The sequence below is a fragment of the Serinus canaria genome, chromosome 3 (assembly GCF_022539315.1).
Source record: "Serinus canaria isolate serCan28SL12 chromosome 3, serCan2020, whole genome shotgun sequence".
Lineage (NCBI taxonomy): Eukaryota > Metazoa > Chordata > Aves > Passeriformes > Fringillidae > Serinus > Serinus canaria.
Window position 1 is genome coordinate 19907095 of NC_066316.1, and position 288358 is coordinate 20195452.

At 36.8% G+C, this 288358-nt stretch overlaps 2 protein-coding genes across 2 annotated transcripts; one reads left to right on the top strand and one right to left on the bottom strand.

Annotated features, from left to right (window-relative positions):
• Positions 1–36242: 36242 nt before the first annotated feature.
• Positions 36243–122555, bottom strand: SPATA17 (spermatogenesis associated 17). Its single transcript, XM_018921252.3, has 10 exons — positions 122440–122555; positions 118694–118783; positions 116430–116511; positions 110700–110750; positions 104915–105018; positions 87746–87869; positions 70635–70838; positions 65263–65414; positions 56772–56910; positions 36243–36508 (listed from the first exon to the last, which is right to left on the bottom strand). Exons 1-10 carry the CDS (start codon positions 122544–122546, stop codon positions 36428–36430), a joined length of 1134 nt encoding a protein of 377 aa, XP_018776797.3. The 5' UTR covers positions 122547–122555; the 3' UTR covers positions 36243–36427.
• Positions 122556–122774: 219 nt separating this feature from the next.
• Positions 122775–241827, top strand: GPATCH2 (G-patch domain containing 2). Its single transcript, XM_009096395.4, has 10 exons — positions 122775–122992; positions 131016–131729; positions 137015–137076; positions 144928–145110; positions 146246–146325; positions 206893–206957; positions 209604–209643; positions 212401–212471; positions 226065–226147; positions 238145–241827. The coding sequence occupies exons 1-10, from the start codon at positions 122937–122939 to the stop codon at positions 238312–238314; spliced, it is 1524 nt and encodes a 507-aa protein (XP_009094643.3). The 5' UTR covers positions 122775–122936; the 3' UTR covers positions 238315–241827.
• Positions 241828–288358: the final 46531 nt, after the last annotated feature.

Here is a 288358-nt window from a genome sequence, read left to right on the forward strand (position 1 = left end):
GACTGATAGCTCTTCCCTTCTGTTGCCTTCGTAACACTTCTAACACTATTTCACAAAGAATTTGAGCCATTTCCTTTCCTCACTGCTATGCCTCCTGCTATGCCTGCTTGTGCATCTAACAGACCACAGGATTCTTCCTCTCTTTCTGGCCCCTAGGCTTTTCTTTAAAAGAAAAAACCAACAAACATGCCAAGTTGTATAAAAAAGTGGGATGTCAGTGCTCTGGTGAAATAATGACATTCCGTGTCTGCAACCCCAATTTTTGAGGCAGTGTACAAGTTGGAAAACCACCAGTGGCAAGAGCAGTTGCCATTTTGAATTTCACTCTGACTCCCCCAGTAACACTGTGGAAGAAACTATCAAGCTTTTAATTTCTGTTTACAAATGCAGGTAGACAGTGGTCTGTGTTGGAATGATACAAAGTATGCCAAATCAATTACTGTGTTAAATTTGGGGCTGTAGATCTTTTATCAGTATAATGAAGGCTATAAGCCCACCAGATATCTTCTTTAAAAATATGTTATAAATAAAACCAGAAAAGTTAGCAAATGACTGAAGGAAAAATTTAGTCTTTTATCAGTTTGGAAAGTTTTGTATTACAAGTGTTTAATTAAAAGTGTACATCAAGCATGTGTTTTGCGAAATAGATTCCTGATGATGCAGTGTTTAAATTCAGTTTTCAGTTTATCGGTATGCAGCTCCTTTTTTACTAAGGAACAGATATCAGTAAATAATAGTAAATTGAGTTTCTCCATTACTTGAAATACAAAGAACTTTCTTATAATGTTGTGTGGATGAACACTCCCCACGACTTCAGATATTTAGTTTGTTTCATAGGACTGGAAATGATAATATCATATTTTAATTTAATTTTTCTTTATGCATTTTTTCATGTGTGCAGTAAACCAGTTGTGCATATTTATCTAGCTGAAGCGCAAGTTCAGTGTGGCACATTATTCTGCTCTGGCACACTAATATCTTTAGTCTCTGTGCCTGAATTTTAAAAGTAAAGTTAAAATACTAAATTTAAAGTGGCTTCTAAATGTAGTTACAAATCTGTATACAATTCTAAAAATAGAATGCTAATTTTAAAATTAAGATGCAATTATGAGTCTGTAGATAAAGAATTAGAGGGTAATCTCATTATTTCATTAGTATGTCACTTACCATTAAAAGATACCAAAACAGTCCATAAAAATAATTCATACAAATAAAGTAAGTTTTGTTATTCAAACAGCAAGTTTGTGGTGGCAATAACTTCCAATTATATTCCTTTTGGTTTGTTCAGGTGCTGAAATTCTGTTCTTGTTAACCATGGATTGGTGGCATGTATATCAACAGTTAAAACCAAACAAGCAAGCAAAGAAAAGCCAACAAGAGATAATCATTTTAACTTGATTAATTTATAATTTCAACATATAAATAGATTATGGCAGACTTATTTATTCGTGCAATAAATGAATCTATATAATTCTTTTCATCTGAAGATTTGGCTAGGTTACATAAAGTATTTATTTTTTCTGAATAAAATTGATGGGATTCTTTGCAAAGAACTAGGCAAAAGGGGTGGGGGTTTGGTTTGTTTTTTCTTTCTTTTATTTTTTATATATCAGTAGGATGTTCTGAATAATCATCAAGAAAATGTGTGATTTCTAAAATGCAAGATTACAGTGCAGTATATGAGAGTATTCACTTTTTCTATTGTGAAAGCTGATATTCTGGGAAATAGTTTCCCTCCCTGTGATGTCTTTAACTCTTTTGTGCACATGAAATAGCTCTGGAGAGGAAAATATGGTGTGCAAAAAATACACCTTGCAAAATGGTGTAGTACACTTAAATCCCAGATGCAGATTTTGGACTGACCAGTAACTTAGCCTGTATTCAGTTAATTATTTATAACGACTCTTATTTATGAAATCCTAAATGTGTCTTCCAGACGTGTACACATTAATTTGATTTTTCATCTTTTCAGTATAAACTTGACTGCAGACTTTCCAGTTTACAGATAGTACTTTTGTCCAGTTCAGAACACAAATTGTAAAGTTTACAATTTTCCAGAAGAAAGGAGGACTTTCTTTGTTTCTTTCCTTCTTACCTGGGAAAGTCATCTCACTTTTGAGAAGGATCATGGTATGCTGGAAGTGTTACAGCAACCTTGTAAGGACCATCTTTAACTGGTGCAGTTTTCCTTGTTTACATGCCTGATTATCTTCATCCTTTGGAATTAAGATGATTCCTAGTGTTGGCCACGTGAGAGCAAGCTTAGTGCTATATTTTAAGGAAAGGTGCTCAATTTCACCTAAAAAAACCTAAAATAGCATCACGTTATTCTAAGGGAGAGGAAGATAGAAGAAGGTGGTGGTTCAATGATTTAAACAAGTGCCCTGTGCTCATTTTGGAAAAAGACAGGGGCTCCCTGTACCCATTTCTACTCCAATTTAATGAAGTTGTTAAAGTAGCAAGACTGACAGGTTAATTATCCTTTATAAAAGGGGGACAAATTGAACTGTGTCTTTCCATCATTTTTTGATATATCAAGAAGCTCCTGAGGTGCTCAGGTGCCACTCTGGTGAATAGAACAACTAATCCACTCTGCTATTCTTTGCTGACCCTGGTCCCCCCATCGGGGCCTTGCAGTATATTGCAGTTGCTTTTTGTTTCACATTCAACAGATTCCACTTTATTATAAATTCAGAAGGATTTTTTTTCCTCCATATGTTGGCTGACAGCTCCCCTGAAATAACTGATGGCTAAATTTAAACTCTGATGAAAATTAACCCGAGTGTTAAATGCAAACAGGAGCTGCTTGGAAAGAAAAGAGTTATCATGGTAAATGCCAAACAGTGGAAAATGTGTGTAAATTAATGGAGTCTCACTGGTGACAAGCTGTCAGGCAGTTTGATGGCTCTCGCTAGTGCTTCAATCCCACTGAAGTTGGCCAGAGGGCAACATGGACAAGTCCTGCTTTTCAAAAAGACCGCGGGATGCTTGACAGTAACGCTAACTAGATCATCTAAAGTTCATGGTCAAATAAGATATTTTTTTTTCCTTTTTGCAAAGCTTTGCACTAAACAGAGTTCCTGCACAGCTGGGCTATGAATGAGATATCAAATCACAGTTTCTGTACAGCAGTCAAAACAGAATGAAGATTTTTAGAGACCACAGCTGTAGTAAAAGGAATTCAGAGAAATTTAATTTCAAATAGATATTAATATTGTTTTGTTGCTGTATCTGCTGAACACAAAGCAATGCTTGAGGGATTTCAGTATGAAATCTTGTATTTCTAGATGTATTTTAAATGGTTTTAAACACTGATATTAATTTTAGTCTTTTATTGAATCCTTCAATTGAATCATCCTTCATCTCCAAAGAAAGATTTGATATACGTGGTAAGATACACCTAATCTCCTATTCTTTATTCTTCTCTGTTATTTTATTTTTCAGCATTTGTATGCTGTACATTTGGGAAATTAATTAGTGGTCTGTTGCCTTCAGGTCTTGTTATTTACTTTTATGGAAGTAATGCCGAATCCTTACTGTGTCCAAATAGTCTCTTATAGTATGTTCTATAAATTTTAACATGCGATAAAGTAATTTAGTGGGAATTAAACTGAAACCACTGTAGTGTATCTGAGCATGTACTAAGCTCTACAGGCATCAAAGAGTCTGTTTCTGGCTGTGTTTTTGTCAAAAATGGGAAAGCACAGTCTTGCTTAAAGGAGAAGTTTTAATATTCTAAAATTAATATTTTGAAGATACAGTCTTAGTCCAGTTAGCAAAGCTGTTATCTAAATCATCTGCATATTAGGCATAAAGTGTAAAATACAATAATAAGTCACTCTAGTGGATAATTCACAATTGCAAGTATTTACATGAGATTAAAATAACAATATGTCTTATGGAAATACCTGTCCATATTGGCCAGGATAATTTCTCCTAGGCTAATGCTCAAAAGCACCACTTTTAAAATTTTAACAAATGTGACACAATGTATTGAGGAATAATATTTGAATAATACCTTGGAGAGGACAAAGGACAAAGCGCAGATCTACTCTCCATGATCCATCTAACTCAAGCGGCCTCACTATTTCACCTCTGTGACTGATGTCACCCATCCATTCTCTCTTTTTCAGCAGTTCAATGCTGTTAACAGTTCAAACAGCACCAGGTTCTCAAAGTTCTCCTTTCCCCTCTGCAGACCATTGGCTTCTCTGTGAAAATGATCTCTGGCAGGGGAGACAAAATTATGTCCAAACTCAGTAACCTCTTTCCTCTGTAGGAAAGCATCTCTGTCTTGACTCTTGATGTACTATGACTCCGGACAGGTGGATGAATTCATTGTGTATGCCTTGACACACAAAGTTGGCGTCTTACACTGGGAAATCTTAGTTGGTTTAGGTGAAAACCAACTAATTGTCTGTTAAATTAAGATGCTTTTCTTCCATTGTATTTTCCTTTCCTTGAGCCCCATGTATAAGGAAGGGTGATAACTGATGTCTCATTACAACCAAGTATTAAAACATGGCTTATTGATTAGCATACAAGTGGTTCAACAAAATTCTGTGGGGTTTCTAATCTAGCTAAAGTTAGATCCCTCTTTGCTAGATGGTATGTGCATTGTGGTACACGGTTAAAGAAGGATACTGTTCTAATAATCTGAATTCTCTGCTTCCTTCACTGGTTACTTGTACAGGTAGATGAGGAGTACACAGGAATCTTGTGTAGGTAAGTCAATACCACAATACCACATGAGTCATTTCTCTGTATCACACCTTCCTTACAAAGCAGCTCAAAAGAAAGAATTAAAATAGAAATTAATATTCAATCTCTGCCTTAAATAAAAATATACATGTCACGAAACTCAGAACCAACATACTATTTAGATTTCTCTCATGTGCCTGCAGTATATACACTCTTGCCTAAATAGGGAAGATTTTCTTCTTTTTAGCTGGAAGCAATACCAGAACCTATTCTTATAGCTGTTATTTAATAGCCAAGTATTTAAAGACTTTTTCTCTGCACTTCACAAATATCCTTTGACAGATAACACTGTTTGGTGCTGCTTTACCCTTTCATAATTCAATTTAAATTTTCAAAATTTAAATTATTACATAAAAAGTAACATTCTGGTCATGTTCATAACTGTGAGCCCTTTAATGAGAATTTTTTTTCTGTAACCTATACAATTTAATCTGTGGATTTCATCAATTTCACGAACTTTGATTGCACACTACTATATCAGAGCCTGAAGTAATACTTATTTAATTAGGAGAATGGACTTTTTATTTCTACTTCACTGACTAGGGGATTTCATCTGCAAAGTTTCCTGGTGTGTAAAGGCCCAAACTTTGAACTAGACCTCACAGCACACACGTGGCTACAACACAGTGTTTACTCTCCTGATGTGCTTTTACCACTCTTCACATACCACTTGGAAGGTAAGAGAAGAGCCTTACCCCACTCTGAATACCCAACAGTCTAACAAAGAGGGTAGTCATATGTGATGCATTAAATCCATTACTTCTAGTTTCTGCCCAAGGGGCTGTGGCCAGGGATGTATTTCCTTTCTTGTGCATCCCAAAGTGCTGTCGTGAATAAACACTGCCATTTGTGCATTTTTGCTGCATATAGGATTTGCAGACTATTCTCTGAAGGTGGGGCTTATTGACAAAATAAGTTGTGTTTAGAAATTGTTATGCTGTCCTGATCTTTGAAGGTTTGGGTGATATTCAAGTCCATGAATTTGCTAACAAGAATTCTTGCTGACTGGAGTTGAGCCCCGGCTCAAGCAGGAGTGACTGCTGCTGCTAAGAAACACCAGAAGATACACGATCAGCCCGTACCCTTTTTTGACTTTATGACATGTGCTCCTGCTTCAAAACAGTGAGGTTGCTGGACTTACCTTTGGGGCTTTGACTACACATAGTGTCAAAGAAACTGAACCTTGGCTTTTCTTGAAGGAGGAGAACTACCTTTCCAGAGCCTGTAGCTTTTACTGAAGATTCAAGGAGATAGAACAAGAGCTGATCTGGGTATCAACTCCTCTTTTTCTCTCTCTTTTCAAGTTAAAAGGCTCTTTGTATGGTAAACTGCATGTTTAGCACTGCCTTTGTTATACGTTCTAGGTTGCATGGAGTGGACATCAAGGAGAGGGACTTCAAGAGACATTATTTGAAACCAATGTTAACAGCTCTGTGATTCAAAAGAAGGGCCATTTTCTATTTCACAGATAGCACTCTTTATCTAAGACTCTGCCAGGATAGTTTCCTGACATAAACACTGATCTGTGAAATCAGAAGGTAAAATGATGTGCAGTGCTGAAGAAACCGGAGGAGCCAGCTCAGGGCTGGGTAAAGGTTTCAAGCAAGCCATACAAGTTGGCTGTTGCAGCCAGTGTGGGATTCAAGCAAGTCAGGGCTTAGGCAGAAAGAGTTCTCCTAGAAGGGACTAAAGCATGGGGTGCAGCAGCAGTAATGTGAAGCTGCTGCCACTGCAGGTGTGCCTCTTCAGGGTGTAAAACTGGCAGCAGGTGAATATATATAAGGTGCACAGACGGTGTGTGGAGGGAAAGGGGAAATTAATGAACGGTCTAACTGCTGAGCTCGGGAACACAGAATGAAAACATGTTGAACTTGACATGTCTGCACTGCTGTTTTTGTAAATGCTGATCGCCAAACAGAATGTCTCTGTGACTTAAAAAATAAAGAAAGAAAGAAAGAAAGAAAGAAGCTTCTATGTATTTTAGGAATGTTAACAGATAAATGTTTTGCTCAGCCAATAATATCCTGCTTGATTATCAAGTGTGACTTTGACCCTATTCCTGAACAAGGGCATTTAAAGAGAAAATATTTTGTAGCTATGCAGTCTTTTGTTGGGAAAAAAAATAAAAATTTCTCAACTCCTTAGGGAGCTGTAATCTTTAGTGTCCAATATTATGCTACATCTTGCAACTCAGGGCTGTGCAGAGTCACAGCAAGTCTGTTAAGCTATCTCCAGAACAAGAAGCAGTGGAAATCTGTCAGCATGGTCCTGTGTGAGTGTTATTTGCACAGCTGGAAGTGTAGAGCAGATCAGATTAAAAAAATTTTAGTCCTCAGCTAATGTTTCTTGCACAGGGCTTTGCTGTGCTATGCCCCAGCCTCACTGGGAGCTGGCAGAGAGATTGCTAATGCAGCTCATTTCTGCTTGGAGCTGACATGCCCCTGTGTCTACAAGTAGAGTTCCCGCAGTATTTACCACTCTGTTGATGCTTCTGCCCAAAACTGCTTCCAGTTTGGCAAGATTTAAACATGTCAGTAACTATGAAATAAACTAAATACTGCCAGATATATTCCTCAGACTGTTTGCTGGTCAGTCTTCCTCTTTTTTTTACTGACTGTGGAATTGAAACTCATAATTGCTCCTGGAAGGGGGACTCAAAGATGACCCTTATATCTGAGATGTAAAATCCCTCTCCTTTTCTCAGGCAGACACGTAGCTGTTTCACGCAAAGAACTTGTCAGTAGGGTGGTGGAGGGTGACCCACCCAGAAGATGAGGCTGATTGTGATATTTTCCACACTTCTATTAACAAACAGAAGCATGAGCAAAATTGCTTATTTCTCTGAGTTCACCTTTAGGTGTTGATTTTTACATTAGCATAGCTTGTATGAGCTGGTTTTACTTAAGAGCTGTGAATGCATAAATCCATGAACACATGGATTAAAACAATCTTCTTCCAATTCTTGCATCTCAGTCTCGACATAGGAAGCAGAGACAAAATGTGGATACAAACAAAGCAAAATGGAAATACAGCCTGAAGAATGAAGAATTTTTAATCCATAGTAGAGCTTATCATGTACATACATCCAAAATCTAATCATTGTGTTTCTGTTCTTGCTGCAAAGGAGAAATATATGGACAGTGAAATATGCATATGTAAGGAAAGACAGAACTTCAGACTGATCAGATGTGGGACTCAGCTTTCCACTTATCAGATGATGGATAATTTGTGGAGAGATTCTGGAAGTGAGCATAAGTGATGAATCTGACACAACAGAGAAAATAATGTTGCAATAATCAGTGTATGAAGTGAGCAGATACCATCCAAAAGTTATCTTTATATAGATTGACATGAAAATCTATATCATGGAGGTGTTATGCAATAAATATCTCCAAGGCTTAGACACAGTATTCTATCTATACTGTGTAGAGGATAAAGCCAAAGATATGCACTAGAACAACTGATAATAGCAAATGGGAGAAAGCAAGGAAGTCTGGGTAGGAAGTAATATGTCAGAAAACATTATAAAATTTGGTTTATTGTGTCACACTGGCTACAGGCCCGTGTGACAAACCACTGGCAAATATGAAAGGCATACAGAAAACTTCTGTGGTGACTGAGAATCAACCTAAATTTCTTCAAAAGTTAGGCAAGGATTAAGAGAACTCCCAAGCCCTGCAGCCCTACACTAAGAGAGGTGAGAGGAGAACACATCTGCAAATGGGAGATGTTAAGACAGGGAAACACAGCAGCTGTTCAGCTGATCCTTCATCATGGATGCTGCAGTGTGAGAGGAAGAAAGATGGCAGAAGAAGAGAGAAGGGGCTGTCAGTCAGAATCAGAGAGAACTAAGGGGAAGAACTGAAGGGAACAACTGGTGGCAGCAGACTTAGATGGGGACTGAGAAGGAGAGAAAGGTTTACTGCAGCCTTGTATGAAAAAAATAAAGAACACAGTGGAAAGTTTGGAGAGGAATAGGAAAAGCCTTTTACATCTATGGGACACAGCATCTAAGAGGAAAAGAGTGTGGGCAGCGTCCTGGGGAGGAGCCTTTATGCCTGTCAACATTGTTGACCAGAAGGAAGGAAAGTTGGAAGGGTATTGGATAACCTTGTGTAGAAAGAGATAGAAGAAGAAACTTGCAGGAGTGGAGGATACACATAACCTACTAGAATATTCACATGGGAGAGATGGACAAGTAATACAAATTAGGTAGGTGAAAAGCTGACAGGCTTTGTATGGATGTCAGTGAGGGGTCAGGAGCAGGGAGGGAAGAAGGGAGTTGTTCCACAGCAAGAGCCCTCAATAGCCCTTTGCACCCTGCACAGAATGGGCTCTAAAGCTTGTGTTTGCCTGGGTATCTCTGAATTGATGGCCACAAGATTTACAGTAGCAGTTTAACTTCAGATCTGTATCTTAAAAGTACTGGGAACCAAGTCTCTTGAATCCTGTGTTATTAGTTAACTGGCAGACACCAGTTATTAGGTCTGTGAGGAGAGCATCAGTCATCTTCTCTGAAGTCTGTGAATCTGCTTCAGTGATAATAGTGACCCTCTGCTTACTCACCTAATGATTCAGTGACTCACTTTTAGAATCAATTGGTATTTTATTACAGTTTCTAGCCACATCTGAGTAATTATGAAACACAGGAATCTGAGAGAATTCTGTTACAGACGTAGAGGGGGTTTGTAGTTGGGGAAGTTTATGACAGGTGACGTCTTGGGAATTCATTTGTTAAAATGTTTCAAAGGACTGGGAAATTAATATGTTCAGGAAATTAATTTTCTTGCCTTTTCTAGCTCCTTCCTAATGCTTGAAAATGCTGCTCATTCCACTCAACCTCTTCAAATAAACTTTTTCTTTTATTCTTTTGTTTAAAAGATCTGCCTATACCACCTAGAGAGGGAGAGAAAGAGAGTAGGAGAGATCTGCTGTCTGGAAAGAACTTACCTCTCCAATTAATGTATTAAAAAATTCTACACTTGCTGTTTGCCTGCAGATATGTCAAATGAAAGAAGATTTCAGACCTCTCCAGAAATAACTTCGCTAATAATAATAATAATAATAATAATAATAATAATAATAATAATAATAATAATAATAATAATAATATCAAAACTCCTACCAACTAAGATGCCCCTGGTGTTTTTACCTTTTTAGGTGTCAGGGAACATTTCTGTGGAATGTGTTGGTACTAGTTGGGCTGAACTACTGAGAAACACTGAGCAGTCTCTGCTGAGCTGCATTACTCTTGCAGGCCTCTTGTATAGGTGCTTCATCAGACAATGTTCTGACAGATTTTTTACAGGCATGATTTTGTTTTCCCTTCCTTCTTCCATTAAAATTGGGGGAATTTATTTAAAATTGCCTCTTCTTGTGTATTGGGGAATATATTTTTTCTGTAAGTCTTTGCCTACTCTTGAAAAGGGATTTTAAAAACAACCTTTGAACCTGCTGGGTTTAGGTACAGTGTTTTCAGGAGGCATTGACAGTCAATCAGCCAGGACTAGGAGCAAACTGAGGTCCTTGCTGGTTTAAAGCAGACCCTAAAATATCCTGAATCCAAGGCCACCGTGCACACCTGACCGGTGACCACCTTTCATATCCCCGCCGAATTGAAAGCAAGATGCCGAACTGTCCTGTGAGGCTGCCTCAGCCCCCAGGTAACTGACACCGCCTCTTCCTCCGAACGGCTCTGGCCCCTCTCGCTTCTCCATCTTCCTACCTTCCCTGCCATCTGTTCCCGCTGCTCCCACAGCCTCCCCGCTCTCCTCCCGCCAGGGCCTGTCTGAGCAGACGGGTATGAGAGCCTCTGATGAGGTAGGCCTCAGGCCCCTCCATCACTCCTCGCCACAAGGAAAGCACCAGCTGTCTGGCTTCATTTGCATTTTCTCTCCAAAATAATGAAATTAGCCATGAGTATCCTGAGGTGATGTGAGACGCAAATTTAGGCTGGATGTGTCAGCGTGTGCTGGGAAGGGAGAGGGAAGGTCACGGAGGATGCTCGCAGCATTGAAATGGAGGGCAAGGCTTCTCCTGCCGGCTGCCAGGGCCCGCGACCCCGGCAGAGGCCTGACGGGCCCTGGCTCTCCTGGGCCCCTCAGCCCACACCGCCACCGCCTCACCGAGCCGAGACGGCCGGCCCGTGTCCCTGCAGACACCCGCAGAGCACACGAGGGTGATTGAGGTGCCTGAGGCCAGCAGCCAGCCCGGGGTGCAGCCAGGTGCTGCTGCAGCGTGCAGGAGCTGCTCCATGGCCGTCTCTGGCCAGGCGGGCCTGGTCGCCCATCGCGGCTTTGCCACAGGGCGACTGTTCCTAATTATTTCCATGTTTGCTCAGTCAGGGCTCATCGCAGGTGCTGCTCACCGATCCTCATTTCCTCTTCACCTTCCTGAATGTGTTTCAAAGTATTTGCTGAAGTGTTTCCCACAGTACAGGGAATACATCTGAACACACTGGAGTTCCGGCCTCACAACCTCTTGTTGTTCTGAGGACAGTCGCTGCTTCTTCTGTTTTTACTGTTGTTCATTCAGGTAAACTATTATTTACTGCATTTATGTTTATGTAGAATACAATTGTTTCTAAAGCATACAGGGAAGCTGGCTTTTCACACTCAACTGTAGTTTCTTTGTCTTAATTATTCTCCAGTGATAAAGGGTCTTTGGATCTTTAATACAGCTCTTTAAGACAACTCCAGAATGGCACTACCTAGATGAAGAGTTAAAATACTTAGGAAAAAAGGCATTCTGAAAAAGAAAATTTAAAACAGATTTACTTTATTCATGCACATATTTTCTCAGGTAGGATTATGAATTAGCTTCTGTACTTAAACAACTTATTTTGACAGAATATTGTGGAATAGTCTTGGAAAGCAGAAATTTTTTTTCTAAAAAATGAGTGTTGTCACAACTGGACTCTATTACAGACTTACACCAAAACTAATCAGTGCACTCTGATTTTGTAATCAAATGCTCACATTAAACTCTTCACGAAAACAAAGGATTAGCTACACAAAAAAAAAAAAGTCCCAGCTAACAGAACAAATTTGTTCACTCACAGCATCTTCAGGCTAGATGGTTTGTGAGCAGCCTGTGAAGCTGCAGTTCCTCTTGACCATATGGAAAGATTGAGTTTTCTCACAGGTATTTTTGTCTTCCGTTTTGCATACATAGCAACAGTCTAGGTTTTCTACCCAAGCCTGGTTTACAGGTCATGGGGTCTTGAGCTGAGAGCCACCAAGACAAGACAGAGTACTCTCCACGTGGTCTAATGTGTGCTGGGGTGCACCCATTAGGTAATAATTTCATGAACAACTGCCTGTGCTTTGTCAGCATACAGGTTGTGACCTATAGACCACAGATTTTATAGCAGCCACATGTTATGTGCTATGAGGATGCATGCTCACATTGTTCAAGAGACAGTGGGAGGGTCTGGCCATACAATGGACCAGAAAAAGTGGGTACATTTCAGGAACTGGCAGGTTTGTGGCTTTTTTCTAGGTTCTTGAGGATGACGGTTCTTTTTCCAGTTTGTTCATATGTAAATCTTACCTGCACTCTGGAGGCAATGGAAATATGTACTAAGGTTAGAGTGGGGAGAAGATACTCAATTACAGTTGAGCAGATTAAGATTTTCCCTCATATGTTTAGAACATATTTTTATGTTTATATTTAAACATAAAAATGTATTATGTGATTTGAGTTTCACTTGCTTTGCACAAATTGCCAGATTTTGGTGATATCTTCGGCTTTAACTAATTCCTTGCTTTCAACTTCAAGCATATTGTACTTTGTTATCTGTTCTGTCCTATCTCTTTTCTTCACCTGTGCTTAAAAAGAAAACAAAGGCAGAATGAGCCAAGATGGTCTTGTCCAGATTTTGTTGTCTTCCCTTTACTCTGAAGTGAAAACAGATGCCATCAGACTGGGACAAGATATTTTCAAGTTCATGGGAATTTCCAGTGGTTAAAGCAAAGCAGGTTTTGCTTTTGAAATACAGCATAACTCTTGCCAAGAGTGTATGTACAGTGGTTCTCAGATACAATTTTTTTTTTATTCATCAGCCAGAATGCTTTACAGGGCAGGTAAACAAACAATGAGAAGTCTCTATTTTGTCAGTCTTGTCCAGATCCAAGTAAAATTACCTTCCTTTATTTCTTACTTTATTGCAGTCTGGTTCTCACTTCTTCTATCACAAGTTATTTTACCAAACACAGCAGTGGCTCAGATCTCTTCAGTGCTTGCTCACCACTTAGAATGATGCACCTTGCCTGACAGCTCTTCATGTCAGTCAAAAGTCTGGGTCAGTCACTTATCAATTGACCCTGTGTTAAAGGCAGGCCCTCATTTCAGCACCCGTCAATAGCAGCTTTTGATACATTTTCCGCTGAGGCTGTTTCAGAGGAGCTATTTGTAAGTTAGCATGTATGGACTTTAAAGAAAGGGAAACATTGCTAAAACTGTGAAAGCAGTTTGATGTCTGGTTTGTTGGTATTTATTGCATAGATCTTCTTTTTGTCTTTGTCTAGAGGACAATTCCCATAACACCACTATCACTGGAAGATATGCTGATTGTGAGAAATGCAGCAAGTCCTACCAATGTTCACAGCTAAAGCCCTTGCTAATCTCACATCCCTTTTCTAACACAAATTAACACAAATAAAAGGCTGGTCTCTTGTACTTTACTAATGTGGAAGGAGAACCTTTTGATTATTAGCTGCAGTTACCATGAGCTCCCAACCTGGGATGGTGTCTACTCTTCGTCTGAGGTGTTAATCACAAATCTGCCAATCCTGTCCCACTTACAAGACAAGGAAAGAAATGTGAACATGTAAAAATTCACAGAGGGGCCTAGGAAAATTTCTCTGACACACTCCTGCTGTGACACCACAGCAATTGAAGAAGGCCTGTCATTTGGCTGTCAACCTTTGACCTCAGCCAGACATATTTTGAAATGATGTGAAAAGAATTGCTGCGCTGTACGGCTGGCTCCTTACAGTTTTGCATGTCTGTCCTTGATGTCAGTCAAAAGTAGTTAACTGGCACCCATGGAGTCTAAAAAAAAAAAAACCTCCTTTAAAATATCAGTAATGACTTCTGTTAGCAAGACTAGCTCTTGTCAAGTAATGACTTTATGACATAAGGTATTGTTTATCTAGGCATCGTTCTCTTACTTGCATTTTAATGAGCCTAATTAATAATAAGTTAGAAGTCCTCAGCTATTTCTTCACAGCTGGACCATATGCACTAATTACACTGAGTGTGCAAACTTAGGCTAATCCCTTCGTCAAAAGAAATATTTTAATTTAAAAAACCTCAATGTACTTTTTTTTCACCTGATTGCTAAAGATGTAATCTTTTTGTTCTGGCAAATTTGCACAGATTCAAAGTAAACCTGGGAGTGAGAGAATTCTATAATTTATAATTTTTCTAGTGGTAGACTTCATTCTTAAAATAATTGAGAAGGATCATTCAAGAGCAGAGAGGTGTCAGGTTCATTTCGGATGTACGTTAGGTTCCATAAAAGTAAGGGATAATAATTTTTAAGTTGAAGGATAATCACCAGTCTCTATGAAGAGATCCTTCCTGAACAGCAGTATAAAGGATAAATATACTTTGGTGCAAACAAGTTGGGAGTGTTTCTATTCTCAAAGTGTAACAGAATACATAATACCAGTCATACAGTTCCCCAAAAGTGATGAGACACTGTTAGTTCCAGTCTAATAATAATAATAATGTAGTCAATATTAGATCAAGTATTACTTTGAAAAGAAGCAGGGTGATTTTGCCATAAATACATAAATGTGTACATTTTCAAACTAATTAAATACAATTTAAAAAATAATAATAATTACTAGGTTTTTTCTTATATGGTAACTTGCTTATCTTATATTTTGGTGTTTGACCCTTTTTCCAACCAAAGAAAGACCAGACAATACTTTTACAAACCTTTGACAAGAAATATAACTATACAGCTGTCCACAGATTATATCAGGACACATAAAGACCTAGAATCAGGAATTATAGTTAACTTCCGACTGATTCAATTATTCTGTGAGATCATAAAGTACCCTGATATCAAAATAGTAGTGGTATTAGGGATCCAATAACTAAAAAAGGGGTATTAAATAAAAATTCAGTAGTAAAATCCTATTACCAGATATGAAAATAGCTAGTCATCAGATATCTATGTTTTCTAGATGTGCGTCACTTCAAAGTCACATTAGTCTGTCTCCACAGGAGAAACAGAAATCAAAGAACCACCTTGGTTGGCAGCACTATTAGTCCCTTTTGACCTTTTTTTCTGGGGTTTTTTTCTGTTTTTTTTTCCAGTTCCAAGCTGTTGTTCGAATGAGGTTGGCTTGCTGACTGAAGAACAAGGCTGGTGACTCTTCTTCAATAAACCATGACTTCTCAACAATGCTGGTGACTTCCTTTTCAGGCAGTCAAACTGCAGTTCTGCCTCTTCTGCATTTTGCCTATAGGGCTTCTTGAACTGGGCAGTGACAAGTTTTCCTCAGCAGCTTCCACAGCTGTGTGTGTAGATAGGTGAGCACATGCCTTGAGAACATGTCCTTAGTATTCTGCTGATGGAACCAACAATTCTCAACCCAAAGAAAGTATTTCTTTATTTGTGAAAGGAATAAAAGGCTCCTGCATGTGATCCCACATGAAGCCACCACAGAGCTGAAAAGTCATCCCTTGTGGTATTATCCCTCCTCCTTCATATCTTCAACACTTACCACGGCTGTTTTGTGCCAGGCCCAAAACAGTCTCAGTTCTTTCAATCAGCTCCCCAATAAGTGCAACCTCTGTGTCCAGCTGAGTTCTTTCTTAGCAGCTCTTCTGTGTGCCTGAGCCCAAATGCCTATTCTTAAAAGTTACACCATGCATGGCTATGCATGACTAGCAGCACTATTAGCTGTGGTATCCACAGGTATCCTATTTATTGGCATTTGGTTTTCAGTGGCAGAACTTGAATGAGCAAATGTTGCTAGCAGAAGGGAAAAAACTTTGGTCATAAAGTAAACGTACTATATGTATGCATTGAATAGATCTTTTCTAAAGTTTGGTTATAAAGGAATCCTACATTGACAAGACCATTCTCCCAACAAAATACGACATGAGGCAGTTACCTCGGCCTGGGTGCACATAAAGAATATGAGCCCTTTCAGGAAAGGAAAAATTGACCTGAATGTCATGAAATTTGGTTTACCAGACAGAGACCCAGTTCCAGCCTGGAAACTTACTGATGTGGAACTAAAAGCAGTTATTTGTGGAATTTCTACCCCTATGGGCTGGTCAGGGGCCACATTTGTAAAATTCACATATTGCTCAGAGGATTATGAAGAAATTTCAACTTTGGCGGTTTTTTTTTTTTTTTTATATGTATACAGGCACAAAAACTACGTACATTTGCATTTTTTTTCTTTCATCTTCTGTTCCTCCCACCTATATTTTGGGGTTTTCACTGCAGTGTCAGGACAGTGCAATGAAGTGATGTAAGCAGGTGACCATAGGTTGACACCCATTCCTCAGCTCCATCCTGACATTGCTCTTGCCACCATGGTCTGTTCTATTGTATGAAGGTTCATTTTAGCTATTTCAGAGAATTTCAGCAATTACAGCCTATCTCTTGGTAGGCTGTTTGGCCATGTAACAGATTTTTCCAATAAATTTTTTTCCTGATGTGCCTGGTCTAAATTTTCCATTTCTTATTTTCATTCCAGTAGTCCTTGCTGCACTTTACTATTCTTTTCTATAAATCATTATTTCTTCTGGTTTCTGCACCCTACAAACCATTGCAAACCATTAGCTTATCCCGCCTTACTTGTTGTTTAGCTAAGCTTTCACTTCATATCTTCAGACCTTTCAACCTTTGTTTCAGTGAAGTGCTAGTAACCTTTCAAATATTGACTTTGCAAACATAATAGTTCTTTCATAATGAGTTACTACATGCATAGGAGTTTGCATGAAAAGTTAATAATGATGCTTTATCTTCTATTTAGAAAAAGAGTCACAGTCAAAGAATATTTTTTACCAAACTGTAACAAACTATTCCATAATTTGGAACAGAGTGAAACTTTCCAGGAAGACAATTAAATGAGTTTGGGGTTTTATTCTATTTTGTTCTCTTCAAAATCTGAATGCTATTGATTACTTGTCTAATTTGTATTATTTCCTGGTTCTTATCAGACAAACAGGGTTAGTACTCCGGACAATCTCCCCTCTTACAGTTAAGCACTTACAGACTAATCCTTAGAGGCTTTCTCTGCATGGAGAGACTCAGCCTGCTCTAGGCAGCACCTTCTTCCATTAACAGACCACACTGCCCTAAAAGGCAATGTGCTGCTGATATAGACATTTTTCAGAAAATGTAGGCCAATACCAAGCCTTCCTGTTTGGTATTGGCCTACATTCCCCTTCTTTCTGGTGGAGGTGCACATTTTTGGAGTATCTACAGTATATCTAAGAGAAGTCCTTGGTCTCTGAAGCCAGACACTGTCAGCTCCACCAAACTCAATGAAACCTAGTGCTGAGAAAAGAGAAGGCAAAGAGGACTCTGAGCAGAAGCTGAAGCTCAGGTGAAGTTCCTGCCTAAGGAACACAGGGTGTTCAGGGCCTAACCCAAAGCATCTGGAAATCAGCCTGCTTTCCTTTTTGATGCTGTTATTATCTGTGGCAGTACAGAACTCCAGTCCTGAACCAAGGCACAGGCAGAAAGAGACTAACCGTACCTAAATTACCTTCTCTGTTCTTAATTTATGCTGATGCTAAAGTTTGTTCTCTCAAGATCTTCCAAATATAGACACGAGACCCTGTTTTCCTTTGGAAAGCTGAGAATATCTCCCTTCCAGAAGGTTAGTGCTCCAGTTTATAACCTTGATATATTGTCTGATCCTAACCTTGTTATTTAATTAAGTCTGGGCTCTGGAGCGGTGCAATTCCGAGGTGCTAATACCGTGTTCAGTGAAGACGAGGACATTGCACTGCTTTTTTCAAGGGAAAGTAGCAGCGTAAGGATGACTGTTTAAACACAATGCTAATTATCAGCCACAGGAATTACTTTCAGTGTTATAAAACCTTTTATTCTTCTTCGCTTCTCATAAAAAAAGATTCAACTAATTTAGGTACCTGCACAATTATCTTTAGCAGTGATTAATGGATTAATCTAACCATATGGAATTAGTGTATTAGTCTCAATATTGCATCAGATGTCAGATTATTTTTCTGGTTTAGAGCTTGGAGAGTTCATAGAACTGTTCTGGTGAGTAGGGAAGGGGTTTTTCCCCCTTTTTTCTGTTTTCATTGTCATTCTTTTTTGTTTAGGCTTTGGATTTTCATTTTTAGTACGGAGTACTATTTTTGGATTATGCTGCAAGCCTTACCTCTCCTCTCAGTCCCACTATACAGATTTTTCCAGGGATAATAAGATCCCTGTTAAGAGCTATGGGAAGGCCTTTTCTTGTACTGTTCCATTCTTTTTTGCCTTTATGGCCCTTTAAAATGATGTGAAATAGGTTAGCTGAAGGTTTCTGACATATCCAGCATTTACTATGGTTAGATAAACCTACTTTATGTACAGTGGCAAGTTGTTTTGTGGTTTTTTTAAGGGAGCTATTTGATGTTGATCAGATCTTCTAAATGATGGAAGTGGTCCCAGTGGAGATGGATTAGTAAGCAGAGGGTAGACGAGGCAGTCAAAAGCACAAACTGCAATTTACCACATGGTCTGTGTAATTCATCACACAAACGTCTCTGACACATACATGGTACGCGTGTATCCTACAAGTTTGATTGTGTTGTGCTTATCTACTTAAGATGTTAGCCAGCCTTCTCCCAGTCCTGGAAAAAAGGCTAAGTTGCACAGGAAGTTTGCTACTATTTGGTCTATAAAGCACAGTGTAATTAAGAATATACTTAAAGCAGAAATTCTTTGTGCTGAGGGTCACCACAAAATTTAGATTCAGACAGATGCTGAAAATAAGGCTCACCTTCAGGTTAGATACAAAAGCACAAGAAAGAAAAACATAACCTTAAGAACCTGACATAGGTTAATTTAATCAGAAAATACTCTGTGTATGTCTACACAACCTAAAGGCAGTACTGCATAGAGGTATCTGCGCTAGCTAATGCATAGAGATGTATTTTTCGTGGTCTGCAGATAACTGCATGGATATTAATGAGATTCTGTCATTTGTGCTAGAGGCAACATTTCTCCTAGATCATTTTATTTGTTCCATATTGTTATCTAGTGCTGCATCAAAAGGGTTTAGTTTGCTGGAGTTTCTTCAAAAATTACATCGTGAAAACAGTGCAGGCATCATGCTGTGTGCACCTGATAATGTTCTGCACCATCAGTAATTCCTACAACACTTTGTCTTATTATAAAAACACTGAACCAGAATCAATTCTTTCATAGAAAGAGCCTATTGTTTAAAAAAATAACACATAGATGCTCTTTTTTTTTCTACTAGATTATAGATCCCATATACCTCTTTCAACAAAGAGAATATTACCAGCAAATTGTGAATAGTCACTGCTTCTTGCTTACATTTTAAATGAAAAATACAGTCTCTACATGCTAAGACAGCTGTGTTCACATAAAGAAAAACATGACAATAAGATACAAGTTTAAAGACAGATTTTTAGTGATGACACAACTTAGAAAAGGATTAATAATATTTTGCTATTTGTTAACAATGCCCAGTTATTGATAGTAAATATTTTTATATGCAGCAAGGATGAACTATAAGTCTAGGATGAAAAATATAAAATACTTTTATTGTCTGAGGTTTGACTAAAGGGCTAATATTCAAGACAGACCAAAACAAAATAGCTTGAAAAATGCATGAATTATTACAATTCTTTAAATAGTTAGAAGTACAATAGCCGAAAAGAGAATGATTCCCAAAACCTTAGTGGATGCTAACAACAGGATTTTTTACTCCTACCTGTGTGTACATGAGCAATAAGTTATTTATCATCCCAGCTAAATTGCTGCACCTCATTCTATTTTGAAGGAAGTACATTTTGCATAATCCTCATATTCAATTTTGCAAACCATGGGAAAGTTGGATTTTAAGAAAAAAAATCAGAATTCAGATGAGTTTTGCTTTGTGGAATGTTTTGAAAACTTTGTATGCCAGTCATCATAACCGGATTCAACACCAGGTTTCTGCATAAGCCAAAAGATAGATTCCTTTATGAAAATATTTTTTATTAATAGTAGTACAGCTTGAGCTAGGTTCTTCTTAAGAGAAGAACACCAAAAAAAAAAGAAAAACCCAAAAAAAAAAGAAAAAAACCCCAAAAAATTCTGGGCAATTCTACCTTTACAATCCAAGTTCCTTGCCTCTCATGCAATAAATTGGGTGAATAGTGATATTGAGGTCTAGTTTTATATGTATTTCCTGGTTTGTTACTAAGCCACTCTGGCTGGTTCTGTAGTTACCTACTCAGTTGCAGTATGGTTGCTGATGAACTGGCACTTAAGAAACCTACTAGAGTTGCCAGAGGAAGCTTGTGACATGCTGTAAGTTTAATTATGTTCAATTCATTAACACAATTAGAGCTGTGAACAAATCTATTGACACAGCCAGAATCACTTAGAAACAGCTAGTAAGTCATAGATTACAGGGACTTGTTCTCCATCCCTACATGTCGAGCATGATTCCCCAGCAAAATGCATCAGTCAGTCATTTGGGAAAATAGATTTGATGCCAGAGGTTTCCTCTTTTCCCTGGATTAGATTAGTTTTGTTTCAGAAGAAAGGCCTAATAATGAAAAACTACATGAAAGCAAAGTCCTTAATGTGCACTGACATCATGCAGTTGTGAATGATTCCTTTGCTGGATTTACCTTGATAAGGGGACATGCATTTCAGGTACAGTACTCGGTCAAAATCAGAATTCATGCATATTTTGGGGTAGACCCTCTGAGAGCTTTAGTTTTTATTCTGAGCATGCATTTGTAACAAAATCAGTAAAGTGACTGATAGGTGATTCAAGGAGAAATGTATAGGAGAGGTGTAAGGAGAAAAAAAATCTTCCTGAAATTTCTGTTACGTATGTTTGCCAGTACCAATCCACTCCCCAAACTCCCAAAAATATCTTGTGAAATGTGAACTCCCAAAAATACTCTTTGTGAAAGTCTTTTGATGCCGTTGAAACTTCACCTACTTCCCAGCAACCTGACTGCACTTGGGCAGGATTGCTTATAAATCCTCTGGTTGTTTTCCCAGGCCCACTGTGATAAGTGAATCAAGCAGATGGAAGGAACTTACATGAAGTATTTTTGGGCTGTCTTCCCCAATCTGTAACTTCATTTCTCTGCTTTTCCTCCACTTCACAGGTTAGGAAATTTAAGGAAGTGAAATAAGGTGGCAAGTGTATCTTCGCTTTTGACTGTGACAAGCTTGTGTGTAGGATCCCTTGTAATCACATGTTTGGGAAATATGTTCAGGTCAAGTCTGTGTAGTGCCAAGCTATTCATAAAGACTGTTGAATGGTCCCAGTTTTGTAACTTACAGATGATGAAAAAATCATGTGCTTATTGATATTTTTCTTTTATTTTCATTAATATAGCTTTAAAAGCTTTTTCACTTGAGCTTCAGGGCATGGAATAGTATGAGATATAATACTATTTTAAAACCTGTACGTTTCACACAGGTTTGCTTTTATCAGGCAGCTAGGAACAGCCTAAAATTCATAACCACTGGAAAATCTACTCACAGAGGTGTGTAGTGGGGCATTGCAGGCATAAAAATCACATAAACCTTTTGTAGGCACTTACAATATGCTAATTGCAGAGATGTATATAATAATATAGTATAATGGTCTGATCTACCTTAATTGCACTGTTAAAAAACATATATACTGTACATACATTGTTTCACTAGCAATCCATAGAGCATCTGAGGGTTTTTAATAGCTATCATAAAAATAATACTAAAATATGTGAAGGATAAGCTACCATGAAAATTGCAGAGGAAAATGATGACCTGTGTGTTTTGAGATGAAGTATCTTACATGTATGTTATGGTGTAACTTACATTCATTAAACAGGTTATTGAAAGGATGCATTTGAGGGTTAGGTAACCTGGTAGGTTAATGCACAGGCTTTCATATCAGAAGACTGAAGCCAATTTTGATTTTGGCTGTAAGTGATTTGAGTTTTGGTAGGTTCCACTTCTTAATGAATCTTTCAAGCAGACAAACTATTATGGAGTTTGGTATAATTCATCAGAACTAATCTTTCCTGCACAGGAGAAATCCAGGGTAAGTGTACCTGAGGCCATGAAAGAGGTTGCAGTGGAAAAGCTGAACTGCAATCTGACCAATTAAGCCTTTAATGTTATTAAGCAAATAAAAAATAATTCACTGAGTTGCTGTTATGAGCATTATCCCAGAGCCAGTAATGGCCTGGTGATAACAGGCAGCCCTTTTTAGCATTAACTGAGAGACTGGAGAATGTGATTATCTGTAATTACACACACACACCTCACTGTGCAGCTCCAGGAAGAGGTCCCAAGACAACCCCAGGCTAGCTGGACCTAGCACTTTTAGGTACATATACTCTAGTGTAGGTTCATGGGAAGCAAAGCCATACTCTGTCCATGCCGTCTCTGTTTGGCACTGCACTGCACTGTGCTTTCTTGGACCCATCTGCCTGATTTGTTCATCTTCAGGAATTTCTTCTAAAGCACTAAAATGCACCAGCATAAATCAGTGGTGACTCCAGAAACTGATTTACCTTGTTTCTTAAAAAACAGAAAGCTAAAAATGCTTCATATTTGTAAACAAACCAAAGCTTTCAATCTGTAATTATGCTTTTCACTGTCTTAACTCTAATATTTATCTTCCCATTAGCTTTGTGCTTCAATCTGTCAGTGCATAACAGCAGAAAGTCACTGTGGATCTCCCATTGCCTTAGCTGTGGTATCAAACTTCCCTCTCATGGTCGGGGATAGAGCTCTGCCCCTGGCTGCCCAAATTCAGGCTAATCAGCCTCTTGATCACAGCACAAGAACTGTGTCTGCTTGGAGTTTGCATCAGCAGAGTGACTGAGACCAACTTGCATGCACAGAAGCTGATTGATGAAGCATGATGCATCCCTTAATTAAGCAGAAGCTACTAATAAAAATGAACTTACTGGATGATTTGTGTGATTCTTGCAAGGCAGCCATATGTGCTGCACACTGGTAGTGGGAAAGGGTGGTATGCAGCTGATGCTGGGAAACTACAAAAGAGGAAACTTGTTAAGGGAGGCAGTTTGGGTGCTGTCACTATTCAGGGCAGTCCATAATTAATGCCCTCCTCGCTTATCCTTGTTTCTGTGATAAGTTGTCCTTTCCTCTCTCTCTCTGAACCCTCTCAGCATTAGTCCTTGCCATTGCTGCTGCTCCCACAACTGCATCTATTTTTACTTCTTTAGCTGTGACTGCAGCATTTGGGGGGGGATAAAATTCCTTGAATCTGTACATCTGCTCCCTTTTCCATGAGCCATAAGCATGTGTGTGTTTGTCTCAGCAAACCTTCACAACAGTCAGGGTCCAGATGCCTCTTCCTGTGCTTCTCTACAACACTTCACTGCAGTATTTTCCAAGGGAGCTGGAATGGGAGCACACTTGATGCATGGGATCAGGAGGAGGCTCCTGGAAGTCATTCTTGGTGCCATTGACCACCTTTTCCTAAGTGTGCTGTTCACCTCTAAGATCCAAAGTGGTTTCAGTAAGATGGTACAACCTTGTAGGGTTGTATTGCCAACTGATCAACTAAGTAACAGCCTAATGGTCAGGATGTTGTAAAACCATGGCAACACTTCCTTGGTTACTGTCCACGATCCGCAAGAATTCCTGCTGTGCACCAGAGATACGAGCACAGAATTTAAAGGGAGAAGTGATGTGTGACGCTCGTATCCTCAAGCTCCCCACTCCATATGTCTGAGAATTAAAATATTCCTTCCAGATGTGCGTTCCTCTAACAGGCTGAAGAAAACTGACTCTTTCACCTCATTTGCTTGGGGGACATGATCACATCTTCATGCGAATAAATACTCTTTTTCTGCAATTGTCTGCAGTAAAAAACAGCAAAGAAATCCTTTCTTCCATCTAGTCAGTCAACTTTTATTAAAAGCAAGCTGGAAATGAGCTGTGTAGAAAAAAATGAGAATTTAGCACAAAACAAGAAATGCTGTCCTTAACACATGTGATAACAGGCCTTTCATTCTGCAGATGCTAAGGGTGCAACTACAATGTTCGGTTTCCAATGCCATGTTTGAGAGAGATGTGGTCCTAACAAAGGGAAACCAAAGGGTCAATAGTCTAAATGGCAACAAAATCAAATAACTGAGGTTGATTGGTCTAACAAATCAGTTTTTTTTTTAATTGCAGGGATACATAGGAGTCATCTTTCCATTTGTAAAAGGCACCTGATTGGAAAAAAAAAAAAAAAAGAACTTTTCTCCATGTCCTTTGTCTATAGAACAAAAAAACAAGAAGCAAGATTAGACTGGAGCAGTGTTGATTCAGAGTAAAGCATTAGGAAAAACTTTCAAACAAGGATAGTTAAACACCAGAATAGATTGCCTAGGGATGTTTTGGAATCTCTGTGATTGGAGCTTTATAAGAACAGGTTAGACAAACATCTGTCAGGAATGATTTAGATATAGTTGATCTTGCCTTGGGGTAGGGGGTTGAACTAGACGACCTCTAAAGGTTCCTTTCAGCCCTCTTATGAGTCTATAAAAAATATAGGAAATGATTGCATGTAGAATTGAGTTTGGCACCTTTTAGTAAATCTCATTGCTTCTGCTTTTCTGTTGTTCGCTTTGCAGCTAAGCCATGCTGAGGACCCCAGGTTCCAACAAGAATCCTAAAAGGCTGTTTGATGCCAAATAGTGCCCTAGTTCTTTTACACTGTTACATTTAATTAGGGTTTCTAATTAATCTTCTCTGTGTATTACACTATATCCAGCCATCAATGTTAATAAAATCTTTGCTCAGTTTAAAGATTCTCTGAAAGTTTTCATTTGGAAAGTGAGACCATCTGGCGTCTCTACCTCACTAGGATTAGATTCTGGGTAAGGCATACTCCATCTGTTTCTGAGATTCATGTACATATTACACAGGAATGTGTGTTGGGGCAAGGCTAAGGAGGGATTTCATTGCAAAGATAACTAAGATACAGTCAGATGTGCCTAGAGAATCTCTGATACTCTTGATGCAAAAAATAAGCAAACTTCCTTTCCAAAATGTTTTCAGCATCTCTTCAGAGAAGGGTTATTATTGCTTCCCATTGTGTCAGGTGAAGTCCTCCGCTGAGGATATACTTCAGCCCTGAACATATGTAGCACAAAAACCACTGAAATAGTAAACCCTGTGTGGTAATCACTGGGGGTCCCAGGAAAGATTCCTCAGCCTAACCTGGTGTCACTGAGGAGCCCCTGACATACTGAGAGCTGCAGAATTGTTCTACTGGCCAACAGTACAGCAGTGCAGATCAAGCCCATATATTTAAAGCCTATATATTTAACACAGTTTGTGAGCTAGGATGAGCCTGATCCTAGCTTCTTCATTCCTTCAGATCTTCTTAGCACCCATATATAGTGTCTGGTGGTTTTGAACAGCCAAAATCAAATGCCTTGGTCTACTAAACTAATCCTATATCTGATTTTGTATTGAAGCACAGACTATACATTGATATGCAACAGGAATATCACTTTTCCAGGTCTTTTTTATTCAAATTTGTTTGCCACATTCTATAGCCTGTATTGTCAGAAAAATGTCCATGCTGTTGGATTCTCATCCTTCTTGACTGAAACTCACTGAGAGAAGAGCTTTTCAAAACAAAACCACTTCATTAAAAATTGCTGTATGTGGAATTTCTTCCTCTTTTTTAGCATGTCCTGGTTTTCTTCATGTGCAGTTTACTGAAATACACAGCCAAAGAAGTAGCAGAAGAGTTTTGAAAGGGGAGAGTATGCCAACCTAGCTCCTGGATGCAAAGAACCATTAGCTATGGCTTACCTTCCTTAGCACAGCCATTTAGAACCTCAGCAGATAACAGTGACTTTCATTGATACTGGCAGATTTATGGGGCCATCATTAAAAAAGAGCAAAGTGGCCTTGATCAATGTTTTCAATGGATGAGGTACATACTTGCTTTCCATCAATATCAGACATGCATCACTACTTTTCCTGCCTGTTCTTTTTTTTTTTTTTTTCTTGAGAAAAGATATAAATTGTGGCCAAGGGAACACTAGATTTTTTTCTTGAGGCTCCCTGCTATAGGTTTTCCATGGAACAGACAGAAATCCACACAAAATTTGCTATGCTCTAGACGTAACTCTTTTCTGATAGGTTCCACTTCAGGTCCCCAAGTAAAGATTTGGATTATTTGGGCATCGATACTGGTATTTTGTATTTTAGAAAAAATCAACTTGATTATTATCTTTGATACATAAAAACAGAGAGGCTATCTGTCTTAGAATCCATCACTGACTAACAAATACAAGCAGGCTTCATTTTCAGAAGGGGCATCACTGGGATCTCAAGGATTAATAAAGTATTTTCAGCTTCTGATTACAGTTGACATAGAAATAACTTTTTCCTTTCTATGATGCTGGGGTGTAGGTGTACTTTTGTTAAAGTTAACTCTGTCAAAAATTGCAAAGTGTTAAGAATATCTAATTTTGCCACTTTCAGCAACCCATTATTAAGGAGAGCTGTAAAACACACACCTGCTCCCTCAGAGGTCCAAGGTGCTGTTCATAGCAAGGGGTTGCAATCGGTGTCCGAATAGCCCAGTAAACCAGGGCAACCACTGGACTAGGGCCACAGACAGGGTCCTGACCAGGGTTAGCCCTATCACTCTGATGTCCCTTCTTAGATGGATTTAAAATCTCTCTTGTAAAGCCACTTTTTTTTTTCTATAAAATTTTGAGTAGAATAAAAATAAGTTTTGAGCAAAATACTTTTGCCATCTTTAACTACTTTCTCATGTTAGAGAATTTAACTCAGCTGTTTCTAAAAATATTCATTTAAAAATTCTGCATAGCAAGTGCCAGGGCTGATCCCTCTAGTCCTTGCTTCTAACTCCTAGATAGCAATAAAATTCTTAATATTTGAATTGATTTGCTAATTCTATGTGACAATCTGAGTAACAGATGTATCAGCTAAATGTGTTCTTGCTGTGAAGAGACAGTTTATCAACATATTTTGAGAAAACAGCATGGCCAGACTCCTTTTATAAGCGTAAAAACTGGGGCAGCCTACTAGTTCTCAAGCTCAGCAGAAGGTTAGTAGTGACTTGCTCAAGGTGAATCTTCTCTCCATCTATCTTTATGAACATATAATGAGGACAAAATCTGAGTCTTCCAAAATTTCTGCCTAGCTGCTGGACTTTGAGAAAAATCTATGAATAACAAAACTATACCAAACATTCACAAGACTGAAACACAAATTTCACTTTGTTCTAATTTCTTAAACTATCAGAACAATTTTTTTCACCTGTTTTCTAAATAAATACTTGTACTTTCTTTGCCAATTCTGCATCTGCTCTTAAAAAAACCCTATGATTTAAGAACACATTTTTCTAGCTTGAATGCCCTCAAGAAGAAGAGCTGTGAAAATCTTTTGTATCTGACCACCTTTACAAGTTCATCTATATTAGTCCGATTTCTGTGGAGCAGAAGCAAACACATGTGAGAGGTGAGCAGGTACTGCCAAAATCTTTTAATATTTGGAGAAATCATTATTGAAGAAGAACCAAACAAGTGAAAGGAAATTATAGGGAACAGAAATAAAGATACTCAAAAGAGCCAGATTTTACATTTGTCATTTGTGGGGATCTCAAGATGGTATCAAGGGAGAGATTTTCAAAAATTGCAATGCTGTCTGAATTCAAGAAAATTGTTGGTGTTCAAATCCTCCTCACATATGTCTGCCCTTACTCAGAGCTTCTAAAACCTCCTCCAAAATGGCTGTGCTTGCACAATGTGCTTCTTTGCATTTTTAGATAATAGATAAGTAGATAAGTAAACCTGCCAGAAACATTTTCAGTCAGTGGAGATATTCTCCCAGTCCAGATGTGGTCACCTACCAGGCTGCTACTGAACATCAAATGAACTTCCACTTGCTATCCCTAACAAAGCTATTAACTTTTAAGCCCATGCATGTGGAACTATTGAAGCACTGCTAGCTCCCAGTTGGCCACAGATTTAGAACTTTTTCTTTGTTATCATCACAGAGATGTAAATATGTTAAATTTTGATGCAGAAAAAGTACCTTGTCCCTTTTGGTACAATTATAATGGAGAAGGAATCACTCAGTTTCCACTGTAAAAAAAAAAAAAAGCTGAATAAGAATACATAAAATTGGAAATCTTTCAAACATCTCAAAGATAATTATTAGACTGATTATTATTAGGCAGTTTTCATGCCTTAAATTTTAGCTTTCATATATTCCAGATTCTGTACTGCATTAGTATGTAACTCTGAACTTCATATAAAGTGTTAGCAAGTTCACTTCACAGTTTAATTAGACAAAGCAATCCTTTTCCAGCCCAAGAACCAAAGGCACTGTTGCAGCTTTGGGCTCAGAAAGTATAAACAATGGAGAATTGAGGAGAGCAATCTGGGAGGATGAGAATTCATAACCTGAAGCTGTAATTGGACAATTAAGCCCAATATGTAAATGAAGCAAAACTTATAAAAGTGTGAAAACTCCTGACTGCTTGTTCATCTTGCAGCCATCTTGGGTCCATCTTGCGTAGAGCCACAGCCAGGCTCTTGTACTGCCCAAGGTGTATCCTTTGAAAGCCTTTTAATAAATATCTACTTTATTCCTTTAACACTGTCTAGCCTCTGTTCCAGGTAGCCTGTTTAGGCATCAATTTCTTTTCAACACATAGGAGCTGTGAGAAATTAAATAAGCATATTGACAGTTTTTATGAGAAATTAAATACACCATCACTGTTTTAACATTTCTAGAATGTGCTGGTGGTTAAAAAGAAATAAAAACTTCAGAGCAACAAGAGCAAGTATTCCTATTTTTTAACAAGAATCGTAACTTGTTATTGTAAATGACCAGATCTCACCGTTTGATGATGCATTTGTATAGAGTCATCAAAAGCCTTTCCCAATTCTTGGTGTTCAGCAACAGCTGTGAGATATATGACCATGAATAGAAACGGATGAGAGCTAAATCATGTGTTAATCATTGCCAGAAGTAGGTCAGACATAAGCTCTCTCTCGATGCTCACAGACACAGCTGTCTGTCATGGCCATCCTCCTCAACTGTCATTGCACTGCGAGTGACGAACTAACAAGTTGCAGGAGCTGTGGTACCAGGCAATGGAAAGTGGTCTCAGTCAGAATTCCTGCCTTCTCATGGGCAGCAGGACTTTACAGTGAATTCCTTTCTCCAGAGATCTGGCTTTGAGTGACTGTGCACAGAATAAGAACTACTGCATTACTGCCTTGCACCAAGCACTCAGTGACTCATACCATTGCCCAGAGCAGTTCTTTCTCTTCTATTTTCCAGTCTGAAGCCTGGATAAAGTGTTCCCAGTATTTCCAATAAATGTCACTAGCTGGGTCTACATGAGCAGGATGGTTTCTACAGTTCTTCCAATCACTACTTGTTTTTCTCCTTTTCAATGGCTCTCAAATTTCTACTCTCTTTTCCTTTTGAATGCTCATTTCCAATCATCCCAGTCGCTCCAGCATGGTTCCAGTTGCCCCAGTATGATCTCTTTCCCTCACAGTATATCCCAGCTGCCTCCGGCACACACCCACCATTCCCAGTTACTCCCAGTAGCCCCCAGTATGGTCCCCATGTTACAAAAGAGTGTTTGAGCTCATTTAAAGAATCACCAGTGAGGGGATTGGTAAAAACCTGATTTAATATTGAGCGACAGCATGACGGAGTTCGTTGGCAAAGGTTTGCTCTGCTACTTATGAGATGGTTTAGGCACTTGGAGGGAAAAAAAGCAACAAAGAAAATCCAGTCAGTCAAAACAGAAATTAACTGAGAACTCGGTGTGGGTGTGGGTGTGTGGGTGTGTTTAGGTGCATGTGACAAAAGGATAGAAAGGGCAAGGACAAAAAAGAATACGGCCTAAAGGCTTAATGGCACTCAAAAGTTCTTAAACTTGATATATAAGTTAAATTTAACAGTTTAGCAGAGGAACAATACTTAACAGCATTTAATTTATAGCCTAAATTTAACTTACCTACAGGCTTAACTAGCTTAGATAACTAAGGTACTTGAAAAATAAAATAAATCATCTGGACAAAGTAGGATTTAGGATTATTCTAAATTTTAGAAAATATAACATAGCATACATTGATATATTCTGAGTGGGATTAAGATATACTCTTGTGCTAAGAGCTCCATAATGATTGTGTTTATGGCACTGTCAGAGGTTTTTTTCAGAAGACTGGGGAAAGTCAGAAAGCCCCTTCTGTTCAAAATAATATTCAGGTTTTGTTTAAGAGCCACACAGACTGCTTCAGAATACTCCATTTGCTCTGCTGTCTAGAGCAAAAGATTGATGGCAAACCAATTCTACTCTCATCCGCAGATGGCAACACTTGGTGGTGGAGGAGATACAGGATCTTAGGAGGGAGAAAAATATTGCAAACACAAATATTTTTAAAAATTGAGCTTTTTACTCCCAATTGATTTTAACTAATTTCTGTAGAACATTTTTTTATGCCATTATTAGCATATAGTAGAAGTATCCTATGATGCAGGGGAAATGGATCCAGTGGGAGGATGAAAGCAAAGCTCAAACAAAGAAAGAAAACCATGGGGGTGAATGATCCCTAGCAGGTACACAGCAATCTTACCTATCTGACATGGATTTAAAAAACAGAAAAATGAAGCCAGCAAATGCCTTCTGAACTGAAGAGAGACTCATGTCAGCAACTGTTTTGTCAGTGCCAAAACACAGGTGACTATTAGGCATGAGTGAAATTATTATTGCTGCAAAAACATAAAGTATGAGCAGCCCATTTAATTTTTTTTTTTTTTTTTTTTTACATGCTGTGCCTATTTCCTCCTCTTACCAGTGATTCAGTGACCCAGATTTTGGTAAAAATACCAATGAGAAAAACCAAGAACAATCCTACTCGGGCAAGAGAAACTACATTAAGGGCACATCCAAAAGAAATTTAGCTCTGCTATGTTCGAGTGATCACAGCTTCTTTTCTTTTCTTTTTTTTCTTTTCTTTTCTTTTCTTTTCTTTTCTTTCTTTTCTTTTCTTTCTTTTCTTTTCTTTTCTTTTCTTTTCTTTCTTTTCTTTTCTTTTCTTTCTTTTTTTCTTTTCTTTTCTTTTCTTTTCTTTTCTTTCTTTTCTTTTTCTTTCTTTCTTCTTCTTTTTCTTTTTTTCTCTTTCGCTCTTTCTTCTCTCTCTCTAGCTCTCTTTCTTACCATCGAGTAGCCCAGACTTTTTAAATCTGAAGAAAAGTTAACAGAAGTTGACAGTAGAAAATGATCTGATGGAATCAAGTGAAGCGTGTAGATGAGGAATCACAACTATAGCATGCTTCAAACTTTGAATAAATGAAAAGGTGACTAAACTTGGCCTCACCTTCTTCTCACAACTCTACACAAGATGTATCTCCCTCAAATTTATAAGCACTGTCCCTTCATAAAAACTGAGTCATTGTGAGCATGTCCAGACTTCAAGTACTCCTTATTTGTACCATGATATACAGAATGTAAAAAGTTGGAGTTTTGAAATTGCTGAGTATCTTCAGCCAAAACAAGAACAACTGTAATTTTCATTAAACAGCAAAAATAAATTAAGTGTAAGAAACATGGTTCAGTTTGGGGTAATTCTGATCTAGTTTGTACATGTTATTAGCTGTTAAAATAATCTAAACTTGCATTTGAGAATGTGGCCACGCCACATGAACAATAGCACCAGTAAATGGATTTTTTTAAACTAAATGATGTATACAAGGAATCTCAACATTTTTCTTGAAGTGGCTGAGTGATTTATCTCAACAGATTTCTGCACTTGGGATTTTCTTTACTCAAAGATGCTCAAAGGAAGCAGTATAATGCAAACTCTCAATATGTCACATTTTGGCAGTGATTGCTTAATGCAGCAGTGCACAAATGAATTGCTCCACTGCATCCTCTGATCATGAATATGAATCGGAGTACTATAAACTGAACTCAATGTACTGATAAGTGACTGCATCTGATTGTGCCAGCAGCCAGATGATTTTCTCATTAATGAGCTGAACTATTAAAAGATGGAAGAATATGAAGCCAAGCCAACATTGCCTGAGACTCTTTGCTGACATTTTTTCAGGCCTACCAGAAAGCTTTGCCAGCCAGTGAAGGAAAATTCATCCCAAAAAATCTTTTATGAATGAAGACAAATAAAAGCTTCAAGGCTCAAATTCTGTTTCAGATTACATGGATGTGACTCCCTTGTAGTCAAAGTGTTTCTGTTTTAGTATGGGACAATCCAGATTTAGATATTAAGGAATTATACTCCTCCTTTGCTTTTCAGCCTCTGCTATCCTGTGTATAGCCCATGGCTGCTAGAAAAAGACAGAGAACCTCATTCAACTAAGCAGAGCTTCTAAATTCCTTAAACTGGGCAACACAGATTTATGGAAGGCATGTGGCAAACACATCCTCTGCAATTAAAATAATCTGTTAGAAATATTTTTAATTTGGATATTTTAGAGTGTTATTCAATGTCAAGCAGTGATGTATAAAAATCCATTATTGTTTGCAAGCATCACCATGTTGCTTTGCAGTTTAAATATGGCCCCATCTCAGTTGGAAGCATCTGCAGTACAAGTCTACAGTGAGCCATGTAGATCACTTGGATCTTTGCTCCTATAGAAATGTGACATGTGGCTAACTGAGAAAAAAAAAATTAAAAATAAAATAGAAAAATGAACAGCATGTCTGCAGGCACCACCACTGCTATGGCAAATCTGCCTCTAGAGGGCATTGCAAGCTAAATGTTTTCCCTGACAAGTGTTGAGAACATCTTGGATCAGCCCAGAAGGCAGTCCTTAAATTGCCTAAATTAAGAGATTTTGCTGTGTTTACAACATCAGCTATGTAGGGGTGAAAAAAACTGATGGGTAGCAACACTGAAGGATCTTCAATCCACTGAGTAACAGAAAATATTTTTGCTAAGAATAGATGTTACCAGACATTTTCTAATATACCTGAAGCTTCTCAGGATGAGGCAGGTTTTGAGCCAGTTTTTGCACATAACTGTTCCCTTTTAATGACTTTGTTTTCATCCTTCTATGAGGGCTGCCATTCCCAGAGATGGCTGAATCCAAAGATCATTCACTGGTCATTAGCAAAGAGGTTCAAAGAGGCTTTGAATGCTTAGCAGCTGGAATGCAGGCCAGTGCATCTGATACAAACCAAATAACATTATTATTTGACTCTCTCAAGATCTATGATCAGTAAAAATTGCTCAGATATAAGGGACATCAAAGCACTATGTTACAGGCTTTTTGTATGTAAGACAAAAATATCTAAGAGATATCATGAGATGGTAGGGAGCTGGTAGGATGGGCTCTTCCCAGCATTGGTTGTTTTCTAAAGGTCTTGTTAGGCCTTTGCAGACATGCAGTAGGAAAAATCCAAAGGACGTTTTTTTTTTTCTCCTCTGTTCACATGAACTAAATCAGTTCAAATTACAAAAACTACTTTTCTGCTGCTGAAAACCAAGGAACATTCTTGTCTTGCTGCATGCTGAAGGCAATATTTGATCATTGCAGAGAACAGCAATCAGGTCCTTTGCTATAGTTTGGCTATGGATGTTTAACTATTCACATTTGTTCAACTACAATTAACTGAAATACATTCAATACATTCTTCTTTTTCTGAAGACTGATGTTTGTCTATTTTCCCTACAATCACGTGATTCTTTTTGATTTTTATGTACCACTGTGAGAGTTTTGCTAAATGTCATAGCCAACTACATTCCTAAGGGCTACAAGCCTTGCAGACTCTTCAACATCCAGGAATCCTTTATAAATTTTCAAAGTGCTCAGCTCATTTCCTGGTGCCATTCTGTATGTTAAGATTTTGTACAGTGAGAATAGATATTAACATCTCTTGTAAGGCAGAAATGTCTTCTCTGAAACACATAGCATGCTATAAAAGAACAATTTTATTAATTAGGAAAACCAAGAGTACATAAAATGTTAAAAATATAATAGTCAAATATACTAGAAAAAGCAATTTGATAGCTAAAACAGAAGGGTAAACTATATCAGGAAGAAAGTTATACAGGAGTAAAGTAAAACCTCTTACACAATCAGTATTTTTACTGACAGTTGGCTGCACAACAATAGCATCAAAATTCTTCCTGTCTTGTTCATTATATTACTGCAGTGAATAAAAATATCAAAATTTCAGCTTTAATGGGCTTTAGTTGAAACTGTAAGCTTGCCACATGCAAACATTTTGATTTAAGCAAGACAGCAGAAAAAAAATGGTCCCTCTAGAATAATTATCAAATGGTTTGTGTAAATGTAAATAAGTGCTTGATGTACTTAATGACAAATAAAAGGATTCTGGGATTATACTGTGGCTACACAAAATAGTTTGGATTCTATATTCCCATAAATAATGGCATAAATTCTGTTTGAACTCCAGATAAAGAATATTGGATTCCCTGTGAAATGAAATTTGAAAAAGACACCCAAAATCCAAACCTCACTTTGTGGATATTTATTTGTCTAATAAAGCAAACAGACCTGGTTTTGTGTAAGAACATTTCTGGTTATTTGCTTAGAAACAGAAAAGTTTTGGGTTTTTTTTTTTTTGGCAAGAGGAGGAAAGGTGCATATGTATCAAACAATTCCCATTGGAAGCATTGGGTTTAACCTCCCTCTGTGCTCCGGCCCCTGAGCCATGAGCACCCTACAGGCTGCATGGGAGGCTCTGCTTTGTCCTGGGGGCAGACACACTGAAAGGAAGAAAGAGAAAGAAAGATTAATCTGATAAAGGCATTGCCATTTCTAATCGGACTGATGGGAAAATGTGGTATGAAGTTAAAGAGGCAATGCAGGGTGAATTACTGTGATGAAGTACCTTAAAGCTGAAGCAATCAAATAGATAGCTCTCACATATAAAAATTACTATGCCATCTTTATTCATCAACAGTTTTGCACAAGTGTCTCATGTTCAATCCCTTCCAGGAACAGCTAAAGCACTCTGATACATTGGATCAGATTAAATCTTATCTGGGAAACTCAGCCACTGGGGTTGCTGCTTCCTGCTTCCCAGACTTAATTTCTTATAACAGAAATCAACCTTTTAAAGCTTGAGAATAACAAACTGCAAAAAGTAATACCAGTACAGCACAGTGCCTGTTCTTGCAATCTGCTGGAATGGAATTGGAAGGGCTTTTACTCTGGTGTGCAGTAGCAGTAAAACTTTTTCACATAGCCTGACAGGTGAAAACCCATAGAAAGGAAATTTGTGACTCCTAGCTTATAGAATCAGAGAACGGCTGGGGTTGCAAGGGACCTTTAAGATCATTCAGATCCAATGTCCATGCCATGAGCAGGCACACCTTCCACTAGACCAGGTTCAGAAAGTATTCATACAAACAGACACTGAAGTTTTCTTCACATTTATAGGGGCCATAAGAATTACATTAAAAAACTAGTACTAAAAAACCTACCATTGAGTAACAGATAAACAATCAATATTTGATTCAAATATAGTCAAATGATATGAAAAGCAAATATGGTATCATAGAAAATTCAGCATAAAATTCCTGTAAAAAGCCACTCACATGATTTTAAGACTCAGCTTGTAATTTGATCTTTAGATATGCTATCTTCCTGTGATGCTGAATTCCTTGAGCCTTTTGAAGTGGATGGGCTCTGAGGATACTCGATACTTTGCAGGAATGTTTGTTAATGAACAGAGGAAAAAAGCATAAATTTTGTGTGATCAAATGTGTTCTTCTGACCAAGTATCCCATGATTTTGTACTCACAGCATACGGGACTAGGAGTTAATGTACAGGTACTGATAAAAATTAAATGGAAATGGAAGAACTGATCTAGTAATAAGGTATATATGTTATCAGAAGTTTATTTTTTTCAAAACTTAAGTTCTTTCACTCACAGAAATGCTAAAAGGATTTAAAATATGTTATGTTCCATTTAATGTCTATCCTGCACTTCTGAAGTCACGGATCAGTCAAGGATACCTAACCCTGAAAATGATGAACAGCAGTGATGAACCAGATACATTTATAGTTGTGAGGGGAAAAAAAGAAATAAATTTTACACTTTTTTCCTTTTTTAGTGTTAACTTCACAAATGTGTAATAAATAAAAGTGATTCTGAATATTTTACTTGATGACTCTGATTTTGCATTCTAAATTATTTATACTAAATAAAATACAGCTTTTTCAGATATTGTTACTTTAAGATAATACTTTTTTTAAAATACATTTTTGATACATCTTGGAAGCCATATTGCCTAAAGTTCAAGAGAAATCAATTTAAACTATTTCAGACACAGTATACATCACAGAAAGAGTATTTTATGGGACATTTATTCAACATACTGCTGTGTATTTGCTGTAATACATTTATTACATTTACTTTTCATGTGTCTTATGGTTTTTAGTCTCCAGGACAATTACACTATTTGCCCACTGCTGGAGTAAGTTTTTCCAAATTTTTCAAAGAGAGCAATTGAGGAAAACAGTGTTTCAAAGTCCTAAAGAAAAGAGAGAAAAAAAATTATGTTAGGCCTAAGTGGGTTTGGCTTTTTTTTAAGGTATTTTAGAGTTCTAAATATTGTTTTCTATTTACATTTTGTTGTATAGATTGAATGCAAATTATGCAAAATAGTGAATATTAAATACACATTTTTACATTATATGAAAATTCCCTTGAAGAGGAGCAAAAGAATGGATTTAATTGAAAGCAAATATGTATTTCAAACTCTCAGCAACTAGAAAAACTGCAGTAATTTCCTGCTCTAGAAATTATATTTTGCAAATCATGGTATACAAAAGTTTATTCTCCCCCCTGAAACCAGGCAGGTTAAAGAAAGCACAATAGTCTTGCTATACTTAAACTTTTCTACCCTGGTTAACATTGAAATATAGGTATTAAAACAGCTCCATAAGAAATATTTTTTAAAAATTAATATGTATTAATTAAGCAGTAGTGGCAACAAATTGATTAGGAGAAGCAGGGAGATTCCTGAACATGTTTTTTCCCAAAGTAAATTTCTTTATTACATTCAATTTTTAAAGGGCAAATGCTTAAAAATCTAAATTGAATAAGGGAAACACAAGTGAAGCTGTGCCTTAAGAATACAACATCAATTCAGCCAACAAACAAGAAAGTAAAACAAAGTGTTCGAAACCATATTTTGATTTGTCTACTTAGTAATAAATACTCATGGTAAATGGTTAGCAAGTCCATGGTATTTAAGATCAAGGTTTTAAAGCCTTCTTAATAAAATTATTTCCTTGAACCTGAAGTTCTGAGGATAGTGTAACAATAGAAAATACTTGGTTTGCTTTAAAATGGTTTTTACTTTTAGAAAGCAACATGCCACAGGTGAACTCTCAGATTTCTAGGATCTGATGACTCATTTTTAAGAAGTTGTTCTGAATACTTTGTATGGTTTTCTATTGCCAACAAGTAGCTCTGTGAAAGTGGAGGAAATGGAAACATCTTCATGCAATGTCTGAGGCCATGAGTTAAAGAAAGGGAAAAGTTTAATCTTTTCAACACATTTCCCAATCTGAAAGGTTTCATTTCATCTTTAAAAGAGAATAAAACCTATTTTTTTAAGGACATGAAACACAATTATCATTCCGTGGACAATTTGGATTTAGCTACTTCACAGAGCACAGTTCAGCTGTACCTCTATCAAGAGAGCACCTCTGACTTTGAGTAAGCTTCATGCAGACACTAAGAGGGCCCACCTACCTTTCATCTGCATTGCATTTTGCCAAACTGAGACCATATAAATTCTTACAGCTCATACTTAAATTTGTTTACTATGATTCCTCCAAATTTCTGGTGCATAAATCTTAAAATAGCAAGGTAGACATACATTCAAAATTAAATAATTGGTGTGTGGTGTGAAAGTGGGTACTATCCCATTCCTAAGTGATTTACAAGATTTACTTTTTAATGTTTCTCTATGCCTTGTATTGGCCAATTTCTTATTCAACAGAAACAGCCTATTTGCATATTTTGATATTAAACTTATAGAAAGGCACAATATTCTAATTTTCAGGGTCTGTTCAGCATCACAAGCACTTTCTTACCATAGGAAACTTCGACCATATGATTATTATAATAAATATTATAGTATCTCCAACACAACTGCAAATGGTTTCCTTCTAAAGCTAAGCTAGTTATATTTAATTCAGTAAATTAACCAGACTAATTCTGTTCATGGGAATGGAAAAATCAACAAACCAGTTCTAGTTGCTGAGAAAGCAAGCAGATAATCCAGCAATAATTTAGGATTAAGCAGTAACTCAGAGCAGAACATGGTATCTATTATTTTTAGATACAGAAAGTATCTCATTAATTTACATGCAGGACAGTTAACAAATCGTGAACAGTTTAGCAAGTGGTGAACTTTGGGTGAGATAGGGAGACCAGTGAAACCTGTGCAGCCCCCTATCAGGATAAAATCAGGAATGGGAATGCTGAGCATTGCAGAGATCTTTATTTGCTGGAGCAGACGGCTCTTGCTATTAGGATTCCTGGCCAAACAAAAACAATTGGCTGCCAAAATTAGCTCCTTGGGACGATTTAGGAGCCTTTGAAGTGAGCAGTGTTTTTGAGCTGGAACTAAGCCCAGGTCCAGCTTCAAACTCAAATCAAAATGACAAAGAGGAAATTTTTTGTGCCACACGCCCCCTCAGTGTAAGATTACTTTGGTTTGGCAGCTGTACTGTTTATCTTGTTATTTAAAACTATTCCACTAGATACTCACAACTGAGCATTTAAACAACTGGCTCTGATTATGACGACAGCAGTTATGTTTGACCACATTTAGGAAACATTACAAAGTCTGATGGATAAATAAAAGCATTCCTGGCTTTACAGTTACATTAATTAATGAAGTTTAGGATGTATACTAGGTAATAATTGCATAGCATGCATATAAAATATAAATATCTTTTTGGGAAACAGATCTTGTTTCTATTTTTTCTATATTTGAAGATGAAAATTTTAATCAGATTTCAAGAGAGAGATAAAGTAAGGCCTGAAAACACCATCTGGCCTTGCAAGATCTACCTCACAGCACAAAGGGAAAGGAACTGGAGGCCAGGTTCTCACATCCATCTAATATGATGGTGAAATGACCACTCAAAACATGAAGAGAAGCATAGTGATCCACTGCTCATTGATTCTGATGGGAATCATCTTGAATTTAGGCTGTTTTGTACATAGCATAGAAGTTATGAAGTTATGTAAATAATCCTTTTGAAGAACATAGGTTGTGAGTAGAGAAAAACAGGCTTCTTCAAAATTATTTTCACCATCAGTTCCTCTCTGTTGGTAGCTGGAATGAGTAGACTTACAAATATGAATTCGCACATACTGGTGAGCTCAGTCCATAGTTTTGTGCTCTTGGGACGACAGGAGCATGAAACTGAGCTTTATGAAATTTTTCCACAATGCATTCTTAAATCATACCATACAACTCTCAGCATCAGAGACCTGTAATTCTCAGCATTGAGAGCTACTTATAAATTCTCAAACAAAGTTGGTATAACACTTCCTTTTTAAACTTGTCCAGCTTTGACTCCTTTCATTCTAGTGAATTGTGAGTGACTCAAGTTCAACTGACAGAGCTTCACAAGACCTATGGACCCTTTCAAAATGTTATATACTTGAGCTTGTGAGCTCATCAGTTTGAAACTATGGAGTCAGAAAAGGTGGCATAAAGCCACCAAAGATTTGTCTCAATCAGCACTCTGATGTCATAGATTAGACTTGCCAATATAGTCTATATTTGGAATGTTATTAAAGCAAATTCCAAAGACATTTTTCATCTGACAATGCAGACTTACATAAATACAGATCACCTACAAATGCTGGCAAATGAACAAGACCTTGTAGAACATCAGGTTGGTTTGGAGGCCCTTGAAAATTACTTCTCTGATATTCTGGAAACAAATTTGTACTAACAGTGTTTCTTTCAAAGCAATTTTGTTAGTACTGTACAATATCCCATGACATAAAAATGCAGATAAAAATGAGATAGGAATTGCCATAGAGTATCTTCTTCGAAATTTAAGGAAGTAGAAAGTCAGATGCCTCAGACCAAAGCAAGAACAGACAAACAGCAGTAGCATATTGACTCTCATATTCTAAGCCCAGAGAGCACTATTATTACCACTTATTCTCAGCTCCTGCATACGCACTTCAGGGTAATTTCACATATCAAATTTCTCAAGTCCATAATAATTATGAAACTGTCAAGCATGTGATTAACTTGGAACAATAACCATACAAAAAACTCACATTGTCTGATTTACAGGATAGGATAGCCTTTCCTTTCTCTCTAATGACAAAACTTGTGTTTGCTGAATAAGTAAAGATTTGGTTGCATGAGTTGAGACTAAATTTGTGTTAGGCTATAGATTTCCTTCATGAGTTAAGGAAGTAGTAACTTGTGCAGAAGTTTCAAATATAAATTGTATAATGAAAAGCATTCTCTGAAATATAAAGCATTCCATCAATAGCAGATATTCAGAGCAGTGATTCCCCTTCTGAGTCAAGCAAAAAATACTAAAGACAGTGTATACATGCATTATGACAAGCATGGCACTGTGTGCTGTGTAAAAGGTAAACCAATCCATGAAAAGTTTGCATCTGAGAAAAAACTTTTTTGTAGTGCTGGAATTGTATCTGTTGCTCCTATAGAGACATTAGGCCTCTTCTGTTCTTCTCTTTACGGAATGCCTATTCTGAATGTAAATTCTGTTAGGAATTAGTGGCAGAAAGAATAACAGAAAAACGAGCACAGCTGCTGGAATATTAATTCTATCTTCATGCTACTGAGTAGTAAAACCAGGATACAATACTTTGAAACTAATATCCACAGGTACACACCAAGACCTTAGGATGCAATGGGAAATTCTGTACAAATGTCCCTGCAGCAGGAATGTTCTTAGTGTAGGGTAAGCCACTGAGCAATCCTGCTTTCCCACAAAGTCGGGAGACATCCCATGTGCACAGCTCCTTTGGAAACCAGGCAGTACTGCCAAGTGTCACCTCTCAGCTCTCAGCCACAACCCCACCTGTTAAACAGTAAGTGGTCATGTTCAAGAATTTCCTATGATCCTAATGCTTGTAATAGTAAAATTAAAGTTTTGATTTGAGCTGTCATAGTAAGCCTCCTGACCTGTTAATAGCCACAGAGGTCTCTAATAAGGAAACAAACCAGAAACAGCAAGCTGTTAGACAAGTAAAATGTTGATCCAGCTAACTTTTATTCTCAGCAAATTTATCAATACTGGTTAACAATACTTCCAACTAGTACAGGGCCTTCTGACATGACAAAATGAGTATAACAACCCATTCTGTCAATACAACACAAATGTCATTTCAAGTACTCAAAACCCACTAAGCTACCCTAAAAAAGATTGATTTATCTGCTCCAGTGTTTCTTTGGGGCAAACTTTTCTCACAACTGAAACCAATTAGTGGGTCTGGCACTTGTAGTGCAAAATGTAGGTCAGCATCAAGTAATAAAAAAGTATTGACTTTTCTCTGTCTGTAAGCAGCATGAAAGGGGTGCCATGGCCTTGTCGTATATGAAAAGAGCTCCATTAATTTCACTTATTTCAACCAGGGCTGTCAAATACTAATGCTTCTATTGCACTTTTCACACAAAGTACATTGACACCAATCCTGGCCCCACTGTAACAAGTTTACAATATTTCAGTCAGTGAAAGGGGTACTATAATTTTTAATTCCCTGTTGTACATTTAGTCTCTTTAAGCAGCACTGCTCATAAGACTTACTAAGACATATGAGCTGGGACATTAATAACAGCTTCACACTACTTCCCATGGGCAACAGAACCTATTTCTTGGGCACAGCTTAAACAGCTAATTAGCCATAAAGTTCAGGACACAGTTGTTTTGGCATAACTGTTTCTGTGGCTGGTGGGCACAGACTGACAATTTTACTTTCTGCTGTGGAGAAAAAAACCCAAAATCTAGGAAGAGGTCTTCCATGACTTGAGGCCATAAAATTGAACAGCTAATGTGTTAACCAATTGGGTCAACCAGCCCCTTCATGTAAGAGATAATAACAAAAGCCTGGATCATGCCTTAGGGGCTGGATCTCATTGTGTCAGCTCAGAGGTATTGACTCCCAGGGAAAAGCGTGTCTCATCAGAGCTCCCTGCCCCACAGCTGATAAGTGACCACTGCTGTGATGAAGGGAGTAAAATTGCACCTTTCCCTATTCATCTTACCAACATGATGCAGAGGAGAAGGAGAAACTAACCTCTGCCTCCTCCTTCAACTGTGTACTACTGATACCAGTATGAAAATCTCTACATTTTGTTCTTTCTGGTAGGAGAAGAAAGAATAAAACAGTAAAGTTTTCATGGAAGCATACATGAGTTTTTCCATATTGTGGATAGACACAGCAGAGGTCAAACTGACCCAAAATGTTATAATCTTGTTTCCCTCTAGTCCCTGCAATTTGTCTTCTAAACTGACTTTTCTTTTTTTCAAGTGAAGTTTTATAGTTCTTGTTGACAAGCTTGAGGGCTCTGAGTGTGATGCCTAACTCATTCCCTAATTACCTCCTGCAAATGCAAACATCACCACCAACAATAAAACTCTTTGATTTAAAAAGACTGGGTGACTATGGTAAAAGGCAATTTTCTACTTGCTTTAATGACTTTGTAAGTCTTACCCTTTGAATCAACTTGCTATTAGATCTTAAAATAAAATGATATTGTATAGCCATCATAAAAGGGAACTTTATAACCTTCTGTGTTACTCTTACATCAGGCAAGTTTCTTTCTATTTGTTAGTTTTAGTCTTTTACTGACATTATGATAATGTGTTGTAAAAAAGAATCAGGAAATTATGTTCACAGTAGGAAATTTAACAACACTATTTTAATATCCTATCTTCCAAACAGAAAGAGAAAACGCTAATTGCTACTTAATTTATGTAACAAACATTTCATTATTTTTACACTTAATTTTTCATGGATATTTATAATCATCACTGACTCTTACATGTTTTATTTTTGATGAATTAAAAATGAGTAAGCCAAACTCAAACAATGCTTGCTAGAAATTGTGAAAGATTTCTAATGATAGCTCATGAGTTTGAAAAACCACTGACTTGATAATCACATGGATTTAGATGCTTTCTGTGTGATGTGTCAAGTACAAGCAGCACAGCCAAGTGTGTTCCCTTGGGACAGCCAAAAGTGGAAATTATAACTCCATTCCTCCCTTTCTGGAGTATTGGAAAAAGGAGTGTTCTGCTACTCATCTGTGCTCACTGAAGTTTTCTTTCATCGCTCTGCAGCTAAATTTTGCTAATTCGTGCTTTGGAGATAGCTGGAGGCAACTGACAATCAAGCTCTAAAACTTCTTTTCCTCATCCATGCAAGGTAGGAGAATATGTTCTAGGCTTGAAAAGAGCCTATTTTAGCTCCTGCATGGTTAGAAGCAGTTTGGAGAAAGGAACAAAAGTGTATCCCCTTTCACAGCTGTACAAATTAAGCTACGACATGACAGAAAATAATGCTAAAATAATGCTCTTCAAAACGCAATAGTTTGAGCCACTGTACAAGGAGAGCACACTATTCCTAAAGTAAGATATTATGTGATAGCCATGTTCATTAAGGATTACAAATGTGTCAACCCTTAATGTCCTTTCTCACAAGCAAATTATCTTTGGGTTTCGATGGAAGTTTTGTGCAAGGAAGGACAAAGGAAAAAAAGGGGAAGGACGTGGTCCAGTAATTATTTTTTCTGTAAGTATTGCCTCTGTAAAATTAACCTGGGATCTGAAACTAGGCTGTCCTTTTTGTCATGTGTAATATAACCAGCAATGAAGATTTGTGGTCCAAATTTGCATTTGTTGCATTTACTTAGTACCCTGCAGTCATTGTGGTTGCCCAAGGGGAAGGAAGGGTGGAATTCCCAGGTGTACTCTCTACATTCATTTATTCCATTTATTAAGGATCTGCAAGCCAAGGCACTGTCTGGTCCTTCCTCTAAAACATGGACTAGTTTTGCAATGCTTTAGAAAGAAATGCAGTCTCCCTTATAAATAACTGTTCAGATAATTAATTTCTTTAAGTGTATAAAGCTAACCTACAGAAGAAGAAGTCACCTTGATGTAGACACTTTCCAGGTACTTGGAGACCTGTTCAGAGTCACTATTAATATTGCAAGTATAGTTTCCTGCACAAAGTTACAGTGCATGTTCTACCATACTTTAGGCAACGTTATGAAACAACACAACCCAAATTCTATTCTGACTGTCTATATATGAACCAAAATTGCCTAAGATAATACTCAATTTTTTCACTATGTAGCCTTTTTTTTACAAGTAAATTAAATTAAGAAACCAATGTGAATTTCTCTGCAAGCTATTTCATACTCGGATACCCTTGAACTTTACTGAATCTGGGCTAAAAAACAAATGTGCAGTTGAAATTGTTCAGTAAATATTCAGAATCCCATGAGGTGTTTATTTGGTGTCATGCAAATATCTACCTCTTAACAAAATATCTCTGAAGAGGGGAGTACAAGTTTATCTTAATCTATTTAAGATTTATAAATAACATTGTCAAGAACAAAAACACTCTAATGAGAAATATATTGGACTTTAAAGAAGCTATTAAATCTGAGGGGGAGCCTAACACATATTCCTGTGTACAAAAAAACCCACAGACTTAAAAATCATCTGATGAAAAAGAGTAAAGGACATATTTTCACAACAGTATTTTTAAATCAGCTTCTTGTCCCATCCATCACACACACTCCACTAGCAACAGGACTTGCATTAGAAACTACTGCACTTAGGGACAAACATCTTGACTTAGGCCATTTGTAAGCTGCCCCCTTCATTGTCTAATCTGTTCAACTACCACATTCTCTTTCCAGCTGAAAATAAGCCAGTGCCAAGTGTTCACTGCCAAGAAAAACTCAGATCCACTTTTAACCTGCTAAACTAAAGCCAGAAAATATTTAACCTGCCAAGACCAAGTTGCAACTCTCTGTAACTTGCCAAAATCATGCCACCAGGAGTTAAGGAGGAAAAATTCTGAGTTGAAATCCTCAAGTGAAAGTATTTTTTATCTTATTTGGCTTCTGATATGCCGCAAAACCAGTACTTCAGCTAGATTCAGTTAGATTCAGTTGGTTTCACATGGCTCTGGATGACACTTTCTAACCTGATTGTTTTCTGTGATGAAATTACTAGATATGCAGATCAAAGGAGAACAATGGATGATGCAGTCTGGCTGAGCTTTAATAAGGCTTTCAACACAATCTCCCAGAGAATCCTTTTAACCAAGCCGGTAAATTATAGTCTAGATGTGCAGACCAATAGACTAACAGCTGTCTGGAGTCTCAGGTTCAAAGCAATGAATGGCTTCTCCTCAACTGGAACCTGGGTACCAACATATTTCCTCAGGTGCTGTCTTGGGGCCTATCTTAATATCTCCTTCAGTGACCTGGAGGGGCAGATGCAATGCACTCTCCTCATGTTCCTGGATCACACCAAAGTAATGGGTACTATGGGGACACTGGAGGGCTGTCACTCAGAGTGATGCAGACAGGCTGGAGGAATGGCCTGACAGAACCTTACAAAACACAGGATGGACAAATTCACCTGGCACAGACTCATCCTAGAGGAAAGCAGCCTGGAGGCTGACAGGCTGGGCAGCAGCTCTGCAGAAGAGGAGCTCCTGGTCCTTGTGGGCAACTGGCTAAACATGAGTCATCAGTGTGTCCTAGCATTGATGAAAGCTAAAGAGAAAATCAGCTTTCCTCCTCCAGAAATACAAGCTACCTTCAGAAGAGATAGAAATGATCAAACACAAATATTTCCTCAACTTACTTTGCAGATGGGTTAACACTAGAGAAACTACTCATCTTCAATCCAGTGTTTACAAATGCTCTCATTAATCAATAAAATGAGAACAAAAGCTTTTAGACTAATACCTATTGCTATTTTTTCTGTCTGTATTTACTCATATATGATAACATATCTTCTTTACGTGTCATGTTTTCAGTGGCACTTTTTCTTCTGTGTAAATCCACCACTTCTTTGATACAGTTCAGGAATAGCAGCAGCTACAGTGATTACTCACTCAGGTGCCACAGATTTTTTGGCATTGGCATGAAGTTATTTCTGACAAACTTGCCGATTAAAAGCTTTGGGGAGAAGTACAGCTGGTATTTATAGCCAAACATTGTTACAAATTCAACATTCTTCAGAAAAAAATATATGGATTACACTTATTAGCACAAATTTTAAAAATAGATTGCTGAGCAATTCAAAAACTAAAATCATGCTGCATTGGTTCTGATATGAAAACATGTTATGTATATATTAAATGCAACAACTTGTGTATCTATAGTCTGTGGTTGTGGTCTTTTGCATAAGCAAAAGTTTGTTTCATTTTTCAGGTGGGTAACTTCTGAACTAGATTCAACACTGCTGGCCACACTGAGGAAAGAATTTAGCCTGAGATTTTAACATCTATGCCTTTAATGTCTATACAGAACTTTCAATGTATGGCTGAGTATGATTATATCTTATAAATGAAGAGGAACTGGGAATTTTTACAATGTTTTATATGCTAATTTATTCATTGACAGTGTAGTAGCAATATAAGTTATACTGTAAAGTTTCCCATACTTCTCTGAGGACTTCATATTTGAACTGAAGTGTGGAAATTCTTTAAATAGCAACACATTTTGGCCTTCCTTTTGCCAGAGGCTTGGGCATCTGCAAAAACTACAAATCATGCCAAACTCTTTGAGTGATATATGGAGGACCACAACCCACTAGGAAATAAGCTAAGACGAAGTCATTCATTTCATTTAAGTCTTTCAGTGGGATTTGAACCATCCAGCCCACAAACCATGTCTCAGGAGATTGCAGTGTACATCCAGCCCACAGTAATAATGATTCATATACATATATGTGTATATGCTTTATTGCTACCTTTAGCTGGATTAAAAGCAATATATCAAATTTTATATTTCTGCTTCTTTTATTAGCTTTCTAGCACTTGATCAGCTGATAGAGGCAATAATGAAATGTTTTTTTATAAACTGGAGTTTGTAAGTCCTGTCCTGAGAATGTAATATTTCAAAAAATAGCCTGAGCTTTGGGGAAAAAACCAATTACAGAAACAGCATTAAAAATGCCAAGCACTGGGCAGAAGCAATTCTGGATCAGTTTAAAAAAGTGATTGATGAAACTCTAATCTGAGCTGAAGGAACAGTTTCACGACAAGCTGTGACCATTCCACACACTTCATTAGCTGCCATAATTAGCCTGGTGTTTCAATTTGTTAGAACTGGTGGGGACAATTTTACTCAGAATGCAAACATCAAAAAACAGGGTGCCTCAGACTTCAGAAGAGGCTGATGAGAAGCTTTTCTAGTCTTTGTTAACTAAAAGATTAATTACAGCTGATGGGAGGCTGTATTCTGATTGTCACTCTGTCTATGTGCATTACTTTTAGCATTAGAAGAAAGACATGGTTGACATTACACTGCTCAATCAAGCAGCTCTGCATTAGTGCACAAAGTCTGTTAATATGCAATGTTTTTATTGTTGCTCTTTTTCCTCCCCCCCCCCCCCCCCCCCCCCACTAAATTTAAGGTTTTCACACCTAAGAAGTTATTCTTTAAAAGAGCAGGGTGTTTGCTTGGTAATGACAAGCACTTATCATACATGCTGCCATTCCTTCACATTACTACAGGTGAGAAATACTGACATGTCTCAAAGCTACCAGCCAGGAATACTATTACTTTCTATTATCATGATCAGAATGTAAGTACCTTCTCAAATAATCTCATTATGAGAAACAAAACCAATACAGTTGTGAAACTGGTACTGTGTGCTTCAGCCTTTGTACCCTACCCCTCTACTTCAGGTGTGGTTACCTCTATACATTAATTCACCAAAGCTTGTAAGGTTGTTTATATGGAAGTGAAGTTTGAATTTGAAGTGCAAAGGTTAGTCCTGAATAATTCCATAACTTTCATTCTAGAACATTAACACATGGCAAATCACCTACTCATAAAAACACTCTTCATGTGGATATGCCTTTCACTTTCCCTACAAGTACTATCAACAAAAACTGTAAGAGAAGAAATGATACAGCTTATCATGGGGGAACACCCTTTTAACATGAGTTTGTAAAGGGCATGTTGAAACCAGCTCTTCATTGCCTTACATGAATAAACACTGAAGTGTTTATTCATCTGGATATCAATGCAAAGTGGATATCATACCATGATTTAAAATGGGGCAAATTAGTCCAGAATTTATTCATAATATAAATTTTGAAGAAAGAAGCAGTAGAATCTTACATCAAACCATTAAGACAACAAGCAGTCTACTACTTTCCATGTCTCATTCATTCCAACATAACTGCACAAAGCTTTTACTGTGGTTTTTCCTATTCAGGGAATGCAGGTTACTCTAAAATCCATTTTTATGCAATGAAGATCTACTGCCCTGAGAATAATGTATTTTTGCTCTCTGGACAGAGCATCAAAACAAACAAAAAATCTGCAGACTTACAGACTTTCTTTCAACCTGGGCTCATACCTGGCATAATATCTTAGAACACCTGTAGGTGTTATTAGCATTTAAATTATAAAACCATACAATCATAATGAGTCAGTGTAGCCAAATCACTAATTCAGACATCATTTCAAGATGCAACAGTCTGCCGTCCTATATGAACCTGTTGCAAGAAAGTCATCAAAATATGTGTCTCTCATCTTAGACCGCAATTTTGCAAACTCACCAGCAAAGTACATTTAAATATGAGGTTTTACAAGTCTACTTTTCTGAGAAAATAGGTAACACCATTTTTCCTAGAACATTCTGTCTGAATTGCATATTAAGTATATTGGTCAGAATCTTATCTCATGCCAATTCACCCAGCTCCATGGATGTATCTCAGTTACACTAGGGCTGAGGACCAACTCTCAAACCTGCAGCTTTCAACAGTTGTATGGCCCACATAATTCTCAGATGATTGTGAAAAGTTTTTGGTTACTTTAATTTCAACTCTATTTAACAAGCACAAACAAGGTTTTTGTTGTGGTGTGGGTTCAGTTTCCATTTGTATTGTTTTCCCCGTTGGTGTTGTTCTCCCCATCTTATAATGTTCTCCGCATTTTGCATCCCTAAGCCTATGTTGATGGTTTAGTCCTGGTTTCCCCCTCTCCCTGAAATGGTTCCCTCCCAGTCTGGGCATACTGCCAAGCCCTTGTCTCCACCCCCCGTTTCCATGGTTACCACCCCCTTGTTGCTTTTCCCCTCCTCCCGGGCCCTGTCCATCTCCCGTGGCCCTGCCCATTTCTCCAGAAACTTCTCCCTTCCTTAGAAGGTGATTGGGCAGGTGCTCCGGGCCCCTCCCTAGCTCTTATGTCATTAGTTCTCGCCCGTGTCAGTTATGTCCGATTCCCCTCCTCGGTTTCCCCCATTGCTTCTTGTACCTATGTTCCACCCCCTTTATATACTGCTGTTACTCTTTGTTCTCCGCCTTTTCCCATCTGAACTCCCGGGAGACAATAAATCTCTGGACTGCACCAAGCGAGTCAAGGTCCTCTTTTCTCTCAAGCTTCTCCGCTTTTGCCGCTCCTCTCGATATTGCTGTCCTGTCGAAGGTGCTGCCTGACGCCCCGGCGAATTAAGGCAGTGCCCCCCGCTGCTAGCTGCTGCTGTGCTCCCAGCTAGCCGGTGCTGCCTCCTCCCCACTTTCAGGGGAGTAAAGTGCACTCGACGCAGCAGCGCGGCAGCTCTTGATGAGTATTATCAAATAATAAGTAGCTTACTTTTTTTATAAGTTCCATAAAGAATTTTAAGGTGACTTCGAAATACAGCCTTTTTACTTCAATATTGTGGCAAATTGAATTGAGTTGAAATACATTATGTTTGACATACATATTAAAAAATCTACTTAATTCCAAGAATACTGAACAGTTTATCCAAAACTGATATGAAAAGGCACGGCCATGGATTTCCCAGTTCAGTGTATGGATTTTGAATTCCAACAAACAAAATCATATCCAAATAGTCAGCACCTAAAACCAATATAAACAAATTAGCTGCAACTCCAGGATCTACTGTTCCTAGAGTAACTGATTTATTTGCAATTTAAAGCTGTGCCACAAATTACTGAAATGCACTCTAAGCACGTACTGAAGGAATTGGGCAAGATACTCTATTTCTAAAGTGTTTCTGACTAAATAAGAGGCTTTAAAATGTTTAAGCAATGTGTACAATGGGAAATATTTATAAAGCTTAAACATACATACATCTCACTTGCAGAAACACTGGTTAAAGTTAACTCTTACTAAAAACACAAGGTTTTCTTTTATACCACTAAGATGTAAGTTACATTATTAAATGAGGAAGGTAGGGAAAGGAAGACATTTATCATCCAACAGACAAATGACAGAGGATTGCTAGTTAGACAGTATAATAAGTGCCATCTAATTTTCTCCTTCAAATCAATTTATTCTTCAAAGCCTCGTATCATCATCAAGGGACTGCATTTTCCCGCTGAGAAATTACAGAACTGAAAATCAGGTTTTATAAAATATTCAACTAGTTGCCCACAAAACCTTACAAATAACCACTAGAATGGATTTGATTTGACTAGTGGTGACAGTTTCTCTTCTTATGCAATTAATTGAATGGTTTGACTCTTCTCAGTTACTACTTTGTAGCATTACTTCAAAATCAGACCCTGTGACTCATCAGTAACCACTAGAAAGTTTTTTCAGCCCTCTAGTTATGCACAGATTCTTTTCTGCATTTAGTTGAACATTAGCCAAGGGTACATTTTGCATGTTTTAATTTGCTTCACAGTGTTTACCATCTTTCTACAACCAGGAAAATAATTTGAAAGCTCAATGATAGTTAATAATAATTAATAATTGTATATCAAGAATAGCATTTTTCAAAAGCAACTCAGCAGTGATAACCTTCAGGTTTTTCTCAAAGGAAACAATCTCTAACTCAGAACCTTTCCAGTGAGAGCACTGAAACTGATCTTCATAACAAAATGTAATTCTGTAAATAAGTCACAGTCACAAGGACAGGGAAAGATCATTATGTGAACTGTCAGAAGTAGGAATTGTCATTTGCTTCCCTGGAAAACGAAATGGGCGCATCTTATAAATAGAGAGATTTCATTCTAGTCCTGTGAATGAGAGGTAATATCTGGTGATTCCTATTTTTGAACATGGCATACTCCTGCTTTCCTCAATACCTGTCCTTCTCAACAGTACAGTATGACATTTACAAAAAAAAAAAAAAGAGAAAGAGATCAGAAGTAGAAGTTGCAAAAGTGACTTTAAGATACTTTTTGTAACCCAGTTTCAGAGACCATCTGCTTATTAAGTTCTTCTGTGATATTAAATTGGGAAACACTGCTCTTTTTCTGTACTGTTTAATCAGAGGGACAAACCCCTGAGCTCCACAGAGCTCACAGCTCTGAAGAGTAATGCTGTTGAGGGAATGAACCTATGTGGAGGAAGGTAATCACTATTTACAGCAGCATTCGGGCTCCAAGTGGTTCTTTTGAGAGCAGAAAATATATGTTACAGGGTAGAGCAGACAGCCTTTTCTTGAATAGTACAGTATGTATTGTTGAAGGACCAGATCCTTGGATTTAAATAATTTGTTTTGGTTCAGAACACAGGATACCAAAAAAAGTGAGAGAAAGCAGTGTTTTGTTGGAAGAGATAGCTGATAACTCAAACTAAGGGTCCACTTGGAGCATCTGAATAGATTCATCAAGTCATGCCAGCAGTAATAACCATGCAGGAGCCATGTCATGGGCTGGGGTCACTAGAGTGCATCCCACTTTGGCAACAACCCTTATTATCCTTGACATGGCTCATGAGGAAACCAGCACTGGAACAAGCAAACTCTTACAGCCCATCTAATAATTCCCTTCTGGCTGCCACATTGTGTGAGATCTGTATTGCCTAGGAAAACACACCGAGGTTGGTGGGGGAGCTAGGAATCTGATATTCCAAATATGTGCTAGCACTTCTCCTGTGCATTAGTAACTTCTGTCATAAAGCACTCTGGTAAATATGGCCTTTAAAGTTTTAAAAGGTAATAAAGCTGACAGTTCAGATGCACATTCATTAGCCAGTATCACACCGCACTAGAAAATGTTCTTGGATAATCTCTTTTTCTAATTAAAATGAAAACAAGCAAATTCCTTTGATAAAAATGAAGTCACAGTCTGAGCAAGAACAAATTTAAGACTTCACACAGATCATGCCTATGATCTCCGGTCAAATCACTGGAAGGTTAGAAAAATGGAGTTCAGGTGGAATCTAAGTAAATTTCAGTATAGACAGGGATGGGTAAGCACAAATAGTGTACCAAAAATTCTGCTTCATAATGACATCATTCCCTAGACATGACTGCTTTATGTCTTGGCCTTACAAGAGATAAAACTAATTTTCAAAAAGACAAAATCTCTCTCCCCCGCTACAAGAATTTTTTCTGTTTTCTCTATTAACCCAGATTGAAAACCTGTCAGTTCTTGGACAAAGAGCCAAATTTATGCCTAGTGTAAAACAAAGAAACTATACTTTTCATTATACTTATGTTGTAACATTCTTTATATAAATTCTGGCTTGGAATATGTAGTCATTTTTATCTGTTATATGTGTCATGATTTAATAAAATACTTCTGCAACTTCATGCAATCACAGTTGAAGGCAACCACTGTACAACAAAATTGACTGAAGCTGTTGATTGTGCCTTTATCTACCCTGGATGAATCTGAGCCAGTAATTCTCTGCCTCTGGTGACAAAGATGGAAGTGATATAGTTTATACATGGAACAGCTACTGCCTTCTCTAATGGCTACATAGTACAGTGTGAAAATGCCAGCAGAGTTGACCACAACCCTGCTTCCATTGCTCCACCAGAAGCAGAATTGTGTTGGTGGTGAATTACAAGAGCTATGTTTCCTAGCCCAGGCAAGGCCATGATGATCAGAATTATTTGAAGTTGATATTTGATTAATGCTGGCAATATTCTATAAGTGATTTCCACTAGACAACATCTAATTATTTAATTATTTCCCATTATTAATGGAATGAAACAATTCAAAACAAAAAACTAGAATGAATGTTTTTCGGGAAGCTTATAAACATCAATTCATACATGTAGAAATCTTACTAAAATTATATCAATCTGGCCTGTTGAACTTGAAAGGTGTATTTTATCCCAATCAATGCATAAAAGTAAAATTATCTATAACTAAGGCATGTTTCTCTGCTGTACAGTTCAGCTGTAATGATCCCCACACACTGCACTTGCACATCAATTATGATAATCATAATCACGGTCATTAAGCTGAATGTTCATTATTATCAGGATGCTGGTGACAGCAGATTCAATCACCGGGTGCAATGGGCAGGCAGTCACAGTCCCACCCAAGTTTCTGCAGACAGCGTTGTGCCACATTAAATCTACGATGTATTCCACATCCCACTTCATTCCAAAAGCTGCAGACGGTAAAGGTCAACTTTATGTTCTGTGCAATATGCTTAGGTTCTCTAAATTAATTCTTTGCAGTCCTGGGTATTTTTATGCTATGTAGATAATAAAATCCTGTTTCGGGCCAAAATGCCCATGCAAATAATGAAACTGTGATTCAGTTGTACTGTAATTCACCTATAATAAGGCATCAGAGGGAAGAATCTATCAGAATGGAACATCTTAAACTATCACTTCCTGAATTTTACAAATAAGAAAACATTAAATGCTGTCATTAAAGTCAGTTTTCTAAAATGCATATGCAAACTAATTCCAATACCGATTAAAGACTATAAGCTATTATTTCTGCCTCAGCAAATATGAACATATGTGAGTGTTTTGATAGCTGAAAGACTATAGTAAGTGTATTTGATCCCTTGGCTGTCCATCTACGCTGGAACCTATAATTGTAGATTAAATTCTTAGCAACTAGCAAATTTTTTATATTGAAACTTCTTATATTAATCCTATCAAAAGCATTCCAATGTATTTAGATAGATGATGTAAAACTTAAAATATATAAGCAGTTTTATGTTTTATACTGATTTACTGAGTAAACTGACTAGACTCAGTTTCACTAAAGGTATAGTATTTCCATTCCTTGTTTATTTATAATGAAGAATTAGAACAGAACACTTTTTCCATTAACACAAACTTCTTTGAACTGTAAATGGAGTGAGATAAAAATTTTTGGATTATAACTAGATGAAAAAAGAACGACTAACTTTTCCTCACATAGATATGTTAATTATTATGTTTAGAGGAAGCCTATGCTAATATCCTTTCATTTTCCAGAAGAAATATAACAAGGTAATATTTTTCATTGTTGTCCCTTTTGCTTCTACAGTAATTATATAATTTACATACTAATCTTTCTGTGACTTGAATTAAATTGCATAGCAATAAACACATGAAAACCTCCAGAAAATACAACTAGGACATGGTCGTACACACACGAACACACACACACACACACACAAAGAAACTTTTTGTATTTAATATTAAAAAAAGCCACTGACCACTGACTTGACTCCTTGGAAGAACTTACACAGCCTTACCAGCAACAACACAAGAAACTTGTTTAGCATAAGGCTGTCAGAAACTGAACAGAGATCACGGCAGTGTTATCAGTTATTCAGGTTGTAATAGAGGTTGCATCCACAAAGATATAATCTTGTGGTAAACTCAAAAGAGGGTTATGTTCAGCAGACAAGCTATTAAGCAAAAATTCTTTTGGTTTTCTACTATTTTTTTACATGCCCATCAGTCTTGTGATTCATTAGAACAGATAATTTTGTTCATTACATTGATATATTCAAAGTTTTCATAGAGTTTAGAAATAACAAAGTGACACAGAGGTCTACCAAATTTAACAGTTAGGAAAGTATGACCTCACACCTGCCTATAGGCCTTTTTCCATTAAACTGCCATGAGGAGCTTGAGGTTTTGTAGTTCTTTTTGGGTTTTTTCCTGATAATAATGACCCAATAAAGCATTAGGTATGTCATAAATAGCCCTTTTCTACTCCTATCTCTCTGCTGGAGTAAGGGGCCCCTAATGGAAGCTTCATATTGATTTAGAATTGGCGTTGGAATGCTCTGTGTCATGTTGGGTTAATGTATACAGCTATTCACCACCAGAGATTTAGGTTGGTATCTATCCAGGATCACAATTAAAGTGAGTTTTTTTAGCCCATAGTTTATATATCTGTGATGTGATATACAGTATAAATATCTTTAGGTTTTTGATACCATCATCTGAGCCTGAGCAAGAACTGCTAAGAACTGGAAAACAAAGTCTTTACAGGACAAGACAAGTACCAGAAATAAGACATTAGGTCCTTTCTATATATCATACTTGCGCTGTGGGACTTCAGCCAGTCATATCTTCCACTCCTTGCCTTTGAAATTCAGAAATATTTTTGTTTGATTTTTGATGTTTTATTTGCAAAGAGATACAGTTATGCATGTTGAAATACCAAAACTTTACTCTGAGCTCATTTTTAAACCTTAAAGTTTTGTGGAAAAATCTTTTAAAAATGTTCCTTCTCAAACTAAGATTCCTTGGAACTTGCTGTATATTTACAAAGGTTAAACTGCTCTCAAGGAAATAATTATTCATAACTTACAAAATTCCATAATTGTTTAGGTAGGAAGAGACCTCTACAGCCCCCCTCATCCCGCCACTCAGCTAGAGCAGGTTGCCTAGACTATGGATACATCCAAGGATAAAGATTATACAACCTCTTGGGGAACTTGTGCCAGTGCTCTGTCACACACACAGAAAGAGAAGAATAAAAAAATAGTGTTTTCTTGTGTTCAGATGGAATTTCATTGCGTTCATTGCCTCTTGTCACTGGACACTATGGAGTCTGAGAGAAGTTTGGGGTCCTGTTCTTCCTTCACTTTTATCATGTGTTTACACACTTCAATAAGATTTCCCCTGTGCCTTCTCTTTTCCAGACTGAAGTGTTCCAGCTGTCTCAGCCTCTCTTCCTATAAAAGATGCTCCCGTCCCCTAACTGTGTGGGTAGAGAGTGCAGCACAGAGCCATTATCCTTCTTGTACTCAGAAATTTTAAAGTGATTAAGATACCTAATACAAGTAGAAGTAATGCAAACAAACTCTTGTTCTTAGAAAAATTACCTCTTACAGCACTACAAAACCAGACATATATTAGGTGCTCCTGACAAAACAGGCAATTTAACGAGATCTTCTTTAAATAAAAAACAGCTATTCACTAGTTTTAAGATTTTTCCAAAGACTGTAAGCACTAGAATATTGTGTTGTTTTAATAAGGTTTTCCTATAATTTCCTGAAGTTTATCCTAATGTGTAAGAGTAAATATACAACCTCTCTTAAATCAGAAAAGGCAATTCAAACAGGATGAAACATAGGAAAATGCACATAACTGAAGCTTTACTTAATCAGCATCTTAAATCCTGGTCTTGTAGGACCAACAGGTGTTGAATTTCCTCAAACTGAATTTACCAGAGAGTCAAGGAAATTTCACATCTCATCACAGCTCTAACTATGTGATTTTATAACATGCTAGAAAGAATCCCGCTGATCCCGTTGGATCAGCATGATCTCTGGATCATACTGAAATTCACTTAGCTCTAATAAAATATCAGTCTAAAAAAGTAAATAAATTCTTGATTTTGCAGTGACTTACCTTGTCTGCTATCCACTTCTTAGGATATACTTCTCTGAAATATTTAGTTCCATAAGCTTCTTGGCCATATTTGCCTGACTTAAAAAGTGATGGCTCATACTTCTCATAATTTTTATGATGTGAAGAAAATGGCAGAAATCTGAAATTCAAGAATATTTTAGAATCAGTTGCGTTCTTCTCTAGATTGATGTGAATCAATGCTGCAGGAGATGATGTGTATACGTGTTCCTGATATTTTTCACTACCTTCTTAATGTTCCCTCTCAGTATTGTGGGAGGATTATTGCAATTTCTCCTGCAGCTTTTTTCAGATTAAATTTGGAGCAAAGAGACAGTGAGTTTCAACAGGACAAAATGAAGACTTTTTGCACAAGGATCTAACTTAGTTCACTTGCATTAGTAGATTATTACTTTGTGTGTACCTGCACTGACAGCTGGTGGGATGTGTGCAGGACAATCAGGGACCCCTTTGCTGGGAGGTGCCTGCTGATACCACAGGTCCTAGCAGAGAGTGCAGCCTGTGCCAGCTGCCAGTGGCAGGCACTCCCCATGCACACGGACAGACATCAGCTCTGGAGATATCCATCCTTGCTTTGTCATAGCCAAAGCTATACAAACCATATTCTCATTTAACAGAACAGAAACTTGCTCATATTTGTAAACCACAAAGCAGAGAAATTGTTTCTTCAGAATTCAGACTGTGTGCTTTACTCTTAAGTTATAATTATGTACTAATTAGCAATCTTTTTGAGCCAGGTTCTTTCACTTTCAGTGATAATGATGATGGACTTGCTGCTTAGATAGTGCCAGGGAGCAGGGAAGCTCCAGCTACCTGCTGGAAGGGGTTTTCAGATGGATGTCCCTAACTGCCAGGGACAACCACAGGTTTTTTGGGTAGGTTCCACAGCAAATTGTATGAAGGAAAGTGAAAAACATCTTGGATACAGAAGATCTGCAAGACACCCTACGAACGCATCTTAGTTCCATCTATTTCAGTTTCCAGGAGAGTCAGGAGAACAAACAAGTACATTTTAATATAAAGCAAAACATTGAAAATTAAGTTTATCATTGCTGGTATTCTGAAAAAAATCAACATGTGTTCTTAATTTTAGAAGTGCATGAAAAAATATTTCTCTGTAAAATGAGAAAGATATTTTTCAGAAGTCAAAAATATGACTTTTAAATCCTATGACAAGAAGTGTAGTTATTCAGAACCCTTCCTTAGCTGAAAGCTTTTAAGAATCCAGAGTCCCCATAAGAATTGGGCAAACCAAGTTTTTATAAAAATGAGGATTTAAATACTCTTCTTTTTCTCTCAGCTGATACAGACGCAGAAAACTATTTATTTTGATTAACTGATGTATCAAGAACTGTTTGAGTGGTTTTAAAAATTATTTTTCTTTCTTTCCACCTCATAAAAAGAAATGGTTTGAGAATCTTTCCAGCTGTACCAACTTCTATCACGTGCCACAAACAAATGCCATGCAAAGTTAGTGAAAGGAAAACCCTGAGTTAGCAGACTTTTAAATAATAAAAGGCTAGCATGTGTATACCCATGGGAAAGGACACCCTCACACAAGACAGATTAGGGTACTTGTAATGCTAATTTGCACATGGGATGGACATCACACACATACAAAAATTAATGTGGCCCCAGTGTCCCAGAGAATACAACGAAGGTGCTGTGAGCCGGCTGCTCCACTTGCAGTTTTTATCACTTCTGAATTGCATTTTAATAGTACATTTTTCTTTTGTTCAGACATGAAAGAAAATTGGCTTTCTCAGGGGACTGGATAGCTGAGAAGACAAGGCTTGCAGTTTTGGGATTTACCCATATATGCACAGAATTTACTTGAGCCAGAGCATTCATAATTTAATATGAATATCATGTCTTTACAATGCATTGCAGACAAAATAATTAAAAATCTTGAGGAAAGTAGAAGTAAATTATTATCATTTTCCTAAATAAAAAATTCTACATCGAGGTTTTGGTTTTACTGTGGATCCATTAATTTTTGGTTTTTTGGCAAAAAAATTCTCAGAATAACATAGGTTCTACTATGATTCAAAAGAACACTCCAAAATGAACACTATGAGACATAACGAACAGTATTTTCTTTTAAATGAAACAAAAAAATATAATAGAGGATAATGGTATCAAGTAGAAGCTTTTTCTTCTGTTTACAGTTCTGCTCTCAGAGTCAGGGGGGAAATCCTTAAAGTGATGATTCTCTATCAACATGCTTGTAAATTCAGTGTCTGCTTAAAGTAAGTGAGAATTTACATTACGTGAATAAGTAATTAAAAGAATTACAGCAATTTTTTGTGTTAAGTAGGGTAACCAAATTAATGGGAGTAATACCAAAGTCATTACATCCCCCCATCCAATAATAATAACAAGAAATAATAGCACTGCAAAACACTTCAGTAATGTTATAATGTTCTATGCCTCTTTGTGTACACCTGACACAGCTTGTCCCAAAATTAATGGCAGTATGTGCTCTGAAAGTGCCAGAAGAGAGTGATGGAAGAAGAACATTAAATTCAGACAATGATAGGATACCGTTATCAACTGTACAAGTTTAGATTTCAATAGTTTAGATTTCAAAACATACACTCATTATTCCTACATCTAGTTTTCAACTTTTCCTTGTGATCTAAGTGTAAATTCAGAAATTCTAAAATGTTTTCAGCATTAAACATGACAGAGACAGAAGTAACAATCAAAGAAGAACAAAATTCTGTATTGATGCTTTATTGGGCTATAAAAAAACCAGTCAGTATAAGCTGAGACTTCCCAAAAGATGACTTAATGGAAGGTGAACTTTCCCTAAATAAATATATTGGAAAATGAAAAATTATTTAATATCAGCTTGAATGAGAAATATGCCAAAGAGTACAATCAAAATGAGGAAAGGGTTGGAATCAAAAATGAGAAACTACAATTGGCAGTATTACTCATACATAACCTGAAAAGGTTCAGGACCAAGGCTGGCTGTGTCAATGGTGATGAAGGCCAGCTGCACTGCTGCCAAGACCCCAACCTAATTAGCCTAAAAAGACTTAGAAGGCTTCACTTAGAAGCCAAACCAGGACCTCACAGCTGCTAGAGGTATTTAAAATTCAAAGACACTACAGATATTTGTTGCTAACAAAAATAAAAATTGTTTTGTCCCTCGTCCTCTCCCAGACCTTCCTTCTACTATTAATTTCATCTTTCTAAACCCTTTTCCTCTCACACATTTACACTCCCCCTCCACGATTTTTGTTCCTACATTCCTCAGCTACCATTTCTTCCCTTTAGTCTTCCTCTTTTATTGAAATCTCTCTTACTACTTTGACAGGAGATGGAAAGGCCTTTTACATGCTGAAGGTTTTTGAACTTGGTTGGCAGAGATGACAGAAGCAGCAGCAGGTACTGGTTTCAGGTGTCTATGGCAGTGTGAAAGGAGCACAGCAGCACAAGCAGGAAGGAGGATTTCCCAGGTCCATCACTGACTGCTGGGCAAGACTGTCCTAATGCTATATGGAACCAACCAACAGGACACAGGACAGAGGCAGTGATTTCTTATTGAAATTTAAATGGCCACAAAAAGACTGAGTGATCCGTCAGCGTGTTCTCTGAATCTGCCCAAGAGGCAAAATCCCAGCAGTCTAGTGGAGCAAGCAGGTAATCCTCAACCCAGAAAAGCTTCAAACCATACCCAGGCTTTTGAGAAAGATCTGCCAGATCTCCAACTGGACTGCCACACATGCTGCACTGCCAGGGCAGAGTTAGAAATATAGAATAGAGTACTGTTACATGGCTTTTCAAACTTTTAGATTTGTATGTACTGTACATTTTTGTAATTTAGTAGGGAAAATGCCAGCAAAATATTAACTCTATGACATTGTTAAATTTTTATCTAAAGTGTTTTGATACAATAGCAATTCAATTCTTTGTTGTCTTGATTTAATTCAAATTCATCTCACTTTGAAGAACTCCATGAACAATTAGCTCCCAACAAGACACGCTTCTCTATCAGGAATTTGTGAATATTTTATCTTCTTTTTTTTCTTTAATAAAACATGACATTAATTTTAAGCTTTCAAATTTGTATTATACCTGAAGTAATTTTTTCATCAAATCCAATCTTTTCACTTGGGGAACAAAGGAGGAAACATAATGGTTTTCTATAACAAAACAACTGCAGCAAGGCAGACATTATTTAGTTTATAATGCATGTATATTAAAATCAAAGTGTTAGATTCAAGAATAAAGATGGAATATTTTATTTAGCATATCTAGTGACATTATCTTTAGTGCACTGGTTTTGCCATGAGAAGCCTACATGGGTGCCTAAAAACAAATATTGTTTCTGGTAATATACTAAATACACAGTTTATTGAAAAAGCATCAATCACTTTGATTGCAACATCAGTAAATCTAAAAATTCTCTGGCCATTTTTATTTAACCCCTGTCTGCAATAATGTAAGGTGGCAAATAAAAGCACAGCCTAGTTCCTGTAGGAAGTAAAAGAGATCTCTTCTGCAGCAAATTCCGGAACTTCTTAATTATACACAGACTTATTATCTGCATTCCCAGTGTTATAAAGTACCAGAACTTCATTAGAAAAATTAAGACGGAAAAATGAAGGCGCTACTTTGTAAATTTCCAGTGGAAATTAGCTGGAAGAAGCAGAGGAATACTGGATCAAAAGAGGGTAATCATGCTTAACTGTGCCCTAGAGCACCCGCATGTATAATACGATTTGCACAGTAACTACCTCTCCTATTACTGCTTGTTTGGAGTATTCTGTGTTAATGGGGTTAGCTAATTTAGTATTTTAACTTAAAAAGACTCTGCTGATTAATAAATGTTGCACACTGTGCTAGTAATTAAAATAAATGGAAGAATTACAAATAGAAGTTGAATTGTTAAGAAAACATTATCTGAAAATATATGATAATCCCTGTTTATCATAATACAATAACAGTCCGGAAAATATGCAAATTGCTGAAGTTGAAAAGCATATGACAAACTAAGTATAATTTGAAAAAAGTTTTCAGATGTGTTGTGTTTGTATGACAAAAAAATGTAGTAGCCGTTTTCACTGCAGCTAAGTCAGAGATACAGTAAAAGATTTTATAACTCTAGAAATTAAAAGATTTTTTAAAAACTCTAAACCATAAAATGACTTGCATTTTAGGTTTTCTTACAATTAATACCAGGCAGCTCATAACATTGGTGCTCTTCAAGTACAGAGCTTATTTAGGTCACTGATTTCTCTGCCAGTGTATCTGTTCTGCCCAGCACAGCGCAGCACAACAGCACCTCAGCTGCTCTAAAGAAAATCACAATCTTGCTGGAAATAAGTCCGTGAGGAGCTGGGTGCTGCTGTATTTACACAGCACAGGACAGGCAGGATGTGCAAACATTGCTGCACACCAGTGAACCAGTGTGACAAGGACCAGGCTATGCACCTTCAGCACAGCACTGAGCACAGACACAGCCAGAAGCTGAGATAATGTTTCTGATGTCACGCCAGAAGCCTACAACAAATTAGGAAACCTAAGCCTTACACTATTGCTATCACCCCACTGCATCTCATTCTGATGTTTGCTGACTTCAGAAAGATGTTTCATAGCGTACTTCGAAGTATGAGGCATATTATATGAGATGGATTTCATCAAAGTTAATGAAAATAATTTACATTTTTGTTCTCTGGAAAATTAGGCCAGTATGTGCCTGCACACAACTGAGGAAAGAACTTTTTATGCTTCATCTAAATCTGCTGGATCCAGCAGTTGTCTCAAACTAGACACTATATTAAGTGGCCATCCCAAAGGAAAGCAATTGTCATTCTTATCCAAGTGGAGGGGGAAATCACTTCATTTGTATGAAAAATAGCACAATAATGTAGTAACAGCTTCAATTATATGAGAAAAAGGAATCATTCTTATTAGGCTGGATTACCCAGTTGCTTTTCGATTACAGAAAAGGAAATTCCAGCAGTTGCTTTAAGTGAGCATAATACATTCTCTTTTGGTTTCATTTGTACTACTTCTGCTTGCCTCAAACTTTCTCACAGCTTTTCCAAATTTTTTGTGCATTTTATCAAAAGCAAGAACTTTCTCAGAGCTTGCAACACTCATCCTATCATCTTGTAAACAACCACTGGTAATTAGAGGTTTGTGAGAATTCTGAATGTTGCTGAAAAATTCAGGCACATGCCAACAATCTTTCTGTCCTAAGAGACCCAACACAATACATACTCTGGAAATATACATATCAATGCAAATGTCATTCATGCAAACACAAGCTTTCTCAACAAATGTGACATACTTCTGCTGCTCATTCTCTCTTTATTTTCTAAAACAGAAAAATAATCAGCATAGGAAGCACTACCAGGAAGAAATAAAGTCCCAATGAACACAATTACATAGCAAGAAACAGAAATTTGTCAATTCATAATAGACACTGCTGAGAAAAAAACTACTGTAGAATCTGAGTAACCCTTTACTGGCTCCTCCCTGGAGACCAGCATCCCACGCAGCAGCTGCAGCATTACCAGTGAGCATTAGTCCTGGTGATGACCTGCAGCTCTGTCATCACCTTTTCAAGGTTACAGATGTGACCCTTGCATGCCTGGTTGAATAAGAAGCACAAATGGAATGATCACAGCCTGAAAATGTATAATGCACTCTGCATTTAGTGCGCATGAAGCTGAGAATCGTTGATTGTTGGGACATTGCTTCTGTGCATTAAGGATGGCATTAAATGCTTCCTTACCCAAAAGGTAAATAAAGACCCACATGAAATAATATCTACCAAAGCTGGAGGCTTCAAATTTAAACTGTACAAGACCAAATTTTCACAATTCCCTCACTGAAGAGTCAAACATTTATTGCAAGGTCTGACCTTCTGAAAGTGTTGACACAGTATTATCTGGGGTAAACTTCATCAAATAAAGACTGGGCAATGTAGTCATGCCTATAAATGAAGGGCATCATCTCTCCTAAGTTGGAATGCATCAATCACAACTAATTCAGTGAAGAAAACACTTAAAAGGAGAGGTAGAGTATTAATTACTACCTATTAATAGGGGTTCCTTTAAATTTCACCAGCAGAAATTTTATATAAAAATGAAAATTAAAAAAAGCAGAAATTTATGCTGACATGTGAAAATTAAGCTGTTTCTTCCTCCACACACCAACACATGAAAGAATAGAGAGAAAAATAGAAAAGGGAAGTATATTTGTACTTGTAACTGAACTCACTTATGATTTTGGTATGAAAGGAATAAAAAGTGTTATCTCTCCCTAAACAAACAAACAAACAAACAAACAAACAAAAACCACAAAAAACCAATCAAACAAAAAAACCCCCCACCAATAATGTTGTTCAAAAGAGAAACAGTAGTCTAAATAAAATATTTTTTTAATTTCAAAAGTGTTTCTGAATAGAATTTTCATTCAAAGTTACTATTAATATTAAATTGGGGGAAATGGTCCGACAATAAAATCAGAGAAGTTAAACCATGACAACACAATTGATTCTGGCACTCTTAAGACCCAGTCCTGAATCTGACACATAGCAATATGGAGCTGATAAAAAGGCATGAAACAGATCAAAGATAGCAAAACATCATGTGCCAGTGATCACAGGCTGGTCCTGAGGAAAAGTGATTCCCTTCTGTCCTGAATTCTGTATTGAAGGGCCAAGAGCTGTGAATTCAAGGAAAAGGTTGGCAAAACATAATTCTTTTTCTAGTTAACTACAAAGGCAGAGAAAGTGACTTAGCAGGCTTTTATTATGATTGGTTAAAACAGTGTTTAACAGTCATCATGCTAAAAAAAAAATTTAAAAAGGAAATATTTTGGCAACTGCCTTAAATCTTTTGGGACAGAAGCCTTAATCTTTTGTGATGGATTATGCCTGTATTTGAGATTTTATGGAAAAGGACTAGCCTGTCTGGCATCATTACAAATGCCATGGCTTAGGAAATCAAACTGCTTCAAAGATTATTCCAGTTTTTGTGTCATGTTCTAACATGCAACATATGCTCCCTCCCCTTCCAAATGAGCTGTGGTAGAGAAAACAAGTCTTATTGGCATGCAACATCATTTTTTTCCTCCCATAATCAGTAAGTTTCCAGAATATGAAGACTGAAACAGTGTTTTTGCCTTGGCAAGATGCATGTGGCAAGACAGAATTTGCATTTGTTTTCTTATTCTCCATTAAAGCCATCTGTTGCATCACATATTATTACCATTACAAGTTCTTTTAGACACTCATAGATATGGACGGTACGTGTCACACAATTACAAGATAGGGTCTCTGCCCTGAGCAGTTTATAATCTGAGGACACAGAATTTAGAACTGTATACATAAAATGTTTTCTAGTAAGCTGTCAGGTTTGACACTTCATTTTGTCAGGCATGAAAGGTTTCTGAAAGCAACGGAATAAAGAAAACATTCTCACAATAATATAAGAGCCAAAGAACTCACTCCTTGCCATGGATGGGATTTCTCCATTCCTCCCTTCGTGTTAGCTCTCTGGTCTTGGCTGGTGATGAATACATTGATTCTCTCACTCGCAGGGTTGGTTCCACAGGTTTGTAGCGCTGCTGCAACACTTCAGCAGGATCGCGGAATGGCCCCTGAAAGGTGACGATAATACAAGTGCTCTGTTTGGGCTTACAGTTCTTTTCTTTCCCCCCTTTTATTCATGGCATATCAATGATGAAACAGGACACAGAATGTTTGGAAGTGTAGCAAGACTCTTCTCCTAAAATAATTAAAGATGTTGTATACTTACAAATAACATAAAGGTTGATAACATACTCTAAAGCTTCAAAGAGCGTGCACTCCAAATTCATTTACCTACTAAAAAATACTTTAAATTTTAAACAAATATATTGTTAGAACTGATTAGGAAACTTTGGTTTTACTTAGAAAAAAGTATTGGTGAAATAAAAAACAAGCATTTACTATATCTAAATTCTGCTTAAGCAGAAAACTTAAGTATTTTTCTTTGCATAGAACAAACTTTAAAGAACATGCTCTTTTCAATGTGACTATAAACCTATCTGGAAGGGAACTTAATACATGGCTTAAGACAAAATTCTTTTAACAGAATTCAAACACATGACTTCAGTACTGTATGCACATAGTCCATTTCTGAAAGGTCTAATTTCACATGAACTTTGTAATTCTTAAAAAATACACATATATGTCTTGTTTTTCTGGAGTATATTGTTTAATAACTGATTGTATCAGTATCTACCATTTAACAACATGGATAAATAGCAGGAAGTCCTCTCCTGTGCTGTTGAACTGACATATCCCACATATGTCTCACTTCTAATATTAACCCTTAAGAACTTACCTAGAATATAATTAGCACCCATGTCACTCATGGCAGTTTAATGGCAAGCCCGGACTTAGAAGTATTAAAATTAATCTTTATTTTCATCATTGTTGTTCTTGCAATGAACTAGTGAAACCTTTTGAAATTATGAACAGACAAAGAGTCTTAATCACAGCCTTTATTCTTAAAGATATCCTTCTTTAAATAGGTTATCACTAACAAGTCACAGCTGGAGTTACTGCAAGCACAGAGTGAAGACTGTGGGGCTAATAAAAAGAAATGATTCACGCCTCATTTATGTTCACTTATGTTTTACATTAATAGAAACCAATAATAGGAACCAGTTACCATAAAAGTCATGGACCGTAAATAACACAAATGGCAAATAAGTATCATCTAGTACTTTTCACAGCTGGACAGGAGGATTGCTATATTTAAAAGTAGTTAATGGATTTTTATTGGAACTTTACTTTTTAAAGGCACAGCACCAAGATCTGGAGATCTTTTTAAAGGTCCCAGCAAGCAAATGAGCATAATATTTACACTTCTTGCAGATATTTTCTTTTTTCTGTTTTCAAAGTCTGCATGAAAAATATGTTAATTTTAAAAGAACACAAAAGTCTTAAAACAGAATGAAAAGTGCTACTACCCATGAAAGACTACTTACTATTAGAACAGGTCATCGGAACTAGTCAATAGTGTTCTAGTAATACATAATCTGATGATCGTTATAAAGAAGTTTCAAATTTATAATAAAAATTGAATATTCTGTTACAAGATGTTTGCATTAAGTGGAAATATAGAGGAAGGAAAAAAGGCAAGTACTATTACCAAATAATACCAAGAAAAAATATGTTTAATTTTAAAAGTAGGCTTTCAGAATATTGTATTATTTCTTCACTGAAAAGTATTGACTCATATTCCTCCAGTATAAGGGCCAAATCAGATATCTAAGCAAGGGGTTTTCTTCATCTTTAATTTCTGAAACCTAACTAGGAGGCAGATACAGAAAAAACCCAGAGTCCATAGTTTAAATAAAATTACAACTACTAATAGAAGGAGAGGGGGAAAGGATGTAACTAAGCAAAGGTCTCTCAAAATAAGGCTATGACATCACTAATGAAAACAGAGTATATACATTACAATACTGAGATAATTCTAAACATTCCCTAAAGATTTTTCTTTTCCTCTGAATCATGTATTTGAAGAAATTTAGTAAGAAATAGGGACCTCAGGTATGTATCTTAAATGGAGGCCTCTAAAAAGTCCATGTGTCTATTTGCATTTTACAAGATTAAGACTTGTGGAAACTCTGGTAGATTGGTGCTTAAAAAAAGTTTTCAAATTGACAATGCTTGTAAGTGTTCCAAGCATCCTGCTTCAAAATGGAAATATTTATGGGGAGGTTAGGCTTTGAAAAGAATGGTAGGAGTCAACCAACGTTTACCCTGAAAGAAACTCACACACCTCTATGATCTGTGTTCAGAATTTGTACTGAGTAGCATAAGTTTTCTTGGTACCAACTGGTTTGCCAAATAATGGTTAGCAGATCAGCACTCTTACTACTTCATCATAACATCAGAAGTTTATAATAAAAAATACGATCTGCATTAAATTATGCGTTCCTCACTGTCCCCATTCCACAACAGATAACAGCATGCAAAAGATCTAAATGGTAATGTGCATTCTGTTATTAACACCTTTTAATAAATAGATGACTAATTTTAGCATTATCCGTGTTTCTATTGAACTATAATTCTAGTTAACTCAGTAATAAAAATTATAGATCTAACTGATGTAGAAGCATCATTACAACCTTTCTTTTAAATACACTATCTTACACACACAGACCTTACCTATTAAATGCTAGATACCCATTTCCCTAAGAGAAAACTGAAAGATAGTTAATTTTTTTGTTTTAAACATATATAATTGACACCCTCATATAAATCATCCAAACCTAGGGGCAATAAAACTTTTAGATACCTGAAAAAAAGTAACAAACGAGCCAGGCAGATACTAGAAAAGGAAGCGTGATGCCAAAAAGTGTTACCACAAAGAACACAAGTATATATAGTAATTAAATTTCTTTTGGTCACACCAGAAAACTTTAAGGATGATGTGTTCCGGTGGGTTTTCATTTCCAGCTGTTTCATCAGCTCAAACCAGTGTCCTTTTCTTAGACATACAACCCTAAATTGTCAAAGTGTTGTGCAGGGATTTAGCCGTGTGACTCCCATTAACATCAATAAGAGTCGGGCAGCTAAATCCACGCACTGTGCTTTGAAAATTTACCCCACAGTGTACATCCCAGGGTGCTGAAAGGATTAAAGTATTATATAGTAAATTCCCTCTTTGAGGTGCAGAAAATAAAAAGAACTCTTCTGGTTTGTTCTAAAAGGCTATCTGGGCATGATTGCTGTGTGTGTCTGAACTTAGAAAGGTCTATAAAATATTCCAAATCCAAGCAGAAGCTTGTAAGACACTTTGTATACAGTAAAGCAATTTTTGCAAGAGCATTTTAACAATGGAAGAACTGTGAGTTCCCTATTTATTTAAAAGCCTGATTCCTGCACCATCTTCAGTAGGCAAAAGCTTTCCTCTTTCTTGAGAGACAATGCAGCCAGTCACATCCTGCTCAAGGACTGTCATAGCCCCCTTAGTCCCAGAAGGTAAAGCTATAATGTCAAGTTTATGTCAACTCCAAACTCCCCAATCACCCAAACTGCCTGTTGGCTCACACTTTGTCTCAATTCTAATGTGAGTCAATGAGGTCGTTCTATGAGGAATCTCAAAGCAGTCAGGATAGGGACAACACAAGGAAGGAAGGACAAAGGTGGAGAACTGCCCTGAAGTTGATTCTTACTGTTATAAGCAGTGGGCTCACCTCTACTTCTGCAGAGGCATTCTCACAGGCCTTCTTAGAATCACAGAATCACAGACCTTCTTAGAATCATAGAATCATAAAGGTTGGAAAAGACCTCCAAGACCATTGAGTCCAATCTTTGACCAAACAACACCTTATCAAACTAAACCATAGCACTAAGTGCCATGTGCACTCATTTCTTGAACATTTCTGGGGATGGTGACTCCACTGGTTCCTTGGTCTGTCTGTTCTAATGTCTGACTACCTTTAAGTGAAACAATTCTTCCTGATGTCCAGCCTGAACTTTCCCTGGTACAGTTTGATGTTATGTCCTCTTGTCCTGTTGCCTGGGAAAAGAGACCAGCCCCCACCTGTCTTACAGCCTCCTTTCAGAGAGTTGTGGAGAGCAATATTGATTCAGAGAAGTAAAACACCATTAAAGATATATATATATATATATATATATATATATATATATTATATATATATATATATATATATATATATATATATGCATTGCTTATTGCTCAAGTTGTTACATTCTGCAGATAGGTCATAGTTTCACTGGAAGTTGCTAAGAAGGACTCATTTAGAAGTATTGTCTTTCTAAGCAAGACACAAATAAGGAAATTTAAATATAGAATGGAGTACAAAATGGAAAAGTCTCAGAGGTTCTAAAGATGTTGTGTCACTCAAAGTAAAACCAGCATGGAAAGTGCATGCGTGACCTAAGTAGAAGCTTCAGTAGACTGGGCAAACTGAAAAATTCTTCAGAATAGAGGGAAACTCAAAATATTACTATCCCTAAAGTACTTGTATAAGGCACCTACTGGCAAAAGCTACATGTCATTGTACTGTCATCAAGTGTGGAACACAAAGTTCTCAAAAGAAGAGAGAACGTTCCCAGCAGGTTTTGATAATAAAAGGGGAAAAGCTATTTTGCCATCTTGTGAGACAATCACTTTATGCATTATCTCACAGATGTCCTAACTCTACAGAAAAGGAAAAAAATCTACCTGCCAGATATGGTGACATCACATCTGAAGTTAAAAAGGTAACATCACTGAAGTTAAAATTGACACTATGACAGTTAATAATGTAAGCTGGGTAAATTGGTTGTGATGGAGCAGAACATTATTGTTATTAAAGCTCTCAAACATCTAGTGGACACAAGAAAGCAGGAACGATTCTGAACTGAGAGGATGCCTCAGTCTTCATATGGAAAACAATTGCAAACTGTGGACAAAATTATCACAACTGCTTAATTTTTCCTATCACCTTTCATTTCTCCTTTTTTTAATGATTTAAGATTGGAAATTAAGAATTCTAGCTGTCAATTATATTCAATTATATCAGGTCATATCTTTGAAATATCATAAATTACCCTTTTTTCCTCAAAGGACAAAAACAAGATATAAAGAATTAATATTTCCCTATTTCTATGTAACACCTGGATTTCTTTTTTCTTTAAGTCAAATCTGTGTCAAAGACTTTATACCTTCAATGCAAGCACTAGATTTATATTTTGAAAAAACATTCACAAAAGGGATTTTCAGACTTGATGGTCCAACTCAAGATATTCTGTGATAATCTTTGATAAAAGATGTGAGCAAAAGGTGCCGCAGAGTCACTGGAACATGTTACCTGAGGTTTCTGTCTGTCAGCAGGTAGCACAGGCAGTGATGTGACAAAAGCTGGAGGCTTTTTACAGGTTGGCCAGCCATAGAGCTCGTCAGCAAAGGGACTCTTCACTTGCTGCTTTCTGTGGGTCAGTGGCTTTGACTGCCGCAGCAGCAGTTCCATTGGATCAGGGGATTTCCTGGATGGAGAATTGTAGACACCTGGAATCTGAGCAGAAAACGGGATCATCTTTGACTTCAACTCATTTAAATTTCTACATAAACTATGATCAAAATCAGACAGTGGCACCTGCTACACTTTTAAAAGAAAATCAGTCAAGTTAAGAGGAAATAGTTAAGGAGAAATAGAAGAGATTTTTTGGAATATCAAAACCCAATAATTTCTTTTTCCCAACAAAATGTCCACAATAAATTCCTGAATAGCTATTACAATGTGTTTAGACTTAATAGCAGAAAAGATGTGAAAAACAAATATTTAGCACAATGATTTCTAAATTGTGACTAAAATAGAAAGGTTCATTTGCCACTGAATTTGATTTTATTTTTTACATCACTAATTGTATGACTAGTGTGGTATAATATAACAATTACAGATATAAAACACATATTTCAAATTCTGTTTAAGCAATCTACATCATTAACAATCTGTGAATATCTAGCAAGTCAACATTTTGTGACAGACTGTTCCCAAATCATACCTATCTATGTAGGTATTTTATCAGTTGTATATAAACAACTCCCAAATAGACATATGTGAGTATACTGAATTAATTATGAACTGTTAAATATGAGAATTCCTTTTCCATATTGCACAAAGCCACTAAATATCCCATAAAACAGATGACATATCATTAAAATATACAAAAATTTAAAGATGCTGGGTTCTTTAAAGATAATTGTATTTTCTTCAAAGGTATACTAAAACTTTTAAAGTAGACTTGCTCAGAGAAAATATATTGTCCTTTGCATTTATCATAATACTAATTACTAATAAACCTTGAATAAAAGTAGTAGGGAAGGAAATTGGTTTCAAAATGCAAGGAAAGTTAAGGAAAAGAGTAAATGTTTAAATTCTTATATTGCTCTTTTGGAGCACTACTGAGTACCCATGAGAAAACTGTGTAGGGCATCAGCCTCCTCATAAAGTATTAAACTCTAGGGGCTGAGAGGACAGAACTCTCCCCAGTGAGCTCTAATACATTTTTCATTAACATATCCTATTGGGAAGTTCCAGTTTCCTGCGTCAAAAAATTAAATAAGGTACATATAAAGCAGAAGGTCTAACAGATACTTTTTTAAAAAGTATTCAGCTTATTCAAAATAGTGTTGGTCTATTTAAAATTTTAAAAGATACATTCTTCATGTCTAAGTTGTATGGGTCTAATGACAATTTATTTTGGTCCTCTGTTATTTGTTCCCCTCTTAGAGCATATCCTACAAACTATTTCATTAATGGGTAAAATGTACAGTGGGAAAGAGGACTTGAACAGAGGTAAGTGGTAGAAACATGTATGACAAAAAACCACTGGCTGTTCCTTCAGCTCCTCAGGATGTCAAATTAGAATGGCAGGGATCCATGCTTCAAACTGCAGGCAAGCAGAATTGCTGGAGTGAATGGGAAATTCCAAGTCCATCTCTATGATCTGTGAAGTCCAGCTGCAACTTAATATTTTGTTCTGCAGATCTGGCTTGTACTCACATAAACATCTCATAAAGTCACAGATTCTCCTCATGCTGATATTATTTTCATAGTACTTCATGCATTGTTATATTGCAATTTTCTTATTAGCCCAGTGGAGTTTTGCCTGTGACCACTTGGTGGTCTGTAAGTGCTACATAAAGACAAGTTCCGTGAGCTGTCTTGGAATTTATTGCACTCTCCCACAATTGTTGAACACAGTTACACCATATACTTTTTTCACAAGTTCTCTCAAATATAAAATGCCACAGTCACCACAGATTCCATACAAACGGAATGCATTAGAATCACACAAATAAGATCCCTTGCTGGAGATACACAAACCATCTCTATGCCATGGTCATTATACCACTGCACTCATTACCACAGCCTTTGGATCTGCCTACATTATGAAAAAATAATTTTTTGCCCTCATTATGTTGATGTCAGTAAATAGAAAAGTAATAACCTTTTTCACATATTTCACTGAACTCTTCACTGTGTTGTTGCTTCATTTTTCCACCCCTTCCTACACCATCCATACTCAGCTGTGGAGATTGTCTTCTAGCCATGCCACAAGCATGCAGAGGTTCCCAGCCATGGGGAGAGACCCTGCTCTCATGGTATGTCTGTGAAACATATTTTATAGAAAGTCACAATGGCACTGAAAATTTAAATATTTTCCAGAAGAGAAACATCTCCATGCTCATCACTGAGCATCAGGGTGATCTGGAAGAAAACACAAAACTCTAAGGCATAATAACATCTCTCTAAAGTTGGCAGGCATGGATTTGTTGATTGGTAACAGATCCTGATCAGGGCTAAGTCTTCCCAAAATTTACACTCATTTTTAAGCCTTTTCTTGGGAAAAAAAAAAAAAAAAAAAGCTGAATAGCAAATTGAGGAGGAAATCTTTTATTTTATTCAATTATTTCAATCTACATAACACCTGTTTGAGGTTTGGGTTTGTTTCTCTAAAGGGTAAAAATACAGTATCTGAAATAATTTAAATGTTCTTCCTCTGGAGAATGAAATGCAAGAATAACTTTAAAACAATGTTCTGTCTAGGTATGTCTTTTAGTCACACCAAGAGATAGTATGTCTCCATGAGTAAAATGGCTTTCTGAAACTGCATTTTGCAATCTCTATTAAAATACTGTGCATATTCTATTTTGTGCTTCTTTGATTAAATGTTTGGCAGTAATAAAAAACTATAGTTCATAAAGGGTTCAAATACTGTGAAATGCTACTGAATAAGAAAGAGCACTAATAAAATTGGCTTTTAGCACTTTTAATGAAACCAAAATTAGCCATAATAAATGTGGAAATCTATTGATTCAGTGTCTTTGGAATTATTATTGCTGAAAAGATGTCTTAACAAAGAATCATCTTTTGTTGCCCTTTTTTTACACACTCTCAGGTTAAATGCATGCAGATATTATATCAACTATGAAAATGGATTTGTAATTTAGAGAGGCCAACCAGACGCTTTAAAAGTTTTTGCTTCTTCTACAGATGAAACTCTTTGTAAGATCTGGGTCAAAATTGATTACAAAGCGCATGTTTAAATAATGATTTTTCAAGCAATCCTTGTTAATTACTTTACATTTTAATTATATATGTTGAAGTATTCAACAAGACACATAACAAAGCAATCAACCGAGTTAGTATCTAGACAGATAAAATTAATACTAATTTATTCTAAATCCCCCAAGGTTTGTGGTAAGGTTAGGCCCAGATTTAAAATTGGTAAAGTATGGTAGGAGAGACAAGGGTTGAGTTTGATTCTACTTTCCAGTTTAGATCAATCACTGAAAAAAACTGCTTCCATTCTTTCTTAAAAATATCTCTGCAAATTTTAGCCTTGTTTTTGGAATTTCTTGCACTGTGCAATGTGGTGATGAATACCCTGTTCATTTTGTCCTCTGCAGGGAGCTGGCAGTCTACAGAAATCTAAATATTTGGGGGAGTAAAGCCTTTGGTATTTAATACATTTGAATATCTTCTTGAGACAAATACAATGTATTAAAAGCATTATTTCATTTTGTTTCCCTACTTTAATAAAATATTCTCCCAACCACAAAACCATTGTACTTAATACTGCTTTTTCAATGGTAGAACAGTATTTGTCTTGGATATTACCCCATACTGTGATTTCAATATTTTCCCCACCTTTAGTCCATAAGAAAATATCTAATGCTCCAAAATATTATCATAGATTACAAAAACGTACCTCTGGTCTGCAGGGAGAATAACATATTTTTCTGTACCCATACTCTTCAACACTAAGAAGGGTCTCTGTCAAAGCCAGCTTTCAGGACTTCATTTCCAGGAACAATTTTCTAAACTGACAAACACTATGGGGAAATCTGTGCTAACTGTTAAAAAAACTTACAGCTGAGTTATTTGCAGTACTGTCATGCTAACTTCCACCTCAATATGACCAAAGAAATCTCAGGAGGGGACTCTGCTAATAGCTTCTTACTGACCTCCTTACATCAAGCCCTTCTGGTGAATGGTGGCCCAGTGGTGAATATGGCAAATGAGGTGTGAAAGCAGAGATATATTTTTTTTTAAGACGATGGTTCCGACTTGTCAGGGAAAATAAAATTAAAAAAAAAAAGGAAAAAGAAAGAGTGAGAGAGAGAAATGAGTTATACAATAGATATATTTTCCCCTAGAATTCCCTGCCTAAGACCTTCCATCATGGAAACCCAAGCGTGACCTGGAATATTAATTGCATCAGGTCAAGCATACTGGCAAATGTACCATTTGTTACGCAGTCATCCTTAGCATTACATTAATATTTTGAATCCTTCTGCTTTTCTAATACTCTACCATTTCGTTTTCTCCCAATCATTTTCTTATCCTTATAATTAATGCTCAAATATAAAGGAAGAAAAAATCATAAGGAAACAAATATTAATTTAATAAACATTAGCAAGGAAAAGATTTAGGGATTTTATGGTCTGAATTGCTTCCACCACTAATGCTGTATTTACTCAGTGCTAAAGAATATCCATTTTTGTTTTTTCCTGTTTATCACTTCAATCAGAGAGCAAGAGTTAACTCTTTCTGTCTAAATTATTGTTTTTCCAGAATAAAAGAAGAAAATTATTAAGGAGTTGCCTTGAAAGCTAAACTATTAATTAAGGCAGCAACAAAAGAAATTGAAAGAAGGAAGAGAGAAAGGAAAGAAACAGGTGCAGGTAGAAGGGGAAAACCAAGGCTGTGTTGACTATGCTGGACAGTACATCGGAAAGATTTGTGATCCCAAGTGGTATAATAAATCCTGAGCAGTTTAGATTCTGCAACTTCCAGTTAATAATTGTTTATTTATTAGTCTTCTTTCCTACTTCTTGGCTGAGCTTTTGAAGTCTATGTAAAAAATTGCAAACCAAATATATTCTAAGATACAGCATAGCTATTGTACTGCAAATAATAATACCCATGCAAGATTAAAAATTGACAAAGTTGAGCTGAAGATAAATTGCAAGGATTAAATCAATAGAAAGTGTGTTCTGATATATTTACATATTTTTACTGTAACTTAACTAGGCAATAATAAAGACATGCTCTGTTTTAATTGCTTTTTTCATATCAACTCTGAATGGCTGAAATAATCAACATATATCATGAATATAAATGTTTAATTTAACAGTCATTTAATCTTGAAAAAAACAGCTTTGAGGGAGGAAGCTTGTGCAAGTGGTTGTCACAGTAAGAACCTAAATAAAGTGCTACTTTCTTACTCTGGTCTTTTAATGAGGAGTTAAATGAGAAAGAAAAGACTTCAACAAAATAGGGACTTAACTTGAAAATCCTTTTTTGCTCCGCTGTATTTTGCAAAAAAATCTAAGCAAGCTGAGAGGAGAGGTAAGAGATCTTTAAAAGCCATAAAAGTAAAAGCATGAAGGAGAGCTGTGAATGAAATATTTGCTAGAGATGGGATTGCTGAATCAACACTGACCAGTGCACTTCATCATAATTATCAGGACATACTACTGCCAGGGGATTTATAAAAATCCCACTCAGCAAATAATAGCCCTGCTGTTAGGAGATAGTTGGAGTGTTAACACACTGTCACAGTCCAGCGTTTAGTAAGATATTCAACATTCAATTACTCTTGCTGAGAACTAAAAGGAAACATGATCATTTCTCAGCTACAGCAGTTACGCTTCCACAGGAATTCCAGTGAACAATCCTGTTAATCCCCAGATATAGCTTCTCTTGCAGGAAAAAGAAATTCCTTAAAACTCTAATGATTCACAAGGAAATAAGTGTTTATATAATGCTGCAAACACATCTGTAAAAGAGAAGGAATTTTAAGTTTCTAACTAACTAGCTTTTTACAGACTTTCAGAATATTTCATATTTAGTGAAAATAAAACACCAAGACTTTATATGAGATTTTTTTTAGAAATAATATCTTTATAAAATCTGTAAACAATGTTCTAGCAACAAGTATAATAAGACTGTCCATGAATTCAAATTTGAAACATCAAAATATTTTAGCTTCAATAGAATATATTCTACTAGCAACAATCTGCAATTCTTTAACTAATGTGAACAGAGTTTTGTATTAACAATTAGAAATACACTGCAAAGTTGATGCAGATGTTGGAAAAATGCCATAGTATCGTTTAACATTCTGGTTTGAGATAAACATGCCTGACAACAGGAAGAATTTCACCCAGCTTTATAAATGTAGGTTCAGTTCTCACTGAGCTAATGCTACTACTCAGGCCTGATCCTCTAATCCCTGAAATATATACTCCCAGAAATTTCATCTAAATAAGAACCAGAGGACCTAGCCTGTTATTGCACTTAAGGTATTTTACCTTTCTTTGACATACTGCTTTTATGAAGAGACTGAAGAATTCATAAATGAGTGATGAGTAGTGTATTTTCTTTCAAGTGGGATTAATAACCTGCCTTCTGCTTAATATATATTCTGTTTAAACAGAGTAATAGAAACATTAATTATTGTTATTCTGCCTTCAGAAAAGCTTGGTTCAGTCCTTTTAATCTGTGAAATGTTTGCTTGATCTCAAAATAATAGTGCAATCACAGTTTAAATGCACTTGTATAAGGAAACCAAGCAGCAATTTTATGGACTGTACAATGAGGTGTTAAGGAAATATTCAAGTCCAGTATCCTGACCACAGACCATAAAAGCAACCTCTAAACATGCAAGGCACTAAGTTCAATTGCAGGAAACAACACTGCAATTGAGTCTCCAAACAGGTACCAACTGCTTGGTCATTGAGGCATCAAGACAAAAAAGAAACTTAATCTTAGTTTACTGCATGAAATATTGTGGCACAATATTCAAAACAGAGTGGACCAGCAGATGCAGAGGCATCCCAAAAATGCATCCACCTTTCATTGATTGTCTCTCTGACTGAGGCTTACTCTGTCAAATCTAATTCTAATGCAGGCTCTTGATGACTTGACTAGATCAGGGATAATAACTTGAATGAGTGAGTGATGGCATGGGAAACAATACTCTTATGATGAAGACACAATACAGGGAAAGCATATGCAAAGTTCTCTTACTGTCTTCTCATTTGACTTCTGATTTCAAAACAAACAGAAAAATACAATTTAATTGCTGAATGGTTTTATTTTAAAAACAGGAATGAAAAATTCCATTTATTGTTAAAATTTTATCTTTAAGAAGTGCTAGGCTGAAATGGGATAACATACAAATTATAAGAATCTCTGAAAAGAAACCTGCTTCTATAACCACCTTGAGTAAGTGGGAATTAAAGACCTTAGTCTGAAAAATAATCTCTGAAGGTGAATTTATTTTTCCGTGTCTCAATAACTGCCTGTAAACTACAAATAGTATTGATGCTACAATTATTTATCTTGTGAGAAGTTTTCAGAGCCTTAAAACACATACCTGCATATTTGATATTACTTACATCTTTAAAATTAAAATTCCATTCATTGTCATAATGGAAAAGAATAGCTTTCTACAAAAAAATCTACTTGCAACTCAGTCCTTTTCTAACTCGATTGAGAAAAATCCTTATAATGATACCACTTAGATTGTTCTAAGTTGTAACATCAGAAGTTACCCGCGACATATCAGAGGAGAGGAGAAGCTCTATGTATCAGGTAAAGATGGAAATCATATGGAGATTTCCTTTGTCAATGACATAATTGCTAAATAGAGCATTGTTTTATTCCTCAAAACTGCATAGGTGCAACCAAAACAATGTAACGTTTTTTTCCTTGAGCCTTAAGTCTGTTGCATTGTGCATCCATGTGAGTATTCCCTCATAGACATATATGCTGACAGATTTATTAAGCAGTAAACCTATGGAATTAAGCAATGAGTAAAAACTCAGAATGTGGCAGAATGTTTATCAAAGTAGCCTGCAATCAGACCTATAAACAATGAGGGGAAGGTTTAATGAACAGTAGTAATATTTTAAAGGGAAAGAATAATCAGGGAACAGAAGCATGTTAGTCTGATTAATAAAGGTAGTCAGAAATTAGTAGAAAAGAGTGAAATAATCAGAAAAAAAAAACCCAAAGATGAGGACTTTATTAAAAGATTGTTGAAATGGAAAAACTGAAAGCAAAGCAAACAACAGATAGAGGGAGATGTACAGTGTCCGTGATGTCCCTTGCAGGACAGACACAATTCCCAAATTACCAGTATATATCAGATACTAAACTAAAGCACAGAATATTGAATAAACAGTGGAAGTTAAAGAAAGAACTTTACCATTATGCTATTCTGTTGCCTAAGAGCTGAAAAACAAAAGAACTGGTGCATCACTCATCTTGAAGTCTCATTAAAGCAAGGATACCATTAGTGCCACTTCTTAATCAACAGGAAGGTTTGCTGTTGAGACATGCATGGTATTTTATCTTCATGACTTCTTCCACGCCATTCATAACCTCTCTCTTATGCAATTATCTCTTACTTAGCATGTACTTCTCCTAATATAACAGGTGAAAAAATTACCTGATCTAGTCCATAGCACTCACCAGCTTGGTTAAATAGCAGATGGACTACTATGCATCAACCAAATTTAAACCAGTAACTATTTCAAGAATGTCAGTGGAATTCCATCATTTCTGAATGTAGCTTTGTGAACTATTTAGTTGATGTTGTGCTGCACTGTGATTTCCTTGCAGTATAGATTTTTTTCTTAAATGTTTTTACCATATCCTGCGAACAGCCAGCATTCAATATATAACTCATTCTTACTGACCCTGCAGCAGTCCAACCCTTTTGCCACCCCAATTGACAGTAATACACAAAATGTGGTCATGTTTTTCTAAGATCTCAGCATGTACACTTTTTGATAGATCACACAGCTTGTCCTTTAAACTCTGCCATTAATCCTACCCACAGGAATTGAGTACAAAGTTTGTTGTCTAGAAAAAATCCACACAAATAGGGATTATGCAATTCAGATGCCAAAAAAGACTGTTTGAATGCAGGGACCTTCTAGCAAGTGGATTTTTAAATTACTAAGGCTGAAATTCTCAATACTATAATATAGGGTAGATACAGAGATGTCACTGTGCTATAATATCAGGCTTTGTGTGATATGGGTAGTAACAATCTCTTTAGAGGAAGCTCTGAGAAATATTGTCATATCTACTGGGACATATCTTTAAAAACTAAGCTTGCATAGCATCAATAAGAAAACAGTACTCAAACTACATTTTATTGTGTGTAAAGCACTTTCTAATGAGAGATTAATTTTTTGTGTAAACTCTCATTTCTTTGAACAGTTAACCAGTTATTAAAAAACTGAAATGATTTTATAGCAGGCAGCCTTTAGAAAAAATAGAGTTTACAATACTGTCACAGATAATGCTTAAAAAGTTCATTTGCTGACTGTCTTTAAGGAATAGGAAGTGAGTATCTTGTTTTTGGAAATACTTTCACTTATCACTTGTGCTAGGCTGAGACTTCAGAGAAGAGTGAATGGGAGAGAAGTACTTTTCACTGACACTGGGAAGAAACACATCTGAAATAGTTCAGATCCATGCATTTTGCATAGGAGATAGGTTATGGTGTCAGCAGATAGCACTTCCATACTCTAACCACAGTTACCAATTTCTGGGCATGAAGATCACCATGCTTACAATCTTAGTTTTGGCCTTGACTGTAATTGTCCTCCCCAGGGAGATAACCACTATTTCCTAGAGAACAAAAATGTCTGATTGAAAAGAAAATGAGCAAAACAGGAAAATCTATGGAAGCTGAAAAGTTTGTCACTAAATTATTTTGGCAGTAGGTGCACCAAATAGCTTCTGGAGGTGTATTTTGTCTTTCAGCTCTTTCCCTCTTTTTTACATCACCATGATAGTGTGTTGAGTAGCAGAATTACAGTTCTGTGTCCTCAAGATTAGTTATCCCAAAGGGCAAGAGCTGGACTCAGATTCTATGAGAACTAGAGATTTTTGATTGTGTCCGCAAATCCCTTAACAGCCACTTTTGGAATTTCGAGCTGGCGTTCAGGCACAACGTCTTTCAGAATCACAAACAGCTCAGTTACTGGCTTCTTTCAGTTTACCTTACTTTGTCCTTCTTTCTGACAGAAACATTAAGCAACATGAACTGAGATCCCTTCCAAGTGAACTGAGATGGTGTGGACAGTGCCCCATGAGGCACAAAATTGGAATGATTTTCCGAGAGTGAATGCCTGTGAATAGACTGATACATCTGGCTTCCAATGGGAAGTGAATACATGAGGAACGCTTGCTGATTGAACAATGGGAATTGTCAATTCCAATTGTTCAATCAGCACAATGGGAATTGTCAGAAGAAAATAATATTTTATAAAAACAGAACACTGCAGCATGTAGTGCCTCACATACAAGTCCAATTTAAATGTAGCTGCAAGCCTGTCTGAGAACTAAGAAAGCTCACCCCCTTCTCTTTAATTTAAATAGGATTTTCCATAGTACAAGCTTTGGAAAGTACTCAGAAACATCTGACTACTTGGCAGAGAAATGATGAGTGGATATTAAACACCCCTGGATAGGTGGGGATGTTCATTGATTGAGGCACCTAGAATAAAAAAAAAAATTGACTATTTTAGTTCATCTTCAAGAAGTATTAGTACTTATAATGAATGATAATTTCATCCCTGGAATGTTTTAGAGACAGGATAATAAAATTACAACAGTAAAGAGGGAGGAAATAAAATGTAAAAGGTAAGAGCTAATTCATTCTTCATGCTAGCTCAGTCCTTGGCCTTTCCTGAACAGACACTGCCAATAGTAACAAATTATGTATAATCATCTTGTGATGTGGACTGTTCACTCGGGACTAAGCTCAAATGACCAAACTTGCAGCCTTGTCTCTTAAACTGTGGATCTGAAGATCAAAGGCTAGGGCTTTATCCACTGAGTCCTCACCTTTATAAGAATAAAACTGCCAGCTGTCCAGAGACAGAGTGGATGTCAAACAGTGTCATTTTAGACCAATTGTTTTTCAAGTTCTTACAGGACAGCACATTAGGTTAGAGGCATATTAATCAGTTGTGTCTCCTGAATATTCATTAACCTGCTCCATGAAGGATTTTGTGGCCTTTTTCCTTTCTCACTTAGAACATTAGACATTTAGACCTTAATAAGTGCAGTAACTTCAACAGAATTAACTCCTGCTTTCCAGTAATGTGAAAAGGGGACAAAGGCAGTCAGCATAATGTTTATGAATTGCCATCTCTGTAGACAGGAAAAATTCAATATATGACTACTTAAGAATTGAATAGAATTTGAATTTAAAATATTTTACTCTGACAAAAAATATTTTACGAACTGACAAATGCAAAATAAATATGTAAAATTTATAAATAAATATGGAAACAATTTATATAAGTGATATTTTGAGATCTACAATAAATACAGAAAATCAAAATGAAACTGTTATTAGAAAACAAAGGATGTTTTTACTTCCTTTATATTCAAAAGTCCTAATAAAGAATCCAGAGAAGTTTGCTTAATGGCTCCCATTAAGCTAAAATGGAATTGCTTATGGAGGTACACAGAGAGAGTAAAAATGGAAAAACTCGGTTCTCATTGCTGATATTAGATCTTTTTACTGTTACTCACTTGAGAGTAATTCATAGCAAACATTTCCTTCCTTCTCACAGAACGTTATTCTTAAGGTAGGTTTTTTGGCCTTTTTTAAAATGTTTTCTATAGTGCTAATCTATAAGGGGTTACTTTCTCACATATTAACATCTCCCTGGAAAGAATCATCTCAGTCAAGACTAGTTCCATTCAAAATACTTTCTTACTTTACAGCACCAGCTATAATATTCTTACAAGTAATTCTTTACAAAGCATTATTTCAATGGGAATAAATGTGGGCCAATATCAGCTACATACCAGCCTTGACTCAATGGACAGATGGTGACACACTCAAGCAGGCACTGAAAACCAAATTACTGTGATCCAAAAAGAGAACTCATGTCTTGCTGCTAAAAGGAATGCCATAGTTTCCAAAACTTCTACAATGAATAGGGCCTATTATTACAAATGGACTTTGTTCTTCCCTTGCAGGTCAAAATTACCAGGATCTTAAGAGCAGTATCTGTTCACAAACTGCCCAAGGACATCAGGAAAAACTGTCACCTTGCTAAAGAGGGCTGAAAAGTGATGGACTTTTCAGTGTTGCTCAGAGTGGCAGAGGCAATCCCCAGAACCAGATGAAATTGTGGAGAAAGAATAAAGCACTTCACAGTTGCACATTCTCCTGTGACAGAATATCAGAGACAGCAAAGCTGTGAAATGAACATGCATGAGCAAACAACACTTCAAGGAGAATGAGTGAACCTGATCTTCCAAGGAAGCACAACTTGAGAGCTAGTGTTAGTGCCAGATTTCTTAGCCCATTCTCCCTGTGTAGGTTATTCCTTTTCTGGGTATTAGGAGAGGCAGGAATTGAAGGAATATGGAGGCCAAAAATAAGCATCTAAATAGTACAAAAATAGAAAGTTGCACAGCTAAGAACTACAAGTCCTTCAAGTACTGTTCCCTGTAAACTGAGAGAGTATTCTTGACAGTAATTATATTGCCCCATTGCTTCATTTTATTCCTCTACCCGTGCTGTTGGCCACTGTCAAAATAGGATGCTTGGCAGAGAAGCCTTAAGTCTGATTCAGTCAGGTCTTCTAAATGGGGGCTAACAGAAAGGAGATGCTATACAAAAGTCAGGAGTAGACATACTCACATAACAGCATGATTAATTTTCTAAGGTCTCAATAGTTAAAGCATTCAGATAGAACAGAAGCTCCCAGAGAACAGAGGAGCAGCATTAGCTCATCTACTCTCAGCATGATTTATCACAGAGCAGGAGGTGCAGCTTTAGAAGAGAGGCTGTGACTCAGTCCACCAGCCACAGCAATGATAAGCTTAAGTGATGCATGTATAACATCCCACCATTAACAATGGACAAGTATGTTCTTCAATTGTGGGACAAAGCTTTCACCGTTTTGCAGATCAAAAGAAATTTGGCTTCCTGGACTAATTGTACATTTATTTTGTGTGACAAAAAGTATTCTGTTTATCTGTTTAGAAACAAAAGAAATGGGAAAAGAGAATTAAGACTCTCACCATTAAGACCTCACCCAGTATTGCTTGCTATACATTAAAAACTATAAAGGGGGAAAATCTGTTGCTCCATTGATTCTCCAATCCTCTCCTCAGTGACAGAAGAAAATGTAATAGCAGAAGGCCTTTTCAGATGTGGGACTTGGAACACTTTTTCCACAGGGCTCTGCTCCTGAACTCAATACTTTACAGGACACCACTTCTGCTCTGTATTTCAGTTACCACTGGCATTTGCTCCCCATCCCACTGTGGACTTGCAGGTGCTGATGCACCTGCTCCCATTCACAGAATCACCTCTGCATTGTTGCTTGCTTGGTCAGCAGATACTGAAAACAACGCAGGTCTACATTCTAGCTTGATACTGGATCTCTGGGTTTAGACGGTCCTACTCCTGACTCTCATCACCACTGTAAGACAAAAACCAACTACAACATTTCTTGAAAGGCTGCAAATACTAATGACAGGAATAATGCAACCACATATTTCAACACAAGTGGGCTCTTCATCCCCATTTCTGCAAAGTGCCATGAATGTATTCAGTGCTTTTCTCCGTCATTGACTTTAAAGGTCATTTGTCAGCACTTGGCAGGGGATGGCCCTCACTACAAATGTTGGCCTTGAAAATATGACAAAGAGAAGAAGTAAAAACCTATTCAATTATAGTGAAGGTTGTTAATACAGAAAAAGGAACTACAGGAATATAGAATAATAATCTGCATAGGTAAATATGTTTATAGTGGAAAACCACATTTAATAAGTAGTTTATTTATTATTGACAGTTTGGGAAAAAAAGGATCATTACCACTCTAGAGGAAATAGCATACTGTGATTTTGGACTAATAAGAAGAACTTATTTATTTTAAATTTCATATGTCAATAAGAAATCACAATTCAGTTCATGATAAAACAGATAAAAATGAAAAAAACAAATTTTTTTAAGAGTAGGAAATTGTGAGAAATATTCTTAACAAAGACAAAGACCTTTTATATTATGTTCATCATAAAGTCAAAAATTATCAGCCTGATAAGGTAAAAAACACATAAGAAAAGGATTGTGTTATATAAAAAAATTAAAACTGGAAATACAGAGAATCCTATTTTTAAAATTGAATTTGGTTTGGAAGTCACAAGGTTGCCACCATATAGAATTATTCCTTGCTGTATTTTACATAGGAATCTCTTGTACTAAGCAACCCAAAAGTGTTTTTTCTTTATAAAGTAACAGTTTATGAAGAAATAAATGCTTGAATAACAAGTTAACTCATGAAAAGGACAAAACACTAAACTGATCATAGGCCATGCTATTACATCCATACCAGACATCTCTGTACCTTCCTGACACTCACATTCTTCAGCTTTACTTATTGAAAGTAAAACAATGTTGCCAACTAGACCACACCTTGTATATAGATAAAGATATAGACATAGATTTTGATAGAGATATATAGATATATAAACTCACTTCTGAGATGTTGTTGTGGGCTTCAGCTCGGGAGACAAGAATGATAATTACATGCCTTTCTTAACAAAAATTGAGGAGCAACAACTCCTTAATTCTTTTCTGTCAATAAGTAAGCACCCTTTTCTCACCCTTTTTGCCTATATTAAAACAAAAATATTCCAAATGATAAGACATATTTGAAACAATTATTGCAAATAGAGATTTTTAAGTGCTGTCTGTATAACCTGTCTGAACACCTGCAGCCTTGATGCATGAGGTGGCTCAGCTCCATCACTGAATCTCAGTGCATATGGCAGGAAGGGGAGGAGAACCAAATTTGGCAGGTCATCTCTATAGCTTACTGGCCTTTAGGTAATGCATGACTCTACAATAAATCCAGCTTATCAATGTCCTCTTTTAATTTGCTATGTATTCTGCTTACAAATGATACGTTTTCTTAACTCACTCAAAAGTGTTGACTTTTGCTGCCTGTTTCTACTGAGACATGAATGGTCCTTGCTCAGTAATCAAATTTACTGTTCTTTGAAAGCAGCAAGATGTAGCTGTAGCCAGGTCAGAAGACCAGACATTTAGAGAGCAAAATGTCAGGCACAAAGCATCAAACCAGTAAATTCCTCATGGATTTGATATCTTATCAAGATATCAAATTCTACAACTATGTGGACGTGTTTATTATCGACTTCACCATAAGTAGTTAACTTCAAATATATCTTTGATGATTTTCAAGTTGTCTGTAGGTTTTGCATTGATTTACATTTACTTATGTTTTGAAATACTACCTACAAAAGAAGACAGCTCTTGGAGCTCAGTTTTCTCATAAAGAAAAATTTCTGTGGGCTCTGAGTCTCAGTGCTTACAAACCATCTCAGCAAGCAAAACCAAGAATTTTTTGTTCTGCTAGCTAAATTCTAATTCTGTAAAATTAGTAACTGAAATTCATCAGAACATAACAGTAACTGCTGCCCTCTACCAGCAGTCCTCTGTGGCTGAAATTAGGAACTACTTGCCATTCTTTAAAAAGTGTTGCCGCTTGCTAAGCCTGTATCACTGGAGGTGAGCTGAGCTTACTAAAATCTTACTAGACCACAAGTCACTCCATGTCACCAATCTGACAATTTTTGTACTCCAGGTAAGCATATTAAATGCATGTGTTTATATAAATTGCACTGTTCAAAACACAACTTCCCAATTTTCTACAGTTTAAAACAATGTAAAACACTGTGCAGATTATTTTAATATCCTAGATCTATATGTGGAAAAATAAATTATAGTGAGCTAATTTCAGTCATTAACTAGCTTCCTTGTCTAACAGCCATTGAGATAACTTTTATGATATTTTTTACTGCTTTAAAAAAAAAAATGTAATTTATACATTGAGTTTTCATAACTGAGATCTAGTTAATTAAACCACATTTCTATCTACAGGATATATCACAAATAATTCCCAAACAGAAGGGAAGATTAAACATTTTGTCATGAGGTATAGTAGTATTTTTCCTGCATTCTTTAGGATTAGCAGTTCTTAAACACAGATTATGATTAACAACTTTAAAAAAGTAAGCATTAAGTTCATACTAATATTTCATGTTAATTCCACATCTCTATGTACAAAGAACAATCAGCCACCACACACTTATGGAGACAAAATCCTTTTTTTTTTTTTAATGAAAGTTTACAAGAGGGGACTAAAAAAAAAAAGGCAAACTCACAAGCTTTACAAATCATATCAAATTTATATATTAGATATATCTACTGGCATGTTTATCTGTCTGTTTAAAGCAACTTCCATAAGAAAGTTTGGAATATATACCAGTAATACTGATACAAAATTAAATAATAATAATATTTAAGATGTATTAGGCATTTTTGAGTGAAAACAATCATGCTAAATAAGCTGATTCAGGAAGTTCTAAGAAAAGCTTTAAATGAAAACCTACATTTACAATCTCTCCTAAAAACAAGCAGAACACTGCACCAACCTAAGCATTAGCTCAATTAAAAAGGGGGGAAAAAATGAAATCCCTTCTCAGCTTAATAACTTGTTAGTTCTTGACAAGTGCAACAACACAACAATAAGCCAGTCAAAATGAGTTTTTAAAGCGAGGTTATGCCCTTCATGTTGTGTTATCACAGTGGCAGATCAAACTGCTGACTTGGACTCTTTCTGCCAGCAGTGCTGATGCTGCCTCTATGAGCTACTGTCACAGAATAGTCATGGTACCTGCTCTTGCCTATAGAAAAGCACTAAATTGAACTCGAAGTAGTGTCTTTGTGATATCTTTTCAACAAGTCATGTCCCATTCAGCCTGCTAGTTTATCTCTGTCAGGCTGGGGGCCCAAGTGGTTTGCATGAGCTGTCAGGGACAGGTCTACCAACCTGCTCAGTGCTAAGGAGGTAATGTGTCTTTCGGGCTTGGTATTTCTTTTCCTTTTCTTTCTTTTCCAGGTCTTTCATTTTCTTTTCTTGTTCCTTGATTTCTGCCTCCTCTTGAAGTTCAAGCCTGTAATAAAATAAGTCTGCTAACTATAACATCAAAAGACATGCTAGTCTTCTATTTTTACTTTAACCCTTTCATAGCTTCACAGTGTTTTGTTCTTATATATTGGCAGTATACTGACGCCACTGGAATGTAAAATTACTGTTCTTTCAGTTCCACAGCAGTAGGATATCACATGGATATAACTAAGGAGAAACAGGATTAAAAGGATCAAAATTAGGAACAGTGTATAGGTTCACATTCCTTACAGCTTGATAAAATAGTATTCATGTAAGTCCTTTTATTTGCCTTTAAGTGTCATTCTACTTTGAATTTCTCTAAGTGGAAGCTATTATAATATAAATACGGGTTGTTCACTTATGTTTCAGCTACTGCCTTGCGACACCTCCTGATCTGCAGACAGGGGAGATTTTATGGAATGAGATGATAACAGATATGGGATAGGAGATGATATTCACTGCTTGATCCTTGAGTAAGGCTGAGAAAATACACACAGAGGAAAACGGGATGGGAACCTTTCATGCACACATTGTCCTTAGGAGATGTTTCCTGGCATTAGGCTCCTTGCACAGGTCATTTCTGCTCTGGTTTGATGAGAGCTGTAGAGGCCACCACAAGAGCCAGGAACTGAACTGCTTCATGAAGCACTGCACTACAGAGGTGTGCAAACACAGCGAGCCATCTAAATGTAGATCTGTGCAGAAAACCCTTTCATCATGAAAGAAATATGAAACTACACCTAACATCAGGTTTCAAAGAATGGAGAAAACTCATGATTTCAACTGAATGTTTATAGGAAAACTTGAACAGAGAATAGGCATAGATTTCCAAATCGATGTTGTTTTTTTTTCACAGAGCCAGGCTTGCCATAAATTATGCAAACAGTAGAGTGAATTAATGTTCTATTAGAAACAAAATTCTGTGCTATTGTGCATAGTGTATGTGTATAGAATTTTTTGACCCAGTAAAAAAAGGTTAGTTTGATTAACATTTGTTAATTTTGTTATTACAAAATGGCTAGTTCAAATTAACCTGCGTGCCAAATAAACCAAGCATATTCAGTCAAGCATTTAGATTGCTAAAATGTTTAATTAGGTGAGTAAATTCTAGTCTTTATGTTTTCTAGTATGTGTATATACAATAAAATAAAAAGAAAAAATATTATTCACATAAGTAAATATTCATCATTCAAATATTCCTGCAAAACAGATTATTTAGAGGGGTCCACATTACATTAATAGTCTCAGTTGTTTCAATGAGTACCAAAGAAGACACTGTGAGGACATGGGTCCAATCATGTCAAAATATGCATATGATATGAATAATCCCATGGAAAAGTAATATTGCTACCAAAAGTGTTTTTTAAGATTGTGCCTCAGACTTACTCTTAATATTTTAATTATCCTTAAATTAGTTCATCAAAATACATGAAAGCTCAATAATTGCTTTATAAATATGAACACTGAAATCCCATTCTTAAATACAAGTTGCAGTGTAGAACTTATATTTGTTTCATGCTATCTTTCAAGATTTTATCAATTAAAATAAGCAAAATATTAAGTAATTAAACCTTTTATTTCAACTGTAAAATAAAAATAGAATTAAAAGGAAATACAAATCAGAAAAATGCACAGGTATTTTTGAATCTTTGAAAATATTTTTTGTTGCAGTTTACTGTTAAAGGCTGCTAATACAATATTTCATACAAGGTTACTTATGAAGCACACTGACGTTTAAAAATCACCATGCTATGCTTTTGCAGCAGTGTAATTTTTTTCCAACATAAGATTAAATTGCAAAATAAATGAATTACTTAGAGTGGCATGGCCCCCATTTTGCCACCCTTCTCTTGAAAATTGCTTATTAATATGAAAAAAGAAGTTGGAAAATAGCCTGTTTTACTTTATGCATAGCGTTCTGGGGCCTCAAAGCCTGCAGAGCCAGAGTAGCTGCACATTTTAGATTGTGTTGGCAAGCAGTGACGATGACCTTTCTGACCTGCATCTCAAGGCTATTATTAATCGCTAAGTAACCTGGTAAAGCCAAACAAATTTGTTTCCATTGAAAGGATCTCTATCTGTGTCTGAGAATTTGTGCTGTACCAAACAAACCTCATTAACTGTGTCCATTTTTGACAAAGAACTAGGAGTTGGAGAGATTGGCGACCTTTCTTTGTCCTCGAGGTACAGATTTCAGAGTCACTACATGTAGGTACATAAGCATTTTTTACTAGAAAACTCTTTGTTCCATATCCATCAATCACAAACAAATGAATAAATAGACAATACATATAGTATAAACATTGGTCTTTTATTTTATGCCTCTTTACCTTCAAAATCAAAGTGTATGATCCATGGTTTACATATTTAATACTATTCCTTTTTGATTACAGAGCCTTCTATTCAGCTTTAGTACGCTTACCTACAACTGGTGAAATAATAATCAACCTTCTTATATACTGAGGTACTTCTTCCTAACAGTGAATGTGGAAGCTTTTTGATTTAGAACACAACTGGTGATAAAAACCCACAAAAAATGTCAAAGATATAGATTTGTATTGCAGAAATAATGATAACGGGATGCAAAATGTTTCCCGTTTTCATCAGTGGGAATTTATCAGATTGCTTTGAATGAATCATTAATAATCATTACTTGCTATAATTAAATGAAGTCTGAAATACTTCTTGAAGTTCCATGTAATTCATGATCTTTTTAGACAGTGCTATCATGATGATCATTCCTGATAATCACATACCCTCAGTAATATTTGTACCATAATCCATGTAAAAGTTTGAGATTTTTTTAAGCAGTTATAAATAATTTTCAGCATACTTTTGCAGCAGACATATTTTGTCAGTTGTTCTAAAATATCTCTATCAGGAATTATATTGCCCTGTACAGTTGTACAGAACATGCAGACAATTCTGTCACAGGGATAATAGCTCCCAGGATGAATCCCTCCTGAGAGGCAGTACAAAATAAGTGTTCCAGTCCAAACATTGCTTGACTGGAAACACAGATATTTTAGCATAAATATAGATATATTTTCAAGCTATTTGAACCTGAAACTTTCATCTCTTTTCCCATACTTTCAAGCACTTGAAAAGGAGCAACAGAAGCAGAGAATTTAAAGTAGTTAGATATGAATATACTATTTCACACATTAGCAGATTAATACTAACATGTCATGCACTGTGCAGGGGTTTCACTGTTGCCATACAGAATAATGTGTAGAAGGATAAGTGATACTAACAACACAAACTTAACCTTCCAAATGCAGCTAGAGTTCCACATAGCTTACATGGAAATGTGTTCACTGGGAAGTTTCATGCTTGGGCTCTTTTACATGTATGCCTTTCCAGAGAAAATAAATCCAAATTCTATTAAAGTTAATAGGAAATCAGTGGAAATTAAATGATTTTTGGATTAAATCAGCACACTTCCTGACAGCCTTCTCTTTGTTTGCAAATATGATGGGTTCATTGAGCAACCTTTTCTCGGGATATATGGGTATCATCTCTGTGACATTATGAATACTAGCTGTGATGCATGACACTATGTGGATTGTGGACCAATTTTGCATCAGGATGAACCTTTCCTGGTTCAGTGTGAAGTGGGAGAAGGCAAATTGTTTGACCTGCTTTTTTAAAGCTTCAATAAATTTTGCAGGAGAAAAAGAGTTCTGTAAATGCAAAACATGCTTTAGGGTATTTGATAATCTTGTTCTATTTTTGTAAGCAATCTGTCTGTTACATAGTTCATAGCTGGAAAAGTACTGCTTATTAAAAAACTCAAAAATTGAGTAATTATTTTAGCACATAATCTTTTTTTTAATCTTGAAGCCTATCTCAATATATTAACAGCATCTATTTCATCTTCCTACAAACCTGGCTTTCCATATAAGTTTAGTCCAATCAGACTTTCTTCCACACATGTTTTATGGAATAGCGTTGTAGGAGAATTATGTGGATATTTTAAAAAATGTAATGTTTTAACATGATCTGAAAATTATTAAACAAATCAGAAGAATATCAGTGTTTACTATAGCAAGTTCAGGATGCATTTTTTTACCAAAAAACATGAGTATACTGGCTAACACAAAGTGTGTTGTCCTTGTCATAGGGAATGTTTCATGCTTTTGAAAATAGGCATGGGATTATCAACACATGTGCTCAAAACCGACAATTAAAAATGATCTTGTGTAACAAATCTGTTAAGTACCTACTGAATTGTTAAAGATAAAATTACTTGCTCTATATAGTTTGAAAATAAAATATTTCATCTGACAAAGTAACTTATTGTTATTCTGATTCTTCATTATGCAGTAGGCAATGGTGTTGGTTCCTGCTATGAGATGCAAATTCAGTTGACAGTGCTCCTGCTGTCTGTATAAAGGTTAAAAATACACATATAATATTGTTCCTGGCACTTTTGGAAAGGTCTTCAAGTGATGATTTCAATAATATACAGATTTTAATAATTCTGTGTGGAGCTTCATCATTTTACAAATTCACACTGACCTACATTTATTAAGTTTATCAAACTATTGCATTCTGTTTGCATTTCCAGTGGCATTCTGTGGTCCTTTGGCCAAATAATATTACAAAATTATTATATTAACTAAATGAAAGGGCATCCAATATAAATCAATAATCAGTATATTTGCCTAGAGTATCCAGAAAAAGTATTAAGTTATTGTGATTTTAAACAGTTCTGACACCAAATCATAAAATTCCTGCAACAGAAGCAGTAGGCAACCTTAGCATATGAGGAGATAACCTAAATGTATTTTACCTTCCTGACTATATATCATTCTCCCTGCTCAAATACAGAATCTGGAAGGTAAAATAAAATTAGTGAGACAATAATTTTTGGTATAACCACTGCATGCCACTTGATTTAATGTCACATTGGTGTAGGTGAGAATGGACTATAACCTGCCATGATAATATTATTTGACTTAATAGAATAAATTTGGGAAAACAATGAAATATATCTATAGACCAGCCTAGGATGTAAAAATAGTTTAGAGAACTCTGTACTTTGAAGGCAAAGTTTTAACAGAATACACATACTTCATACTTAAGTTAGCTATGTACCATCAGTCAGCTTGCTCATCCTCAATATTTTTGTCATTTTTAAAATGAACCCCTTCAGATTTAGCAAGCAAAACAGGTAACTCTCTTTTCCTCTCTACCATGATGTATAGTCCTGTGTGTATCTTGACAGAATTCCTTGACCAAAATATTTGACCTTAAGTTGCAGTTTGATAGATGCTCAAAGCAGCAGTCAATTATTAGTGGTACAAGGTATCTTACTGCCTATGAGATCTACCATAAATAGATGTCCAAAATTCTTACTAATTTTAAAACTGAATGTTTACATGAACTCATTCAACAAATTAATCATGACACTCTCTTCAAGATCTGGAGGAATATTATTGCTCTGCAGCGGATGTCCCTGCAGTGCAGTGAACAGGAAATATGACTCCTTAACATGAAAAAAATAAAATAAATAAATCCAGTGTGTAGACATATGAAAATACCCTGTATCTCCTACTATTATTCATTTTACAGAAAGAAATTAATAACATCTTAAAATGGCATTATAATATGTGCATAGTAACATATCATCTGTCCATCTCCCCTAGTCACATCGTGTACAGTGCCAATGGAATTAAGTGACACACCAGTTCCACTGTTAACGTCTACAGTGTGATCAATACACAACGCTGGAAATGTGATGAACATGGTGGTGAAGGGCACACAGTGAATGAATACCTTGTGCAGATCAGGAGATCAGGGCACAGCATGTACCAGGCGATAGGGAAGAACAGACGGATGCATCCTTCTTATCCCTCCAATTTCCACTGCTGCACAGCTACTCAGGAGAGAGCAACAGCCTTTCAAGCTGTTTGCAGAGGCAGTTTAGAACTAAAACCAGAGAATTTTCCTAACCCACTATGCAGAATCTTCTAATTCAGCTTTCAATAACAATTCATGCAGAATTTTTTTTCCTCATATATACTAAAAAGCCTACATTGTTTCATATATAGTCTCTTAAGATTATTCTGTTTCCTCAAAATGTCCAAACTTCTTGGTTTAAATGCTTTTCCCTTGTGTACATATATTCTTAAGGCAAATTTCCTTTATCCTCATTGGCAGCAGAAAATGCTATGAAGTTAAAAAAATTTTTGTAAAAGGTCCAATCTAAACAATGATTTTTCAACTTAATTATTTTGATTTAATTAAACTGCAAACCCCACCTATTATGGATGTGGCATAAGAGTAACTAATCACCAAAGCTTCTGTTGACACAGGAGCCAGATCCGAGTATACTGGTTCAACTTTTTTTATGCCCAGATCTGTACTGAAAAACCTAACAGGAAAAATGTTTTCACTCAATGTCTCTTTGCTATTGACCCCTTTATGAAAAATCATCCTGATTGATTAGCTTTAATAGTGAAATTAGTATTTGTGATTAGCTTAAAGAGTGAAATTAGTATTTGAGGGTAACAAAGCTGATCTGGCCCAGAATGGATAACAAAGCCCCAACACAATTTATTCTGACAGCAGTTTAGCAGCAGTGGTCATTTCTAGCACAGTGTCAGTGCTAAGCTGCTAAGAGAGCAGTCATGCTCCTAATTTTTCCTGCAAGATATAAAAGAGGATGTCTAACCACAGCCAAATACCATTGGAAGTTTTCTAGGGAATGTCATGTGAAAGTATCTGTTATCTTTTGGCATTGCAATTCCCAGAAGGCTACATATGCTACCATCTGCCCAGTAATAACGAGAGGAAAGCTCACTGCTATGTTTTGCTACAGTTATGCCGTTCCCAGTACTGGAATGAACTCATTTAAGCTAACTGTTATCTCTCTGTTGCAGTGCAGTACAATGTAGGCATATCTGTACTTCTTTTACTTTAATATATGGTACTTGGCAACATTTACAAATTCAACATTATGTGATTTAGAAAGCAAACATGACGTTATAGCTTCTAAAGGTCATCAGCTAAGTTGATTTTCCTTCTCAGAGTATTACAAAACAATTTGACTGAGGTCTACTCACTAATTCACATCCCTCACTTAGTTCCACATAAAAGTCTGCATACATTGATAAATAAAATGGTACACTTTGTCTATATTAAAAAGGTTTTACAACAGCAAGGCAGGGAGAGCTTTTATGTAATGACCTATTATGTATGGCAGAGCAGCAATGCCAAGACTCACAACTTCATAGTGATTTTTGTGGTACCTCATGGTTTTCTCAATTTCATATTCATGGAATGGTGTTATCACTTGACCATCTATGATGTCATTTTTATTGAAGCATAAAACACTATGAAAGACACAGCAAATGAATAGTTTTATTACATAGCAATTGTAATTATTCTGGGAGAGATCTGACACATTTTTTAATACAGCAGTACTACTTGTTAGTATGTGATTTCACAGCAATGGCTCACTGCCAAACGGAAAATATCAACTACATCCCAATTTTCAGAAGTGTTAGGAAATCTTATCTCTTACTGTCTTGAAAACTTCAAAGTAATCAACACCAGAAAAAAAAAATCAGGCATTTTTAGTATGCCAAGCAAGAAATTACACTTGGAATTTAAGTCTGCTCTCTGAAATTTTGGTTCTACCTAAAAAATGAGACTACAATTAATTATAGATTTCAACATCCAATTATACATGTCTAAAGAGTACATCCAATATATTCTATAGTTGACACTCAAGCACATAAACTTCTGGTCAGAGTACTAAATCTTTCCTGAGGGGCCAAACACAATGCTGTAGATGGTTGTGAGGCCTCTCCACCAAGTACAAGTAGGCAAATGAGTGCTGCATGCATTTGGGGACCATGCAAGCTGAAAGTACAAATCGGTTTGTTAGCAAACAGCTCATTAATTGGACAAGAATAGAATAGCCTACTTGCAGAAGAGAGGTGGAAAATGTTGCTTTCTTGAAACACTTTATTTCTTGATTTGGTTTGAAGGTAGCAGGAATTGTGAAGTTCAAGGTAAAACACTGGGATTTAGCTTCAGAGTCAAGGATAAACCAGTTAATGGACTCCTGCAATTATCCCTACAAGGTGAAGAGTCTGAGGAATTTGAAAGGGGTATAATAATAAGTAAAATTTTCTCACAGTTTAAGGAAAGTCACGCTCACAATGTGAAGAATTATGGCTTTTAAAGGAGGTATTTCAAGCAGGATTCATTGCTACGAAGAAGCTCTTTCACATGAGAGAAAGCATTCATACAAATGAATGCATAAACTGACAGAAGAAAAATGTACTTTTAATTTCCTAGTCAACATAACTATGCTGAGTTGGGATGCTTAGTATTTTAAAGGACATTTGAAGGTCGGTCCAAAATGGTAAAAAAAATTATTTTAAGCAGAGACAACATCTTTCGATGATCTCTGTTGTTTATGTCTAGCACACTTTTCAGTCTAGTAGAGCTAAATATAACAAGAAGTAATGGTTCAAAGATAAAATGAAACTGTTTCAGTGGGGAACTATGGGACATACATTGAACACCAATGGTAATTAACTCCTGGATTAGAATTAAAAGGGTATTTACTAAATTTTGATTTATTTTGATTGATGTTATTAAATCAAGACTAGATTTTTCAGTCAAAGCTTAATGGGCTTTTTATAGATACTGCTATAAATTGAATATTGATAGACATCATATTGGTGATAGATCTGAAGTCAGACAAGATCATCTGATTCCAAATAACATTGTTTTCATTATTACTAGGACAAAACCCCCACTTTTTTGTAATTACTCACTACTTCTCTAGACTGTAAACATTAAAGACAAAGAGTCTTTCAGTTTTCTTCTCTGAGTGACCACTTCAGAGACTTAACTCTTCTTAGATGACAGAAAAGTCTATTTATAATGATTTAGAGAATCAAGAAACAACTAAGACAATTTTTTTATCCCCTTTTTTCTCCATTTTGGACACTTTTTCTTTAAAACAAAACAAAAATGTGCTTATGAGATAGTGTATACTGCTTTTCATCTCATGCAATTCTATAATATCTCATGGGACATTATAGGATACACCAATATAAAGCAAAGGACTGAAATTTTCCACTGAAAAAAAATCTGAAATGTCAAAAAAAGATCAATAAGGGTGCCTTCACACCCTCAGACAAAAACTAAATCACGAACTTGGAAAAAAGCAGTGTATAGTCACCACACTTGCAATAACAAAAACCACTGAGGTGTGGCTCATTTTAAAGGTCTTCACGGCTGTACTTTCTATCTCTCTGACATAAATGGGAAATGATAAAGGGAGTCTAATCTAAAAAGCCTTCCACTGGGTACAGCAGTGCCAAAGAACACTTTATTTTGTTTGGCCTTCCTTAATATTCTGATATCTCTGAGCATTTTGCTGAATTGTGAGTAATGCTACTTGTTTGATAAAGAGTTATAAGGTATAGGAACATTAACTGGCAACTTTCTAGCAGCACTCAGACACAGGATCTTACATTATGATTAAAACAAAATAGTGATGTTAGATCAAATAGGCTGTTGTGTGTCAACTAAGGAAAAAACATTCCTGCCTTTTGATTTTGATTTTGATTTTGGTTTTGGGTTTGGTTTTTTGTTTTGTTTTGTTTTTTGTTTCTTTGGTCACCTCAAAAATAAGCTACATTACAGCATGCTCTGGAAAATACATGTGTAAATTAAGTAGTCACTGATGTACCTACAGATAAACTCACATATGAGCTGGAACACTTGGATAGCATAGAGCAAACTTAGTTATATAATTATATATAAGGTGCTCCTACAAATAAATTAATTATTCAATTTTCTTATGTAACACCTAAATGAATGCATTTAAATTATATGCTTTATTATTAAACTGAAAATAGCACAACAAAAAGAGCAATCACCTTATTTTAATAACAATAGAACTGCTTAAGTGAGTTGAGTAAATGGCACAAAATATTTGTCATACTTCTAATGACCTAAACAGCTGAAGTGACTATGGCATGTGAAAAATATTTATATACTTCTTCAGGAGTCTTTAGTCTTCAAGTGGTAGAGCCCTTGCCTGATAACCTCGTATAGCCTATATATAGATGGCCTGTCATGTCTCCACAATTAGATAAACCAGAACTGCTATAATGTAATCAGTTACAACCTGAAAATTATATTTTGAAAATCAAGTTTATTAATATGTAATCTTTAGGTAATCATATTTATCCTCCTAATTTACACAATATTTATGATAGTCTACATGTCCTTGAAATAGGGAACAGGGACACTACACTATGAAAAAGTGGTCTAGCTGCTGGAGTTCATAAATTTTGTTCAGCTTTGGATGAGTTCAAAGAATTGCCATGTAAGAAAAGCCTTACAGAGGGAATTTATCTGATTATGGCAGTAATAATTACCCAGCTGTTTATTGCAGATAGAGAAATAATTCATGTAGGCAATAGGCCGTGGTGGCAATGACACTCCGCATTTAGTAAATATGCAAACTGTTCATTTCTAATTAACCAAGCTAGAGGATGCCCTTATTAAATGTATAAACTAAAAGTGCCTTCCTGACAAGTGATGAATTGTTACATTGCACAAACTCTTGCCACAGAATTACTGGAGTGAACTTGGGGCTTAACTTCATTAAGAGATCTTGTGGGATAGTTAAATGAGGATGGACAGCATAACAAGACCTACCTGACAGTCAATGATATGTTAGAGCTTAAGGAAACTGTACCTCTTCCCCTATTCTACTTATTTTACAGTGAAGATTCGTTTTCAGACAAAACAGAAGACTGTGAAGTCTGTCTCTATGAGACAGTTTAAAAGGCCATGATTAGTCAGTCTTTATGTACAGAAAATATTTTATGAGCTGTCAGTAATTCTAACAGACCTCTTACAAAACAAAAAATCTACAGCACCTTCAAAGCTCACAGGTACAGAACAATTGTTATCTTACAATACTGTGTTGTCACACCTGTTTTATTCATCAAAACTAATCATCTACTCCACAGACCATTTGGTCCAATGAGTGTACACAGTGATCTCAGATTTTTTTCTACGTATTTAGATTAAAAACAAAATTTCTTTGGATATAAATGACATCTGTTGATCCTAATGGTGTGTTTAGTGCTATATAAAAATACATGAGAAAATTTTGCCTTCATGTCATTGAAGACTTCAGTCTAAGCAGCTGATTACGTTACTTACAGTGTTCATGTTTACTGCAAAATTTCAACTGTTTACAGAACTAGCTAAAAATATGGTAAAGACGGCTTCCAGTCCTTGCTCAAGAGAGACATGAACAGAATAAAGCTCATGAGGGAGGTGAGCTGAATCTATGTTGGAAATTCAGCCTCCTGCGTAAACATAATGGTTCCTACCTTAACCTCACTGTATTCAGAAAGTGTTTTCCCATGGAGTTAAAACAGGCCATTGACTGCTCTATAACTTTAGACACTTCATTTCAATTTCATTATCAACTCCAAAAGCTCATTTTTCATATCTTACCTATCTTAACAGCATCAGGTTTTTGGCTACGGAAGTACTCCAGGATCCTTAATAAACTGCAGTTGTAAGATTCCTAGAAATCTAGCAGTTATGCCTAAAATCCTCTGGAACAGGTATGTATGTCTTAAATTTTATGTGACCTACCAATCCAATTAAATATTAATCTAAATTAATATTTAAATATGAGAAAGCATACTTGGCACTTGTCTCTCTTTCTGAGGCTCACAGAGAAAGCTGACAGGGTAAGTTTACATCCAGAAAATTCAAATTACAGGTATGTTAAAAAGCATAATGTATTTCCTCTCCATATCTTTGAATACAAGTAAAAAAAGATGGGTTGAAGATAACGCAGTTAATTAAACATCAAGTGAAAGACAACATTACAAAAATGAGGGTTTCACTGTTGAAAGAATTCTAAGGAGCTGTCTGAAAGGTTTTGGCACTAATTGAAAATAGACTACAGAATCAATTGCTTCTGCAGTCAATGATGAGGAACACTTTAATTGAATTATAAGACAATATATACATTCTTCAAAACACTTTGACACTTGAGAAAATGGCCAGCACCTGGACTTATTATCAAAAACGAACTGACAGGTGGACGCTGAGCGAGTTCTCCTCATATTACTGTGACAAAGAATGATTTATTTCAAGCCCACTCCATGGAAAATAGCTATACCTCAAAAGTTTTAAGAAACAAAGTACTGTTAGAAAATACACCTCAGAAATGGTACAGTAATCTAGAATAAGATAGACAATCTTACTTTTTTCCATACTGCATTCTCAGGCATATTTACAGAATAGCTAAACATTGGATTAGATCACCAGCAACATGTAAGTACTCTTTAATTTCACTCTTCATTAGGGTTATAAAAAAATCAAGCTGCACAAATGATTAGTGAATACACATATTGCCAAAGAAGTGATTTTTATCTCTTTGTATTATCTATTTCCCTGACGTGTCTTGAAGACCTGGAGGTTTTAATGATGGCTGTGAAACTAAATCTGCTCATAGAGCAGCTAGTCAAACTTTGATCAAAGCCATACTCTGCAAGGCCACTCACTACTAATGCCAACGATGGAAAGAATTTGGTGTTGATCCTGAAAGTGTGTGAAATTCCTGGTTTCTAAACTCAACTATGTTTACAAAAACTATGATGCTTATTAAAGGTAGACTCAGGCCTTAGTTTGCTACCTTTAAATCAGTGTTTTTTCAGTAGCCAAGAAAGCTGAACTACTTGCCTTGATTACATAAGAACCTCAATGCCAGTACTTTGCCACTGTTTTGTTAGTTTTCTGATACTGCTTTCTTTACCAAGTTCTGTGCCTAGGGAAAAATTTAAGTGGGATCATTCATCAGTAAATGGAACAATACATCCCAAAATCTTATCTCTACTTGCACGCCTGACATGTAGCAAAGTTCCTGTACTATAGTTTTTAAAGGCCAGTATGTAGATAACCTCAGGCAAAGAACTGCAAGTTAATCACACAGTTGGGCGACTGACATCATCCATAAATTCTTCAGCTATAATGGCACCAGCATGCTAATTTATGTGAACTGATGTCCATTTGCTTATCATGGACTGGAAACTGTTTCACATAAAACAAAATTCTAATGCATCATATGGAGTTATAGCCTGTGCTAATTGCTTCTGGCATATTTCCCCTTGTAACATTCAGCCACCTCTTAGAGATGGCAAATGCAGCTTTAAGTATGTTTCAAAAGAAAGTATTTTTCCTTAAAATTAAATACACTAACTGCACTGAGAAGTAATGAAATTTACTTTCATGCATATATTTATAAATTAAACCATCCAACTAATCTATATTGAGATAGAATACATTGTATATTGGTGCTTAAAAAAAATGGTTGCTACAGATGAGGATTTATTACTAAAATCTAAATAACACAATATAGTAAAATAAATATTTAAGAACAAGGTTCTTACTTGCTTCATTAAGAACTTCCTATATATTTTAGGCAAAAGAGAACTCAGGACTAATGAAACCATTTCATCACTACACTGAAGCTAGACTGTACAAATGTTAAGAGTCTGACTATGTCCTTATGTAGACAGAGTTTAGGGTTCAAATTTGTTCCTTTTCATCTCTGAAGGGATTCTTTCAAGCACTTCTCATCACTACTCCTAGGGACTCTACTGGGGACACCAGCACCCATTAGACCTAGTGGTTCTGTAGCAGTGGGAAGTAATAGGAATGCTGGGGGAATTTAGCCAGTCTGGGAGCTAAAGCCAAGCATTATCTTCAGTTTGTGCAAAGGCAGTGCCTTAAGTCTGTTAAGTCTAACAGTGCCATAACCAGTCTGTTAAGTGAGTGGAAACTCACACATAATATGACTATTTTTATTTAATTATATTTTAGTTCAATTTCTGTTAAATCAATTTCTGTTAAACTTAATTACATTCCTCTATGGCTTTAAACTGGGGCAGCTTCTATTAAGTTTACTTTCTCCTGGGGTTTTCACACTAAAGGCAAATGATAAAGGTCTGGCTACTAAATGAGGGCAGCTATTAAATAAGGACAGTTTGTATTAAAGCTGAATGGTAAAGATGTGGCTACTAGTTGAGAAAACCACTTAGTAAAACAAGTGTCCTTTATTTTAAAAAAATTAGTATAAAGAAGGAATGAGAAGAAAACAAACTTTGGTCAATAACTCTTTTAAGATATTCTTACAAGAAACTTAACAGAATGACCATAGTTTCATGAGAACTTCCTCTAAAATTTCTCTTAGAAATAAGTGAGGGATGATTTCATACAGGCTCCTCCGTAATGAAAGAGGAGAAAATTAGGTACAAATCCTGTCTCTGGAGGCTAAAAGATGGAAGGACTTGCAATGTGATTTTAAATAGGTGTTGACAAATAAAAATTCTGTCAATGATACTTAGAATAGGTAAGACAGAGAACTGTACAGTGTAGTTCAACTCAGAATTACATTATAATTCTAAAAAGAACAAACTGTAAACAAATTTTTGAAATTAAAAATATCTTCTGCTTTCTTTGTGTGGGAGGCAGGGGCCAGTTTCACGTATCCATGCGCATTATGTCATGTTCCACGCGGCGCTGCTTCATGGAGTTCTAGAGATGTGAAACACTCAAAGGCAATCTAATCTGAGTGCACAAGTGTGTCAGTCTCTCTGTCCATCAACAAGTAAATTTCCATAATGTTGATGTTTTAATAAAACCCAGCCATTTCATAAATGCATTCCTTCTTCTTCTGACAATACCTTGCGTTTTTTCAGTGCACAGTTGCAATAATTTTTATATACAAAAATATTTATGAACAGTGAGGTTATACTTGTCCTGAGCCAATGTGATGGCTAAAAAAAATATGAGGAGAATCTTTCCTCCACCTGGCTCAAAATTCCATATAAGAAACACAGTGGGACACCTTGGGGCCAAAGTAGTTGGCTGCAACTTAGCCCAATGACAGGAAAAATCTGTTTGGCTGAGGGCCTACACCTAATCCTCACTAAACATCTGTTAGATTTCATAAGAAGAATGTTGAAGGTGATATACATATTAGTTTTCAAATGTAGCCCAGTAAAGGGATTACTGCAGTGATTCTTGATTGCACTTGGCAACTCACACATTTTAAAAATTGAAACAATAATAAGATCCATTTGTCCAAATTAGCTCAAAAAATAATTTTTCACTTTTTTAAACTGAAAATATGGATTGTTTTTTCACCTGAAAGACATCTATTTCTGTAAACTCTGGAATATAGGACTCAAATTAGCAAAATATCAATATATCAGTTGCCAGATAAGAGCTCACACAGACCAGCTTTGACAGATTTTGATGTACCTTAAGTCATACTGCTCTTCTTACCTGTTAAAGAGCACAAAAGTATTTCTTGGTTAAAATATCTATGCAGTGCATATGAACTATGGTTTTTCAATGGTTCTTAACCTAAACTAAATACTAGGTAATTTGATCAGTATGTCAAAGAAATGAAAACCAAATATTTTTGTAGTCTTCCAAAGTAAGGTATACCCAGAGGAGATTTATAGTGGGTGTGAGGAAATAAAACACAAAGCTCCAACCAATCCATGCTCACAGTGAAGCAGGAATACCACTTGCTATCTTGTTTTGTTGGCACACATCAAAGGTCCATCTAAGCAACAAGTTATGAGCCATGGTCTAGGTTTAGGCAGGGAATGGAGAAGAGCAATAGAACAATTATGAACAGAGAAGCAGGTTCTGTTTTTGCAGTTCATCCAGTGATATAGATTTTAAACAAGAGAAGTCATGGCTTCACTTATTTTCCAAGATTTAGTCTAGCCTTCCTAGGATTCTACCTTTTCAAGAAGAGAGAATATTTCAAGGATTTCAGATCAAGACACCATCGAAGCTGTTTAAGAATGTTTAATTCTGGCTTTGCTGAGTTGTGACCTTTCTGCACAGAATACACTTAAATGAATAATAATGAGAGATCAGAGGTAGGTGACTATCAGTGTGGTTCATTATAGGTAACACTGTAATGCACAAGAAATAATGTTATGAAAAAGAGGATGCAGCACCAGCTGTACTGTGGAAGAATAATATGATTAATCAGCATAAAAGAAGCTGGATAATCCTGGGTTTTTTCATGCATAACTTGCATATGCTGCTTTATGTAACAGTCTTTGCCATGTGATTTAAACAAGATTTCTAGAAATACTGGTTTACTAGACTCCATTATGTTTCTGTGCTTGAGAAACTAAGATTTGTCTCAGATGTTCTGAATTGCAAACACTGCATGGATTCTGTCCAACAGCTTTCATTTACACTGAGAGAGTAATGACCATGGTCACCCAGAATTTCATCTGTTTGTTTCCACTGTTATCTGAGTAATGGCCGTGGATCAGGATATCAAATCCACTAGAGGGAAATAATTACCTCTATTTTAGAGAGGTTTCAGCTTAAGTGCAGGAAAGACAACAGATGTATAGGAAAAATAGAGTAAGAAGATAGAGCAAGAAAAGTTCTTGATGGAAATCTGACAGGCTATTGGTTCTCTTCTATACCTATGAAAAGGATCTGCTTTACTGCATCCACACCAGTATCTTTCCCAATTAATATTCATAGTATGGCTCATGCATGAAACTTAAACCCAAATTTGCCTTTGCATTCATTGTCAATAATCCATATTCAAAACAAATGATAAAAGGAAAATTTTGGTTAGGTTGTGAATATTGGGGAAAAACAATCTAGTTCAACAAACCCTATTTAAGGCATAATAACCTACAAATTCAGGTCATAGATGAAGAGACAAAACCATTTTTCTTAAGCTAGTACAAACCCAGAGCACACCTAATGAATTCAAAGAAATTATTCTGAATTTATAACAGTGTAAATGAGAACAGAATGTGGTACAACATGAATAGGCACAGGATGAAGAGAATGATAACTGATCGATATATGTAGTTGATAATGGAGGGGAATCTACAGTCAAAGAAATAGCTTAATTAGTGCCACAAACTTTCTACAAAAAAAAGAGCAAATGAATGCTTTACCACATGGAGCTTTTATCTTTACCTGACAATCTCGTTTTTCACAGAAACACCTTGCAGGTATTTCTTCAGAGCATAAAAATTATGGATATTCTTCCGAACGTAATAGCCGCGCCAGGTTTTCTGGATCTGGAGGAAATAAATACTTGCTTAGTATATTTCAAATCAATGCATATCAGACATATATACTAGATCCCAAGAATCTCTTTCCTTAAAAGTGATAGCAAGTAGAAGCACTGATAAGTTTCAATGAAGAAATTAGTGTAGGTTGTAACATACTGTAGCACTGAGTGACTCCTTCACCAACATCTACTGCTACACTTTCACCTTTGCGCTCTGCAATGGTCTAAACTAAATAAAAGCCTTCCCAGGAACTCAATGAATCAGACTTTCTGGAAAGTTCATTTATAAATTGAAGTTCTTTCATCTCTAGTGTAAAATGATTCATGTCTATTTGTTCCACATTAGTTTCACTCATCAAAAGAAATACTATTCTCTTGCATAGCAGAAAAAGCCTAACCTAGAGAAAGCCTAACCTGAAGAAAAGCTCTTATCTGTAGCTAGTTATAAAGTTGTATTATGAATAGAAATTAGGTAGCATCCTCCAACAAAAAGGGTTAATATTTTGTTGCACTTTAAAAAGCATCATTTGAAAAAAAAAAAAAAGAGAAAGAAAAAAATAAAAGAGGAGGAAAATAAATACTTAGTCTACCCAACTTTCCCCAAGAACTAATTTCAACAAATGTGTTTAAACCTTCTGATACTTGAAAATTCTAATAATGATATTTCTGAAATCATTACCAGTTTACCAGCTATCTGCTTTTTGGCATGGCAAAGTGAGCATTAAGAATGGACAATCAAGCATTGGAATGGGCTGCTCAGGGAGGTGGTGGAGCCACCATCCCTGAAAGAGTTTGAGAAACAAATGAACATGGCATTTAGTGCCATAGTCTAGTTGACAAGGTAGTGATCAGTCAAAGGTTGGACTCAATGATTTTAGAGGCCTTTCATAACCTAAATGATTTTGTTATTCTGTAATTAGGTAAAAAGCTAGCAGGACTGCCATTTGGTGAATTATATTTATCCCTATGCCTATGTAGAGCTGAAAAATGTAACTTGGTCTATTCAGTCATGCTGAGGGCTGCTCTTGCTCCTGATACTCCTTGCCATAAGAGGTCAGTGTACTCTGGATGTCTACATCTGAAAAACAGAGTAACCATATTTCCTCTCTTCTCAGGGTCTAGCTCATCCATATTTAAATCCTTCCATCCTTGAACTTATTATTGATTTTCCTGCAAAATATTCTTTACTTCCTTCATTGCATTTTGTCTCCTTTTTTCTCAATATTTTTCTACTTTAATATCCTGGTTTCTATCTTCTTGTCTGCAGTAGCTTCCTTTGCTACAACATACATCTCTTTGACTTTTATAGCTTTGAAATCTTAAAAGACATAACAGGTGAAAGGCAGAATCTACATTTAAAAAGCAAGAAGTTGAGAGGTTGTACTATCCAGAAGCAAGTATCATCTGTATCCCCTTATCTAAATGCATAGAAAAGTAAAATGTTGCAATGTACTAAGAGCTCTCCTTTTCCTCTGGGCTCCTAGGTACCAGACTTACCAAGAACTTATACACGTCAGTGTATCTATAAGGAAGTTTTTTTTTTTTCTTTACACCAACCTTTCTCTTTCCAAGGGATGATTTTTTAAGTGACGTGAAACTCATGTTTGTGCTATTTGGCTTTTTTTCTCAGCCTACCTCTTTCTAAATAAGCACCTTTTTAAAAAAAAAAATAAAAGGGGAAGGAAAAGAATGTCATGGCTTTTGCGTTTGATTCAGCAAGAAGGCAAATTAAAAAAAGCTGCCCATTGCCCAGATTATCAGTAACCATTTCACTCAGTAATTTCAGAATCTTTATCATAAAGCCTTGGGAGTGCTCTTCAGTAACAGGCAAAACTCTCTCTACTCCTACTAGTTCCAACGCAGTCCAATTCTGTACCACTGTGACAACTGACAAAAGTATGCAATTTTTCCACCTCCACTTTTACTGGAGCCATCTAAAATGATGCTAACTAAGGCAGGGCTGAATATTTCATATTTTGGCATTTTGCATTCACAAACCCCCAAACACTATTCTTCAAAGTAAAAACCAACATTTGGCCTCAGCTGATGGCACCTTGGGGTACAGTTATAATTATCCTTTTATGCGAAATTTAACAAGAGAATAAGAATCACAGAAAAGCTTTCAGTAATTCTTTGAGGCATGTGTTAGTTATTAAGAATAACAAGATAATAACTTCCAGTGTTAAAATGTTCTTCTATTTCCCCTTTGTGCATCAGCATGGATTTTCCTCTCTTCCCAAATAAGACTTGAAACAAATTTCAAAAGTTGAAATTTTTTTTACATACATGTTGTTATTTGTTTGTCATTGAATTTGTTTGCTTTTTTAGGGGGTTGGGTTTTTTTGGTTTTTTGGGGGTTTTTTTTGTTGCTGTTGTTTTGTTTAATTTTGTTTCTGGGCTTTTCTGGGTTTTTTGGTTTTGGGGGGGTTTTTTTGTTTTGTTTTGTTTTGAGTTTTTATGGTTTTGGTTTTTTTGGAGCTTTTTGGGGGGTTTTTTAAGTGAAAGGTGTTTGGACCCCTACATATTGTTATAATATAAACAGATAAGAGTTCTGGGAGCAAGAAAAGTTCCAGACATGTTGCTTTGCACTATGTGATGGTAATTTTCATATTCTTTGTAACACTACTTTCTCATACACAAGCTTATTGGGTTAAAAAGGAATAGAGAAAGAGCAGAGAATGAGAATGCCTTCAGAGATCTGGGATTAAGCAAAATCCTTTGCATGTGAATAAGGATCTTAGCTTTATTTTTCTGTTTGGCTTCAAAATTTCTCAACAAGAGCAACTTGGCTCCCATATAGCCATGTGCTCATTAATGCAGGATTATAGTCCCTTTGAAACTCTTTCTGACAGTCTTCACCTCACAGTTATAAATGCAGAACTGGATATTTCTGGGTTAAAGGATCAAAACTCAAACTAAAAGACAAAAGGCTCAAATAGTATAAAGCCATAATTACCTCCAATAGGCTCAGTGTACCAGTTAAATGCTGCACTCTACCTTTATTTACACCACTTTCTGTTTAGAATGAACTCACTGATTTCAACTGAATGAAACCTAAGTAAGAAAAACTGCATTGTGTCTCAGATTATTTATTCTACGCCTGATTTCTGTTTCCCTAATACCATATGTCCGTGATCCCAAAACTGAAGATTAATCTTTTTAGGAAGGACCATTTTTAAAAAAGCTTCTGATGATACTCATCTTTTCAATGAGGAATTTCTAAATGTTTGCTTTCATAAAAAAGTAAAATGTTATGACTGCATTTTTTTTTCATTCCAAGGTGAACATTTTAAAAATTCTTGAAAAAGAACAGACAAGTGTGTGTATGCCCTTCAAAGTAATTAGCAAGTTTCAACAGTGATTGGTACAAAACAATTATTGTCATTGATCAGCACTGAACAGATAATTTTAAACAAAGTCATTGTGTGCTCAGCAGATTACAGCTTGTTAACGGGCAAGTTCTAAATGACCTCTTAAGCTAGTCAAATCAATGATGCATATTCCTCATTAAGTAACATCAAAATGTAAGTAGTCTTATAAATAATGTTTATTTTAAGCACTAAAACAAATGGCAAAACCTTGATATATCAAAAGCCATCTGCTCGTGGAATTTTTTTTTGCCATAGGATTACTTTTGTTGCTGAAAATTTATAGGAACATTAAGTCTTTTAAGAGAGACAATCATATTTTGCCTCAAAACTGAAACTGATTTAAACAAGATCTCTGATTTAATTTTAAGAGGTTAAACTGATAGCTCTGATTACCAAATGCAATCCAGAAGGACAAGATATGTAGACTGGCCTCATAACTATAAGCATGTGTATGCCCTCGATACTTCAAATGCCAAAATTGAAGTGCCTTTCTAAAGAGTGACTACAAACTGAGATAAATAGTTAATAATACCATGAGACAAAACAAAGTGGTTAAATAGAAAAACATACACAGTTATTGTTATATTTTTGGAACACTGAGTTACATTAATCATTAATCAAGCTCATGATGAGTGAATATAAGGAACTGTTGGCTTAGGAAGCCTGAAGTTTGAGCACACATGATCTGTGCAGAAATGCAACAGGCCTGACTTGCTATTGGACCTTGGTTAGCTCTTCAAGAAACACTGGACAGAAAAAAACCACAAAAGCATTCAGTGTTGGTAGTATTTAAAGTCTCCTCTGCAGATATGGCTGCACAAGATTTAGACAGAGGAGAATCAGATTCTGACATTTGCAACTAAATAAAGATCTGTTCTATTGTTTTCTACTGATTTAAATTTCCATTAAAGAAAAGGACATGACTGAAAAAATGGTACTTTGAAGATTTATATCACCTAATGATTCAACATTATATTTCCATTACAAATGAATTGGAACACATTCAATTACTTTTAAAAATGAAAGACCAAATGCAAAACTCCATTTGACTAGAATACATAATTACCTCTGAAATTTGGTCTTCAAATATCTTCTGGAAGTACAGAGGCAACTTTTAAGAGCTGGCTTACATTTTATGTTTTCTCACTGATCTCAGCTGCATGAGTAAATAGCATTTATCCACTGCGGAATACTTTCAAACTAGCTAAGTAAGGAATGAACTATAACAACAACAAAAAGGTACATTTGTGAGGTATTAAACTGCTGTTAAACACCTTCAGTTGTTTAACATGCACCAAATGTAAGATTTTACTTTGTGCCTTTGAGAGAGCTAGAACTAAGCAAATCACATGATAAGTACAGGTCTTGACTCTGAGTCATTCCAGACTCAGAGAGGCCACAAAATTAAAATCCATTCTGAGAATCTTCTTACTCTACACAAGTTTCCCTGCATTAATCTCTGGGTTAATCTCCATTGTCACCATATTCCTACATTTGGTAGAATTCAAAAGGTAAGGTGCCTGGCTTAAAAACATACAGGTTTCTAAAGTAAAGCAGTTTTATATCACAAAATGAAAGAAATAAGCAACATAAAAAGACTTAATCACAAAAATTATTTTATGTTTTCCCCAAATTTGTTTTGCATATTTGTTTAAGCACAGTTTCAAAATTCAGGAAAAAAGAGCTAGTTTCTAGTTAAATATGTTTTCCAGTTTCATCCACAACAAACTTCATTTGCTGTAGATTCATTGAAGTTCATGATCTGTTTATACACTTCTTCATCTAGCAAAATTCACTCTTAATATCATCAATGAGATCAGTTCACTTCCACCTCTGCGTTTAAACAATGAAATTGTCTTGTGTTCTCTAACTCTTGAGATCCGATACAGCAAATGCCAAAAGAAAAAGAGAACAGCCACGCTAACAAGAGAAAAAGCACAGCCACATCAACAAGCTTAAAAGCCCTTTAGTTTGTCAGAATTGCAAATATATGACTACTTTTGCAGAACAAATGTTCTTACATTTGTAAGAACACTGGCAGATAGAATGTTTGGGGGTTTTATCAGTATCATACATTATAGGGTGCAATGGACATTTAAATGGGGCAAGACACATTCAGGTACCTCAAATTCAGCTATAGTTTTAAATACAACCCTGACTACTCAGTGAAACTTTAATTTTTAACTATGTACTATTTCCTGCTGTTGCCATCAGCATATCAATCAAGTGTATATTATTCTGCTTTGCTCATTTTATTAAAAGCAAATTCGGAGCACAATTGACTTTTCATTTGTTTAACAAGTGAAGAAATATTTACCCTGACAGCCATTTCATTGTAGAATTTCTGCTTCTTAATAAAATATGCTCTCTGTGAATAAAAAAAAAAAAGATGGCACATATTTCAGTTACACAAAGACAGTCCTGCTATTTTTACATATAAAAGATAAGAATCTTTATACATAATACATAATAAGAGTTCTAGGCTAAGAGAGAATAAAATCAAACTTTGTATTGAAGAGATAGGCTTCCTAATACATAATGCAGGCTTAACTAGAAAAATCTATGGTAGTCAAACTAGGAGCTAATGGAGATATATGATCATAAAATGCTCTCCGCTGAGTTTGATAATCAATGGTGCTCTACTGAGAGTAGAATAACAAAGCAGAAATATTCACAAGTGCTGGTGACATGTAGTATTGTATGATTTATTCACTGGGGTTCTTTTAGCCAAAACTCACAGAAACATAAAAGGAATTCATATTTCAAGATGTCTGGTTTAATGAAAAATTCAGAGAAATGCTGTCTTCAGTTGAAATCGTTCAAGGATACGGATGCAGTGATGGAGCAAAATTGTGCTTTCCAACCATCTGTACTAAATGTTATGTACTTAGCTGCCTCCTGAGTAATCGTTGGGAATTTTGTTTCACTTAATATGCATTTTAGCATCATAAAATCATAAATACAATGATACCATGTTACAGTGAATCCCCTGATATAAAAAACATTTCCTGAAGTCCTGGTTTCCTTCCAATAAAGTAGAATTCCTCTTATAGTGAACAAATCCCCTATTATACTAAGCAATCACTTGGCAGCATAGGTTATTTTAATGGATACATCACTTTAAACTAAGCTTTCACATCTGTTCCGCCCTCTAATTACAAATGCAAAATGAACATAATTCACAATTGTATCATAAAAAGTAAAATATAAGTACTTTGAATGCAAGAGTATGTCCTTTATTTAGCACAACATGCAGCTTTTATGTGTTTCTCATGTTTTAGACACAAATCAAAGGCAAAAGTGCTTTCCCCTGATATAGTGATTTTCTCCCCCATGGCAAACAGGAATTCACTATAAAAGGGTTTCACTGTAATTAGTGTTATTTGAATTGCCTAGTCTGATCCAAAGCAAATTGTCTGTGGAGAGCAGCAGGACTGGATTATTTATCAACAGTCTGGGCAATTAAGAAACAGTTGGCTGCAATATGTTATTTACAAATGAACACAATGATGCTACTTCATTTTAAATTCTCTTTCTTCATTACATTAAGCAAGGCATAATTCCTGCAGTTTAATTAAGGTGCATTTTAAATGCTCACTTTAATATCATATCAATCTACTAATAATGGAAACAGTACAAAAGATATTTCTTATATGAAAGAAAATTGCAGAATTGTTAAAGTTCAAAGAAGTTTCACGCGTATGTGTGGATGTGCATACATACACATAGATATATACATATACATATATATATATGTGTGTGTGTATATATATATATATATATATGTGTGTGTGTGTATATGTATATATATATATATATATATATATATATATATATAATAATATATAAATATATATATATATATATAAAAGGAAAAATCTACCCCAAATGTACAAATTAGAATAAATAAAGGACTGTCTCTCTCCCCTTTATTCCCCATATTTACTGAGTGATACTAACTGTAGATAGCTAATAATGGACTGAAATAATAGTTGCCTGACTTAAGTATATCCCTAAACTGCTTGATTAAATTGATACAATTTTGGGTTGTAGTTCATCTTTTCTTTCTTTGGAAGGGAACATAAGAGTTAGCACACCACCAAATAGATAAAATATGTTTTAATGGATAAAACATGTTTTAAAATGTTCCTAAGTTTAAAAACATTCATCAGATTTCTGTCCATCAGTGATTTAACTTAACAATTTGACACCTTTTTGTTTATTCTTCTCATATTTAGAAGCTGTGAGCACTTAGATCTGAATGCATCCCATTTCACTGAGGAACATAATAAATTGGACACCTCACATCATTAATGCTCTTTATATCATCCACACTGAGAGACAATGTGGGACCACTTTGACTCTGAGCTTGGCCAAGTATTGAAGAACTCTGTCTACTATTTACAAAATCAGTCAATGGAAACTAAGGTCTATCTTGCACACCCCACTAAGGTGTGAGGAATCCAGGCCTTATGCTACCAGCACTTAAGAGGGTCACCCAAAGCAAGAAGGAAGTTTCACAATCCTGCTTTTACTCCACTCTTGCTCTCAATCACAAGTCTCTCCAATGCAGAACTGCTCATGCAACCGTCCTTCAACTTTATTCTTGCACCAAAAGCCAAAGGCTCTGTCAACATCTAGGTTCTTTTGGAAATGTATTTGCCCTCTGTTTTCTAATCCTGATTTGAAAATGATGGAGAAGGTGTTCATTGCTATTCACAAAAAACGTGTCATAATTTAGAACTTCAACCCAAGCCTACATTTATGTGCTCTCCTAATAAGCAAAAGATTCTTTCCAGAACTGGGGCCTGTTTGTCCAGAAGACAATTTTCTTATATTTAAGTAGAATTTCATGCAGTTCAGCACATGCCCAAATGGATTGCCCCTCATTTTTCACTAAGTGCCAATTCAAATACGACACTGCCAGGTTGAATCTCTGGAAAGAATTACATTCCCATCTCATCCATGTGCCACCTCTACTTCTGAGGCAGGATGTTTTTGTCTTTGTCATGAATTCTGACATTAATATACAGGCCTTCCTACCAGCTTACCTTAAGTGTAGGTTTTCAAACATATTTGAAGCCCTGAATATACTTTACTTGTATACTTTCTCATTTTGTATTTAAAAACATGCTTGATCATCTATGAATGGGCTCTGACTGGTGTCTTCTTTTGCTTTAAAGAGTTAATACAAAATGACAATTTCAAAGAATTTGAAGAACCAGGGATCTGACTGAGTTTGCGAGTGAGATCGAGGTTGAGAGAAGGAAGCTACACATGGTCTAAATTGCAATGTGGACATTGTGTATTTTGGGGAATTTTGCAGAGCAAATAGGTACTTGCCTGATTCCTATTGGACTGGAACTATTTAAAACTGGCTGTTGAAGCTAAATCACTTAGGTTGGTGTCAAACTATATAACCTAAAATACTCACTTTTCCCAACTGCATCTCTTTCCAAAGTAAACTGAAAATATGGCCATCATGCATACCAGCCTCATATAATAATGAAATGTAACAATTCCCCTTGCTTTAGAAAATGATTCCTTGGCTTTGAGAAAATAGTAATAAAGAAACAATCATGCATAGTTTGTTCATGTTCTGGTGTTTGCCTAGTTCTAAAATTCACACCTTCCTGCAGGTCATGCAAACTTTCAGAATCCAACACAATCAATGTAACCAAGTTATTAAGAAAACTGTAGGAGAGCAGTCCTTAATTTTATCTTGAGATTAATCAGGAAACAAAGCTTTATATGAAATTGCTTATATTTAGAATAGAAAGGCACATAACTTTAATCATATAAATGCCATCAATAGTGGCAAGATTTTTTAGGTTTTTTTTACCAAATATATCTCTTAACAATGAAAGGAAGAGGCACTAGAGGAAAAGCAAATGAAATACTAGTGGTGATGCACATATGGACAGCCAATCTGATGAGCCTCTGCCTTTGTTATTTTCCGCACCGGTACCATTCACATTTCACAATTTTGAATACAATCATTAAAATTATTTATTATCAAGCAATCATGGGTATTTTGTGCATATGCTTTGCCTTGTTTGCTGGCAGCAGATACCAATCCAATCATTATTAGCAGACAAATTTTAAAGTGACCAGTGTATTTAAGGAACTATCATGCCAAATGCAACATTGTCTTTCACAGTCAGGAGTCATTACAACAGTTACTAGTAAAATTTCAGTGCAAACATTGCCTGATCCTTTAACTTGGAAGTTATGTTAAGCTGCTGAGATTTTGCTTTTTACAGATTCCAAGTTCAGCCGTTAATTGAGTAAAGATAGTAAAACAAAAAATATAAGGTATTAATTCACACTTTATATTTAAGTCCACCCCAAAACACAATGAATATAGCAGTCCAAAGGGAGTAGAAGGTGCCTTTTTATCTCATACCTGTGTGGTACTCAGGTTGGCTTCCAAGCAAGCTGTTCTATTTAGTCTTCTCCAATCAAAGTGATAGCAAAAACAACACGTAGTGTTTGAGGGGGAAAGATCATTTCCTGTGCTGATTGCTGTAAAATTTGTAAGCTTTCTAATGACATTCTCTTGCTCTAGAGCCCTGGCGAGCACTGGATAAGTACTGGAATCCAAAAACTAAATTAATTAATCTGATTTAGAATTCACACTGATTTAGAATGTGAGTATTACACTGCAGAATTTTTTGTCCTACATTGTTCCATGGACTTCAGATTTGGCAAGAATTTCACTTATGTCTGTTTGAAGACCTAAATATTCATAAGACTTTATTGAATTAAGACTTATTTTTACTTTTCAAAATTATATTCAAGAACAGAAAGCTGAGGAGAGCTTTATGATGTTAGGTCTCTCAGGTCTGTGATTACAGGCAATCTGTTTGATCACACTGATTTTTTCCTTCCTTTGCCCAGTGACTGCACAGATCCTTTCTTTTCATTAACAAATTTTAATATAGATTATCATGCCTCTCTTCTACAGAAGCTTCCCTAGATTAAACAAACCTTCCTTATACTCAGGAATAATATTCAGCTGAAGTCCTACTTTTTTCAAAACAGAACCCAATGCAACCATGCAGCTATCTGCTCTGTATTCAAGAATTACTTTTAGAAGATGAGTGAAAACCACAGACTGAAAGGATGCCTCATCATTTATTAGTTAAGCCAGTTAATAAGTCGGAAGAGAGAAAATGTTTACATAGATTATTGATAGACTTGGGGAAAAAATAAATGTTCTTTCAGGTACACGAGTCCTGATACTTGGAAACTTAGTTTGGTATGGAGTATGAACTTTGGTTGGTAATATATGGTTTATTTTAGCTCTTTTTTTACTTCTTTAATCATCTGTTTTGACTTAAAAGCAGTAATTTAACAAAATTAATCAAGAATAAATGACTAACAGGTTTAACAGTATTGTAAAACATTATCATAAATTGATAAATTAATGAAGTAAATAACATATTTTATGTTAAATTATTTTCTTCTTAGTCCCCTAAAGCTGATAGCAGAGGTTTTAGCTTGTCTGCTATCACACACATTCACTCTCTTCAGGTCCATCACAGGAATTAGATTGACTATGATCTGCTGTGTGCCTTAAGGCCAAACCTCAAATACTTCTAGGTTCATTAAGTAAGAAATTTAAACCACTAAAACATAAAATAGCAATGTGTAGACACATTGGCTGGTTTTATTTTCAAAATTAAAAGTCCTGTCAGGAGAAAAAAAAAAAAAAAAAGAAGAAAAAAACAAAGGAAAAAAAATAAGCAGCATCTTGTAAAGCCCCAGTTGTGCAATTAGCATCATGTGGGCAGACTTCTGCATGAGCAGACCTCATTGCTGGTTTGGGGACCAATACTCCAGAGCTGCAAACACTTAAACACTGACTTAACTTAACTGTTAAGAGTACACTTGCTGAAATTAATGGTGCTTTTCATTGCAGTAAAGAGTGTGTCTGTGTGTATAAAAGATGGAGTTTCAGCTTTTTAATTTCATGATGAGTGAATGAATTATTCATATGTATTCTACAAAAAACCGAACAAAATTTTAAAAAGAACTTTTCTACCTCCACTACTTCTCTGAAGTATTTTCTTCTTAGATAACCTCTCCACCGCTTCTGTATCAAAATAGCCATTTTGCTCAGATATCTAAAATGGAACATATTAACAAAGTAATTAGTTTTTCAGACTTCAGACCTATTAACTTTTATAATAATAAAAATAACATACAGTGTATTATGCATCATACAAATGACCACTACCAGCATACTTTATGTAATACATGTAAATATATACATACACATATATACATATGCACAAACACACATATAGACCATTATGTACATATATTTATTCATACACCCATACTTTTGTTTATGGAAAACATGGGTTACTGCAAACTTACCTGTATACTATTAGAAAAGGTTAATGAAAAAGCCTTACAAATTTAATTTGAATAATGAGTTATTTCATTTTCATGGTTTTAACCAACAAATCTGACCAGTTCAGATTTTTTTCTATCACATGCAACATTTTCACAGCTATACTATTTTTAACTATTTGACAAAACCTGCTGACAGTTGAATTTTTAGATACTTTTTTCACTTTTAGACACCTTTTTGCTTTTATAAAATTACACCTAGCTTAATTGTGAAAGTTTACTTTGTCCTTAATTAATTAATATATAGACATACATGTTGCTACTAAAAAATTCATAACTGATGTCACATAAATTTTTGCAGAAAATTATTGAATCATCACTTTTGGAAATAGAAAAAGCTGTACGAGGGATCATTCATACCAGCTAACTATGAACGTCAAACTTATAAGCCTGCACTCCACTCAGTGAAGGCATTCTTTGGGTAATTCAGAACACTGAGAATTGGCAACATTGAACCTGTGGTACTAAGTAAGCCAGAGACAATCACAAAATTATAGAATAAATCAAGGTTGGAAGAAACTTTCAAGATGATCTCGTCCAATTGTCCACCCAACAGCACCATAATCACCCCAAAATCATATTCCCAAGTGCCATATTCAGACACATCTTGAACTTCAGGAGATAGTGACTCTGCCATCTTCCCAGGTAACTCATTCCAATGCCTAATAATTCTTCTATTGAAATTTTTTTTCTAATATCTCATCTGAACCTCCTTTGATGCAGCTGAAGTACATTTTTCTAAGTGCACATAATGATTGCAGCCTATCTTCCTATGAGGGAAATATTGGCCATTAAGTAGCAAATGTTATTTAAGCTAATAATTCTTTAGTTTCATACAGTAGGTCTGGATGATGTACAATTAATTCCAACAGGCAAGAGGTCAAACTAGAAGATGTAACAATCCCTATCCCTCAACCACCCTGTTTTATGAAGATAGAGAAGTTTGAGCAGATAAGTTTGGCCAGCTGGGCTTATGACATAAAAAATGGAAGAGGGCTTTCTGGGAGAATGGGCCAACCACAGTTTCCAGGAAATCTGTAACAATCTTATAAAATCATAGAATCACTAAGGTTGGAAACTACCTCCAAGATCAAGTCCAGCGTTGATACAGCATTTCCCAGAACAAAGCTGGTGAAAGGCCACACGAGGTGAAGCCACACGAGGAGTGGCTGAGGTCACTTCTGCTCAACCTGAAGGAGACTGAGGAGGGACCAGTGCAGTCCACACCTTCCTCACAAGTGGAAGCAGAGAGGCAGGCACTGATTTCTCTCTGGTGACCAGTGACAAGGAGGGAGTGGACTGAAGCCGTATTAGGAAGATTTATGTAGGATATTAGAAAAAGTTTTTCACTCAGAGGGTGGTTGGGCACTGGAACAGGCTTCCCAGAGAAGTGGTCACAGCACAATTCTGCCAGAGTTCAAAAAGCATTTGGACACTGCTCTCATGCACATGGTATGACTCTTGGGATTGTCCTGTGAAGGGCCAGTAGCTGGACTTTGAAGACACTTGTGGGCCCTTGCAACTCAGGATATTCTATGTTCCTACATGAAAAGTCTCTGAAACAGCATATCCAAGGGACATCTAGTTATTTCTTTTTCTCCCACTCATAACAAGATTTCTTAAACAATACTGTGTATGTATTCTGAAGATAATTTCCATGCTTTCTAGCATCATGACTTTTTAATTATATACAGTTCTAAAAGTCAAAAAATTGTTATTTCTTACAATGACACAGAATATATTTAATTCTGTTGAAAAACTGGGTAACAGTTTTGCTTTTTTTTTTTTTTTCAAAATACTCCGATTTTATTAAAATCGAGTAATACCATGAGAAATTTTGAGGAAAAATTCAATGCTGAAACATGGATTAAGATAGGCTTGATATACTACCTCAGATAGGCTCGGACACGGCATGCTCGAAACCAGCGTTGGATCTTGACAGCAGCTTTGTATTTTGCTTTTCTCTCTTCATCTATAGCTCTGAAAAAATATAAAAGTAGTAATATTTCTCAGCATGGTAAGGTAGAACCAAAGCAAAATTTTTTTTCTAAATATGTTTTATTGTTGCAGCTTGGGATCCTTTTCACCAGGTTTTTCACTTTTAATTCTACACAATTCAGTGCTAGTGCAGATAAATTTTATTTACAATAGTTACATAGTATGCAGGTAACAAAGAATATTGCAGCTCGTAGAGGATGTAAATTTTGGGAGTGGGTATTTCTTATTCCCATACAATACTTAGATACCTGTCAACATGTCACATGGACTTCTTTCATTGTAGGTGAAATATGTGGATAATGCTTTAATGATAATTAGGCCTGAGTTACAATAAAAATCATGTAACTGTATAAAATTGCAAATCTACAGTGTTTGTGACAAAGTTAAAAAAAAAAAAAAAGTCATGTAAGGAAGACCATGAAACTAAAAGAGATTAAAGAAACATATTGTTAGTCTGGAAGAGACTTTTCAGAGTTCCAGAAGAAATTGCTCCCATGATGAGTTTCAATGCTGAGGGGTAGAACTCAGCTATGAGATCTCCTGTAGATTTTATTCTTCGTTTGTTTGTTTCAAAATGTCAGTAACTAACAAGTCTTTGAACTTTAAATAAAATTTTAATTTTCATTGATTTTTATTCTTTCCCATTTTTATTAGGAATGTAGTCACCAAATTCTTTAATTTGTTACACCTGATGAAAAATAACATTCAGGTTACTATTAGTTAGTTTTCTTAATCAGCTCTTCTAAGAAAGTTTCATGTCAACATTAACAGCCTCAGTAAATACAAACAAGATTATTGTTTATATGATAAATTAGGATTATCCTCATTATACATCTGAAAATGAAATGAATTGCAGATTTACAACCAGAGATCAAGAAACATTAGCTCTGCTCATTTTATGTCATCTGGTGCAGCATTTGCTCTCAAATCACATTACATGGGCACAAATTTTCACTATCTGATGTGCCTCAGACATTCTCAGTGCCTGAAAAATCTGGGAAACAAGTTTTTTACCTAAAAATGGACAGTTTTCAAAACTGGCTAGAGAGTTTTCTTGATCCTTTCCTGTGCAGCTTCCTAGTCTTCAACAGGAAGCAAACACCTGTAGAATACATTTCCTTAGAGGAAAATTATTCTGATCAAAAGGGTATGAGCGATTTAGCCTTGGACAGGCAGCCACAAGTACATCTTGGAAATGAGGGGGATATGGGACTGGCCATGTCAGAGGTGCCAGCTCCAAACCCAGTCCTACCCACTTGGCAGTGACAAGAGTGTAGGAATCTTAGAAGAGCAGAAGCCTTATCCTCTCTTATTCCCTGACAGATTTTTCCTAATTGGCATTCAATCTTGCCTGGCCAGGACGGGAGAGAAGTCCTTGTAAAGTTTATTGAAGCAAACCAGCAAAAGAGTTGTTTTTCTCACAGGATAGCTCCACAAACACTCTCAGCTGCCCTTGCCAGCAGAAGTGTTTCGAGGTGTAAGTTTCTCAAGCAGGTATCTGCCTTTTTTATCAGATTGCCCAGTTGTCATACTGCTAGAATTAAGCTCTTGAGAGGCACGGATACTTCACAAAGGCTGTACTGCAAGTTAAAAAGGCCTACTCAAGCACCTGACATATAGATACTACAGTAAATAAAAGCAGGTTCTTGAATCAGTAGAGTGATAAAATTGTGTAACACTTAAAAGAATGAATTAATGGATCCTGTATATTCTTATCCTTATGCTAAGGATATTTCTCAAAATGCAGGCTTATGGTATTCTTGCACTGTGGCATCATTGGGCAAGTTCTTCCCTAGAAAGATGCTTTCCCTAAAAAGCCATGTTAAGACACCTCACACCTCTCACATAAACAGAGTTCTGCATAAAGTACAACAGGAATGTTATTAAGATCAGAAAAACGTTGTTGTGCTGGACTCTTTGAATCCTCTCATTTACATTCCCAGCTGCAAATCTGAATTTTCTGAAACAGATTGTAGCCCATTCTTAAAAGGGAAACAATTCATTTTTGGAGAGCTCTGCCAAAAAAGAAATCCCCAAACAACAAGCATGCTGCCCTCCAATGGATTTCCAAGTCAGGCTCAGACTGCTCTTTCTAACCTGAAATATGTGAAATACAAGTATAGCCTGCTGCAACAGACGTTTTTTTAGTGAACAGAACTGCTGTGTGTACAGCCACAACAGTATAAGTGAAAGTTCAGGCAAAGAACAGAAAACCACAACACTGTACATGCAGGCAGGACTTGATCTATGTAACTTTAGTGATGTTCAGGAGCTTTGTTATTCATGCTAATGATGTTGTAATTAGATTCAAAAATAAATTATTTGTGATTACTGAAGGAAAAAACCCACAACTGTGCTAAACATGTTTGGTGTTTTTTTATGTTTGAGCTTTTTCATTACAGATACAGGAACAGCACAGCTGAATAAAAGGATTTATAGGACAAATCTCGGCAATATTTAAGTAAGTCTTACAACTTTCAATTTCCAAGAATCTGGTCTGGGAAAAGTTGGCCACCACCATTCTGGGAGTCAGAAAACTCGGAACAAACCATCCCAGTTGGTGAGGACAAGGGTAACAGATCTGATCTCTTTCAATTAACTTTAAAAAAAATATTTTTTTTTATATTAAAAAATAAGTAGTGTCTTTGCAAGAGGACAAATGTCCAGGCACAGTCGCAGATGTGAGCCAGGAGAGCAGGGACTCAGCGCTGGCGTGGCGCATCTCCAGGGACGCTCAGGGAAGAACTGCACCTCTAGGGCGGGACCGAAGAAAGGAGGTCGGCTCCCGAGGCGGGACAGGGCGGGCCTTGCGAGGCTCAGCAGGAGGCTTCAGGAGTTTACAGAGGCTCCTTTTCCCTCAAAACTATCAGGGGGCGGGGGAAGAGTGAGACACTCAGAATTTTCTGTGTATATAAGGGCCCCTTAAAGACGCTGCGCTGCGGCCACCAGGTCTCATCAGATCACTGTGGAAATATTGGGGAAAAGGCAATGGGTTGGTGCTCTCGGGAGGGATTTTAAAGCTAAATAGTTTCCCTGAATAGTATCATCACAGAGTGGGTCAGGCTGGGAGGAGCCACAGTCATCTGGTCCAACCCCCTGATCAAACAGGGTCATCCCAGAGCACAGGGCACAGGATTGTGTCCAGACGGTTCGTGAATATTTCCAGTGAGGAAGACTCTACTCTCTGTGGTCAACCTGTTCCAGTGTTTGGTCACCTGTACGATAAAGTTCTTACTCATATTTAGACTGAACTAGCAGTGCATCCAGTTTCTACCCATTGCCATTTGTCCTACTGCTTGGCACCGCCGAGAAGAGCCTGGTCCGTCCTCCTCACTCTCCCTTCACAAACTTACAGACAGGATGGGGTTCTCTTTCACTCGTCTCTTTTCGAGACTCAACAGGCCCAGCTCCCTCAGCCTTTCCTCGTAAGAGGGATGCTCCAGTTCCTTAATCATCTTCATAGCCTTCCACGGGACCTTCTCCAGGAGCTCCGTGTCTCCCTCGTACTGAGGAGCCCAGAACCGGACAGTTTCCAGCGGGGCTGACTCCATCTCGTTGCCGGCGGAGAGCGGGACCCCTCCGCCCCAGCCCAGCATAAGGCGGTGCATCCCGCTCCACCACCAGCACGGCCCAAGTACCTGTTCGTAAGGAAATACTCCTCTCGGAGTCCCGCCAGCCTCTCATGAAGCCTGGCCAGGGCGGCCATGCTCGCTCCCTCCTCCCGCCCGCAGGACGCTGCCGCCATGGCAACGGGACCGGTCCAGTGCGCTCGAGCGCGGGGGTGTCGCTGCTACCGGCGGCCCCGCAGCCCGGCACGGGCAGTGCTCCGGGGGCAGCGGCAGCTCCGCGGGGCTTCACCGAACCCGAGGCGGGGGTGCTGGAGGACACGCGGCGTCCCCGGGCAGCGGCCGGGAGAGGGAAAGGAAGAGGCGAGGTGGTCGCGTCCGGCTTCCTCCGGTGCCGCGGCTGCTTCCGGGCTCTCATCATGGGGGACTGAGGAGCAGCGCTGGCCGCCCGCGCCCTCCCCGCCCGGCCCGAGCCCTCCTGCCCTCGGCTCCCACCCACCTCCCCTCGCTCAATCTCTGCGAAGCGGCGCCAGCCTCCTCGGGGAGCGGCCGGGGGAGGCGCCGGGTTCATGTTCCGGGTCGCTGAACCTACCCCGACCCGAGCTCAGGCGGCGAGGAAGAGCTGGTAAGCCCGGGGAGACACGCGTGTCCGCCGCCCCTGCCCGGCCGCGGGGCCGCTCTCTGCGGGAGGGGGTCCCGACACCATCTCCGCGCCACGGCCGGGGCGTGGGAACGTGGGGACGAGTGGTGGCTCCGCTCGGCCGGGCCTCCCCTCCCCGCTGCTGCCCCTCTCGCTGGAGGGAAGGTGATGGAGCCCGCCCCAGGCCCCTGGGGGACGAGGCGCTGGAGGTTCGAGAAGTGCCACTGCCGTGTCTCGGCGGCTGGACGTGTTTGTGAGCGAGCAGTGGGCTGGAGGAAGAAGCTTGCCTTGTTGAAAAAAGGGATAGTGGGCGAAAATAAATCAAAACTTTTGTTCCAAGCTTAGTTAGGTGTTCCTGTCTGTGTTTTTCCAGTAGTGGTAGAGTCTCTAAGGCCTAAAGCCCTCGCAGCGTGTGTAGCTGAGCATCCAGGGCAGTGTGTGTTTCCTCCTCTAAAGCTTTTCTGCTGCAAACCAGGAATCAACAAGTGCTGCTATAGCCATCGAGCAGGGAAAGTATGGGTAGTTCTCCTGCAAAAGAAGTTCATAGATTTACTGTTTTATGTAATTCCTTATGCTAGCATAATGACCTCAAAAGCCATAATTTTTTTGTTGTAGCACTGTAAGGAAGGAGTAAAAAAATAGAAAAACACAGTTCTGTTAGTAGGCCGTGCAGATTTAAAAACTGGTAGTGGAGAGACTTGATGGAAGCAAGATGTTCCAAGCAACCAGCTGGGAATTTCATTTTCTTCCTGAAATCTTTGGTATCTTGTGATATGTTTGGTATCAACTGGTATATGTAGCTTCTCTCTTGTTTCATTTATTAATGGAAGCAAGGAGGATTGTGATGGTGTTTTGTTTGTGGGGTTTTTTCCAAAGGTTGATAACCTCTTTTAGAGGCTATGTTACCTATACAAATACCTGGTGGTAGATTTCCCAGCTGAAATAGACTTGAAATAGATTTCCTTTCATATTTTTCTTTGTTCTTTTCTGGGGATGGGGAGAAAGGGGGAGGGTAAAGTTTAGTGCTTCTTTTCTCCTCCACTTTTGCTGATACCACCATTTTTTTCCCTGTGTGTTTTTTTTTCTCTATGCTCTTCTAAATGAAAAAATTAGCAAATAAAATCTCTTTTTGAAAGTTATTTGCCACAACAAGTTTTCTGGTGTTGCTAAGCATCCACATTTGCCTGGTGTAAATATAACAACTTCTGTTGGTGTAATTCAGAATGTTTCAGAGAACAAGGTATACTCCAGTGGCATAAGTATTTTTATTTGAGTATTTATGTTGCATACAGTGGAAACATTCCAAACTCATATCTGTGTTCTGTCAAAGTCTTCACTATTTATTTGACCTGTAATTTGTCTTTAAATTTTATTATTTTGTGTCTACATAAAGTAATTTAGTTCCAGAGGTTTCTAGAGTAGCCCTCAGCAGCATGAGGTGTAGGCATATTTTTCTGTAATTGTCATCATACAGTAATGATATTACTTATGCTGGTACACTGCTCAGAGGAATTCAGTACAGAGGAAAATATTGAAATTTTGTCCATTAAAAATCTGACCACTCCTCAGAGCTACTCTCTTATTTTTCTACACAAGTTATTTCAGAAGCTGTCTGTTAAAGGAGGCCTGTTTGGGATGCAGGAAAATACTTTTTACAGTGTCTAATTCTTGATGTAGAAAATTAAGAACTTTCTAAAAACATTAAGATCCTAAAGAGGTGAGTAGGTTCTGAACAGCCACAGAGTAAAATTTTTCACTTAGGCTGGTAAAGCTCCTCCAAAGCAGAATGTTTTTTAAATTGTGAGTTCACATGGCAATTTAAGAATAGTTTGCAGTTTTGATACTTGCTGGGCACTCTGATCCTTCTGATAACGACTGTGGTGCTTTAGCATATTACCATGATTTGACAGGTCATGTGATTTGGCACCTTGGCAATTAATTAATGAAGTCATACTTCTGAAAAGGGCAAGCATATCAGTAAATGGCAGCAATGGGATTGCAAGAATTGCTCCCTCTCATGATAAATTGCTCCACATCTCCTTTCTGGCTGACCAATTCATTTGTGTTAGAGCCTTGTTAAATGTAGTTCATGTCAGCATCTTTCTGACTGTATGCTATTGCTCTGTACGGAACACTATTTCACTGTTTAATGGGGGTAGACTGATAGTATTTATTGTTGTGCCTTCTGAGATAAGCAGCGGTTTCAGAAGAGTCAGATGTACTTACTCTAAGTTAGCCTGGTCTTAATTTTTAGGGGGATCAGCAGTATAATAGGTGGTAAAATTACATCAGTCCCAAAATACTTTGAATTACAGAATTACAGAAGTGGTCAGGCTGGGAGGGACCACAGTGGTCATCTGGTCCAACCTCCCTGCTCAAGCAGGGTCATCCCAGAGCATAGGGCACAGGATTGCATCCAGATGATTTGTGAATATCCTCCGTGAAGGAGACTCCACACTGTCTCTGGTCAGCCTGTTCCAGTGCTTGATGCTCTGCACAGTAAGGAGGTTCTTCCTTGTGTCAGGAAAATCCACAAATGCTAGAGGCTTATGTCCAAAAAGGAGACAGAGGAGTCCTGCTACTTTATTCAAATACAGGAAGAGAGAAAAAAAATGTGTCCACCGGGGCACACATCCATGGTGTTTTCTAGAGGTTTTGGAGGGTGCAGCCTCCTTTTATCCTCAACTCCTTGCCCCCTTCCTTTCCCCATTGGCTGAGGCTCTAGGAAGATACAGCCTTCCCGAACTGCCAACCATATATTCCCTCCTTGAACCTACTATTTTACCCCAAAGTTCAGAAACTCAGGCTTGTACAGACCCTCACTTATTTGTTTCAGAGCCAAGCTGTCTGTGCTCTGCAAGGAACCTGCTGCCCACAGTTAGCAGAGACATTAAGCCCCTTTTCAAAGATGTTAACACCCACACCTTCACCTATGAAATTGTTTGTAAAGACATTAGCTTTCCTCTCAATCCCTCCTCTTCTTATTTCTCAGTTTGTCTTCACAAACTCTAGTTATTATTAACTTAGCCCTTTCTAACAACCAGGAACATTTGAAACACACCCTCCCAACTTTTCCATCTCCTTTTTCTGCACCAGGTGTGACAAATAAATGCAGGTAGCTCTTATGCCCTGCAGTGGTTGATAAAGGATGGCTTTGCATACCTGGTGGTCCAGGAGATAGTGCTAAAGGATATAACTAGGTGTGGATGTGGAACTGGATGCTTTGTCCTCCTCTTAGTGATGGCTTTTTAAAGACTGTGAGTTTAAGTAGTCTAGGCGCAGCTTCAGTTTCTGCTCATAGAATTGTTAAGTTTGAAAGACCTCTGAGGCTGTTACCGCAGCACTGCCACATCCACCACTAAACCATATCTCCAGGTGCCACATCCACACAGTTTTTGAGCACTTTCAGCAGTGCTTCCACCACTTCTCTGGGCAGTTTGATTCAATACCTGACCATTCTTTCCTAATTTTTTTCTTTGTAATAAGGAAATTTTTCCTAATATAAATTTTTTCTAAACTTCCCCTGGTGTAGCTTGAGGCAATTTCCTCATCTTGTTACCTAGGAAGAAGGGAAACAAAACTTCTGTGTAACAGAGGTTTACTGGCGATTTCATAATCTACCATAGTCTCTTGCCAGCTTTTTAATAATTTTTACTTAATTGTGTTGCTTTGTTTTGCTTCCCTCTGTGTGTCCCAAGAACCATGATAGTTCTCTTTTTTGAATCTGTAAATTCTTCAAGTAAATCAGTGAGATTTATCATGTGCTGCTCTCTCCCAAATACTTGCTCCTCTTCAATCCAAATTTCAGTCATGCTCACTAATAAAGCAGAGCTCTCAAAATCAGTGCTTCTAGGGCTTTGTGAAAATAACTTCTGAGGTGGAGAAATGGGATTCAAATTAGTACCTATCTGAAGATACAGGTACTCCCTGGGTACAGCTGAGACGTCAGAGAATGTGTATGGGAAAAGATTGGAAGTCAGGTCTTTTAATCTCGAGGTTGAGGGAACTATTTGATTTCTCTTGTGCTTTTAGCTTGTGATCAAGGTGGTTTGTGAAGGAAGCAAAACTCAAAGCTGGTTCTTTTTGGAATTGATAAAGCACAGATGCAGCAGGAATTTAGCTGCAAGTAGCCCCAGTCCTGTTTAACAGGAAAAGGTATAGAACTAGAAAGTAAATGTAAATGCACCTGTTGGTTTGGCAAGATGTAATGCCTCTTAAAGAGTTGTGCAACTAAATTAACTTCTCTATCACTGTGTGTTTGTTAAATATTTTGTGTGCAATCAGAGCTCTCCATTGTTATGTAATTTAGGTGTGAGGTGAACACAAATGATTTTAATTTTCACTGAAGAAGTGAGTGCCCATTATTTCCATTGGGATTTTCAGTTTGAGTATTTATACTGAACAGAAGCTGTGTGATCTGTTTTGGAGCAGGTGAAAGCAGTTATGCTGTTCCCTGCAAACAGGACTTATATGGTCTGTTCTAGTAAGGGTTAGAGAGGAAATGGCTCAGCCTTTGGTGAACTACATTAAAATTGCTTCAGATAAATGTAAAGGTCACTGTAGGCAAACTAGATTTTCTTGTAGTAAAGTAGGATCCTCTCCTAGTGAGAACATTACAGTTTATTGCTAGCTGTGGGCTGTTGCTGTAACAGCATTTTTATGGCCTTATGTGAGTCGTGCTAAACTGTGGCTCATCTTAATATTTTATGTACCTCAATATGTTGTTCTACATTCGTTGTTACAACCTTTGAAATTTCTTATCTTACGCTGCTGATACTCACTGGTAATGTCCTCAATACGTCTTGTAATTATTTTTCAACTTGTTTCAAATGCAAATATTTTTGTTACAGTCCCATCTGCAGCAATGATTAAAATTACTTCATAGGCCTGACAGCTGGTTGTGAACAATAGAAAAAGTTTCAAAACTGAGTTTGTCTGATAAATAATTCTATAATAGAAATGTGCTCCTGAGATAGAACAGTTAATCTGAAATCTGTCTGTCTGCTGCTACCTTTGGGTTTTGGTTTTTGTTTTGTTTTTTTTTTCAATTATAGCAGGAGAAATGAGAGCACCAATAAAATTAAGCAAAAGAGATTTTTTGGGTTTTGAGGAGGAGTTTTAATGTGGACCACTGGCATGTTGAAAGTGGTATGTGAATAGAAAGCTGAAGTGGTTTGTATTTGCATTCTCAATCTATTGCAGAGAAGCTTGCACTGTCCCAAATTGATCAAGTAATTATTGCAGTCATCCTAAGGAAGCATGTTGAAATAGTTAAAATATTAATTTGTCTGATCTGTGTAGGAGGCGATGCAGTTATGATACAGTTATATTATACATTGGACTATGGCCGCAGTTTTTAGGGCAAATAAGGTCACTGCTCTTTACAAATCTTAACTCAGGAGTTTCAGTGAAGAGACTTGATATTCAGTAGAAAAGATTATTTGCAGGAATGCATGATATTCAAAGTCGTAGTCTGCTGGAAATTAAGTCCCTTTACTGCTCAGAGTAATTTAAGAATCTTGTTATCCCTTTACTTCAAAACACTTGAGGATGTCACTTTTCTTGAGTTTTGTCTTTTAATCTGAATCCATCTGTATTACAGTATTTTGGGAGGAATTTGGGGCAAGTTTCATTCAGGTATAAAAACTCAGAGCTGGATATATTGTGTTGGATCTTGAAGTATTTGTAACTAAGGCAATTTTACCACTGTACTTGTGCCATTATCTGGAATAAATTTGTATGTCCACTCTAGGAGCTGTATTGATTTTAGTGACATAGTTATCCATACAGATTAGGGATACTGAATTGAAGGAATTAATCATAAATTATGGTGCGAGGCATTAGTGTCCCTGTCTTCTCTTTCCCTTTTGCTTTGTGCTGCAAGATCACTAAGAGAATGGGCTGCAAGAGATTTATATAAGCTAGTTCATATTCTGGCAGGTTAGCAGAAATCTGTTCATTTGGAGAGCTAAATCTGGGTTTAAGACTACAGATTCATGTTTTAGTGCACCTCCACTTCTATCAATTTGCCATAGATGCAAAAGTGTGTGGCAGGAAGGGCTGGGCAGGTGTTTGAGGGAATTGGTGTCTCAAATTAACCCAAATGTGCTGCTGTTTGTCTGTTGAGGTGTTATGGCTTCTGTAAAATGAGTGCAGAAAAGCTCCTTACATCTCTAGGGCGTGTCACTTCTGGTATGTGCACCTCTGGAGATTGCCTGTCCTCTTGGGGATCTAACAGGAGCGCAGAAGGGGTGAGTGTCCTCCAACTGCAGCTATAGCCATGGAGGAACATGGGGTAGTGCCTCTGTTTAAGCACGTTGTGAACCAAATGGATTAAGGAGAAAGTGTCACACTTTTCCAGAGCTGTCTCACCATTTATAAGACTATATAATTCTGCTGTGCTAAGAGCCAAAGAAAACATTCAGAGGGAGTAATATGACTAGAGGTTACATCAGGACAGGAAAAGAAGTATGGGAAATAATGCAAGTGACACAGCAGTTTTGAGAATTCAAAATAAACCTTTATTTCTACCACTTTCTGTGCTTTTATTGTTCCTGCAATTGAAATGTTTAAAAATTTTCTGGAAATGGTTTAAAAGGAGAGTATATTACTTGTTTAGGTAAGAGATTTCATGAGCATTTGGATTTCTTCTTAAACATGTTCTTAATTCCCTCCATTAATATTTAAGACTGCCCATTCAGCCATCACCAGTAGTACCTTTGATGATGGAGTTTGTGCTAAGTGGCAGAGGGAAGCTGTCTGTGATCTGTGTAGGTTTTCTCCACAGCAACACTGAGTATGTGTAGAAAACTTGTTATTATAGGTTCCTCCAGCCATTTATATTGTAAAACGAAGTGAAGAGTCTTGATTTTAAATGTCCTCTGCATAATTTACGGAATGTACAGTGTCTTCCGTATATATCAGTTTGTGCAATGTAAGCATGAAAATTATTCTTTGCTTTACCTCAAGGAAAGGGGTCTTCTGATGTTTCGATATGAGAGTCTAATTGCTTTGTATGTGGAGAAGGTTCTCAGCCTTCAGAGAAGGATTAGAGTTCAGCAGCAATCATTTAATGTTTTATAATTACATTCATGTAATGCATGGGTGAACTTACTGAAGCATACTGAGTTAAAGACATGTTAAATGCTAGTGAAATTTGAAGAGGAAGAAGCAAAACATTAAGGCCTTAATTTCACACTGTGTGTTTAGGAATTTTTTTCCTTATGTAAGCATGGGATTCTCTAGATGCAAGTGCCTACATGTGATAGGAAACTTTGCATTCAATACTCTAGAATTATCTGTAGTTGGGTATTCTCTCAACCCAATATAACTTCATTTAATTGCTATTTTTTAAAAATCAAACAAATGTCAGCCATTTGGAAAGACAGACTTATTTGCTAGTAGGAAAAAAGTCGTATTATCAAAGAATTGCTGTCTTAACTTCATTTTAGCATTTAGGCAGCATTAAGAGATAATCATCCTTAAAAGTATTTTATCATCATGAAAGTCTTAAACAGAACTCATTAATATACATCAAGGAGGAGAATATTATGTATTCTATTTCCCATTCTTAAATTTAAAATGTGCTCCTTACCTGCAGTTAGAGTGAATGCTCACTGCAGGTGTAAGGAGCACATTTTGATGTGCTCCTTGCCATGTAGAATCCCTGACAGTCATGTAAGTGTGATGAAATTAATTAAAACCAAACAATAACAGTGAAGCCACAAACCAATGGGGGAACCCCCTGGCTACCTCTGTCTTTCTAAGACAGAACTTTGGGAAGATACCTTTTAAAAGGAACTTATGGTGGTGTGCTTCAAGTACTGTAGGACTGATTGCAAGGTTTTGTCTCTTGGCAGAAAGAGTCAATGGCCATCCTGTAAAGATTATTCTACGTTGCCTAAAGTGTCTAAAATGATTTTGCCCTATGAAGTTGTTGTAGTTTATGCTTAGCACTTTTAATTCATTTGTTGTTTTCTTGTGTGTTTTTTTCCTTTGAAATATTTAGGCATTTCAGTAGGACTATGGAGGAGCTGGTTCATGATCTGGTCTCAGCACTGGAAGAAAGTTCAGAGCAAGCCAGAGGAGGTTTTGCTGATACTGGAGATCATTCTCGAAGTGTGTCTTGTCTTCTAAAGAGACAGGCAAGGAAAAGGAGGGGACGGAAAAGACGTTCATTTACCACCCATCACCCCTGGGAGACTGGACACTGCCTAAGCGAAGGCTCCGATTCCAGTTTGGAGGAATCAAACAAAGACTACAGGGAGAGTCATGCTACCAAGAAAGACCACAGTGATTCTGATGACCAGCTGTTGGTTGCTAAACGTAGGCCTTCCTCAAACTTAAATAACATTAGAGGCAAAAGACCTCTGTGGCACGAACCAGATTTGGCTGTGGACAGTTTGGGAAACAGAACTTTGCGGAGGAGGAGAAAGGTAAAACGCATGGCAATAGATCTGCCATCAGAAGTCTCTAATGCACTGACAATAACTCAACAGCAAGATAACAGCAGAGATCAAGAAATGGACAATAACAATAAATCATACCAGCACCAGGAGTTTTCAAAGAGCAAAGTGAAAAAAAGAAAAGTATCTGCAGCTCGACAAGGTCCAGAAATCTTGGATGAAGGAGTAGTTATAGAAAATGAAGAAGTGAATCAAGCAAATAAGGACAAAATGGAATATGAGGAGCAAAAAGGCTCAGATGAGAACATGAGTGACAGGTTATTCTTCCTTTTTCTTTTTACAGAAACTTTGGATAATATTTGTTTGCATTTATTACTGTTGCTTGTATTGAGAATCTTTAGATTTTTTGTTGATTCCAGAGTTTAAATTCTAGCATCAAATAGTATCTGTTTTAACAAGTTACTCTTTTTTTTTATATCTACTATTTCTTATGTGTTAGCTGATCAAGTTAAGGAATTTGGCATAAAATAGAGGAATAACCAAGAAAACAGTTTTTTGAAATAATACATTCTTGTAATTTTTCAAGATCAAGAATGACAAAATACACATATGAATGACAGAGGTTTTTCTGGATATTTCAACTGGTAACAGTTGTCAGATAAGAATTTAGTATTTTTCCAATTTCTAGACATTGGTGCTTTGATTGTTATCTCTATTTGTCAGAAGAGTTGTCAGTGTTTAGAGTCACCATTTGGACAGTATGTTCTAGTGTGTCATGGGCATAAAAAGTCTGCAGGTTGCCAAGGATATACATCATTTACGAAATGCAAAAACCAATTTACAGTTCAGAAACACCTGAGCTTACCATTAGAAAAATGGAGGAATGATGACCCTTTGGCAGTACACCTCATCCATCCATTCCAGACAACAGTCATACTACAGTGGTAATTGTTTCCAAAGTACTGTTTTGGCAACACAGTAAGGTGTAAGTCATTTTTTCCACTGTACACAGGGGATGTTAACTGCAGGGCCTGCTAAGGCTGGTTTTGTTTATTCCACGTGCCAGGTTCTGAATGCAGAAGTATCAGCAAGACAGACACGTGTTGAAAGATGTAATTTTGATCTGTTCCTTGATGGCACTGGTGTCCCTGGTTTTTTTTGTAGGCATTTTATCTATAAACTGTTCAGCCTTTTCCTTAGTGGACAGGTGGAATTGAGGTGCAGAGAGTGGTTTTGACCAGAGTAGTCAGATTGGTTACTGTAATAACAGCAGCATTGGTAAGTGACTAACTCCAGTTATGGTCAGAAAAGTCCTAAGTCTTTCTGTTATGTACTAGCTCTGTCCCGCACCTGTGAACAAGAAGCAGCTGGAAGAGCTGAATAAATCCCAAACCTTAAACATTTTTCCTTACATGTTAATTACTAGAGCAGAACTCATCCTTCAGGGCAGCCAGTGTAGACATCTCCCTTTGACATGCACGTTAGGAGTCTGTGCTGTCAGGAAGCCTTTAGAAAACTTGTCCCTTGTCTTGGAGGAACAGACTCCAAGCATTGTCATTTCTTTGACAATGCTTGGAGTCTGTTCCTCCAAGTCTGGGACAGATGTTTAAAAATTTCCCTCACACTAGGAACCATTTCATAGCTATTCATATCTCCATAGTCTTGTTGCATTTTTCATTTATGAAAGACTTTCTGTTATGCTACAAGAATAACAGTTCTTCAACTCATAAGTTCTATAGCTAGTTTTTGGATGGAGGGAAGAGTGATCACTAAGGATTCTCTTGTAGACTCCCAGAACTGAACTAATTAGGTCAGTCTGAATCTTCTTTCTCAAAAGAAACATTATTGTTTTAAAAGTAGATCTTCCTCTTCAAAATGTTTGATGTTTTGTTACCCCAAATGCTGCTTTAGCTCCAGTCATATTCCAAATGCTTGTATATGGACATGGCTTTAAAACCATTCTCATCTTCGTAGAGTTTTCTGCTCATGCACACAGTTGAGATGGTCTGTCACTCTACTGAATTTCTTTCAATTGTCAACTGTATCAGAAAGCTTTGAAATCACTGAATTAGAAAACATTGCGTTTCATAATGTGGTTAGAAATCTGCCATATCGAAGGCTCTCAGGTGATACAGTATTGGAATATTCTGAATGTGCATAATTTTAACTTGTATTAATCTAACTTTACTTTGATGCAAAGGTGCCTTTATTAGAGATCATTTAGATTAGAAGAATTTGAAAGAATCAGCAAACTTTCAAGAAAAGTCTCTTCTGAAAGTGAAAGCTTAGATTTTAAAAGGGAAGATGGGATTGTATGAGATACAACGAGCTAACAAAGCATCTTGGATAACACTTGCACTTCAGCAGCACTTGCTTGAAGAGGAAGAATAACAAGTATACAAAGTTGCTTTTGTTTTGTATGCAATAATGTATGCAGAAGTATTCAGTGCAATAGTTAAGTAATTATTAAAAATAGGACTCATTTTTTAGAAGTTTGTTTTTTGGAAACAAAGCTGATAATTTTTAAGGGGAGTTAAATTGCTTGGCTCTAAAACCAGTCAGAGCCAGTTTTCAGTGTATACATGACATTATTTGAAAATAACATTTCTTGGAAGTGTACATAAAAATGTTAAATGACACTTCTTTGGCAGTCTTTTATCTCTGTATGTGAGTGTTCAAACACCAAACACCAATAACCAGGTGTTAAGTGCATGATTCTCAAATTGGAGGAGGAGTTTTCAAACTCTTGAAATGTCAGCATCTAAATGATCCCAAAGATGAATTCCTGGGAGGATGGTTTTAAGCACTGGAAATGCGATTTTTGTGATCAGAGCTTATCCATCCTTATCCCCAATGTACAGCTTTTGATCAGTTTCAGCCAAATTCAGCAGTGTGTGATGTTCTGGGTGCTATTCAATTCCCACAAGCTTTGGCACTTGTTTGTGTTTGAAGTGACTAAAGTGGTGAAATCTCAATTGCCTGTTTTGAAAGAGAAGCAGCAGTGAAGCTCGGAGGCACCACCCACTGTGGCTGGGGGAAAACGAGAGCTGGTCAGGTCCTGGGGACAGCACAAAGCTTCCATGTCTCATAAAAACAAGGCACCAAGCAGCTCGTTAGTCATAGGAGCTGCAAATGACAAGTATTTCTTCTTTGTTTCCAGAAATATAGAAATAAGGATATGAAAGCTTTTTTGGGTAGCTTAGCTGTTCTTCCAAATTTTTGCACACACTATTTTATAGGACTAAAAGGAGTCTGTGGGTTTTTCCGTTTTCATTGAAGTCTTACTGAGAGTGGAATTCTCATTACAAAGCAAAGGAATAAGCAGTATACTCTGCAAAATTATATTAAAACTGGAAATATATTCCATCAGAGCAGTTTCATGTACTTAGCTATTAATGTATTAATTCCAGAGGTTTTTTTTATTCCTGAATAAAAAAATTCAGTGAAATGACTGCTATGTAGCAATTATCTCAACTGTAATCCCTGCCCAGTGTGACTATGGTCTGAGGAGAGTGAACACTGTGGCTGCTGTGGATATGCTAGCATTAGTTTGAATTCTTAAATTTTTTTAGAATTTTTTAAAAATTTCAAGTGGTTATGTTTTTGTTTGCTGACTAGTCCTTCAGTGAGAATTATTTCACAATTTAAATATCTTACTTAAAAAAGGGATGGAGACTGTTCTCAAAATTGGAAATTTTGGTTGGGATATTGGCTGAAATATCAGGCTTGAAAGGATTTCCTGACTTTATTTTAAAACATGCAATTAAGCAATAAGTGCACAAGAAGAATCTATGAAGAAGGGATGTTTCCTTTTAAATGGATGATGTAAAATTGTGCACAATGAAATCTTTGGACAGTAAAGCCATCTGTGTTATAAATAAAGTGAGGATGGGATGTTTGCTGAAAGGGAATTACTAGGACTTGCAGTATTAGAAAGTTCAATTCTTGGTGTTCTTCACACAAGATGGTTCCATTCTCCTTGCATGCATATCACCTTCCTTCTTCTTAGGGCAATTGTGCAAGTGCTTAAGTCTGTTTTGATTCTATTACGTATGGGATATAGTGTGAGTGTTGCTTATGCATCAAGAATTTGGATAAGCCTAAGATACAGCAAAGATTAAGGTAAATTAATCTTCAGATACAGATATATATATATATATATATATATATATATATATATATATATATATGCTTTAAAAAACCCAAACACTGCTTTGTGTGACCTGCTACCATATTGTGTTTCAAATCCTGTTGAGATGCCTCCCAAAGGAAGATACTAAAATCAAATATATGTGCTTATAATTAAATATGAATTATATTATTTTATATAGTTCGTATATTCATATGACTAATTAATATATTAAAAACCCCAAGACTTGCTTTTGTGAGAAATTAAAATTTAAAAGGAAATAATTTCCTCAAGTGTACTAGTTATTTGATAGAAAAATAAAAATAATTTATTATTAAATAATGAAAATAATTGGAAACAGTTGATTTCAAGTATAGTACAACATGCAAATTTGTAATATGAATGAGTATACAAAGGTAAACAGACGTAAAGGTCTTGTGAGTGACTTGCACGGGCACATCAAGAGTAGCCATAGTATTATTAAAATGTACTTAAATTTGTGTGCTGAACTGAAGTGTTTGGGGTTTTTTTTCAAGTTGTTCTACATCTCAAACTAAGTAAAATGTGATAAAAGTTTTGGTGAGAATATTACCCCTGTAACAGCTACTCTCTTGATAAAAAGTAAAATGAAGGATTTACAGAAGAGTCCTTTCATGTGAAACTCAACAAAGTGCTATCTCTGTTGTTAAAAGACCAGTCTGATATACTGTTTAGGGACACGTGGGTTATTGTATGTAGCAATGTGCATACAGCAAAGAACTAAATACGTGCTCGTGTCTTTAAATTTAGACATGTGTGTGCATGTTGTATACACACATTCTAATTTTAAGGCCATGCTAGAAGTCATAGCAAAGTAAACTGTGCCTTGTTTTTTGTTGCTGTTGTGATCGTGAATCATACTTATTTTCTTCAGGGTGACTTTTATTTTGATTTAATTGGCTACCTTTGTTATAAACTTTTTCTGTTTTCCCAGAGTAGTATGTCATGAAATCTTAAGCAGTATCTCTTCCAGAATACTTGCAAATGATGTTCAGAAATGTAATTCAATTTTCAGACTCTTATATTTCATGTGCTGAAGGAAGGCTTAGGCTGCTTTTGATTGAGACTTTTCCTATTTTATTGAGCAGTGGTGTTCCAGGATCAAGCTGAATTGCACAGTATAAGAAGGGAGCAGTGAGCATTTGATGGAAGGAGATAATAAAATGCATCAATTGTGTCAGCACCTCGTTGCAGTCACATCTGGCTTACTGTCAGGGTACCATTAGATTCCTATGGTTTTATGTGCCAAAAATAATACCCTTTGTAGTTAATGGAACTGGGATATTTGCAGTTTGATTAAAAAAAATCATCCTATTTTCTCTCTGATCTCTGTTGGGCTTAAGTTCAATCTGAGCGCAGCCTTGTCTCCTTAAAATTTTACGACTGAAAGATCAATTGTTCTTTTGATCTGTTTCTCTCTTTCTCTTATTACAGTGAATCCAGCAGTCTGAGCAGCAGTGATGCTGGTTTGTTTACCAATGATGAGGGAAGACAAGGTATTGAAACAATCTTTCCCTTCTCCACCCCTCAAACCACATCAGTTGAAATTCTGTAAGCGTTACAAGTTATTTCATAGGTTAATTATTGTATTTCAGTTTCTATTACTGTTTTACTGAGTGGAAGTATAGCTTGCTTTCTGTTTTGGTTTTTTTTAATGTTAACATAGGGTGTCTTGACTACATGACTTAGTCAAAAGCTGTGTTGAGAAACAGCCTCTGTAAAATGATAAAGTTACTAAAAACTTGAGCATCTTCTAAAAATCGTCTATATTAATTGCTTAGTTCCTCCAATTTTCTGACAGGACTCTGATTGTAGTACTGCTTCTCATGCTATTCTTGAGATGGCTTTTTTCTTTCTTTTCCTCCAAACTGATAGGGTTTTTTAATAGCTCTTTTTCATTCACTAGTTTGTTTGAAAAGTAATTTCAAAGTAATTTAAAAAAACTACTTTTTCTGCAGTCTAAGACTGAGATTCAAGCTGTTTAACATCTTCCCTTTGAAAAAAATTTCTTTAATCTGAAATGCAGTGAAAATTGAAACTTTTCTTTTAGTACACGTGATGTTTTCTCATGTTTTTCTGTGATAAATTTATTAAGGATTGAAGTAAAAGTTTGGTATTTTTATTAGCTTTAGTCTTTATTGCAACACATTTACCTATATTATGCTGTGATGGAGTAGGAACTTGCTGTCTTTCACAGGATACAAAAATGAGACAAAAAATAGTCTCTCAAGTATTTAAGACTTGATTTTCTGTTGGAAATTTTAAGTTAGTGGTAACAGAGGGTATTTTTACACAGTTTGCCAAAGACTACTTGAGTGAGTGCCAGAAATGAAATCCTGACCCATTCCACAAAACTAGGTTAAAGGAATGTTTGGGGTTGTTTTTTGTTGGTTTTTTTTTTAATTTCTAATTCCATCTGCTTTTTTTGGCGGTTGGGGTTGTCTTCAGTCAGGAGAGGATTTTTTCTACTTAAAACAGAAGTGTTCCCTTCCTTGTTCAGTGGTAACTTGTGCTACAAAAACTCAGCCTGAGTATCTGATTTTGGGTGTGCTAACTCATGTATTTTTGAGAGTTTTAAGTTCTCTTTGAAAATTTAGATTGATTTATGTTCAGTGCTACAATGGATTAAGTCTTTATAAGATGAATCAAACAGATTTACTTTTGCTTCCCTATTTGAATTTCTCTTCTGACTTGGAATTTTTAAAGCATTTGTTCTCTACATTTATAGATAAGATGACCTATCACACTTCCTAACTGCATGTGTTTTTCCAGTACCTTTCTGATATATTTCAATAAATATTTTTATCCTTAAATCCTGAACTATATTATTTAAATATTTGAATAATATGACTGAAAACATTGCTTTCTGTTTTTCTTATATATTTTGTGGGAAGAGAAAACAGGAGGGATCAGTGACCAGCTGTGTTTGCTCAGTGGTATGGCGTTACCTTTTTTAGCGTTGGTTCGTTAAAGTGCTAGTTCTTCGTTTTGTCTGATATTTGAATCTTGTTTCAGTTTTCAATTTTCAAGCAGAAAGCATTAGACCTGAAAATATATTCTGAAACACAAATAAAAATGATAAATAAATCTGAAAAGGATATTGTCATGACAAAACATTATTTTTTCAATCTTTCCTTTCAACAAATAATTTTGTGGGTATGATCAGAAGACTGTTAGCTTCACAGTGGAACTCAGACACTTTTAAATCTGCTTTATAGCTTTAGTTTTGTGAGACTTTTCTATGAAACTACTATCAGAGATCCTACTTCAAAACCAAAATTATTGATTTTCTAATAATGCTTATTCCCCCCAACAGTAAATACTAGTAATTTGTACTCTGCTTAATTGAAATGTGGTTATTTTATCTCTGTGAGTTAATTTGTAGCTGAACAGAGACACATACAAAATTGACAAGAGTGAAGGAAGGAGAAAGTCACTCTGATAGGAGCAAAGGAAAAGCCTAGGTGTGATAAACAAAGCTGGAAAAGGATAAGATGAAAATGTATTCAGGGAAGAAATTGCTGGTTTTATTTTGTAGTTTTAAAGCTAGATCTAATTTCTGTCTAACCAGTGTCCCTCCTCCAAGATATCTATATCTATATCTAATCTATATCTATATCTAATCTATATCTAATCTTTAACATCTCTATATATCTACATCTATGTTCAGAGCATCAGCATCTTGACCTCATTTGTAGTTCAGATTTTCTGCACTTCTGACTTCAGGTTTCTGCTAAGTCAAGTGGAGAACCAGAGATTGATTCATGCTGCCTGGTGAAATACTTTGTTTAAATGATGTGCCTGCCATCACTTAGAAGTTTGGGTAGCAAAGGACAAAAGGTTCCTTTTCTTCTGGGCAACATTTGTTTATTTTGTGTTTCTGAGATCCAGAATCACATCTCATTTGTTGCAGACAAATAATACCTATAAAACCTTAATTAATTCCCAAATTCATCCTTTGGGGACACACATTCTAGGAAAGTGACTAAAGCAGCAATTTCTCGGTGCATTTGACCAGTTAAATAGTTAGGAACTTTGGAGTGCCTGATCTTGTGACCTTTAATATTTTCCAAAATTTTTCAGAAAGGATATAGAAATAAATTTTGTTACAGTACCTAGGCTTCTGTGGACAGAATCTCAGAAGAGTTGCAGTTTTTATAATTTGATTAAAGAAAATCAGGTGTAGCTTTAATTGGGGTAGTTCTAGATACATTTTAATTCTCATCAATTGCTATGATAAGAGAAAATTGTTGAGATTTGAAAATCCTCTCTTCAACTCCTTATATGTGCTGTACCATCTAGCATTTTTTAAGACTTCTGTACTCTTTTCCTTTCTCTGTTCCAGTCTTCCAGCTTTGTTTGGTTCCCGTGATGTCTTCATCTGAGCCCAGCCTTATTTGCCCTCCTTTTCCAAGTTACCCAAGTGCTTACATTAGGTCATGTGAGAGGGCACAAGCAGCTCTCTTGCTGTGCTCTGTCCACTGTGGCAATTCCTTCTGGCAGAAGTAATTGATGCTCAATTTTGGCAGGCCCAATGCAGCAAATGTTTTTATTCTGTGAAACATTGCAAACCCTGAAGAGTTAGTCAGCAAAAGTTTAAAGATAATGGAAAATATTTTGTGATGGTACTGTCAGGGAAGAAGGTAGCTGCTGAACTAGTAACAAACCTCAAGTGACTTTTTATGGGTTGTACTTTCTTCAGAGGTTTTCCAATGTGGCATTTTAGGGGTAAGATTTAATAGATAGGAAAAATACTGTGATTCTATCAAGCTCTTAAGTATGGAGGTAGAAGAATCTGCTAACAAATTAATTGAAAGACCTAAGCAGCAGCTGAAGCTTATGTATGAGAAATCCTCATTACTTCCATTTTTTTTCTTCTTTTTTCCTTTTGTTTCAGATTTTTTTTTCTTGGCTGTTTTATAATTATTAAAAACTTTAACAATCAGCAGTGTTATGCCTGGTGTAGGAAAATTTTAAAAGAATTTTCAACCAAAATGTCTAGTTATGCATTGCAGCATAAAATAGCAACTCTGTGATAGGCTTAGCTAGTAGGATTTCCTGCAGTTTCAAGGCACTGCACAGGTCAAAGGTACTTTACAAGTTAAGGTTTCAACACAATATTAACAAAACTATTGTTATTCAGACAGGATGATACCTTGTTTTGGGCAAAGAAATAGTTAAATTGCAAGGATGTTCTTTAATGAGCTTTATTTCTTGGGTATAGCAAAGAAAACATACTGTGTGTTCCTGGTTCATCTATATTTGTACAGTTGGGGAAATTAAAAGTTGACTTAAGGCTTCTTAAATCATGGCATGCAGTGCTTGAAATGTCCTTTAAGATCTAAGCAGGTAGGAAGGAATATTATGTTAATAAAGTGTTAAACAGTGTTTAAGTGTTAAAATTGGTGAAGGTCAGAGAATGCTGGAGTTCCACTATGGATGTGGCTAAGTGTTTAAAGATAGCTGTTCATTATTTTACCATTAAACATATATTCATTATTGTGTCCTTTGTGAAGATGACCCAGTACTGATTCAGTAGAAGAATTCTAGTGAGGAGCTAACTTGGACCTTGTACAGCATGTCAGTAGCTGCAGGTGACAGGGTGTGTTTCTCCATATAGAAAAGAATTGGGGTGTGCAATGCAAAGTGAAATCACACCAGCTTTGAACTGTTGTGGCAAATAAGTTTATAGTCTTCGCAGATGGAAAAGAAATGGGATGAAGTTGTTACATATGACCTGAGTAGTTGAAATCCTAAATATTTATATAGTGTATCTTTTATATGTATATCTTTTGTCAAGGTAGCTCTGTAAAGCACAAAGAGCAAGATGCAATGTTCCTCTGTGATGGGCTAACTTCAACTTCTGCTTTCCTGAAATTCCTGGGATGTGTTACAGTGAATATCCTGATATTTCCAAATGAATATTACAGCTGGGTTTTTTTGGTTTTTTTACCTAGAAAGAGATACAGTGGTCCTGGAAATGACCCTGAAATCCCAGGGTATTCACAGACCCTGTGCTCTTGTTCTCTGTGTGTAGGTTGGTGGATAACGGAGCAGCGCAGTATCACGTGGTGTTTGTAGGACACTGATGCCAAACTTTTCACAGTAGCATCTCAAAGTGTGTTGTGATTGTTCTAGGCAAGCACATATATTGGCTGCTGGTGAGCCTGATCTGGCCATTTTGTAATAAAACAGAAAGGGAGGTAGGACTCTCTCTTAAAGTGCGGTGGAAAGTTTGTTGTAAAACTGCACTGCTTTAGCTGAAGTAAGATTCAGGTGTAGTTTTTCTGAACATGAAAGTGATGGTGATGCAGAAGGTGTCTTCGTCCATAGAAAAACCACCAGAAACTCACATAAAATAATTTTCTAAACTTCTTAAAAGAAGAAGGCAAGGAATTTAACATGGGAGCAGTAGTTAGATAAATATGTAGACATAATAATACAGAGTGAACTTTAGGAAAACAGTAAGTGAAGGGAGAGGATGACCTAAAAATAACTAAAAAAAAAGTATTAAGCCAGAAATTGGCCTGGAGATTTTAGGATTGAAGTTGACATTTCTGAGCCTCAAATTGACTTCATTGTACTGATCAGTGCAGTTATAATTCAATGTAAATTACTTTGAAGTAATTCCTTGAAGCATTAACCTTACACATAAACAAATTTGATGTATTTTAAAAATGTGTTTAGGAGGATGCATGGACTCTATTTTTGGAGATCTGGTGGTTTTTCTACCTTTCCTGTACCTTGGAAAAATATCATAATTTGCTGTAGTCCTGTGCTGAATCAGCATCCTAGGAGGAAAGGACAGTGTAGTGAATCTTTGGAAAAATATTTTTTTCAGCTTTTAGTATTCCTAAGACCACATTTGCTGTGAATACTGTGCTGCCTTTTGAGAGCTGCAAACTAAAGTAGGATAAAATCCGAGTGTTTAGTTACCAAAGTCTTGTGTGAAGAGGCCTCTGTGTTTTATTGTCTATATGTATGAGGTAAGGAATGTATTAAATGCAGTGGTCTTCCCTGGCTCTGAAAGTGGCATCCCTTCAAGGTGGAGCAACTGGTAAGCAAAATACCTGTGAGTGGTGTCACCTGGATAAGAATAGTAATAATAGGCTTACACTTGCCTCAAGGGGATAATATGATTTAAAATATTCAGAGGATTCAGAGTTGTTTAATTTCACAGACAAGGAAGCTAAAAACCAAGTATATCTGGATGCTGCTGTCATGTGGAAAAGACTAAGAGGTTCAGATCTGAAGTCTGCCTTTGGCTGTAAGCAACAGAAGTGCTTAGGGAAGTGTATAATGGGATAAAAATTAAGGTATCTTAACAGAAGATTGCTTGACATACTAATATTGCCATTGCACAAAAAGGAAAAGTAATTTCATATTTCTTTTCTGCCAAGAACTGCTATTGGGTATATAGCAAAGATATCAGTTTCCTTCCATAGCTGCTCTTTGCCTAATTGCACCATTCCACCAGTCTGAAACTGTAGCTTTTTTCCAAGACTGCACTGCCTGCCTCTTACAGCTTCTGTCCCTGAACTCATCATGGAATCCCCATTTCAGAATTCTGTGCTTACCTCCGTGGGTGAATTATGTGTAAGGAGACAACTTTTGAGCTCCTGATAGTATTTCTTGTTAGTGAAGGCATTTGGAGCTCTCATGACAAAATATGGAGACAAAGCTTAACAAACAAAAGTTTGGAAAGTGTTTCCAAAATAAAAGTTTGGAAAATTGAAACCAAGGATTTCAACCTTAGCTCCGAACCACAGACCAATCTAATTAAAAGATGTGGTTCTCCTTCCACTGCCATCAGTGTCCCTATTAAGTATTCTTAGAGTTCCTCCAAAAAGCCCATACCTGGCTGTAGCAAAATGAGGATGGAATTAATGGTGAATGCCTCTGTGAAATGTCATGGCTGTAAACGAGAATTAGAGTGAATAGGGAGAGCAGGCAGAAATGCTTCAGGAATGCAAAGAAATTTAAATCTTTTTTTGACCTATGTATCTCTTCTCACCTTTGTTTTCCCCTTCCTCCATCTAAAAGTTCCTGTTCTGTAGCCTCTGCTAATTTTGCTTTTAGTAGTGATCATAAAAGGCATAAGGATTGCATTTCACCTGCAAGTGACCAGTGAAGGGCTTTAATTATTCTATATTTTCTAGAAGTACTTGTTCTGATTGAATGTTTACAGACATTTTCACTTGTGCTTGATCTCAAATATTACTTACATTGCAACATTTTATTTGGAGAAAGTGTGTTGGATTTTATTTTTCATTAAATTTTGGCTTTGGTTTTCATCATTTGTGTTTCCCCACTATGGCATTGAGTGAAAATTAAACTTTGCACAAATGTGTTTTTATTCTTGAAATCTGTGTCTCACCAGTCTTACATTTGTATCTTGCTGAATTTATTTCCAAATAAAAATGGAAATGTCAAATAAATAATTTATGTGTAGAAACAACGAAACATGGTTTGGATAGCTTGAAGTAGAATTAAATGTATAGTACATATCTAATCTAAGTTTTGGGTAGAGGAAAGGAAATTTCCCATGTCTTTTGAAGCTGTTTTCTGTTCTTCTGAAACTAGATGGTGTATATGAAAGAACATGTTTTAAAACAAACATAAACATTTTTTTTTGGTTGCCAGTGTGGTTATGAGCTAATTTGAAGATCAAATTTCAAGTCTTGTATTTTCAGTCCTGTCTTATTTCTTAATTTAAATCCAGGTATTTAAGTTCTATATAGATAAATATTGTCAGTAAAATTACCAACTTTGTGTTATAATGCAGTATAATTCTCAATCATGTGATACTGTCAGTTTTCATTTAAAATCAACTTTTTCAAAACTTATTTCTAAATGAACTTAATCAGATTAACTTCATTTACTTGCATCTGTTCATGATTGTTTTCCCTTTTTACTAGCCATACAAATCATGAAATTAAGCTAATTATATACCATTATCAGCTGCAAAGAACCAGTTTCAGTTTTATACCTTTTAATTCCCTGCAGGAGATTAAGGCTTGTTTTTTTTGTTAATATGTAAACTGCAGTAACTTAAATGGATTTCCCCACAGTTATTGCCAAAAGGATTAACTAGTTTATTATTGTTTTCACTCTTGTAAACTGGTTTTAAAGCATTACATTTTATGATGTTTCATTGATGGCAATGTTTGTCATGCTATTGAGAAACATTTTCCAAATAAAACTGCTATATAGGAGTAATTGTTATACAGCTATAAAGTGAAAGAAATAATAATCCTGTCAGAATATTTATTGATGTTAACATCTGATTTTTATCTTCTCTGCTCCTCCCTCTTTTTTGGGGATTTGGGGACCCTGCCCTCACACAGGTGATGATGAGCAGAGTGATTGGTTTCATGAAAACGAATCAGGTGGAGCATGTGGAATTACAGGGGTCATTCCATGGTGGGAACAAGAAGACTCCACAGAACTGGAGAGAGAATTGCCTGACCCAGTCTTTGAAAGTATCTTAACTGGTACTTTCCCTCTTATGTCCCGCTCAGGGAGGAGAGGTAAGTAGCAAATCTAGCAAATGCAAACTGTAGGATCACTTGGGGACAATAGAAGAATATCTGTGGATTATATTAAAGATGTAAAATGTGGACAAGTCTTGGAGTTACCTGTTTGTTTCCTTGAACTGTTAAATTTTTAAGATATCATTAGAGAGAAATAACTCAAAGTCAATTATTAGAAAAGTCAGAAGTTGGAAAATGGCTCGTTTTCATGGCCTGCTGTTTTTATTTCTCTCAATGTTTGCATTGAGAATTTTCCAACATTATTTGAAATGAAACTTGATGTTCCATTTTGCTCCTGGCTTCTGCTGTAATGTGTAGAATTCTATAGAAGTTCATTAATTTAAAATCTGGAAAGACTACTGGGACCGTCTGCTTTGCTTTATGGCCATATTGTTTGTATAGAAGAGGGAAGGGTTCTTCTAGAGCATGGATTGAGATTTTAACTTAGAAAATACCCTTTTTCTTTATTTCTAAAATACTTCCAACCAGTGGTTGGAAGTATTTTAGAAATAAACCACTGTGGATCCAGTGTAACCAATGGTAATCTCTACCAGTGTTGGATTGCATTTACAGCTAGGAACTCACTCTTGTCCACAGATTGAAGTTGTCAGACCTCAGCTTGCTGCCAAAGAATTTTGTTGTACCTTCCTCTGCCACAAGGATCTTCTTTCCCATTCACATAGAAATCTGAGCAGTGGTCAAATCACTTTTAAGCTACTACTGAATGTATTGACTCCTTCTGTGAGGATTATTCTCTAGACACTTGGATTACTTTGGAGGACGTGGTCTCTGCAGATTAGCCAGATTTAATGTTTCCTAATGATAAGGAAGTTGAAAGTGATGCAAAAATCACTTTTCTACTGTAATTCTGCTATGTGCTGCTTGTGCTGCCAACTGTGCATAGATCCAGTAGGAGGGCAGTAAGAATAGCTGCAGAATTTTCAATTTTCATTATAATTTATTCTTTCTCTTACTTTTCCCATTCTGTGCTCTTTGTTTCCACCAGTAAAATATTAGCCAATAAGATGGTTTTTTTTAACTGAGTTCTTATTGATAGATTGGTGTGTAAGGGTGAATTTTATTTGTTCTATGGTAGAGAAAATATTCTTAAACAAACTTGTATTTTTTGTAGGTTTCCAGAGTAGATGTAGTCATCTTCATGGAATGCCAGCAAGAAACATAAAAAAGGCTTCAGGAAACCAGAATGCACTGGTAGGTGTTTTCATTTTTGTAAGCTCATGTGCACTGTTCTGAGAGGTTTTTAGAAAAGCATATTGTTCTTATGCTTGTTCCCTGACATTATGGATGGATACTGGAACTGGAAGACTTGGCACCACTGCTCCCTGAGTGTATGTTTACTCTTTTTAAATATTCTGACATCCCACTGCAGCAGAAGGAGTCTGATACTGTTTCTCAGTACTTGTTTTGAACTGATCAAAGGAAAAGTTTTCAGTGCAGGTGTGTGTGTATGTGTGTGTAAGTTACTACTTTCAGTATATATCTTATGTTTCACTTTTATGATGCAAATCAAATAAATTTCTTTTCTGAAAATAAAAAAAATTTCAGGATGCATTGTGGTACAATTCAGGTCATTTTTTATCCTAAAAATCTGTTTTAAAAAATATGTCCCTGTTTTCTTTGGTTTACACCTGTGTGATCAGGTTGAAAAGGATATATAAAAAAAAAAAAAAATAGACTATGCAAGTGCCTGCCATAGAGATCATGCATTTCTTTGTATGGAGCCTGTTCTAAAGTAGGCATCCAAATGGGATGGTTGGGGTTTTTTAGTACCTACAGCCCTAGGAGCAGTGTTTATAAGTGGAGGAAAAAATTCACCTGTCTTTGCATTTCTGTGCAATCTAATACATGGATTTTCCTACATCTTTTGTCTAAAATAAGTCTCTAATAATTGTTTTTTGAATTTTTCTTTGGAGAAGGGGATGATGAGAAGAGAAATTTGTCTTTTTAAAGTTAAATGCTAAAATGTATTAGGTATAGCCCAGTCTATTTCTTTCTTATAAGAAAAATGTTTGGAAGAGCATGTGGGAGATCCTTTATCAGGTGTAATAAACATAGGCCAGGACAATAAATACTACAACATGGATATTCTTTATTATTTGACAGCATTAAATGCTTTCAGATTTAAGTTGCCTAAATAACATAAGTTGCTTCTGAGAAATGTAAGAAGTATTATGTGTGGAGAGAATGGAAAGGAACTGCTAGAAATTTAATTCATTTTGAAGAGGCAAGGTTTTTGAAGTTCCTGTCCAATAATTGCCCTTTGGAGCTGAATAAGATGCTTTAAACCTTGGCCTGTGATCTCTGCTGTTAGTGGTCGTGAATTAGATGAATGCTACCTAGTTCTTGGTTTCCTATCTACCTATTTTTATTTTTGGTTCAGTGCTTGCTTGAGCATATCTGGGATTTGTAGCCCATTTTCTAGGCTTATTGCAATTTCACTCTGGTATTTTATAGGAGCTATTATAACTGATAGGTTAGCTTCATGGTACTGATGATACATGGCTTAACTACCCTAAAACCTTCCTTTTCCTCTAAATTGTAAAAAGGTGATTAAATTTCAATTGATGAAGATAGACTGTGAATGCATATATATATAATAAAAAATCCTAATGTTTATTTTCTGCTACGCTTTCTGGATTGTCCTTAGGAGTCCATTTTGTCTTCCAGTTGTGATATAATATATAATGATGGCACTGTACTTCCCTTTATAACAAAAATCCAAGCCAATCCACTAAAGACTGAGAACTCAGTTACGTCCAGTTATTAAATATGTCATTTGCATGATGTTGTGGAAGAAGGTTGGCATGTAAATGTAGCTTCTGAGTCACTATGTTTAGGCAGGAGTCACAAATAGAGGTGATGTGCTGTTAGTTCTGCAGATGCAGCTTTCTGACCTCCTGAATGGCTGTTCCTGTTTGTGGGCACATCTGCTGCATCTGTCTTTGCAAATATAAACCAGAGTTTGTGGGCTTCTTTTTGTCAGTGATTGCTTCTTAAAGAAAATCTTCTTTAGATACTTTAATTCAATGACAAAAAAAAGTCATTTAATACCTGGGACATCTGATAACACAGAACAAGAAGTAATTACTGCTGTTAGATGGTAACAGTGAAGAAGAGCAAGAATGCTTTAACAAAGATTAATATCCTGAGAAAAGAACACTGCAGACTTGAGTTATTGAACGGAATTGTGGTGTGAATGAATTCTCTTTTTAGCAGCAAGGAGTCTGATGTCTGTATCACTGCTTTTACACAGACCTGAAAGGGAGACAACCTTAAAAAACAATAGACTACCTATAAGATGCACATTACATCTTCAGTCCAAGGGTTTGTAAGTTGTATCCAAGGAATGTGAGCATAAAGTTGACCTTTTGTATGCAGTCAAGGCTTAAGCTTTTTTGAAAAGCTTGGTTGAAGATTCACAATTATAGCAGCCAGCAAAGCCTGGGTGAGATCACAGGTTTGGGGAAGGCAGAGTGAAGAGCTATGATAATGGCTGGATATACCCTCATCCTCTCTCAGAAAGTGTTTGATGCCCAACTCTTGGGGTGTTTTCTTGTAAGAGAAATGACAGGCTGAGAGTGGGAGTATTGCTTGCTGCGGACCAAGGAAACTGCCTGCTCGCATCATGTTCACAGCACGGTGGGAGCTGAGGATCAGAGGGAGAATGCTGCTCTTTATGGACCAGGCAGTAAACTTGAACTTGAGGTAGCCGCAGTTAGCACTTCGAGTCTCTCCAGAAGCTCTTCCTGTGTTTCATGGATGAGTTGCTTAATTTGAGCAAACTCATGGGTCTTTCTTTTATCAGGTGTACTGCCTTCAAGTCAAAACACTTTTTTAAGAATCACACAGCACTGGACAAGAAAGAGAGAAGTAAAAAGCCCAGTGTGCACATATTTTGAAAATCCTTACCTACTCCAGTGTCCAGGTTGAATGAGTTATACAGCAGATGACAACTGAAAAGGCTGAGCAAGAAAATGGGAAAAAAAAAAAAATATTCAATACAACTGGCTTACAGCCTTTCAATTGTCCAGTTCATTTAGGATAGGCAAGTTTTTGATGGAATCTGTAATTAAGTAGTTTGTCGTGCATATATTTTGGGTTGCAACTGAAATGGTGGCTTTTTATGTCTTCATTGCTTGGTTTTGTGATAGCATCAACGGTAACTATACTTGAAATAGAAAAGTATGTGGTTTCTCTAATACCATGCTAAGTTGATAGTAGCTTTGTAGTTAAAATGAGGAAAATTACACATTTGCTTTCATATTTAATGTATTCTTTTAATAAGGTGTATATTGCATCAAATCTTATTGTTAAAGTTTGCTTTGCTGAGTTAAATTGGTTGAATTCTGAAGTTTCATATGACCTGATGAAGTAGTCCCAAGCCTAACATTGCTCTATATTAGGAAAAGGCAGAAATCCTGCAATTTAGAGGTAGTGTTCCATGAATGAAACACTGATTTCTTAGAAGGAATGCTTTTTTCTACTCGTCTTTATATGTGTTTATATACTTGACATTCATCTAGTGACATATAGTTTATATACATGTCACTTTTCTAGTAATGCATCTGTGTTCATTCTAGCAAATTGCATGTGAAGTTTGGTATTTCATAGAATAAAGTCTGAAATCTAATATTGTAGATGTGTTGGAAGTGTAAAGGTTTGTTTCTATGATGTAGAATACTAAATTACCTCTGTACCTAAAATTATTAAGGTTGTAATTTTTTTCTCAGATGGATTCCTGGGGAGAGCATAAAACCCTTTTTAAAGAAAATAAGAGTTAATTATAGATAGCGAAAACATAACAGTACTATTTTCTCATTTTCTTCAAAATGTTTTGCCTAACTTAGTATTCAAATGAAAATTTTGACTTTTATTCACAACTCCTCCGTACAAATAAATGGAAATATTTTAATAAGTTTTAAAAAATAAGTGCTGCTGTTTTAGCTACTCCTTGTGTGGTCCTAGGCACTGTTTCTTCTCTGAGACATAGAGAAGCCTTGCAGGGTTTTGTTTAAGAACTCTGATGTGTTGCCTCCTCCTGCCTGTATTCCCTGTCTGGGCTGGAAGCTGGTAAGTGATTTCACTGAACTGAAGTGCAAAAAACATGACCAATAAAAAAAGATGCTTTCTTTTGACTCTGCCAATTTTTCCATCCGTCACCTTTGTGTCGTGAGGATTGGTTTCGTTATATTAAAGACAGCTTGTATTAAGTCTTGCACTCCTGGATTGATTTATTTTTTTGCACAGCTGTGCTACTGAGCTTGACTATACACAGTTGTAATTATTCAAAATGTGTTTAAAGGATGAACACTGCATTTCCAGGACCCGTTATCTGAAGGTGTCTGGGTATTTCTGTCAAATCCTGTGACTTTTATTTTTTAAACTTCAAAGATAAAAGCTTTTCTCAAAAAAATTGTTGACAGATTTACAGACTATTGACATTAGGAGAAAAGATGCATTGAGCGCTTGTGCTATTTTAAACAGCTTTCAAAATGTAAAATCAAATCAAACATTTCTGCTTCTAAGTTCTCTCTAACTTAAGAAACAGACAGGTGTTTTCAGGAGCTTTTTCTTGTCAAAATAGCTTGGAAATAAAGTGAAATATTACTGGGAAAGAAACCTTGCTATAGATCCAAAGAATGTTTCCTTAAAGCATAATTTGGGCACTGTTTTTACAATATTGGTCATAAGTCTCTTTGTGGATACTCTGCAACTTTTGGAAGAACACTGCTTCTCAAGTTGAAGTGTATTTGGTGGTGTGGAGAATTTGTTTATGTTGGATAAGTGAAAAAACAATAAGGTATCAGCGAGGTGCACGAAAGAATTGATCTGTGGTGCATTAATTATTTTCTTCAGTTAATGATTTTCCGTCATTTGGAGCGATAGTCTCTATATCACGTTTTGTGGAAATGTGATGGTATTAGATTATAACAAAACTAAACTCTTGTTGAATTTCACACTTTGATTCATTCATGATGAGGAATATTAGGCCTCTGCCCAAGGGCAACATTTTGAAACCTCATGCTGCTAAAACTGCAAATGAATTTACCTTTAAAAAAGTAGGATGGTAGGATTTTTTGGTTTTGTGGTGGTTTTATTAAGATTTCCTGTCATCAAAAATACTCTCAGGTACTGAAAGCATTTCTTAGTGTGCTTTTCCCTTTTTTTATTTGTAATTACCTTAAATTGATACCTACTTATGCAAAAATCTAGTCAATGTCATGTTTTTTTAATCCTCTGTTTAACTCAATACCTTAGTTTTACAATGTGGTGGGATAAAACTTCCTTAAGGAATGGGTGGTTTCCTGCACCTATGTGCTTCCTGCAAATGTGTTTTTTTTCAGGCAGAAAAATTCAGATTGTTAGGAGAGGAGATGCTGCTGTGATGTCAGTGTAAGCCCCACCTTAAATTCTTCTAGTGTTCAGTAACAATCGGCAAAAATGCCACAGTTTTCCTGAGAAATGAGTCAAGTGGCACACTTCCAGACTTCAAAACTTAGTCATGTTAAAATAGTGTTATTTTATGAGAAAACAAGAGTTTCACACCTAGCAGAAGGCGTCCCTTCCCTTGGCAGGGGGGTGGGACTAGATGATCTTTCCCTTCCAACCCAAATCTATGAACCAAAGGGAAAAAAAAGGTTCAGTCAAATTTCAAAACCTCATCATAAACAATATAGGTTTCAAAATTAAATCTAAATATTGTGGAAATTTTTGAGGTACCTGTGATGTTTTTTACTTAATGTATCTATGCATTTTTGGAGGAGCTACTCACTGTTCTTACACCTTTTAATCCTCACCATGTATTCCACATAGCAAGAGTTTCTTTTTTCCAGAAATTAATTTTCCAGTGCATTTTTGCTAAAGCTTTCACGTAGACCAGTGCAAGCCTAATGTAACTTCCATCTGCTATGGGAAGCACCTGATGGAGGACTAAAGTTGCTTAGTGACTTTCATAATGGCTTAGTGTACTTCCTCATTGAAAGGATCCTAATTACACCTGTATCATTTTTCATGGTAGGTCAGTTCTCAAAGTGGTTCTCATCGCTAATAGCACCAGCAGTGGTATCCATCTGTAAGGCACAGTTGGTTTGTATGTGATTGTTCAAGGTAGAGTACTGCAATTAATAGGTCAGGTTTGTCAGTGTTGATGTCATTGTTATGAAGGGTTGTGATTTTTACCTATCACTTAGGAGATTTGTGGTTAAATAAAGTCTGCTTCACAAGCTGTTTGCATTAAGTGACAGTGATTTTTGTGTCACCTGAAATTGTCTAATGAAAATCTTCAATTATCGTGGTGTCATCAAATCAGTAAAGAGGCACAAATAATACCACAGCATTTGTCTCACTTGAAGCTGCAGCTCATTAGCCAGAAAAGAGTTACTGTTGAAGGTGAGCCATGTGCTTTTTATTCATTTTTCTGTACCACTTACCTTTTAAATTAGAGTGTAGAGTCTTGAGTTGTATCCTGTCTTGATTCTTAAAAAATCTACAACTCTCAAGAAAATAAAAAAATAGTTTATATGCATCAGCCAATTAATAGCTTGTGGAGATAACAATTGTACTTTATCAACAAAATGTAAGTATCTTTTAGGTATAACCACAAAAAGAGATACTCCGTGTCACAAAGCTCACAATGGTTTTTTATTGGTATAGTTGACATACAGTGACAATCAAAGCATACCCTTAAACTAGCAAAGATTAACTTCTGTCTAGCTGAAGTAAATGTGGTGACTTAGTCTCTTCTTGGACTCTCAAGTATAGTGTCAAAACCAGCATCCCACTTCAGCAAAGCAGTTGCCCTCCAGCATTAGTCTCAGAAATGCCAAATGTGCTGCTTAGTTTTTTAGATTCATTCTGTGGTTTATTCATGGTGACAAGTGCTATGAACTGTTAGGCTAAGCAGTATTTCTTGTAATTCACCTCAACCCAACTGCTCCAATGATTGTCATCTACAATTTCACTTAAGTTTATTTTTAAGGAGGAAAAATAGCATTATGATATCCCTTTCATTCTGCAGTTAGTGTCTGTCTTGAAAACACATTTAATACAGTTTTACAGCAGTCAGTAATGATTTTTAAAACCTCTGACCTCAAAATATTAAGCAACATGGTTATTCCTCTTGTTTTCTGCAGCTTTAAAAGAAAGCCCACTTTCTGGTGTGTGGCTGCATAAAATGTTTCTTCTCTAGACATTTGGAATGTCCTTATTTTGACTTCCCAAGTGCCTATGGGTTCTTTGATGTTTTATGTTTTTGTGCAATTCTAATGGAAAAAAAAATCCTTTAAATGTAGTTACACTTAGTATCTTTTCTGCAAGAATTTCACTGTTGTATCTGTTTTAGAAACTTCCTAATGCCTCAAGAGCAGCATTTTGAACAATTAATGGTAGAACAGCATCTTGTATCCGGAGTCAAGTTAGGAGTTGTATTTCCTTGTGTTGAGCTTGATGGGGGGAGTTGATCCTTTAATGCTGAGAATAGATAGTAAAACACATGTAATAGGCAAGGAACACCTGCACAGATACTGTGGTTTACCTGATAAGCAACATCTCATTTATGTTGTAATAACATCATAAACATAAAGTAAATCATGAAAATCAAGCCACTGATTTCAGCTAACATGTTGTTTAACATTCCTTAACCAAAAACAAGTACTGTTCCCAAACACTTGGAAGTTTCTTGCTGATTCAACCTGTAGTAACTCATTCACATGAATAGGTTTTTCCATCAGGGCTGCTGATAGATGGAACAACTTGAGATTATTTTTTTTTTATGTTGCCTTTCATATGGTGGTCATCTGTAATGATTACAGCCACTTTAGATGTCTAGAGGTAAGCAGAGTATTTCCATTAGATATCTAGATTAACTCTATTAAGTGACCACCTAGACTTGTTCTAAGATAAGCAGTTTCTATTTAGATGCACTTATTTATTTTGTTCACTGGTTCTGTTAGAATTAGTTTATGTAATACATGTTCTAAAAATCTTGTGTGAAGTGATGGGTAGCATTAGCAGCTTAGCTTTCTAATCATTACTATAAGGCAATAATGAGAATATTTTAATGTTGTTTGATTTTTAATAAAAGCAAAAATACAAACCCCAATTTAAACTGGGGTGGGGGGAGGTTATATGTTCAGTTTGAGTTCATATGGCTTGTACCCAGAGTAAGACGTACTGCAAAAATAGTGAATTAAACTGGATCTGTAGTATTCTCTCCAGCAATTCATCATGGCAGTGCATATATCTAATTACTTCAAAATACAGAACCGAAAATAAAGTAGGAAGCATACATGTTGTATTGTATTGAAGCTGAGTTGGCTGAGAAAATGATTTGACTTCTTTCCTGATGTTAGAGATTATACAGGAATGGAGAGGTCCTCCTCTGCCATTCTCTTTGTTTGCTCTGACTTCAGTTGCTTGTAAAGACAGTGTTCTGTAACATGTTAAACACAACCAGAAAGGACAGGAGCAAACCACAGTTGTTGTACCTACCTTACTTCTCACTCAGCTGGAAAAGTGCTTGCTACTGTTTGGTTTCATGAAATAAGAAAATCAAAAATGTGCATATTGAGAGTGTAGTTTTGAGAAGGCAAAAATTACTCAAAACTACTCAAAACTCTTCTGACAGTAACCATGGTATTTACAGCAAGTAAGCACATAACTGAATGCAGAACCTTTTCTTACAGAAATGTAGGCTTTGCTTATGTTTCTGCAACAGGTTCGATTCGAAGACCTGTTGGAAGTGAGCACTTTATAAAAGATGTTTATCCAGAATCATAGACAGCAGTGCTAACTTTAAATAAAATGGTGGTAAGCAATCCTAGATTGGAAAGGTCATTCCCCACAGATAAGTTGTGAGGTGAGTCACAGAAAAACTCAAAGCTCCTAAGTTTCATGGGCTCTTGATGTTGCAGGAAACCCCACATAAAACACTGGTATGAAGTTTTCAAAAGCATAATAATTACTGGGTTTTGTGTACTCACACCATTTGTCCAGTTGCTGATTTACATAGGGTATCTAAGAATAAAGAGAACAAGAAGAAAAGGTTTATTAACATTAGCAGTTGCAGCTGGAGTGGTTCAGGAGTGTATTAGTCTTTGCCTCTTAATTACTGTCCCTTCAGCTGCAACATAGCAGGTGCTTTTTTAGATTATTTTTGAAATGAAATGTAAATGCTTGTAACTGATCAAGTGAACACTTCAGACCAGCAGTTTTGATAACAGCTCAAAATCTGTTCCACTCAGCCCCTTGTAGTTAGACTCAGCAGACTCTTATACTTGCTCCTGATCTGATTTTTGCTGTGGATAGTTTTTCTTTTTATCACTACTGACTTTAAAACCACCTGTCAAATCACCTATCCAAACACCTGCATTGAAAAACAGGAGACAAACTTTCTCATTCTGTTATTTCTCAGCTTTGACTTAGTGTTCCTGCAGATCTTGGTTTTAAAGGTCAAGGAAGAAACTTCTCAATTCAGAGAACTGAAAGTTGTTTATTTAGGGAGTCATCTTTTGTTACTGTTAGCTGATGGGCAAACTCGATTTCAGCTGTCTTGCTTTAGATGTGTATTTCTTTAAACACTCATGTAGTTCACTTTAAAGAGCTTTTTAGAGAAAATGTGCCCCATTTTCCCTTTGCCCTGACCTGTTTGCCTTGGACAAGGCTTCTAAAAGCCTTTTTTTTACAAAGACCTAAACAGACACATAGAGTAGGTTCACAGTAGGTTGTATTTTTATTCTCTGAAGAATATGGTCTAACTGGAGAAAACCCTTTTTCCTGTTTTCTGTCACACTGTTATGCTATGGAAAAGAAGGCATTGTACATGTCAAAATTGAGATTTTGTTGCCATGCTACACCTCTTGTTTGTGGTTTTTTTTTTTTTTAAATCTGGGATCTACATTTTGGTGTGGCTGTAAGGCAATTTAAGACTATATGCACTACCTCTAAGAATTCTAAAAATATTGCTTCTTAAAAGTTATTTTAAACTCACTTTTCCATGCAGCAAAATGTAGCATTAAAGCAAAACGTAGGCAATGACTGCATAAAAAAGAGGAGGGGGGGCGGGGGTTTGCATAAGTAGAAGCTAGCATTTCAGTGTTAAGTTGGGCATAAATATTACAAAATGTATTGTTACACCTTGTGCAGGAGAACATTTAACTGTATTTTTTCTGATTGAGAGTAAGTATTAGATATTATGTGATTGTCAAGTTTAAAAACTCTGAAGGTTTTATTAAAGTTTTCTTTGTACCCAAAGCAGTATCATTATAAAATTAGTTCCACTATATCAGTGATGCAGATGCATATTTTCTTTAGTATTTTAAGTGGAATATTTTTTGTTTCAGGAAAACAACTTCATTTATATAGGACATTTTACTGAACCTTATATTAAATATTACTAGAATGTGGAAAATATTTTTAAGATATTTGGAGGTTGATGGATTGGTTCTCTTCAAAGGGAAACAAAACACTAAATATTTCTAATCCTGCATTATTTACCGCATGGATGGTTAAATGCTACTTTAAGCCCCATAAAATTAAAAGGGAGAAATCTGCCAACTGTAGCAGGAATTGAATTTAGGAAGAGTGGTACAGAGCCAAAATATTGCTACAGAATTAAATGTCAAAAATCTTCTTTAATAGTAGATATATAGTTCACAGTGTCTGGTTATGATTAATACATTTAATCTAAATCACTGAAAGTTGCTCTCTCCTTTTCCATAAAATACAATAGGACACAAATCAGTTTTACTGTAGGTGGATAACAATTGGAAAATAATGCATCTTCCCGCCCAATAAATTGTCAGTTATACCTTTTAACTAAAATCGATTCATCTTTCCAAAATTTATTACGATTTCTAATAATAAATCTTTTCAAATGTTTATTCATTTGCTTTTTGATACATTTGTGCCACTTTTGCTATGGTCTAATGTTTTTTCTTTTGATTCATTGTAAATTAGAAAATCTATTTTGAGTCAATTTTCTAGTTAAGGAGTTAAAATCTATAACCCAGCCATTTTTTCATTGTCTCCTTTGCACATTTTAATACCCTTGAACTTACATCCAATCCAGTAAATTCTGATCAGAAGGTGATTAAAAGACTTTCCACTGCAACTTCTTGACTGAGGGCCAGATTCATAAAACAAGTACTTATGAGATTGTTAGCTGGGTTTTTCCTGCACATATCTCTCAGTAAAAGAGTAAATTGGAAGAATTATATATGTATCTGTTCATCTGCTATAGGTTTTAGTCAAAGGTTTTTAATACGGGCAGTCAGAATTGCCCTTGTGAGTGAGAGCTCAGAGCTGGTGTGATAGAAGCCTCCTTTTGTTGTCCCTTATGGCAGCAATACAATGGCAAAGTGGTGATTGCTAAAGCATACTCTGTGCCCCATCATTTGGGGTGTCTGTAATTATCCAACTAATCTCTTCAAGTGTGGTCACCTGCCATGTAAGTAGTCACCTGCCAAGAAGTACCACTTTTTTTAAGAATATATTTTAAAATCAATTTCTCTAATGTTTGATATTCTAGTTTGTGAAATTGTGTTCACTGTTCAGCAGTTTCCTGCTCCGTATATAACAAAAATATGTCAGAGGGAGATATGCTTATTGGGAGATTTGTAAAAAAATAAGACTATTTCCTGTTATGATCCAGTTAAAAAATGTGATCTTAATCAGATTTCTCACAAGAATTATGAATGAGAAGGTTAATTTAGTATGTAGTCATCTCAAATTTCTTAAAGACACAAATATGTTTTGTTTATAATAGAAATGTGAACATTGGCAGAATAGAGGAAAAAGGCTACAAAATGCTTGAAACATAACTGTAAGAAAATTACAGTTGTAATTTGAACTTGATCTTCAGTATCAGTTTTTGGCAAATTTGTGTAGCTGAAAGCATCTTGGCCTTTACAGTGATTGATTTCAAAGTTAAAAAAATCATTTGTGTGGATGGATTGGAATTCATTAATTTTACTAATTACGCAGTGAAGAAAACAGATGTTTTCTTAGGCGCAGATCAGGCTTTAATTACAGGTCTTACCTGCTTATCTAAGAATAGTGTCAATATGTTCATGTCTCTCTCTCAAAGTTAATTTCTTATTTTCGTATGGAAATACGATTTTTTTTGCCCATTTTAAGCCTTACTCTAATTATGTACAAATACAAATCTAATACTTGAAATACTTATTGAGGGATACATATGTCATAATCATGTATTCATGTTCTTCAAGAGTAAGTTGGGTGAAAAAGGCCTCTTTAAATTGTCAAAATCAGAACCATCTAGTGCTACTCTATTTCTAATTGTAATAATGTGTTACAAAAAGAGTCAAAAACATTTGCAACAGGGCAGTGTTTCCAGCAGTCATATAAATCTGTGTGACCTCCCCTAAGGACTTTTTATTCTGAGCTGTGTAGTGGGTAAGACTACAAGCCTGCAAGAGAAAGGCAGAGAAAGCTGCCATAGAATTAGAGAAACAACTTAACAGAGGGTTTGTGTATGCTTGTTTTGTGCTTCAGCCAATCACTATAAATATTGTCTGTTTTAACTGCTTTAAATGTGTATTTGTCACTGCCTTGGAGAAGTGGAAATTTCTTAACTAGTTCTAATAATTGGCAAGATCCAGAAAGACGTGGTCTTTGAAAGGAACATTTGTAACTAAAGATGCATGATCTAGTGCAATAATTATTTTTGTGCCACATTTTTCTGTGGTTGGAAGAAGCACGAGCAAACAAGCATCAGTAAGTGTAACTGGTAGAATGAATATTTAATAATGTAAACTGATGCAAGGCTGTAAACTAACTCTGATGTGTAACAATTGTAAAATTAGAATCATGTGATCATTTTAACTTTGTGTAAACTCCTTCAAGCTTCAAAACATGGTTTTCTCAGAACTACATTCATACTGTCATTTCTCAGGGTTTATAGTTGCCAGGACGCTTTAGTTATTTCAGGAAGTGTGTATGTTGCATGGAAGAGAATTGTCATGTCCTTTTTTCTTCTGGATTAGAACAGTGAGCACAACTTCAAAAAATTAAAAAACTACTGAGATGTGTGTACTGTAAAGCAACACACAATAACAAACCATAAGCAGTATCAATAATAACCCATTAGTAGTGAACTCCGGTGGTTGTTCAGATGTTCCATGATAATCTTCTCTTCCTTTTAGATGTTATGGGGTAGGGAACGGTACTTTCCAAAAGCAGTCTGCTTGGGTGTATTTTCAGGATTTTGATCAGGGGGATTATTTTTGGGTTTTTAAATTATTTTTCTGTGGGGGGAGGTTTGTACCTCACTTCCTTATTTCAGGGGAGTTACTGCTGCAGGTGGTATGATCAGAGCTCTTCAACAGTCTTAGAGGACAGCAGGCCCAAAATCTGTCATGAGCATGGAAAATTACATTATGACTACCTGTGTCTAGTTGTCGTGATGTATTGAGTGGTTGTGGGACCTTGGAGAAATAGGTCCTTAATTATTTGGTGATCTTTTAATTCTAGGTTCATAGATACAAAACTGCTGTTCACAAATTTTGGTTGATTGCATCCATTGTATAGTTTACCATGAAGTGATGAGGGAGTAGAAAATATTTTCCAAGAGAGCTTTCAGTAAAATCATCCAATATTGTTGCTGACAGTTGATACATTCTCTGTTGCTGGTTCTTTGAGATAAATTAGTGACCCTTCAGTTAGTGTTACTGTGCAGTTTTTTTCTGTTCAAAATAATTGGATTTCTTTTATATGTGTTTCTTCTACAGTTTTTCCATTAAATTAGTAAAGAAAAGAAACTTAATCTCAAAATAATTGAAAGAGGAACATAGCAATGTAGAGAATGTGCTTGAATGAATAGCTACAAATAGTGTTTATGGTAGCTAACTGTTTTGATGGGATGCTGAATGTTGTTACACCAATCACTTTTAAGTTTCATCTTCGTTGCCATGGAGATCAACTGTACAAGTATTATTCTTGAAAGGAGATTAATTCTTGCCTCCTGTGCATAGAAGTGTTTAGGGAATAGGTGAATGTTTAGACACTCTTGCTTTGGAAGGTAAATAATATCCTTGAGGTATTGTACACCGCGGCTTTCAAAATGTGTTACTAAGCACAACTATTTATTTCACCTTTAGAAGAAAATAAACAGGCTCTTGTGTCTACCTCTGCCTAAAGGGAGATAGAAAAGTGCCTGGAGATTCAGGTACATCTGGTGTCCCCTTTATGCTTGCTGTCTTGCTGGAGGAGCTGGAAGTGGCCAGCCATGCTGTCAGCCTCCACACAGCCCAGAGGTCTCAAATGGCCTTGACTTGCGCAAAATAGATTATTCCAGTAGGCTGACAGAGCTGGTTGGCTGTTAAGAGAGCTAATCAAAGCAGACACAAACCCAAGTATAATACTGGTTATTAGAAACTCTGCTGGCATCAGACTAATTTAATGTAAACACCTAAAGCATTCATTTATTTCATTATCAAAATTATCAAACTAGTGAAGTGTCCACAGCTGGGGAGAGGTGGGACTTTTTGACCTCACTTAACCTCTCTAGTATAACTAAGAGGATTTGTCTTGGCAGCCCCCTCTCCAAGGGGAGATCATCAAAACCATTAATGATCTGTCCTTTGGCAAAATGCCTGGCACAAATTCTCTCAGAGCAGACTTTTTAAAGCTTTGTGTGCTTTCCTTAGCATACTTCTTCTAACTGAGCATTCTGAGAAAGCTGGTGGTACTTGTCCAGGCTTGTGTATCAATCTTATTAAAGTTTTTATGGTTGTATGCTTTATAGAGATCAGTCTTCTTGATCCATGTGTCCAGTGATGTTTAGTATGATCTAGATGTTGTGTGGCCTGGAAAACTATATTGCTTGTTGTTTGAGCAGCAGCACCTATACACTTGTCTGATAAGTAATTTGGAGAAGGCTGGGTAACCCCAGGGACTTTGATGTCTTTCTCTCATGAAAGTGATAACCCAAAGTAGCAATCCTCATTAATTAACCCAAAACAGGAATCCTCATGAGTTCTCCGAGTTCTGATTACTCCTGATCAAGGGTCTCCTGATGTTTGGCAGGGTCTCAGCTACTGTGCAGCAATGGCTGATCTGAAAGGTGTCAAACAAAAGAGGTGAGGTAAGGAGGGGGTTTTGGCAGGCATTGCCATGACGTTTTGTCTTGTGCAGCAGGATGGTAGATTGTGAAAGGTTGAGACTGGGGAGAACCCATTTGAGATTTTCCTGTGTCTTGCCATGTGCTTTCTTTATAATTTGTTCAGCCTCTTTCAAGTTGAGCAAGTTCAGCCTCTTTCAAGTTGAGCAAGTCCTAAGAACTATGGATTATACCAAACCTTGGCTTCTTATGTTTGTGTTTCTTTGTCTTCCAAGAGATGTTCTGGCTAGGTATTGTGTGCTCTCCTGGCTGAGGATGTCTCTGAATTCTGTATGTATTTTTGTTTTGATTGGGAAGCACTGGCTTGTTTTTGTGGGTTGGAGTGTCTACTGTGTTAAATTTCACATGGCAGACTTTGAACATATATTTTCAACAGGTTGAAGATGGAATTGAGTGCCATGTTTGCTTGTTAGCAATATACAAAATGCAGTTAGCAAATCCAACTATTCTTTACCATCTCAAAGAGCTTTAGTTTCTTAAGGATTTTTTTTTTTTTGCTGCCTTTTGACAAAGTTGTTAGCTGCAGGAACTTTAACTCCCCCTTCCCTTTTTTACCTAACTCAGGTCTTTTTTCTGTTTCTGATGATACCCACAGTTGTCTTTTCATTGCTGTTTAAACCTGCATACATGCATACAATATCATAACTGAACTGCCTTTTTGAAGAGGGGCAGTGTGTGATGCGAATTGTTCCAGGTTCCACATGTGAGTTGGCTGAGTTTGTGCTAATGTCCCCCAAAACAGCTTCAAGTGCCTGATTCTGTGTGGATGTGGAGGGAGCAAAGTCCCTCCCACTCTAAGCAAAGAGTAAATTCAGGATCACTTGATGAAGCTGAACAGCCACAAGTGACCTGATGACACACATCCCAGGGATGCAGGAACTGACTGATATTGTTGCCAAGGCACTCTCCATCATGGCTGTCAGGCAAAGTCTCTAATGACTGGGAAAAGGGAAACATTGCTCCCGTTTTTAAGAAGGGGAGAAAGGAGGATCTGGGGAACTACAGACCAGTGGGTCTCACTCTTGCATCTCCTCTGTTCAGCATATGTCCCCTTCCAGCATTGCCTTTCTGCATCATCTTGTGTGTGTCTACTTTTGGCTTTTGCCTCCCATTCCTAAATACTCTTTTCACAGAAGCAGCAGGGACTCCTAGTTCCATGCTGGTGTACAGTGAGTTGATTTTGTCCATCACAGAGCCAACTGGTCACCAAATGTGACTGGCACGGGCCAGTTCCTGACCACTACCTCCACTCTATTGAGACTGTTAACCAGATTCATGGAAGCTAATTTTTTTCATCCAGTCAAAGCCTAGTATTGTTTAATGGTTAGGTATCTCTGAGTAGTTAATGTTAATGAAGTCTAAGGAACAGAGATTTGGGTGAGTTTACACTCATTAAATCTGGATTTATCTTTGTGTAGGTTTTTCATATAACTGTCTTAATAGCGAGTAACACCCTCCCTTCTGTTTGATAGGAATGCAAGAAGAAAATAATGTGCAATGCAAGTTGAAATTTATGTGTGTTAAAGTATAGATTATAAATAGGAAATCATGTAGCTTCTTTTATTAATTTCAACTATTTCTGTTAATTTCTAGTAATGTACTATAGGACCAACTTCTTAGTACTGTTTGCATGGATAGCAACAAGCTCTTCTGAAGTTCTTCATTAAATATATCAGCTTTTAAACTTTGATTTGCTGTAGTTTGCGAATTTACTAAAATTGATTCAAGTAGCATCTTGAAAAAAAAAAGTATGATACTGGAATACTGTCAGAAGAACCTTGAAATTGAATTACAGCTTTAATATTCAAACTGGGGCATGTATTGTTATTTGTAGTATATGTAAAATGACTTTTATAGATGAAATTTAAAATCGGTGGCGCAGAATAGGGTTTATAGTGCATGGTCTTTAAGAAGAACAAGGAAGGATCTTTGTAGAGCATGTAGCAGAAAGATGCATATTTATTAAATAAAGGAATTTTTAAATGGGGGTATGGTAAAAAAAAAAGGTTGTTCTTACCAATGTGCTAGTCAGATGATAGTATTCATTGCCAAAGATAGATGCAAAGTGTTTCTCTATGTTTAAGTGTTTATTAAATAATTATTATGTAGATTTATATCAAAAATTAAATTTGTAAAAGATTTATTTTAGCAAACAATGAGAGCCTTTTCAAATCTTTATGCCCGAGACTCTCATTTCTAGCAGTCTGGTTCTTTGTGCTGTGATGTCAGTATCATCTGTGTTTCTAGCAAGGTGCCATGCTTTTCTTGTAGGTATACAGTTTGTGGTCACTGGGAGTAGGGCGATGGCCAAGCCTCATCTCTACAGCTGTGAAAAGCAGGTGAAGAGCATTGAAGGTAATGAGACAGGGAGTGCCCTGGTGCACTGACAAACCACCAAAGGGAACAGAGGGCACACAGGTGCCATGTACGAACATAAGGGGTATTAAAGGTTGGGCTAAAGAACAAAAAGGGCAGGTGCTTGCGGCCTTCTGAAGTGATGTTGCTCTGTATGATCAGATACCTGAAGCCTTCTGATGTAGTTTGGTGTTACTCTGTTTGGGGATGCTTAAAGCCTTCTGAGATTTTATTGTGATTCTCTGTGTATTGTGGCTGTCTCAACTGCGACATATGCTGTGACACTTTCTTGCCATCCTTGGCGTTTTATCTTAATGGCCAGATTGGCCAGTTAGACCTTTCTCTATCTGACTTGCATGTATGAATTCCAGATACCACAGGAAATCGCTGTAGTATTCTTGAAGACTCAGGGGACACAGGTGTCAGTAGAAGCAAGTGTTGGCAGAGGCGCAGCACAAAGTGGCAGCTTGCTGGCTCCATCATGCTCTGTCTGGTTCCTCTCCTATAACCCACTGCATGCATTGATCACCCCAGACCATTAAGCTTGATATATTTAATGGGAATATTAAGAGTTCTGTGTTGTCCAAATATAAGCTAAATATGTCTTGTGTAATTGTCTTATTTAAGACAAAAAATAAACCAGAACCTCCCTTCTCTCTTGTATCAGTTCTCCTGGGACTGCCACTTAGTGTCACTGCAAGGGCAGGTCTGGAAGAGGATACAGGGAAGACCACCTGCTGTATTGTCATATATATTGTTTCCTGGACTCTGATTTCCCAGAAGTGTTTCATGGCATTTTCTCTTTGTGTTTTTTCCTTTGGCATTCTCATGGCATTTTCTCTTTGGGTCTTGACAGTATTCTCGATTCATCATTTCCTTCCTTACCTCGTTGTTTGTACTGGTTTTGGTAGTCATTTTAAATGAATTTATTTGTCACAGTAAGCTTAATGCTTACTTCTGCATTGCCTTTGGAGAGTGGTGACAGCAGAGACTGAAAAGCAGTAACAGACCTTGCTTGGCAGTGCATTAGTGCATCAAAAGAGCACCACAGCTGCTTAGGAGCATTATGAACTCTGGCCTTCCAGAGACTGATTCAAGGCAGTCATCCCAGCAGAAGGAATTTACTTGGATTACAATGGATAGAGTATTGTAACCAGCAACCCTCTCTCATTCAAAGGGGAAAATTCTTAATACTTTGATAAAAATCCTTGGCAGTTTTCCAGGAAAAGGCAGAATTTTTTTTCCACTACTCAGATTACTTCAAAAACTTTGTTATGGGATGGGTATGTAGGCTGAGAGAGGAATGTGGTTTTAAAGATAGAACCCAAATAATCAGGAAAACAGTGCAGTTGTTTTCAATATACTTCTGATATTTTGTACTTTTCACTTCCAGTGGTAAGAAAAAGACAAATGTTCTTTCTGAATTATTTAATCCTCTATTCAACTTAAAATGTCATGAGAAACCTTTTGAAAGAACAATCATGATGTATTAAATACCCTTCTCACTGTCTTGCTCAGGGATATCAAACTGGTTTGCTGGGTAGTTAAAACAGTCTAAAATGCTATTACTTGACAGGTATATTTGGGGGTTCTCATATTCCAGTGGATTAAGAGGTATTCTAAAAACACCTTTTCATTTTGTTGTCCATAACCAATTCCCTAAAGCCATTTATGAATTTAGGTTTTTCCTTTTGATGGGGTGAGCTATTAGACATTAATGTATTTCTGGTTGGTGTTTATAGGAAATGGGATGGAAGAGAAATGAAAAATATTTTCTCATTCTTTTTAAGATCCTAATTGTTGAAATCCACTTTGAATGATTTGTATTGGCTCTTGCTTCTAATGTTCTCTGACTGTAGTCACAAGTAAAATAATAATCAGTCTTTTACCATTCATCAAAAATCTAGCATATCACCATGGTGAATGAACAGTTGGCCTTATTAGCACTAATTTGTTATGATCAAAGTTGTAGTCCAATTTCAAATTACTAGCAACTTGATGAATTCATTTGCAGAAACAGCTGAAACTTTGATTATATTCTAGGCTATAGCAAGTAGGGCAAACACAAAGAAGAGCAGTAGCACTGCCAAGAAAATTTTTAGTCTGGCCGAGTGTATGCAGTGAAGGTGACATCATTGTTTCTAATGTATGCTATTATACCTTTATAAATTTAAGACTATTCTGAAATAATTTCTTATTTTTTTTTCCTTTTTAAAAGACTGATTTGTCTGCCTTTATCACTATTACTTTTCCATTGTATGAACATAAAATGAGAATCATAAATAACTGTTATAGAAGAAATTAATTAACCCTTATATAACTTGGGAAACTTGAGACTGTCCCAGCGTACCCGTTCCTTCTCAAATAATTGCACTGTCAATACATAGCTAATAGAATCCTATTAGCTCTTCCTCTTTTAGTAAGGATTTCCTACCAAACTTTTATTTTGAAATTTGCTAAAAGTATATTTTGCAGACTTGAAAACAAACTCATATTTTCTGTAGTATGTTTTTTAACAGTAGTAATGATTATAATAATAACACCTGGTTTGTTTTTTTCTTTTTTTTACGGTATGGCATACTTAGGTCCATGTTAAAATGTGAAATTAAGTAATGGGTTTTAGGTTTGTATCTTTTTATTGAAAGTTTTTCAAACTTAGTACATCTAAGAGACAATGATTAGGAAAGGTGGTGAGGCAATTTTGAAGTAGCATAAGAAGAATGTGTGGGGGCAGTATTATACCATAGGAAAGAAATAAGCCATCTTTATTTACATTTGAGACTTCTAGATTGTTTTTTTTTATAACTCTTCTTCTTTTCTCATTCTGATACTCATTTTGCTGAAAGCTGCCTGCGTCTGAACCTTACAGCAGTAATAAATAGTTGGAATACATTGCAAAACAGAAAATGGAGAGTTTTTCTATGGTGTCTTTTCCTTGACTTCATTAGGTAAATTCAAGCCAATGGTAATAGAGTTCATTTCTACATGTTCCTACTTTTAGCTAGTATATTTTTCAAAATGTTTGTGATGTTACTTGCATCTGAGCTTTGCATACCATCTTGTCTTATCTTGTCAAAAGTACTCAACAAGCAAACCCCTCTGATTTGTATGTGCTAAGTGCATAGATTTACTGCTGCAGTTTGAACATTTTTAAATTAAAATATATTGCTTGTTCCAAATGTATTGATTTACACATCTCTTTGTCAATATTAAGTAGAGCAACTTTTCCAATAAGTTTAAAAAAATATGGCAAGACAGGCTACATTTAGTGGATTGGTTGAAGTTTATATTTCTGCATTTTACTTGTTTGTATGTTCTTGCTCTTTTGTCCTTTATTCTCAATCACTGTTACAGATATTTGTACTGTCCCTTAACTGAGAAGAGATGCTGCCAGTTGCTCTCTGAATTCATACAAAGTTGCTGTCATTTAAATGTGACCCTTCTTAAGCTTGCAGCTTCTAACAAGTGCTTAAATACAAAGGTTCTACCTGAGGCTGGGGTTTTTTAAATGCCTAAAAGATCCTAACAGAGGATCAAAGTTCTTAAGCTTAATGGTGGTGTAATCGTAGTGAATTTTCAGAATGATTCTTTTTACTGTAAGTGCTCTTCAGTGCAATGTTTGTTGTATCTTTTTTGAGAAGGCTATGTAATCACCTTTTTTGTCCACTTCTAGTCATCAGCCAGCTGCTTGTGCAATAGTCATTTGTTTTTAGAATATGTGTATGAGTTACCAATGCAAACAATCTTGCTGCTGCTCTCTCATCTCAGTTCTCTTGCACCTGAATGTGAAATTATTCATTTGTTCTAAGTAAGCAAATCAACAAGTGTGTAGTAGTTCATAGGCTATAGGAGCACTCTCTGACTGACTTTGCTAAAACTTTTGTCCATTTCTCTGTCTGCTCAGCCTATCCTGCTGTTTGCTGATCTGAAAAGCAGCTGAGATGTAAAGATGGACAATAACATCTAGTGGGCATAAGCTTGCTAGTGGAACAGCGGTCTGGTGCAGATTAAGGAAACATTGTAAATTTGCATGGCTGTTTGCCTGTAGACTTAAGTGTGACTTAAGTCACACTTAAGTTCATAAAATTCTTTCCCAATGCCAGGTAGATCCATCTGGAAACTGACTAATTTCCTAAAAACTGTTGTGATGTTTTTTGGTTTTAAGTACTGTCCTTCCAGTTGCTTGATCTCTAGAAAGTCACCAAGAGATTATTTTTGGGGGTGATGGGTGCTGAACAAGAAATCAGAATTTTCTTCTCACTTATAAAAGGTTAAAATTCTCTCTCTGTGATCTGGCTGGTGTGTGTCTATTGGTATTAAACCTGCATATAATTCAGGAAGTAAATATCTATTTAAATACAGTGCTAATTTTTAATCTGAATACTTGCAGCTAGTTGAAAGAATGGATTATGATAGCAGATGGTTTGTTTAAGTGGAAATGGTAGGTTAAGGAAGAAAAGGAAACGTTGTAGAAACGTTTTTATGTACTGTTAAGAAAATCTTGATTTGAGTGACATTGGGCAGACATGTTGTAGAGACACTTAGGAAAATTGGGTATGTAATTTCTGTGTTTAGGGCTAAGTTGAGAGTGATTGCCAGAGCCTCATATCAGTAGAACATGTGAGGTCCATGCTGTGATGTTTGCAGTGTTTGCACTGTACACAGGCAAAAAAATGTGTGTCCAGAGTTGCTGTATATCAGTAAAACTAATATAACTTTGAAACAAAAAAAAAAAAAAACCCAACAACTTTCTTTGTCTCTCTAAATGATATTACTTTGAACTTCTAGGCATCTTATCCTATATTTTCCCTAATAATTGAAATGTACATCTTGATTTGTATAACCTCTGTTGTTGATGATGCATTCTGTGGAGTTGGTACCTCTATTTTATCCTGTGTAATAAATCTGTTTTGTCAAGAAGAGGGAGAGAGGTGTGTTATCCATTGTCAGTCTCTAGTGGAAAGCCAATTTTTTATTGCATTTTTTTACCTGGGTTTTCTATGGAACTGATGTGAGCTGTCATCACTTTTCTTTCTTCCTTCTTGCCTCATTCCAATACCTTCAGGAAATTCCAAGTTAATTTGACAATCCACTTAAATGTGACAGTCGTTCAGATGTAAATGATTATTAAATACCTCAAGTTTTGTGAAAGGATGTAGCTAGCTTAAGTGACAAACCTAAATTTATTAACTCCCTTGAGGAAAGGCTTTTGGCATAAACTTAGTTATTAGCGTGAGAGAAACCCATATGGGAGTAACCTTATAAATGCTTCAACATTTGATCAGTGTTTGTGCCTTTGTTAGCCCTCAAAGTCACTTAAATGTCAGGTGTAAAGCTATAAGAAACCAGGCAGAGTTGCTTGATTTTTTTTTTTTTATTCTCCCCCCCTCCAGTTTCCTTTATCTCCCTTCAGAATGCATCATGAACAGGTAGAGGTAGTTAGAATAGAAACTTAAAAGCATTGGTTTTATTGATTTGTTAGCCAGGTCATTTATGTTTAGTAATTAGTATCCTCTGTTAGCCTTAATTATTTTAGACAATGTTATTTATATTTCAGTTAATTATACTCAAAGCTTTGCTCTGAACAGAAACCATGCTGATTTTTTTTTTTTTTTTAATGTCTTGGCTATGGCTGTTGTGACCGCTAAGATTTACTTAAACTTTTGTCTGAATATTCTAAAAATGTTGTGTTTTCCTGTTTTAAGAGTGTCTAAGGCTAAATTTCCCTGAGGTACTGATAAAAGATAATGCCAAGAAAATTCTTGGCAAATTTTCAAGAAGGGTAAGTCCCTTGAGTTCCAAGAATGATGGGTCAAGGTGGAAGCAGACATTTGCTTTCTGGTAGCACAGAATAAGAATTGGATCTCTGCTAGGTTTAGTCATGTGAAGCACGAACAGAAATGACAGCAGACTGATTCTTTGAATTTGTACTGTATATACAGCACATTTACATCCAAGATCTCTAATAACTAATAAAATAAATAAATACTGTACATGCATCTCCATGCTACCTATTTTTATATGTCACTTGGAATTTTAATTTTTAGAAGTTTGGTGGTTTCATTCCTTCCAATTTCTTCTTCCCTTCTACTATGTCAGCTACCAGTCTCGATGTTTACTTGGACCAAATAAACAAAGTAATTATTGTAATGTTAAAAAGTTTAATTAGCTTGAATATGCTAAGTTTCTTCCTTTGGTTTGCATAGAGACAGAGTGCTATGGTTCATGGTTCAGTGCTCCTGATCGTGAAGGAAAACTATGTTATAGCAGTGTAATTCTGCAAGAATTTAACACTGGAAATAAATACTTTTCATTATTTAAAAATAATGACATTCAGAGATAATAAGGTGTTTACTCAAGAAAATCTGACACAATCTGAGGGGTTTGTCCCCTGTATTTCTCAGTGCTACTAGCATCCTCAGTAAGAATTGCAAACAGTTGAAATTTTTATTCCCTTCACACAGGTTTGTTCATTCACACTGATTGACTTATGTCCTTTATATTACATTAAAAAATTGAGCGCTTGGGCAATCTGGACCACAGGAGGAATTTGTTTGCCAAGTTTTTATGTAATATTTGTTCCATATAGAAATACACTCTTTACATGTATGTTTGTGTTTTTAAAAGACGTTAATGGGGATTGTAGCCTATACTGAAGCCAAATTGCAGCCTGATAGGTGTATCAGGCAAAATCAGTAATCAGTAAGAATTTCAAGTTTGCCCTTTCTCCCATTACTTGGCGTATTTAAAAAGATTTAAAAAACAGCTGTGAAGTTAGCTTCTTAAATGTCAGAAGTCCACTGACTTCATGAAGATGGTTTCATTTAACTGAGAAATTTTTATGGTTTCATTTATTACACTGAATCAGTTCTTAAGAAGTAAGAAAAATACCTCTTAACATAATTTAATTGCATTACTGCGTGGCATTCAGATAATTGAGGATGAAGTGAGTTGTCAAATTAATGTCATGTCAAACTCTTGCCTTAGTGGACTCCAGTACTGGGTTTGGCCTGGTTTTGTGATTGGCTGGAAGGCTAATGTTTAGAACTGCTACTTCAGGACATGACAGAGCTACAACACTGGAGTCTGTATACTATATTCCTTTTCCATCTGAGGGGTTTTTAAGGCTTTCTGGGGGGGGGGGGGGGGGGGAGAAAGCCGGAAGAGCAATGCTAGCTGTATGCTCTGTCATCTGCTTAATCCTTATCCCCTTCACATTGTCAATACTCATCTAATTCCACTTTAACAACAGTAATTGGCTGATGGAGTAGCAGATATAGATTTATTTTCCTGATGACTCCTTGACTTTTTTCCTCTGGTAATACTAATAGAATTCCAAATCCTTACTGGTGTGATCATGTCATGAGTAGGTCAACAGTCATGTCAAGGTCCTATTGGAAACTTCATAGCCAACATCTTAATTTAGACTTAGCTATCTTTTTCTCTTGTATGTGCAATTGTAAGCAATTCTTTTAAGTATCAGACTCATTCCATTATAACACAGTTTGTTTGATGCAAAGGGAGGCAGTTCTGCATGTGAATTGTTTACTGAATGGTAGTGGGTCACACAAACTCAGTAAGCCTCTTCCAGGTGTGATACATTATCTGAATTATGTGGGAAGCTTGAAGAAAACAAAATATTGCTTGTTTGTTTTCAAAGTTATTTCAGTCTTTCAGTTAATGAGAATTGAAATGGATACTGTGGCTTTCTAATATTTAAGGAAAACATGTCTGAAAATTTGAAATGTCAGGTCACCGGGGTAGCTGAGTTGATCTAGTGGTCTCCTGCCCCTGGAAAGCAAAGGCTTGCTTAGTTTCTTGCTTTCTTTAATTCTATTCTAGCCCATAACCTACCTGCTCTATGCTCTGTGATTTCTGTCCTACATTTTACCAGAGTTCTGAATTATAACTGACTTTTGAGTTGCCACCATAGCAAACAGTAAAAAACCACAGACTTTTCTTTTGAGGTTAATTTTGCCATCATCTTTATGAGATGGAGGTGATCCGTAGAAGGGGAGAAACATCACCTTTGACACGTGAATGTGGAAAAGGGTATGCAGGAAAGCCCATTTTAGCAGTAATGACTTATTTAGGACAAACTATTTCCTGGTGGGATTTTACCTTTAGTCTTTGATTAAGGTAAAATTGAGAAATAAGACTATCAAGTTTTTTGGAAACCTGTCTAAGTTTGATGGACTAATGACCATCTTTCACATCACCATCCAACTTTACTTTGTCTTTCCTATTTATCTGAGCCTTCATATTTATTTTTGGCAATAGTGTGTATCCACTCTGGAAATGGGACGTATGCTGTGTTGTCTTTCTTGGACTTGAAGTAGTACTGCAAAAGTTTTGGGGATTGAGTTGAGTAAGAACAGAGTAGAGTTCATACACTCAAGCTGTCAGAAAAATCCGTAACCACTGATTTAACACCTTTTGTCTCTTAAAGCATGTCAGACTTAATTGAGCGGTTAAGAACCGGTTTTGGCAGAGACTTAATCTCACTTAGTCTTTTGGCTAACTGAATAGTACTCAATATTGAAAGGGTACATGCAGTCTCTTGATAGAGATTTATGCACTTGACCAAGTGCTTAAATTTTACAGGGAAACATTTGAATTCAAGTGCTTTGGTACTCCTACATCAGAAGTAATGCCTATCTTGGGAATTACCACTATTAAATCAGCCAGGAATAATAATCACAGTCTGCAGCCTGGCTGGACTGCCTTATCAAAGTTGCTCTTTTTATCCTCTGTCCAAAACCTTTATTCTCTGAAGCTGTTGACCAGTTACAGGGAGCTCATCTACTAACAGTGTCTCTGTCTAGTGTATTAGTTTGGCCTCGTAATGTTTCTGTATGAGTGATAGGTAGAAGGCAGGAAGGAACAGAGATGAGAGGAAATACCCCCAAACAGAGCGTTTCCTGTTTGGTGGGGAAGTTACCTTCAGTATAAGGCCTCTTGTTGCCAAGCCATGCATTTGTTTGACTTCCACTGTAAAGTAAGGGAAGGTCCTAAAATGATAACACTTTCTGAGAACCTGGTCTAGTATATTAAATGTGCTTATGGAAATATTCCTTTCGTCTAAAAAACAGCAGACTGCTTTTCTGTAGATAAAAATGCATTTTATTTTTTGAATTCTTGATTATATCAATTTGCTGCTTTTGGAAAAAAAGCCCAGAAAGCATAAAATTAGTAATCTGCACTTAACAACCTGTTTTATTAAGTTTTCCTCTGATGTGTAACTGAAGCAAAACCCAGTAGTTTAGGATGTTAATCTGTAGTTATAGAAACATGAATTGCATCAATATCTAAACTCATAATAACAGTGGTTCTGTGTTATGCTAAATTCTTGTACGGAAATATTTTCATTTCATAATGTTGTATGTGTAATAACATATATTCTTAATGTATGAGCAGGTGGAACTTCAAAAGTTTTTGGAAGTACTGGTAAGTGCCACATCCTTGCTCTGTTCTCTTTTTAATATACTTAGCTCCCTTGTTAAATTAATTTCATCCAGCGAGTTGTGAGATGGACAAGAAAATGTAACTGGGGCTTCAATAAAGTGACCAAACATGTCTTTCATGCATATCATTTATTTGTATTTCCTCATTGCAAGTAAGTCAAAAATTAATATTTTTTAAAGTTTAGCTTTGTTTTCCCTTAATATGACCATCATTCTGTCAGTATATTCTATAAAACTATTTAATGTGCCTGAGGTTCTTTAAAAATTTATTTTGAAATACAGTTTCAAATTAATAATGCCCATAGTGTAAAATAATTTAAAACTTTCACTATAATCATTTCATCTAAACTGATCTATAATGTCATTCTTAAGGGAAATGTTTTGTTGGATTCTTTTCCCTAGTATATATTAGGTTTTCTTGTGATTATGCTTGTTGGCTTTTAGATTTTATTTCCATTTTTTTTGGTTCAAGGTGGAATAATAGGTAAAGTTAGCAGCATAGGATTTGTTTCATTAAAGAATTTGAATCATTCTTGTGTTGTAATCTCCCCTTACCAGCACCCTGAGGGTTAACAATATATTCAGTATCCTGAGTTAAATTGAACAGCCAAACTGGCTGCAAACAGCTTGCAGTGCCTAAAGGAGGGCAGGGTAAAAGGATGCACATCCTTGGTTGATCCTGGTCTTTTCCACCTAATGAAGTAGTTGAGCATTTCACTGAAGTTTCCCAGCTTGAATTTGGCCACTTGCTTGCACCATCCCATCCCACTTCTCAGCGTCTGGGTGTATTGAATCATTTCACTAAAAGAAAGAACTGAAAATTGCAAATCTAGACCAAGCATAGTCTCTAAAAGATAGCAAAGACTTTGGCAAATTTAATTTTTACGATTTTAATTGGTGTTTATAAGTCATTATAAACAACTGGAGATTTTTGTTCCTTGTGGATTTAAGTCTTACATATTTGTTTTCTGTTGTTCTCACAAAGTAATAGGTACTTTCCACTTAAAAAACACTGTTCCTGCCACAAGGAGATAAAAACATACATGCAAAGGAGATTGAGGGAAGTAGTATGGCAGGATATGTGACTGTTGGCTGGTAAATAAGAATAAGCTGTTCTGTTGGGGTTTTTAATTAACTTGTCAGTATAAATCAGCTGGATTTCCCATGGGCAGCACAGCAGATGAGGGTCTTCCAAAGGGAATTAACTGGAGGAAGGGTGAAAGCTGTACAGATGAGTTTGTGAAAAATGGTCTGTGCAAAAGAGACAGGAAGAAGTCAGAGAAACTGCTAATGATAGAAACATTTAAAAAATAGTTTAAAAAAATGTGGAATCTGGTTTCTCTAACAAGGGAGGAGGAGATGGCATGAAATAAAATTGATAGAAATGTCTGAGGGGCATGAAAAATGATAAAAGGCTTGAATTAGATTTCTTGATCCTGGTAGAATTCAACTAGTACTGTAATTTCTGCATCTGCAATCTTTTGTCTAAGATGAGAATATCAGGCAAGGAAGCAAGGCTGGGCCATCAATATTGCTGGTAAGTCACAGTTCTGTGGGGTTATTAAAAGCTTTCTGAAGGAGGAGCTAGAAGCAGGTGATTTGGGGTTTGGGTTGTTCTTTTAGAACTCAGTGAACTCAGTGTTAGACTGACCCTGAGACATCAGCCTGAGGGATCTGCATTAGATGAAGGCTGACAGCTGGAAGATGAGCACTCTTGAGAACCATCAACCTGGATGTGCTGTGCTGCAGAACCTCAGCTTCCTCTGTTTTTCAGGCTGCAGAGCTAAACATCCTCCAGCATGCAGGCCTAGCTTGAAGTAAAGCCAGCAAGTATTTGGAGTACTTCTCCATTTTATTGCACTGCAACAGAAAGTAGCTGAACAGTGTTAGGAGAGAATTTTGAGTGTGTTGTTGAAATTACCTCCCATTTCAATCAGGCATAGCACAGGACCAGTCATGGGAAGACAGTGTTTCTCCAATACTTTCTGCCTTGAAGAAGTTCAAAGACAGTGGGTGTTTGTAGCTCTCTGCCACAGTGAAGTCAAGATTGTTGTATGATGTGCACAGCCAAGCTTTAAATGCATTGGAGATGATGTCCAACAGTAGTGGAGGAGCTGGATCTGGGGAAGATGTTTCATAGGGTCTAACTCTTAAGAATTGAACTCTGAAACCTCAATCCTTAAAGCGCTTAGTAGGCAGTGGGATTCTAAGAGTGACCCACAGCACTGTATGTTTCAGCAATTTCCTTTCTGTGTCACCATTCTACCCCAAACAAACTTGCCTCTCTCTGTTGGAAGGGGCTCTACATTCTCTATACAAGTAGATAGTCATGATATAAAGTACAACCCTTGGGGTTTTGAAGCAATGCTGTTTGGTTTACAATATTAAGATACCAGCATGAGCAGTTTCACTTTGCATGTATTTTTCAGTTATTCTATTAAAAGAAACTTAAGTTTCTGTGAAGTTGAGTCTTACAATCAAGTGAGTTTAGGAGCACACTTATTTGCTTGCTTGAGCCTGAATTTGGAATTTCCTTCAGAAATCTCTTTATGGGTTTTCATACTGTCGCAACATTATTCTGATTCCAAGCCTGATTTTTATGGTGGTATAATTAACAGACAGAGTGTGTTGATACAAAAAAAGACATCTACTGGTTTTGACACTGAGAATTAATTATGAAATAAAAGACAGATTTGTGCTCAGGCTAGCATTAGCCTAGCAGTTCAAAATATAAGCAGTCACCTTGGAATCATGTAACAAAAAGTGACACCCTTTCTTTTACTATAGGCTAAATATATCTTGTGAACTTTAGTCAGATAAATCATCTGTGTGTCAGTTCTATATGTTATTCTATTTAATTAATTTGGAAAATAGTTGTTGCTTCCCTTTGACAAGCAGAAAGTTCATGTTTGTTAAATACTTTAAAAAAATGGGTATGCTTTTTGTATTGGTTTAGATTATTATCAGAGAGGTTGTTCATTCTTACTAGAAAAAGGTGACATTCAGCATATCATTGGTAGCCAATTTTAAATGAAGTTTGAAAACCTGTATTATATGTAGTCTTTTCAGCCCCTTTAATTAGTTTTTGCATGGAATACGTTGCCTGAAGTGCTGGCATCATCTTTTACTCTTGTCCCCTGCAAGTGAATACAATTTGGATGCCTTTAATGCAACTTCTTTTATTTTATGGCAACAAAGACTCCTCCAAATATCTCATGCTGGTTAATATAGAAGAAAACATTGTGTTAGGGTGTTAATCTTGAGTGCACAAAGAACCACGGGAGGATAAGAGGAGGGCATCTGTTGGATAAGCTTTCAATATGATGGGAATGATAACAGACCTAAGACTAGTGCAAAAACCAGCTAATCTTTTACAGTATGTGATTAAAACTGGTGCATATCTTCTCAAAATTTGTTAATAGGTGCAGAGGGGAACAGTAGATGAAGAAGGACCTTACTTTTGAGAAACATGGCCATTCCAAGCTGCCACAATTTGTACTGGCTGCAGTAACCATTTCAAGTTTTTAGGCCTGTATGTTCTGGGTGGGTTATTTTTGTGATGGATTGTCACTGTGATGGACGATCCTCTACTACCTCCTCTGTGTATTTGTCAGTACAATTGTAGTAGTTGTAGTAGATTTTAGGCTTCTATAGTAAAAATTCTTGGGAAGATCAAGAAGTTACAAATCATCTTAGAGTTTTGTGTAACTAATGAAAAAGCTTCTTTTGTTACAATGAAGGCGTGGTTATGAGGAAGAAAATTAAGATGCTGAGAAATTTGCCTTAGAAATGTGTGATTAATTTCTTCATTTGCTTCTGAGTAACAGGACAGACAGTCCTTTGTGCATTTTGTAGTTCCAGTGTAATTGACATTCTGATGCAGATTGGACCTTTTTTTAAGAAGATTTAGAAAAGACTTCAAACTATTCGTGTTACTTTCAGAAAAGAGTTTAGCAACTGTGATGCTTATAAAGGTGATTAGCAATTGAAGTATTTACAAAATGGCATGTAGTGGTATGTAAACATCTTCCTAGGTCATGAAATATGGCAATTTTCAGACGTTTATGCCACCTTCTGCTTAGTTGGCAGTGAGGACACCAGCAGGTGATTGTTGATTTTTCTCCAGGATTAGAGAAACCACGTGTAGAGTTAACTGATTGCTGCCAGGAAGGGTGTTCTTAGGTTTTGTACGTGAGGGTTTAGTATGTGTGCTATGGAGCTCCTCAGAGCTATATTCAAATGTTATCTCTTCCTATAGGTTGGCAATAATTAAGAAATTAAGTTAGTGCATATTCAGCTTTGTGGGAAGTTAGTTCTGGCCCACAGTCCCTTCTTGAATGCTAGTTAAGAAGTTGCATGCATTAAAAAAAATTTTGTTTGTACATGTTTTCTTAACAGTAACCAAAAGGTAGACATGATAATCTGGATTAAAGTGTTGGGGTCTCAGTTTTGTGCACAAACTTGTTATATTTATTAATACTTCCGTTTAGCAATGTGTAACATTTTAGCTACCAGTGCTGCTGAAGTTTCATTTGAACTTCACAGATACATGTGAATTCACATATTTTTCATAAAACAAAGGAAGTACATGCTTCTGGTGTCAACTACAGTAACAAAATGAACATGTAAAGGAATCAGGTCCTTGCTCATTAAATTCAAAACGACTTGCTGTATTATTATTTGGCTGTAAACCAAAAAAAAGAATGGTTTAGTTAAGGGTGAGGGGAAGGGGGAAATCACTTAATCAAATTTATACAGCTTTCAGAAAGTTCCTGGAACTCAAGTAGTTGGTGATGTAATGTATGAAGTCAAAGACTGTTTTGCTATGCTGGAGAAAACTAATGGAAACATTCACTTGGGGTAAGACAAATGGTATTAAATGAGAAAACACACCATGAATTGCAAATGGAGCTGAGTTAATTTGTTGCTACAGTAGTGTTGCCCTACTGTTAAATGAAGGCTGTGTAATTATCTTGCTGGCAGAGATAATGTCAAAACCTCATTTCTCCTTACATGCCTCATTTTTACATGAGGGCTAATTGAGCTGCAAGGTGACAACTGATTATATATAGCTATCATCAGGTCCTCTTGCTCAATTTGCAAATAATGTTATCTTTTTGAAGTGATGATTTTTATCGCATGTCAAATTAAGACATTAAAAAAACTTTTTTAAGCTATTTTAGTAATTTGTAGCATTGCATTTCTGTCACCATTTTATTTATATTTTTCAGTATTACTTAATTCTTCTTCCAAGACTCTTGACATCCATTTACTTATTATCCCTTCATTTAAAGCAGACAGACATGTGCTAGTCACTTTTTCATGCCTCCTCATCATGAATGAAAGAGCACCTCATAATCCCAAATAGATTGTTTTCCTGAACTTTTCTGTTGTGTTTTCTTGTTCATTGGAAATGCTGCTGAATAATTTTTGTTAATAAATTTCAGACTTAACAAATATCTTTTCCTTATGCCCAAAGAAGCCCAATAATACTGTGTCAAATAGCAGCACCATTACCTGCCTTGACATGAAATTACAGAGTGCATCAGGTTGGGAGGGACCACAGTGGTCGTCTGGTCCAACCTCCCTGCTCAGGCAGGGTCACCCCAGAGCACAGGGCACAGGATTGTGTCCAGATGGTTTGTGAATATTCTCAGTGAAGGAGACTCCACAGCCTCTCTGGGCAATCTGTTCCAGTGTATGGTCACCTGCACACTAAAGATTCATATTCAGGGAGAACTTTAGTGCATCAGTTTCTGCCCATTGCCTCTTGTCCTGTTGCTTGGAACCATCAACAAGAGCCTGGCTTGATCCTCTTGGTACCCTCCCTTCAGATACTGACAGACATTGATGAGATCCCCTCTCAGTCATCTCTTCCTAAGGCTGAACAGGCTCCCTCAGCCTTTCCTCATAAGAGAGATCCTCCAGTCCCTTAATCATCTTCATGGCCCTCCACTGGACTCACTCCATGTTTGTCATGTACCAAGGAGCCCAGAACTGGTCACAGCATTCCTGGCCTCATCAGGGCTTAGCAGAGGGGCAGGATCACCTCCTTTGGCCTCTTGGCAATGCTCTTTCTGATGCACCCCAGGACACCACTGGCCTTCTTGGGGACAGGCACTGCTGGCTCAGGGATAGCTGTTGTCTGCCAGGATCCCCAGGTCCTTCGCTGCAGAGCTGCTTCCCAGCAGGTTGGCCCCCAGTCTGTGCTGGTGCTGGGGTTATTCCTCCCCATGTGCAGGACTCTAAGGATGATATGAGTGACAATGTCAAAAGTCTTGAGGTCAAGGTAGACAATATCCGTTGTTCTTCCCTCATCCATTATAGAAGGCAATCAAATTGGTCAAGCTTTATGATGATCAAGAGGCCTCTTCACTTTGTCAGGGCAGAATCTAAGCCTGACATCATTTGCCCTGCAGTTTTTTCTTGGTCTATTCAGTCTCTGCTTTACCTGTAGGTGCAGTGCAGTCTCTTTCAAAGATCTTAAAGTTTTTTGACTCTAGCTACATTCACAAGAGCTAAAAAAGAAAAAGTTAATTTTGCATTCCACAAATATAAAGAAACCAGCCTGGATTTCCATGTCCTTGCCCAGCAGTGCTGAGCTACAGAAGCAATATGTGAAATGAGCCTTAAGAACATGCTTGGAAAAAGAAAACTTTCAAAATCTGGCACTAGTGCTGAAAAATAAACAATTTTCGCAGCCCTTTACTAACTTCTTGCATTTTTTGGAAATGCTGTTTCATAAAGTATTTATGACATATCTGAAAAATAGGCAAGTCTGAAATCACCTTACTGTATTTGCTCATTTTTGCCTTGTACACATGACTTGTATTGAAGTGGGACATGGAAAGTTTGATATCCTTGTAATGACTATCTTGTGTTTCAGAGTAGTCAGAATCTTAACGGGGTTAGTTGTAGTCTAAATAGTATTTAAGAACAAATTTAAAACAGGAAAATATCTTCATTTGTAAAATATAAAAATAGGCTTAGTTTGTGTTTCATTAAATAAATCTCAAAAATAAAGCATCATAACTTCTAACTGGTTAATAATGTGGGACTCTCTTATTTGCTAAGGCCCTGTACTTAATCAGGATTCTCAGATCTTTTATTAAACTTAAAGATGCATGTTTATATTTTAAGTAGATATACTTCTTCACTGGACATGAAGTACAGCCATGACTTGGCTTTTAAACAAATGACGTAATTATGTAAAACTATCTAAATATGAAGTCTTTGATTTTACTGTATATTAGACAGTAAGACAATAAAATGTTGCTTTGACATGAAAAACATATTTTCCTTTACTGACACTCTTTTCCAGACTATTTGTATCTTGTCAGGTAGGAAAGATACCCTTCTTTATTGGAAACCTCATGACTGAGACCTTAAATCATTTTACTTTATTAGATCTGCATTTGGAAACTAAATGGTGCTGCTCAAAAAAAGAAATTACTCCAAGACAATTCTGTCTCTTGCTTGTCTGACATCCAGGGAGAGGAGGAAAAAAAATCAGAGAAATTCTCCTGGATGAAAGGAGTTACTTGAAAGTGAAATGTGCAAATCCATCAGTGATATTTTAATAATGCTGGGTCATGTTGAGTTCTGAATAATTTAATCATTTGGTGTATGTTTGCACTTCTGTATGAGACTTTGTCAGAAAATACCTTTTTAATGACTGACTTGAATCCTGAACTATTTTTTTAATAACCTCAATGTTCATGTGATAGTTTTAGAAATCTGAGTGTATAGTAAATTTATACTTATTAAATTCTTCATAAATATAGCACAGTTCTCCCTCATCCAGTATAGCTATCATAGGAACTGAAGGAAACTGCTGGTCTAACAATACCAGGAAAGTTAGGGTTTTTTGGGGTGTTGGCAACATATGTAACCATTTACCAAGTCAAAATGACTTTTTTTTTTTTTTAAGTTTCACTTTTGAATGACTTCTAGGTAGAAACATTTCTTCTCTGTGTAGTACTTACTGTGAGGCTCTGGTGAACTCTCTTTACTGGTGACCTTCAGCCCGGTTAAGCCTGAAAAGAATTTCTGGGTTTTTTTTTCTTCATCAAGCCACTTGACTAAAAGCTTGAATTTTTCTCTCCTGTCCTAAATGACTGCTTGTAATGAACAGCAGAAGAATTACTCTTGATTTCCATATATTGAATTCTAGGGGGTTTTAAATACTGTGATTTTCAGACAAATTGTCAGATTTTCTGAATAATATATCCATGATTGCAAATAGAAAATATATCCATGCTTCACAAAATTTTCACTTCAGATAAAGGTAATTGTTTTAATAATGGAAAAGCAGTATTGAGAGTATTATAATAAAACTGGGAAATATTTTTAGACAGCATTTGTCTGCTTGAATGTTTACCAATACTGAAGAAAACATCAGCAGTAAGTAACCAGTTTCCCCTTTTAAAATATTTATGTAATAAGGAACCTGTGGTAAAAGTACATTATTCTTTGCATGACTTTATTTTCTTAAGGCACTTATTTTTTATTTGCTTTATGTTAACACATTACTCATCATGTTCTTTTGTAGCCTGTCTGAAAGGTACACTCCCACTGTACTTAGTATAAAATTATTTCTTTACAGATACATAAAGTAAATATTAGTTTACAAATACAGATGAGTTCCAGCACTGACTCAGTGGATTCTGAAGCAGGTGTAAAGTTTTGCTATGCTGGTAAAGAATTAGAACTTCAAGGATGCTCTGAGGCACAAGTATTCCATAACCACAGACTAAGTCTGATGCTGCAAAACATTCATGATAGTTCCTAATATACCAGGAGTAACATTGGTGGTATTCTCTGCAGGTGCTCATGGGGACTTGCAGAGCTCTGAGGATGTGAGGCTGCCCTCCCTGGTGACCTCATAATTTCCAGAAGCAGGTGGAGGTGGCAATTATAGCTATGGCCACTATCTTGAACCTTCTGTAGTAGGTGATGAATTGTAAATGGCTAGACCCAGTGCACAACAATAAACTCAAATAAATCTTCAATGTGTAATAATGACAAGACTGAAAGACTGGCAGTTATAACAAGGCTGCTGTTGTCACCCACTTTACTGTAGCCTTGATATCCATCATTATCAGCTGGAGCTAGCTCAAGAGTCGGACAAGAAGGTCTGAAGAAGAATGAGTTGTTTGCGCTGAAGCGTCCAGTAGGTCCCATCTGGCAGAGAGTAAATGGGATTTTTTTGCCTGTTCACTAGGCCAGAGCTGTCCATCATTTTGGACAGATATCTGATCACTTCATGCTGTGGGACAATATGGCTTTGTGCTGTTTGGTACAGCAATGGCAATTAAAATAACTAAATTTTTCATTCATTTCAAGCTTTTGTTTTATGTTAGCCAAAGGTGATCCTAAAAAGGGATATTTGCATTAGAAGAGTTTTTTATTTCTTTGATTCAGGAAGTCAAGTGAGACCAGTCAATGCCAAGTTACTGGAAACTTTAAAGTGATAATGCAAAAAGATTTATAAATACATACACAATGGACTTTTTTTGTCTACATGCTTTAGAGTACCTGAAAATATCAAAATAGAACATAGAAACTGGCAGAAATGCAAAATCATCTTGAATGCTTGTACAGAAATAGCAGAGTTGCTTAGCCCCTGGCAAGTTTCTTGTAATTACTATAAATCCTAATTGTCTTAATGCATCTTAACTTGATACTTTTCTCTGCTAAGTACAACTCTGCTGGGTTTACATCACATGAGTAGCTTTCAAATGAATTTATCAGACAAGCATGAAGGATTATTCCCAAAAATGCCATACACAAGAAATAAAATGTAAAAACTGAATGCTGCTAAGTTTAACATGGCAGCTTATCTAATATTCATTTGATCTTTAGACTTTTCAATCAGATATAGGATTAATCAACATAACATGTTAATCAGCAAATCCCAGATTGGTTCACCCTGCCTTAGAGGTATAACACATCTTCAACATAAGGCAACTTAGTTTATTGAATATTAATTTATGAAGTCAGTATAATTGCACTTTGTAAATTTGTTTTGTACTTCTGTTTTAAGATACTTAGTTGCAAGGAAAAAAAACCATCAGATGTCATAATTTTAAAATGAAGGTGATTTTACTAGAGGTTAGAATTTTATAGTATCTAGATTGCAAGCTGCTTAACATCAGTTTGTTCTGTAAAGCTGTCTTATTTTGCATTCAGGGTAGTTCTTACAAAGCTTAATCCTGGCTTTAAAAGATTCAGAGTTGTGAAGTGATGCATTATAGATATGTAGATCAGGTGTTCTTTTAATTTTAAAAGTATTAAGTGTGATGGGAAAGTGGTTTTCAAGCTTGTATGTTTTTCTGTTTATATTTCATAAGTGTTAAGTTTTATACAGCCTCAGCTGCATGATAGTGGTTATTTTACAAACATTTTAATGTCTGTGATGATTTAAAGTCTATAATGCTGGATCAGTGACTGATGTCCAGGACAACTGACATACCATCATTCATTTTTTTTTCTTTATTTCATAATAAATCTTGAAGCCTGAAGGCATTAGACCCATGCAGATTTCCCTGCATTTTAGTGTCTTGACAGAATAACAACTTCCAAATTTGAAGTAGTGGGATATTGTATTCCATCTCTGTAGACTTAGCTCAAAACAGCGGTAGCCACATGAAAATATATGTCAAGAACACTGTTTTCTCATACTGGAATTTAGGCAATTTGTTTTCAGTCAGAGAGCTGTTTCTAACCTATTTTTGGAGCCCCTCTGTGGCCTGACCATACGTTCTAACATAATTTATGGTGGCACTATAACATATGGACTTTTCATCATTGTCCAGCTGAAATCCTCTGTTGGACATGGATGCAACTCCATAGACAGGCTCCCAAGCTGGGTGTTTTAGAGTACTATTTAGTTTTGTGTAAGCTGAATTCATCAGTGTGTCTCACATGCTGTCAGGGTTGCTTTGTGCTTTTTCTTTTTAACAGTAGTAAGAAAATTTCTTGTGTGTTTTTTATCTACAAATTGTCAATTAAATTTGGAATTTTTAGCAAATAAGCTAATTCCTGATGAGCATAAGCATCATGAGACCCCAAAACTTCAGGTTCTTATTGGGTTGGGCAATACAGAAATAGAAAACAAAAGCAGTCCTAAACCCAGGGAGCTTTGCTGTTTTAAATACCCAGAACAGTAGAAGTGGGAAGCAAAAATGTTAACTCCAAATACTGATACCTTGTGACTGAAACTATATTGTGTTTGTAATGGGTGGGAGGGTTTTCTATTGCTTTTTGGATGGGAGACCGTAAATTAAAGGAGGAGAAAAGGGAGTGGGGTTGGAAAAACAAAGGAAGGACAGTAAAATAGAATGGCAAGAATTTGGAGACAGGTCACAGAATATAAATAAACTGGAAGACAAAAGGGAGGGTCTGAAGTGCTTTTGTTATTCTTGCATCTAGGAACTGATATGGCTGATACTGAGACTTGACAGTAACTGGGAAGTGATAAAAATACTACTAATAGAGTAATACTTACTATTGTTGTCTAATAGCTTTCTTTTAAAAATTGTTTAAAAGCCTTTCTCCATACACTTGTGCTTCTTAAAGTCTGTGTCCAACCAAATAGAAGAACTGAGATTAAAAATAACTTATATTTGCAGAAGGGTAGTTCTCTTAATTCAGGTTTTTTTTTCTTGGTGTCTTTGTTTTCCATATTTAGTAAATCCTAATGGTGCTAATTAGAATATGAAGTAGGGGTGGTTTTTATCAAATTTGTGTCTCAACAAGATGAGTTTATTTTTCTTTTAACTAAAGACATCTTTGGCTTGATATCCTCTTGTTTACCAAGAGGATATCAAGCCAAAGATGTCAACACCTATGAACTACACTTCAGTAAAAACTTAGCTGGCTTTTGCTTGCTACAGGAAAACTGATGTTGTTTTCTATTAAATAATTTTTTCTGTTCTCTAGTGTCATATTCAGTGCATGTGTTGGTCATTGGGCATTTCAATGCCAGGTCAAAAAGAGGTTACATACAGAAATATACAGAATTAGCAAATGTACAAGTATGACTGAAACCCAATTTTTGGTACTGAGCTTAGACATTTCAGGATTTTAAGCAAGTTCTCTCTCTTGCTGTTATGTGTCACTGAGCAGAATTGAAAGTAGGACCTGTGGGCAAGAACCAAAGCAAGGGAGGATGTAAACTTTAAACTCTTAGATTTCCTTTCTTTGAATACTTCAGATATTTTTTCCAATGACTCTCTATTGTAATGTGCAGTGACTTTTTGTACAGTTATATACATAAATTTGTATCGAATTTATCCTTTGGTGAAAGAAATAGGTTTTTATAAATATTGCAGTTTTGCACACTAATTCAAGAACTGGAAAGGGTCTGTGTAGCTGCAAAAGATCTGCCTTATGATCGTGAAGGTGTGAAAACTTGTGATAGGAAGAAATTCCCAAGTTCTTTTCCAACCAGGCTTGGGAAGCACACTTGGTATCAAATTTGAGAAATAAAAATAGTCTGGATTAATACCCTTAAAGGAGTTGTAAGCTTTCCTATAGCTAGTGCTTTGATAACCCTGCACCTTTTTGTTATCTGGCTAGGTTTTCTCATTTAAAAAAATGAACCAAAAAACCCCAAAAGCCTACAGAGAAAGCACCTCTAAAATACTGTAATTAATTTGTCATCAGAACACTGAACTGTAGTACTGTTTATTAATTGAATCAGTGAGTGTATTTAGTTTGTAGTGAAATTGTCTTGTTAACTCAGTGGAGTTGAGATACTACAGTGATGGATTTATGAACCTGTGTGTAAAGTGTCAGTATTCTCAGGATCAGCCCAATACAGATGGTTATAGCAATGTGTTTATCACCTGTTGCACTAAAACAATGTTTTTTCTCTCTTCTGCAGCTACAGTTACCTAGCTTTTTGCACAGCAGGTCTTTTATTGTGTAGAGAATTAGTACAAGAAAACCTTAGGAATTCATAATTTTGTTCATAGACGCCTACTGTGTAGCAAAAGTTGCAGTGGGAGAACAAGTCTTTTTAGTCTGTTCTTGGTGGTACAAGATAAACACTTAAATACTGTTAAGCTTGTAGCAATTGCCTCAGTTTTTTTCAACTGTTCCCTGCTTGATCATCGTACTGTAAAAAAACCCAAAACACTCAGGTTTTGAAATGTGATAACCATCATAGCAATCCAAGAAACTTCAAACAGATGTACTCTTGCTTTTTTTACTTTGTTCCTGTAGTGTCTTTAGAAAGATACTAATTCTAAACAAAGAATATATGGAAAGAGTTATGATAGTACCTCGTTTGGCCCAATTTGTACAGATGTATTGCAGCTCACCTTAGTTTTTATTTAATATAGTAGAGTAATATCTCTACACTGGGAACTGTCTTGTAAATCTGAGCTAGTTTTATTATAAAGCTCAGACTCCTTACTCAGATATCATTGCTGATATTTTTAATTCCATAATTGCTTTGCCATTTCTACTGTTTGCATTTGCAAACAGTTTATTCTAGAGAAAAAAACATTCCATCAATTAAATCTGGGATATGAGCTGATTATTTGGATGTAATCCACAAGATAAATTCTGAAAGATTCTGGAATCTCTTAAAATGGTCATTCATCATTTTGAGGAAAATTTTTAGAAAGCCTGTATAATTACAGGATAATTGTATAATTGCACATCTTAATTATTATATTTCTTACTTAACAAGTTATATATATTTGCACTAATTATGCTACCAAAATGTTTAGTTACTAAATTATAGTTGCATGTGGGGGAGACTAATCTGCCGCCTGAAAACAAGTTTGTAGTCTGTGTTCTGCAAACAAAGTTTTGTTAAAATTAAATATATGTTGGAAAAAAAGATTGCATACTATTGTGGTGTTCTCAGGTTGGACAGAAATAACAAATGGTTGTCTGAAAGAAGTATTCATTATTCTATAGCTGAAGACAGAATAGGGATATACCAGCAGATGGAATAATAGAAAGAATTTAGTGTGCTGGTTTGGTGTTTAATTATTATAGCAAAGAATAAAGAGAACCAGTTTTTACAACAAGTCGCCTATAACTACTGTCGATACCCACATCACACAGTTCTTCACTCTCACCTCTAGTATTTCAGTATCCCATCTGGACTATCATTATTTTATTTTATTTTTTCTTAATATATATGGCACTCGCTCATTTAATCACTGTGGAGAATGCTCCCAGCCTTTGTCATATCAGTCAATAGCGAGTGTCAGCTTTGACTTAGCTTTCTTTCTAAATCGTGTTATTTGGCTGTCTTGCTAAAGAAACAACCTTTCTTTTTCTGTCTTTCTACACAATTTTAATCTTTTGCTCAGGCTCCCATCTTTCTGTATTTTCTGTTACAGTTTCTTGTCTAGCCTTGACAAAATCATTTTTGCCTGTTTATATCCATTTAGAATGTGGTGACAAAGATGGTTTTCCTAGGTGAATGTCTTTCCAGTATTATCGTTCTACTGCTTTCCCTTTCCCAATTTTTTTTTTCTAAATTTAAGGTGCTTTTCTTTTTCATATGATCCTTTCAGGTTGGTTTGTTGCAGACACACTCCAGTATGGAAAAGTTTCTGAATTTAAAATGCAGTTTAAGATTCATACCTTGTTTTTAGGGCTTTTGTATGGGGTTTGTTTCTTTTGTTGTTTTCTTATCATATGTGCCATGTAGCTCAATATACAAGGTACTAAGATGATAATTTCATTTTCCTGCATTTTTTTCATCAGTTACCATTAATAATGAATATAGTCAAACTGACACCTTAAAGCAAAAGCGAAACCAGTTTCTCCAATATCATGATATATCAGTCGTACTTCCTTGTACTGTCCCTTTACCTTTAGTTTCAAAATAAAACAGTTCTTGGATGTTTTTCTATAAAGCTGAAAAACCTCCATCTTTGCAGTCTCTGTATGCATTTTGCCACATGGTCCATGATCTTAACCTAGGAAAGTTGTTTTTCATGTATCTGAATCTACCTTCTTGCAGTCCTGAATTTATTACATTATTAGTCAAATATTAAAATTTACATGGTTTCTTACTGTCTCTGAAGGCCTGTATGTCATTCTTTCCCTCTGTTTCTTTCACTCTGAGTCACCAATAGGATGTGTGAGGAAGTTGTGGTATGAGGAACAGAAGTCCTTTCACCACAATTCAGTCAGCGTACTCCCAGAGCACAGGATGGGTCAGGCTGGAAGGGACTACAGTGAGTCATCTGGTCCAACCTCCCTGCACAAGGAGGGTCATCCTAGAATGATGCCCTCTTTGTGAATTTATCAGTTGTTCCATAGCACAGAGCTTCCACTGCTTTTTGTAAGAAACAACGGTGAAAGGTTGGAGAAAGCTCTCATGGGGCGGTAGTTTTACAAATGTCAGTCCATACCCCGTGAACAGGATTTTGATAAACCAGTATTCTCTCAGTAGGGGAGATGGGAGTTCAACAAAATAATTCAGAGTCCGCAAAACCCAGCAACCTCTTTCAAACGGACAGCTTTAGAGCTGTGAAAGCTTGATTTGTCTGCACTTGCCAGAGTTAGATTGCCTGTGTGCTAGTTGCTGTAACTTAATGGTGTTTTTTCAAAGCTTTGCATTCTTAACTTTTTGCTCTTCAGTATCTTAATCAGACTCTTTGTGGAGTGCTGCAAGGAATATGTCTATTGGAAAAAGATTCCCCGTCTGTAATTATTTCTGAAGATGATCAGCTGTGATTTTAATCCATTATATATATTATGTGGTGTATTGATTTTTGACTAATGATAACTTTTAATAGACCTGTCATGGAGTATCAAGTCAGATTCTTTAGAAAATTCTTTAGGCTTAGCTGTACTTCATAACCTCTATATGATGCAGCAAGTGTAGTCACCTTAAAACAGTTGTGTTATCTCAGTTGATGAGACTTAAGACATTCGTCCAAGCATGTCAGGAGGATCACTGTCACAGCTCTGTTTGTTACCTAAGAGATGGTGTCTTGCTCCAAAACCAAACAATAAGCCTCACTTTTTTTTTTCCACAAACACCATTTAGTTTCCCTAACGCTGTGTCTGATGGTGTGTTTGCTTCATTTGTTTAATTAACACCTAAGAGAATTCAGAGTCGGATAAAGGAGAGATTGTTGGTTGGTTTTTTTTTCCAGAGAGATGTGTATGTCTTCTGTGAGAATAGGAGACTTCTAAGCAGGGGAAGTAAACAATTGATCAGTTTTATTTATCTCTCAGTTTCACTGAATGGATGTAGACAAGTGATATGTCCTGATTGTGAGATCCTTGGTCACAGTTTCCGTGGATGAATTCTTGGCCCTTCCTGTACAGTCATTGCTGAGAGCTGCTTAGTTTTAGTTTCTCTGAAAATGTATTCTTCCTTCAGTTTCTAAACTAGAGGCTATTTTCACTCTGCTACGTGAGTGTATGTTTATGGAAGGTGTTCTCTGACACCAATTCTTAAATGTCTCAGTTTGTGGTAAAGGAAGATGCTTTTACAGCTTTGAGTGATTAGGTAGTTATCTGATTATTATCAAGAAAACATTAAGGGATTTGAGAAAAAAATAACCTTTTGTTCTTAAGTATTTCCTCTTATGACTGACATTTTAGTTTGTTTCTATGATTGCATGTTCCAGTTTTCAACTGAAATAGTTTTGTCTAATAATAATCTTTTGTTCATAAGAAATATGACATACTTTACATCTAAATACATACTTTCAGAAAAAGGAATCTTCCTTTTTAGAGAAAATATACAAAGACATATATACACACTTTATGCACAAACATCTTAATTTCTTTTTTTTTTTTTTTACAGTTAACTGAGGTAACATCCTAGTGTATGAAACAATAAAAATCTCACTATATGAGATTGTTGTTAAATTCACAAGTTTTTACCAAGGCCATGTTTTGTGGAGCATACAAATCTGAAATAGAATGTTAGAAAAACACTGGGAGACTCTTCAGATACATTGTGCTTTAATTTATAATGTATAATCCATACATACTGTATAAACTATATAAAGAATCAAGCAATCATGTCTTTCAGTGTTATCTATTGCCATCATTCCCCATGCATTGAGGCTCTCACTATAGCTATTACTATAAAACGTTCCCTAAGTACATAAAGGCTCTAATCGTTAAGATTTTTATTACCAGCCACACATACAGAGCTGCAAATTGCCTTGTTTCAGATTTATTATGTATTACTCTAGAAATTCTATAAAGATCAAAAGAACTGATTACAATGTTGACCTTTGCATTAACTCATCTGAATTTAAATTCAAGTGTTTGATTTGGGAAAATAAGTCCATTTATCATAGGTCTGCTACTGAGGGGATTGTGCAGCCCTGATTGGGAGTGCTGAGACCAAATTTATTTATTGAGCATGGGCTTGAAAATTGTTTGTAGGACAAGAGGAACAAAAGTTTGACCTGCCATTGTGTTGCACTCAGGGAACAATGTGGCAGCTGCCCTTTTCAAATATCTAGCAGTTTGTTTTCGCTGAACAGCAATCAGATATTTATAGTTTAAGTACATTTAACTGCTTCAGAGAAAGGAAGCCGATAAGCCTTTTCTCCACATGAAAGAATTAACTGTTAAATACAAATACTACAGTCTAGCACTGTGGGAGAAGATGTGGCATTCTAGATCTTGGCATTTCCTTTTTCAAGTCCTTTTGAAGTTTGCTGTCCTGGACATATAAATATTTATGGGTGTATATTTTAGAATTGACTTCTCATCTAGTAGAAGGAAGGTAGCTTTATCAATTAATTAATTGTAGCTCATTTAATGTGCATATCTAAATCAGCTGAAAGGCCAGTCCCTTCAGAAAAGTAAATAAGTGAAAGAAATTAGAACTTACAAAGCTGGAAATCGTGTATCCACACAGACTCTCTGTAGTAGTGTTCACTTTCTGAAGTGAACTGCTAAATGTGGGAATTTTGTCAAAGAACTGCAACTTACACATTAAAATGTTGGAGTTGGCAGTTTTGTGGGCTTAGTCTGATGTATTCATGTGTGAGAAATGTAATTTACTACTTAAAGATATATCCCCTCTGGTTTGGAATAAACTTGTTCTATTTAATGTAAACTTAAAGTAATTAAATTTTGATAAAATGCAAGTTCTTACTTGTTCATCAGGTAGTGACAGCAGGTGTACAAACAGGGTGCCATGATGCACGAGGTTATTTGTAAAACAAGACATTTGTTGTTTTCATGCTTTCATTTATACTGGAAAGCTGATAAATGCACTGATGCCATAGTGATAATGCCAATACGTTTATTACTGTTTTATTTGGGGTTTTTTTTAGTTTAATCTTAAGGAAAATATGTATTATAATCATTTAACCAGAAAATGCTTTAGTTGGCACTTCGGTATGTCAGGAATATGTTGATGTCCCACCTTTCTCCTCAAACTATTCAGTTAAAAGGAGAGACAAGTGGAGATGAAATAACATTTCTGTTATGAAAAGAGGTGTGAGCTGTAACACTTTAGAGTAAAGTCGCTAAGGACAGCCAGCAGGAAGGGTAGGTTTGAGAAAATAAAGTTAATATTTGTTACCCTCCTATAATGACACATCCAGATCTGTTTAAGATGCCTAACAAAGTCTACGTTAGGAAATTACTGTTCAATGGAGGCATTTTTATTTATGGATCTGAGTCGTATGGCTGAGAAATTAAAAACCCTTAGTGGAATTGCATTTTTTATCTATTATGAACAATCCAGCATTTAAGATATGTATATCATATGTTAACTAAAAGTGACACTGCTGCTTAGGGTTCCTAGGGCTTTCTACTTTCAAGTACTTGAAAGATTACCTACCCTATAATTGTGTTGCTGCATGGCATCTTTAAAACTTCATGTTTTGAGCTTCAGATTTTCACTTCTAAGGGCTGAATTTGATTGATGATCCAATAATAGATGAGGTTGGCTTTAATGTGTGCAAAGGGCTGTAAGTACATCCTGTCCTAACCAGCCTCGAGTTGATGGTTTCTGGAGTCAGCAAACTTTAAAAACAATTATGAGGGGTATTGTCTCATCTCCAGTGTTTATTCCATTTGAGACACCTAGTGAAAACCTGAGTGCTCTATTAAAATAAAAGGCTGCAGCCTTGGGGAAATTAGTGGGGTTTTTGTTTGGGGTTTACTAGGTCTTTTTAGTCTACTGCACTGTGTGTTATCTGCACCATGGTCTGCAGGTTTACATTTTTGTATGTGAGGAAATGTACTCCAAAGTTGAAAGGAAAGTGCTCCATTGTATTAAGGGTAAGATTTCATTCTGCTCAAAAGTCAGTAGACATTTATTTAATAAGGATTCCTGAAGAACTGTGCAAACTTGAACTTTTAGGAATTTCTTTTCCTGGATTGTTAAACTGGGAGACAATGGGAAACTAACTTATTTCAAGTGTCCATTTTCTTTAATGAGGACCTAAATTTGTAATAATTTACTTAATTTCATCAGTAGGAATTTTGTAACTCAGCCATAGATCTCTCACAGTATTTTACCTCATTTAAAAAAATAAGTATCTTTTAATAGAAACCAAAGCCTTTTGAGAGGGTGCAAAAAAGGGTATTTATTTCTGTGTTGATCAGAATCCTAAAGCACTTCTGGGAGAAAATATTGTTCATACAGAGAAGAGTATTCTTTTGTCATGAAGGCATTCATCAGTTGCCTCTGTCAGATGAAGGAGAACACTAAACTGTTTGGCTTTTAAAAGTGGCTCCTTCATTTAAACTGCAGTGATTTCGAAGCATAGTTTGAAAAACACTCTTACTGCAAATATACCTACAGAGTCAAAACAGAATCCCTTGGTCCTCCCCACCCTTGGTCTTCTGTTGGCATGATAAAGAAAACATACTCCAATTGCCTGAGGATGTTCTAGAAGGATGTAATGTGTCAGTCTTAATGTAATCAAGGGGTTTTTCTCCTGCTATTCTCTGTTTCTGTGTTTACCATTTGGCTTCAAACTCTAAACCTTGAAGACAGAGTTCTTCCTAAATATTTTTGAATGGCAGAAATAACACAAATATTCAGGTTTAGCAAACCACAATGCTACAGAATTATTGAATCAGTCCAGAGCACTGCATGGTGCTGTTTGTTTATTATGCCTTTCAGTAGATATGTTTTTCACATAGTGAACTACAATCTTACTAAAGATGAATGAAGCCTATTCAAAGAATTCCAGGGGCATGGAAGAAGCCCACTACAAAGAAGAGGAATATTTCATCACAGTAAAATGCTGCTTTAATGATGGATCATACAAAATTATAGGAAATAATATCAGAGATTTTAAAGTAGGATAAAAATGGAAAATGTATGCTTGCTAATTTAGCCACAAAATATCTCTTGAATAGTTTTATATGAAAGCTTCTGTAGCTGATAGGCTTTCACTTTGAATCAAAGAAAACAGTAGTACAATCCCCATATCTTATGATAGAAGTAAGTAGGTATTTGGTTAGAGCAGAAGCTTCCAGAGGTGGTCTCTCAGATCTGCAAGTAAAAGCAGGAAATAACTCTGAATTCCTGTAGTAGGCTGAAGGCAAATACATTTCTGGAAAGGTTTCATGGTAATTGGAATTTACCCTGAACCAGAGATAAGCTATTTAGCTGTGTAAGGAGATGAGGCATATATTTTTAATGGTGTCTTTAAAACAAAAACAGAGGATTTCTTTGTCTTCTGAGTTAGATGAATATGAAATTTTCAGGGTTCAGGATACTTCGTCATGTCTGAACCTCATTTGATGGTATGGATGATAAGCTAGGCAAATGATCTGTATCTGCATCCCTCAAATTAAGAATAGGAAAGATTGTTTAATTTTTTTTTTCCCTAAAGATTGTTGTGTGTGAATGTTGCTTTTCCGGGAAGGTGCCTTTAACCATGGAACGAATGACATATTTTCCCCCATCCCACAGAGCAGGCATTCCCTCACTATGCACCATCTTTTGATGGGCAGATGACCTCTAATTTAGTTGTAAGATGTTTGATTCCTTATGAATATGAATGGCTTTGATAACTTTCCAGAATTTTCTGTAAGTTTTCTTTTTTTTTTTTTTTTCCCATTCAGTATTTTCCTCAGTCCATGGCTATATACTGGAAGAACTTGAAAATGTTCCCAAGTACTTCATGGCACTTATGGCAACTTTTCAGTGAACATCTATTTCTTGCCAACAGCATTCCACTTAATTAATATAACACTGTATTTTTATTGTTTCTAAAATGTCAAAGTTTATTTTGTTTTGTGTTGCTTAAATATTTGTGAGTCATAATGCCAAATTCAAATTACTGGTTCCCTAAATTTTTCTTCTTGGCAGCCTACACAATTTAATGCTGTCAGGCTTATGATACATACAACAGAGTTTTCTGCCAATATATACAATTTATTGAATGCTACCATCAAATGTAATTTCATAAGAGATTCAGCTGAAGTGGTGGATGTGCCTGGTTTTTTTTCCCTTGAACTGAGCTGTTTATAAATTCTTCTTAAACTCAGAGTTCTTCTAACTCTTTGTAAATGTTGCAGTTTCCAGTTAGCTTTGTGGAATGCAGTATTTATACATTTGGTGTCCAGTTAGTGAGTGAATAGGTGAGCTTTGTCCTCACCATTAATATTGACTTTTTTTTATTTGGAGAAATCTGAGCATCATATCAATAATTCGGAGCGTATCATGCTTTCTAGTGTTTAGCCTGCCTGCAAACTAAACCAGGCTTACCTTGATTCAGCCTCTATTCTGCTGTTTAAACTTTTAGGTGTTTGGTAAGAAATGGAGTAGTCTATCAACATAGTAGTGCTTCATTAGCTAAATTAAAGGTACTGATGCTGAAAGTTGCATTTAGTAAGCAAACATCACAGGTATGCTTTGGCAGCAAATGAAATGAAAACTTAATAACTCACTGCAAAAATTTTGTACTACAACCAACTTGAATGGCAGGCAGTGGATTCAGCAAGGCTTTGTGTTGGTGCTATTTACTTAGCCATCTTGGGGATGGTAGAGAACATGAATCTGGTTATAATGAACTGATGTCTTTGACCCTTGAACAAAGCAGAGAGATTCAAAGAATTCCTCAAGCACCATTTATAAAGAGATAGTTATTGTTATCTTTAGACAGTATATTAGTTTTTATCTTACTGAAGATTTCTGTTCTTTTCCACATACTGTCATTTTTCATAGTGATATTTGCATACGAAATTCATTCTGGCTAGTTTTCCTATTCCTTCCCTCCCAAACTAAAATCAAATATGTATTCCAGCATCCCATAGGAGAATGCGTATTTTTTTTGTATTGATAGTAAAAATACTTCCCCTTGACTGAAAGAGAAGTTTGCATCATGGAGATAATCAGATTATACCATGAATTGTCTATGAAAGCCTCTGGACATGTATAAATTTTAAGCAGAGGGCTGTCACTCATAAATAGCTGCTGAACACAATGTACTTCCATTTCCCTGTCTTGGATGTTGTTTTGGTGAGTCATGTCATACTGTTTTACAACTTGTAAGTTTTAAGGACAGTTTGTCTTTATTAGGGACTAAGTTAGCTCGAGGTGTTCCTGTAATAACATGCTCATAAAAACATCAAATGTTGGGGTTTGGTTCAAAAAAACATCAAATGTTGGGGTTTGGTTCAAGATCTTCTCTGTGTAAAGACTCTCTCTTTGGTTTCTCTGATTTTTATTTTTTTTATCCCTTAACAATAGAAAATATAATCTCCTAACTTCTCAAGAGCAATTTAGGTTTTCCTAGGTTTTGCTAGGAGTTGCTGATAACCAAAGGCCAGAATTCTATGATGTATGGTGTCTGCCCTGAGGTGGGTAGAAAGGCAGCCCTTTCCAGGACCTGGCAAAATGTGCTTTACAGTTTTGTGTCTGAAAAATAGTGTTGTTCTCTGTGCCCTGCAACACATTAAACATTTGCAACAGAGAGAATGTTCTTTACTTGATCCTCTATATGATCAGGACCCAATAAGCCAAGTACTCCTTTTGTTCTTGTTTCTACAGTGATGCTTTGTAAGTAGAAGATGTGGTTTTGGTTGGAAGATATTTCCTGTAAGTGGTCAAGAATTTCAGAAGCCTGAGGCAGCTAATGTGTTGTAGAGTTTCCAAAACCTATTTTCACGAATCTGGAGAGAAAAGTAAAATTGATGCTGCCAGAGTCATCGGGGAGAGAGAATTGCCTTTCCCCCATGTAATTTCCAGGAACAGAAGAGCCTGTAAATGAGAACAGTGCCCTGATTTCTGTCCTGCAATAAGAGGCAGCTGCTGTCCTCACTCACACAGACACACGTCTAGGGAGTACTTAAACTCTGATTTCTGTACATTGTTTGAAATTTTCTAGGAGAGCAAAAGTTTTTCACATACTGAACACAACTTTCTGACAGAAACACTTTAAAACTCCATTTCCTTGACAGCACAAAACCAGCAATGCTGCTTCATCTTGCTGGAGGAGAGGGTGGCAAATAGAAGCAGCTCTCTGCTCCTGGAACACAGCCTTCCCTTCCTTTGTGAATTCATGTTTTGGAATAGTTATCACTGTAATGCGTTACAAGTTTAAATTACTGTGAGGAACTCAGCTCTCTAAAGATCATACTGTGATGTTTTCCATCATACAGGGCTTGATACCATGCAAAGAGAACTTCAGAGCACTCTTACTGATAAGGAGGGATTTGAGAGTAAGATAACACAATTTAGTCTTCAAATCAAAGCTGATGATGACTTTGCACAATCCGTTCATGAGTTTAGCAGTCAATAGGATAGATCTTTGGGATCTGCATTATGTTAAAAATTAGGAAATGCAGTGCAACCTTATTCAAGTGCTGATATCCTAGGAGGACACTCCTATTAAACCTAAAAAGCATGAGAGTTTATTTTAAAATGTATGAGTGGAATTCCCACTTTTGATTTTTTTTTTTCCTATTAGAACCTCCTTGTTTCCATTTCTTCTATAGTAGAAGTTATGAATATTTATATTTGAAGACAAGGTTATGGAAAAGCTAGAGAATGTTTTGCTAAGAAGAATTATATTTATTGTAACATGTTTTAAAATATGTTTTATTTCTGTGTCATTTCGCTGGGGGAGAAAATTTAAAAATATATCTTAAACCTGAATTTGGCTTGATGTTAAAATTGCCCAATGAAAAGTTAATTTCTGATCTTTTGCATGCTTCTCCTGTTCATGTCTACTGGTGTTTACAATCTGAAACAATGGTTATAGTTATATGTTAGAAGTCCAAATGGCAGAAAAAGTGGCAAATACAGAAGGATTTCTAAAATCTGTTCATCATGTAAGCTTGTAGTGTAAAACATTTGTGTACAGATCAGTTCAAAATGATGAGAAATGTCATCCACATACAACAGTGAAACTGTCCAAGTTTGTGACTGAGGCTCCCCTACAGCCTTTTTCATGTTGTTTTACCACAGTTGTGAGCCCTTCTGATGAGAATTTCACTTGAAATGAAGAAAAATAGTTTTGTGGGCACTAATTATTTAAATGTCATCTAACTTGAAGGGCAAAAGGTCTTGCTTTTATTTTTGCAGTTCAAATGTGTAAATTTCACAAGATCTGTTATTGATCAAACTGTATGTATTTTGAAAGGTGTTTTATTCCAAATCTTAGCAAAGTGTAACCTTTTAATCCACAATCTTCTGAACTGCTTTCTTCACATGGGATATTTTTCACACTGCTATCAGCAGTCTCATATGGTCAGTCTTAGCATGTTCCTCTCCTGATAATAGTTCAGGTACTGCCTGGTTCTTGTTGTCCAGGTGGTAATACAGCTCATTGGGCACCCTTTGCCAAAAACAAAAGGTATTCAATTTTCCATGCAAATGAAACTTTAACGGTTCAAGACTTTTAAACCCATGCAGGACTGTTGGTGTTATGACAGGAAACCATTTGGTGACTGAAGGGAAGAGAAGAATTATCCTAGCAGATCTGTCAGGGGTTACTAATCCTCTCCTGTTTCCCAGTCAGTGGAAGTATAGTGGTGTGGAAAAGATGGGATCTCACTGTTCTTCTATTTGATGCAAGTTATTTTTCTGGAACACTGTGGGCTTCAGTGCAAAATAGGCAGTGAGACATTCTGTTTAATTGCAGTGATTGGCCATTTGATTTTCATTTCATTCATAAGCTAAAATCTTATGTCTTTTTTGTAAATAAAAAGGCATTACTTGCAGGCTGCATTCCCACCAGTATTTTTCATCTGTTTTTTGGTGATAGAATCTAACATTAATGCATCTATGTCTAAATATGTTCATGAGTGTATAGATTAATGGAATTTATGTCAGCATGTTTAAAGTGAGTTTTAATGTGTAAGTAGAATGGAAAAACTTTAAAGCAAATTATTTGGCTCAAAGCTCCATTTATATGGTGTATGTTTCAAGCTAATAACCAGGGCTTACTGTGGGTCAGCCTGTCATATCCCAGTGGTGTCTAGTGAGATGGAGGGTTATCTTCTATGTCAGCTAGATAACCCTGTGAACAATTTGGAGCAGTGGAGATAATGGGACTGAATTCTGAAATGAGGTGGAACTCTGAGATGGGGCACAGTTCAGAACAGGAGCTGGAAATTTCAGAAAATACAGGCCTGCGTGTGAGCACCGTGCGGCTGCTCATGAAGGCAGTCACCTTTTGACATCAGAAGTCACTTGTGTTTGACAATAATCCTTGATAACCTGCAATTAAAATGCAGGAGAATGGCTAACCAGGTACATATTCCTAGGAAAAGAAAAGTGAGGTTGAAAAAAACGCTTCCTTGCTACTGGCTCTATTTTTCTTTTTTTTTTTTTTTATAATTTTGATACAGACATTGCACAATAACCTAATAGGTATATTTGCCATATTTTGGACTGCTTTTTTCCAAGCTGTGTTGTTCACAGTTATTGTGGTTTTAAAAAAAGTTATAGTTCTTTCTTCTTTTTTTCTTCACAAAATATAACTTTTATGTTCTTGGAGGAAATTGTAGGTCATCCTTGTGGCAATAGACACACTTTCATCCTTCAGATTTTTAATTTTTTTTTATTACTCTTTATTTTACTGATTTTAATTTTATATATAAGGAAAAGGCCAAATCTGTTTCACATTTATGAAGAGAATGGTTATGTAGTCTCTGGTTTCATATGTCTGAGATGATGCAGCAAGCTTTCTGTTTGTGCATCTCAATCATACAGTTGATACTGCAATTGAAGTAATCCCCTCTTCATACAAAATATGTAATTTATTTGAACAGATTATACACTACTTGAGTTTCAAATTTGTGTCCACCTTAAGAGCTAGCAAAGTACATCCTGCTGAATTCCATTGTCATTTTGGAAACTGGACTACTGCATGTGTCTATTTGAGTGTGTATTGGACAGATTTGGGAGCACTGATAATTATATGGCATTTTTCCCACTGTCTGTTGTATCACTCACCTTGTGTTTGCTATTCATTTTTAGTCTAAGTGAATGATGTAGCACTGATGAGCACATTCCTTCTCTTCCATTTCTCCCCACACTGGATAACCTCAGCTGTAACTCAGAGCAGAAGCTTGGTGACTCCTGTAGCCTTTGGTCAGCCAGTAGAGGCCACTCACAGCTTGGGACTGAAACCAGGCAGCCACTGGTCCTGGGGGTTTTGTTGTGTGCTTGGGGTTTGAATCCACACCCAGCCAGCTCAGGCTGCCATGAACTGGCTTTGTGCAACTGGTACCTGCAAAGGGCTCTACTAGGAGGAATTCTACTCAGATACAGAAATGCATTAAATATTGATGTTTTTCTGTTTCCTCTAATAAGTCCCACGGCAGCAGGAATAAAAATCACCTTCTGTACTTTGAGCAGACTCAAAGCAAATGCTTTGATGGCATCCTTTGTTGTTGGTACAATCTTTACTGTCATTATATTACATTACTTTAACAAAGTAAGGAAATACTGTTACAGAACCCTTTTGGGGGAAGGGGAAATGAGGGTCTTGTTTAAATGTTTTACCTGTTTTTTGCAAATGTAGCCAGCATCTCCCAGATCAAGGCTAGCTGCCTAATTGCTGCTCTGTTACTTCCTCCTCCCTATATTACTCTTTGGGCAACTTGATGATAATTTTACAAGGTAAAACATTATTTCAGCATTGTAGAATATTCTTAAGTAATAAGGGTACAGTCCCAACACTACTGAAATCAAAATCCTGTTGATTTAGTGAAGATATCACCTAAGAATAAGTTTTATGTCTAAACAGACAGCTAGAATATCACCATAAAGATTTTAGATTTTATATATATATATTTATGCAGCAAATAATTGCAGCATTTAATTAGTGGCTCCATTTCCCAAATAAGGTAAATCTGGTTGACTTAACATTAAATTTGTTAAGTACTAGCTATTTACAGAGTACTGAAGTAACAAACTTATGGCCATTGTTTTGTTTCACAGCTGCCCTGAATATTTCCCCTTTCCTGATACAAAATATTGAAATAATGGTGCTGTCTATTGTGGTTTTGCAGTCAGGAAAATCTTACATTTGCCTTTTTAGAAGGAGTTTAATTAATTTGAATATAAAACTACAGATTTCTGGTTTATATTTTCTTCTTGAGACTTGTCAGTCCATTTTTTACAGTGTTGTGAGCTGTTATTGGAGGCGTAGTGCCCCACAGTAATATATCATATTAAATATTAGGAATCTCAGAAGAAACTCTCCCACTGACTTGCTTGCAGATGGGAGACTTACAATTCTCAGTTTGCCTTTACCTGCCCCATAGACCAGTTTTTTCTGTTACATTCAATATTAGTATTATTTCCTCTAATAGCTCCTCCAGTGTTGCTGTATTTCACACCTAAAGACAGCAGGAATGCACTAATATATATGTATTATTGCAGTGCACCACTAAACTTACTCTGCCTGTTCTATAGTGTGTAAAAACTGGTCTGTTTGACAAAGATCTAGGACAAAACATGGTGTGTGATATTTTCTGTTCATGTTTCAATTTAAAACAAACAGAAAACGTTACACCCAGGCTAGTCTGTTTTTAAAAAAGTACTTTTTTTGTTTTAAACTTACATGTATTTAACTTCAAATTCAGGTTTTGTCTTAAAAGTAGCAGAGAAAAATGTGAAATAGCAAAAGTTTACAAAGAAATTAAATTCTTTCCTTTTATACATGGGATTTAAATTTCCCATTTTTCTCTGAAGTAGCTAGGTTCAATAGTAGAGTTTTCTTCTTTTCGTCTCTGATATTCTCATGGTATTCCTTACCATCTGTTAATCATTCAGTTGAAAGTTGTATATCAGGAGATAGAGGCAGTTTGATCAGTTGTGTGAAAAGAAACATAGAGAAAACTCTTAACAGTCTGTGAAATCACTGGAGAGATTAGGGAGCTGGGACATATTCTGTCGTGCCAAGAAACTTACTAATTCTTACTTTTCTTTCTTTTTTTAAAATGCCTTAAGAGAAAACAGTAAAACATATACAGGGAGATGCCTGTTTGCTTTAGGATAAAAATCCATGTCTTTTGACTATTTTTCTTTATATTTTCTTTTTTTTTTTCTTTCCCTATCACTTGCATGTATTTTGCAAGCAGAATGGCAATGACTCATTGATTTTTCAACACTGTGTTAGTAAGAGATTAATTTTAAAGAAATATGACTGGAGCAGCAAGAAACTGGTACAGAGCTATTCTGCCAGTGAGCTGTGTCTTCATGGAGACTTTGTAGAGTTTGACTGAGCATCACTTAAAGGTAATCTCTACATTAAAGAGATGCTTCTCTGGAATGGTCAGTTTGGGCCCTTCAGCAAGAGTGTGCTTTCAGACGGAATAACAGTGTGATGGTAATGTCAGGCAAGGATTATAGCAGTCTTCAGTAATGTATACTGTGAAAGCTATTTTTGTTTTCATCATTTTCTATATTGCTCCAAGTCAAATGTACATCTGTATTTTTCAAAGATCTGTTTTAAATCCAGAACTTTGTTTAGTGCATGTACTTTCCAAGGTTCCTCGTGGAGAAGGGATGAAAACTGAGTAATACTAAATAGGTGCTGAAAATAGTAAGGTATTGCTTTAATCAGTGCAATAAAATGTGGAGAACAGGTTTTACTCTATTTTTTCCCTTGATATAGTTTGATTTAATTTCCTATAAAGTGACAGTTGCAGATCTGTGAATTATGAATTTGACATTGTCATGCTGTAATTTCCTGCGAAATCCCATTTTCTGGGATTTGATTTTAGTTGCATTTCATTTTGGAAAACAGCCTCTTTGCAGAAAATCCTGCCTGAGAAAATTTGGTTTGCTATGGAACTTTTTTAGCTGTAGTTGATCATAGCAGTTAATTTACAGAGCAGAAAAAGCAACCTGTTCTTTCATTTAGGAAAGCAGCTAGCTTATTTGTGTAATTAGTGTCCAGCAAAATTTTACTGAAATTTTACTGTTTTTTTACCTGCTATGAATGTGACATATTGTGATGACTAAGCTAGGCTTTCAAGTCAAATACTTTCGAATTATTTATGTGGCTTTTTAAAGCACATCATAGACTCATTTAGATTAGAAAGGACCTCTAAGATGGAGTCCAGCCATAAACCCAGCACTGCCAAGTCCACCAAATCATGGCAAGGAAATAACATCCTGTAAAAAATGAGCTCAGTAGTATCATTTCATTGCCCATGCTATGGAGTGCTTGGCATAAAATCTAATTCAAAACGCAAAAAATACCACTTTAGTGTTTAAAAACTACTTAATCTGCAAGAAACTTACTTTTTGAATAATGGAAAATATATCTGAGGAACAATTATGAATAGGACATATTCTGTGTTTCTTCAAAAATATTATGCCCTAAAATAAGCATAAATTATGAACAGGGAATGTGTTTGCTCACTTGATTGTGTGGTAACATGGGAAAAAATAAGGGACAAGAATGAATGAGCATGCATACTAGGGTTATTTATATTATTTAAAATATTAGGAAAATGTCGAGTCTTGAACACATCCATACTTGGGAGCTTTGAATCGTAGATGTCGTTAAAAAATAATTCATGACTTTTCATGGGCTGTTCAGTAAGTGAACATTAAAATGTACTTCAAATTAGAAGTAAGCAGAATTGTTAAGTGACAGTATAACATTTTTGTTTTGCATTAATGTGTTGTGGGTTTTTCTTGGCATATGGTAGTAGCTTTTCTTTAAATTATAGCACATGTAAATTAAAATAGCACTTTCATATTTAATTAGGACATGCATAAATTGATCCACTAAATTAATTCTTTTTTTACTTCTCCAATCTTGGACACCCCTTAGCCTTTTCATATAAAGTAAGTGGTGGTGTTCAAGCACCCTGTGACTGAGCTGTGGGCACTTTGCCCCCTGTCCCTCAGTGGTGTGAGCCACTCACAAGGGGGGATGATCTCTCAGGATCCAGCACTGGTGCAGCCTCCCCTCCAGTGCTGGGTGCAGTTCTGGGCTCCACAGTTGAAGAAGTATGTGAAGAACCTTGAACGTGTCCAGAGGAGAGAACAAGGCTGTTGACAGCACTGGAAAGCATATCCTGTGAGCTGTGGCTGAGGCCTCCAGGCTTGTCTGGATTGGTAGAAAGGGGACTGAGGGGTGACCTCTTAGAGCTTCCTGAGGAGGGGAAGTATTGACGGCCTAATCCCTTATCCCTGGGACCCAGTGATACAATGTGTGGGAATGGTGCAGAGCTGCTCCAGGGGAGGTTCAGAATGGACATCAGGAAGCATTTCTTTACCAGTGGTGTGTTCAAACACTAAAGCAGGATTCTGAGAGATGTGGCTGATGCCCCAAGCTGGTTGGTGTTTTTGGACAATGCCCTTAACAATGCACTCTAAATTGGTCAGCCTTGAATTGGTCAAGATGTTCAGTGTAGGTTCCTTCCAGCCAAAATGCTCTATTCTCTATTATTGGCATTTTAAAATGACAGTTGAGGTGCTTAATATTATTTTAGTCAGAGTGAAGTCCTCTGACTTTCTTGTCCTTTTTCTTTTTAATCCCACCATCTTTCCTTACGTCACTTCTGAAGTTTGTCATGTGTAGTATCTTGCAGGGGATGATCAGGTTGGATATTAGGAAAAATTTCCTCACTGATAGTGAAGTTAAGAATTAGAGCAAGCTGCCCAGGAAAACAGTGGAATTGCCATCCTGGGAGGTGTTCAAAGAACGAACAAACGTGTCACTTCTTAATACGGCTTAGTGAGCATGGTGGTACTCAGTTGAAGGTTGGACTTGATGGTCCTGGGGGCCTTTTCCAACTGTGATTTTGGGCAGCAGTAGATGGTGTTGTGTATTCTGAGGCAGAACCCCTTAGTGTTGAATACTTTTTCTTTTTTCTGTGTCCATTAGTTTAGGTCATAATTTCTCAGGGAAAGAAATCTTTGCAAATCAGGAGTACTTTGTTGCTGAGTTGGAGTACCTGTGTCTCGGAGATTCTGTGAACAGGATGCAGCCATCAACTTGTCATCTTATTCAGGCAGTGGTGCAAGGACTTGTAGCCAGAAGAGAAGTTTCAAAAATGACCCTGAACTTTATTATTATTGAAGATTTTTTTAACGGTGAGGTAGCAGATGAAGGTGGGCAATGAGATTTGGTTTAGTTTTTTATATCCTCGGTAAGTTTTGCAAACATGAATTAATTTGCATTAACATATTGGGAATCTTAAGAGTAATTAGCAGGAAGTTTTATGAAAAGGTCTGTATGTGTCTTCCATGTGAGTTTAGTTTTATAAACATTCTGTGGCTGTGAGGTAGCTGAAGCCATCTGGGGTGTGCAGGAGAAACCTGAACACTGTACTTGCTGTTCACTTGTAACTGTATTCCAAGCAAGTTCGTATTCTCATATAAATTGGTGGAAAAACCTACTACTGTGGTTTCTGTATTATTTTAAAACTGGCAATTTATCAAGTGAATTTTCTTGAAATTTCCATGCTTATTATATTTCAGATTATGTATTTTGAGTAAGCTGGAAACTTAAACTTGTTTCCATAAGTATGGCTACAGGTAAACAACCAATTTTAGTCCAGAAAATAGCTTTTTCTTCTGTCAACATGTTGTTTATTTTCTCCCTGAGATAAAAAGTTCAGTTTTCTGATATTTGTACCAAGATAAAGTCTGTAAACAAGATTAATATAGTGTGGAAAAGGTTGTCAGCAGCCCTGGCAAAGGAAATAAGTTGCCTGTACACAGAACATACTGTAAACTGAATAAAAGTGTCAGGTCCACCATGAGATAATGTGATCATGAACCTCTAACAAAGCATGACATAGGCACAGTCCGCTTTTCTTATAGCCACAGTGTAGAAAATGGATTACTGTATTCCAGGCATACCCACTGGAATAGCATGAAAACCTCATTTTGAGATTAATGTAGGATATAACTCTCAAGAGCTGAGCTGCATGCTTACCTGTAGTTTTAAAGTAACAGTTTACTTATTAATCTTAAAATTTGGAAAATACATATTAAAATACTGGCTTATATTTCCAGGTATGTCTTTGTGAATGGCCATTTCTCAGTTTTGGCATTAGATGAACTATGACATTGAAACAGTAGCATTTGGTCAGTGTTTTATTATCATCCCGTGGCTGTGTAAGGCCTTGATCAGTCTAGTAAAACAGTAAATTCCAAAAGGGACTAAAGCAGTAGGTGCTGCTCTCCTGTGTAGCTGTTGTGATTTCCTCTACTGTGATTTGTATGTTTGCATAGATATTTCAGAGGGAAGGTATTACCAATGCTTTTTTATCCCCACTCAGCCAGAAAAGTGAAAGCACTTTATTGTTTCTCACTTCAGCCCAGAGTGACATCATTCTTCAGGTCAAAGAAGCAGGTTTTGGTCAAATACTTTAATTATGTGGAACTCTGAAATTGTTCAGTGAGCATTCTTTGAAAGTCTTCCAGACTTGGAGCTCTGACTGCCCTGCCTTTTCTCCATTACACCAGATTAATAGGAAGGTTTTACTTTAAGAGTTGAGCTCATTGTTCTTATAATAATGAGTGGGCTGCTTTTATCCATGAATCTCCGGCTTATGTACTTTTGGCAAGCCTGAGCCATATAAATGTATTACTAATGAGTTTTTGTGGTCTTCCGTCAAACCTGCAAGAACAGCTGACTTCATTCCCTCCTCTGGTTATCTCCTGACTCTAAAATTATCACGAAGGAATGGAAAGTTTGCTCCTTCATTCTTTCCATCAGGAATAGTTTGCTTGCTGCTCTACTTCCTTGAGCATGTGTATCATGTGTTGTCTCTTATTCTTCTGCTTTTACTTATCTTCATATGCAGATGAATTAAGCATTTTGCAAAAATAAAAGCAAAGATGTACTCTTGGGCATTCTGAAGATCATTCTTCAGTTGAGGAAATCACTTATTTCAGGTTACAGTATGTATAAAACACTAGACAAGGACTACAGTATAGTTTGGAAAAATAATTTACCTTTGCTTTCTATCCCGTGTACACCTGAATTTCAAAAGCTTTGTTCTGGGAGGGTTGTTTTTTTAATGTATTGCTGTATGAACCATATTGCCGATGATTTTCAAAACATCAAACTTTCCGTTTTAGGAGGTAAAAGTACTTGATGGACTTTACAGAAAAGTAGCTTAGGTCCTTGAAATCTGTAAATGTCTTTATGTCTGACATCCAATCAAAATTGTTCATAAAGAATTTTCCTTAATCTTATATAGCACTTTCTGCACTCAGACTTTACTGAAAAATTGCAGATTTTGCTGAATGCATTTACCATATCTAGTATACTGTCTCTATTTTGTATTTAATGTTTTTGATGTATTTTCTTAATAAGCAGTCATTTTGTGCATATGCTGCCCCATTATTCAAAGACTTCTTTGTTTCCTTCATGTTTCCATTAGATAACTCCAGGACCAGGAGGTAGCAGGAAAACAGTTCACTTGTCCCAGGATTCTCTTCACCATGAGTGAGTATCAGTGATGGGAGTTAAGATTTTTTTGTTATCATCAGCTTCACAATGGTACCTCTGCCCCAAAGCCACATTTTACAACTGCACAAACATCTCTTGTGATGAGTCTCAGGCCAGTTATGTGATGGTCTTTATTTAATAAGAGTACATACAATCCTTTTTAGTTAATTTTTTATGTTTCTTAAGGAAACATTAAATTCAGTGCTTTGTAAGTATGTTTTTAATAACTTTCTAAGTATCCTTTCCTAAAATACAAACTTGTTTAAGGCTGGATAGCAAAAATGGGATGTATGAAAATACATAAGCATCACATCTTCTAGTCTTTCATATGAGGAAGAAGCTTATCATAATTTTCACAAAAAGATATTAAATTCATTGTTTAAATACCTGTAAATAGGGAGTGTAATTAACTTTGTTTAGTTACTCTAGTGTGTCATTATTGTAAACTCTTATTCTCTTCAGCTGACAACACTTAACAGCATTATTTATTGGTTACATCTTTTGAATACTTTGAGGATTACATTTTCCTTTATTTTTTCAAATCAAAACTCTAAAACACAGACATACATGATCAGGAAATAGTGTATTTGGAGATACATTTGTGTGTTCTAACTGCTACTAAATGCATCATCCACAGTTTAAAACAAAACTTGTCAAAGCAGAGATACCACATACATCAGCTCCTCAATACCACCTGTTTTACATCACTGATCCACCTGTTTGATCTCATAACTTGATAAAGTGTGTGTTAATTCAAGAGGTTTTGATTTCATAAGTTATTTCTACCATAACTTATTATTACCAAGTAGTAATTCAGCTGGGAGTTACTTTTATGGGCTTTACTTTTGCTTATTTAAAAAGAAACAAGCAGACAAATAATATTGTAATTAAGGAAATGGGCAAAAAGTTAAAAATTAGTGTGATGTATCACTTTCCCATTAAAAAAGGTATTATTCTAAAGGGTTTTTAATATCTAAATATGAGATGTATTCCAATTACTTTGATGTACTTTTTTGCTAGAAATATGCTTTTACTGATCATTTAGTCTGTAATCAACTGGTTTGGCACAATCTACAAGACTTTATGTGGAGGATACCCCAATTTGCAGCTTCTCTTTGGGCATTTGCTGTTCACACTGGTCAGAGTCAGGACAAACATCTATGTAGAATTTAAATCTAACCCATTATATTTCTGATTTTCATCAGGCCCTGGACAATTGTGACCTTATTTGTTGTGTCACTTGCAAATGTGATGTTTTTACTTTCCATCCACTACCACCATCAAAGTTGTGTGTGTATAAAATCTCCCAGTTTTCACCAGATTTTGAATTATTGAATGTAGTTGATGAATGTTTTGTGTCCAAAATATATAGATGTCTACTTTGTCTCAAGGTATACTTTTGACTTTATTGCTGTAATTCCTTTTTTATTTCCAACTCCTTTTTCTAAATCACCTTAAAAGTAGAAAAAGCAGTATGGGTGTTCTGGTGATAGCTGGTCTTTTATGCAAGAATGAGAGGGTTGACTGCTCATTATCAAACTCTGAAAAGCTGAGTGACAAAAAGCCACAAAACTTTTAGATTTGTGATTTGAAAATAGAAGAGATTTAAACCAGACAATTCCATGGAATTGGAATCTTCTCAGTATACTAATTGAAGTAAAAATTTAAGTGTCATTATATGGCTGCTTAGAGGAGAAAATTGGACTCAATTATATTGAATGGAAGTGTTTCAGAAAAAGCGTGGCTAGGTTAAGCTGTAATCTTTGGTTACACTTCCAGAGGAACATGCAAGCATAATAGCAGATAGTGGGGATGTTCTTTTCTGTGCAATATTGTGATGGATGGAATTATTTTATCCTTTGACCAAAACCTATTGCTTGCTTAACACAAATAGTATGTAGATGCTACGTGTAACTTCAGATCCCCCTTGTTTTAGGGTTTTTTTCTGTCTTCTTTTCATTTTGCAAGTGTGCAGGTTTGTATGGTGCTTGCTACAGCTCCCTTCAGATGGTAATTCAGTTCTTGTGACCACAGTATGTATGTGAACCAGTATTATGCTTTTACTGCTGTTGAGGGAAGAGGCACAATGTGACAGCCCTGTGTGTCAAAATCTTACTCCGAATTTCCGTCTTTGTGAAATAAGGCTGCCAATAGTCACAGTTTTACAGTTGGAAATATGAAGCCACTGGGTTTTCAGACTTGGCATTTCTCTTTAGATTCAATCTCAGACCTCAGTTTGTGAAATAATACATTAACAGGTAGCAGGTAGTCCAAACTACTTGAAAGTCTTTTCAGCTATAATCATTAATAAGTACCACTTCAGTACTAAATATGGAATTACTCTAATTTATGGCATGTGCATTGTATATTAAAATACACCATCATTTACGTATTATTTTAGCTTGTTTGACAAAATATAATTGCCTACAAAGCCAGCAGCTACTCAGAAGTGAAATCTGTGATGCATTCTTTCAGAACTGTTACAAACTTCAATAAAAATAGCCCATTAAAATAAACCATTGCCAAAGGCTGTATTTTCCTGGCAGGCAATAAAATACCCAAAAGCACGCACAGACTGGTCATATGACAGCATGTGCTTTGTTAGTTATATTGTTAAACCTGTCTTTTCTTTTTCTCCCACAGTCACTGGTTCAGCCCTGGGGCTAGGAAGGAACATAGCCAGGTAAGAGCTGCTTTGATCAAGAACAGTTTACTTGAGATGTATAAAGAACTTTAACTACCTCTACTCCAGAAGTAGTGGGCTAATATTTTAAGAAATTGTAAACAAAGTTCATATCTTCTTGGGAGCAAACATACAGCAGTGTATTTCCAAAATTCTCTTAATTAAAACTCTTTAATAAGTCATTTAATTTCACTTAAGGGTTCTTGAGGTTTTAACGTTCAGGTGAAAATTCTGATTTTTTTTTAAATTATTTTGTCAATTGTGGTTTCTCCAAATGTTGCCTTTTTCAAAATGCTGGAAAGCAAAACATTTTGCTCCCAAAATCAAGAAATGCAGAACCAGTTACACAAGGGGAGAGGCTTCTACAGGAAGATCTTCAGTTTCATTTTTCTGCATTTCATTGGTTACAATGACTACAGCAGAAAAACAAGGGCTGTTAAATCTCCATCGTGATGCAGATATTGGTGAAAATACCTTATTAATTTTGTCTACTGGGCCCCTGCAGTGCAGTCCCTGGGAGATCCAAGCCTAGAGATGAGTTGAAGGAATGTGAAGCTGTATTTAACACTTGATTAGTAGCATAGTACTTAGTTCTTTAGCTTGTCTTCAGAGATGGAGGACTACCTTTATGAATGGTGGAATGGTCTAAACAGAACTTACTGTCCAAAATTATAAAATGTGAAAATAAATCTGGTTTCATTTCATAAATGTGTAGTTAACTTCATCTATTCAGTAAAAGTAGCTGAATCAGTCATCAATGCATTGAAATTTAACACAAATGTTCCATTTCTTTAAGTTGGAAAAAAATCTATATAACAGTTGATTTCCTTAGGTCTGTCCCAGTTTGCTGGTACTTTTGAAAATGTAAATAGATTTGAAACTTCAAAAGGAAATAAATAAAATCTGAAGAGTCTTTGGAAGGTTCATTTTAGGATGGTCCATCATGAATACTTGTAGCTCCAGTAGGTCATAGTTTAAAACTTTTGTTTTCCCTCCCTTTTTTTTTTGAACTCCAGAGCAAGCAATACTGCTTACCCAAAACAGCCAGAGTAGATAAAACATAGTCATTTTAGTTGTAAATGGTGAGATTCTAGCATGTTACAATAAGATGACTGACACTTAACCTCCAAGTAGACAGCTTTATATAATTCATTAACAGTCATTATTTTGAAGTAATTTTCCGGATTGAAGAAACACCTAAAAATAATTAGATTGATATGAGTTTGAGTAATATGTAGAATTTTTTTTTGAATCTTGATCATCTCATATAACAGGGTTAATTGAAGTTGTATTGTTTACTTCCTTAAAAGATTCTAAGCTGAAAAATAAGGAAATTCCCAAATGAGAATGTATGTCATACATGTCAGCGCTGATTTTCAGCCTAGAAGATGAGAAATGTCTGCTTAGCTGGTATAGAATGAATGAGTCATTTTTTTTCTCAGATAACAGTAAATTTTAGTTAATTTTGTATTTCATGTGGGTTTTTTCATCTTTCCTAAGAGCTGTGTTGTCAGAGCTTATTGGAAGTTACTTGAATTTGTAACTTATAGATTAATAAGGACTTCTGAACTAAAGCTGATGTCATGAGTTATAGATGTTACTAGTGTGTAAGGGGTTTGAGCTTTTTTACAAGACAAAAGAAGAAAAGAAATGGTGTAATGGTGGTGCAATGTAATTTTGACAACCAATTAAATTCTCACTAAATTTATGTAAGTAATAAACTATTTTTCTCCATCTGAGAACTGGATAGTTGAAATGACAAGAAGCATTTCTTGTACTAGAAGGAACCTGTAGAAGGTGGGGAAAAATTGTTCACTTTTTCAGACTGGTAGCATTTTTTGGAGTCCGTGCTCATTTACAACATGAAGGTGTGGTTGGCTGAGTCTTGAAGTTGATAATTTCCTAACTCCAGGGGATTTTGAAGTGTCTTTGCTGTGAATATTAGGTCAGTTTATCTCTACTTTGTTTCTCAACAGTCTTTCATTCTATTTTTTCTTCAATATATGAGACATTTCAAACAACATTTGTGGAGGTTTTAAACTGTCCAGTATAGTATTCTTTATAGAAATTCTTATGGTTGTTTTTTACTTAGTGCACCTTGACTCATCTGACAAACATCATAATGTTGGAAATAGACTTTTGAGTGTTGGAGATAATCTGAATGAAAAGTCTTACTTGTCTAAGAGTAAGACTCTAAGTTTGTTTCAGAAGCTGAGTCATCATTTCAGTTAAACAAATTCTTCACTACTCCTTCTTCCTCACTATTACAAGAAGCTTTAATACTGTGTTTTTGTTTATTCTGCAGCTTGCAAATTACTAAAGCTCCTGGGGCTTAGAACTTTATAACTGTTTCATAACTGCTTCGACACAAGTGCTAACTTGATTCATTTTATCTAAATTAAGTGTCCTCCAGCACTTCTAATGCAACTTGAAAAATTTAAATTGAAATTGTGAAAATTATAATATTTTACACATTAGTTAATTGTGAAATTGTGAATTGCATAACTTTCTATTGTGCTTTGAAAATGCTTTGATTCTTACATTTTCAATTATTTAGACATTTCAAATTAGTGGATAAATATATTTACATCTTAACTATTATTGTAAAATTCTATTAATATTCATATCAAAAATTATGGTTGAAAGCTATTGACAGATTACTCAGAGGAAGTAACTGCATTGTCCAGATAGCAATTCTAAAGAGCAATTGAAGGCATTGTTTGTGAGAGTCTTCTGAACAGTCTTTTTTTTTAACAGCTTCAACTCTTGCGAGACAACCGCTCAGAGAGGGGACACAAGAAGAGCAGCTCTGTAAAAACAGCCAGCAGGTAACTTAATGTGGTATTTGCCTTCAGCACAGTGTAGGAATTTGTTGATTCCTTAAATCTTTATGTAAAACTTAGGCTGTTCTTTTGGGGTATTTTCAAAGGTCTTCTGGGGTTTTTTGTGGCTTACTTTCATGAATGTTTTTGTATGGCATAATCTTTGCCTTATATATGAGTATTAGACCTTTTTTGTTGACTATGCAACTGCACTTATCAAACTTAATCTCTTTAGAACATCAGAATTAAATGGATGCCAAAGTAAGGTTTGTGCTTCTGGCTTGTAAGTTAAGCACTGGAAATATATAAATTCTATTATGCATATCTGAAATCAAAAAGATAACTCAAATAGTATAACACTTTGATTGTTCTTGTATTTTGACAATAAACATTTCATTGTGAAGACTTAATAAAAACAAATCTAATGCTATTCTCCATCTTCTTTCCTTCCTCTCAAAAGACAAAAATTTCAAGACTGAACTTACTGGTCTAGGAGTCTTTTTCTCGAGGGGGTTTTTATGTACAAGTCACCTTCTGAATCTATTCTACCAAGTAATTATTTTAATTCTAGCTTTTTCAAATGAGAAACTACAGAAATGCTTCTCTTGCTATGCACACCACCTTACAGAATTTTTATGTTGTCCTGTAAAGATGGCAATGTGCTATCAAATCACTTTGTCAAAAAGTTGTAATAAATTTATATCAGCATATAATTTTAATATTCTTGGGTACTTACCTTGCTGATTACCTGGAAAAGGATACCAACTTTTTTTTTAATATATGTATTAAATAAGAATCTGTTTCATTGTATACTAGTTCTGGTTACATGCTCTCAAACAGGTTACAGAAGTGTCAGTCATGCATCAATAGAAATTTTGATTATCTTTGTCTATTAAACCTCTTATATTAAAATTCTGAAAATTTCTGCATAGATTTTTCTGGCAAGTTGACTTGTTAAATGATATTTTCACTCTGAATTTTAGAATGACTTAACTTTAGATAGAATTTTCACCATAAATGAAGTCTTACTATCAGATTGCTTACGCAAAACTGAGTTTAAAGTGAGTATAAAGTGAGCAGTAAGAAACAGATTATATTCAGAGTCATTTTAGGATCTTTTTTATGCTGTAGCAAAATAAGACAGAGTTTGAGGAATTCAGAATCATAACTTATGTGTTTGTTATCCTGACCAGTGAAGCTCTTGGGAACTGATGTTTACCTGCACAAGCAGTTAGAATAGAGATTTGTAAAATGGCCTTGAAAACCTGAAGTGATCTTCAACCTCTCTTCACATCCAGTTAACAGTACCTTAAAAGACTCTTAGCCACATAAATATGTGGCAGGTTTGTGTACAAGTAATAGGTGTTAAATTCAAGATTGAAGATTAGCATTTTCTAAAAAATATCTGTATTGTTCAAGTAGAGCTTACATAAAAAACTAATATTACAATGTACATAAAGATTCATCCAAATGAGTCAAGTTATTTCAAAATAATTATTTGCACTCTTTCAGAAAACCACAGTTCTCTCTGTCTGCTGTAGAAACTTGAAGTGACTTAAAAAAAAAGATTTCAAACTACAAAATCTTATTTTTAATAGGCCGTATGCTGTCTTAGAACCTCAAAGCATGCGTTCTTGTTTACAAGATATGTAATAAAAATATATGGACACCTCAAGCTAATTCAGATGAGTTATCCCCTTAAAAAGATGCACATGAAAAGCAGTGGCTGTGACCTTATATTGCTTTACTCTTTGTTGCTAAATACAGTGAGAAACAGCAGCAGTGGAAAAGTTTTGGACATTCTATAAAATTATTGTACTTATTCAGAATACAATCTAATCTGGCTTTTTAGCAAGACTGAATTTCTCTGGGTTTTTTTTTTTTATAGTTTTAATGTATCTGTATTTCTTTGTTTGCCATTCTGGAAGAGCTTGTTTCTGGTTTTCATGTGTGTATTGAGATATGTATATACACACATTTTTCTATGCTTGCCTTGACTTTTCTTACCCCTTTTGGATGGCTGAACACAGTTCTTGTGTCAGCATGTACACAATATTTAAATACCCCTATTAGATTAGATCAGTGACTTGTGGAATGATTTACTCTGTAAATACATCAGAAGGGTGTGGAGCTGTAAGCATGGCAGTGGTCTGCAGCTGTCTCATGGTGGCAATCATACTGTCTGGGATGAGCTTTACTGCACTGGCTTTAATGTCTCAGGTTTCTTCTGTCAACATTAATGATAATTGTCTAATCCTGTACAAACTAACGTGAACTTTTGCTAGTAGCAAGATAATCAGTTTGTACAGAACTGTTGATATGGCTACTGATGGACCAGATGTTAAGGAGGGGGACAGTCCTGCACCACGAAACTTAGAACCAGGATAGATTATACTACATTGATACAATTCAGTATATCTGTCTAGTTATGCCACCTGTACAGATAGGATTTAAACTGTGAATACATACTTTTCCCATTCATTATTTAAGTTACTAACAGTACCAAAAAATACTCTTTTAAAAGCTGCATTTCCTTCTCCTGTAGAGCCTTGGAAAAGTTCTCTGTTTACATTGTCTTTCTACATTAAGATGGGAACAGTCTCCTCCCCAATGCAGCTACACTGCTTAAAGGTGATACATAATTCTTCCAGCTGCTTTTTTTCACCCCCTATTCTTTTGCCCATCAAGAAGGGGGTTTTTCTGAATTTTTTTAATATGCTTTGTGCAAAACCAGTCTGGTTAGCTCAACTCACCTATTTAAATTAAATTGGCCAGTTTTGTACAAACCATATTAAGGCCTGCTCACATGATTTTTTCTTCCATCAGAGCTGTGGAGATGATAATCTCCAGCAGATGTGTGATAACAAATAGCTTGGGATAGTAATGTCTTCATCTGGCACAGTTGTTAGCAGACCAAATGTCTGTCTGTAGCCCGAGGCAGTGGGCAAACAATTGCACATGATTGAGTTACAGGGAGTTAACAATTTGCTGCTTGGCAGCTGAACTGCCGGAGCTGGTCATGGGCTCTTTGCCTGCTTCCCTCATGAGGTAAAATATGTTTTCTTAAGTCACTTCCTAAAATTTTACAAAAAAAAAAAAATTACCTAAAAACTTACCCAAAGGAGATTTTTCCTAAGAGTGGCTAAGAGATTCCTTTGATCAGCAGTGGGGTCAGTGTTGAAGGATATTTTGCTGAACTGCTGTAACATGATTTTGAATATGTGATTTCATTGTTTACTGTGGGGGTGGACCTCCATCACACAACTATCTCCCTGTCTTTAAATACATAATGTACTTTTCCTCTACAATATCCTTATGAAGAGGGGAAGTACCTTTGTCCTCATTTGACAGAATAACCAGAATACTTAACCAACTTTTGCCTTTGGTCATACAGTCACTGTGATAATTGGTAATTTATGCTGAAATCTGGAAGCAAGAGAATTGCAGGTTGGGAAGCCCTCAGACTCTGAATAAGTTACTCTCATGTAATGATTTCCTTTACGTAGAGGTCATTTCTTTTGTAGTGTGCTCCTGTTACGTACCATGAGTTATTTCATCTACATATTTATTTTTCCTTACTGTATTGTAACTATAATTTGATAAATGCCTGAATCGAGAAACTGGAAGGGAAAGAGCACCCAGATTCTTACCACTTAGTAATTTTTTGGGGTTGAATCTTGACAATTCTGTATTGGCTTTCCACGTGCCAGTGTTCCCCCTGAGACCTCTGAGAGAGGAAAAACAAAATCTACTTATAGTTCTTATGCAGTTCAGTCCTCGCTTGAAAGAAGGCTAAGTCATACTCATGAAAGGTTTCAAGGTGGAGTAGAATTTTACATGCCAGGTTTCACCTACCTAACTGAGGCTGTTTTAAGAATTTAATCAATGTGTGCCAGTCCTCCAGTGATCACCTGGGCTGGCCAGAAGTCTTTGAAGTCTTCTCCTGCCATGGTGAACAGCACAGCCTGAAATTCCCCATGTTTTTTGCAACCCTCACTTTCCCTCCTTTCCCTAGTTGTTCTCAGTCCAGTGTTAATTTGTGCCTTGTGCTGGTACAAGAGGATGACTCTCACGTGATATCGCTTCTTATAACTGTGTTCTCTGTGAATTAGTATTTAAAGAAAGCTTGTAAGAGAAAGAATTACACCAAACCTGAGGAGAGCTTTTCAAAATTTGATTAAAGTTACAACTTTCTGTCTTTCCTGGTTTTAGAGGATAAAACCTGTTTGTACAGCACTTGTTCATCTCCATCTGATGGTACGGAACATGGTACTTTTTTACACAAATGTGACAAATAACATTACAGCTGCTCTTTATTTGATCTTCTAAAGAGACAAAGATGTGCAAGGATTCTGCCTGTTCCCTCTTTCCCATCGTGTCATCTGTTGTTTGGGAAAGAGTCCTAATTTGCAACAGATACAAAACTATTTGTCGAGGTGCAGGTTTGCCAAAAATAAATGAAACCATTAATTACTACGTTTTTTGAGCAGCTGTTAATGGATTGGGATAAGAAAACTGTACATTAGACTACTGGTTAATTACAAGAACTGTAATTGTTTAATGTGGCTTTTGCGGAATGAAATTACAATACCGGAGGAGGTAAATTCAGCCAGTTTTTGGAAATTACACACCGAGATGTGCACATACTTACACTGTAGAAAAGCAAAGGAATGCATAGCTGTTTTATTAGGTGATTTGCTTCTGCCATTACATGAATATTATGCCATCATATTCTCAACAAAAATGCTTTAAAATAAAGTCATATTTAAACATGCCTTTTAATTCAAGTGTAAAATTATTAAAGGTAGTAAGTTAATGTCTTATAACCCCAGAGCTAATAATGCAAGAGATTCAGATACAACATTAAAATCCAAATGTGTTTACATCATTAGAAATTAACAACTAAGCAGTTTTATCTCCTCTTTGGAGTGCCATGAAGCAGTAACTGTGCTGTTATGATTGCTGCTTAATAATATTTGCAGTTCCAGATTAAATTATGTGAATGTTTGAGGACACATTGCTTCCCTCCCTTGCTGTCACCCTCAGGGACAACATTATTCCATCAGTTTGGTATTTTTCTTCCCTGGAAAGGATAAAAGATGGTGCTGTTTTGGGAGAGGGCAATTCCTGATTGAGTTTTCTCTACCATGGCCTTATTTTTAAGGTGCTGAAAAGATTTTCACTTGGGAGGAGGAGAGGGCCATGACAGTTTAATTGTTGTTTCAAAAGGTAGCCAGTGTGTGATGCTTTAATTTTATGGAAATCTTTGAGCCTCAGTAGTGGTTCATGGATAGATTTAAAGTGTCTATTGAGTAAATACTGATTAGTCATCTAATGTCTTGAAAGTATCACCTTTTAACTGGCATAATTAGAACTTTTGTAAAAATAGCAGAAGTTTTGACCTGTATTCTGTTTTGCAAATACATTTTTTCATGTGATCTGAGCAGATTTTTTTCTCTCTTTAACATAAAACTACCAGCCGAATTATGTTGTTCTTGCACTAAAATCTAATATACTTTATAACAAAGTACATAAACAAGCTGCTAAATGGTACTGAAAATTTGTCATTTAAAACAGAGTTCCAGGTGTATGAGTATGTTGACTAACAAGAAGTTATGTTTCCTGATTTTAAAAGCATGTAAATTAAAAAGAAAAATCAGATAACCTCTAGAAATTTTATACCTCTGGATCCTCCTGATGTACTATCTGGATTGAATTTTTCACCTGAATGAACTGATAGCAAATCTCTCACTTTGAAGTGACCAAATTTTAGCATGTGGTGTGCGTGTTTCTCATGTTCAGCTGCAGTAGATGCTGTGTCTTGCTCTCTTGTTGCACAACTTTGTGCTCCAGAGCTCAAATTTTGTTTGTCTCATCTTACCTGTTAAAATATTACTGGCATAAGGATAAAGTTAATTTGTACCTCGGATGTCTGAAGACCCATCCTGCTGTGTAAGGTCTGAGGAGGAGCTGTGCACAGGGGCTTGCACTGTCATCCCCACAAACTGTTTAAGCTGTGGTTAAGCAGCTCTGCAGTGAAGGGAGGTTGTTTTGCACTCTGGTTTTCCACCATTCATTTGTCCCATCATCTCCCCACCACAAGAAATTTGGTTTTGTCTCTCTGCATTTCTCCACAAAGGCACATGGAAGATGGATATTGTAAGGATGAAGATGAATAGTCATGCATGAAGGAAGGGTGGGTTTCCCTCTTTCTGGTTTTATTGCACATTAAATTCTGCAATTTTTACATCAGGTTCCTACTAATCTCAAAAGGATCCTTGAATATCATACGTGTAAATCAGGATCCCCTGGTGCATGGTAACTAAAATTCTGAGGCATAAGCATACTGACTTCTATTTAGACTCTGATTTTGTGTAGTGAAAGAGTTTAGAAGAAAATTTAGATAGTTTGCTTCAAATTACATAAAACTTTCATTTTTATCTTCCATTTTTGTGCTACTGTATTATATACTTGAATTTTTAGTGTTGCTTCTTATTCCTTACCTATTTTAAAAGATGTTGAACGCAACACCTATGCTTGCAATAATTAAACCTAACTCTATATGACTGTGATCCAGTACTTTTAAATCTTTCCGGAAAAATACATTTGTCCCATACTTAGCTTATTTAGTGAATTTCATTCGTGCTAAACAAATATGTATCCAGAAATATCTGGAAGAAATAGTGTAGCTGAGTACATTAGCAAGTCCTTCTGTTAAAGTATCTGTTCAGATCCATATTTACTGCTCAAGTCATAAAGATATTTTCTAAATCACTTCAGAGATGGACTGAGGCCCATATCTCTCAAATAGCAACAATGTTGTTGCAAGATGGAGAAGAAACTGAAGCATATTTGCTTTGGAATTTGTGAAACAATAATGTCCTGTAACCTATTTTCAAACTACATTTCACCCTTGCATGAATATGAGCGTTATTGTTATCATGTATTTCTTCACACAAAACAATAATGGAACTTGTCATCAAAAATATTTAGAAATAGTCTAAATTAATAGGAAATTTATATTCTGAGCTTGTGTAAATATTAAGTTCCTGTATTGAAAATGTGAAATCATGTCATTTGTTGAAGAAAACAGAAAGTTTTTGCTATCTAATTCTTGACAGAAGTATATTTTTGGGGGTTATTCCCTCAGTGCTCCTTGGTGGCTTGTTTGTACACCAAGATATTGGTTTGGATTTGCCTTTGTGTAATTCATATACTTTTGATCAATTCCAACTCATGCCCAATTATATTACACTAAATTAACATAATTCAACAGATGTTGATATTTAAATGTTTTCTGGCATTCACATCTTGGACAGCTGTCTTAGAGCTTGGGGAAAAGGCAAACATTTAGAGTTAAATGCTGAACATATGCTTAAATTACTAATTAGAACCAAGAAAAAACAATGCTTTATCCTTTCTGAGGGCAGTAGGCCTCTACTATTGAACTATTTTTTAGGGTCTCTTTTCACAAATAAAGTGCTTAAGTGACTGGAGTATGGGTGTCAAATCATTTGGAGTGATGCAGGTTTTTATTTTCCATCATGTGCACTAAAATTATGCCAGTGTGAAGTTGAATCTGTTGATTTGTAGTGGTCAGATAAATTCTGGACAGCTACTGTGTCTGAATGACAAAAGTGCCGCTAAAGACTACAGCAAGGATTGTGCTAGGATGTAGTATTTATTAAGCAATGAGCTAATCTCATGGGCCAGGGAAACATTGTATTCTAGTCACAATGGGATTGCACCAGGACGCTCAATAATGCAGGTATGTCGTCCTTTTGCTTGAAGTTATGTTGTGAACAGATTGACGTTGTATGAAAGGAGTTTGATAGAGTTGTATGGGCTTATCACGTCTTTTTAAGATGTAATAAAAGGGAAATAAAGTGCATAGTTCTTCTGGTTAATGTAATGGCTTTCACTGTTGCAGAAGTAGGTGAAACAATCTGTTGGATAGATAATGTCATTCTTTAGACAAGTTTGAGGAAAAGCTTTACTGTTAGTAAAGGGTGAGGAGGAGTCAAGCATGGAACTGATTTCACCTGAATGTTGTCTGAGAAAAGTGAAAAGAAAGCAAAAGAACAAAAGAAGGCAGGTGGACAAGGAACCATCCCTCCCTAACTGTCCATGGGACACATGCATTACTGCACATGCCACCCTTCTCTGGGTGTTCAATGAGACACCAGGGGCTGCATTCATGTTGTGACAAGCTGTGTACCACAAAGGAAAGAGGATATCTTTCCTTATAAATTTACTTAGCCATTGTTTTTATTATATTTTTCCTTACAAACAAATGAGCCTTGCATATTTCAGTGTAATATTATGAAATAATCATGCATCTTTTCTGTGGCTATATTGATACACATGCCCGAGGCAAAGATTAAGCATTCATTATACCTAGATAATACATAATAGTCTTCCCAAATTTACAGCCCCAGTTGCTTAGTAGGTGTATTTGGAGTGATACATTTTAATTTAATCCATACTTCTGGAGACTCAATCAAAGGGGAATGTAGAATTTTATGTTAGTCTTAATTTAATTAGGTATTAGTGTTACGAGATGTTTAGAAAGACGTATATAAAGCGGGTGTAATGATGTTTACCTCTAAACTTATAAACTGTTCCATTGACTCCACTGCTCTTGAAGGCATTGTCTGCCACTTGTGATAATTTAAGAATGATCAGTAAGAGTTAAAGTTTCTCCAGACTCCCTTATTTAAGCAGCACTAATGGATGTGTTCAACTGGCCACCAGATACAGCAGTGTCTGCATTTTAAGCCATGTATAAACAAGATAGGCTGTACTACAGATCTGTTCTGTGTAAAGAGAATCATTTATGTGATATTTTTGTGGAAAAGGTACTTAGATAAGGGGAGGTTTGCTCAGGGTATTTTTGGATTTTCATAAAGTTGACCTGTTCCACACATTCCATTTTTTAATCATTTTATTCACTTGTTTTTCTGGGTTCCACATAAACAGAATTGAGTTCTGTTTTCTCCATCCTTAACTGCTGCTGTGAACATTGCTTCACGCTCTCCCTGCTAATTTCAGCGTGTAAGAAATTGTCAGGTAATTTCAGGCTTAAAGTGAGTTAAGTTGTCCCTCCCACATTCTCTCTGCAATCATATCCATATGAATATCTACTTTTTATCTCTATTTTAAGACTGAAAACTGAGAGTTTCAGTTAGATTTCCCCTTCAAAATAATACTCTCCGGTCCCTTCTAAAATATGAACCAGTTAACTTTTTCGTTTTTCTGATGTCTTGCAAAAAAGTTTGCTTAAAAACTTTGATCAAACCTCTCCATTAGCTGAAGCATCCAGTGGTGATAAACTTGCAGAGTTCTACAGCCATCTGCAGGAATGCACTGATACTGTGGCAGAACGGGGTGTCACTGTTTACTGTGAGTTTCTTCCTCAGGTGAGAGATGTTAATAACATTATAATGGATAGGCATATATTGATCCTTACCAATTCATCTAATTATGGAATAGAAATCAGTCTTCTTGAAAACATTATTCATTATTGCATCATAATAATGTGCTGTATCAGATTTTCCAAGTTAGGGTACAGAAATCTGATAAATGCTGTTAAATAAAAAACACTCTTCCACACCTGCCTTCATTCGTAAATTTTGGGGTTTTTTTTACACCTCAGATGATAGCGAGTACAGAAGCAGGCAGTAAATCAGAGAACTAGAACACGTGTTCAGGAGTATGTGCTGTCGTAGAGCCATTTTATTGTGCTGTTCTTAGTGACTGGTGAACTTTCAGCTCTGATAGTAGCAAGGGTGAAAACTACCAGTGAAAGAGCGAAGAACCCCGTTGGCTCCTCAGTTGCTCAGTAGATTTATTGCATTTAAAGCACCTTAGCTGTAGGCTCCCCCACAGAACAAGATGTTTATTTGGAGAACGTAACCACATGGTCCATGGACTGCAGAGGGCAGGGTAGACAGAAATCTGACATGACCTGTTACAAATGCTTAGAGAGGTGAATGTGTATAACTGCTCAAAAGGCCCTCATCAAAAATATTTGCCTGTGGAGCTATGAAAATTATGGAAAAGAGGATTGTGTTGTGTAGGCAGAGATATGTTTGGGGAGCTTAAAGAGACAATTCTAGACATGTTACCGTGGTAAGGACAATTACCTTAATTACCTTGAGAAAAAGAAATGATAAAGAGACTGCTGCTATTTAAGAAGGAAATAGAAAAATTTCCATCAGAGGGAATGTTTCACAAAAATGAATAAATGCTTGTGAATTTCTTTGCATGTCATTGCTTCTATAAAAGTGTTTGCTGTATCAGATCTGTGGGATTTATTTATGGGATTTAATAACTAAACTTTGTGGGGTTTATTTACTATTTCAATAGCTTTTTTACAGGTTTTTTTGGTATTGCTGCCTTCCCACTCTGTCTTCATTTTTGAGACTCTTATTTACCATGTAGAAAGGAGAATCTAAACACTGTGTACAAGATGAAAAATGAATAAAAATTGACAGCAGCTTTTCCAGTGTTTTGCTTAATACGTTGAGGCATGACACAACAACAACAACAAAAATTCTTGGCATGCTAGTGTAAGTTCACACCAGCCTGGCTTTTGCAGCCCTCTTATTTCCCTCTGCCACAACTTTGCCGCTGCTATGACACTTGCAGGCCTGCTCGGCCGTGGTGCAGCTGATGCCCTGTCCATGCTCATATTTTTCCTATTGACAGTGAGTGTTCTTGCCAAACGCCAGGGACCATAGTCACATCTGTTTGTCTCCCAAGCTTGTCTGAGGCTGCTTGGGAACACTTTTTATCCAGAGGGCAGCTTTAACTAGGCCTAATACTCTGAAAAGCCTCTATTTGTAAATGCATACAATGAGGCGACAAGTTCCTGTTGTCTTTCCCTAAAAATTATTCCATTTGACACTGCTTGCTCCAGTCCCTGTCACCAGCACGTCAAAAGCCAGGTTTTCAGGCAAGGTGGTCTTAACAAGTTTTATTTTTTTCCTAATAAAATGCCTAGCTTCCCTCCAGAGCACTATTTATAAATGATAGCTGGAAGCAAGCTAGGGGTAAGTAGAAAGAAGGCAGGCAAATAGCTTTCTTCCTTTCTGTAATCCACGCTCTTATGATTTAATGCTAAGAAACATAATGCTGAACCTAGCCTGATTGAGGGTCAGAGTTCTCCCTCCTTTATAATACCCCCATTACAGGCATTTCAAGATGTACTGTGCAGCTTCACAACTCTGCTTCTTTTTGACTAACCTGCCAGTTCCAGAGCAGTAATAGTTCTTGTCTGATCCTCTCTAAATAAATAAATTAATAAATAAATATAAGCTTTTTGTTTTCCTTTTTGTGATTTACACTGGCAGAGCATATCAAATGTTAAGCCCTGGTGAAGGCAGCTGCAGCTTTACAATCGCAAGTTGGCTGAACATTTGATGGTAGTGGCCATCAAACTGGGATTGACAAAGCTTAATTGGTGCTCCAGCATATTGTTATTTGTGGTGTAGGGAATTTTTGACAACAACAAAGAAATACCCACGCTCACCTTGGCTGGTGATGGGGTTGTTGTGATCGGCAAAGGCAAATGATTCATTTATGCTGAAGGAACAAGGCTGCCTTTCAGACGTTCATTGATTTTAAATTAAAAAGTAACTGCTGTGTTCTACATGAAGGGTGACAACAATAACAAAGTAGTCCTTACTTAGTGTTATTTGTTGCAACTCCATTCCGTGTGCCTGGAGGAAAAGTGGGGGGACCCCAGGACCATAATCTTACAAATCAATAATCTAGATATCTCAATGTAGTGTAACAGATAATCAATTCTGGTAAAATAACTCAAATGCTGCTCACTGTTACTGCTGTGGCTCAAGTCTTCAGGTTCAGTTGCCTGACTTTATTAATTTTTATCTATCATCCTACTTGTATTCCTGCAGACTTTCTCCGCTTTTCATTTAGAAAACAAGAGTTTCACACTGTAGATCATATAATTTACAACTATCACACAACTTATTCTACATGTTTGATACCATTGTTAAATAGTGATCCACTCTGATCAAACATCTCAAATATATTTTCTTTAGTTACTGTTGCCCCATATTGTATTTAAATATTCATTTTCTTTATCATGCAATCAGTCGTGAAAGGGTCACACTTCTTGATTTCTTTCTAAATTCAGAACTGAAAATTATTCTGTTAGTTTACTAGTTCAACTGTGTTGAGTTTCTGGATATTAAAATAGGATAAAATTTCATGTCAGAATTGCAAAGAAAATGTGGCTTAAAACAAAGGGGAAAAGTGTTGAAATAAGGGTTCACTAGGTGAAGCTAGAGTGCACTTCTCTGTGAAACCTAAGTTTCTTGGAATATTTTATTTCTAAATACAAGCACTGCTTGTTCATCTACTGTATCTTCTTCGAAGAAATATGCAGAGGATTGTACATTGTCATCTTACTCATCAAGGCATTGTTGTCATTCTTTTACCTTGTGGAGCAGATCTGAGGTCTCTCCACAGTATATGACCATTTGTTATTCATTTAGAAGTAGCCCAGCTTTAAAATGTTTATAAATGCCATAAAGGGTAAGTCATATCTCTACACTGAAACCAGATCCCAGTGTTACTATGCTGCTTTGGATTGTCAGATGCAATTTTCAACTTGTAACTTTATCAAAATTCACTACACTTATGTGGTAAGAAACACATTTCTCAGTAGCATTTATAGATACATATTAAAATTGTGCAGTTCAGAAATTACTGCATTCCCACCCCCCACCCATTCTGTTCTGGTTCTTTAAAAAAGAAAAGTCAGCTACATATATTCAATTCTGCAGGCGTTCTATATTACTTTAAGAAAAATAATAACTGTAATTATCCTTTGAGATTCTATTCCAAAAGTCAACACTTGAAAATTCCAAATTTACCATTTCCTGTGGTACTGACTTTTAATAGCTGGGTTTAATGCAATAGCATTTGCTTGTTTCCCATCCTCTGCATCTCCATCAATTTTCCAGCCTCCAAGTGCAAGCTCATAATTGTTCAAGAAGCCTAACAGATATTGTGCTTCTGTGGTATTCTCACAACTTGCTAGTGAATTAGAAGAGGATAAATTGTTATGCTACAAGTTTATTTCATGCACCTTTGAAGAGTTTACTGTTTCATGTTTTCTCATTCATTCTTCATCTTACCTTAAAAAAAATTGATAATATTTTCCATGTAATAAATGCTGCTCTGACAGTAAAGCATTACCAGCCAATTGATAACCTACAAACAGCATTGTGATCTCTTTAGATAATTAATCTTAGCTATTTTCCTGTCAGGAGCAACAGTGTTTTTGTTTTATGTTGAGCTAGACAGATTGCCAGTTTTGAAAATTAAAAAGCATTCCCTTTATATTTATATTTATTCATTCCAGTAACAATTTACGATGCTGCATTTAGATACTGAGCGCTTGTCAACAAACATAATTATCTTTCGATATAAACAAGATTGGTGGCTTGACTGTGCAGCTTCATCTTGGTTGAGAATGTTTTGATATAGGTTCAGATTATACAAGCTGTGTATTTATGTGGCAGTTTTCTTCCTTTGTTAATAGTTTTCTCCTATAATTACTTGCAGGCAAACCAGCGTACACTTAGGATCATTGTGCATGGGAGACATCAAGCGGAGAAGGAAAGCTGCTCCCCTGCCAGGACCCACAGGTAACCAATTTCCCTGGGACAGAACACAAACCACAAGATGTTAAATCTCTAAACACAAAGCAGTAGGTCAGTGACCTGGGGAAAAGCTTGATAAATTCAATAACTTCCCATATAACTTCAGATATGTTCTATTCTTATTTATTAATAAAGATTAAGAAATAAATAGGCTCCCTCCACTCTCCTGCAATAATTGCCAATTTCCAGTCCTTTGTAGCACAGCACTTCTTAAAAGACAATAAATCTTTTTTCATATACTGAGACAGCAAAGATTACTGCTTATGTCCCTTCAAACATTACAAGGGAAGAGACCTGAGGCATCATGTTTTGTGCATATGAATGCTCTAAATACCCTGCACAATAAAGTTAGGATGTGAATTCTTGGGTAAACAATCGAAAATGTGGTGATAAAGCTGTGAAACACAGCTTTAAAATTAGTGCTGTAGATTAAAAAGGAAGCACTTGCAAGCGCATTTCTGAAAGATCTTTACAGATGCGAGGTCACAGCCATTGGATGCATTTTGCTGATGTCACAGCTGTGAAATTACTTTTTCAATACTTAGCAGTGATTTATAGGACTCTAATCAGTTTGTTGTATTAATTATATATGTGCATACCAGAAAGATTCAGATGTATGTGAGCCTTTATATATATTTCTAATACAGAAATCTGGACTGCATGTCCTAGTCATACCTAAACTACAGCAGCAACATTTGCAACACATAGAATTTTCAAATATTTTTCAAGTAAATGTCTTTAGAGATGCCTAATACTTGTATTCTGACTGAATTCCCCCTCCTGAAACTTCTTTGTTTCAAACCTCAGTGGCAGAAAAAGACCAGGAATAATATTAACAATGTTATAAAAGTACCTTAGTGGCAGCAGTATGAAAAACAGAGAATCTGTGGGTCAGGTTCTAAGACTCTGAACATATGTGAACTAAGAAAGAAAAATACTTAATGGCTGAAGAGAGAATAATGTAATTATTTCTACAAGGTGATTTTCACTTCACAACTTTCAAGTACTAGAGGATGTCATTTTGTACTGAGAGGTTATCAAGTCTCGTGAAATTAATTTTATTATTCACTTTACTTTGGGCTTTCAGTGTGCAGAATTTTATTTTACAAGCTGGGTCCTCTGCGTAACTTTACAAAGCCAATATTTTGATACTAAGGCAAATATGTGGTCATTCAATGTTATGTGTCCATGAACTCACAGTTTTAGAAATTGTTTTCCCCCAAAGTCTGCCTTTATATGAAGAGTAACAGAGAATACTGGTGGATAAAGGTATCATATGAGGTAATTTTTAACTGATGTGCCTTCTTTTCCTTTCAAGTTCAAGGTAATCTTTTCAATTTTCTTGTGATCAGGAGGATTGAGAATTTTTTTTTCGTGGTCTTAGAAAAGTTGTTGTTTTTCTACACTTCATCCTTGTAAGTTTTTAAGCAAATAGAACCTTTGGTAAACATTGAATAAGCTTGTACCTGTGTATAGGTAATGTATAGCATGCTAGAGGTTATTACAGTTTTCTCGAAGGCTAACCTTTCTACAGCTAAATGATTGTTTGTCTGTCACAGGCCTTGTTTTTTGTCAGTGTTCCATAAGATTTTATGAAACAAACAGGATTTTGTTTTAGAGTGAATGTATGTTTGGAAATTGGGATTAAAATAAGAGATTGCTTATTTGATTATTCTTCTTTCAGTAGTTTTATTTAGCTAAGATATGGGAATAGAAGGGCTTGATTTTATGCAGAAGAATTTGTGAGCTTCTTTCTTGAAAGAAAATTATATGGAAGTTGTTTACATGAGCAGAAATTGGAAATTAAAAAAATTTTTTCCTAATAATTGTTTGTATTTGATATCATAGTGAAACCTGAAAGGCTGTCTGTAAATGACTCCTTTACTGCAAGTGTTTTCTTTATATGGACTGGAAATTGGCCAGGTTTGGTCTGAGTCAGTGTGTTGGTAAGACTGATTTCTAAATTTCCATTTGCATTTGGAAAAAAGTACATTGGTCAATTAACTCTTGTAAAAATCTGCAGAGTGCTGAAAATGGTCATGTGTGCCTTTAGGTCCAGTAGTAGTGATGAGAACGATCCTAACGAGGTACTGGAACTCGTTCCCTGGGTTTGAGTCCCACAAGGGTAGCACCTGCTACTTTCAGACACCTTACAAAGCCACAGACTTCTGTAGCAAGCAGTGTGATTGGTTAAACGTTTATTAATTGTGACAAGAACACCCAATTTATTTCAGTACTCCAGCTTATTTACTGCTCTTTCACCTTTGTATTTTGTATTGAAAAAGTAAAATGAATATTGATAGAGTTAGGTATTGATTTCTAAATTTATAGCCCGTTCTCAGCCTGCAGTCAAAGTCACATACCAATGGGTTTGTGTATATTAGTAACAAAGGATGTAGCTTTACTTGTACAGCATTGAGAAACTATTGAAGCAAGAAAGTTTGAGCAGCACAGAGCATTTTATAGTTTCAAAAATGTCATTTGTAAAGGTAAAGAAAAGATGTGTTGAATAGCAGTGAAGAAAATGGGAAATAATATAGGCATGGATGGTTAGGAACTGACAGTACTGGTACAGGAGTATCATATTCTGTCGTTTTTTCTACGATAAATTTTCTATTTGGTGGATGTTTCATATATCCCATATGTGTATTGTTGAACCTAGATAGTTAATTAATCAACAAAAAACTGATACTAGTGAAAATTTATTACTTCCCACAACTGAAGTATGAGGTGTTGTATCTTTTAAATACTCTTTTGGATGATTGCTTCCATGAAACCAATATTATTCCAGTGATTCTGTTCTCATGTGAGAACAGGTCATTCTCAATGACCTTCTCTCCCCTCTGACTACCTGAGTGGTAGAGCTATTTCGTGTGACACCTTGACATATTTCACTGCAGCGATACAGTGCTCTCAAGTTTGTAAAAGGACCTCTTAGACAAACTAATCCATTGTCATGGAAATAGCCCTTCTAATACTGGGTCCAGTTTAATGAAAGTGATAATAAAATAACAACAACAACAACAAAAATTTTGCTAGAGAAAGACCATTCTTTGAAAGGTAGTGTTACTACTAGAAACACATGCACTGGGAATATTTGCAGCAATTTCAATCTTAGATTATCTAATTAAGGTCTCATATCAAACCAATAGGTGATACAAAATTTTAGATACCATACACAGAATATGCATTTATCCCAGTTTCTTTCTAATTTACTCTTGTGTACAAGATTTTTGATTTTTAGCATCTCCTGTTAAATCTCTTGAGATATTTTAGATTTTTTTTTTAATAACAAACCTCTAAGTCATAAATGTTGGGGGAAAAAAATCATCAAATTCTGCTTCACATCTCATATTTGTATGCCTTGTAAATAGTCATTTATTTCTATTTCAAAACAATTGTTTTACTCTGGTGTTGCATAGTGTGGTTGACAGTTTGGAGCAGCGTTAAAAACCAATTATGAGAAGAGAAAGCTGTTTTTTTATTTAAAATGTAGAAAATGTTTATATAAAATAGTTAAATTACTATGCATGTAATGGGCACTTTAATACTTACCTTTTGCAAAACCAAATTTCAGGTGTCATATTCTTTATCTAGTTGGCGTGTTGCATGCACATACTACACTTCAGGCTGGTCCTGATTGAAATGACCAAGTTAAAAGTCTCATTTTAAAGAATGTGTTTTAATGAAAAATATGACAGTTTCTTAATTACAGCAGAAATACTGAGCACTGCTATAATGCCATCATGACTCACTTTAACAAGGTAATCAAAAGGGTACATGTTTTCATTCCTTTTTAAAAATTGCCAATGGAACAGCTAAGCAAACTATTTTGCTGATGCTTAATGTGTCAGTGATTAAAAATCAGACCTGAATATCTGCAGAACCAAAACGATGATTTGAAAAAGATTGTGATTACAGTGTGATAACAGAGGTGGCTGAGGCTGAGTTTGTGGTGAAGGTCAATTTTAGCGGGATAGTTTCAGGGGAAAGGTAAACTTTGGGATACTTGGATGAACTGACCATAAATTTCCAAAACCCTAGACAATAAGCTTATTTTCTTTTTAACTTGATTCACTGCTTTTCTGTCTACCAAATGTACAACTCTATAGACAGAAATACCTTGTCACAGGGCAATACAACATTGGCATGTTGTGAATCCTTTCCCTTATTGCATTGCACCATTTCTTTACCTTCAGTCTGCCAGAGTCCTTCCTGGCATGCACTTCATGCCTGCTTGGTTGTGCAGCCCATGGACTCTCATTTTTCTTTCGCTGGTATCTAACTTGGCAGCAAGTTAAATTTTTGGGACTTCTTTCTGTTTCTTTGTTTCTTCTACCATATTGTCTCACCAAACTAGAAGTTAAAAGATTGCAGAGTGCCATCCAGTATTGGAAGCTGCAGTCCCTTCAGAGCAAAAGGCTTTCTGTGTTGAGCTTGAGATGGCTGGTTCAGGAAAGGCTTCTTACATACAAGCACCAGAGTTCAGAAGACCTGCAATTCAACCAGGACAAGCATATCCTGGAAAATTGCTGACGGGTTTCTTGTGATCTAGAGAGAAGACAATATTCTACAGGCTGTACAACACAGCCACTATAAAGTCAAGAAGAAACATTCCGATTGATAGAAGATGACTGTACCTGTCTTTCTAAGTGCTGTTATCTTGTGAAATGTGGAAGCTTCCAGAATAATTCCCTGAATTACAATGGAAGTCTTTCGTAAGATAGCTGTTTCTGGGTATGGAAACCATTCACATTGCCTCTACTGGGAGCTGAACTTTCTGGTCTTTATGGGTCCCTTCCAAACTGAGATGGTCTGTGATTCCATGGATTTTTTGGCTTCACTTTCAAGAACCATAAACCAGCTTACTGGAGAATATAACCAAAGAGAGTACCCTTAATATAGTGGAAATCTGGGGTGGGGGGGAAGGCTAAACCAGACATTATATTCAATTTTCAAAAGTATGTTCCATTAAACAGTTGTACACTTGAGGACTGGCTTTAAGTGAAACAGAGATATCAGTAAGGAGACTCATCCTCAAGGGCAGTTATGTTCTCTGCAAGTTCTGCACATTCTCTGCCAGATAACATATTGAAGTGGTTCCCCACAGAGAGGAGCCACCTTCTTTTTGTGTGCAGTTTGTTAGAACCATCTCCTTCCTCAGATGGGCAAATGGATGTCCTGTAGTTTTCCTAGAACTCAACCAGTAAAAGAAGTACCTGGTATTTCTATCAGTCAGTTTTATGTTGGTAATTGCTAAGGATTTTTGTTAAAATACAGATGGTTTGGCAGTTAAAACGTGTAGTTTTCCCTCAGTCAGCATCATTTCTTATCCCTGCCCTCCACAACAATCTCTCAGTTGCTGGTGGCTAGTTTTTCTTTCTCCTGAGGGAATAGGGAGCACTGCTGCAAACAGTCCCTGGAAGATATTATGCAAAAACCTCTTTTCTTAAAGGTTTTTCAGCATATGATTCACTCTTTGAATAATAAGGAAGGAGGTCTGTGCATAAACCTGATAGCTTTATGCAGAAAGTTTTGACACTTCAGAGGAGTCAAAATACCTGTTTACCATCTGAGGAAATAAAATTTATTGATCAGGTTTCCATTGCAGGCAAGATTTCTGTCTTTTTGTAAAAGCCTTCCAATTGGTGGAAAAGTTCCTAATAAAATCTGTTGTACGTACTCTGGCTTTCACAAAGAAAATTTTTGCTTTGGATTTCCAGTGTTTCATTGTAAGGCTGTGAGTCTTTCTGTAAAAGTGAGGGAATGCTTATCAGAAGGGATTCATTTTGCTGAATTTTGGGGGGGGTTAAACAGAACTTTACCAGGTCCACCAATGAGAATGCATCTTCCAAAGTTCCATCCAGTGACAATGTTTCTGTCATCAAAGACAAGGCATAAAACAAAGACCTGCTTTGGACTGAAGTGAAAAGACTGAAGTGGGTATTCAAGATGTTCCCCTTACAGAGGGATAAATGGCAATCTAAAAATACCAACTCTTTCAACCAATTTTATAGCAGCAAAGACTGAATGGGCATGAAATTTTACTCCACACACAGTGTAACCCAGTAAAGAATGGAAGGAGAAGAGCACCTGCAAATCCAATTCCAAGTGATCTGTGTTTCTGGATAACCAGTTGTACCGAAAATTCAGTGTCACAGTCTTCACTGGTATGTGAATTTATGTTTATATATTCAGGAGAGATGAAAATAGATTTAAATCTAGAGTCTGTGCTTCAAGACAGGGTGTGTTTACCCAGGCCACATTTAATACCCCTTGAGACGGGGTAGTAGGAATGAAACTGTGGCAGTGCAGACATCAAAAACTCTGCTGTGGATATGGGATAAATACAGAGGCCTCCAGCACCTGCTAAAGTCGTAGCTATGTCCTCTCTGCTATTCTTATCTCTCTGTTAGAATAAAATTTAATGCTAGCAGACTTACCAGAACATAATAATTCTTAAGTTATTCTTTAGATAGTCTTAGATAGCTCAGTGTGAGGGATGTGTTAAAGTATGGTGAAATAAAGCAGTCTCAAATATTAGCTAAACAATTTTCATAGCATTCTCATAGCTGAGTTGTTTTAGTTTTGGTTTGGTGTTTTGTGGTTTTTTTAGTAGATACACAGCCATATGTACTGAATTTTGAAAATCACTGCAGGTACTGAGTTTTAAAATCACCATACAGCTGGTGGCGGTGCTTCTGAAGCTGTGTTTGTGCAATTACCCAAAACAATTTTAAGAGCATAAACATCTAGGCAGTCTGATTCCCCTTTTGCTAGTTAGAGAAAGCTGGCATAAAAAGGCTACAGCAATGTATTTTTCTGATTGGTTTCCTTGTGTATCAGGATCAGTCCCTACTGCTCTGAGCTCATCTGTCTGGTGAGGAGTCAGAAAAGAAAAAGAATAGATGAAATATTAAATGCTTTCAGAAAATGAGGGGGAAAGTGCACCAGCTTTTAAAGAGAATCAGCATGTATCATTTCTGCTTCCATTGGCTGTTTATCCAACATCAATACAACACTTTAGGAGCCAAATTACTAAACAAGCTGCCAATTAGGCTTGCAGTCAGCTGGATAGATTAGTGGCTAAGAGAGGCAGATACAAGATTTTCATCTCTTGAGCCAATTACGCAAGTGAATTACCATCCACAATGCTTCTTGGAAGATTTGAGGTAGAAAGACTGACTCTACTGTGATAGACATAAGTGAGATCCAGGGTAGGGGGTAAGGGTTAGCAGGCCATGTATTGCAAAAATTACCCAAGCAAAAAGAGATCCTTCTAGGAAAGGATTTAAAGGATTTAAGGCTGCTGGGAGCGATAGAAGAGGAAATAATAGTTGTGGTATGCTCTGCGAAGGCATTGCTGTTGTGCTCACAAGTCTTAATCATACAAAAGAAAGATGAAAGGGCAAGACTATATTTATGTACAGTGTCATTTTGTCAGAACTGTTTAAAACCTCGTTTTCTTAACATCAGAAATAGTGATGTGGCCAGAGATGAAATTACTTCAGTATGCCTTCATTTGTTTCTTATGGCTTGGGGGGGTTGAGAGGAAAAAAGAGAAACACAACAAAAAACCCACACATTTTCTTAAATAAGGGTTATCTGAGAGCTTGATCCTAGCTGTATTCTGGTTTTATTCAGCCCAATATAAGCCAAACATGCTTGATGCTAGTCTTATCCAGCAATTGGACCATACAAATAAATATTGTGACAGTAGTAGTTTATCAGGTCACAGCTCCTTTATTATTCTGTAATAAACGATAACTTCAATGTTGAGCTTTGAATTTGTAGAAGCATTTTGCAAATAAAATGGGTCTGTCAGATCAAAACTGTTCTTAGGCTCATTTGTTTCCTGCTGACAATATTGTACACTGGTGTAACATTGTTTCTTAAATATGAAGTAAATTTAAAAGCTGAACTTTTGCAAGCTGCTGTATCCAAAAATGATTAAACAGATGTGAAGCCTGCAGCAGCATTAGACCTCTGATCTGATTTTAGCTTACAGATGGAATTAAATTAATTCATGGCAATCGCTGTAAAATCAAGAGTATGGCACTGAATGCTAGTGTACTGTTTAACCAGGACATACCTGTCTCAACAGCTGTTAAGAAAAAATTACATACCTTTATTTTTCACTGAAACCTGCCTTTAATGCCATCATAAGTATCATACCAAAATTAAACAAATGTGATGAATTTTTGCTTTCCACTTCCCAATTTTGTCACTTACTACTCACTGATTTCATGTTCCATGTATGTAAGGTCATATGCATAAAAAATGTAGACCTTGAAGTGTGTCTATTCATATACACAAAGATTTGAGAATTGTCTTTTATTCTTACAGCTGTCAGTATTGCAGAGAGAAGGAACATCAGCTGAGGGTATTTTACAGAGCTGTCTTTTCAAACAAGTTACTATACCCTAATGTTTGCTCCTCCCTCATATAATGGCAGCAAATTCTACATGCGGACTACTCATATGGTAGATCAGGAATCAGTTGTTAGAGTTGCTAAAAACATTTTGTGTCTGTAGAAAAAAAAAAAAAAAAGGTGTACTGCACAGGAGATTCCTACAAATTATTAGTGCAGAGACGTCCTTGTAACTCCTGGAAACAACATACAGCATTAAAATTAGTAAAATGTATCCCCACTTTTCTTTTTTTTTTTTTAATCTGATTTTGCATAGTTATTTTTGTGGGACAGCACAATGGGTTGGTTTTGCTCTTGCTTCTGGGTGGGTCAAGACTGAACACGTCCCAGAGGTAGCAGAGCCCTTTTCAAGGCCATGTGCTTGGACCATTCTGTCTAACAGGCCCTACTGGCTAGTCCAAGAAGTGCCATAGGCATGAATTAAAAACTGAACTTGAAGATGAATATTGCAAGGACAATTACTGCTTTTAATTAGAAAATAAAAGCCCAAAGCACAGGAATGGGGGTCAGGGGAATAGCACACAGTGTACTATGATTTTTAAGAGCTCTCTCCCATCATGCAGTCTATCAGCAATGCAAATGTTGGGCTTTTTTCCAACCTGCTGATTGCACATGAAATGGAGGAAGAGGGCAGTACCACTATCTACTTTCTTTGGATTCAAGTAAAATATGTTGCATTACAGAAAAATTTTTCAAGTGATGAGTGGAAAATTGCAGGAATGTTAAAGGCAGACATACATAGTATTCATATAAAAACTAACTATACTGTAATGGAATGGCTGTTTTCACAATTCAAATAAAAGCAATCTGTATTCACCTCATTTATGAGAAGGAGTAATTAGTCAATTAGTAATATAGGCAAGATAGGTGGGGTTTTGGTTTTGCTTTATTCTTGCTGCAGTACAAAGCCTTCAAACGCCTTATCCTTTGGACAGTGTATGCTGTTTGATTGTTTGCCCAAAAGTGGGTTGTGAAACCAGGTTTATGGTGACTTCTCTTTTCTTTCTTTTTCTTTTTTCTCTTTTTTTTTTTTTTTTTTTAATCTGATGATATACAAGAGTAAAACAGGACTCTTAGGGAGAGCTTGTGTTTTAATAGGAGATATAAAAGTATGTACAGTGGAGGGAAAAATAGGTATCATATACACATTCTAGCAGTACTTATATGTCTTTAAAAACAAATAATTCCAATTATATTGTCACGGAAAAACAACATTGAATTGCTTCAAAAGGTATCAAAAATAGAAGCACCAGTTTACTAAATAATATGTCAAGGTACAGAATGTTCTTTCATATGTCTTTTTTGTGAGGTTCCTCTGGCTGTCTCAGGAATTGAAATTCATATAGAAAGGTACATCTGTTGCAGGAAGAGCTCTGTGGGTTTTTCCCCTGAATAGACTAAAACAAAAAAGCTGTTTATGTTGTCTCAGGCTATGCCTTGCATACTGTTCCAGCAGCATTGCTGCCTCTGCCTGGGCAGCATTATGAATGGTTTCATATTTCCAGTTTTTAGGTATCATAAAATACACCCTTGTGCCTGTTCTTTCCTGCTTGGCAGGTCTGTTAGATCTCTCTTCCCCTTGAAGTTTTCCCCTTAATTGTTCCACAAACGTTTACTGGAATGATTCTTCATTTTTTGCCATCATTTTTTACAAAAAGTGGACCAAAACACAGTTCCAGGGTTTTACCTATGAGGCTTACCAGAATTTTTGTTGAACAGTACCCTTTCTTCTTTCCTTTTTTTTTTTTTTTTTTTTTTTTTTAATTTTTTTTTTTTGAGCTTGAAAGTATAACTGGGAAGGTTACAAAGCCTGTGTTGTGTATGCCAGGCAGTGCCAGGGACTCATTTGTATGAAAATTGTCTCTGCCTGTGGGGGCCTGAAAAGAAAGGAAGTCTTGGCCATTGAATTTTGTGCTGGTCAGTTCAAGAAGAACCCTCTCAGGGACTGGAGGCTGCTGACTTAAAAGCCTTTATTTTAAGCCTAGCATTAAGCATAGCTTCAAACCAGTATTAAAGAATGCCTTCCCTCAATGCACTCCTTTTTTTCTTTGACTCAGGAACTGAGATACTAGAAAGCAGCCTGCCTTTTATGTAGCCAGTGTTTTACTGAGTATGAATAGATCTATAGTGGATAATGCTGGAGTACTATAAATTCGTCATCACAATCATCATGAGGCTTTCAATGGGCACCTCTCATTCTGAATTTCTCTCTGTATATGCAGTTTCCACTGTGGGACCTTGCTTTTTTTGTGTGTGTGTGTGATAAATTAGGCTTTTTAGAAGCTCATGTTCAACTTCTTTGTGTTCTTGCTTAGTAAGGTAATATAATGATGAACCAGCTGCTTGTCAATGGTAAATTCTTGGCTGAAGATATTATAGTCTCCAAGAATTCAAAATTACTGGCTTTTACTACAGTATTTTTCAAAAAGTAGCAGGCAGAATAAATAGGTAGAAAATCAAACAGATAGTTTTGAAGCTGGGCACATTGAGGGGTTTTTTTATTTTGTTGTTGGGCAGGGCAATATTGAATAATGCTGAAAACAAAATCCTGCTGTCTGCATGCAACTGCTTGTGTTCAAAACCTTCAGTCCTTTTTAAAATTGTTTGCATGGTGAAAGTTGATAAATTTTAACACAGATTCTTGAAATAAATATCCCTTGTGCAAGATACTTATATTTAGAATGCTTATCCATGCATTGTCTCTAAACTCTGGCTTGGGGAGTCTGGTTGATGAAGGGGAAAAAATAGCTTTATTACTTTGACTTCACTATTTTGTTTTTTAAATGATGTATTCATGGGTAAAAAGCATCCTTTCTGATAAAAAAAATTAATCTGTTATTGTAACAAACATATACTAACACTTGGAATCTTGGTACTCTTTTCTGTGGTGTGTATGCAGCATTTCTCAAAGATCTCAGTGCTTAGGAGAAGAGAGTGTAAACAACACTTAGTAAAATTGAAAACACCAAAAGTAACTTTGGGCGTATCAAAATTCACGATGTTCAATAAAAGAGAAACTGAGTAAAGGTATAGCGGAATTACAGAGTAGTTGACCACCTGTCTGTACTGTTTCTGTAAGAGCTATAATTGTTTAATCAGAACAATTTTATTATATATGTTTTCATTGAGGCAGGTCATTGATAAATATTGCTAAGGACAGAGTGATGGTCATGTTACTATGATGTCTCTTCTTAGTGACTGCATGGGACTAGAAATTCATGTGATCTTGACAATGTACTGGTAGACATCTGCCGGTGATTTACATTCTTTGAGGCCGATGTGAAATCCACCGTATTGGAATATAATATGATACTGTTTGTCATATGTAAAACCAGAATGCATCTTCAAAAGCATTAAAAATAAAAGCATTAGACTGTATTATTTCGAATCATATGCAGTCAAGAGGTCAACATGAGCAAAGACAGCCTGTTCTAGAAACCCGTTAGATGAATTAGGAGAATAAGAAGGTTTAAAGCTTTATGGGAGATTATCCTGCTCTTCTCCACATGGCAGGCAGTGCTGATTAATGCTGTGTGTTTCTTTAATCTCAGGGTTTGTAGGTGAAAACACCCAACCAATTCCAGAAAACAACATTGGAAACAGAATGCTTCAGAGCATGGGCTGGACCCCAGGCATGGGGCTGGGACCAGACGGCAAAGGGATAGCAGAGCCCATACGAGCCATCCAGAGACCCAAAGGACTTGGACTTGGATTTAGCTGACAGAGATATAAATAAAGCTCAAAATTAAATTAAAAAAAAAAAAAAAGAAAAAGGAAAAAATGGCAAACACATTATCTGTTGTGATTGGCAAATCCAGTTTTTCTTCTCTCAAAGATGGCTGAAGTCAACGAGCTTCACGCAAGCGCCACCAGCTGCAAGGTACAGTTGCAGTGACAGAGCCGGCATAGAGTCTAACTTCATAATGGTGCTAAAATGTACAAAAACTTCTACTTTTTTATTTTCTGTGGTCTTAAGGTTTGTAATAAGCATAAAATTCAGTATACTCACTTTTTTTGGTAAAAGCTTCTGGCACAGCAGGTTTTAGTATATAAGTAAATTTTGTTTTGTAGTTATAATTTCGTCTCAAGAGCCTTGATAAGATTTGTTGAGGAAAATGGAACTTTTTACAGCTATTGTGGCTTCCCCCTTTTCAGGCAAAGTTTCCAAACCTGGTATTCATAGTGTTTAACAATTTTTAAGTATAAATTGTCATTATGGCCATAATACATACATGTTTACCACTGGAAGGTGATATGGTCTGCAATTTTGTCTAAGAGAATGAAAAATAGCTTTGTTGGGGTAGGAATCCCATTCCAACACCATTTTCTGGCACTGTATTATTGTCTTCCACATTCAAGCAGAAAAGTAGTGCTTTTATACTTGTTTTTACGCTTACAAAATTATCTTTCCTCAGCAAATATTTTACAGAGTTAAAGTTTACTGTAACTTTGTCTTTCCCTTCATATTAACAGTCCTCAGAGTTTCCACATTTAAGAATAGTTTGAGCTTTGAAACAGGAAATTATATTTCAGGGATGGCTGTGTTTCAGTGTTTATCCTGGGGTTTGGCACATTTTAAACAATGCAGTATTCAACGTAGTGTTAACATTTGGTTTGTGACTGAGCTGTTGCCAATGAGCCACAACCTTTAAGGATCATGAACAGAAAAAGGGCAAGGAGAAGCAGGATTAGGATGGAGGAAAGGAAGGAAAAAGATACTTTGATGGCATCTCACAAATCTAAGCTAGCAATTTAAAATCAAGAGGGATCATTAAGTGTTTTAATCAGTATCCTAATGTATCTAATGTCAGCAGAAGCAATTTCATTAAGCGCCAACCAATCAAGCTCCTAGGGTACTTATTAGTCTGCAGGATAAAACAAATTCCACTTTAAAATTAAATGATAGGGCTGAAGGAAACTGTTTTTCAGATGGACTAAGGAGAAAATCGTGCCCCTCTCACCACCCATGACTCTAGTAGCTGGCAATATTTACCCTCTTTGCAGAGGGAACAGGATTTGATTCTCCAGTCTTTTTTTTCTTCAAGAGGAGGATCTCCCTTCCACAACTCCCAGGCTGCAGAGAAAAATACTTAGTTCCAGATGCTTGCAAAGATATTTCTTTAGGATAAAAAGAGCACAGCTTTATTCATGCAACTGTGAAATACAGTGATTAATTTTAAGAAGTGTTTTTATTGCTTTCCTTTTTCTCACAGCTTCACCCATTTTTCCAGGAAAATAGTAGCAGGAAGAGGAAAACCAGCAGCATTATAGCATTAAATTTGCTTGAAAGAAATGTTCATATTTTCCAGTGCTATTACTGTCAGTTGGGGACGTTGTTTCAGCATACCACCATAGTGTAGAGATTACAGATTAGTTCCTGATGTTGTTTTTATGATAGTTGAATGCACGTGTTCTTTGAGTTTCAGGAAGACTATTTATTGCTGTTTAAATACTTTGTATGACTGTGTCGTTTTACTTTTTAAAATTATAAGAAATTTTAAACAGAATTGGGATTTATACAGCAAAAGATACTTTCTATTTTAAGGTTTGGGGGCATAGCATGATGTGAGTTTGCCACTTCGAATATCTCTTGCACAACTGAACTTGGTTAAATACATTCCATATCCAAAGAATTTCAAGGTCACATAGTTACAAAGGGCCAAGAACCCGGAATTCTGCAGCTGGCAGAGGTGCCCACTTGTGTGTTATTCCAAATAATGCATTTCTGTGGCCTGCATCTGTTCTGTGCAGGTGCTCCTGAGAGCAAGTGAACTCTGACAATCTCTTTGTTTTGTACACTGCAATCAGAAATCCCTTAAAATAATTTTCAACCTGTGAATTGCAAAAGTGACTCTTTTAAGATGTTTGTTGTACCTCTGTCTGTAAAACTGTGAAAGAATACTCAGTCTGTTAAAATTCCACTGTTCTGCTTTAGTTCCAACACCTGCATGTCTTGGACTGGAAATATGGCACCTATAACACTACCCTGAAGTATTTCTGTGTAATTTACCATAGCAGTAGTTTCTCAAGAAATAAGTGTAGAGCCCCAAAAGTGCTTGAAACTGTTTCCTGTTTTTAAAAGGTAAGAGGGAAGTATTGAGGAAAAACATCTTTAGCTCATTCAACTCTTTTTTCATGCATTCCTACAGATGCAGTGAAGCACCCAGCCTAGTAGACTGTCATAATGGAAGAACTATGTAATCAGATTGAAAATCTTAAATTTTTTTGTTCTAAGTCAGCCTTTTAGTGAGAATCTGTTCGACATTAAGGTTAGTTAAACTGGTTTTGATACAGAGATAGATACACTTTTTTTCCCCCAGGTATTATCAGTAGATGCCACAGCTGACAGTACACTTTATCTGTTAGAAGCTGTAGAACAAAGTGATTTATTAAAATATTTTTATGTGGTGTTTTGAGATATTTTTTGTGCAGTAAAATTCCCATTCTGGCTCACACTGTGATTTCGTTTTCATTTTTCCACATCTCACAGGAGTGGTTTTAAAGATACTCCAGCAGTGTGATTTCATACAGTTAAAACTAGTGTTAAGAAACAAAGCAAAAATTAATTGCAGGGTTTTTTTTAGAGCCATTGCAATGTTATTTCGCTTTGAAATAGGTCAAAATACTTGGATTTACTGTTTGTTTTCTTTGGATCTTTCCTATGTTTAACCTGCAATCATACTATGATACCTGCTATAAAACTGGAACACATTATTTTAAAATACATATACAAGTTTTTTCAGATAATATTTCTTTATGCCTTTGACACTGAAGTTTTTTGCCTACATAAATAAATACGGGATCATCTTGTATCTAAAAGTTGTCATCCATCACTTGCCAGATTCTTTCCATTTAAATATTTGAATCAGTAGCTCAGCTGTTACCATAATATTCTTCCTCTGAAGAACGTGTAGTGAAGAGAAGAGACGTTGCCTATTATCAGCACTGCATTTTGCTCCATGTTCCATGGTGTCTCCAAGTTCTGTGAATTGAGCCATTAACTGTTGATAAAAGAAACCCATGAGCAGTATCTTATTTCTAAATGAATATTTGTCGAAGTCAGAGAAGCATTATCAATATGCTTGTTTTAACAAGTTTGTCCCTGCATTTGTCTTTCTGCAATTAGGTCAATAATGGGTGTAGAACAGCAGTAAATAACTAAATGATATGTATAGAACGCTTTGCTTTAACAACACAAATGCAAGATGGAATAAAATAAATAGACTCAATTCTTCATGGGCTTTGTGTGTTCTTTTCTTTAAACTACCCTTTTCAGTAGTGTTGTTATTGCTTAGGTAAGTACAAAAACATGCTGTTTCTGGAAATATAATTAAAGTGGCTGATATCATGTACCAAGTAAATGCATACTGTGTTAAGCCATTACACTGCCTTTTATGTACCTTTTTACTAGTACTTCTTTCCTAGGTTATTATTATCCTGCTGAAGAGGTTAGACCACAATATCAGGAAATACCTCATTTAAGATGTTTGCAGTACTTTTGTTATCATATTCTTCTAAGACTTCTAAGTACAAGTTCCCTTCACTCCTTAGGTAGGTATACTTTGATAACCATGGCAGGGCCTTGTGCTTTCTCTTTAAACAATTCTCCAGAATTGTTCCTCCAAGGAAAACTCATCCAAACTTCGTTTTATTTTTCCTCTCCCCTGCTCCCAGGGCGCTTTCAGTGAAGGCATATCAGAAATGGGGATCCCTCCCCTCTTACTCCTAATCAAGAAACTGTCTAATTACACTTCCATCCCTAGCAGAGTTTTCAGGAGCAGTGGAGTAGCTGCAAAAGGGTTAGCACACATTTACTTGCAACTGAGCACATTACATTAAGTTGTTTGGGCTTCTCATGATTCTCTTCTGTCCTACAATAAAACAGATATTGGAGCTATTTTGACCCTGTTGCTTGTATTTGAATATTCAGTCATTAAGTAATAGATTATGTAAGCTTGATCTCCCTCACCAATGAGAACTGGTTTTTAACAGCTATGAAAAGTGGTTTAAATTAAAATGAGGTATTCCATCTACAGAAGGTTGTTATTTTGGCCTGTTAATGACATTGCTATGCTGAATTTAAGTATTCGGGAGTTTGACTTTTGAAACTGGATATGTCATTAGCCTCTGAGGTATGTATGTGTTAATGTAAATATATGAGCTTATTAAAATATTCAGAATATTTCATCATATATATGCTTATTTCATTTATGCCTTGTCTAAAATGTTGTCTTTTCTTCTTAGTACTTGTCTGTTTTTCTGAAAAACTACAGCCCTATGTGTGTTTTTAGTGTTTTCTGTCTTGAAGCATAATCTCTTGTAGGCAGCAGGTGATGCCACTCAAGATTTTCTGTCATTTCTCCTACTCTACAGAAGTTGCTTTTCCAGCCCCTTCCTAGGCCATTTTCCTGAAGGGCCACCTGTTGCCTTCATCAGTTGTAAGAGATTTTGACACTGAGGACTTGGGATTTCTTTGTCCTTGATGAGTGGACAAAGAAATCCACTGTTGTGTTGGTCCCTGTCCTTCCTGTGGCCCCAAGTCAGTAAGAGATTTGTAACACGTTGTGCACGTATCTGCCATTGGCTTCCAAATGTCAAGTACTGTCTAAAAATAAGCAGCTTGGAAGAATTGCAGACTGAGGCTGTGACTTTCTTCCTTGTAAAAGATACAGGTCCTAAATTTTCCATGGCATCAGAGTTCCCTCGGGTTCCAGCTGCCTGTTTGCAGGATTGTGCTGGCCCATCTTCAGCACTGAGCTCTTCTAGAGCTGCTCTTCAGCTGCAGGAATGTACAGGTTAGCAGGTGGGTAATGTCAGTCTGTCTATCCTTGCAGTACCCACAGCAATACATTCCAGCATTGTGGGGAGTCAGGCTGCCGTGTCAGCCTGGAATATCTTAATTTTGCAGAGTTCAAAATAAGGCACAGCAAGTCACTCATATAGGGTTGTCAGTTTAGTATTCAGGAGGTGATTCTGTAGGTGTGATGGGGTCCTTTTTGTCAATTCAAAAAGAATATAGCAGGAAAGTGAGAGTTGCAGATAACAGAAGGGAACAAAAATCACTTCTGAAGCTGTGATACAGTCAGAAGATTGAAATGTGTTAAATTTGGGGGGAGATGAGTAAGCGAAGTCATGCAACAGATACACAGAGAAAGAAAACAATGTTCCAAGTAATATTTTCTTTAATTTACAAACAAGGTGTTAGTGTTTGGCAAAACAGGCTCAACATTTTGACCTACTACTGAAGAATGCTGGAGGTTTTAATGCCTGAGGTAAGTTAAACTTCTCATGCATCTCCTATTTTGAATCCTACAAACTTTCTCTGCAAGTCAGCTTATTCTTACACCTGTCCACACTCAATCTTTCTCCATCTTCTCAAGCTGCTTTATTGTTTGTGCTGGACCTCAGATTGCTCCCTGCTTCTCCATTCCCATGAGTTCTGTTTTCTTTTCTAATGAGGTGTGATTTTTTTAGTCTTCTTCCTTGGAAGTTGCCTATAATAATGTTTTAACTTACTATACTACAAGGTAGATTTGATTAGTTCAAGGAGATTCTTTGAAGAATTAGCACAAATGGGTTCTAGCTTTTCCTCTCATAAAATGTTTCTACTTTTTATGTCTTTGAAGACCCCTACTGCTATTCACCATTGCTTTCTCTCTTGCACAAACTTGTTTTCTTACAGAATATTGTGGTGGAGAGTACAAGAATTTTTCTGATTGCATTTGCAAGTGTGCAGATTTTCAATTTCATGCCTTTGGTATCAGATCCTCAGAACAAATTCCACATGTTACCTTTTTTTTTTCCCCACCCCAAAAAGTCCAGGTTATCCAGATGTTCTACCTATTGTGAAGAAAGTGGAATGTTTATCTAAAATTTTCTAGATGCCAGATTCCCAGTAAATGTGGCGCTGACTCCTCTTCCTCTAGTATTAAATATGATCTGCAGCATGAACCATATTTATGTAAATACAAGACGCAAAAAACTGTTGAATGAAAATGCCAGTGATACTCAGTATGTTAATTTGGATTAAACTCAAACAGTTCCACTGTCTGGAAGAACAGTTTACAGATTTCTGTTTTATATGCCTTATTACTGAAATAAGAGATTTTGAGAGTGAGCCTGTAATGATTTTAAGGGTTTTCGTAATGTGATGTAAATAATAAGTAACACAATTACCTAGTTGCCTGTATACTTACTGTGGTGTGTAAGCTGATTTATTTTTCATCTTCTTTTTTCAGTGAGCATGTGAGTTACAGTTCTTACTAACTGAATTTAGGCAATTTCTATCCATTGCCCGTGAAGATAGGTCAGCTGCTAAACAGTAGCTCTTGCCCAGGAATTTTATAGAACAGAGATATGGACAGGAATGATACCAGTGGCAAAAGTGTTGGAATAAAGATTACCTTTCAACCTCTATGTTGTAGCTACCTGCAGTTTTCCCAGTAGCCATTAAGTCTTCCTTAGTAAAGGTTCACAGAGAAATGGTGTCAGGAATCAGACCTGCAGCCTGGAGTCTCAGGATTTGATACCTGTTTCACTGTTATTGCTAACATTGGAAGTGTTCCTCCCACAGCTGGGTTCCTTCTTAAACATCCAGGGCTGTGAATGGACACCACTCCAGGAGAGCTGCTGGTAGAGGCACTTTGCAGTGGGTAGTGTGCTCAGGTGCTGACTTCCTCCTGGGCTTTCCTTTAATAAAATAAATCCTGAATTTGCACCGTGGTCAGCCAAATCTGTGACTTCAGAGGAAAAAGATCTGCTCCTAGGATAAGGATATCCTCATGTGAGATCTACATCTATATTCATCAAAAAAGTAAAACATTTTTGTGTCAGATAATGTTTATTCAGCAAAATCTAGTGGTTTGTGGAATTTTCTAAACCTGCAGCCAAGACACAGTGTATTCCATGGGTTAGTCAGAAACTAAATTACCCCAGTGTTCAGTTCTGGGTTACTAATCCTTCTCCATAGGCTCAGGTACAGCCTCCCTCCTGGAAAATAAAAGAACGTGGAAGCCTTGACAGTTTGAGGCCCCAAAATCATCTGGCTTCAGGCCCTGCAGTGGAGGTCTCCCAGCACCTGTCTAAACTTGAATACTCCCCACCAGAGAGCAAAGAACTGCAAAACCTGAAAGCACCTTGTGGCTTGTGCAGTTCTAGTATGGGTCAGTCAATGGAGGCTGCCCTTACAGCAGTTTCCATGCTTCCAGCTCAGGAGGATGTGTTTTGGGAGGCTGGGGAGGCAGGGATGGCCCGGCTTCCTGCTGGGAAGCTGCTGACTGGGCAGGTCTAGAGGCTCCAGGTAGAAAGCAAGGAGCACCAGCTCAATAAAGTGTGTTTTGGGCAACACATTCTTACTCCTCAGCCTCTTTTGGAATTGCTGGAATGTCCTATGAAGAGCAGCATCCAAGGCAAAGGAAGGGTCGGCACATCTCGGTTTCTGAGAGCAATCTGAGTTAGCAGTAATGTCCAGGTAAATTAATGTAAGTACAGGTTTGGACTTCCCAGAAGGGTCAAATGTGGTGATTGTGGAGTTTGTAGCCGCTGCTGTGGGATTTGTTCCAGGCAAGGGCTTCTATCTCACCGACCACCTGAGAGGTTCATGCACTTCAGTGCAGGATTGGTTATACATGCAGATTTTTAGGCATTGGTTTGAGAAAGAAATCACTACGTGACTTAATTATACTGGCCCATGACAAAAAGGTTGCGAGAGAAGTATTGGCAAGAGAAGTATTCTGTTATGATTTTTGTCACCATCCAGGGTAGTGGATCTTTGAATATTTTTGGCCAGAACCACATCCCTTTGGTGTGTTTGGACCAGGTAAATAAAAAAAGCAAAATTTAAGTTGTTTTTTTTTTTTTAATGGAGTTTACTGTGTAATTGAGAAAATTATTTGCCTGCATGAGTTTACACAAACAAGCACATGTGTATGCATAGAAGTGTAGATCTCTGCAAAGAACAATGTCATACATAAAATAATGGAAACCATGGTTAAATACTGGGCCGTTTGGTACATGGCTACTGCGTGAACCTCACAGAAGTGTGACAAAACCTCTGGTTCTGCTGAGCCTGCCTGACTTAGAGGGGGTGTCTTGCTTCCATAGAAGTCGATAAATCTGCAATGTATTGTCTCATGTTCTGTCTTTATGTAAACCTAGCCAGGTTTTTTAGTTGTCTTCTTCCTAATCAGTGGTAAAGTGCATTTAATAGCTCACTTAAGGTGTCATCCATTACTATGAGTTACTGTTAGAACTAATTAATAGAGCTGAAATTATTTAGTAATGAGAAATTGAAGTATTGCAGTGTTGAAAAAAAATTACCATTCATAGCTAATTAACGTTTAACAATGCAAATAAGCTGATAATTATTTTTCAAGCCGTAGAAAAATTCTGTGACATTTTATATACTACCTTTGTGATCTTAATTGTTTCTGAAAAATACCTTTGGAGATAGATAGTCTGAAGGAAATTCCCTGGATAAAAGGCGTATTCTGAAGTGCAAAATGAATGAAAGCTCTCCATTGGTTCATGTGTGGCTGCATTCAGCAGCTATTTCTCCCTGTAAGTACTGAAGAAGTGAAGGAAAAGTTTAGGCTTCCAAAGTCAGATGGAAGAGGAAATTATGTGGGGTCTTGGGGAAAACTTCCTGGCTGCTCCAAATAAGTCATTGTTCCCTTTGGCTGATGTAGATACCATAAATATGGCCCCAGTGGGCTGAGATCTTTTGGATCCTTCACAAAAGAAGATGGTAAGAAGTGAACACAAAATGAATATGCTTGTTCTTCCCCCACTGTGAACTTTTTCTTCAGGACTGTCCACCACTGCTTTTTTAATGTTGAACTGGTATCAATCCATCTTCCTTAGAAATGGATTTCAATTTTTGTTTGTTTAGGCCTCAGATAACGCCTTGTGGTCATGCCCTGTATAATCTGGAAATTTTCTCTAATACCAGATGTATTGCTGAAAGCCACCACTTCTGTTTGTGTATTATCCTGCAAAATTCATACCTGGAAAACATCGTCCAATTGTGTCTGGTGTTTCTGTGCCAGATGAAAGGGAAAAGAATGGTGAAGGTAATGTTTTATTTTATTAATTTGTTTTATTACTTTAAATTGAAATTATTGATTGATGAAAGACAAGTTCTGACTCAAGACTTCCAAAAGTTTAGTGTTGACAAAATTGAGCCTGTGAACCAGGTTCATCCTTTGGTTGGCATGTGAGTCATGTAACCTCTTAAAAGGGGGGAAATGCTTGTAGGCCAGCAACAGGTTACTGTGCCAAGGTTTTCCTGCCATCAGAAATGTTTGGAACAGTGCTGGATGCTGTTTTTATCATTCTTATGCTGATTTAATGATTAATATACTAAACTCATTCCATAGGTAAGCCTGTCTTCGGACAGTATTTTATAGAAGTTCACATGAAGCGTTTAATAGCTGGTGTGGTTGAAGGGTTTGGCTTTCAGGGTGTGTTGCCAACTTTAATTCATGTTATTATGAGGTCCTTCCTGGGTGGTTTCCATATCCATTTTGAGTCATCCCACATCATGCTTTTGGTTCTCTCCAGGACCAAGCACAGACTTGTTGGCCACCTCTGGTAGTCATTTTTCCTCAGAACAGTTGTTAATGATAGTTTGAGCACCTCTTGGTGTAAAATTTGTGGGTACTTAACAATTAAACATTTTTTCATGTTTTAATAGATATTTGAGAAATGTAGCATGAGAAGTAATGCTTTCAGCAGTTTTATTCTCATCAGTCTCTTACTGTGTTTAGCATCTTGCAGCGATGGTGTCTGAAAACCTTGCCCCATGTGTTCCAGAGCAGTGAGGCAATTCAGAGAGGAGCGCTTTCAGGGCAGTTGGTAGCTGAAGTACACAAATCTTTGCAACCTGCACCTCTATTGCAGCCGTAGGATATCAAATGTCTGAAGGTGTGGGCTTAATTGCCACAGCTCAGAGTGCACACCACAGAGCCTGGATGCTTTCAAACAGTTTAATTTCTGGAAGACCTCGATAGAAAAGGTGGGGGAAGGCTGAGCAGGTTTCCCGCAGCAGCTCTCACGCCGCTTGTGTTTCTCCATCACGCCCGTTAACAACTACACGAGAGAAACAAGCTGCAGATTTTTTTTTCCACTCCGCGAGTAATTGTCTGCACAGCAGTGACAGATGTGCAATATAGCAGCTTCTTCAGGAAAAAATTAACAGTTTGTCCAGCATGTCAGCTCGCTCTTTTTAGTGCTTCGGAGGTCTTGGCCCCATTATGGATGATTTAGAAATTGAGGCAAGCTAAGACCAGCTGCCTGGGTTGAAAGCCTTAGTTAGTAGCCCTCATCTGCATTCCAGTATTCACTTACATCTAGAAATTGGTAGGGCCCCTCTGGCCACAAGATGAGTATGGGCTGACAATGCCTTGATTTGTTGAGAGAGAGAATAAATGGGTTTTTCAGAAGATGAGGAAATATCACCATTACTGGCCAATTTACAGCATTTTATCTGTTCTTCAAACATGTCACTTTTGTTATTGTTGCATGGTAATTACATAGTGAAACGGAAAGAAAACAAATTCTGGTTACATATTCAGATGGATTGCAAAATCATATAATCCTGATAAATGCCCATTTATGATACACACGGATGAAAGGTTCATTTTAATTTTGAATAGCTAGCGCAGCCATAAATAGGATATAGGATTAGATCGCACAGAATCTGATTACCTAAAAGCAAATAGTATTTTTCTTCACTTTTTTCATAACCAGGAAATTCCGTTTGTGCAGGGTATTTAAAAATTAAAGCAGGTTTTCCACTAAAATATATGAAATATATAGTTCAATAATTTCTATATTTTAAATATAATAATTTAGGACTATTCAGCTAAGTCTTTTCTGAAGTACTTGTTTGTAAAAAGACATCAATCCACCAATACTGCTGAGAAAGATATCTCACAGCTGTACCCTGTTGCAAGCTGTACATTTATGACAAATAGAAGCAGCTTTGCTTCTCAGGTATCAGGTGTAATAAAGCAAAATGTGGTCAGTATTGGGCAGTAATAGAGACTGGCAGCTGTTAGACCGTCATAATTGTTTTGAAGAAAGTTTCCAGACAAATCATGAATTTTAAAAAGCAAGTTTTGACAAAACACCAGGCAGCTGCAATTTTGGCAGTAGCTTTTACACTTGAAATAAAGTGCAGGAAGCTCCATTTTCCCCAGTGGAAAGGCACAAGGAAAGGAGTGGTGTCAAAATACATACAAAGATTAGTGGAAACCTGTGCAATTGATTCCTGATCATTAAAGAAAGAATCTGCTTTGTAAAGCTATCTGCTTCATAGACCATTGGTGTCCAAATTATCTTCATGAGATGAGACGTTTTTTCCCCAACTTTAGGGAGGGTTTATTACTGCTTCAAGAGCAGGGATGGCAGGTCCCAGGGTTCTTACTGAACCCCCTGCCCACAAAAGGCATCTCTGTCCCTGAAGGGAAGCCAGACTTGGGGCATCCTGACAGATGTGGCACAGGCTGCCTGAACCACCTGAAGTGACCTCCCTTGCAGGAATGACTACTATAGCTTGCAAGTGCTTCCAAGAGAGTAAATATTTGAAAGCTTCAGGTTTGGACATGCCTAAGTACGGTGCCATGTGGTGCGAGGCCTTCAAGTTAGAGGTTATGTTCTGCAGCAGAGAGTTAACGAAGATGGTTAATAAAAAGGAATATAATTTAGGCCCCTACTAAATGTTTGCATGTAGCAAAGTATAGCCAGAATTTTTTTCAGCTCTTTTTATTCAAATACATCAGAAGTGTAAGTAGGAGCTAGCAGTCTGAGGAAAGAGACCTCAATTGGATCTGGTCTCAAATGATTAAATTTTATCTGCCTGAACATGTAATCATTTAAAGGTTTATAGTTTGGGATCAGTTGTTACAGTTCAGTTTATGACTGAAATAAGCCTGATGTTATCACAGGTAAATGTGACTTAAATGACTGATATTGTTGTCTTCCTCAATCTCACACAGTATTTGTAATAACTTTTCTCTTCCTTTCTTTTGGCAAGTCCTTATCTATATATAGCTATTGACAAGGCTGGTACCAATGGAAGATTTCAAAAGGCATCTTTAGTGGGGGTCAGACTTTCTGTTAGTGGGAGAGGGAATATATAAAAAGCCTGAATAGTTGGTCATCACCTGTGAAAAGACTATAGTTTTTCCATAAGCAAAAATATGAAGAAATCCTTCTTTATTATTATTATAATCTTGAATTTTGTAGTGTGCCTGAACCTTCCATAACATGCAGCCATCTGGAACAATTGCTTCCAAATGCAGCCTTACATTTGGTCGTAGTGTCTGGAACATCAGCTGTAGGAATATGCTGCTAAAAGCATCTTCCCTTATTGTCTAATGTGAACACATGTAGGATGTTGCAGTTTATTCAAAAGCCCTGGATTTTTATGTCTTAGACATATTCCAAATAGGTGGGGATTGTGCAGGCGATTCCCCAAGAAGGCAAGGAGAAAGCCACACCAAATTCCAGTAAAGCACTGTAAGGATGTGGAGGTACTTCATATATAATTAAGATGAAGTGCAGTTATCTCAAGGGTACTTCAAACCACTTGTTGATAAAAAAAAAAGCTCTTTTACTGGGAGCTGGTGTAAGGTCACTAAAATGAGATGCAGCAGCAGCAGTTAAAACTATACCTTCTTCATGTTAGTAACAGAACAGACAGTAGTCAGCTTTCCAACCTCTGCCAGGTCCTGCAGAGGGAGGTCTGGAGCAGGCACAAGGAAATACAAGGCTGGCACAGTCCCCAAAGCTGGGAAACATTGATTCTGCTGCTGCTTCTCAACCTGTGCAGCAGGACTGGGATGCTGCTATTCCCTTTAGCCCTTCTTCTGCAGCAGCACGCTTGGAACAGGTTGGGAATATTCTATATGGACAGGTAAAAGGCACATGTCTGCAGAATAGTTTATATGATGCCTAAGGAGTAGGCAAGCTCACAGCATATAAGGATTTGCTTTCCTGTTCTCAAAGCCCCCTCATTTTTGCATGGGTATCATTGTGTTTAAGGGACTGTTCTTGAGATTTAGTTAGAGATCACACCAGGCTTTCCCTGGCACCTTAGCAAAGGCATTTAGTCTCTGATACTATTCTTCCAGAGAAATCCCAGATTATTCCTCCGTGTTATTTGTCTGTATATCTATTTGTGTCTCATTTTCTGTGACAGCTTCAAGGTGTAACCTTAATCCAGCCCAACTATAAGAGCAATCCATGGGTTTAGGTCAATCCTGATTTCCATTCTCCCCTTAATATTTTCCTTTATATATGTCAACATCAAGATGCTTAGGAGAATATGTATCTTTGAAAAAGTCAGGAGCATGGTGGTCTAAAGGAACTGGCTACACTGTTCATAGCAGATGCTTCTCCCAGGTAAGGGATTAATGGCTAGTTCTGAAGTCACAGCTTGTTTTGTTTGGAACTGCCAATTGCTCTTCATTTCCTCTGATATTTTACTTACACAGTTAGTCAATAGGGCAGTTTTTAATGCAAAGTCATTTTCATAAATTATGTGCTTAATCCAGTGTAATATATAAAAATATACATGTGAAATAAAAAATACACCAAAGAAATAGAAGTGCTGTTAAAATAGAGTAGATCATTGTGCTGCCTGGTTTCCAAGTCCCAAGTCCTACCCAGACCCTCGAAAAGCACTGTCACCAGCTTTGAACAATGACAGCTATTTTCTCCCAAGGTGTGGACTTCACATCCACAGCTGGCATTGGTTTGGTTACCCCGCATGCTACTCTTGTTCCTTATGTGAAATGTTTTGGTTAACAGTGTGACCTGCTGTTGAGTGTGAGGCCTAATACCCTCCAGCCTCAGAAGGAAAGGTAAAATAAACCTTCAGAGATCCCAGAACTTGCCAGGTGATCTCAATGGCATGCCTTAGAGACAAATAACAAACAACACTCCTGGGGTCTGTGGAGCTGCTGCAGTTGCAGATTTTTATCTCCACTGCTGTGCAGCTGGGGGGCATGTCCTCATGGTAAGCTCTGGCAGAGCTCAGTGAGACTCCTGTGGCAGAGGGAAAGAGGATGCTGGTAGTGGGGGCTCCTGTCAGCCCACCTGCCACATGGGTGAGCACTCACTGATGGAGACAGCTCAGCAGCATCAGATACTATTTAAAGAATAAATCCTGCAGGCTCATTTTTAAGGGACCTGGTGGTTGGAAGAACCCAGCTCTCTTTCCAGTCATCTCTGTTGCTGACAGATCACAAAACTGAGTATAAGCAACAGCTATTTTTCACAGTGTCCTCTGCCATTCCCTCCTGTAAATAGCAGGGCCTTGTATGCTAATGTTTCTATTGTTTTAATATTCTTGTTTTCCTCATTCATATTCGAAGGTATTATTGTTAGTGCCAACTCACTTGATTTATTATTTAGAGCAAGCATTTGTTCAAAAAGTCAGCACTGGATATTAAATGATGATTGCTTGCAATGAATTTCTTCTTAACATCTGCAAAGACAATTTTGCCTTTTCTTCTTCCACTTAACTCTAAATGAGAGATCTTAAGCATAGTTAAATAGGATTCATAATATCATGCTGACTGAAAATCATCTTGAAGTGGGAACTATGAAGGCAAAAAGCTATCCGCATATAAAGTCCTCTTCCCTCTGAATTTTAAAATGAGAGGTAGGGGCAGAGTGTTTGTTCTGGTTGTACATTGCTGCTCCTGGTAATGGATGTAGTGAAGAGAGAGGAAACTCCAGGGTCAAAGCCACAGCTTTACTGGAGGTGCAGGTCAGAACCACTGGCATCCCGTCCCTTTTCCAGGTCTCAGGCTGTTGTATACAATGCTTTAGTGTGTGATTAGCAATTAGGAAAACAATCCATGAAATAGTGCAAGTGTTTTTTATCCTCTTAACTTACAGGCTGCCTAAAAATACAGCTAAAGCCCAGCAGATTTAGGAAACATTTTCCACTGATTTGTGTAAATGTATCAGGTTAATATTCAGTCAAAAATTTTTTGTCATCATTATTTTTTGGCCCAGAGAGTAACATCTCAGTAACTTTTTCATTAGCATCAGCATAGTGGTAAAGAAGTAAGATAATGCCTTCATATTAATTATCACATTAATTATAATTTTTACAAAGCTTCTTTAAAAATTCTTGTGCAAGCTGAGCTGCTGAAGGCGCTTCATTTCATTATCCTTGAGAAAGAAACATGAAAGTAGCTGTAAATAAAGGTGCAGTCTCAATGTTCACTGCTACTAGTCAGGTTACAAAGCTGGACAAAATGAGAAAAAAAGATAATTAAATTACAGATGTAATTCAAGATTACCATCGAGGAGGCTGGTAAAACAAACAAGTATAGTATTTTATAAATGTCCCAACATGAAATGTATGAAGAGACCAAACATTTTGGCAATGCTTTTGGCATTTTTGGTTTTTTTAATACAACTACTTTTCCCCAAATGGGAAAACACTAGTGGATAGCAACTGAGTGCATTGATGTCTCACTTTTCCATAGGGGAATATTTTAAAAAGCAGCTTTGGTTTAAAATAGTTGGCTCCTTTAAAATATACAGCCACAATAAAACACTGAAGCAGAAAATAGTTTCTGGCATAGGACACAGCATTGTATTTCTGAATATATTATAATGAAGCTAATTGTCACAGAATTATGTTTGAATTTTAAGATACATCCTAACAACAGTGACATGAACTGCAGAGCAGGCATTTCTTACATAAATATTTTGCCCCCTTTCCCTTTAGACTGTGACAAACAGCAAAAATAACTCCTTGTACAGCACACTTGGAAGCCACAAACAGATTGTGCTCTCACTTTAAACCTTGTAGTTTGATTACCTTGCTCTTCTGCTAAATCTTACATATCTGCTAGAGAAGGGGGAAACATCATCATACAAATTGATTTGATACTTAGTAATTATAAGGGAATCAAGAAGGGCACAATAATAGAATATTAGCTTAATTTTTTTCTCATATTATTCGTAAGATGTGGTTGTTTTATTAAGTACCAGCAGGCTTGCTAGTGTGATGTGACCTAAAGTTTCTTTTAGCATTCATTACACACGGTTTTCTTACCAAGAGGAGAATTCAAACTTAAACCTGTCACCTATGTCTTTTTTTTCTGAACCATTATGTATTCTACGTAGGCCACGCGGGTTGCAAAATATTATTCTGCAAACAAATTATTCTGTTGCATTGGCTTTTTTTACATGTCTCTTCATACTCCAGTTTGCCTTATTTTCTAAAGGCCATATTATGGATTTTCAAGAAGATAAATTGATAACTAATGTGTTTTAGAAGTCTCTGTGATTACTTTGGAATGGGTAATTTTCAAGACTATATGTAAATGTGTATATGAATAAAATTCTTCTTATCTTGATTTCTAGAGAAATTTTTAAGCTGTGATGAGCTGTCATTGGGAGAGATGCTAACAAGCCTGTATTTAAATCCCTATGACTTCAGCTAAAATGTGTGCCCATTAACATTGTCCTGAGCAGGAATACTTACCTGACCTAGGACTGTGTGGAAAAGCTGCTTTAGAAGATAGAGGCACATAACCTGACATGTTTATGCACCTGCATTCTTGGGACTTGGATATGAATCCTTGGCCCAAGGTAAGACATCGGAACACGCCCTGCTGGGAAGGGGCAGCTGGCTGACCGTGAAACCACCAGTGCCATTTCTGCCTGAGGTAGGGCAGTGCTGGGAAGGGCTGGGCAAGGCTGGCAGCCTGGAATGGGAGCAAAACATGAGGCTTGGTGACAGCTCCTGGGTGCTGAGCCGGGACAAGGGTGCACAGGGACACTGCTGGGGAGCCTCTCTTGCACTAGGGACACAAAGAAGACTACAATGATTATTGATCGCATGGGCTAAAATGGCTCTTTCTGAGCCAGCAGAGAACTGATGTATAGATCTGGAATTGGGGACCCTTAAATAAACTCTGTGAATCACCTGACAGACTAAAACTGGTTCTAAAGTGATGCAGCAGTTGGTGGTGTAAATTCATAGTTCTCAGATAGCTGAGCATCACCTCGGAGACTGCCTCACACATCACACCCAACAGCTGAAAACATTAGTGCTAGTGCTAGGGTTTGTGATTTCCTTAGTTCATGTCACACTTGTCACACTTTTTAAGTCTCTTTTTTATATGGTCAGCCAACAGCTACCAAATTAAAGAACTGAAACCAGCTGGAGATTTTTTGTCACAGGAAAAAGAAAAGCTTCAGAAACCAGTTAGCTCTTTAGTTGTGTTCTGTAATTTAGAGTTTCTGTCTACACAAGCTGCTTTTTTCTTTTTTGTTTTCCTCTTTCTTTTTTTTTTTTTGGGTCTGTTTTTCCCCCTGTAGTGCTTCTGGATTGCATCTTTGCATATGAAATTTCAGCCTTGAGCTAGTTGTTACTGTTGATGAATTATAAACTGCTTTAAAATAGATTATAAAGAAATTTTGGCACATTCTTGAGTACAGTAGCATGATCTTGCTTCCCTGGTACCAAAATAAGCCATATTCTCCTCCTTAAATTAGTTCTGTTAAGTCGTCCACAGTTTCCAAATCCTTATGCATTTCTTTCATGATTCCCCTGTGGAGTTATCCTTGTGGTTTTGAAAAGGATAATCTCAAGTCTGAGCCTGTACTTCCAAGTCCTGCTCTCTGTTGCCTTAGGAGCATACAAAGGTTTAGATTGCATCTTTTCAATGCATTATGGCACTGCAGCCTAAAGCCAATGCTTGTTTTTTAACTGCCAACCTGCCTGTACGAGTGGAGGAAGCAGATTGCCTCTTTGCTGAACACTTAGACAAGGTACTGATTTAACAACAGTGGACAAGCAGCTGGGAGCTGGGCTGTCAGCCTGTCACACACTGACAAATCTGTTGTTCATATTCAGGCAGGATGTTCCAGTTAGATTGCCATCAGTATCATCCATCTACCACAGGCGTGCGAGGCGCGCCACCGTCTCCCGCATACCCACAGACCAAATGCTGGTGATTCAGCTTTCTGGGGAACCTCAAGAGAACAGATAATAACCCCTTTTTTTTTTCCCTTTTCTTTTCTTTTTTTTTTTTTTTTCCTTGCAGTGGTCTTCTGCAATAAGACCAGGAAGGCAGCAGATTCAATTTTTGCCTTCTCTTTGTCCCCTTGTTTGGTATGCTGGAATTATGTGTGCAAATTGTTGGTTACTCCAATTTCGTGTCTCAGGCATGAAAGGAAACCTCTGAATGGAGCCTTCCCGCTTTTGATAAAGCCATGAAAGCTTTTTCAAAAGCCAATTCAATAAAATGCAATCTAACTAAACCAAAAATAATAAAACCAAAAATGGTGATTAATAAAGATACACTGAAATTTCATTGTTCTGGCTTCCAGACTAATATTTAACATATTTCATACAGCTGCTAGATTTGTAAGACTAAAATAATACAAACTCCAGAACTGTTTCATTCTCACAGTCAGGCCTAGTCTGTGGGTGATCTCTGGGCTAAAACCTGACTGTTTTCTGTCTCTAAATTCATGGTAATCAGTTGAAGTTAATCCCTATTGGCTTTGTGTATAGGAGTGGGTGTGGGGAAGGGTGTTTATCAAAGCTGTAGAACATGTGCTGTAATAATTTTATCACAGACCTATACTTGCCTTTTCTTTTTTAATTTGGAAAAGCTGCTTTTAAATATGCTGATTAGATATTCAACAGATTATAGTTTTATATTATCTGTCCTTATGTCAGAGTTACCCAGTTTGTGGCCCTGTGTGCCCTTCTCCTGTTCCAGCTCCAGATCTGTAATTCCAGAGCCCACAAAAGGAACTCCTGAATTTAGCTGGGGGGGGAAACTGCTGCATCTGTATAGTTTCATCTGAATTCGTCATCTGATTTTGCTGCTGCCTGTTCATCACCTCTGAGTGATAGAAATAACCCACAGCTTTCTCAAGGAGGTGACAGAGAAAGGGCTCCAGTTATTTTGCTGCTTATTCTCACAGTGGTATGGACAATTTTACATTTTTAGACAAGCACTGATGTAATTTAAAACAGCAACGGCTCTGAAAAGTGCTTAGTCTATTTCTTACTATTAATCTACGTCTCTTTACTTGTTTCCTCAGTGCTGTAAAAATCAGAATGTGACACACATTTACATAGTGTGTAATTTACTCAGCTAAGATCTCCAAGTGCTCTTCCCAACCTCTTCAATGTAATACCTTTTCTGGTCAAGACAGCCCTTTACCTTCACTGTATTTTTCACAGTAAGGTTCGAGGTCCTCTGGAAAACACCAAGTTTGTTAAGATTAGCAAAGTGATCTGTCTAAAAGGGAAAGAACCTTGCAATTTTTTTGCTACTTTTGTTTTTGAAGTATGGCTGTCAACAAGAAAAACTTGTATGTAGAAAATCGTGTAGTACAGATTGCAGTAAATTTTCACACAATACTCAGAACAATATAAAAAGTCAGTAAAAACATGCATAAAGAAGGCAAGGAGACAATATTCTGTATTTCTTATATCGTGTACTGTTGATTCTTCATTTTTAGAATTAGTTAATTTCATGTAATCTTTCTTCTCTCCCTTAAAAGAATCTCAGTTATTATTCCACACATAAAGGTGTAAAATCTGAAATCTCTTTAAACTGTTCTTTTTATACCTATATATGTATACAAGTTGTGTTCCCAAATATAAACATTGGAAAGAGTTTCCAGGTGAAGATGCTTTTAAATTCATTAAATTTGGTCATGCTTTCAGTCATTTTGAGATGAATGAACTACATAGCAGATCTCACAAATGGCAAGCTGCAGCATTTTTTAATTTGTTGAAGTCTACTGATTGGTGTTCTAAAGCAGCCCTACAAATTCATCAGACAGTAAATAGGCAGAGAAAGCAAAAGTATTTCTAGATTCTTGTTTAAAAAAATAAAATCTGAGGGAATTGAGCTGCTTTTGTGGCAGAACATGAATGAAGAGCTTTCGTATGTGGCCACATGTCAAGACAAAGCTCCTACATTTCATACACAAAAGTAACAATATCAGTTCCTTATGTTTATAAAATCTCTGGTTGTTCTTTGCTCAGAAACCTCTGTGATTTTTGATTGACAGAAAGATTACCTAATAAACCTTCACCACAAACTAATTAATCACTGTGAATACAACACTAAATTGGCAGGTATAAAAAAGCAAATGAGATGGGTGTTAAAGACCAATTTCAAATGACCTTAGCTAAAAACCAAGTACAGAGTGTTGAAAGCATCAATAAAGCTGCACTGCTGGTAAAGTTCCCCCTTTACCAGAGCTGCCTGCTTACAGGAGGCATGGCGGGGTGAGAGAATAAGTTGCACCATTCAGGACTGCACAAACCCAGACACATTTTGGTCATTGGGATCACAGTAAGAATGGGCATCACCTCTGCTGAAAGGACATGGGCAGGATGGGGCTCTGGTTTCCAGTTCTTCTGCGCTCCACTTGCAATTATTATTTGCAAATATTTTTCTCAGAGAAAATATATTGTTGTAGTAGTTATCCTAATGTAGAAATGTCACTGCATCCTTGAGCCAAGGTTCAGTTTTACTGCATGAGGGTGGCACACTGGCAATGCAGCAAGTGGGGTCACAGTGGCTCCTGCAAGCTGTGAGAATGCATCTTCCCCATGCACAAGTTTAACAAAGATAAAGTCACCACAAAGTGATATTGCTGACAAGTTTATCTAAGTCTGAGGCTTAGGTCAATATAAGATCTTAGTTCTCTGCTTTCTTTTTTCTTTTCTGATGATTGAATACCACCACAGTCTTATTTATGGCTCAGGTATAGGGTATACTAGCATCACCACAGGAAATACACTTGTCAATTTTTTAAGCCTTGAAATTAAAGACAGGAGAAAGCTCTGATGGTTTTTATCCTGCTCAGATTGTAGCCTCTGTTCAGGGAGGCTAATATCAGGGATTTTGTTCTGGCAGTCCCTGCCAAGGTTGAGATACACAACCCCCCCAGGAATACATTGCCTTTGATGGAACAGGCAATGAAGCCTCTGCTGCTAATTCACTTTCCTTTGGGGGATGGCTTGGCTCACGGGGACAGAAGGGAGCACAGCACCAGCAATAGGGGTAGAAAGAAGATGGGCTGCAGGGAGGGATTGTGAAGCCCCTCAGACACCTAGAAGTGTGAAGGAACAAAAAAAAATGTTAAAAGTAAATTAAGAAAACCCAAATAGTGGGAGGGGTGCTGTGGGGTTTTTGGCAGATGAGAGAAGCAGGACTCATGTTTCTGTCATGTCTTCACCTATAATTGCAGCCTGTTAACCTCTGTTTCTGTATCCTTTCAGCTGAGTTCTGCTGCACATCCCAGCTCAACATCAGTGTTGTATTGCATTAGGATGCTGGTTTACCCATTCATCTTAAAAGAGGGTGAAATAGGCTTTCTTTCCTGCAGTTTTCCAAGTATTATCTGCACAGCATCTCAGTGGCTTGCTACCTTTTTGCTTCATATCTTCTGCTTCAAAAATTTTTACGTAAACTAATGGAAAATGTTTCTGTGTGCCATCTATCTGTGAGCAAACTAACTTCAATTCAGCTGATACCTCTGCATTTCCCATTCATCCACTTAACTGGAATTCTACTTAAAATAATAATTTCAGATGGGTGGACTTGGTTTTTGTTTTTTTTCTTGTTAAGGCTTTGGTTAATGGTTTGACTGGCTTCTAAATTTTTTTTATTTTGTAAATTAATCTAAAATCCTAAGTAGGTTGGTGGTAAGGGAATAGATAAACATAGAATCATGGAATCAGGGAATAGTTTGAACTGGTGACCTTAAAGACCATCTTGTTCCAGCTCCCCTTGGTATGGGCTGGCACACCTTCCACTGGACCAGGTTGCTCAGAGCCCCATCCAGCCTGGCCTTGATCATGTCCTGAGATGGGACATCTACAGTTTCTTTGGGCAGTCTGTTCCAGGGCCTCACCACCAACATGATAAAGAATTTCTTCCTTATATCTCATCTGAACCTACCATTTTTCACTTTAGAGCTATTCCCCCTTGTCCTGTCACTTTGCAAAAAGTCCCTCTCCACTTTTCTTGCAGCCTCTTTAGGTACTGGAAGATGCTATAAAGTCTCCCATGGGCTCCTTCATCTCACGGTGCCCTAAAGCACACAGACCCCTCTGCTCTCCAACCTGCCAGTACTCTGAAGTTCAGCCCTGTACCTGCTCCATCTCGGGAACTAAAGAATGCAGCCAATTTCCAAAGTTGCATATATCTAATTCAGCTTTGGCAGGCTTCAAACAAAGCACAAAAGGAATGGTCTGCAATGGGTTGCAAAGTTGAAGCCAGGGAGAAATTTTAAACTGGGTCCAAACAAGCATCAACCAGAGCTGGACTGTCAGTTTTCATAACAGCATAATTTTTTGTCTCCTCTTAGTTGTCCACATTGTTTTTATGAGAGTACAGGGGCAATTTGTGCCCCCACTTCCCTGGCAGTGGTGGCTGCCTCCTGGGAGCAGAGCGATGTGTTGCTTGTCCAGGGTGGGTGGCAAATGCCTGCTCAGCTCCCAATCTGCCTGCTGAGCCCCAAACACACACATGGCCTTTCCCAATAAGCAGCAGTCACCACTGATTCCATGGATTTTAATGAATTGGCCGCTTTTCTCCAATCCACTTGTTTGCCTCCTGCAGCCCCCCACCTCCCTCTGCCGGTCTCCTCCCTCCCCGCTCCCATCCTGGCTGCTCCCAGGCAGAGGGAGAGAGGAATTATTTATTGTGTGCCTGTTGAAAAGGAAAGGCTTTTACATTTTAATGAGCACTAAATAGGAGCGAGGAAATATTGTTCATTAGCTGTAATCTGTGGAATTGCTTGAGTGAACTTCCTTTGGAGGCCGCTTTAAACGGTTCACTCAAGTAAAGCAGTTTGTATGGTAATTAAGGGAGCATTTTTCTGTCAACATCTGTGCTGCTATTTATAACGCCCAAGGTATCTTATTACTCCACCAGAGAAACATTAAAAGAGGTGGGCAGAGGGGAAGCTGTATTTTACATATATGTGAGTATATATAATATTACTGTTTTTTTTCTCTTCAAAAACCCTCCCTTCTCCTTGTTTCCCTTTTTGCTTTCTTATTTTGTTCTCACTCTTCCCACCACCCCCTAATTTGTGAAGAAAAAAAAAATAAAAACCCTGTCCACTATTTCCTGATAGTAAGGATTATCATTCTGACATCTTTTCATTAATCACACCCTTGGCTCAGCAGCCAGGCAGGGACATTCAGCTGCTTGGCAGAAACAAGGGGCCTGTGTCTTTGGAAACCTTTCCTCATCCCACCTCTCTCCAGAGGAAAATAGATGGCTTTTGATCAGGCAGTTGAAGTGTCCCCAGAAGGGCATCAGGGAATAACCTGTGTCCTCCTGGCATCCCTCAGGTAGCACTGCTGCACTAAAGCCAGCCCAGGCTCCTGGTGCTCTTCCCTGAGGGCTGTGAGAGGACAGGGAGGGATGGGGAGAAATAACCTTCAGTGTACTCAGTGTTGTTCTGCTGTTTAGAGTTTGAAGTTGGTGTTTTGACTCTGCTGCTGTGAGGAAAAGGATTTGGGTTGAATGACAGAACCTGGGTTTTGCATATAAAAATAGAAGGATTTTTATTCGTTTACTTTCGTTTTATTAACACCCCTAATTTTAACCCCGACCACCTACACCGTGCTAGGGCAAACAGAAGCCATCACCAGATGTAGTTTTACTCTCACTTTTCCCTCTTTGATTCTCCTGTACTAATAATAATGGTGTTTGCACCCTGCAGCTCATCACCTAGGGATATGGGAAATTATGTCCTTTAAGAGCTGGAGCTGCTGAGGAAGAGAATCACCTTACCCAGTATTTCCCAGCAACTTCTCCCAACCCTCATAACTCTAGGTGATCTCCAAAAACCTGCAAGCCATCTTCTGTCACAGATATGTGCAGTTCCCACTTTTCTAAACCTTTCCCCTATCACGTCTTCTTCTTCTCTTTCTCATTTTATGAGTGTTTCATTTATGTTTCTGCTGGTTTACTTCTCCCTATGACATGATTTTCTCCTTCACTTATGTCCACCTTTAGTCTGAACTAAATCCAAACTTGGGGTGCTTAGATGGGTTTTGCATTGGTTTTGGGAATATGCTGTGAAGATTTTACCATTTTTACTAAAAAGAACCTCACAGTGCATGTGGAAAAATGAACAAGGAAAGGCAAGAAGTAGTGTTGAGCTTTCTTGAGTGCCCCAGATAGGTGGCTCTGCAGAAATTAAGTATGCTGTGCCAGAGCCAATAACTTGTATAGATTTTTCTCTACCTGTAACGAAGGAAAAACATAAATGACTATCATAGAAAGTAAACATTAGAGATAGAAAATCCCTTTTACAGCATTCAGTCCATCTTTCTGCCAATAACAAGTTGTTCCCTGTAGTATATTTTTCTAGTGATTCCTCCAGTCTGGTGTTAAACATTTCAAGGGATGGGCCTCCCTGTTCCCCTGAGAGATGAGCTGAAAGCTTAGTGCATTTCAATGTCAGGAAGTTTTTCTTGGCAATTTTGATTTTCTTATCTGTGTTTCTTTGTATTGGTCTTGGGATATCCCTATAATTACATATATTCCTTTGAATCTTCTTGGTGGTGCTGTTTTGGTATTTTCTCTATCACCATTTCATTGTCCTGCAACAAATATTCCAACTCCACAATTATTTTTCATTCTTGGCTTTGAGTTTAATGAATCAGTAAAGTTTCCTTAATGTCTGCATGGCATTTACAGTAAGAGAGTTTATCATATCACCAGGCTCACTATCACTGTTCTTTTATTTTAATGGGTAACCAAATTACGAGACCCTGACATCTGCTATTTTTGGTAAGGGGCCAACATTAGTTTTGGAATCAGGAAAGGGCTTCCAAAGAGAAAAATTATGAGTAGAGAGAGAAAAAAATAATGGAGAACAAGACTGTAAAAATAAATAAATAAATAAATAAATAAAATAAAATAATTAAAAGAGGTCAAAGATGAAAGGGAGAGGTTTTTCAGTAAAAAGCAGGTGAGTGATGGCCTCTGGTGCAGAAATCCATGATCTGCCTGGGGATTGTGAAGATTTTGTAGTCAAGGAGCAAGGGAAGTTTTCCTGGCCCCATTCTGAAACTGATACATCACACCTTGTGCGTACCCACCCATCCAGGAGATCAGAGGGGCTGCCAGCACTCCTGTGCTTCGAGCAGAGGATGTTCAGGTGAGCACCCTCTTACAAACTGGGATCACAACCAGCAGCTGGGGGCCATTCTGTGGCGCTGAGGAATTTGCTCAAGAGTTGGAGCCTTTCCATTAAACCACTGGCAGGAAAGGTAAAGGTTTATTGCCATGGTCCTTGTGAACATAGACCTGCATCTTCCAGATATGGCAAGAGGGGAAATGCAGTCCAGATTGTGACATATCAGCGTGCTTGAAAAATTCAAACTCTGTCAGGACTTCCGCATGTCTGATTAATTGTGTGATAAATGCCGGAATAGGGATACTGAAAATTTTGTCTATCCATTTTTTGCTAAAAAATGGAGTCTACATGAAAGGCCTGTTTTGCAGGCAATTGTGTTTGGAAATCATCTCTCCCAGAGCATCCGAAACCCCAACAGACATAGTTATATTACAGGTAGCACTGGGAAGAGACTTTTTTAATCTACAGATTTGACACAAAATGTTTCAGGACCCAGCCACCTTCAGATGAGCATGATGCTGCTGCAATTATATGATCAGCCATTAAAGGACTAAGAAGTAAGTAGTAAGTGTTTCCTAGTAAGTAGTTACTTATGTCTCTTACAAGATGCATTTCACTTATTCTTAATAAGCCATTTGTTTGGTCCAGTTGTCTAAGAGGCCTCTCAGGGAAATAAAATAGCCTAGTCACAAAATGCAGGAGAGGAGGAACATAAGCTGTGCAGTAAGTTCACTTTCTCCTCAATTATATTTTTAGATGAGATGCCAAGTGAAGAAACAACTTACAGCACATGGAATATTCCTATTTTTTTGCTTCTATTAAGGTAAGCAAACTGTATTTTAGAAACATCTTCCTTCTTACTTGTCACCAACTTGTTTTTCCCAGCTCTTTAATGAGTAGCATTCCTTGGCATCGTGTAGAAGGCAGCTTTACAGACTTTACAGGCTCTGCAGCATCAGTGCATTTCGTTCCAGCAAGAAGCCCACACGTGTGCTTATCTTTAGGAACATGTAACTTCTGCTGGAGCTCAGTGGGACTTAACCACATGGAGAAACTGTATTGCTTTGCAGAGTGGGAGTGAATTTTAGTTTATGCTCAAGTATTTTTCTCAAGAGGCTTATCTATGCATAAGACTTCTTGAAAGGCCCTTCTGAGTTAAAAATACCTGAAGTTCTTTCTAATGAGGATCTATAGCATTCTGCCCTAGGTAATCAAGACTCACAACGTCTTGTATTTCAAAGTCCTTATTATGAAAGAATAAAGAAGAGTTGCAGTAGATAAAATAAGCACAGCTTAGAGTGAAAGATAAAGATGGAGGAGGGAAATAGTAGAGCAGAAATGTGTAGGCATCTCTTACCAAACTTCTTCCTTCATTACCTTTCTTAAGCTACAATCTATTTACCAATTACCTCTTTAAGGCAAGGATTCATTTTTCTGCGGGTACTCGAGAGGTTGCTCATGTTGTTCAGGGTGCAAGTTAATATTTAAAACCAGATATTTTTCTGCAGGTTTTATAGAGTTTATTTGCTTGAATGCCATTGTGTTACTTATTGAATATTTGAACAATACAATAAGCACAGACAGGCAATTAAACATAATATTTTACAAAGCTCAAAAACATTCTCCTCACTTTTTGGAAGTTATTTCTGAGGCTTCCCAGGTAGTGCACCATTGTAATATGGTATTAACAGGTGACAGGACATGTTTCAGAGGTCCACTAATACATACTGTGGATGTGCAGCCTCATGTATCCAGTCACCAGAGGGGAGTATTAATGGACCATTAAAACATGCCCAGGAGTGTCTTAATGCTTTTACAGCATGGCTCTACAAATTTTAATTCAACTTTTATAGAAAACATTTCTTTTCAAAAATACCTTTTTTACTATACTGTGAAATCTGTTAAGGAAAAGAAAAAAAAAAAAAGATTTTGTGACATAATAATATAGGAGGACATGGATTTAAATAGCTTTTTTTTGCTACCATTTTAATACATTCTCTTTTGATTTTATATTGTTTTATAAATAGCATAGTCCTAAGGCCTGATTCCCTTTTTTTCCCTGACCTACCTTTCCACTGCTCAGGAAGGGTAAAGGAGTCTTAAAGTGCCATAAATGTAAATCACACCCTCATACTACTTAGCTTGGTTACTAATTTCAATAGACATTTCTAGGTTTCCAGGTGAGTAAGACATTGAAGCAGCTTTGGACTTTTGTTGAAGAAGCAAAACTAGAAATCCAAGCAGTTTGCCAAGTAAGTTCTGTGCTAGAGGGCTAGAACTGGGGAAGGAAACACTGGGTCTGTCACAGGTGGTCCTACTCTCTATATCCTTAGTAAAACTTTGTAACTGACTACGTCAGTGTCATGGATAACCCTCAATTTAATTAAGTGTGAAAAATAGTGTTATCATTCAGTATAATTTTATTGCAGTTACATATCAATAATACAGAAGATTTTGTTATGCCAGTACAGCAATCACCCATGATTTCCTACTAAACCCTGTGTGAGCGCATTCAGCAAGCTGTGAAAGAAAACTTATCCTTCTATGTCAGCCTCTCATTTAAGAGTCAGGAGCAGCATAAAGAGCTTGGAAGTACTTGAGCCTGACAAGAGAAGATGTCTTTAATAATAGTACTTTGAAAGAAGGCCATAGACCACACTTTAAAAAATTTATTATCTGTCCCAAAATAAAATGCTGTCCCAGGTTAACTAAAAAATTGTATTTTGTTTTTTACTTTATTTGTGTATCTATTGATTACTCTGTGCCATTACACATAGCTGAAGGCAGCAGTCATTTTGAAATGGAACACTGCGGCACATTGTTCAAAAGAGATTGTAATTAGGTATCAAAGGCTTATTTTTCTCTGTTTCTTTCTAAAAACCATTTAAGGAAATTATTTGCCTCTTTCTGAGTTAGTTTTCTGATAGAAAACACGGCAGTGGAGCTCAGCATTTAGACTAGCAATGCTCAGGGCTGTGCATTAATCATCATTATCATAATAACAGCATTACACTGTTATTACATATTACTCCTCCTCTGAAGTGTAGATAGTGCAGTGAGCTGCAATTTGTAAATACAAGCACTGCTTCAGCTGCACTTCTCATTTGCAGTGCTGCAGGAGGAGCACCAAAATAATGCCAGGTGTAGGTGCAGCAGCACCGGCTCAGAGCATCAGGTGCTCAGCCATAAGTCCTGGCTGGTGATCTGCACGCAGATGGAAGGTCTGGAAGGATACATGGTTGGCAGGACAGTGGATTCATCTGGGACTCTTCTTTTCCTGCTGTTTTTCTGGGAGATCTGTGGTCTCTGTCAGCCTCAGAGCAGGAGGATCTGCTCAGTGTGACTCATTTGATAATTTAGAGCACTGTAACCACCAGCAGGATTTGAGAGCTTTTTCACTGTTCTTCCTGATTTTGTCCACTACACTGATTTCAACTTTGGAGACAGAAAGGCTTTTTTAAGAAGTTCTTTTTGAAAGGAGGAAGAAGGGTTGAGAGGGCACTTGTGTTTGGGTTTTGGGGATTAGGGGGATTTGACTGGATGTGCTGCCAAGTTCCTGTGTCTGCAAATACAGAGAAAGGAAGCTACTATTGATATCCCTGCCCGTGGCCATACCCTGTGTATTCATAGCCCAGTGATGATGATTTAGGTCTTACCAGGGCTGATAGGGTCAGTGTCTTGTTGAGGTGTTCAACAGCCATGGCAGTGTGGTTGTTGTTGACTATTGCTTTCCAAGAAGAGCTTGTAGCCTTTCTTGTAATTAGATTTTCCAGTTGTAAAGGAATCCCTCAAAACTACACAAGTACTGAAATGAACTATATTGCATGGTTTTTTTTGGGGTTGAAATCATATATACATATAATCTCCAAATGCCTTTAAATTATTTGATCCAATTAGAGCAAGATATATGGTTTGGACCAGGAACTAGAGACAGTCCTAGTTAGGCACTGCAGTTTTTAACTTTGAAGGCTGTGGCTACCAGAATTTAATCTAATTCAGCAGTTAAACACCTCATCTTCCTTGATAATTTAGGTCATATGCTCCCAAACTAATATCCAGAAAGTGAGAGTCTAGAGTGAGAAATCCAGTAGATTTAATCAGTTAAGCAAAGAGCTGTCTCAAAATTTATGATAGATTTGCTTTAGGGCTCTTCATGAGTGAAAGAAGGACTAGGATGTAATGCTGAATGTGATTATGTGAGGAGAATGGGACTGAGAAAAGGAATCTAAACAGAGAAGAGCAGGATAAGGAAAAGGAGAGTCTACAAGGAAGCAGGCTGAGATTTTTCAAGCATGGGGAAGACATGCAGAAGCATGGATCCATTACTGCCTGCTTTCCTCCTCTGCCCCTAAGGGCCTGGATTTTTACCCTTTATTTTATATTCTTATGTCTTTTATGTCTTATATAGTTATATATTGAATTGTATATTTATTGTATAATCTCATATTCTATTATTATTTTAATCTCTTGCATTACTTAAAAGAGGGTCATTACTATTTATAGTCAGACTTCAGGATCCATCAGTGATTTACAGCTTATACAACCTTAATTTGCTCCTTACAGCCTGAAAAGTATGTACAATGTGGTTTTACCATAACTAGCACAGTGATGCTGCTTCCAATATATGACTTTTTGGAGACTGCCGTTCCCTTCCTGAAAGGCAGCTTTTAAGATATTTGGAGTTACACATAAAGTTAATGAGGAGAATATTGTGTATATATTGGTCATCATAAAGTCAGGTCAAAATTATTATAATCAGTAAGTAATGGAATAAACAAATATTTGTCCAGCAGTTTGAAAAAAATCAAGACTTGTGAAAGTGCTCTGTACACCTGAGTACTGGGTTATGTGTTAAGATAAATGATGCAGGTATCACACCTCTCAGCAAGTGCCAATTATCTCTAGAGTTGTTTGAGGATTACTTTTGTAGGCATGTCAGGAGAGAGAAGCCTTTTGTACAGAATGACACAAAAGATACCACTGTCCTTATAGATGCTGTGCTTCCCTTTCAGATGGCATTTCACCCACGAGCCACATGACTTCCTCCAGAATGGTCCCACACTAGTTGCACTGCAGCATTGAGACTGAGGCTAATATTCAAATAATGTCTTTTTTACAAAAGTAATAATATCTAATATGTGGCACTGTTCAAAATAATGTTGAGGTTTTTTTAATATATATAAAGGCAGTTCTGACAAAGAATTCGGATTCCTACCCTGAGCTAGCATTGAGTTTTAATTTTCCAAAAGCAACTTTCCAGAAAAAGCACATGTGTCCCAAGTCCCATTTTAATCAAAACAATGCTAGAAGTTAATAAGCCAGCATAGGGGCTTCTCAGAAATTCTTCAGCTTTGTCAGATTTCCATATGAGGGGGTAGGAATTTCCAGGTGGTTGCATTGAAATGGTTTTTCCTACCCACCTTTGTGTCAGTTTCTGACATGATAGGAGAAGATGGGGGAAAGTGCATTCAAGTTCTGATTACAAAAAAAGCCACATTAAAATTTTTCTAAAATAATGCCCCATGACATGCTCAGAGACTGATGTATGATGGTAATGATGCATAGAACAGCTCCTCACTTTTTCTCTCAAAGGCTCTGTGATTGCCTCTTACTGGGAGAACGATGTGTCACTGATTCAGTCTGGAGTCCCTCCTGGCAAGCAGCAGTAGCAGCTACCTCAGACATGGACACGACAGATTGAAAGGAAGGGATCCACACCTCAAACAGAACTGCCCTGAACATCACTCTGATGCAAAGATTCAAAAGAAATCACACCACATTAATAGAAATAGCATCATACTGTGATATATATGCTTTTGTAGCAATGACTTCATGAAGAAATCATTAATTTAGTCATTTGCTGAAAATACGTTATCACTTCTTAAATAAAACAATAACAAAAATTATCTTGAAAAATGCATCACTATAAGACAGATGTGGGGCAGAAATATAAAACTAGATTGCAGAGTATTTAATGAATTATCTTGAATGTAGCACTGCTGGTGCTGTGGTAGCATTAGAATCCTGTAAGGTGTTCCTGGGAAATTCCTCACTGGCATGGCTTTAACCTGCATTAAATGATCTCATGATGGACACTGCCACTTAAGCAGCAAATACTAATGGAGACGAGATGGGTCGTGAGAAGGGAAAATCAGAGTATCAATGCACAAATGCTGAGTGCCATCTGGCACAGATGTCATTTACTGCTGTTCATGAATCAGGAACCAGTTAAATTTAACTGATTTAGCAGTCCATCTATCCTTGTGCAGTGCTGGGTAGTACAGTAATGATTCTTTGAAATCCCAAATTGTACAGTTCGCTTTTTTGTGAACAGAAAATCTGGAGGTTTTTTAATTAACGTCGGTTTTAGAGTAATATTCTAAATACACAATATGCAAAATCTAACAGCAATATAAACATTTAACAGTATTATTTCAGCTCTAGAATGTGTGTGTTTCAAGGCTACTTTTTGAAAGAGAGCTATCAGGATTTCTAGCTGAAGGAGGAACTGCTGAATAGGCAGGGGTTTTGATTTACTGCATTAAAAATGAAAATTTTGAGCTTAATTTTTTTAGAAAAACTCGTGTAAATTATTTTTTTCTAAGAAATGTAGCTATTTTCCCAAGTATCTGTGAATCAAGCTTTATATAAGGCATTATATAGCCATACATAAGTTTTTAAAATATATTACATTACATAGTACTAAAAAAATGCATGGCATAATTTCAGATACTCTAGGGTGCTTGCATTTAATTTTTTTTAAGAATAATTATATGTTTACAACACTGCCTGATTTAGTTAAATGCCCTCTGTCTGACATTTCCTTATAACAGCAAAGCTGAACTCTTGAGCCCCTTACGAGCTGCAAATTAATATTTTGACCAATCATCATTAATGATGACAACCAGTTGATTTTGCTTTATATATTGGGTAACAAAAAGCAGTCTATATTGGTGATAAAAGATATTCTTTTTGTTAAAGCTTTAGAAATTTCCTCCATCAGCCCCTTGGACTCTTAAAATTTGGTGCTGTAACTAGGTGAGACAAAGGTGTTTTCAGAAGTTTGCCTTGGCTGTCAAAGGCTGGGAAACAAAATGACAATGTTATTCAAAAGAAAACTGAAAATGTTGTTTAAACATGAATTCTGGACTGCAGAGGAGACAATGGCAAAAAGCAGGGAAGTGGAGAAGGAGAGAAAGCAAAGGGAAGCAGAGACACCACACCAGTTGTAAAGCCTTTTTAAAACATGGTTGCTTCTAGAATTATACTCATAGCATTAACTACTCTGCTAAATGTAATTTCAGAGCAGCTTGGCTATGCTGGGACCAATAATGTTTCAGCAGATGTTAACAGTGAGGGAATTTAAAGATTACAGAGTTTCATGGGTGTAGTAAAGCTGCAGTGGGAACAGAAATATTGCAGTAGCTGTTATGTTCTGAGTGCACCACATTTACTGACAAGTAATACATGAGTGATAGTGAGGACCATGGGAACAGAACTTTATACTTACTGGTCAGCAGCCTATAAATTCCATAAATTAAACGAAGTTTTATGTATTTTTCATTTCTTTTCAGAATGATCTTCTCTAAGAGCCTCTGGTTCATGTTAATTCCATCCACAAAGCGTAGCTCTGTCTCCCAGCTTTTTTCACCAGGGTATTTCCCCACATGCATGTTCCTTTTTCCTCCTCCCACTACCCTCCACCCAGAAGGTTTTCCCAAGCAACCCTTTTTCCCCTATGATCCTCCGTGGGCCAAGCCTTCACAATGAACTGAAAAACCACAGAGAGCAGCTTCTGTAGGAGGGAGGTCCCACACAGATAAACCATTTCTCCAAAATGAGGCCAGCCATTCCGTGCATGACTTTGGACAGTCTCCAGACAGGAAAACAACCACCATGACCTACTGAGACTGCTAGATATTTGTAGGGTTACAGAGGTGATACGTTTTTCATTTGACTCCCTAAAATATTAAAGTTGCAAGCCTCAGATGAGCAAGGCAAAGTAGAAGAGTTGTAGAACCATGTAACAGCATTCCCTGCAGTACAAGCAGTAAGTGGAGAGTGGAGATAAATAAATTGGCTGAACATTGTACACAGGTCATGTTGGCTTGTGGATCCAGCTGGAAGGAGATCATGAGCCAGGTGGGCATTACAGAGACCTAAACATGTGGAAGCATCAGTTGCTCTATGCAGGCTCACTTACCTAAGTATGGATAGTGTCAAGATTAATTAAAGAGTTATGATTAGTTGATACTTAGCTAATATTCAACTTCTCATGGTCATGCTACTCATCAACAGCATGGCTTACCACTCAGAGAAAAAGAAATTAGGCTGTTCAGAGAAACAAAGAAAAGGGACAAAATTTATGCTGTTTTCTATCAAAAAATAAACCAGATGATAGTTCAGAGTGAATGTTTCCTGCGCAGAAATGAGGTCGGGGAGATAATTAATATATTATAGTTAACATTATATTTAACATAGTCACATTTTAAAGGCACATTCTCACAGTGCCTGCTGACTTCTTTCCTACTTTCAGGTTAGACAATAGTAGGAAAGGAGTGGCCTTTTTTGCCAGCTTTTTCCATCTCAGTGCCCACTACAAGGCACCACAGCTGTAAAAGTTGCCTCTCTATCCTACTGACTATGCAGAGCCCACTGCCAGTGCTGGTCCTGCCCCAGACCTTTCCCCCAGTGAGCTGGATGTGAAAGGAGCCACACAACCCCAGCGCGATGCTCGTCAGGGTGGGAGATGCCAATACAACACAAGACAGAGTGAAAGCCTTTTTATTTTGATGGCAGCCTTTCACTGTCTATCATAAACTTAGTGAAGCAGGCTTTCTCTATCCAGCTCTCCTTTTATTGGGCACAAATCACCCCTGACAGGAAGTTTTATGCCTAAATCCGTTTACTGTCCTTGTTGGTAGTCTTTAAATTAATATTTATAAGCTGAGAGAGGCCTAAAAGGATGCAGCAGTAAAATATCTAAATGCTTCAGTTTGGCTTGAGCTGAATTTTCTCCCTCTCGACCACTGACATTCCTTAATTACTACTGACCCAGGCATGCATTGTCTTCACTGAGCCTACAAATCACCGCCCTCGGCAGCGCTGGGGCTGACAAAAGGGGAGGTTCAGAGCAGACTAGTTGGTATAATATATGGAAAGAATGGATGTGGGGACAGGCTGGAGAGAGAAAAAGAAGTAACCTCAGACAAATGCCTTAAGTGAAGTAACTTTGAGCTGAAGCAAATGACTTGGCTTTGAGAAAGAATGAAAAATGTTTGAATTGGCAAAAATACCAGATTTAGCAGCCATATTAAAAAAGAAAAAAAAAAAAAAAAGTGAAAACAAACCAGAAAAAAACCAAAGGGCATACTGAGCTGAAAAAAAAAATCAACTCAGTTGAGCATATTCGCATCTTGACTGGATGATACATAACACACCCTCAGCAAAATGACCATTTTCATTAAATCAGTATGAAGGACAGTTCTTTTGCATATAAAAAACTGTTGGGCAAGCTGAAATTAGAACAAAGCTGATTAAAAGTAAAATTTTGTTGTGTTCCATCTTTTCCTCCTTTTTGACACTGTTTTGATTATTCTGTTCCTTGGTGTCTTATTTCTGTTAAAGTAGGCATAGGGTGTGCAACAGAAAAAAAACAAATATAATAAAAACCAAATCAGCTGTCACCACCTTAGTCCATGAGCACTTAAAAATAATGAGGCTAGATAGACTGAAAAAAAAGTAGAGATAACAAGTGGTCGGGTCTTTTTTAAAATGCTATTCCAGGGGAAAAAAACCCAAACCTGTAAAAGAGAAGAGGTACAAAGGATTCTAACCTGCAAGATGTGAACCTGCACTCTCTTGCTGATGCAGTTCAAGTTTTGGCGCATGAATCATTATAAGATTGCATGGGAGGATTCCCAAACAAGAGCAGATAGATGTCCATAGCAAGATGTAATAGACCTGAATCACCACTGTCTGTGGATTGTGTGAAATCTTTTTCATAAGGAAGGAATTAGACTTTTATGTACCTCAGGTAACAGTGATAAAACAGAATAGTTTGTAATAGAGCCACTGAAAGATGCAATAAAAGTCCTTCTAATCTACTACTCCTGTCTTTGTACCCATTAGATCTCTGCCTAAAAGGAAGGTCTAAAAAATGGGTTAATGCACTAATTGTTTCAATTTGGGAGTGAAGCCATGCACCATCCTATTTTATTTACTCTGCAAAGACTAATTTGAGGCCATAAATGATACTTATTTTGCTCAAAACCTCTGTTGACTCTTTGCTGTATTTGCAGATTTAATTTTTTACACTTGGCCAAACTTTCTTTTTCATCCCTGACTGCTGTACCTCTGAACCTGTGTGCTGGTGAGTCTTTCATCCCCTCTCCTCTCAGGAGTGCTATACTTCATACACACTACATTCACACATTACGATAGGATATGTTTGATACATGGAAAGAAGACTGGGAAATAAATCACTAATTCTGTAGTCCCTCAAAACCACCATTCTTTTGTGTTCAGAGGGTTAAGCTGCCTTAGGTAGTCTTCCAACTTTTTTATAAACAGTGCTCCTGGCAGCTGAGATAGCTAATGAATGTAATGAGCCTACTCTCACAATTACAAAATGGGCACGATTATCTGTTCTATTGGAATGACTCAGATTCCCCCTAAATCCTATTCTTCCCAAGCAAGATAAAATTATAAGACTTGTAGAATAACCCGATCATCTGCTGATGGCAACTCGTTCCCATGTAAGTCTCCCTGCTCGTGGGTAATCAAGCATCCAAAGTGATTGACTCTAGAGCTTAAAGGGAGTTGGCATTTTCCCTCCTGGGCCACTACCTTGAAACTCCAGATGCAGACACACATGTGAAACCTGACATACATGATGGCACATGTGTGACCTCAGAGAGAGAGACATGAAAGGCAGTATGGTGCCAGACAACAAAAGTAAAGTCAAGAAGTGCTAAATCTGCCCATTAACTCTTAACTCACTATTTTCCAACCTCACTCATCCTCTTTTTAAGAGCGCAAATAAGCAGTGGTAGATAAGGCTGAAAAGACAAAATATGCCAATATTTCCCTTTGCTTCTTTTTCTTGAGTTTTACTTTGGACCCTTTCAAAACATGAGGTATGTCATGAGCACAGGGGTACCTTTTCTTTCTGCCAGTGGTTCTCTGTGCCTGCAATGAGACATCCAGCCTTCCTGGACACCATGCCTCCATTCTAGTGAGCCATAGTGATCACTTATTAGGGCTGCATCTCTCCTTGGGCCTTACAAAAATCATAGCTTTAGCCTCCTTTAGTTCAGGTGCTCATTTCCAAGTCAGACCAGTGGACTGTCCAAATTCAAACAATTTATTGACACTTTGCTTTTTCAACATCTTTAGGGTTATTTGTCTGGCTGGCTTTGTTCATGCTCTTTCTGAAAGATAAACACATAGCTGGACCACTAAAGCAGTTTATAAATGCTTAGAGAAAAAAATAGGTCTAAATGCCTTAATTTTATTCTAGCTGTTCAGCAGTTTAAATAACACTGTTAATAAATACACATTTTGTTCTTTCCATCATCAGGACCAAAGGCACAATAGTCCTCAGTCATGTTTCCTGAGGCTGGCCTGACAGCCTCTAAACAGCACAGCAGTAACTAACAGCTCTTGCATATTCAGGGGGTTTTGTTTTGGTTTGGTTTTTTTTGTTTGTTTTCGGGTTTTTTGGATTTTTTTGTACAAGGAGATGCCTGTGTGGAGCTTTACCACTGAAACTTCACTAAAAACTCCTTGCCTTTTAGTGGTGTTTTTCCTCCAAGCTGGATGAAGATTAGGCTCGCCCACAACTGAGCATTTGTGGAAGGAATCTGTGCCTATGGCTGAGGGATGCCTGCTAAATGGACTGTCATGCTTTCTAAATGCACTTTCCCTGGTGCCTCGACCTGAAACAAAGCCCCATGGCAATCATTTTCCATAGCTGAGAGACCTTTAAATTGAAATGTTTGGAAGTTGCCTTTCCATTGGCTCCAACCCATTGTTCTCAATAGCCCATTTACTGTAACTTCCAGCTGTCCTAATAGGGACGGAATAGTCAGTTTCCCCCTCCGTGCTGTGCTATCAAATGCCTCCCTGTGTCCTGGTGTGCAAGCTTTGCTCCTTTTGGGGAAAATCCTTTAGAAATTGGGTATTTCTGGTCTGCACACCAGCATGCTGAATGTCTTAGCCAAGATGGAAAATTTCTGCTAAGTTATTTAGGCTAGTAAGGAAACAGCTGTGTCTGGGCTTTGCATTGGGAATCCTGGATGCTAGTGCCAATGTTATGGAAGGTACAAGAAAGCCTTTTTTCCTTTTATTTACTGTTCTGCACATGTCTCTGCAGGTGGCTTGTTGTCATCTTGTCTCGGCTCTGTTCATTTCCCATTGCTCTTCCTCTGCTTTTCCACTCACTATCCAGAACTGGATCTTTTTGGACTGGATACAATCCCTTTCTCTCATTTCTCCATGTGTATCTTTCCAGCTCTTTCACCTCACAGCCTTAATGCCACCTCCCTGCCTTCCCTCTCCCTAATTATTTTTTTGGCAGGGGAGGAGGTCAGGATAACAGGACTTATTCTAACTATGACCTAAGACAAGGCAGTATTTGTTACCAGTTTCCTTTGTCCTGCCTGAAATGGAATTTTCTTCAGCTCAGGGACTGCTTTAGAAAGGGGATGGGATTTAGGCTCTTAGATGCCTTGAAGTCTGATCTTCCATTTCTTCTTCCCCTGGGCTAAGAGCTGAAATCCTGTGGTACTTTGCCCAGTGAGGTCTCAGCACCGAGGCTGATGCTGTCCTCAGAGTCTGACGGAATTACAGCCATCTGTATCTGGCCAGAGTTATGAAGGGCTGGATGGGAAAGATGCTGGAAATAAAAGGAAAAGGAAAGAATCCTCAGGCTGCAAGAAGGCTTTGGATGTCCACATCCAATCTGCTCTCTAACCAAACTCCTCTGAGGGTTAAAACCATAAAGAAGGAGCTCTGAGCTGCCACACAAGACTTCAGTGCTGCCACATCAACAGCTGTAAATCTGCTCTTGAGCACTTCTTGCTTACCCTGTAGGGGAAGCACAATTCTGCCTGGATGAGGCAGGACCATTTGGCAGTAGCACTCTGGCAAACAGATTTCCAGATGTTTGATGAGAATGACAGCCTCAGAGTGGGAGTGCTTGAGTGTGTGCATGCGTGCCACTTTTTAAAATTCAAGGCTAGCTTGCAGCACTATCAGGGAGTGAAAATGTCAAAAGAAGACAGTGTTCATAGCAGGCATTGCATTTCAGGCCTTAGGAGGAAAAAAAAAAAAAAAAGAGGAAAGACAGCAATGAAGCAATTTAAAACATAAAGAATCTGGGGTGGGGGTGGGGGGGTGTAGTAGTTAGAAGTAGTCTGTGAAATGTGGAGCAGACTGTTACCCCCAGTCCAAACCCATCTGCCAGCACTTGTCTGGCCTCATTGTGCAGTATTTCAGATCTCTGTGCCCATCACATATATTTGGTACCCCCACACCCTTTCCAGAAGGCATTTCCTGCTACATTGCAGTCAGGAAACTGGGCTTTATGTTTTTCCCTACAATGTCTGGCTCTTGCCTCTGACCTTCTCCTGACTTCTTCAACAAATGTCCTTCACTGCCATGCTATTCCTGCAGTACCCTCTCAAGCTTCTGGGATTTTTGCTTTCCACATGTCCCAGTTTCCTCTATCCCTGAGGTTGTGTGTTTTACTACCATCCATCACCTGCAAAGTCAGTGCCATTGCACAGCACACTCTTACTCCTATCCTGTTCTCTCATTCTTTGTCTCTTTGGCCTATATATGTTGTATGTATAATAGCAATATGTTAACCTGATCTGACTTTTTTTTTCCTTTTCCCCATCATCTGGAATGTTATATTAGATTTTTCTGGTTTATTACACACCTGAGTAAAAAAACCACATAGATAAGGAAATCCAAGTAGCATTGCAATTTGCCAAACTCTTTTTTTTTTTCCAAGCTGGAGAGTTAATCATGCTCTTAAGTATCTCAGCTGCTGTCATTTCCATATTGGTTTATTTCCTTCTGATAAAAGCTTATGAAAATTACATACTGAGACCATGAGTATTTACTTGTAAAAATATTTTTGCATCCTCATTCGGATATGGTGCCTTCCATCTGGAATTCCTGCTTTCCAAACTACCTCATGTATGTTTCTCATTGCACTAGTGATCTTTGCAAGTCTATGCATTGTAAATATGAGCTTTGCTATCCCTGCAGAAAGGCAAACCTTTTGCTGCACAAATAAATATAGTACAATCTCCTTTCTTTTTCTCCCACTTGAATGTAAATCTCCTTTAATATGACCTAGATATTGCAAAGAGAAGAATCTTGGTTTGCTTTTGTTTGGAAAGAGATTTCAGGTGGATCTGGCAGTGTTGGGAAAGGCATCTAAGGGTGACACTGGCCGAGTGCAGTAATTGCACCTTCTCTGTGAGCCATGCTGAAACCCAGGTTTTGACAAAGTACTCCTACATGACTCTGATACCCAGCTGCCCTTTGTGTGAAGCATCCACACCGCGCTGCTGAGGGGAAGGGAGCTCATGGCTCAGTGCGCTGCTCTTGTTCCAAAGCCTCTGCCATCTTCCCTAAATAAACACCAAGGACTGATGCTTCCCCTGGTGTAAGACCACTGACCTCTCTGAAATTACACCAGGCATGAATTTGATCAGATTTGTCATCAAATCCATTCTGTACCAGCAGGAGCACAGACGAGCGAGGCGAGCCATCCCACAAGTCCCATCCAGGGCTTTTCTCTTGCCCCTGCTATTACCCCAGGCTCCTTCCCCACCTTAGGCTGAAGGGAATGATAAGGTCCAACTTGTCAGGACTTATTACTTATTCACAAAACTATCACACCTTTGACATATCTGTCAGTTTTTATACAAAAAACGAATGAGCAAGGATGCTGAAGTTTCCTTTCAGCACACTGGAGGGCAGTCCTTTTTACCACACCCTTAAGGCTTTCATGTCAGGGCTTAGTTGCAATGACAGAGCAGTGTGAGAGAGCTATCATCTCATCTGGCCATACTGTGCTTTCCTCTGGACAGATTATACTTGCCCCCGGTAGTTAGGAGAATTAAGCTTTCATCCTTTACATAAAATATAAATAAATGAATGTGCTACGTAATTATTATAAATATCTATCATCAAACATCCTATTTATGTTAGTTATGGATTAGATGAAGATGTATCCTTGTTCTTTTTTCAACACTTCCTAAAATAAATTTAGCTCATTGCCACATCATAGAGATCAGTCTTTTTGCAAGAGCAATGACATCTTTCTCATTTTTTCTTTTTTTTCTTTTTCTTTTTTTTCTCTTTTCCTTTTTTTTTTTTTTTTTTCCAAAAAATGTGAAATCAGACAAGAGAAGCACGGAATAGAGCAGCATATTTTCTAATGAGTTTGTGGTCAGATCTGTAATTTAAACTTGACAGTAGAATCACAGAATTCAGATTATTGCTGAAGCCACCGGGGATCTCAGGAAACATTATGTTCGATAGAGTGTATGGCTAATGGTTACAAAGCACAAAGGATATGGATAAGCATGGCTGATTTATGAAAATTCTGTCTGTATACTGAATGTATTTATTCCTGCATTTGGGCTTTGGTTGCATTTAAAATGAAAAGGAAGGCTGCTTATTAATTTTACATGAGCTTTTTTGGCTATCTTATTCAAGGCCAAGTTCCAAGCGACTTGCAGCATCCTCCCCTACACACGGTCATTATGTGGCCTGAACTTCAAAAGTGGTTCTAAGTTTCCAATGGTTTGATAATCCTGTTTTCACAGTTCCCATTTTCTGAAAATCACCACAACTAGGAACAAAGCCTTTTAATGCTTCAAATCATTAACATTCCTGCAGAACAGAAAGGAAAGAGCCATATATGACAAAGTTCTTCAGTGCCAGCATGCACTTCAGCATGCACTGAGCTTTTCTTCATTCCAAACCTGAACTTCACAGACTTGACTTCGTGGCATGTTCCCATGCTGGCAATGAGTTTGTCGTTTCTTGTTGAGCTCATTTGGCTTATCTCTGTTGCAGTTCTCCCCAGTGTTGCTGACTTCTGCTTTCCAAGAGAGGATGCCAAAAAAGGGCAAGGATTAAATGATAGTATTTTCCCTTTGCTTTTACATGTTATGAAAATAATATCTGCTGGTGTCGTTTGCATTGGGAGCCACCTTCTGTAAAGGGGTAAGGTTTGTTCAGTCACAAAGTTTGCATGTTTGTGTATGTAGTGTATTTAACATGCATTTTAGCATGTGTATAGTTTAACCTATTCAGGTTTTAATCTCTTTGGTGATTTTAGAGAAATTTGGCAGAGAAGCAACCTTTAAGACTAAAATAAAATTCTGTACTTATTGTGGAAGGATAGAAGGAGGAGGATGGTGAAGAAAAGACACCGGATAAGGAGCCTGCCTAACAAGACTGCAGAGTGAGTTCATGCATTATTAACCATAAAGAATCCACACAGTATATCTATCTATATATTTCTCAGAGAGTGTGAGAGATGGACCATATGTGCCCCACCCCTGGGAAAAGCTTCAACTGTAGCTCACAATTAATTATGAGGCACAAAGCTGCAGGAACGGGGCTTCATTAGTTCTGCTCTTGCAAAACTACTTATTTATGTTTTTGTTTTCCTTCCATGGCACTTCTGAACATAGAAATTGTGACAATTGAATGTACCCCAGGACTTCTTTAGTGAGTTATTTTGCTACCACTTTTCAATTTGTGGTAAAAAAGAATGAGCACATACATTAAATAACATAAATTGAGTAGAGTTATTCTTCCTTGTGCACCTCTTGCTCTCTTTGTCCATACCACCTCTTTAGTAGTAGTAGTAATAATAACAATTATTTAAAAACCCATAGACTCTCCTCTGTGATGCCAGAGGAAGTCAAGTTTTTCCAAATATTAAAGCTAAAAAAAGCCGATTCAGGAAAAATAAAGTGGACTGACCTCCCCACACAGCATTTCTCAACTTGGATCTGTGTATTAGCACTTAAACATGATTCTCATCATCATCCTCAACATAAATGAAATTGAACTACCTCCCTAACTCTGACAGGTGGTTGGGTGTGGATAAGGAAACAGTGGCAGTTGCAATAAGGAACATCTTCAAATGAGCCAGAAATGTTGTGTGAAACAAGCTCTTCTCCCTGCTCTGTATTCTGCCTTCATTTTCCACTTATTTGAGAGATGAATGAAAGCAGTACACAAAGAGAATAACAAGATGATTGTAAAACAATTGCATCATCAAAACTAACGTCATATGCTATCTCCTAATAGCTTAAAATGTCGTGGTCCAGAAATGACTTTTTAGCTCCTTCCTCAAAGTATTCCAACTGCAGCTGAAGTCAGAACAATTTTGAATCAGCTCTGCTTTTGTTGCAGAAAAGTCTCCCTATTGCACAGCCTTTCCCATTCTTAGAAAACTCAGTCCATGTACTGCTGCAACACACCTGGAGCGTGGTCCTGACCTAGCTCCCACTGGAGACCACAGCAGGACTCACCCTGGCTTCAGCTGCAGATGGATCCGAATGGAATGGGAATGAGCAGATATGTTCTGGGTGTTTAAGGGATGTATTGACTCCCAGGCATCAGTTTTGCACAAAGCAAAAGGAAGTTAATGACAAAATAATGATTGTTGTTTTGAAAAGGAGAGAACGATGGGTGAGGTAAAAGAGCATCTCTCTTTCTAATTATATGACAGACATTGCAGGATGCAGAAGTGTGTGATGAGGCCCTGCTACAGCAACACAGCTAAGCATAGGCTAAAAATTAAGCATTTATTTAGGGGTTTTGCTGAATAAGGATGAGATCATTCACATACTTAAAGTTAAATGTGTGCTTAAGTGCTTTGCTGAATCTGGGCCCAGATACATAAACCATTAAACAATCACTTTAAGAAAGCAGTGGAAGGCTGTTCTACAATTTCTAGACATTTTAAGTTACTTCTCCTATATTTCCCCCTACCTTTCTCTTATTAGCTCAAGGAGGAGGTTTATAAAGCTCCAGTTCCCCAAAAAAGATAATGTTCATTGCTACCCAGTTGTAATTCAAATTGCTTCGTGCAGCCCCAAGCATGTTTTCAAACATATAATCAAGCAAACAGGAGACCTGAGACTTGCCACTTGGAATATTGTCAGTCCCAGATGCCACACTTTTCTTTTGTTGGGTTTTTTTGTTTGTTTGTTTGTTTGTTTGTTGTTGTTGTTGTTGTTGTTGTTTTGGTTGGTTGGTTTTAGTTTTGTTTTGTTTGTTTTAAGCCTAAGTAAGGAGGGGTAGAGAAGTTGATAAAAGCTGGCCTTTGCTGTCCATTTTTGGCACTCTGTTTCTGTGGCTTGGGTTATTTGGGTACATGTTGCTTTGTGTCTCTGAGGGCTCTTTTTTTTCCCCTCCCTCTCTCTCTCTCTCCCCTGGTCAGAGAAGCTGTACTCATCACCTGGAGTGAAGGCTGACAGGAATGAACATAGGCAGGAAGCAGCGTGACACACACATTGTCATGCATGACTGACCAGCAGCCATCAACAGCAATTAAACATTGAGAGCACTGGATCCTTTTGGACAGGTTCAAGTTTCCTGGCACTGCTGTGATTAGATGTTTTGCACTGTTTCCCTGTAGTCAGTATGTGACACATTCCCTTTTGCTTGCTCTTTTCTGATATTTATTTTTGCACTATCCTGATGTTAGCATCTTCTCATGGAAAATTAATCACTTAGAAAGGGATCATTTTGAAGGAGACTTGTGAGGTGGGTGAAAGATAAAATGGATATGAAAAAAATCAGCTGGGTTTTTATTTAAAAATAAAATTCCCTGCCTTCAGACGAACATTGTAGTGTTTAAGCATTTTTGAGTAACTATAGGTGTGCACGAGAGAAAACTGTGAAAGGCAGAAACCAGCAGAGAACAACAGGGGCCTTTGGGTTCACCCCGCTGACCGCAATTTTACTGTAATTTAAGACGACAAAACACGATGCGCTCAAAGGCAAGACCGAAGTGAAGAGCAGCTGCAGTTGTGCTGGGCTGTCACTCGCTTGCCCTCGTTTCAGGGCTGAGATCCAGAGCAGTCCAACTACCCGGCGTTTAACGCCGGCCCAGACTTCCAGGGCAAGGTCTGTGGCTTGGCGCGAGGTGCCGCAGCTCCGGAGGCTGGGGCGAAAGGCTTTTGGCACGCGGCGAGGTCTCGTGCCTAATTGAATAGTCACAGGGTCGAGGGCCAGAAGGGCTCATTAAGGCTCCATTCTGACCTCGTGGATTGTTGTCCTCTCCATTCCCCCGGACTGAGCCCAGCAGCTTACATGTGAGTAATTAATTGCTTCTGTTAATTTGCACGCTCCTAGTCTCTGCGAGGACCAGGGAGTCCGCTAATAAGTTGTAAGGAACTGCCAGACCTCTGTGTAGGAAACCTTCATGCCTACAGCCTTTCCATCCTTCATCTTCTGTGTGCAAGGTGTGCTCCAAACACTGTTTTGACCAGTTGGAGTAATCAAATGAATGAAGTGATCAAAAGTAGCATGGTTCCAGCATTCTGCAAGGATTAACGTGAGAGGGCAGTGTGATGTAAATGGGCTGAGCTCTGCTGTGCCACCACCAGCCCAGCCAGGGCTTGGAGCCAGTCAGCGTCTTAGGCTTTTCCCCTGCTACTTCCCTCTCACTCAGTTAAAAGGGATTGCTCCAGCCATGCATCTGTGTTACCTTTATATTCTTGCTCTAGCATTTAGAGGCAAGAGCAACTCTGGGGCTTTGACACTACTGCCTTTCATTGATAATGCAACTCTTTAAGAGCTTTTTTCCTCACATAGATGCCTGGGATCGTGAGGGCAGGTCTAAGAACTGCTGTGAGAACTGGTTCTGAATTTGTTGCTCTCAATAGTCATTCCAGATTGATATATTTGTTAAAATAATTCCACTATTTTGTGAAACGTTGTGTATTGATAACAGTAAATAAGCCTCAGAAGAACCGTGTGAAGCAGAAAATGTAATTATTATTTCTATAATGCAGATACAGAAACAAAGGCACAAAAGGGATGACTGGCTTGCCCAAGGTCATACAGTAAATCAGAAGTGTAAATATACAAGAACCCCAGCCACATCTTGTTTCCTTACGGTGTGGGTGTGTTCAGGAAAAAAGAGCTGACTTGATTCCGTGATCTTTTGCAGTCTTTCAAGGGCTTTCTACCTTTCTCTTTGTAGGCTTCCAGGATGTTCTGACAGACCAACACAGGCACTTCCATAGACTAAGGAAAGAGCATCAGGTGGTAACAAACTCGTGCTTGAATTTCTGTTACCAAAGTAGATGGCAATCAAATGGACTGGGCACCCAAGCCTGGGATGTCTTCTTTACCCAGGAATTGGATTTTGGAATTAGATTTTGGACCTTCTGCTGTTGTCTTGGCAAACTGACTGTGACATAAACAATGAGGCTTTGGATTTCCAGCCTAGGGGGGGCATTGTACCGGTTCACAGACAACTGTCCAAACGAAAATGACAATGAGCATGAAAAGAGCGTGAAAAATTGAATATGCACTGGAGAGACAGCACTTATTTCATTAAGTAACTTCAGCATTGACTTCTTTAGCTCTATGAGTAAATCCATTAAATCGTAGCTGAGATGCATCAGGTTTTGCTCTAAGAATTGGAGCAGAGATATATAAGAACACAGCAAACCAGAAGATTAAAAAGTAGTACTGCATAAGTCAACTGCTAGTTGCTGACATCAATAAAATATTGTCCTTTATTATAGTCATTAGGGAACCTTTTAACAGTCATTAAAATTTCTTAATGCTGTAGTAAAATTTTTAGCTGTTGCCTGGAAAAAAGAAGGTACTCTGAACTATATGGCATGCAAATATTTCAAACAAATGCTGTCATATGGTGGAGGCATTAACAAGTGCTTCTTAAAGCTGATGGGCTGTTTTTGGAACACACTCAAGAAAAAATATGTGTGAATATATATTATATTTAACACAAGAACATTGAGATTTTTCTGGCAATGAAATAGGAATAAATTATTAAAGCCCTTTACAAGGGAGCTGAAACCCATTAATTATGAAGTTCTGATATATACTGACTGGGCTTTAGTGTTGGTTTCAGGTCTTAGGTAGTGTCTTCCTTTTTTCTTCTGCATTCTGCTTGAAAAATATGAAACCATGAAATTCAACTGAACAGTTTCACCAGCTACAGGAACTGTATGATAATGGCACCAAACAGGGGGATAGTATAGGAGCATGACTATTAATTAGGAATGTCTTGGAAAGGTGGTGGTTTAGGTAGATAGAAGGCGTTTTTTATTATTATTTAATTAAATTTGGAAATAGAATAAACTGATATTAGGTGCTACCTATATATTGTTTGTACTTCAAGTGCAGGGACACAGAGCCAGGACTGTACTCTTAATACAGTAATGGTAGCAGTGGCTCTCTACTTCTGTTTGAAGTGGAGTATAGTCTGAAGTTCAGATCATATGAGCTTGGCACAGGATGTGTGAGACCCACCAAATGATTTTTTGATTCAGAAAGACAGGGAGCTTAGAGAAGCTTCCTACCTGCTCTGTGTGCTGCAAACAGCCCGCTGTGGCTATCAAACTGGGTCATATTCTGGTGTATTTTAAATCACAACTGGTAGGAGAAGGCGAGGGGAGGCACGGCACATCTAACGGCACCGGCGAGGATTAAGACAAACAGAGCATAAAGTCCTTAAGCAGCATGTTGGCTGGGGAGAGGGGTAATGACTGGAGCCTGCTGCATCCTCCAAGACCTTTTACAGCCTTAAGTATTCAGGTTGCACACCATGGGAAAGAAAGAGAGCACTTCTGGAGCTGCAGTGCCCCACAGGACGGAGTGAGAGCACTGATGAGAGGGAAGACTGACCAGCGGCTGCAGAGTTGTCAGCAGGTGGTTTCTTACAGAGGATCTCTGCTCATTGCTCACAGCTTTGATTGCAGAGGGGTCTGCTCCAGACACTCTCAAACTTGCAGTATCTGTTTAAACATGCTAGTTTCTGGTCTTTTAATCTTATCTGGAACCTAAGTGAATCTAAAGCTGTTAGTAAAAATTATATCAAATATATCAAAAATTATATCAAATTATATCATTTCCTTTCTCATAGCGGACCATTTCTATTTAAATGCACATTCCACAGATTTTTTGAGTTCTGAAAAATCTCTGTGATTATTCAGATCTGAAGTAAAAACTCAACCATTTGAGGGAGGAATTCTCATGACACCCTCAAAGAAACATGGGTGACATCTAAGAATTATTTTTTCACTTGGCATGAATATTCAGTAATAGATCCAAGCTGAGTGTGATATACCTGGTTTCAGACTCTCTTATCCAGTATCTAATTTTCATCAACATTTTGCAGCAGCCAAAACTTTCAAAATTTAAGGTTCTGGTTTGTATCTGCAGCACAGCTTGATGTGAAATAAACAGGTGCAGGAAGACCAGTACTCTGCTACAGATCACAGAATTGGATAGGGATTTATTAAAGTTGGAGTAAGCACAGGGTCTTAAAATGTGCTATGTCCAACAAAATTCATGTATCAGCATGTCCTGGGAGTTCAACTTGCCCTTTACAGTGTTCTGTGAATGGGTGTTACAGTAGAGTGGTTTTTCAGGGGATTCTCAGGGAAAACTTCCTGAATTGTCTTCCTCACAGTTAGGACCACCTTATAACAGAAATTTTCTATAATAACTAGGAAAGTCACTGTGAAAATTTTTAGGGGAGAAATTTTCAGAATATTGGATGAAAAATTTAAGGAAAGCAAATAGGGCTGAAGGATACATTAGCCTGTTTCTTATAATTTTAACTCTGTTTCGTATCCTCATGGCACATTTCAGTCTGAAAGAATACTCTGGGCAACATGGAAGATCACAGTGCTCAAATGAGGGAAAAGAAAATTGCTACCCATAGACAGAGAAAACAGAAATTTAACTTAGGTCAGTGTTAGGGATTAGCAGTGTTTTGTCCACATCTCCAGCTCACCAGTAACCTCCATTTGCTGCCTGTTGCCGCCAGCTGGTGCTTGCCCTGTCCCTTCTTCTGCCATCATTTGACTGTCCCAGACCTCAGGAACATGGATGAGGTTATTTTTTCTTCCCTCCTTCCACATTGCACATAACTGAGAACAGCAGTGGGGCAGTGGTGCGGATGAGGATCCCTTTCAGCTCCGAGGGCCGCCTTTCCAGAGTGTGCTCTGTTACTACCTAGTTTAATTAACATCTGTGCCAATCAGAGCAGCTGCCTATAAGATAGAGAAGGTTAGCCGAGCATTCAGGAAGATAAATGAGACAAGGGGTTGCCAAGGGGATGGTGTGTCAGACACGTGCGGGCTGGAGCAAGCGTACACACCCCCCTCAGCTGCACTGCTCTCAAGTCTGGGGGCAGAGCTAAGGCTTTGAGGCAGGCATGGTACATACTTTAACTTCACATTTTTTATCTTTAAAAATGGGGATAGAGATGTATTGGTGATTCCGAAAGGGTCTGCAGCCCCATCGGTCAACTTTAACACGGTATGAATAGAACATTAAAGTGACAATTAAACATTTGACATCTGAGGAAGATTTCAGGACTAGGTATGGTGTTCCCTTCAGGACCTCTAGGAATACTAGAGCTGCCTACATTCAAATGCCACAGTATCTCAAAACCAAAACATTTAGAATATCTGATAAATTAGGGTTCTCCATTCCAACTGCAGGCATCATATCCCAGAGTCTCATGACCCAACTGGTGCTATAATAATATGGAAGATTCTGAGCTTATGTGCCTCACTAAATTGGAGTGCCCTTCCCAAACCTTAACAATCTTCAGTATTGTTTCTGGATTTTTCAGTTCTTTTTATCTGTTTTTTCTTTAAAATTTATTGGGAAAACAAGCTACACTGAGATCATCGTATCTGGACGTATTAGCTTCAGAATGATTGCAGTAAAATCTTTATGCCCCAGCACCCTGACAGCATTGTAATGCAATAGTCAGAGGGGCTAGGCATACAGTGGAATAGTTTTACCATCACGATCTTGCATCCAAATGGCCTGATAAGACAATCCCTGTAGACATGCAATGAAATCCTTTCCTCCAGTGGCAGCATCACAAACTCTAATTGTTAGGCATTATTCTTTCTTTGACATTGACGTGAAATCTGTACTACAGAACACAGACCTCATGCAGGTTTACATTGCATTAGCACACTCTATTATTTACCTATGTACTAATTATTCTTCAGTTACACTGAACCTACACAAATGTTTTGGCTTCTCAGTGTTTTCCTGGCCTAGGTACATTACAATTGTTTTGTAGGGAAGAAAGTCTGTTCATCCAGGTTTGAATAGGGAATGCTAGCACTGATCTTGAAAGCATTTAAGCAAAAGGTTTCTACAATAGAAAATTGTTTCTCCTCTTTAATTTTTTTTTTCCCCAGAAATCTAAATTGTTCATAAAGCAAGTAATCTCAGGTTTATTTACTGCAGAATTTACATTCTGTTTTTCTCCATACCCTTTCACAAAGAAATCTTTTACAAAGTAC

Bases quoted from the DNA above. Each gene is read 5' to 3' on its own strand.
- SPATA17 (XM_018921252.3), bottom strand. From the start codon at position 122,546: ATGGCGGCAGCGTCCTGCGGGCGGGAGGAGGGAGCGAGCATGGCCGCC. The intron at 118,784-122,439 runs GTACTTGGGCCG...ATATTTTTTCAG, and splicing joins GAGTATTTCCTTACGAACAG to AGCTATAGATGAAGAGAGAA. The intron at 105,019-110,699 runs GTAAATATTTCT...TATTTCCTCCAG, and splicing joins ACAATGAAATGGCTGTCAGG to ATCCAGAAAACCTGGCGCGG.
- GPATCH2 (XM_009096395.4), top strand. From the start codon at position 122,937: ATGTTCCGGGTCGCTGAACCTACCCCGACCCGAGCTCAGGCGGCGAGG. The intron at 137,077-144,927 runs GTATTGAAACAA...GCCCTCACACAG, and splicing joins CAATGATGAGGGAAGACAAG to GTGATGATGAGCAGAGTGAT. The intron at 206,958-209,603 runs GTGAGTATCAGT...TTTCTCCCACAG, and splicing joins CAGGATTCTCTTCACCATGA to TCACTGGTTCAGCCCTGGGG.